At 53.9% G+C, this 264,683-nt stretch overlaps 2 protein-coding genes across 5 annotated transcripts; one reads left to right on the forward strand and one right to left on the reverse strand.

Moving 5' to 3' along the window:
• Positions 1 to 39,297: 39,297 nt before the first annotated feature.
• Positions 39,298 to 51,726, forward strand: CHGA (chromogranin A). 2 transcript variants are annotated; one of them, XM_045807580.2, is made up of 8 exons: positions 39,300 to 39,532; positions 40,310 to 40,356; positions 42,663 to 42,756; positions 43,627 to 43,695; positions 45,940 to 46,035; positions 47,413 to 47,847; positions 48,536 to 49,026; positions 51,226 to 51,726. In XM_045807580.2, exons 1-8 carry the CDS (start codon positions 39,487 to 39,489, stop codon positions 51,307 to 51,309), a joined length of 1,362 nt encoding a protein of 453 aa, XP_045663536.2. In that variant the 5' UTR covers positions 39,300 to 39,486; the 3' UTR covers positions 51,310 to 51,726. The 2 variants fall into 2 exon arrangements, with proteins under 2 accessions (XP_087712322.1, XP_045663536.2); XM_087856196.1 differs by lacking the exon at positions 47,413 to 47,847 and having other exon boundaries at positions 39,298 to 39,532.
• A 2,971-nt stretch (positions 51,727 to 54,697) lies between these two features.
• Positions 54,698 to 224,105, reverse strand: ITPK1 (inositol-tetrakisphosphate 1-kinase). 3 transcript variants are annotated; one of them, XM_045807576.2, is made up of 12 exons: positions 223,971 to 224,105; positions 223,332 to 223,562; positions 184,509 to 184,533; positions 128,019 to 128,144; positions 103,803 to 103,920; positions 74,768 to 74,866; positions 74,341 to 74,381; positions 70,589 to 70,754; positions 66,603 to 66,728; positions 65,281 to 65,348; positions 61,194 to 61,356; positions 54,698 to 56,918 (listed from the first exon to the last, which is right to left on the reverse strand). In XM_045807576.2, exons 2-12 carry the CDS (start codon positions 223,424 to 223,426, stop codon positions 56,560 to 56,562), a joined length of 1,386 nt encoding a protein of 461 aa, XP_045663532.1. In that variant the 5' UTR covers positions 223,427 to 223,562; positions 223,971 to 224,105; the 3' UTR covers positions 54,698 to 56,559. The 3 variants fall into 3 exon arrangements, with proteins under 3 accessions (XP_045663532.1, XP_045663535.1, XP_045663534.1); XM_045807579.2 differs by lacking the exon at positions 66,603 to 66,728; XM_045807578.2 differs by lacking the exons at positions 184,509 to 184,533; positions 223,332 to 223,562; positions 223,971 to 224,105 and adding an exon at positions 152,274 to 152,448.
• Positions 224,106 to 264,683: the final 40,578 nt, after the last annotated feature.

Raw genomic sequence — 264,683 nt, forward strand, 5'->3', positions numbered from 1 at the left:
AACTGTAAGAAAAAGAAGTTTCTTCAATACTCAGGGTCTGACTCTAAATCACGTTTCCCCCCCGCCCCTTCTCTCGGGTCTTAATTTTTCTTAATGAGGGAAAACGTAACTACGTAAAGTTAGAGGAAGTAGGATAATGAATCGCCGGGGAGTTATTGTCATGTCTGGACTCCCCACGCCCCTCCCGGATTAGTACAGCATAGACTTCAGACATCCTACAATTTCCTCTGTAAACACGTCGGTTTGCGTCTGCAGAAGATGAGGTCGCTTTGTTTTTCACATCATCCTAATATCACACCTAAAACATCACAATGATCTCTTAATATCATATGAAAATGTCTGGTCAATGTTTAAATGTTCTTTTTTTTTTTCTATAGCTGGTTTGTTCAAATCAGGACCCAAAGGATGCAGATGTTCTGCATTGGGTCGATGTGTCTTTAAGTCCCCACATTAGGCCTCCCCCTTCCTCCCCCCTGCAGTGCATTTAGGGAAGAAACTGGGTCACTTGTCCTGCCTACGTTCTGCATTTTGCGTTTATCTGATTGCATTTTCGGAAATGTTAAATCCATTTCCCCGTATGCCCTGCAAACTGGTGGTTAGACCCAGAGGTGTTCTGATAATTGAAGACAGGCCGTATTCGAGATGCCTCTCTCAGTCCCTGTAAATTGCCCTTAAAATGGGTTTGGAAAGGGTTACAAGTAAGAAAGAGATTGGGACAATCCAGCGCCAACTCTGGTAAGCAGTTTGGTGTGGGACCCGGCCTCGCTGGGCCTTAGCAGGAGAGCCGGACCTAGGGTCTCAGGCCTCCTCCACAGTGCTGACTTTCTGGAATCAGGTACCAAGGCCTGGAGGGGGCATCTTTGGTTGGCAGTGAGGAGCTCGGCCCTTTCTTCAACCGGGGAACTGAAGGCAGCTGGTTCCGCTGGTACCAGGACCCCCCCCCCCCACAGACACACCTCCCCACCCTGCTCCCCGGGCAGCCGCTGTCAGGCCCTGCACTGAAAGCCCAGGGGTGGGGGCTGGGAAGCCGGCCCCATTCGCAGATTTCTGATGGTGATTTGATCCACCTGCCTTCTGGTTACGTCCACTGGAACATTTGCTCCCAAGGCCCCCAGGGGATGCTGGCTCCTTGCTTGGTAACTCCAGAGACGCTAGACAGATCTCCTCCTGCACTGCTCCCAGCTCCTAGATAGAGTGATAAAGGGTTTTTCTTCCTTTCTTCTCTGCACCTGCATCCTCCCATCTCTATTCTTTTCCCCCTCCTCTTTAACAAAGCTGGCGCGGTCCTCAATCTCAGCGCACTAGGGGGAGCTGCTATTTAACAAACCCTGCAGGGACCGGTCACACAGGCAAGAGCAGCCGGCAGGCCTGTAGGGAAGGACTGGGTTACAGCAGAGCTGCGTAAAGCAGGACCCGCCTCCAGGAAGCCAGCCTCGTACCCAGAGAGCACAGCCGGGGGTCCGGAGGTCTGGGTTCAAGTCCTGCTCTGCCCCACGGCTGCAGAGGAGCTCCTTCTCTCCCCTGGCCTCTGGGGGTGAGGCGCACAGTCCTACCCTGTCACGTATCTGCGGTGGGAAAGGGGCAAACTGCCCTCCCTCTCTGAGCTTCCCTCACCAGCAAAACGAAGCAGACAGTCCCTGTGCCACGGGGTTAAGTAAGATCGAGCTCTTAGCACGGAGCCCCCTGCAGAGCAAACACTCAATACTATTATTATTTATAAAGATAAGGTCGGCCCAGGGAGCGGTGCTTTCCCCTCTCAGGTCTGAGAGATTGAAGGAGAAATCTTCATCCGATAAATTGGTAAACATGGTTATATGCACACCGATAACTCGCTCTCGGAAATGACTTGTGAGTGTATTGGTTTTATGGCAAAACGCATTTCGCGGATGTGATGACGCGGAAGGCCTTGAGATGGGGAGATCATCCGGGTTATGGGCACGGTCCCAGTGTAATCACAACGGTCCTCATAAGGGCAAGAGGAAGGCAAGAGAGTCAGGGCGAGAAGAGCAATGTGAAAACACCAACGGGAAGATACGGCCAAGGGCCAAGGAACCCGGGTGGCCTCTGGAAGCTGGAAAGGGAAGGAGAGGGGCTCACCCCTCGAGACGGGCTGCTCCGGGAACACGGCCACAGCCCTACTGACACCTTGATTTTAGCCCAGTGAGATTCCCGAGTACTTCTGACCCCCTAGACCGGTCAGAGGGTACATCTGCGTTGAATAATACAAACCTAGGCTGGTGGGTAAACACCAGGATGGTGGGGAAAAAAAGAAGAAATTCTGTGTTCTAATGACAAGGGCGTTGCTCTGAATTTCCTACTTTCAGATTTCTATTGCCCGAGAGGGAAATTTCTATCTCATTTAAGACATTATTTTTCTGGTCATTTTAATTCATAAGCTTCATATTTGATACAGTGGCAGAGATCACTTCACTTTAATCTTGATTTTCATGGGAACTCCTCTAGGGTCCCATCATAAAATGTGATATGGGCATAGAAGTCGAGGTACTTCCTCTATCGTGTTCAGGCAATCTCCTTATACTTTTAATTTTTAAAGATTCTAAAATAAAGGCTTGAATTTCACTGAAGACTTTTGGCGTATCTACTGAGATAATTGTATGCTTTCTCCTGCATGATTTATATAATACTTGCTACATTTTATTGGAAGATTTCTATCATTAGGATAAATCCCACTTGGTTATGTCGTATTACTCTCTTAATACACAGTTGAATCCTAATTGCTGAGAAAGGTAGACACTTACGGCGGACATCCGTGTGCTCAGCTAAAATCAGGCATTTATTATTAAGGGGCGGGGGTGGTGGTGAATGAGTATAGTTTTGTCTGTATTCATGACCTGTCCATAGTTTTTGCTCTGTCTACCTTAGATATTATCCAGGGTTTTGTTGGCTTTGTAAAATAAATTATGTAGCTTTCTATATTTTTCTATGTCTCCCCAAAGTATATATGCTCCTTGGGATTATTTGTCCTTTGACAGTTTGAAAGAATTCATCTATTAAAACACCTGAGATGAAAACCTCTTTGTTATAACTTTGCCAGTTCCTTTCTCGGCCATTTGTTCACTCGGTTTTGGATTTCTTGAATGGAAAGAGCTGGGCTTGGAGCCCTGAATTTGGGTTTTATCACTTACTGGCTGTGTCTGTTCATTCATTCATTCATTCATCCATTTACTCATTCATTCACTCCACAACTGCCCGTTAACACACACTAATGCCAAGCACCGCGCTGAGCACTGGAGACAGAATGGTGGGCAAGACAGACAGGGTCCCCGTCTTCGAGGCCCTCGCATCCTCCAGGAGGAGAGAGACCACAAACAGGCGAAGAAACAAGAAAATGAAACACAAGTAGTATTTTGTAGAGAGAAAGGCAGAAGGGCTGAGACTGTGGATATGGAGAAAGACGCCCTCTGGATGGGTGGTTGAAGACGGCTTCCGGGGCAGACATTGTGGCCAGATGCCCTCAGCCCCCACTAGCTGGCTCTGTGACCCCCCACTCTGCTTCTCAGGCTTCAGGCAGACAGCCCTCCTGTAGGGCTCTTCAGAGAAACTTCCCTGGGGCCACTGGAGCAGGAAGTGTCTGGGGTTTATGTCCCTTCCCCGGGGGCTGGGGGCTCCTGGCCACTGACTGAAGTGCAGGAATACAAGAGCCCAGACCCCTTGCTTGGAGTCAAGGAAAACTCCAAGCTGTAATTTACTCTCCAGGACTCCCAGGCGAGAGGTTAGGGGGATCAGACCAGAGATCGCACACTTGCTTAGCACGTCCCCTTTACCTGTCCTGCTTCCTCGACTCCTTTCAGTCTTGCTTCCCCACGCCAGCACTTCCTTAATCAATCCCTCACCCATGTCTCCCCACTCAGGGTTTGGCTTTACACGAAGCCGGCCTAGGACAACCTCTCTGAGGGGATAAACCTAAAGCTGACACCTAAAAAGTGAGAAGCGGCCAGTTGCGAGAAGAGCTAGAGAGGGCCAGGGCAAGGAGCCAGCTTTGGGGGAAGAGGGAAGAAGAGCATATGCAAAGGCCCTGAGGTTGAAAGAGGCTTGTTAAATCTGAAAATGCATCTTTTGTTGGGGAAATGGTGAGTGGGTCCATCAGGTGGGATGGAAGACAAGGCAGGGTTGAACAGTGGCAGGTTTTGAATGTTGGACCAACGTCCTTAGATTTTATCCTGCAGAGAATGGGCAGTGAGGAAGGATTCTGTGCAGAGGAGAGGCAGGACGAGGGCTGTGCACTATGCTGTGAACCGAGGAGCTGAGATCTAGAGTAAATCTGACAGAAAGGCAGATTCGGTACCTCCCTGGTCGCGGACACTTCTCCACCATTTGAGGCTCTAGGAAAGGGCTCCAGAGCTGAGGTGGGTGATGGGAGCCACTGGGGTTTTCAGCAGGGGAGAGATTTGACCAGATCTGCTCTTTGGAAAGGCCTCTCAGGCAGCGACGTGGCAGAGAATTAGAGGACATCAAGATTGGGGACTGAGTGATCATAGGGGTGGGGCGGGGCCGCCGTGATCCTGGCACGGAGTTATGTGGGCTTGAACTTAGTGCCTCTGGGGTGGGGAGCAAGCCAGCTGCAGAGATTAGAAGATAAAATGGAAAAGACTCAGGAGGCTGAGTACTATAATGGAAGAATTTTTGATTAACAAAAGCAATCTGCGAAGATACGGTTATGAAGAAATGATTTAAGTTTGGGACTTGAACCCAGCTGAGGGGTTCACGTCTCTGGGTGGTGGTTTCAGCGTCTGTGAGAGGAGGCGTGCCCGTGCCAGGGGACCTGGGGAGGAAGAGATGAGGAACCAGATTTGCCCACGTTCCCACTCTCTCATCTCTTCAAGATGAAAGGGCTGCCCCGGGAAGATTCCCAGAGCTGCCTTTCAGCGCTGCGAACATTCTGTAGTTTCTATCACCCTGCAGACCCAGCAGCTGAGAGCCCGAAAGCCTTGCATTTGAAGAAGTATGCTTTCCAAGTAAGCAGAGCACGATTGCAGGCGAAGGCGTTAAGTGGTTTCTGAATGGCTGCAGCGTGATTAAATTCACCACTTAACCAAATTGCTTTCTATTGCTTGATCGGATGCAATTGCAAGGAGATAAAGGGGCTTAATGTGAAAAGCTTGGCTGGCTTGTATGACTAATAAATTATCTGTTCCCTCCCACTCTGGAGCCTCCTGCCTGCTGGCACCCAGCCCGCTGTCCTACCCCCCTGACTGTTCCCTGGGTGGAGGTCACTGGTGTCATGGGTCACCATGAAGACAGCCAGCATGGTGTCCTCACTGCTTGAGGTCTTGGCCCTGGCATTCCCCCCCCCTTAGCATTTTCTCCCTGTAGCTGACAATGGTCAGGCTAGTCTCAAGAAAGAGACAGCGTGGGGGTGGTGAAAAGAACACTCACTCAAAGCTTGGGTGCTGGGGCCAGCTCCCCCACATACCAGTGAGAGACCTCCAGCGAGATACTTATTCATAGACAGAGCTCCAGATCCAAGTACTGACGCATACCAAGAGCTCTGCTGGGTGCTTTCCCATACTCTCCCTACTCCCCCTTCCTCAAGGCTGTCAGCTCCAGGAGAGGAGAAGTCTTGTTGATCTCTGTGTCCCCAGCTCCAAGTCCAGGGCCTGGCACATGGCAGACCCTCAGGAGATGATCTGTGTGGAATGATGGATGTATGGAAGGATGAACAGTTGGGAAAAGGATTGGTTTTTGGATGAATGATTTAGGAAATGGAGGAATAAAAGTATGGAGGATAAGTAGACGCGGGGAAGGATGGAGGAGTTGGCAGATGGAGAGAAGAGAGGACGAATGGATAAGAATGAAAGGAAGGGTGGAAAATGGATAGAAAGACGAGTTATGGTTGGTTGGAAGGATAGATGGATGGAAGGAAGGATAGATGGACGGAAGGATGAGTGATGGTTGGTTGGAAGGAAGAATGTAGAGATGGATAGAAGGAAGGATAAATGGATGGAAGAATGAGTGATGGTTGCAAGGATGGGTGGATGGATGCATGAATGGAGGGGTGGAAGGGTGCAGGGATTGTAAGTTGGATGGCTGCCTTTCTGACTCTCCTCCTCACAGGGAGGTGTCCGTCTGAGACGTTGGCTCAAACTGTTTGGTCCAAAGCCATCCAACATGAGCCTCTAAGAGGCTTGGGATTCCAAAACCCAAGAATCTCTCATCTTCACCTGTAGAATAATGAGTCAGACTAGCTGATCTCTAAGGTTTCCATTTCAGTTCCTGCCCGCTGGGATGTTAATTCTTTTTTCTTTTTTCTTTTTTCTTTTTTTTTTAAGGAAGAGAGAGAGAGCATGTGCACTCACAAAGGCGTGGGGGTGGGGGAGGCGGCAAGAGAGGCAGAGGGAGAGGGAGAAAGAATCCTAAGCAGGCTCTATGCCCAGAGCCCCACACAGGGCTCAATCTCACGACCCTGGGATCATGACCTGAGCCCAAATCAAGAGTCAGATACGTACCTGACTGAGCCACCCAGGTGCCCCTGGGATACTAATTCTTAAGAGTGAGGGGGAAATGACAGTCATCAATATTTCTAGTTTAGAGAACATTCACTCACAAGTATCATTTCATATGATCCTGCTGGGCTGGGGTGACCACTGATGAGCTCTCTGTACTTCTGCTTCCTCATCCAAAACATTATTCATTCAACCACATTCATAAGGAGCCTACTGTGTACTACGTCCAGTTCTAGGCGCTTAAGATACAGAAGGGAGCAAAAACTCCAAACCCTTACCCTCGTGAAGCTAGTAGTCGAATGGTGGGAGACAACAATATATCAACAGAGGAGTAAGTTATAAAGTGTGACAGCTGTAGTCAGTGCTATGGAGAACAATGATGTAGGGAAAGGGCGGGGAGGGCTGTCAGTGGGGCTGGAGCTTCAGTGTTAAGGCTGACCAGGAAAGGCCTCACATTCAAGTCCAGACCTAAAGAGGTGAAGGAATGAGCATGGTGGGTATCTAGGAACATTGCATTCCAGGCAGAAGGAACCGTAAGTGCGAATTCTGTGATCAAGAGTGAACCTGGCATGTTTGGGCAGCTGTATGGAGGCAAGCAAGGAAACTCTGGAAGGATGAGGTCAGAGAAGTTATGGGGGTGGGGAGGCACAGATCACATAGGGCCTTGAGGGCCATTGTGAGGACCTCAGCTTTGAAGGAGGTAAGAGGTCACTGGAAGGTTTTGCACAGAGAATTGACATGATCTGAGTTAAGTTTTAAGAGAATCACTCTGGCTTTTGGGTTGAGAACAGACAGGAAGGGTTAAGGACTATAGTGGAAGGAAGGGTCACAAGGCAAGAGCTGGGGATGGCTTGAGTCAGAGGGGCTGTGGAGAAGGTAAGATGTTATGGCTGGATTCTGAATAGGTTCTGAAGGTAGAGCCAATGGGACTCTGACAAGTTGGTTGTAGGTGAAAGAAGGGGAGACAAAGAAGTCAAGGTGGATGGAGGGAGGATGGGATTGAGGGAGGGTTTTTGTGAGTTTTTTGAGGTTTTGCTTACAAGATGAGAGAAATTATACGCTCATATATTGAAAGGAACAATGCAATCATTATCCATCCTTGTACCCACTCACCTACTCACCCATGCATTCACATACCCACCCACCCATCCATCCATCCACACATCCAACCATCCATCCATCCTCCCTCCCTTGCACCAGCCTGTCCATCCCACCAGCACTTCCTGAGGGTCCCCATGTGCTGACCCAAAGCTTGGACCTGGGACAGAAAAGCCATCTCACATCAAGGGCTCACAAGCTAACAATAGGACACAGACAAGTCAATATCAGTAATGGCAGAGTGGAACAAGTTCTGTGACTAGGAATGTACAAACAAGTAGGGGAGCAAAAAACATGGAACCCCTAGAGAATTTAGGAAGGTTTCCTAGGGGACATGAGTATTGGGGCTGGATCTTAAAGGAAAAATAGGAGTTTGCCTTGTGGACAAAGGAAGGGTGGCACCTGGCAAGAGAGGGAGGAATCTTATGTGAAGGCAAAGATGCATGGAAGTGGGGGAAACTTGGATTGGAACCAGGATTGGAACCGTGAAACCATAAAATAGGACTTGCATCCCTACTTTGCAGATGGAAGGGAGCCTGGGGAAGCTGTTGGCAAGAGAGTGACATGATCAAGCATAGCTTTTAGGAAGGGGGGCTGCCTGGAAATGGGCTCAGGTGTGCAGAGGAGGGCACGGTCTGTGTCCAGGAGGTGTTTGAAAGCCGAGGGCATGAATGAGAACTTCCAGAAGGATGTATAGTGTAAAGCTAAGAGGGAGACTGAGGGGACATCAGCCTGGAGAGAGGGTGAGAAAGAGGAGTGGTCACGGGAGGTGGACCCCTCTACCGCCCCTGACCCTGGTCCAGCTGGTCCCAGCCTGATGTCCACACTCTGCCTCTCCCTGCTTCACAGTGAGCTGGCACAATCTTGCCCACCTCTTAGAGCACAGAAGGCACCTGACCCAGCCTCCCCCATCGCAGGGGTTCCCCTCCTCAGCATCCGGCGTCTGCCTAAACAGCCCCAGAGACCAGAGAGGGGAGCTCACTACTTGGGAGGACTCTTGTTGCCCCTGGGGAAGTGTGGGTCTCCCTCCTTCCTCCTGCTCTTTTGCTGGGCCCCAGCCTGGCCCCTGGCACCCAAAGTTGGAATTCTCCATTTGAAAAAGAAGTGATATCCGTGTTTTTACAAATTGAAAAAGTAACCCATGCTTGTTTTATTTTTTAAGTCACATAATACAGAAACAGAAAGAAAATTTAAATTACTTACAATCCCATTCCCCAGAGAAAATCTTTGTTTACGTTTTGCTGTGTGTCCTTCCAGAATGTTTTCACTGATGGGCACATGTGTGCGCCCACACACACTGTTTTTGTTCAATAAAAATGGCAACACACCACACACTGTTGTGGAACCAGCTCGCTACTTCTCCCTTACATTGTGAGAATGTTTCCCTGTCTGTGCACCAAGGTCCCCATCACTGTTTTTTATTAGCTGAAGAATATTCTGTGGGGAGAAGGAGCCTAATTGAATCACACCCCTCTGACAGACATTTACATTCAATCTCTCCAAAACACTTTTCTTATTATAAATGATGCTCTGTGTACATCCGTATTCATAAATCTCGGAGCAATAAAACTGGACTGCTTGAACTTGTGGGTTAATATGGCCCTCTGGCTCACGTCATGAGGGAAATTGATTTTTATTTTCAAAGTCAATGGCGATGAAATGAACAATGGTTGCCAGGCAACCCGTGAGCGGGGAATCAGAGTAGAGGCCAGCACAAACAGCAGCCTCCACCCCCAGCCCAGGAACCCAGACCCTCTCAGGCCCTCAAGGCTCTTGAGCACTGCCCAAACCCTCCCCCGCCGCCCCCCAAAGACCCCAGCCCTAGCAGCACCCCCCATCCCAACCTGTTCTGAGGACAGAGCCCCATGGTTTCCTCCAGCCCAGCCTCCTGCCCTGACTGCCTAGAGAAATGGAAACCAAGGACTCCGCCTTTCTAGGATTCCTTTCCCAAGCTACTCCAGGTGGTCTGCAAGCGTTTGCTAGGAAGGTGCCCCGTGCCAGGCTGTAACGGGCAGGGCTGCAGAGATGCATAGAGCAGCCCACATCCCGGCCCCAGACTCTCACACATTCTTGAGAGGCTTAGGACTTCGGGAGTGTTCCCCTGTAGAGCTTATCTCTACTGTATACAGGACCGGGTCCAGCTAGTACTAGGGTATCAAGAGGGCAGGTATGTGGAAGATCTGAATCTCTGAGGGGCAGGTGGAGTTTGAATAAGGCCCCTCCCCGCCCCCTCCTCCACCCCACAGCCTGGGAATCTGGTACAGCTTCCCCAGGGAGGGGCTTACCTTCCACCAGGAGGAGTCATTGAAGGATTTTGAGCAGGGGAAAAACAGGAAAAAAAATATCTGTAATTTAGCACCTCTCCCTCCACAGAGGGGAGGACCGTGAGCGGGCCGGGAACCTGGCACCCATCGGGAAGAGGGACTCGAGGGCCTGCATGGGCTCTGGAGGGGAGTAGGAAAGAGCAGAGAGAGCCAGGAGGCTGCAGGGATGGAGTGGGAAGCTCACGGTGGGATGGGGGGCACTGAGGGAGGAGACAACCCCCCCAACCCTGAAGCCCCTGGGTGTGCACAGGAGAGGGAAGGAAGCCCGTCAGCAGAACCCCTTCACTGAGTTCCCATCCTGCCTCCCTGCTATGTAGGATTCAATCTCCCTGTCCTTCTTCTCACGGACATAAGCTTAACAAGCATCCATACAAGGAAGTCACTCGGTGTCAGGTATGTGCTGGGAATTTCACACACATTTTCTCATTTAACTAGAAGCAGGCACTATTACTATCCCCATTTTACAGATGCAGAAACTGAGGCTAAGAATATGCATTTCTGCTGACCACGAACATCTGCCCATCAGTGTCAAAGCCAAGGTTTGATCCTGTCTGCTCCACAGTCCCTGTTTCCTCCTACACCACTTTTTTAAAATGAGATTTTTAAAACAGCCCTGGGTCCTGCACCTTTGCTGATAGGAGTAGCTCTGCATTAGAAAGTAACTTTGGCCCACGTCCCATCACGGGTGACTCCAACCCCGCCCTTCTGGTCTGACACCTGTCATCACTCGTGACACCTCTACCAGAGAAGAAAATCAAAGAACCCTCCACGGTTGTAGTAATACTCCCACAATGGCATCGCCAAGCCTTCTGCACTAAAGGAACACAGAAGGGAAGCAGATGAGGCCATCGCCATGGTGTGGCTTGGGCTGGTGGGCCTGAGGTCGTCTCTCCTCAGGGTCCTGCTGGCCCCTAGCTCTGGGGGAGGAGTTGAGGCAGACCCCCACGGCAGTTACTTCCCTCTGGATGAGACTGACTCATGCAGAGTAGGGTGGGTGAACCTTTCTCTCCTGGATAGCACGGTTGCTAGGAAGGTCCCCTAGGCACAGCCACAGGTGGCCCAGTTCTGCACCCTTCAAGACAGCCCCCCAGATCCTTGCCTCCCAGCATTCACACCCTTGTGTAGTTCTCCCTACGTTACATGAGGCTGACCTTGGAGGCCAATAGGATATTGCAGAAATGACAGTGAGTTCCGAGGTCAGATCATAAAAGATATTATTTTGACCTGGCACAGTGTTGGATCATTCTCTCTGAGGGAAGCCAGCTGCTGTGTCATGAGGACACTCAAACAGCCCTATGGAGAAGCCCATGGAGTAAGGAACTGAGGTCTCTTGCCAACAGCCAGCACCAATTTTCCACTAGCGTGAGTGAGCCACCTTGGAGGGGGACCCTCCACCCCATTCGAGCCTTTGGAGGAGGCTGCAGCCCTGGTCCACATCTTGCCTGCAACCTCACAAGAGCGCCTGAGCCAAAACCATGTGGCTAACATCCAGAATTCCTCACCCTCAGAAACTGCAAGATAATAAACATTTATGATTGTTTTAAGCCTCTACATTTCAAGGTAATTAGTTACACAATCATAAATAACTAATAACTAGCAGAATACACACAGGAAAACTAGGGTAGCTTGAGGACTGTAAGTGCCTGAATGAGTCTGGAAAAATCTTTAAAACAAACAAAGCTCTCACATTATGACTCAAGACTGACACCCAAGAGACATCAGCCTTAGGGAATGTATTAGTGAGAATTCTGCTACGCAAGACAGAAACTTAACTCGTGAGCTGAAGTAAATGAAAAAAATCCAAGGGAGGACTTTGCCTGTAATGAGGCCATGTGACTTGGAAGGATGGGGCAGAGTTGGCTGTTGGCACGGGAGGATTGGGGTTTACATAATCCCAGGCTCCCCAAAGCGCCAAAGCATGAGTCGGGGGGTGCACAGGGGAGAGGAGCTGAGGGTCAGCAGGACCGGGGTCTCCAGCATCCTCCGGACTCTGACGAGGAAGGCAGGCTGGTGCCAGAGATACATCTGCAGGGTCAGCAGAGCAGAGGGGCCCAACACGCCTGTGGGCCTGTCCTCCCCTGTCCCTCATACCTCAGTGTCCTCAAGCTTCCATCCTCCACCCCCCACTTGCCTCCAACTTCGGCATCAGTACCTCGCGAGTGCTCGCCCAGCACCTCCGGACAACTGCACCTGGCCCTTATATCACCATGGCCAGCACGGCCCTCGTTTACCCCAAGCCTTCTCGACTGCGGCAACAGGCAACACCACCCCCTCGGTCACCTGAGTCCGAATCCTTCCTTCATCTCCCAATCCTCCCTCCCCCGCCCCCAACAATGCTATCCACACCCTGCCCCCCAACAAGCCCCCAGATCGTTTACAACTCTCTGTCCCACCACCTCCGCCCTGCTCCAAGCCATCATCCCTTCTCTCCAGATTGCGGTCATGGGCTCCAAGTGATCTGCCTGCTACCCGTCTTCCCTCCCCTGCCTCTCCCCTCTCCCTGGCACCCAGCATTCGGCCTCCTCCTACTTCTACTCCGCCACCTGGCTGGGGCTGTGCACGCCAACGGACACTTAATTTCCCAATCTCACCTGCCAACTGAACTCCTCTTTATTCTTTAGATCTCTGCTCAAGTGTCACCTCCTCCATGAAGTCCTTCTGGATGCTCCGAAGCTCATAACTCCCTCCTTGGTGCTTTGCTGAACCTTCCACACACGGGTTTTCAGAGCAGCTATAAATACCATCTCCTGAGTCAGAAATAGGATTGCAGCCCCACCACTTATCAGCTGTAGGATCTTAGGCAAAGCAGACCCGCACTCCCTGCGTCTATAAAATGCAGATAATTCCCACCTTGGGCGAGTGGGAGGGTCAAATGAGATTAAGTCTGTGGACATGATGAATTCCATCCTGACTCAGGATCCATCTTATAGATGGGCCCTTCAAGGCCATTCGATGGAGGACAGCCTGGGCAGGGGCAGAGGTGGGGCCAGCAGTCAGGCAAAGCTCTGGAAACAGGGAAAAAACTGAGCTCCCCACTTCAGGCAACAGAGAGAGAGAGAGAAGTGCAGGCAGGCTGTGGTGGGGAGTGAGGCTGGCACAGAGTGGTGGGGTTGGGAGAGGCAACGGACATTTGTGGAGCAAATGCCAGGCACCGAGCTAGACTCTTTATCTACAGGACCTCACTTAACCTTTGCAACAAGAGAGAAGTATTATTGGCAACATTTTTACACATTTAGAAAGTAAAATTCAGGAAGTGTCAGACAGCTGTGAGGGATAGGGGCAGGATCCAAACACCATGTCTGCCGACTGCAAAGCCTTTCAGCTCCGGCACACTGATTCTATGCAGATCCAGCTGGAAGGTCCAAGGCTTGGGACCAGGTCTCCAGTCTCCAGGAAGGGAGTAAAGCAAGGGCTTGGTTAGCCCGACACATCATGAACTATCTCCTCCTTTGCGTTGTGTGATAGACTTCTAGTAATACAACCATAGATGGCTGTGGCTTTGGAGTTTCCTCTTCCCAGTTGTGGAATCAGTCCAATATTGCTTACCTCTAGGTCAAAGAAGGAAAACCTTCCCCTACCTTGAGACCACCCTCTATGTCATACCTTGAATTTATCTTATAACTGCAACGAGTCCTAATTCACCCCCACCTCCTGCTGGTGCCAACATAAGGATTCCCGCAGCCAGCAGCTCAGAGCTCATCATGCTGGATGAAGGGTATGGAATGGGATGGGGCTGTTGTTCCTTTTCTGGGGATAAATTCTCTGCTCAGTCCAGCTCAGCAACCACCCACTTCCAGCCTCCCCAGCTAATTAATCACCCATTTTCCATCAGCCCTGATTAGATGCCTCTAAGCTGCCACCCTGAGCAGCAGGAAGTCTGACTCGGACTCCAATTAGAGAGGAAGTGGCTGATTCAGGGCGGCGAAGGGAGTACAGGGCAGAGGAGGGAGGGATGAACAGGGCTGTTGGCCGTGGGGAGGCAGAGAGGAATCAGTGTCTACCCTGGAACTTTCAGCCGTTGGGAGCCACACAAGACGAGTTCAATCATTCAATAAACATTGAATGTACTACTTCTGCTCTCGCCGTGGCAGTGCACAAGACAGACAAGGTACCCACCTGTCCGCATGGGGCTGCCATTCTAGATAAACAGACAACATGGTACTGTAATGCTCATGGTCATGTTGGAAAATGACGTCTCCCCATCCTCCCTGCTAGAGTCCCATGGAGTTTTGAAGCCAGCTCTCACCTGCCCTCTGACTTTTCCCCTGCAGGCACAAGTCCCCATCCTTCCCTCTTCTACCCTCACATGGCCCATTCTTGATGCTGGCATGCACCTTCTTAGCACCGTGCTGGCCTGGCTCTCAACTACTTTCAGTAAGAGGGTGATGGAGATGAGGCTAGAGACCAGGTCTCCAGACTCCTGGTCCCATAACTCTTGACACTGCAAGTGACGAGGGGGTGAGGTCGACAGCCTAAGGCAAAGCTCTGTGTTTGGCTGACCCATCAGGAGCCATGAGGGGATCTGGCAGCTCACGCACCCTGGACACACAGGCCAGGTCCACAGAAAGTGTCTTCTTTAGACTGTCCACACCAGAGAGCTAAGCTTTTATGCGATGGTTGGGAGTCAGGCATGAGGGCCCTGGAATTTCTCATTTGGAGAGTTGGGTGGGAATTGACAAATTCAGGCCTCTGCAGGTAAAATGTCCTCATGTTGAAGTGACTTGAGATTGGCCAAGGGGAATAGAATGGAAATGGCCACCTCTTTGACCACACTGCCTTGCTTCCAAATGTGGGGAGATGAGTAGAGGCCTCTATCCGGGACAGGAGTTGCCTGGACTGAGAGGAAGTGCCTGAGTTCCAGGCCCCCAGCTCTGCCATCAATGTCCTTGGGGTGTGGTCGTGTGTCAGTCCGGATGAGCTCGGTCAGGCTACAGTAGCAGGTATCCTCAAAATCTCTGGCTCGAAACAACCGAGGTTTGTTACACACACACACACACACACACACACATTCCATTTCCAGTCTGGCCTCCTCCAGGGTCACTGTCCCCCATGAGGTGACTCCATTATCAAGCTGCTTGAATCTTCTGGCGCTTCCTTCTCAACACGTGGCTTTGCGGTTGGCCAGAGCAAGGAAGGAAACAGGGAGTCTCTGGCTCCAAACTGCTTTCATCCAGAGCTGAAACACATCACTTCTGCTCACATTTCACTGAGCAAAGAAAGTCACACGGTCACACTTCACCCAAGAGCAGGGCTGGTATCATCAGAGGGTGACATTGTATATCCAGAAATTGGTGTGCCCTAAAAATGCCAACCATCTTTCCAAATCAGCAAAGTGGGCGAAGTGATACCACATTATTCCTTCACTCCTTCATGTGTGTTCAACCCATTAGCAGTGCTGTAGGATCAGAACTCGGGTCTCCTGGCTCCTAAGCCAGGGCTTGGCCCTCCTTCTCATGCCCTCCACCAGCCTGGCTCACATTTTGGTCTAAGTTTGGCTTCTCCCTCAAGCAGAGCCTGAGACAAGGACTTGGGTGCAGGTTTACTTGGAGGTGAGCCCAAGGGGCCACAGTGAGGGAGCAAGAGAGCAAGACAAGGAAGCAGGGAAATCCAACCATATGTGCATGAGTGAGTCAGTCCCCAGCATGGGCAACTGGGGCTCCATCCTGCCAGGCACCCCCTGAGGAATGGTGTCAAATGCACCCCAGAACCGTCCTGCGTGATGGGAGGCCAGGACATGTAGCCACTGAAGCTGCCCCCACTGATGGAGGGTCGTTCCTGGAGAAGTGAGTTCCCCACAGTTCACCAGGGGCAGGGCTGCAGCTGCTGTCTGGCGGGGACAAAGGGACTGAGGAGTGGAGCCCCAGTAGCATTCACCGTCAGTGCTGAAGGAAGAGCCATGCCCATCACACAGCCATATGGAAACCCAGCACAAACAGCCCTGCATTGGCCCAACAACGGAGGCGAGCGCGTCTCGGGACGGCTGCTGAGCTATTTTCTTCTAACCTCCTTTCCCGATCTGGAAGGAGGTAACTCCTCCACAGGGAAACAATGAGGGGAAACAGCAGCACTGTGGGACCAGCTGGCTCAGGCGCAGGAACAGGACGGCGGGCAGCCGCAGGTGCCGGGGAGGCGGGCTCCTCGCTGGCCCAGGAAGGCTGGGAAGTGTGGTGCAGAAACAGGGCTGTTAGAGCAGCACCTGTGGTCAGCCTGTCCAGGACTTTCGGGAGACAGAAGCACCACCCCTGCCTTTAAAGCCTCCAGTATCTCCAAGAACTTTCCATGGCAAGAGGCAACGTGGTGCAGAGGGGAGAGTTCCAACCTTGGAAGCGGAGGCCCTGAGTTCAAGTCTCGGCACCACCATTCACTGCACATCTGCCGAAGCCGACATAAAGACCAGAATACCGTTGGTGTGGAACCCTGTTCAGAGCAGCAGTCGGGGTTGTCAGTGACCCTTACCTCGCCAGAGCTAGGCTCAGCAGCCACCGTGCCTAAACTCAGAGGGAAGTTCTCGGTCTTGCCTGCAAAGCACTGGGCCCCAGACTTGTAGCAGGCCCCTCCTAGTCCAAAGTTCCTCTGATCCCACCTTTCTGGAAAAAACCCAAAAGCAGCTGTCCAGCTGGGGACACCCACAGAAAGACCTCTATACTCTCAATATGGCCCCATGAGGAAATGAGGGGACGGAGAAAAGGCAGGCAGGTGGAGTGACCACGTGACCAGGCCGTGTCCCTGGAAAAGTGCAGAAGGCTCAGAGGGTATCCGAAGGAGCCAGGGAGTGAAGGGCCAAAGGGCCCTTGGGCTGATCTTGGTTTTCCCATCAAGGTGATCTGAAGGGGGGCGCCTGGGTGGCACAGCGGTTAAGCGTCTGCCTTCGGCTCAGGGCGGGATCCCGGCGTTATGGGATCGAGCCCCACATCAGGCTCCTCCGCTATGAGCCTGCTTCTTCCTCTCCCACTCCCCCTGCTTGTGTTTCCTCTCTCGCTGGCTGTCTCTATCTCTGTCGAATAAATAAATAAAATCTTTAAAAAAAAAAAAAGGTGATCTGTAGGGTTCCTTTGGAGTCTGTGACGTTATTGTCAACAAAGTCTGAGAGGTCGGTGAAGGCTGGAGAGTCAGGGAAGGCTTCGAAAGGGAGCTGACCCCTGGGGTTGGACAGGTGGCGGGGGCAGACCTTCCTGTCCCCAGGGCACTAGTGAAACTATAACAAATAGATCTACCCACTCTTACTTCAGCAGTGAGGACGTTCCTCCTCCACGCCCTAACTTCTACTCCCTTTGGATGAGAAATGGGCTCTCGGAGCTCCATCCTGCTCAACTCTCAGAACATCACCATGTGGCCCAGTTCCTACCTTCCATGTGAGGGAAGGGGTGTGTTGGGTGTGGGAAGAGGCCAGAGGGGGAAAAGGAGTCATGTGTCTACCCCCAAAGTTTCTTGGGGACATCCTCCTATCCTAAGAGCCAGGGGGCAGGCCCCGCCCACCTTGATTCGTCCGTTTCGTGCCGCTAGCTAGCCCGTGTCTCCAAGGCAGCCTGCGGGCCCATGCTTATTTTCATGGAGCTGCATATAAAAGGCACAAGGATGTGAAGATTGGTGCTAGAATCTGGGACCTCGGGGAGGAAGAAGTGGTCTGCCCTGGGGGAGCGTCTTCACTCTCAGATCTGGTTATATTCAGATCACCCAGGGGGGAAATGAATTAGTACATGTGAAGTACTGAAACTAATATAATGCTAACCGTATTGGAATTAAAATAAAATACACTACATTATCCCATTCTCATCTCTAATGAAAAAAAATACATGTGAAGTACGTTAGCACAGTGCCTGGCATGTGATAAATGCTCAGTGAGTGCTAGTAATTTGGGGTGGCAGTTGCTATGATTTTTATTAACTCATTCATTCAGGCGTAGAGCCTTACAGGTGTTTGGTTAGTGCTGAATGAATGACTGAAATCAATGCAAGTGGATAAAAGGTTAGAAGGGGATGACATCAAAGATTGAAATAGACACTCGATTTGCACTTGATTTGGTCTAATTAGTTATTATGATCCGGTATCCATGGAAACTGCTGAATGGCAAGGCTCAGACGAGGCCGGTTTCCTCTGCACTGAGTACACGAAGGTCCGTGTGGGGCTTGTGCACTTTGTGACCCAAGAGGAGGGCAAGTTCCTCACCCCCACTCTTCCTCTCCCTCCTCACCAGCCAGTGAACTCTTCCAAGCAGGGCCCATGACATGCGGGAGCTCAGAAAGCAGCACCCACGTGGTTGCTGGGACACAAGAGCTCATGCATTTTGTTAAAGGAACAGATGAATGAATGTCGTCTGATTGGGCTCAGAAAATGGCAGGACTGGGGCTTTCTTAAAGGACTTCGGAGCGTCCCCCCCCCCCCACCCTGGGCAGGGCTGGGGAAGGCAGGGGTTAATGATCACCTCTTAGATTGGACTAGATTAGATGTTAGAATGATTAACACTGTTCACTGAAGCAGAATTAGGCCCCGTGCAAGCTCAAGTTCAAAGTGACGAGGAGCTTGGGTTTGGAGGTCCATCAAACCTGGGGGCAGATATCGGCTCAGCCACTCCCTAGCTTTGTAAACGTAGGCGAGTTATTTAATTGCTCTGGAACTCAGTTTCAGCATCTATTAATTGAGCCTAATGCTATTTACTTCGCAGGGCTGTTGGACACTAAAAGTGATCCAATGTGAATAGAGCCATTTGCCCCTGGGAAGGGAGCCACACCATCTTCGTCAAAGATTCTAGGGAGTGGGGATGATAGCAGCCCTCTCCTCTCCCCAGGGCGTCAGAGTCACTAACGGTGCACAAGATGGGAGAGTTCTTTGTAAACTGTGGTGTGCGGTGAGCATAGGCAAGGTCATGAAGATGGCTTGAGTGGCACAGAGCACCCGAACCTGGAGCCCTGCCAGAGCCACTCTCCCAGCATCCTCCTGTCCCGGGAGTACAGAAGGCAGAAGCGGAAAGATCCCAGAAACCCAGTAGGGAACTTCATCCACAAGGCCATAAACTTGGGAGTCAGACGGCGCGAGGCCCACCAATGCCTCTCTGTACTTTCCGTGACCTTGGGCAAGGGACAATCTAGACAGGCCTCGATGTCCTTGTTGGTGATGTGGTGTGACAGTAGATATTTCACAGCTTGTTGTGGGGATTAAATAGGATCAAGCCGGTGAAGTGCTCAGGCCGGTGTCTGGGATGCAGTAAGCTCTCAGCAAAAGTGTCCTCCCGAATTTCTCTACAACCTCAGGCTCCCACTCTCAACGGCCAGCAACTCCTTCTTTCTCAGCTGTCCTATCTTTGTTGTGCACAGTATGAGGAGAATTTAAACCAGAAGGACAGCAAAGGAGGGGGAAGCAGGGTGACCCAGACTTACGGGACAGGCCATTATTGCACGAGGCAGGGAGCATTATTACCCCCATCGCACAGGTGGGATCACTGAGGCCCGACAAACACCAGGCGTTGCGTCCAGGTCTGTCCGTGCACAAAGCTGATGCTATTTCAGCTCTTCCAGGATCCCTCTCAGGCTCTGACCCCAAGAATTGGGTGGGTCCCCAGGGCCAGGGGAGAACACAGGGACAGAAACCAAATGGGTGCTTGGCCCAGGCTGGCACCCCCGTCCCCACTCCACCCCTGAAACCTACCCATGCCCATCCCTTCCACCCCCATGACCCCTTGCCCCAGGGCACTCTCCTGGGCTGTGTGGCCCTGTCAGCCTCTCCAGGATGCTGGAACAGCGGCAGGAATCACCAGCCTGGCTTGTGTCCTTCTCTGCCACCGATAACAGCCTCATTAAGTAACTGCATTTGTCCCTTATCTCACGCTCCTGTTTATTACTTCCCTGGGGAGATGCTGTAACCATGGCCTCTCTCTGCAAATTAAGCCAGTCTCCTGGCTGCAAGCGCAAGCCAAGCCAAGGGACAGCTATCAGGGGAGGAGCGTGGTGGGGAGGGGAGATTACATCTTCAGGTGGCAGGGACACCCTGTCCCTCAGCTCAGGGCATGCTAAGCCAGGAGCACAGCCAGTGCCGGGCAGAAAAAGCACTGGATCTGGAAGAGGAAGTGTGGGTCTTGCCATGGTCTCCACCCTGGACTTGCTGCATGACCTCAGTCCCAGCATTTAACATCTGTGTCCCAGGCTCTTCACTGGGCTCCTCCTGTCAGATGAGGACAATAATCTTGCCCCCATGATAATCAAGACAGCTTGGGACTGGAAGACATCCACAGCTCCATGTATCCTCTGTGTGTTCTATATTCTTGTGACAGCTTCTTTTTTCTAAAAAAAAGAGCTTTATTGACATACATTTGCACATATTTAGAATGTACAATCTGGTGAGATTTGACATATGCATACACCCATGGTGACATCAGCACAATGAAGATGGTGACCACAACCATCACCTCCCCAAATTTCCTCTTGACCCTTTGTGATCCGCCCTCCCCCTCATTCCCTTCACGTTCCCTCCTCCCATCCCAGGCAACCACTAATCTGCCTTCTGTCACTATAGATTCATTTGCATGCCCTAGAATTTTACATAAATGAAATTATATAGCATGTACTCTTTTTGTCTGGCTTCTATTTTGAGATTCATCCACCCATATTGTTGATATGACAATAGTTTATTTCTTGTTATTGCTAAGTCATAGCCCTTTATATGGATATAGTACAACCCTTCTATTCATTTATATGTTGGTAGATATTTGGGTTGTTTCCAGTTTAGGGCTATTACAAATAAAGCTGCTATGAATATTCATGTACAAGTGTTAAATGCTTTCATTTCTCTTGAGTAAATACCTAGAAGTGGATTGGCTGGATCATAAAATTTTATGTTTAATTTTTGAAGAAACTGACAAGTTGTTTCCAAAAGTAATTGTATCATTTTATATTCCCAGCAGCAATGTATGAGTTCAAGTTCCTCCACCTTGTCACGAACACTTGGTACGATTAGTCTTTCTAATTTTAGACATTCTAGTAGGTGTGTGGTGGTATCTTGTTACATAGTGAGCTCTGCTCAGAGAAGCACTTAGGCTTCCAGGCCCCTTGTCCAGAGCCAGGGTTTCTTTCTTAGTTAGGAGACAAGGCAGGGCTTGGAGACCCCTGAAGTCCTCTGTGTGCATCTTTTGTTCTCCCTTTCTGCTATCAGAGAGGATGTGGGGGACACAAGGTGACTTCCCAAGGACATTTACAGCCTGTGATTCTGGGACAAGTGCATTTGAGCCTCAGTTATCACCTCTGGTAAACATTCTCTAGCTTCTCAGTATCATTGTCCTGGGTCCCATTTGGTATTTAATATTTATTAGCATTCGGTGCCTCAAGAATAAGAGCTCTTACTGGGATCCTGGGATGAGGTGGTTGAGTAGTCTAGAGATGGTCCAGACCTGAGAGAGCATCGTGTAACTGCTGTCCTGAACCACTTCTTCTGGAGATGGGAGCCAAGAGGACTACTGGCAGAGGTGCTGTGGCTTCTTCAGAGTGCCCTTATCAGGGGTATGACAGCAGCTGAAGGCCTCTGAGACCCTCGCTCCAAGCTGGGAAGTTCTCTGGTTCGGAGGCCAAATCAGTAGGCTTTTTTGGTCTCTAAAACCTCCTGTGTAGGCACAGATCTTCCCTGGAAGAGCTGGCATGCACAGAATAAAGTGCAGCATTTACATTAGGGTCCAAATCCTTCTCATCACATGCCTTCCACCAGAGGAAGCTGAGATATTGTTGAAGTCACCTCAATATAAGAACGGAAGACTGGGTGTTTTGGATGTCCTTCTAAGATGGCTGTGGGTATCATTGGCAGAACCTTCACATTATTCTTAGCCATAGGAAGTGAGGCCACCCACAAAAAACTGTCTTTTGGGTTTGAAGTGGAAAATGTCCTAGATCTTCTTGTTTATTTTAAAGGTCTTGAGAAGAAGGGTTCATGGAGATGTGAGAAACAGGGCCAGTGACTCAAGAGCCATCATTTCAACAAAGAAAGGTATCTCTCATATAATCAATCCCAACCTCCCCATCACTTCAACTATTGTAAGGGAAAAAAACTGAGGTCCAGATAGGTGAATTGACCTGCCCAAGGTCAGTCAGTATGAGGTAGAGCTGAAACAATGTCTCTAAAAGGAAGCAAAAAGGTGGGAGTGCATTAGTTCCCATGAAACTAATCTTAAAAATATAATTTTGAGGGACTTGATGGCGTTGACACGTGACTCCCCCACCCTCCATCATCTCAGATGTAGAAAGCATTTAATTGTTAGAAATAAGATAAAAATGCCATGAGATAAATCAACTTCATTGACTGATAAACACAGCCATGATTCCAATTATTTTTTTAATGATATAAAAAGTTTAACTAAGCTTGAAGAAAAATAAGATCTTTCAGCCATGACCCCTAGGACATGTTGGACAAGATCTCTAGCCAGTATCCTGGGATTTCTGGTGGGAGGTGATGATTCAGTACCACGGACAGCGGCACTTGATTATTTAAAAAAAATTTTTTTTGATTATGTTATGTTAGTTACCATACAGTACATCCTTAGTTTTTGATGTAATGTTCCATGATTCATTGTTTGCGTATAACACCCAGTGCTGCATGCAATATGTGCCCTCCTTAATACCCATCACCGGGCTAGCCCAATCCCCCACCCCCCTCCCCTCTGAAGCCCTCAGTTGGTTTCCCAGAGTCCATAGTCTCTCGTGGTTCATTCCCCCTTCTGTTTACCCCCCCTTCATTCTTCCCTTCCTTCTCCTACCAATCTCCCTGCTATTCCTTACGTTCCATAAATGAGTGAAACCATATGATAATTGTCTTTCTCTGCTTGACTTATTTCACTTAGCATAATCTCCTCCAGTCCCGTCCATGGTGCTGCAAATGTTGGGTAATCATTCTTTCTGATGGCTGAGTAATATTCCATTGTATATATGGACCACAGCTTCTTTATCTGTGCCTCGGAGCTTGGTTGGCACTGCCTCCTGTCCACAGCGGCCAAGTAAACCAGAGAGTTTGTGGAACATCATTTGAATTCACCTGCTTGTACGTGAGGATCCAAGGTGACTACTATTCACAGTGTGACACACACAGATATGGGGTCCAGGAAGCACTTAGCTCCCCAAACATCTTCCCGACCAGGCTTCTACTTTGTCAGAAATTCTGCAAGCTTCCTCATGTTTAGGTTAAGCTATTTTCACCTCCATGAAAAACACATAGATCTTGTTCCTATAAATGCAGGGTTGGGGATGGTTTGAAGCAATGTTCTTCTCCTCAAAAGCCTTGGAATCCAGTCGAGCAGACAGAATATTTGCATCAAGGTCAATGCCCGGGATAATGGTCTGATAATGGTCAAACACTGGTGCTGATAGTATAGGCTAAGAGATCTCTGTGGGTAGAGATCTCGGTGGGTGGAGCTGCTGCAAAACAGTTCCTGAGGTGAAAGGCATTGAGTGGAGTTGATCTGAGCCTTAAAGTCTGGGGAAGACAAGGAGGCAAGAGAAGGCCTTCTTGGCAAAGGGACAGTAAAAAAGGTATGGAAGCAGTAGTGTGCATGACACCGGGGAGGTGGGCAAGTGTCAGGACTGGTGTGGCTGAGGCAGTCACCAATGGGGGAGGAGAGTGAAATACGAGAGAAAAACCAAAGAAACATGAGGGGGCCATTCTGAGAGTGTGAATTCCTCACTTTTCTGGAAGGTAAAACTGTGGCAGAACCACATATTTTTTTCCTAAGTTCCTATTCTTTCTTTCTTTCTTTCTTTCTTTCTTTCTTTCTTTCTTTCTTTCTTTCTTTCTTTCTTTCTTTCTTTCTTTCTTTCTTTCTTTCTTTCTTTCTTTCTTTCTTTCTTTCTTTCTTTCTTTTTCTCTCTTTCTTTTTTTAAGATTTTTTTATTTATTTGACAGAGAGAGAGAGGCAGCAAAAGAGGAAACACAAGCAGGGGGAGTGTGAGAGGGAGAAGCAGGCTTCCCGCCAAGCAGGGAGCTCGATGAGGGGATCGATCCCAGAACGCTGGGATCATGACCTGTGACCTGAGCCAAAGCAGACGCTTAACAACTGAGCCACCCAGGTGCCCCAGTTCCTTTTCGCCCTGAGTAATACCTCCTTATCTCTGTGCGTGCTTGGCACCTGTCACCCTACTGGCATGGAGCTTCTCCGTCCTGCAGAGTAAATGACTGAGAAAGCCCAATGCATGGCACCTCCTGCTGGGGGTGAGGGTGGAGGGAGCAGAGCTTTGGCCACAAGGATGGAGCACTGATAATGGAATTCGGATGGAGAAGGAAGAGAAGTGTCCTTGTGCAGGTGAATGAAGCAGAGGACACCAGTCAGCACCTGGACCACCTTAGGTCTTGGTAAGGAGGAAGGTCCATGATTAAGCCCCATGTGGCCCAGGATTCCCTGCCAGCTCGTGCAAGGTGGAAAGGCACGAGGAGAAACGGTTCTGCTCAGTCTCTGAGCTGGGTTAGAGAACAGCCAGTTCCCTAGGGGAAAAGACTGCTCAGCCAACTGAGCCATGCGTTTGGAGAAGGTAAGAAACTCATGCACTGCCTTGCAGGCCCACACATGTAGGAGCTCCCTGTGCATCTCTCTAGGCTGGAGCTCCCCCAGAGACACCTTGGCCAGTGCCCCCGACCCTCAGCTGGACTGGCTGGGGAGGGGCAGGGTCTGAGGGCAGGGGATCAGCTCACTACCTGCCCCACTGTGGAAGCAGAATCACCATGCCCTCAGGTCTCCAGGGCATCCCCCTCCCCACACCACAATATCCCTTTTCCAGGGTTCCACATTGTAGGACGCTAGCCACAGCTGCAGGGAGCTCCACGGCCCCAGCTATCAGACATACTCAGTCACCTGAAGGAAAAGCCCATCATCAAGTTTCTACGGTAGTAGGTAGGTGCCAACTTCGACTTGGCTCTCACCTTAGGCCAGGCCCTGTGTGAAAACACCTGACAAAGAAACTCCATGAACCCTCACAAGAGCCTGAGGAAGTAGGTATTACCAACATCACCATTTTACAGATGGGAAAACTGAGACTCCCCTGCCCTGATCGAGCTTCCCAACCCTGATGATGCTGAGGCTTCAGTCATTCAGTCAGCTGCAAAATGGAACCACAGAAACAAGTGCTTCACCAGAGACCAGGGCCTGAGGGAGGAGAGAGGGAAAGGAGGGAGCTGTGGCAGCCACCCGGGACATGGGAGAGGCAGTCACACATGCTGTGTGCCCCGGAACGGTGCTGGGGCCTTCTGTCCTTTCATCAGTGCCCCTGAACTGCCCCAGACTTAGTAAGTGCTGACGATTGTTGGCGAATGACTGCTCTCTCAGTTAAATTCACAGAAATCACAGGGGTTATTTTGGCCATTTAATAAAATAAGAAACAAGCTCAGAAAGGTTAAGTGTCTGTTGCAAGGCGACACAGCAATACAGGGTCAAGTCAGGCAAGCCCAGGTCTCCTTGCCTCCAAAGTGCAGCTCCTCCTACCATCCTAAGCTGCTTCTCCCAGCTGGTGAGGGGCTCTGGGGACAAGGATCACCCTGAAATCACGTGAAGACTCTTCCCTGGAAGCCCCTGAAAGCCAGCCTTTTAGGGGTTGGGAGGTTGCCTGGGCAAGAGGTCCTCTCTCCCTCAGAGTCCTGGCTACCTGGCCCCATTCTAGAAGCCCCGCTGTGTTGCTTGGACCCTGTTCTTAGGGCAGGGGGTGCCTTTCACCTCCCTGTCTTCCCCAGTGCTGTGGCCAAGTGGTCAGACCAGCCCCTGTATCCTCCTCTGCCCTGGACCCTACCCCTACCCTTCCCTCCCCCCAAAGCCTAGTTTCCAATGCTCTGTCAGCTCCGCATGGCTTTGGAGCTTACACACTGCTAAGAAATTCTTGCACAACACCTTCTCTGTGGAACCTCTGCAGACCCACCTCCCCAGTGATGTCCCCCTTGGATAGTTTCTGAGCCCAGAGTGTCTCCCTAGAAGATAACCCTGCTCGGGAGTGAGGCCCCCCTGTGGGAGCCCTGTGGCAAGATGGCCCTGGGAAGGAGGTGGGGCACAGGGAAGACCTCTTGCACCCGAGTTTGGCCAGGCCTGCTCCTTCTTTCCATCCTGCTGGGCCTCGTGCTCCAAGTGAGCTAGCCTCGACGTCCAGGGCTTGGTGCCCCCGTGCCCTCCCCTCACCTCTCCCACCACCTCCTGCGCTGGGGCCCACTGAGGCCTTCGTCCACACATTGAGGCCTGTAAACGGCTTTATTAGATTAAAACAAACATCTGCCCAAGAAGAAAAGCAATACCTTAATTGGAGGCCCCTGGGGATGTTTGCGGAGACAGATGGGAGAGGATCTAATGAAATCACCTCGTACTGGCCTCGGTGCAGACCTTGCAGATAAAACAACATTGCCCAGCAACAGGGCTTCGCCACCTGGAGGCCTGATAAGGGGCTTGGAGGAGCTGTGTGTTTGGAAAATATGATTTTGTAAGCAGGGCCAAGGTGTGTTGACTCTGCTGTCCAGTGCCCCACACCCCCCCCCCATCAGATAAGCAGCTGCCACTTTCCCTGGGGTAAAGTCAGAAAGCAGGACCCAAGGACCCCCTGTCAGGGACTTCCCAAATGGAGATGTCCTGAGCCCTAGCCAGAGGGGCAGCCAGTCACCCCCGTGGACCTGGTGCTCGTCAACAGGGACGTGTCTGGCCACTGTGGGCAAGTGATGGCGATGGCTTTCTCTGCTCTCCTGGACGCCTGGCTCGGAAGCATCTCTGCAGGGGCCCTGGGATGGAGGGGCGTGTTGGGGCTGCTGGGAGTGAGCGAAGTTTGATACACACAACCATACAATGCCCTTGAGCATCCCACCACCCCCTGTCTTCTCTCAGCGACTCCTGCTTTCCTCAAAGTAAAGGCCAGAGTGTTCGTCAAGGCCCACAAGGCCCTGTATCATCTGACTTGGTATTGTCTCATTCCCAACTTCCCTCTGCTTACTCTCTTTCAGCCACCTTGGCCTTTTTGATCTGTCTCAAGCTGCCAGGTAAACTCCTGCCACAGGGCCTTTGCACTGGCTGTTTATTCGCCTGGAATGTTCTTCTCCCAGATATTCAATGGCTCTCTCCCTCAACTGCTTCAAATCCTTATGCAAGTTACCATGTCAGTGGGGCCTACCCTGACCCCATTTTGCTGAGGCCACACCCTCCCACCCTACTATTCCCAAGCCCCTTACCCTGCTCTGCTCCTCCTTTTTTCCCACAGCAGCAGCACCTTTTAACCTATTATATAATGTACTTCTTTATTATGGCTTATTGTTTGTCGCTCCCCAGCCTGGAGCACAAGCTCCAAGAAGGCAGGGGTCTTGCCTGTTTTCTTCACTAGCATATTCTGAGCATTGACAACAGAACCTGGAATACAGCAGGCACTCAATAACATTGAATGGAGGAATGTCTCGCCTTCCCAATGCCTCCCCCTGACAAGCCTGGTGGAACTAGCAGGAAAGAGGCCGGGTCCAGAGAAGCCAGAATGTGCCCGCCCGAGGTAACTGAGCCCCCCTGGTAAAGGCCTGGGGCAGCCATCCCCCCACAGCCCCACTACGGGGGACCACCAGAGGAAAGCAGCCTTGTCCAGGAACACAAGGCTGGGCACCAAAAGAGCTTGGCTCCCATCACAGCCCTCCCGTGCGACCCACGACAAGACCCGTTCATCTCTGAGTCTCAAATTCCTCTTTTGTCAGACAACCTTAGTATTTACCCTCCACCTAAAATCAATAAGCTGCCACATTATGGCTTTTCACACTACAGCCTGAGGTCAGATTCTGCCTCTGCCATTTGTAAGGCTGTGTGGCGTCAGGCAGTTTAGGCAACCTCTCTGAACCTCTGCCTCCTAATCTACTAATGAAGATAATGATAGCCATGGTGTCACATGTGCATGAGGAGTCAAGCGGTCCATACATGCCAAAGGGCCAGCTACAATGGTCCAGATTTCGTTTATACTCTTTGAGCACAACTGTGCCCAGTGTCCTCAGAACCAGGTTTCAGGCGGGGACGCTGAGGCACAGAGTGGGGAAGTGGCTAGCCAGGGTCACTCAGCAAGTCAATGGTAACTCCAGGGTAGACCCTACGGCTGACTGACCCTGGAGCCCGGGGCTCTCCCCACCTCCTCATTCTATTGCTGTAGTAGATTTCCCCAACCTGGTGGACTCTGGCCTTGGCCCATCCTCACCATCGGGGCCTCAGCTGGCCAGAGGCCCTGAAGTAGCTTAGCATCGCCAAGACACTTCCCAACTAGGACAGGAGTCAGAAGAGCCACCCTGCAAATTAACGCAAAGAACGATCAAGCCCCAGAATAGACATGGAGGAACATTCATCAAGGCCCGAGAAGGGGCGGGGCCTGGATGCACTGAGCTCCATGTGGCTCAGGACCAAGGACCATAGAGAGATCTGGACGCTGTCAGGCCACCCACACCCCAGACAGAGCCAGCAGGGCCAGCGTCTTGGCGTGGGTTCCCTGAGCCAAGGATGTGAGCGCACATCCCTTTATCAGGAATCCCTGGTTGGGGTGGGGGGGAGGAGATGGGATGGAAGGAGGGGAGAGGAGAAAAGATGAAGTTAATAAAGTGTGGGAGAGTAAGCCAGACACTGCTGTGAGAAACAGAGCTTAATTCCTCAGGGAGCCACAGGGAAATGGTACCAGAAACCTCTCCTCAAGATCCCACCCAGGGATGAGGAAGTGGGGGTATTTCTAAGTGAACATCTGACGCTGGCTGGCAGAGGGCAAGCCCCTGAGCTTTCGGCTTCTGGTCAATGTGAGCAGAGAAGCCTTCTGGGTTTCTGTTAGAAGGCTTTGGGCACTGAGGATAGATCCTGGCAGCGGGAGGTGTGCGAGGTGGGCCAGGACCACGAAAGGTCCCGGAGACGCGGGCAGAACTCAGGCCCCGCATCCTAGTTGGGACGCCGCTAGGCTGGGAAGCAGCCAGGGGCTCCAGGCAGCCCTGAGCCTGCAGCTCCCGGTGGGCACAGAGGGGGCCTCCTCTGGGGTCTCTCTTGGTATCAGCACTCTGGGGAGCCGCCTGTCTGTGGGAACCACCTTTAGCGTCCTGGGAGACCAGCTCTGCAAGAGGCTCTGGTGCTCCTCCCTGGTGGGCACCCCCAGCGGGATGCCTATTGTCCCGGCTTAGTGCCTGGAGTGCTCCCACACATGCCAGCTGGGGGGATGGACAGCCTCTGTCCCACGGAGAGACCGGGACACTGTTCTGTCCCCTGCTCTCCCACCCTTCAGGCTAGCAGACAGCCTTCTGCAGCCAACATCATCACACATTAGTAGGCAGAGAGAGTGCTTTAAAAAAAATTGTGGTAGGGGCGCCTGGGTGGCACAGTGGTTAAGCGTCTGCCTTCGGCTCAGGGCGTGATCCCGGCGTTATGGGATCGAGCCCCGCATCAGGCTCCTCAGCTGTGAGCCTGCTTCTTCCTCTCCCACTCCCCCTGCTTGTGTTCCCTCTCTCGCTGGCTGTCTCTATCTCTGTCAAATAAATAAATAAAATCTTTAAAAAAAAATTGTGGTAAAATATACACAACATAAATTTACCACTTTAAGCATTTTTAAGTGTGCAGTTCAGAGACACTAAGTACATTGCTGTGCAACGATCACCACCATCCATCCCCAGAACATCTCCATCTTCCCCAGCAGAAATGCTGGTCCTATTAAGCAATAACTCCCCATCCACCCCTCCCCTCTGCCCCTGGAAACCACCATTCTGTTTTCTGTCTCTATGAATTTGACTAAAGAGTGACTTTTTTAAAAGCATTGATGAGCACTGGGTGTTATATGCAACTGATGAATAAATGATCTCTACATCTGAAACTAATGATGAACTATATGTTGGCTAATTGAATTTAAATTTTAAAAAGTAAAAAAAATATAAAAAATAAAAAGTATTTCAGCATGGTTCACACTGTCCAAATCTGCGTTCTCTTCTCCTCCCTCTCTGCCCTCACCCCCAGGTTGGCCCTTGGTCCCCGGAGTCAGGGGTAATATTTTGGCTGCCGGTCCCATACCTCCGTCATCCATTTCTTCATTCCTTTGGCAATCACTGGAGCAGTGGAAAGATTCAGTTAGAATCAGAGGACCACTTCAGGCTCTTACAACTTGCTGTGTGGCCTCGGGTAAGTCTCTTGCCATCTCTGAACCTCAGGAACAGGACTAGATTCTTGGCCACCCCAGTGTCATTCCCTGAGTTTCTTACAGACTGGGAAATTGATCATTCTAGGGCAGTCATTCAGACAACTTCTCATTAACCAGGAGATTTCTACCCCATGATGAAGCCCTGAGGGGCTGGCATCCTTTATAAGCCTGTAGTTTGAATAAATTTGTCAGTTTTTCTGGGTTTTTTTGTTTGTTTGTTTTTTAAAGATTTTATTTATTTCTTTGTTTATTTATTTAGAGTGCCAGTGGGGGAGGGGCACAGAGAGAGAGAGAATCCTAAGCAGACTCCATGCTGAGTGTGGAGCCTGACCCTGGGCTCGATCTCATGACCCTGATATCGTGACCTGAGCTGAAATCAAGAGCTGGATCTCAGCTGACGGAGCCACCCAGGCGTCCCAGTTTGAATGAATTTGAACAGTGTTGTCTGCGATATGGAAATAAATAGGGCCTGGCATTGACCAGTCCCTTTCCTTTGACATAGTGATGAGAGAGAGAGGGTCTGTGAACACACCCACCCTGTTCACCTGACCACGCTCACCCCGGTGTCACTGTTTGTTATCAGAACTGCTCACTGCCCTCACAGGACATTTCCTTGCTTCAGCTGGGGTTTGGCTGCAGTAAACAGAACATTAAATGGCTGACGCAATCCTTGGGAGGACTGAAGAAGTTGACTGTATTGTGTCAACTTTTGTCAGCTGCTTCCCGAAACAGCTTGCAAAGCCACACCTCAGAATTGAGCTGCCACCAGTACTGCAGCCCCTGCCAGCATCAGAAAACTGCCTGCCAATGAGGGTTGCTGTCACCAGAGCCACCCACCTCTGCCACCTCCACACTGGCAACATGATTGTTCTGCACCTTCTCCCTCTCCACACATGAGTCCAACTCCGGTTCCTGTGCAAGTACCTCTGATTGGTGGAACCGAAATCACTTCCAGATCCTTAGCTGCAAGGCAGTCTGGGAAATGCAGTTTTTTGCTTCTACTTCTGCCCACCAGAAAGAGGGTTGGAATGGATGTTGAGCAATCTAATCCATGGTGTCTTCACAAGACAAAGACTTCCTGACTCTGCTCTGCTCCTCACTTCCTCCTCTCAGTGAGCTACAGCTCCCACCACCCACAGCTCAATGCTTCATCCCGCATACAAAACCAAGACACTGTACAGACATATCTTGTTTTACTGTGCTTTGCTTTATTGCACTTCTGAGATACTGCATTTTTTACCAACTGAAGCTTTGTAGCAACCCTACAATGTCAAGCAAGTCTACTGGCACAATTTTTCCAACATTTGCTCACTTCATGTCTCTGTGTCATATTTTGGTAATTCTTGCAATATTTCAAGCTTTTCCCTTACTCTTATATTTGTTATGGTCGTTTATGATCAGTGATCTTTGATGTTACTATAGAATTGTTTGGGGGCCCCACAAATCACACCCACAAAAGATGGCAAACTGAATCCATAAATGCTGTGTGTGTTCTGACTGTCCATTGACTAGCCATTCCCCCATCTCTCTCCCTCTCCTCAGGCCTCCCTATTTCTTGAGACACGCAAAATTGGAAACTAATTGCTAACCATTAGCCAATCACTAACCCTACAATGGCCTCTAGGTGTTGAAGTGAAGAGTTGCACAAATCAAAAGCTAGAAATGATTAAGCTCAGTGAGGAAGTCATGTCAAAAGCTGAGACAGACCAAAGCTAGGTCTCTTGTGCCAAACAGCAAGTTAGGAAGGCAAAGCAAAAGTTCTTGAAGGAAATTAAAAGTGCTACTTCAGTGAACACATGAATGATGAGACAGCAGAATCAGTCTATTGCTGATATGGGGAAAGTTTGAGTGGTCTGAACAGAAGATCAAACCAGCCACAACATCCCCTTAAGCCAAAGCCTCATCCAGAGCAAGGCCCTAACTCCCTTCAATTCTATGAAGGTTCAGAGAGGTGAGGAAGCTGCAGAAGAAAAGTCTGAAGCTAGCAGAGGTTGGTTCATGAGGTTTAAGGAAAGAAGCCATCTCCATAACATACAAGTGCAAGGTGAAGCAGCAAGAGCTGATGCAGAAGCTGCAGCAAGTTCTCCAGAAGATCGAGCTATAATAATAATATAATATAATATAATATAATATAATATAATATGATTAATATAATATAATATAATGTGACTACACTAAACAACAGATTTTCAGTGTAGATGAAATAGCCTTTATTGGAAGAAGATGCCATCTAGGACTTTCACAGCTAGATAAGAGAAGTCAATGGCTGGCTTCAAAGCTTCAAAAGACAGGCTGACTCTTGTTAGGGACTAATGCAATGGCTGACGTAAAGTTGAAGTCAATGCTCACTTACCATTCCAAAAATCCTAGGACCCTTAAGAATCATGCTAAATCTGCTCTGCCTATGCTTGATAAATGGAACAGCAAAGCCTAGCAGACAGCACATCTGTTTACAACATGGTTTTACTGAATATTTTGAGCCTATTGTTGAGACTTACTGCTCAGAAAAAAAAAAAAAAGGTGTTTGGGGTTTTTTTTACTGCTCATTGACAACGCACCTGGTCACCCACAGCTCTGATGGAGGTGTGCAATGAGATGAATGTTGTTTTCATGCCTGCTAACATAACATCCATTCTGTAGCCCATGGATCAGGGAGTAATTTTGACTTTCAAGTCTTATTACTTAAGAAATACATGACATGGGCGCCTGGGTGGCTGGTTGGTTAAGCATCTGCCTTCAGCTCAGGTCATGATCCCAGGGTCCTGGGATCGAGTCCTGCATTGGGCATCCTACTCAGCAGGGAGTCTGCTTGTCCCTCTGCCCCTCCCCATTGCTTGTGACCTCTTTTGCATGCACGTGCACAAGCATGTTCTCTCTCTCAAATAAACAAGATGATAAAAAAAAGAAAAGAAAGAAAAGAAAAGAAAGACTTGACACAAGGCTAGAGCTGTCATAGATAGGGATTCCTCTGATGAATCTGGGCAAAGTAAGTTGAAAACCTTCCAGAAAGGTATATCAATATACCTTTTGAGATGCCATTAAGAACATTCATGATTCACCAGGAGAGGTCAAAATATGAACATTCACAGGAGTTTGGAAGAAGTGGATTCCAACCCTCATGGATGATTTTGAGAGGTTCAAGACCTCCGCGGAGGAAGAAACTGCAGATGTAGCAGAAATGGCAAGAGAATTAGAATTAAAAGTGGAGCCTGACTTGCTTCAATCTCATGATCAAACTGTAACGGATGAGGAGTTGATTCTTATGGATGAGCAAAGAAAGTAATTTTTTTAAAGTTTTTTTTTTAAGATTTTATTTATTTATTTGACAGAGAGAGAGACAGCGAGAGAGGGAACACAAGCAGGGGGAGTGGGAGAGGAAGAAGCAGCCTCATAGCGGAGGAGCCTGATGTGGGGCTCGATCCCATAACGCCGGGACCACGCCCTGAGCCGAAGGCAGGCGCTTAACCGCTGTGCCACCCAGGAGCCCCGAAAAGTAATTTTTTTTAAAGTTTATTTTTTATGTTTTAGCAATCACTACACCCATCATGGAGCTCAAACTCACAACCCCGAGATCAAGAGTTGCATGTTCTGCCAACTGAGCCAGCCAGGCACCGAAGAAAGTTATTTTTTTGCAGTGGAATGTACTCCTGGTGAAAAGGCCGTGAAGACTGTTGAAATGCAACAAAGCATTTAGAATATGACATAAATTTAGTCGATAAAGCAGCGGCAGGATTTGAGAGGATTGAATCCAATTTTGAAAGAAGTTCTACTGTGGGTAAAATGCTATCAAACAGCATCGCATGCTACAGAGAAATTATTCGTGAAAGGAAGAGTCAATCAATGAGACGAACTTCACTCTTATTTTAAAAATCCCCCCAGCCACCCCAACCTTCAGCAACTACCACCCTAATCAGTCACAGGCATCGACATCGAGGCAAGACCCTCCATTACTTGCCAAAAGCTCAGATGATGCTCAGCACTTTTTAGCAATGAAGTCCTTTTTAATTAAGTTAAATACATAAAAAGCCCCATGTAAATAACAGAGTGCAATTGAACACCTAATAGACTACAGGACAGGGCAAACGTAACTTTTATATGCACTGGAAAACCAAAAACTGTGTTGACTCACTTTATTGCGGTGGTCTGAACCTGAACCCACAATATCTCCAAGGTATGCCTGTATATACTTAGCTATAACCAAAACACATTGTATGCATGAATCAAAATCTGGCAGCAGATCTGGGAGACTGTCAAGGAGAACCAGTGAGCAGTGAGTACCTTGAGAACTACCGGTCCCTTGGAGCTCTAACATGATCTTAAGATGGGCTGCTAAGCTCAGCTTCGGAGCATATCCTATTCTCCTGATTCCCTCTTCCCGCATAATTAATGAAGAGTTAACCACGTCTTGTCTTTCTGTCCCAGGCCTTTGCATTTCTGTAGGAGTGATTCACAGAGCATTTACCTGGGGGAAAAAGGACCTGACCATGAGAACCAGATGAGAGATATTTGTTATAACCAGAGGCAGCTCAGAATGTCAAGATAAGAGGTGCTCAGGGGCAGTGACCTGATTAGAAATGGGGGCTAGGGAAATTGTCCAAAACTGAATATACAAAGCAAGGACATGACTCTGATGGAGATTGTATGTATACACTTACAGCAATAAAAATAGCCTTTCTCCAAGCTTCATCCCCTTAAAGTTGCAAAAACATCTATTGTCTTTCTCAAACAATGAGAAGTCCCAAGAAAGCCTGAAGGTAATATATATATTTGGTGGGGGGTGCTGATAGGGATCTGTTAAAACAGGCTAGTAGAAGGCTCAGGGCCTAGAAAGGGGAGCAGAGAATGATAAGAGACAGGTGTCTGGCCCTCAGGCTCTGCCATTTCCTAGCTGTGTGACCTTGAGAGAGTCACTCCACTGCTCTGAGCTCTGGCTTCTACGTATGAGGAACAAGCATACTGAAAACTTTGCCACAAGTTCATTGTAAAGATGAAATGAAATAACACGTGTAAAGCCTTGTAGCAGATGTCAGTGTCCCCTCGGGCCACCTTGGAGGTTATCTGTAGACAGTTCCCATGCACACCAAAGGCTACAAGTGTTCTCTGCCTGCAGGTGTTCTCTGGTGGTGGGAGTTTGCTTGTCCCTTTCACAGAACAGACCAGAAGCGCTGGGAGATCAATGCCTCCAGGAGAGACCCTCCACAAGGGAAAGGAATTCAGCTTTCTCACCCCAGTGGAACAATTCTGAGACTGCACAGTTTCTAAACAAGTCCCAGCAAGACTGAGTCTCCACCACCCTTAGGGGTGTCTGGCTCATCCACACACCCTTCGTTTGCTTTTCTCCTCCCCTTGTCTCACTTCCCTGCTCCCTCATTGTGCTTTGGGATCATTTCCCAATGAACTCTGTATACCAAATCCTTGTCTTAGGGTCTGCTTTTGGGGGAACCCAAACAAAGACAAAAAACAAACCCAGTGTTCATGATTCCTTCAAAGGTACCCATCAACAGCACTGAATGAAGTTCCTCATCAGAACCACAAAACACAGAAATTATTTTAACAACTCTTTCCTCAATTCTCCCTAGGATGATGCATAATTAGTACTATTCCAGGTGCAAAAGACATTAATTCATTACATAGTGAATGCCTTAGGACATTTGGGCTTACTTCTTTTACAGAATTTGATCTGTAAGCAAGTATAATAATGGCACCTACCTCGTAGGACTGTTAATGTAAAACTCTCAGGACAGTGCCTGGTTCTTAGCAAGACGTCTACAAGGGTTCAGTTTTGTCATCATCCCCCTGGGTTGTGTACTACAGAATATTAATTGTCCTCCAGTATTCCCTCTTCTTTTAGAAGTGGTTCTTTCAGAACCACTCCCAATGGCTCCCCAGCCTCCCTTTCAACAAGGTGTGTCTGTGTGCCTAAGGTCTAGCCAACGGGGTTGTGAGAAGTGATCAGGCAGGTTCTGTATCGTTATCCTTACAAAGAAGCTGCTTGGCCTCCATCTACCCTTTGCCCCCTTTGCCATGGTGGAGAGATATCAGGAACTGAAGTAGCTTGGTATCAAAGACGGAAGTCTCGTATCGAGAATAGCAGAGCCACAGCACTGTTTACTTCGGGGCTGGTGTATGTGAGCGAAACGAGATCCCGTTTTACCCCACTGTATTTTAGGGTCTTTTTTTCCAACAGCGTATCCTAACCTAACTAATCCAGCCCAAAGGCCAAAGATGAGATCAAGGGACGGGAGGTTTTTTCCTTCTCTAATTCTTCATTGTGCCTACCACGTGCCCGGCACTATGCCAGGAACTGACGTCAAAGGTGAGCAGGAGGCAGACCAGACACCACAGAGCTCAAAGGGTAATGAGACAGAAGGCTCTAAAGATAAAAATGTCAGCCTTCTGTGATAAGTGTTGATGTGGAGGCAGAGAGGAGGGAGCCATCACCTCAGGTCCTAAAAGGTAAGGAAGTTTGGCAGGCCATAGAGGAGAGAGTGGGATGGTACTTGAGAGGCATTCCAGGGAGAGCTAACAGTATGTGAGAAATCATGAGACAAGGGGAATCATGGGCATTTGGGCAAAACAAGCTCTAGGCCCACCTTTACCATTCACTTGCCATGTGGCACCTTGGAGGCTCACTCTAACATCCGGGGTTTCATTTTCCAAATCTACAAAGTAGAATCAAAACTTCCGTTCAGGGCACCTGGGAGGCTCAGCCAGTTAAGCGTCTGCCTTCAGCTCAGGTCAAGATCCCAGGACCCTGGGATCGAGGCCCATGTTGGGCTCCCTGCTCAGCAGGGAGTCTGCTTCTCCCTCTCCCTCTGCTTCTTCCCCCACTTGTGCTCTTGCTCGCTCTCTCTCAACTAAATAAATAAAATCTTAAAAACAAAAACAAAAAAACCTTCTGTTTTACCTTAGGCCTAGGCGTGCCGTAAGGGCTCAATGATGAACATTTGGAAGAACTATAAAGCAAAGTGCAAGTACTAGTTACTGGCATTGTCATTTTAGAAACCTAGTTTGGGACATTTTTGCTGGTTGGCTATGCTCAGTTTCATGGGGTAAACAGGATCAGGCTCCTGGAGAACTTGGGTCTTTGCAAGGGTGCCAGGGGCTCTGAAATTTCCCTTGAGAGAAATCCACTCAGCTTGGGAAGCAGTTCCACTTTCTTCATGGCAGTTGGGCAGTGCATAGCAAGAGACTTAAAAATATCCATTTTCTTTGAGGAATTCACCTACTGTTACATGAAATCATTGTAAATGCCACAGGGGTGTGTATATAAGACTGTTCTTTCACACAGCAAAAACAGAAACAAACAAACCAGGAAACCTATCCGTATATTAGTCAAACAAATTGTGGCACACGATAAATTGTGGTGGGCCGCTCTACTCAGGACACGGTAAGTCCGCATGATAGGGCTCTGGAGAGGAATCTGCAGCCCATTCAGGGTGACCCCACATCAGAAGGACCTGGTGCATGTAATCTGTTCGCGCTCAGCTGAGCTCTTTCGCTGGGAACTGCCCTTTACAAAGGGAGCCGCCTCAACAAAGACTATAGAATACTGTATATACTTTAAAATCACTGATGCTTATGTCTGGGTGGTGTCAGTATGGCGTTTTCCTGCATTTCTGTGCATTTTCCAAGTTTTTGAGATGGACTGTGTGTTACTCTTCGGCTATATTTTCCAGGTCCTTTTCACCCTATGTCCTTGTTATTTCTTGAACATGCCAGGCACATTCCTTCTACCGGACATTTGCACTAGCCATTCCCTCTACCTGGAGCCCCCTGCCCCCACACACGTGCCACCTCCCTCCTCCTCACCTTCAGATCTTTGCTGAAACATCACCTCTTTGGTCAAGACTTCTAAGACTCACCCCATTTAAAACATAGCCCGGCCCCTCCCCCACACACCCATCCCCCTTCCTTCCTTCATTTTTGTCTATAACACTTGTTCCCACCTGACAACTGAATATTTCACCTCTTTACTTATTCATTGTCTGTCTTCACCCTTTAGAATGTAAACTCCATAAGAATGAGATCTTTGTCTGTTTGTTCACTGCTGTATCCTCAGCACCTAGATTAGCTGAGTGCTGTTCTAGGGTGTTCTAAGCACATAGTAGGTGCTAAACAAACAGTGGCTGAACCTAAGAATAAATACATGAAAAGAATCATTTCAGCGTCCTCTGAGCTCCCACCAGGTCTTCCTTTAGGGGCAGGAGTGGGCACAGGGTGGGGCAGGAAGTAGGGAATAGCAGCGGCAGATGTGGGGAGAGCGTCACAGGAAGAAGGAGGTTCTGGGCAATACCAACTGATGCCAAACCCTAGCCCAGATACCGGGCTTGCTATGACACTGGGATCAGGTGGCAAAGGGCTTCCAGTGTATCATCCAGGTTGGGAGCAACAATGCAGCCAGGGCAGAGGGACACAAACCAAGAAACCAACCTGACACACAAAACACCCAGATGTTGAGAACACTCAAAGAGACGGGAGACACAGTGGATTGCCAGCAGCAAGAAGGTGATCCTAAGGGGCTGAACTAGGGCTAATGAGTCCAAGTTACAACTCCTATTTTGGTTTGATATCAAGAGCTGTCCCCCATTCCTGCCTCACGCCCCACCCCCCATGAGAGCTGTCCAAATCGGCCAGAGCCTGGAATTCACTCATTCATCCCTGGCTCGACTTTTCCATCAGTATGTTCAACAGTTATCTATTAAATACGTTTACTCTGTGCCAGCTGCCGCACTCGGCGCTTTGAAAGCAATGGTGACCAAACATTTTCAAATAAATACATACATACACTATTACAAATTGTGAAGGCACAAAACTGGGTTGTCAGAGAGAGAGAGAGGCCTTCCTCAAACAGGGGGTCGGGGGGCGTCTCTAGGACTCTCGAGATATTTGAGGGAGCCCCGAGTGGTGAGCAAGCCTCCAGATTCTATCAGGGGAGAGGCGTCCCCGCAAAAGGAACCTCAGGAGCATGAAGTGGCGCTTTAGAGCTGGTAGGGACCTCAGTGTACGTTGGAGGAACAGGCGGCCCAGAGACTGGGAGTGATTTGCCCACGGACACAGCAAGTCTGTGGAACCTTCGAGGGGCGGAGGGTCAGCCGAGGCCTCTTGCCACCTCCTGGAAGCCAAACAACCGCCTTGCAGCCAGACCCAAGAGCTGTGAGCGGCGGAGACCAAAAGCGAGAGGCGTGAGACTGAGGGCGGAGCGAGCTGCGGCCCGACCCCCCAGGGGGGTAGGAAAAGGGGGGCAGGGGCGGTCCCGATGACGTCATTTCCGGGGTCGGGGGTATATAAATTCCTGCAGTACCAGAGCCCAGTGAAGAGAGGCTGGTGGGTGGACCGACAGACGGACGCAGACGGGGAAGCTGAGCCCTCCGCCCACAGTCCGCGCCAGCGCCGCTACAACCCGCTCCCAGGTCGCCCGTCCACCCAACCCTCGCCAGGGTGCCTGCAGTTCCCGGCCCCAGACCGCCGCCAGCGGATCCGCGCCTCGGGTTCGCCATGCGCTCCGCCGCTGTTCTGGCGCTTCTGTTCTGCGCCGGGCAAGGTGAGCGAGCGCGGGGTCTCGTGGGAGAGGGTCGTCGGCGCCCCTGCCTGCCCTGAAGTCCAGACACCGCGCAGAGCCGCGCGCCCCTCGTCCCTCCCCTCCGGCGCTGCAAGTTTTCAGCACCGCGGACAGCGCCTCTGCCTCCCTGCTGACCCCGCAGAGTGGCCTCGGCCCCAAACCCGAACACCGGACTCCGTGGGGGAGGACTCCCAGGCGCCCCCCACCCCACATCTGGGCTCGACGTCTCGACTGCATCTGGGCCAGTTCTGGCTCCGTGCCATGGCTGGCCAAGGTCATTGGGGGAGATGGGAGAACCCTTGCTGGTTCCCACTCTTTCTCTTTCTCTTCCATCCTCCTGCTCTCCCCATCCTTCTGCCCTTGGCTTCTATCTCTCCGTATTCTCTCTCACAATCCTCCTTCTCCTCGTCTCTTTCCCCACACCTCTGGGGTCTCTCTTCCTTTCCCTGCTTCCTTCTCCACCCATCCCACTCAGCCGCTGGCCTTGTTTTCATAGCACTAGACTTCACCTCTCCCCCGCCCCAGAGCAGGAGCTCTCCCAAAGGAGCGTTAGAGAGCTCAGTGCAGCCTCTGGGGACCATCCCCGTGGGGGCAGCAGCCAGGGAAGGGAAACAAAATCAATCCCAGCATCTCATTGGGTGGGGGCAATTTTGAGGGGGAGCACTGGGGTGAATGGGCCCCCTCTAAACCCAGTCAGGAAGGACTGGGCTCTCCCCTCGGAGAAGAAGAGTCACCCCATCTCTCTCTTTTTCTTTCCAGTCATTGCCCTTCCTGTGAACAGCCCTATGAATAAAGGGGACACTGAGGTAAGAAGGGGTACGGGGATGTCCCGGGATGGTGGGTAGGAGACTCTGGTGGACACCTCACAGTCAGGTTTCAGGCAGCTGCAGGAGTGAGTCTGGCCTAAAGCCAAGAGCCAGCACTGCGGCTGCTGAGCCTGGGGACAGCTTGCAAAAGAAGATATCAAAGATTGCTAGATTTCCCTGCCATCCTGCTGCGGGGACTTCCCCAGCTTCCTCTGAGCTAGGTATGCTGCCGATGGGGTCTGTGGCTTAGCTACTGGGCCCGGGTGCCGGGCCTATAGCCTTGAACACTCCGAATCTGAAAGGCTCAACCTGAGCTGCTGGGGGGCACTTCTCCGTGGTTGTGGGTTGTCGCTGTCCACAGACCTGCAAGGACGGTCTTCACTTCTCTGGCTCTGGTCTCCCTCTTTGATCTTCCCCTCCTTCCAAGGCTCTGCTAGCAACCCCCCACCCCCACCCCATAGGCGCTCAAGCCCTGGCTCTCCCAAAGGACCACAACGAAAACACTCTTGATCATGGCTTCTGCACACAGGGTCCTGGCCATTTGGGGCTGATAGTGGATGTCACCCAGAAAAGGGCCTTAGGAGATACTCGTAGGGGGCTCTGCAGCCAGCGAGACACTCTGTTGGGTGTATATTTGGAATTCATTCATGTCTGGGCTGGGGCTGTTTTTCCAGTCTCTGGTGCTCGCAGATACCCCTACTTGCAACCCAGAGAAATTTCTACCCTCACCTTCTCAGGTGCTGTTTTCTTCCGTTCTGGAGAGGCTATGGTTCAACTCAAAACATCAAAGCAATTCCAACCTCTGTTTGCTCAATTATATTTTCTGTGTTTTATTTGCAGACAGGCCTGTATATAAGCCTCTACTGCTCTTATACTATGTGGTCTTGGTAAAATTCATTAACTTCTCTGAGCTTTCCCTTTTCCCATCTATAGTATTTCCCTTGAAGGAAGTTGTGAGAGTAGGAATCATAGACGTAAGGAACCTGGCAAATAGCAGGTTCTCAGTTAATGGGCACCTAGAGCTTCCCTTCTGAGCTCCTTATTATTCTTGGGACCCACACCCAATTCCTCTCTCCCAAAATCTGTCCTCATGGACTGGTGATTACTTGACATTCCCAGCATAAGGTCCACGGTTGCAGGGGGATGCAGGGTATAGGCTACAGGGTCCTTCTTACCAGATCCTTTATGGGAGACACTTCGGTCCCCATACTCTACCCAGCAGCTTGGGGTCAGGAGCACCATAACAGCTGGTGAAGACCTAAATATTCCATCCTGCAATGCCGTGACTACTGTATAGACTGTTTGCCAGTTTGATATCCTGAATTTTTAGATGGGGTGCTTTGGCATCCCATAGGCCCTGCCTGCCACCCCCTCACTCCCCACCAGCATTGCCTGATGCGTTTCTGACATCTCCTGCTTTCCTGCCCTGCTCCAGGCAGCTAAAGCAGGTTGAAAGTTGTGACTCCCTCCCTTGGTGTGTGTGGCACTTCATGCTTTGTAGAGTGCTTTCCCGTCTGTTTCTGATCACCCTGGGAGGGGAGTTGGGAAAGTCTTCTCACTCTCATTGTACAAATGAGAAAACTGAGGCTCAGAGAGGTCAAGTCATGTGTCCAACATCACTCAGCTAGGATACTGCACTGCAGTTGGCACTACCTTCAAATATCCATTGATCAGCTGCCTGGTTATCCACAGCACCTTGCTGGGCACTGGATAAAACTTTCAGAGATTTGGCTGCTGTTGGCCTGGGATGGGCACCCAGATATAGCTGATGTGTGCCCACGTCTAGCCACAGGATTCATCCCATGGGGGAACATAGAGCCAGACCGTGAGGCTGTCACTCCCTGCATGTGATAACACCATGGATTTTAGGAGACAGTGATCCAAGTTCTGTTGCCAGGCAGGGTGGAGCCAGGGAAGGTCTTTGTTCTCTGAGCGGTCCAGAAATGCTTCCTGGAAATAGTTGACTTTTGGGGCATCTGCAAGACTAAAGTACTTCTGCAAGACATACCTTCATGCCAGGAGCACTTGGTACCAGGTACTCACCCCCACCATGTCCCATCTTAGAGGGGCAGCTGCTGGCCAGATGATTAGAGCGCCTGACACGTGGTAAACACGGTATCAGGGGTTTCTATTATTGCTCTTATTGTCTGGCTAAAAATGCAGAGCTGTGCCCCTGAGACAGGCATCCATGGACTCCAATGACAAAAGCAAATGCCCCAATATGCTCATTAGAAATTTGCTCTGGAGCCCCGAGAGCTGAGCCCCATACACAAACCAGCCCCAAACTGCCCCCACTCTCTTCCTAGGTGATGAAGTGCATCGTTGAGGTCATCTCCGACACGCTCTCCAAGCCCAGCCCCATGCCTGTCAGCCAGGAGTGTTTCGAGACACTCCGAGGAGGTACATATGGGCAAGGCTGGGGGTGGGGAGAGGGCCTACTGCCTGTGGGGCTGGGAGGTGAGGGTATGGGTGTGTGGCTTTGGGCAGAATCCAATGATTTAATTCAATAGTCACCGATCAAGTGCCTGTCCTGGCCAGACCTGTGCTAGTGTCAGAGTGGTCTAGAGAAATGAGGCGGTCACAGCCCCTGTGCTCCTGGAGCTTACAGACTAGCAGATGCAACGGATAGGAACACCATTGACTAGAATTCTGGGCAGAAGGAAAGCAGGCCTGGAACGGCAAGCCACTGTGTCCACCCTGTGGACAGAGATGTTGCGTTGCCATATCCCCAGAGCCAAGAACAGTCACCGGCTCCTGGCAGACAATCTATGGGTTTGTGATGAATAAAGGAGTGTTGTAGGTGGGCACAGGGGCAAGGACAAAGTCTTTCCAACCAAGCAGTCAAGTTCTGCCCAGCTGTTGGAGGGATCCACCATTAGCACTGGGGTTGGACTTTCAGAGAGAAGTTGGAAATCAATAGATAGAAAAATCAAGAGACGGTAGTCCAGGTGGAGTAGACCCTCGAGCAGACGCGGAGATGGGAAAACGTGGGGCGGAGACATGCCTACCTCACCTGAGGGCCTGCCATCTCTCGGGCGAGGTCTGTGGGCCGGGCCGGCGGGGGTGGCTGACCTTTCTGAGGCAGTAGGAAGCGCTGGCTCCCTGGGAAGGAGGCCATCTCCAACGTGGTATCTCAAGACCTGATCTTGAGGCCGCTACCCAGGTTTTGAGTTTCCAAAATAAATTCCTTGTGCTCAGCTGAAAATACTGATGGTGATCTTTCTCAGCTCTTCTCTGGAAACCACCCATAACGACTCTCCTTCATTGCAGATGAGCGGATCCTCTCAATCCTGCGACATCAGAATTTGCTGAAAGAGCTCCAAGACCTTGCTCTCCAAGGTATTTTCCAGTCCCCTGCATAGGAATCTGGGTAAATTCCAGTAAGTGAGAGAAAACCAGGGTGGAAGTTTGAGCAAGGTCCTAGTTTTCTCCCATTCGATTATTTCCTCGCAATTATAGAAAGGTGGGCTCCTCCCTGCTACCTGGTCCAATTTGTCATTGATGCGGTTAAAGAGATGAAGGCCCAGGGAGACTGAGTGACTTGTCCAAGGTCACACAGTAAGTTAAGGACATGCCAAGACCAGATGCAGCTCGCCTAATACCCCGCCAGCTCTGGGGATCAGTCATTTCAGTGGGGGCACTTTTAAGAGTAGGTTGCAGAGAGGATGCCTTTCTTCTGTTAACTGAAGAGCAAACTGGTCTCCAAGAGAGAGGAAGGGCCCCTTTCCCCATGTGAGCTTCTGCTCAAGGAGTAGATGGGGGAAGCAAGGTCTTACTTGCCCCCAAAACAGACCAGACTTTCAGCATGTTTTAGACTACAAAGTAGGTCTTTCTCTAAGAGATTAAGAAAATCCACTGATACTCTCAGGGATGGAATGACTTTGTGCGGTAGTGAGCTCCTTGTCACTGAGGATATTCAAGCAGAGCTTGGACAGGAGGCCGGGCTGGAGAGTTAGGCTGATGTCATCCCACAGATGCCTGCCCCCCCGCCCCCGATTCCTTCCTGGGTTCATGGGAGGCACAGAGACAGATTCCCTGGCAAGTTGGAAAAGATGGGTTCTGGCCCTGCATCTGCCCCACGCTGATGCCCTGTGGGAAGTGGCTGCTTATCTGGGGGCAGGCCACTGGCCCCGGGCTTCTCCCTGGGCATGGGCCCTCCGTTGGGACTCTCACATCTGCTTCCAAAGGAAGTGAGGGCCCATCTTCAGGGCAGGGCTTCGGTCTCGCGTGGGGTGGGGTGGGAGGCATGAAAGCTACTCCAGCTCTGGGAAGCCCCCACTCTGAGGCCCTTGGGACAGACCAGGCCACATGTGAGAAGGGAAGGCAAATGCCCGTCCCCTGTGGCTGCTGGGAGTGCGAGGTGAATGCCTGACACAGAGCGGGTGCTGGCTGGAGCCGTGGCTATTACCGCCTGTCTCATTCACCTCATCTTTGTTGACCCTGGTGGGGTTTTTTTTTTTAGCTTAACATTAAATATTTTATTGCAATATGTTAATTTAAAAATTAAATATTGAATGACTAACGTATTACATTTAAATAATTAAATACAGCATCAACAGAGACTGTTCTAGGAGGACGTGTCCTGAAATGTCTGCAGACACACAGATGCGTGTGTAGTCAATAAGAGCAATAGCTTTGTGTCTGCCTGTCCGTCCATCCACCCAGCCATCCATCCACTCCCTCTTCTGCACTCTCAGAGTGACTTCTGCATAGCTCTGTCTTAGCGCTTCCCAGGCAGCAGCCCTGTCCTGTAGGTGAGCACCCGCTGCTTGGAGAGCTCCAGTTACCCAAGATCACATAGCGAGGAATGACCAGGAGGTGTGAACCGAGGTGTGCCCGAAATCTGGGCAGACTCCCTGGGCTGCAGCCGCCGCGGCAGGTGCCTCTGGCCACCCCAGAAATTCCCAGCGTGGGGGAAACCGCAGCAGCGCCTGCAGAGTTGGCCTGGCTGAGAGGCCATCATCTGGAACCAGGCACGGATGGGGACAGTCAGAGGACGTAGCAGCAGCCTGGGGCCAAGGCGGGGAGAGGAATGTGTGGATCACAGCAGCAGGGGGCAGCGCGGAGCTAGAGCTCAGGCACCTGCTTGGCCTTCTTCCAAGGACCTGAACCTACGGGGTCTGGGGGAGCAGGGCTTGCCCGGTTCAAGATTCCCCCATGAGGGGACGAGCAGTCACTGTCATCTCCCGCTGCAGGGTCCCCCTAGCTACCAGTAGGTGCTGAGGGGCCCCCACTCTCTGCTCCCACCCTTGGGACCCTCTGCTCCTCCTGAGTCTTCATCGCTGTCTGAGGCAGTGGGCAAGGCTTGCTCGCATTTCCCGGGTGAACGTGAGGGTGGAGAGGTGCTGTGGCTGCCTGATGGGCCCCGGCTGGGAGGGGGCAGGGCGAGCCAGCACTCACCCCCACCCCGAGCTCTTGCCTCCTTCGGCGTCTCATTAGGCCGGCTGGGAACATGACATGCCCAGTTTACGATAAGGAAATGGAAGCCTTCACTCTCACAAATACGCCGGGGCGGGCTTGGCCAAATGGGATTTTTTTCTCCTTTTCTTTCTTCTTTTTTTTCCCCTCCTTTTCTCATACCAGGTGCCAAGGAGAGGGCACATCAGAAGAAACACAGCAGTTTTGAGGATGGACTCTCAGAGGCCCTTGAGAAGCAGAATGACCAGGCCGAGCTGAAAGGTCAGTGCCGGCCAGTCTAGCCAGAGGCTGGGGAGAGAGGGGATAAGAACGGTAGTTACAAGATCAAAGATTCCTAGGGGTCAAGGAGCCCCTCCTGAAAGCACTGTAAGGTTCCTAGCTATCATGGCAATCTTCCCTGTACAAATGGGGAAACTGAGGCCCAGAGAGGTGTAAGTACCTCATCCAAGGTAAACAGCGTTAACTGGAGATGTGAACCCGGGTCTATTTCACTACAGAGCCCTAGGCTTGTCCCGCCTGCCCACCACAGGGGCTCACGCTCAGGGCAGGAAGTCTCGGGCCCGGCAGGAGGGCAGGTTCAATGCTGGATTTTCCCAGAGGCCTCTGCAGCAGAACCACCCCCCCCCCCCGCCCCCGGCACCTGTCCTGGGATTTGGTGATGCCACAGCAGAGTCCTGTGGCAGGAGGATCCCAGAAGAATAGGTCTCAATAACTGAATGAATCTGGATCATCTTTCATGAAGCCAGAGAGCATCTAAAGGTCAAAGAGACCATGGCTTAGGTCAAGGTCCAGTGTTCATCCCCCTGCCCGGAAACAGCCACAACTGCCCCCTCAGGGCCTGCTATCTGCATGTGGAAGGTGGGTGGATAGGCCAGTTTCTGGGACCAGCGATCTCAGTGGGCTTCCATCTGGGGCACCTGGAAGCTTTAATGGGGAGGCAGCCGTGTGTCAGTGCAAAGAGCACCCTGTACTTGGCATTTGGAGGCATGCGTTCAAGGCCCTGCTGCTTACCGGCTGTGAACATGGACAGGTCACCTGACCTGGCTGAGGGTCAGGGAGAGTTTCTGTAGACGGGATGGGAACACTCACCTGGGGTCCTGGACCAATGGTGGAATGTACTTGGTAGCACCGGGTTCAACAGCAATCATTCTAGTGCTGGGAGGGATTTTTACTGGTGAAAAGGCTATCTTCCGGGCAGCCACCAGAAAATGCCTTTTAATGACACCGTACAAGTAGGAATTGAGGGTTTCCACAGGACACTCAAGCCTCACGTGGAGGAGAGAATGAAGTTACAGTAATGGTGCCTCTTACACAGAGAGGTTAAGGTCCTTGCCCAGGCTCACACAGCAATTCAGCTGATGTCCTAATTTTCAATTCCGGGGTCGTTTTCAAGGTTTCTTTTGTTTTGTTTTGTTTTCTACTCACTTCCTGCTTTAAGAAGTAGAATTCCAGAAAGAAACGTACACCTTTCGTACTCAGGTCAGACCCAGACACAGAGCAGGTTAAGCCAATCCTGCCATGAGTGTCTTCGGCAGACTTGACGGAAGCCAAAAGATATGACGACTGAGTTCTGAAATCAGGCTCTCAGGAGACCCCGTGTGCGGCCTGGTTCTCAGGGCCTGACTGTTGTCTCTGCAGAGGCGACGGAACAGGCGTCCTCCAAGGAGGCTGCGGAGGAAAGAGGGGATTCTAAAGAGACAGAGAATGGCGGAGACACAGATGCAGCCAGGCCCCAGGCCTCCCCAGAGCCCGGCCAAGGGTCCAAAGTCGAGGAGGACAGCCAGGCCCTGGGAGGGCAGGAGGCTGCCAACACCGACCCCCCAGACAACCTTCCCAACCAGAAACACCCAGGCCCACAGGCCGAGGAGGACAGCGAGAGCCTCTCCCAGGGCCTAGTGGACAGACAGAAGGGTCTGGGTGCAGAGCAAGGGCAGCAGGCAAAGCGAGACGAGGAGGAGGAAGAGGAGGAGGACGCAGAGGTTGGAGAGAAGGCTGTCCCTGGAGAAGAAAGCCCCACCGAGGCATTTAACCCCCACCCAAGCCTTGGCTACAAGGAGATCCGGAGGGGCGAGAGTATGTATGATGTCTGAGACCTTAACAAGTGTGTCAGGGAGAGGGGGAGGGTGGGAAGGAGGACCGTGTCCACAACTGCGTTCCACCTTCACAACAACCCTGAAAGGTAGGTATTATCTCCAGATGGAAAACTGAGGCTCAGAGAGGTTGAATAATTTGTCCAAGGTCACATAGCTAATTTGTAGTAAAAGCTGAGATTCCAACCCAAGTCTGTCTGACTCCAAAACCCTGCATCTCCCACTATTCCTCATAGCCCCTCCCCTCCGACCCAGGAGATGAGAGGGGCTTTGCAATGTGGGGGAGTGGGTGGGTGGGCTTCGGGAGCAGAGCGACAGCATGACAGGTGAAAACAGGCTGGTCTGGGGACAGTGTCAGCTAGACCCAGGGTTTAGGAGAGCCCCTGGCTCCTCGCGACGGCTTTCCTCCCTCCTCAGCTGGATAGCCACCTGGATCAGGGGCTTCTCTGTGGGGAGGGCCCACAGAAGAGGCAGGCTCTGGCCAAGCACCCTCTGAGCTTTGAGAGGGTCTTACAAAGCACGCTATCAAGATGGCTTTTTCCTCCAAGTGGAATCATGGACCCTGAGTGTGGTCTGTGGTCACGGCAATGGCCACAGAGAGGCCCCAGGGAGTGGCAGGGACCAGGGAGAGTCGTGGTCCCTCTTTCATTCCCCTGCTCTTTGTCCACCAGCTGCTCCAGGTTGGTCCAAGGCTCTGGCTGTGGATGGAGCCAGGAAGACTGGGGCTGAGGAGGCTCAGCCCCCTGAGGGGAAGGGGGAGCGGGAGCAGTCCCGGCAGGAGGAGGAGGAGGAGCCGGCCGAGGCCCCTCGAGGCCTCTCCCGGGGCGGGAAGAACAGGGAGCTGGAGCAGGAACAGGAGGAGGAGCAGCTCTCCAAGGAGTGGGAGGAGGCCAAGCGATGGAGCAGGATGGACCGGCTGGCCAAGGAGCTGACAGCCAAGAAGCGGCTGGAGGGGGAGGACGAGGACGATGACCCTGACCGCTCCATGAAGCTCTCCTTCCGGGCCCGGGCCTATGACTTCAGGGGCCCTGGGCTCCAACTGCGTCGAGGCTGGAGGCCGTCCTCCCGGGAGGACAGCGTGGAGGCGGGCCTGCCCCTCCAGGTGCGCAGCTACCCGGAGGAGAAGAAGGAGGAGGAGGGCAGCGCCAACCGCAGACCAGAGGTTGGTATGGGGCGGGCGCCAGCCCCAGGCCAGGCCTCCAGAATGGGCGCCCCCGCTACACGTGCAGCCCCTGCCCCCACTGAGGGGACACAGTCAGTCCCCGTGGGTCTGAGACCGGAGAGGCACACAGACAGGGGGCTCTCGGGAGTAGGGCACAGCTGGGGCAGAGCTGGGGCAGGGGCGGGGCGGGGGGGAAGGGTGGGTCAGCAGGGGGCAGGTGAAGCCTGGCTCGCAGGCAGGCGGGAGAGGGAAATGTTCAGATCAAGTCATGGGAGCAGGAGAGGTGGGGAAGCCCATCCCTGGGGCACTGAGTCTCTGTCCCAGGGGTGACAGGACCTCGCGGGTTTGGGAGTAGAGCAAGAGTGGAGCTGTGGACAGAGGGAGCTTGGAAAGGAAAGGACCTGGCAGGGTGTGGTCTGAGGGTGAGGAGGGAGAGCCAGGAGGGCCTGGGAGGAGGGGCCGTGAAAGAACAGGCTGCATCCTGGGAAGCCCCTACAGTCAGGTTGATCCCCCAGCTTCCTCTCCTGGCCTCCAGGCAGCCCAGGCACACCCTCCTTCCAGGTTTAGACACTGCCTCCCTCCCCTGGGGCAGGGCCAGGGCCAGCAGGACCTCAGCGCCTGGTGGTGAGTGGGTGAGGGAGGCACGGATGCGCCCGAAAACCTGGGTTCTGCCTCTTCCTAGCTGTGTGACCCTGGGTGGGTTACTGCCCTTCTCTGAGCCTCTTTGATTCCCCCATTTGAGAAATGGGGATAAGGAGTCCTTTCTGCTTACCTTATGATGTCAGAAGACACATGACCTTTCAAAAACTGGCCATGTCCAGGGATGCTTGGTTGGCTCAATGGGGTGCTGGGACATAGCCCCCAGAACTGAGGAGGTGCAAGGTGGGGTCCCTGGCAGGCTGGCAACACCACCTTGGAGCTGGAGGAGCCCTGAGGGGTCCGTGGTTCAGGCCTCAGTGCCCAGCTAGGAATGAGGGTCCCACAGGGGCTGGGACCTCTCCATAGCCCCGTGCTCTCTGCCCACCCAGAGAAGGATGTGGCGCCTTCCTCGGGTCCCAACCCTCTCTCTGCGCTGGGACCAGGTTTTTGGCAGCCTGAGAGGAAGAAGACTCCTTGGCAGCTGGAGCTAGGTCATCTGTCAGTATCCCCAGGAGACTGCCCTCCACTCCCAGCTCCGGACCAGGATAAGCCTGGGCACGTTTGATCACCCTCTTCCCCAACCGCAGAAGCTGGAGAGAGCAAGGGGCCGTGAGGTGCTGCCGGCTTCCCTTCTCCACAGGCAGAGGGAGCCCTGGACTGCAGGGCGGAGAAACGGAGACCCCAGAGCCATTGGACAGGACAGGGCAGGGGCCTCCCCCGCCCAGCCCGAGGGTCTTCTTACAAATGCTCCAGCATCACAGAGTTCATGCCCCCGGGGCTACTCCCAGACAGAAGGCTCTAGGGTCCCTATTTCCATGACAACCACTGTCCCCAATGGGTGTCCTCCACAGCCTGGCATCCAGCAGGGACCCCGCGAAGACCACCCTCCCCAGGTCAAGACCAGGTGTGGGGGCATGGCCTTCCCTGTCTCCTGCTCCGAGTCCCAGGCCATGGGCTTGCAGCCATCAGTCCTGCCTCGGGGGTCCTGGAAGCTTTCCGAGGCTGGAGCACAGAGCAGGCTCCCAGAAGGGTCCTCTGCCCTGAACCACCCTGGCAGCAAGGGCTGGGGGCCCTGCAGGACTGGGACCCAGGATCCAGGCCCAGCCCTCAGCAGCTAGAGGCAGGGCAGCTCTCACCCCCTCGTCTGTGCCAAAGGCCCATGGCCCCTCAGGCAGGGAAGCCTGGCCTCGCCCTTGGGGCCACTGTCACAGTCTAGCCTTGGGGTGAGAGGCCTGGGAGGAGCACTGGAGGGCTATGGGGCTTCATTTTCCACGTGTCTGCCCAGAGCCATCCAGGAAGAGGTGGGTCTGGATCAGAGGCCACCAGGGGTGGTATGGGGTCAGGGCCCCTGTTCCCCCCTCCATTTCTTCTGTGCAGTAACCCTCGGTAATCCCAGTAGGGCAGCATCTCTGTCCCCCTATGAATGAAGGCCCTAAGGCTGAGAGAGGCAAAGCCACCTGCCGGAGGCCACACAGTAGCTAGCGGCACAACCAGTCTGGCAGACTGCACCTTCCACACCGCCCGCCCCGTCCCTGCATGACCCTTGATGTTCTCTCCTAGGACCAGGAGCTGGAGAGCCTGTTGGCCATCGAGGCGGAGCTGGAGAAGGTGGCCCACCAGCTGCAGGCGCTGCAGCGGGGCTGACACACCGGCTGGGCCCCCCAGCCAGGGCCCCGAGGCAGCCAGTGGTCCTGGCTCTGTTGTCCCCTTTGCAGGTCCTGGCCAGACGGCCCGGGCGCTGCTTCTGGCAGAGAGGCTGCTCCCAGCCTGCCCAAGCCCAGGCCACCCTGTCGCCCCCTCGCTCCTTTCCTCCTGCTCTTGACTCCGACCCCAGTGCAGCCCTCTGCAGGGCAGAGCCCCCCCCCCACCCCACGACTTTAAATGGTGATCTTTTCTCTCTGGACACAGGCAGCTTTCTAGAAGTTTCCTTTCCATTATCAGAGCCATTGGGCACAACTGCAATAACTTCTGGCCTTTAGGTGAAAGCTGAGAACTCCTGACTGTAATATATTCTGTACAAAATTTAAGGAAAAATAAATCTGCTCTGGGCTTTCTGGTTTCTGTCGCTGTTTCCCTCCCTTGACTCAGTGGATGGGGTAGGGTGGGGTGGGGTGGATTCGGGCAAAGGGTCGAGGAAAGTTAATTTCCCTGGCGCGACTCCTTTCTGGGCTATTTTTAGCCATGGGACTCTGGGCAAGTGCCTTTGCTCCTCTGGACATCAGTTTCTTCATCGGTAAAATGGGGGGAATATGTATTATTTCCTCCTAAGATGGTGATGAGCAAGGCCCAGGCAGCCTGGACCCTAAAACCATTATGACGACAATACAAGTCCTTTGAAGGAAGGGTCTTGGCAGGTCTAGGCCTCGCCTATGAGGCTGGGGAGGGGGCTGCCCAGCGCTGCCGCCAACCATCCCAAGGCACAGAGGAATGCCTTCCGCAGCTGGTGTCATAAGGCGTTTATTTCTTCGCACGTTTCAAGGGTGCACTCCACCCCTGACAATTACAGAAATCACACACACAACACCGAACTGTATTCCACTAGGCGTCAGATACCAAAACATCCGCTACCACGACGAGTTAAACAAAGAGAACACGGGGTCACCTTGTCCCTGAAATAACCCATCCCAAAGATGGCCACCTGTGCTGTCATAATCACGTGGAACACAAAGCCCAATCGAAAGAGCTGGAGGACGACGTTTCCTGGCTTTTCCAGAAGCAGTGGTTTTATATACAGTACGTGCAGAGAAACATTGTACATATGGACGGACACGAATCAAGTACAAGGCCGCTTGGGATTCTGGGAAATGTTGCTTGTTGCTTGTGTGAACAGGATCGGAGCGTTAGCACTTGTCACAAAGCACAGGTGTCACTAGGACTAGAACTGCCAGATTTTGGGTGAAGTCACTATGGGAGAAGCTTTTTGAGAGAAAACAGATGTTGAAGAGGAGCGATCCCACAGATAGCCCTGAAGAGGTCAGCCAGGCTGTGGGGAAGGGACAGCCCCCCAGCCCCCCCCCCCCCAAGCTGTCGAGTCATGGATATGTCTGAAAGTAAAGGGGAAACGCAACCATTTCTGGAAAAGGCCCCAAGGTGGTCTGGGTAGGGCCGGGTGGTCAGAACCAGAAGGAAGAGGCCCCGGGTCCGACCATGCTCTGTCCTGTGTGGGGGGTGGTGGTGTCACTCCGAGATCCCAGTGGCGACACTGCTCAGCGAGAGGGAAGAGAGGCACAGGCCCTTCCTCAGGGAGGGCAGGACCAGCGGGAGCACCGCTGGTCTGGAGCCTTAGCCACAACACCTCAGACTCAGGCACAGGTAGGGCAGGGCGAGGTGCGCGACATCAGGGTGCAGCCAGGCTGGCCGAGGAGGAAGCAGCCCCGAAACTTCGTCAAGATCGGCACACTTCCCTGCCCCGTGGTAAGCCATGGCGGAGGGGGCTGTTGCCTTCAGGACAGCCAGCGTGCAGCTCAAGGTTTCCACAGCTCCGCGCAAGGGCCTGTGGAGGGCAACGGGTTGTCGGGGATCCCGCCGGGTGAATGGTCACTGTCTAGGGGACGGGAGAGGCCAATGCAGACCCCAGGCACACGAGCGAAGCCATTTGTCAGCTGCATGGCCAGTGGGCGGCGCGAGTGCCCGAGCCAAGGATAAGCTTCCAGATTAGGACAAGGACATGCAGTGTCCCTTGGTCTCAGAGTGGCCACGTGGCAGGCAACGGCGGCGTATCCCCTTGGCTGGAAAGCTCGTTTCTTGCCGTGGACCTTCAACCTTCCACGAGGCCCACCTGGCAGGCTTCTGGGTAGAGAGGAACTCTTTTTCCAAGTTGTTCTCTCCATCGTTGACGGAGGCCCACTTAAGGCATGTGCCATAAACTCCTCGGGGGCCCAGCTCTGCCTGCCTCCTCCGGGTTATGCCGGGCGGCTCCAGGCCCGGCCCGCCCACCATGCCCTGCAAACCGACACGTCCGTGAATGCCGACGGCAAGGAGGCTACACCAGGACACTCCCCTGGACCCTCTTGAAGAGGTTAGATATCAAGAGCCTGCACTCAGTCAGGTCCTGATGTCTGTGGAATCCCATTCTAGAATCGAAGCATCTGTGCGCAGAACCTAGCCCCAGGCCTCCGCTCCAGGTTGCCCAGGGCAGAGACCTCGCAAGTGACCCTCCGGACCTACCCAGGGCCTCAGCTGAAATGCGGCCCTGGCACTTGCTCCTGGAGCCCTGGACATCAGGAGTGCGTCCAGCAGCTCTGGCCACCGCCGACCACCAAGACAGGTGCACATGGAGGGGACCACAGACCCCTCCATGCACACCACCCAGCAAACAGACGCTTGGGAATGAGAGTCCTAGCCTCCCTCAGGACTCTGGCAGGTCCCAAGCGATACACATCAACTCCGGCAGACGCCTCCCAGGGGCCCTGATCCGGGGGCCACACCAGCAACCTCTGGGGAAGAGGCTGCTACGGCTGGGTGCATTTTAGTGGCTCCTTCCCTGATGCAGAAAACACAAGCCCTGAGGGGAAATGAACTCCCGGGAGAGTGACCCCAGCCGACAGAGGAGTGAAGGTCGCTGGCTGGTGCCTCTCCACCCCCGATGACCCCGCTCCCTGTCTCTGCTCCTGAAACCCCTCTATCAGAGATGGCCAGTATTTGCTGGACGGCAATCAGCAGCCCGGGCAGGAGTGGCCTGCTCGCCCCCGCAGCTGGCCTTCCCTCTTCCTCCACCTGCTGCTCCCAGGTCTTTATGGAGGGAAACCCCACCTCTCGGTTTCCGCTCCTAGAAGCAGTCTCCTTGCTTGCCACCTGCACTGAGGCCAGTGGGGAACAGTTACTGGATCTGTGGGCCCTGGACCAGAGCACGTGTGACCCTGGGGCGTGGCCCTAAGTTACACAGGAACACGATATGGCCAGGGACCCCGGCACTGGGGGGTCACACTGCACCCTACCCCCTCACCCGTTCTTGAGGCAGATCGGGACTAGAATTTCACGACAGACCAGGAGAACGACAAACTTTCAGTAACATTTGTAAACACGTGTGAAATGCAGTTTGATTTCAGTAGTTTATTTTGGAGACAAAGCAGTGCAAGAGGCCAGCCGTGCTTTCCTGCTTCCCCGGGGCTCAGGGCTGGACTAGGAAAGGCGCCGTACAGACATTATAATCGGGGTTCAACACTCAAGTGGTGTAAACGCGGTTAGTCGGTGGGCCCTCGGGTTCCAAGACAGCCGGGCAGTTCCGATGGCACCAGCCCAGGCCCAGCCCCGCTCGATGGTGGTCACCACCCAGCCCTTCCTTTCCTGAAGGTGGGCGAAACCCACACCCCCCGCTGAGCCAGGCCTGAAGGTAGCTCCAAGTGCCGAGATCAGCAGCCTCTCTGAGGCCATCCTCACTGGCCCATGCAGGACAGCCCAGAGGCCCTTCCCACTTTCTCAAAGTGGATGGATATCTGAAGACACAAGATCATGCTCAGGGGGTCCTACACGTCTCACCCAGGTTCACCTTGTCCCAGGGCTGCAAAGCCCCTCGCCGGCCCTCCTTTGCGGAGGGGCAGGTGGCCTGCCCGCTGCACCGTGGGAACTGACCAATCGGCCGGCGGGATCTGCTGCCATCAGGGGCCGGGGTGACGCTCGTGGAGGAGGGGGTAAAGGTTTCCTCCCCTCTGGGGCCGCAGCTCCCTTCACACTTGGCTGGCTTAGTGCTTAGGGCTTACAGTGAGTACGGGAAGGGTGGAGCAGGCCCGCTGGGTGGGTGTGAAAAGACGTGAAGCGTACAGGCAGCCTCCCCCTCCCAGGGAAGAGGGCCCCCGACCACCTCGATGCCAAGGCGAGGAGCACCAGGTTGACTTCTCAGAGAAGCAGGCTGCACCACAGGGCCTGGGGCATCAAGCCTGCCCTTCAGAGTTTTCTGGGCTCAACCGCTCATCAGAGATGGGGACACAGAGGCCCAGTCACTCCTGGGGTGATTTGTCCAAAGTTAACGGCACAAAGCCTTGGCACAGGCAGGATCAGCCCGGGGGCTCCAGACCAGGCAGTCTCCTCCTGGGTCCTGGGGAGCAGCGTCTGATCAGGGAGGGAGGCCCCCATTCAGGGCTGCACAGGACCCATGTTGAAGGGCCTGCTGGACCCCAGGGAGCTGGACATGGAGAGAAGAAGCCAACTCAAGGCCTTGGCCTCGGCTGGGAAGCTTCCTTCTCCTTCCCCTTTGTGAGCAGGCAACAGGCAGACCACAGCCCAGACCCCCTGCGCGGAACCCCCAAGGAAACAACAGGTGTGCCTCTCACTCCCTCTGGCTCTTGCTCTTGGGAGGGACAGCTGCACACCTGGTTGGAGCTTTAGGCCCCGCTCCTCACCAGGCTGTGGAGGAGACCAGTCAGAGGGTGACAGTGAGGGGGCCAGACCTGGGTGCAGGGGGCATGGAGAAAAGAGAGAGAAGGAACCCCTTACTCGCTCTGTTCAGCTACCAAAAGCCTGCCCAAGGGCGGCCCCCCTCCGGGGTCCCTGAGGCCTGATCCACAGCAGCCATCGAGACAAACAGACGTGGATGTGCACACACACTCGCACACGCACACACACGCACACACACACCCCACCTCGCACTCAGACCTAGTGTTGAAGACACAGCAAGTGTAAACCCAGTGAAGACATCTGCACAGCAGGCATCAGGCGGGACGTCCGTCTTCCCCGAGGCTGGACCACTTGGGGTTCTTTTCCATCTCCCCCTCCACCACCCCTTATTTCAATCATGACATCAGAAAATCAGGTTAAAAATTAAAAAAAAAACAAAAAAGAAAAAGAAGAAGAATCAGATCGCTGGGAATTCTTAGTAGGAGCGTCACTGCTGGGAGCTGCTGGCCCGGCAGGTGCACTCTGCGGCCCACGCCGCCCTCTGGGTCCTGGGCTCCACGGCTACTGGGAGGAGGCCTTGGTGGCCAGTGAGGCCACGCAGTGCTGCTGGAAGCTGGGTGACACGGCGGCGGTGCAGCCGAGTCTCTGGTGTGGGAGCTTGGCGGTGCCGCCCGTGCCCACGCCGCCCGCGTCGGCCTCCGACGTCCAGGGTGGGTCCGGGCCCATCATGCTGCTGCAGCAGCCGGGGCCGGCGCTGCACGTCCGCTCGCCAGCCAGGCTGCCCGCCTGCTCCGCCAGGAGCCTGCTGTGCCTCAGCGGGCCCACGTCCCCCGCCGCCGCCGTGGCCGCGCTCTGGCCCTGCAGGACGGTGGCCACGTGGTTCAGGAGGTCTGTGAAGAACTCGCTGACGCCCTCGTAGCCTGTGGGTGGGACAGACAAATAGCACGGGGCGCTGAGCCAGGCTGTGGTGGAGACGGGCCACGGGCGCGGGGCAGAGCGGAGCGCAGGCCGACCACGGGGCTCGCAGACTCGAGTGGGCGCGCTCAGGACGTAGAGAAAACTGAGGCTCAGTAAATAAGGGGACACACCAAAGCCACCAAGCCTAGACTCAAAGCTGAGTGGGGGCGGCCCCGAAGGGCTAGTCCTTGAATTCAGCCGTCCCCAGGCTGTGAGAGGCTGTCACGCACGAGTGGACAGACGCCCTGCGCCATGTCCCTCTCGGGCAGGGTGTCATGGACTCAGCGGCCCCGTGTGCTAAGACGCACACACGTGAAGAGGAACGGCGGGGCGTGGGGTGGTGGGACGTGGCAGTACCAGAGGCCCACTCCTCACATCCTCTCTCACAAACAGCCCTCTCTACTCCACGTGGCCCAGCACAGCTGACTCCTGTGTAGACTGGGACGTCTAGGTTTGGAGGCTGCTGTGGGCCTGCCAGAGGGGACGCGATGGACAGAGGCTGCTTCTGGAACAGAGCTTACTGCCTTCTCACTCCTGAAAGACCCGCGGGGAGGCCGTCTGGAGCCATGTGCTCTGAGCGTCAAAGCCACGGACGGAGACTGGGGTGCCCCCAACGCAGCCACTGCACACCCACCCCCGTGCCTCTAACGGAGCGGGGCCTGGGGCTCCTGAGCAGAAGCCGCCAGGGCCTGCCCACACCCCACATTTATTTCCCAACACAGACACGAAGGCAAATGTCAGCAAACGAGTCCTCGGAAGCTACCCACCCAGCCGCCCTGTGATCTAGGGCAAGGATTCCACTCGCAAAAAACTGCTCTGATAGAAATTCAGTATGAGTGGGTGCCCTCTCCCCACCTGAACTGACCCGGAGGCCTGAGGGCTGGGCACAGAGCTCCAAGACCAGGACGGAGAGCGTGTGGCTGCCCCGGGAGGGGCTCTAGGCACTGCCGACCCCACGCACGACTGTGACCTCCACCAGCGACGTGGGGCCGGCGCTCCGAGGGCGTCTTCCAGGACGGCCCCCAGAGCCGTTGGCACAGCCTGGCTGGGATGAGCAGAGCGCGCTCCCCATCCCAGGAGAGCCCGCCCGGGGCCAAGTGGCAGGGGCGGCCTCAATGGTCCACAATCTTACTGGCCCGGCAAACAACTGTGGTTTTGAGGCGCCAGAGGCTGACGAGGGAAAGCAGAGGTGCCCACAGCAAAAATCACAATGGGTGAAACGGCTGACAGGCCCCATGCTCATGCTTCATGACGCTGTCCCCATTTTGCAGATGAGGAGACAGAGGCACACAGAGTGAAGTGACGGAGCCCATCGACAGGTGAACTGACACGGGCTTGTACCCGGTTGGAGCATGAGGACGCCCACAGGTGCTGGTCACCCAGGCTCAGAAGTGCCGGCCTCCGGGCCGCATGGGCATGGTCCTCGCTCCCGGCATCCTCACAGCCGCTGGGGAGAGGGACCCAGGATTATCCTCATTTTACGGAAGAGGACACAAAGCTCCCAAGTGACAGAGCCAGGACCCCAATCAGCCCTTTGGTGCCATGTGTGCCTTGACTATCATGTGGTCCGGGGTGGCCCAGCAAGGCCTGGGGGCCGGGGAGGATGGGCAGAGTGGCCCGGGCCCCCAGGGGGCTACCAGCAGGTGGGCTGCTGGGATTCCAGGGGACAGATGCAGGCAGAGGGCGGGGAGCTGGAGAACAGTCAGGCCAGCACCAGGGAACATACGCTGTTCCCTTCGAGACCACTCTGCTGTCCCCAGACGAGGCCCGGGGGGCATGTGCACTTCCCGGGGCTTCCTGGGGTGGTATGGAAACCTGAGGCTGAACTGGAGGCTAGGGGAGGCCCCTCAGGTCTGCCTGACCTGGCCAGAAGCCACACAGCCAGCGCCGATGCCTGCGGAGAGCACACGGAGCGTGAGCTGGCGCCGCGGCACCAGCTTGGGGCCCGGAACTGTGCCAACATCCGTCTCTGCACGGTGGGGCAGGGGGACGCGGGGCACTGTCCCCATGGTGCAGAAGTGTCCACCTCTGTCGCTTGTCCCGTCACACCCTGTAAGGGCCGAGGCGGGATTTGAACCCACGGCTTCGGCTGAGAGGCCGGAAGCCGTGTGGTCAGGAGTGTGGGGCGCCACGCCCAGCTCCACCATGTGGCGCCCACAGGACCTGGACAAGTCGCCCAGCCCCTACCTCCACATCCCCACGGCCAAAGGGAGATCTTACCAGCCCGCCGCACACGGCGCTGCGCCGGAGACGAAAGGAGACCAGAGCTCTCGGAGGAGGCTACCGCTCTTACTACCTCCCAAGCCCGGTGCGTGGCCTCCTTGACGGGGATGCTACCGCCCACCCAGGGCCCCGACGTGGCCTCCCCTGGCACGCACTCCTCAGGATGAGCCCACGAGTGCCCGAGACCCAGGCTTGCCAACCACGCCAGGAGAGTCCAGGGAGCAGCTGTCTCCTGGACACGGCCTCCCCCGGGTGCCCTGGGCTCCCTGCAGCAGCCTGCTCCCTCAGGCAGTGTCTGCTGGGCTCGGCCTCAGCACTCCAGCTGCCTCAGACCCTGCCTCCATGCCTGGCCCCACCCGGTGGCCCCTCTCTTGGCTCCTCCGGGTAGAAGCCTCTCCGCCCATGTGGGCTCACAGTGACTGTCCCTCCCCTGAGCACCCAGGGTGCCCTCGTGATGCCCACACTGCACAGGCTGGGAGGGGGCCGACTCGGGACCTTGCACAAAGCCAACGCTCAAGTGCAGAGCTCCATGCTCTCACCACCTCCCATCTCCAGCCTTCTAGAACTTCTACCCCGACAGCCCTGCTTCACCCCCTCCTTGTCCCGCCAATCCTCAGCCACCTCTTCACTGTCCTCACCCCCACATCCTCCCTACTTTAGATCCTCTCATTTATTATCACTGTTCCCCTGACACACCCTGCATTCCCTTGGTCTCTCTCATTCCGTCACTTACTCATCAAAACCCCACCTCTGCCAACACCCAGGTCTCTATGCAGGCTGCACCCAGGGTGACGGGAGGAACACAGGCCACTGTCCCAATACTGGCCTCAGGGGCTCACTCTTACCCAGCTCAGAGTGAAACCCCACGTTCCCACCACGCCACAGGGCAGGCTCCTCTGTCAACTGAATGACAGAAAGAGCCAGTGCTGTCCGACCAGCCTCAGTTTCCTTGGCTGTGACTGTGATGGTGGCTGGGCCTGGCTGCATGCTGAGTAAGGGGACACATGGCAAGCACCCAGCCTGGTGGCCAGGAGCTGCTCAGCCTGCGGCCGTGCTCCACGTCCCGTGCAAGAGGCCTTACCCTGTGCCCTGCAAACACCCCCTGAGCACTCCCCACATGCCACGCTTGAGCTCTCCCCCAAGACGCTAACCTCCCTGAGGGAAGGAATCGTTTCCTGAACGTTTTTACACCCACTGAGCAGTGACACTGACTTAACCAACTTAATAAAGGTGAGAGCCAGCTGGGAGGGTGGACGAGTCAGCCTCGGGGTACTCCCACGCGAAGTGAGCTCATTCCAGGAATGCCAACTGGGGACGTCATGGCCATCACCGCTGTAGGCTAACGGTCCCACTGAGGGTTCTCTGGGTGCTATCTCCCACTAAGCCCCTTGCTGCGTCGAGACGAGGGGAGCATGGCAGAGCCACGCTGTGGCAGCAGCCCTGAGGGCCCTGGGCCATACTTCCTGCTCGGGGCTCTGGCAGACAGCAGGGAGCAGGCGCCATAGCCACGGGGAGCCGGCCACATCCAGGGCCTGTCCCCAGCACCACCGCTCAGGGCCCGAGCAGGAGCACAGCTGTGCCACCAACCTGTACTGCAATCTGGGATAATTCCTCCCTCCCTAGGAGACTCAGTTTCCCGCAGGCACACGTGGAGGCTGTACTCCCTCCAGGGTCCTTCCAGCTTGTTAAATCTAGAAGGACCCAACAGATTAGCTGAGGTTTGGCCAACAAAGGCTAATGCTGACGACACAGGGTCAGGTGAGGAAAGTGCAAGGTGTTCGTGCAGGCCCACTAAGTGCCCCGTGCTCCTGGCTGGATGCGCTGACCTCGTTGGCCAACGTCACCACACACTATAAACCCAGTCTGCAGGTGGGGCCGTGGCCTAGCAGGACCACACTGACCCCAGGCCCTGCTGACAGGGAGGGAGGGAGCTGGTCAACCAGACCCACCTGCCCCATCACCCAAGGACACTGGTCTACAGACCAAGGAAGGGGGTTCCTGGCTCCACCACTCACCTGGGAAGGCGTTGATGTCGATGACCGCGTGCTGCCCCGTCTGGTTGTTGATGATGATGTCAATCCCGAAGAGTGACACGCCCAGCGCCTGCCGAAGGGCCCGCGACAGCTCCCGGATGACCTCGTCGCTCGGCCGCTCGAACACGCCCTCGATCTTGTCCAGCTGCACACACAAGCATGCACATGCGCGAGCGTACACACACACACACACACAGAAGTCAAGTCAGGCCACGGGCACGGGCGGGGAGGTGCTGCTCAGGTGCCCCAAAGCCCGACAGACCCCTGATGACCAAGCACTCACACGGCCACTCCCCGGGTCCTGCTGACGACTGGGCAGGTACTACGTGTCTAGTACACACGACCCCTCTAGTCCCTGTAACAACCCAGAAGGACTGCCCCACACTGCTGGTCTTCTGCTCTAGGCCCAGCCAGCCTGGGACAGGCATATGGATTTTCACCGGCTCAAGCTTGGCCCCTGGAAGGGCCGCTGAGGAAGGGGAACCTTGGGAAGGATTTGGGATCAGGGGGACATAGATTTGAATCCTGGCAGTGACTTTCTAGTTCTGGGATCCTAGGGAAAAGTACTCGGCCTCACTGTGCCTCAGTTTACTCATGTGCAAAATGGGACCAACGAGGCATCTCTCCTCTGCCGGTCACTGATGTGGTGGGAACGGTATGGGCCTGGCCGGGAGGAGGCGCTGCACCAGCATTTTAGGGTGGGGAGAGCCCTGTGTCGCCTCTAAGTCCGTCAGGGGAAGGTTACAGGAGGTGCCCCATAAATACTGGACTGCTGATCCTGGGGGCCGTGGGGCTCAGGGGCCAAAGGGGAAGAAGGGTGGTCGACCCATCAGAAATAAAAGTGAGGCTGGGTCAAAAACTGACACACAGAATTACGTGACCAGCAATTCCTCTCCTAGGTACGTACCCAACAGACAGAACAGGTGCTACGCCGATGCCCACAGCACTGTTCACAACAGCCAAAGGTGGAAACAACCCAAATGTCCATCAACACACAGACACACAAATTGTGTTTTCCACACGCTGGAACATTATTTGGCCACACAACGGCACAGCGTGGCTGAACCCTCAAAACATCAGGCCAAGTGTAAAAAGCCAAGCACGACACGTCGCACATTGTATGACTGTGTACATGAAAGGTCCAGAACAGCAAGCTCATCGAGCTGAAAAGCAGATTCGTGGCTGCCAGGGGTCGGGAGAACTGCTGAGTGGGTACAGACTTTTCCTCCGAGGTGGTGAAAATGTTTTAGAACGTGATAGAAGGGAGGGATTGCACAACATGGTGAACACACTGAATGTCACTGAACTGCTCACTTGAAAGTGGCTACACTGTATGTTATGTGAATTTCACTCAATCAAAACAAAACAAACAAAAAAAAAAAGCAAAGCTGAGTCAGGAGGGCTGAGGACAGAGCCCTGGGCATCAAGGGCAATGGCCCTTACCCCAGCACAGGTAGCTAGAACGGCCAACGGGGATCTTCCAGACACATACAGAGCAAGGAGCTCACACCAGGGCACCATCTGTGGCCCGCCGTGAAAGCCGTGCCCACGGGCTCTCCACAATCGGCAGGGCCCCCGAGCCCACAACCCTGCTGCCTCGGCGTCCTCGCAGAGGAAACAGCTCCTAAGGGGCGGCGCCAGCCTGGCTTTGACAAGCCCTTGTCACCGAGCACCGGCCCAAGCCGGGACCGGCCTCGAGGTCACTCTTGCCAGTCAGAGGCTCAGCCCAGTGCGGCAGCTCGGTCACTGCACCTGTGGCCCGGGGTCCTCCCAAGTCAGAGAGAGCCAGGCAGACGCCTTGGCACAGCCCATTCCCCCCTGCAGGCCCTGAGCCGTCATGTACACTTCTGGGTCTTGTTTTCTCGCTCCAAGAAATGGGGTGATAACCACGCACGCCGTGGGATGTCGGAGCCAAGAGGCTTGCAGCCCAGGCGTGCCGGCGAGGGGGCTCCGGCTGCTGTCTTATCACCAAGTCTCCTAACACACCGCTCAGAAAAGCACTTTCTCAGCTCAGCTAAGGCATCTCGGAAATCCCTCTGAAGCTGTTTGATGACCTTAAACTAAACAGCCATCCTCGGACACGATAAAGGCACAGAGATCCTGCCCCTGGGTTGTAAACGCAAAGGCAGTAACGATGCTCCGGGAAATGGGGGGCGATGAAGGAGGTCACCCTCCTCTGCACCCACTAATGCCCCGGATCTCCTGACCACCTTACGGGGCAGGAGAGGGAAACAGAGGCTCAGCGAGACAATGGGACTCCCAGGCCACACGTCTGAAACCTGATGGAGCTCGCGGCTGAAGCCAGCCAGTCTTGTCAGGGTCCACACTCTTCACCAATACCCTAGACACCGGTGTGTGGGGGCCTGTGCGGTTCGTCTTCAGCGGCCCCCAGAGGAGGAGGGAGGCCGGGCTTCAAGGCCAGGCCACAACTCCCTACACGAGGTCCTGATGGGGACTGGAGGGAGCCCTGGTGGGAGGGAGCGAGGCAGGAGGCGAGTGTGGAGTGGAACTGTGTCTGACCGGCCTTAGGGTGTGCAGGAGGGGCCTACGTCTCCCACAGAAAGGACGTGGCTGAGGGTGCTTCCCTTGTCTTGTTGTATGTGGTGTCAGTCCTGGGGGCTTCCTGAATGGCAGTCAGGAGCTGAGGGAAAGGAGGAGATGATGGAGGACCCTACAAGTAAGAGAGGAGGCCCAGAAGTCTCTCTAAACGTGCCCATTTCACAGATGAAGAAACAGGCCAAGCAGCAGGCAGGTGATCATCTATAGAAGAAGGTTACTCAGGACCTTCTGGCATCAGTGAACAGCCCCAGGGGCTGCCAGAGCCACACAGGGACTGGAAGGGACAGCGTCCTGGGAAGTCTGTGGAATGCCACCATCCCCACCCCCACCCCGAGTCACTGGCCAAACAAGGGTTGAGAGCCTCTCTGGGAAGGCCTGTGGAACGGGGTCAGTCTAGAGTCTCTGAAGGTTAGAAGACCAGCCAAACTTTTCTTGCACAAAACAGCTTTTTGTATCTTACAGTGCACACAGCCAGGCGCTGAGAGGTTCTGTTTAAAATCTGGTGTTCTCCAAGCTTCCCTGACCATGGGACTTGTTCCTGGGGAACGTCTATCAACATCCTGAGGGACACTGGTGCTCCCTCCAGGTCCCTGTCCATGCCTATGCTCTGTCAAACCCTCAGCACACAGCTGGCTCCTCAGAGGAACCAGACACAAACAAGAAATGAACAGGTGGTCTGGGCTGGGCCTGGGGCGGGGGACAGGTGAGAACAGCCTAGGATAGGGAGGAGGACACAGGCACATCCTCCCAGATTAGCTGGCATGGCCATGACTCAGGAGACCCAGCCCAGGGCTGCAAGGTCAGGGTAAGGGGCAGCGGAGACCGCCGGCCCACTGGACTTGAGAGAGATAGCAGAAGCTGCCCCATGACAATTTCTAACCCTCTGCTCTGGGCAAACCCTGCTGGGCAGGTACCAGTGAGAGAATAAGTCCTAAATTCCCAAGAGACCCAGCTTTGGAAGCAGACCAATCTGGGGTCATGTGCCAGCATGGCCCCTGATTGAACAGCTCTGTGGGTTTGGAAGAGTCACTCGACCCACTCCAGAAAGCGGAGCTGTCTGCCCCACTCCCGAAAGGCCATGTCAAGGCCCGGCTATGATGCTGTGGGGTGTCTAGGACGGTGCCTGACACACGGCTACGTTCACGAACCTCACCCCAAGCCTGCCACCCACCGTGAGCCACCCCCGCAGAAGTATCAGCAGGCCCTTAATAAACGCTTACGGGATTCACATAGACAAGGAAAGAGAAAGGAAAACAGAGGTGCTGTTGCCTCCCACCCTTTTTTAAATCAGGAAAAAGCAGATTACAAAGCAGGTCCTCAAATTCCTCGTGACTGGGGAGAAGGGTGGGGAGATCCTCACTCTGGGAGAAGAGTTAGAAAATCTTCCATTGGGAGTAACCTAGTGGTACACGGGTGTGGCTGTGATGGCCATCAGCCCTGGGCCCCACTGCCAGCGGCACCCCCATACCCAGTGTCGGGAGGGAAGGCCACCAGGGCAGAAGGAACATACCGCGGTCAGGACCGATGAGGACTCTGGCTTTGACACGTTGTGGCTATTGAAGAAAATGGACTCCCGGTCTGAAAAAGCAAAGACAGGAAGGAACCAGGGTTAGCTCAAGGCAGAGATGGTGACTCCACCACCCGACACCAGGGGGCAGCACCACCCCAGCCACAGTCTCGGTGGCCCTCGGGCTGGGCATCCAGCAGCAGCCAACCTGGGGCCCCAGTGAGCCGGGCACCCCCACGCCAAGGAGACACCACACCGTGGCCAGAAACATGTCCGCTCAGAGATCCTGTTTCAAGTCTTCTTCCCATATAAAAACAATTGCCCTGATGAGCCTACCTCTGTTACCATCTTACGGTATCCTATCAGGTTTTCCCCACAACACCTAAGGCCCCGTTCCAAAGTGCATCTAGTGTGTCTTATGGACATGGTATGAGAAAGGGGGCTAAGGGGTGGCTGAGTGATGGGAAACACAGTACAGGAGTATCAAAGGCCCAAAGTCAAGAGGTCCAGTAAATGCCATTTAATCCAGTATTCCCAGCCCCTCCCAGTATCTGCCCATGGAACTCCTTTTTCAGGGTAGCACTTGAGAAATGCCCAAGCAGCCACTTGGCACGTGAGTGCTTAGATTACAAAGGGTTCTGCTGTTTCCCAACTACGTAGGAGAAAAAACAGGAAATCAGAACATGGGCTTCTATAGGATCCAACCAAGAAAAGAATACAGAACAACTTCTGTTTGGCTTTGGAACCTGGCACAGCCCCCTGAAATACCCTAACCTCCTCCCACCACACTTCCCTGACCCATGTCTGCCTCCCACCATACCCTCAGTCCCATCGAGGCACCACCCAGAGGGGCAGACCGATCCCAAGACTAATGTAAGCAGTAAGCAGCCGGTTTGTCTATCCATCCTGTGGAGTGAGGCTGGTGGGTCACACATTCTTGAGCACTTGGAAGCATGGGCACAGGAATGCAAGAATCACAAAACCGCGAGCTTCACCACCCCATGCCCCCCCACCAAGAATGACACGGGGATGTCCTGGGCCAAGAGCCCCTACGTGGCCCCAGCAGCTTCTGCTTCAGTCCTTCCAGGGTGGGGCACTGTGGTTCCCGTCCCCAGGACATACTGCTCATCCCTGGGACCCAGGCCCCTAAGCGCAGGACAGGAAGGGCCTTGGTTGGGCACCTCGGTGTGCAGGGGCCAGGCCACAGGGGGGCACCTGCTCCGATTGCCAAGGACCCCCACCAGCTCCAGGATTACGGCGCCGCAACAATCATGCATGAGAAAGTGATTCGGGCGGAGGCCAAGCAGGCAGGCGCTGAGATGTACCTGGCATCCTTCCCGCTAGTGGGGCACACAGGCCCCTTGCCGCCCCGGTGTACCCGACAGTCCTCCCGCCGCTCCGACCAGAGCCAGTCCAGACGGGGGGCACGAGAGACGGTCCTGGGGAGGAGCCTGGGGAAAATAAACACCCTGCAGGACTTGCGCCAAGCAGCCCCACCGATCTCTAGTCCTGGGCGTCGACAGCCAAGAAGAGTGAGCCTTGAGCAGTGGCAAGGCCCGTGGGCCAGAGGACAGAGTGGGGCTCGAGCAGCTGGAGCACGTGTTCTATCTTTCTGTAGGCACTGCCCACCTATTTACCCTGCAGCCCAGCCTGGCCCAACCCCACCAAACTCAGGGTGCCTCCCACACACCCCGAGGGTCCCCAAGGGTGGCAGAGCAAGCCCGGGGGCTGGGGGGGTGGTAAAGGGCCACGCAGAGCAGGCAGACGCAGCCAAGTTCAGGGAGGGGGAAGCCTGCACGAGCCACAAGAGCCACCACGGGTGTTTATGCAGGGAAGGCAAGAAGCTGGGCGCTCAGAAGGGCACGGCCGGCACCTGTGGAACTGGACAGACCGTGTCACCCAACAGCTTCTTGTGGCAGGAAAACAGATCGCACACATGGACCATTTCAAAGGAGACCGGTTCTCCTCCCGGTTAACTGTGACTGACGGCTCCGGCCAGAGGACCATTCAGCACTGGCGGGGCGGGGGGAGAGGATCCATCCTCTGGCCACAGGCTCCCTGTGTCTGGCCTGAGCAGGGGCCCGAGGGCCTGTGGGCAGCTTCCAGCCTCTCCCCAACCCCGGAGACTGAGAAGCCGAAACCGGTCAGAATGGGTCATACGCCCTTTGATGCCACCTTCTCGGCGAGCTTTAAGAGACCCAGTCCCCCGAAAGACGAAGCAGGCTAGGCCCTGGCACCCTGATCACAGGAGCACTCTGGATTTGGGGCCCCAGGCACTCCCCGTGTCCACACCAGTCCTAGACACACAGCCTGAGCAAAAAACCACCACCAATGCTCCTCAGGGGCGGGAGGGCAACGAGAGGAGTATGTGTGCCCCCATTTACAGGTGAGAAAAACAGGTTCAAAAGCAGAGTAAATGACCAGCTTAACCCCCACCATTCCAGCCGCTTAGCAGTCAGGAGCAGCGGCCACCATTCTATGCTTTGTCTGCCTCATCCTCACGCGTGTCTCTGGGCCGGGGGGAACAGGTCACAGCACTACAGGGGGTGGCCGGGATCCTCCTCCGGGTCCCATACACGCACCGCCGCACAGAGGGGCCGGCCCTGGCTGCCCTGCCCAAGGGGCTCCCTCACCCAGCGGCAGCCCGGGACCCCACTGCTTCCTCCGGAGCCCTTCAGCTAGGCCACGATGAATCTTGCCATGCCCAGTTGCTTCTATGTTGTCTACAGCTGCTTTCATGCTCCACGGGCAGTGGACACAATTATGACAGAGCTGGACGTATTTACTACCTGGCCTTTTGCAGAAAAGGTCTGCCGAGCCCAGCTCTATGTGCTGATAAGTGACGCCGTTCTCTTATGGACCCCAAGGGGAAAAAGGCCCAGGGAGGAGTATAGAATACAGGCACTAGTCCTCAGGGTCAAGAAACAGAAGTAAATCCACCGCACAAAAGGGGGAGTAGAGAAACGTGCCCATCTGGATCCTGGCCCTGGGTGGAGCGAGGGGAGCAGTCCCCCCAGGCTGTGAATCACGGGCAGAGAACGTGTGTCCCTGGTGGCTGGCGCAGGCCAACCATCTCCGTAAGAACCTGACTTCCATTCCAGCCGAGGCAAGTGCAAGAGCCACCGGCCCTAAGACACACCTGACTGCAAAGATGCCATCCGGTAAAAACCAAGAGATGAGAATCAACAGAGCACGGTCGTTATAGAGGGAAGGCTAGTGTCCCTGGCTCCCTCCGAGGTCCTGAAGAATCCCACTCAAGGAGCGTGGACAGGGGAAGCTGCAGGCCTGCCGCCCTGGACGGCGAGAACCAGAAAGCCAGGGTGAGGCCTGGAGAGAGGCCAGAGCCCCAAAGCCCCCCGTTCAATTGGTCCAGCGTAAAGGGCTGCTGTCGAGTTAGGCTTCTGATCTGGAAAGAACATGTGTATCAAGAGGACAGAACCCACACCAGCTCCCTGGCACGAAGCCCCGAAGGCTGCAGACATGAAACCAGCTCTGCGGATGGACAGACGGACACGCTGAAAGTTACTCGGCTTGTCTAAGCACAATAAACATTTTGGCATTAGCTCTGTGTGCTTATCTACTCGTTGATTTGGCCCCAGCAAACATTTTATGGAAAACTAGCACGTTAGAAGTGGTCAGAAGACACACATATACAGAGCCCTCATCCTCAAGACACAGGACACAGAGCCTGCACCCTGCGGCTAAGGGCTCCCAGTGCTGAGACAGAAGCTGGCCCAGCACTCTGCAACCAGGAGGAAAAGGAGGAAAGAAAGGGATACTTTTTGTCTGCAAAGGAAGAAAACCTGGCAATAAATTTCTTTTATATGTAGAGGGATTTTGGTAAAGAAAAAAAGGAAGGAAGGAAGGAAGGAAGGAAGGAAGGAAGGAAGGAAGGAAGGAAGGGAGGAAGGAAAAGAAAGCAAGCTACGTAAGGTATACCACTCTTAATTTAATACATTTTCCACAGACTTAAAGCACATATTTTTTAAAAATCAGGAAAATAATACAGGATTTTAAAAAAAAAAATAGTCTCTTGGGGAGCCTGGGTGGCTCTCGGTTAAGCATCTGGCTCTTGATCTCAGCTCAGGTCTTGATCACAAGGTTGTACGTTCAAGCCCCAAGTTGGGCTCCATGTTGGACATACAGCCTACTTAAAAAAACCCAAAAAAACAAGTCTCTTCCAGCCCACAAATTTCTAAGAATGCCTCTTGCTGGTATATGGTCACATTTTTTGTATGTGGCCCCAGACCGTGGTCCTCTCACCCCCAGATCATTCCATCATCCCAGTGTGCAGGGGCTGGGACCAGGGTGACAATGGGGATGTCCCAAACCCTGACAATGCAGCCTCGAGACTCGAGGCTGCCTACACCCAGAAAGGAAGTGAAGAATCAATGCACATTTCTAAAGTATCTGCTCTGTGTTAATGGTAAGAAAAAACCCATCCAGCGAAGAACAGCTGAGAAAGGAAGACAAGAACAGCTGAACTTCATTCAAGAGGAGTGGCTTGAAGCCACCAGGAGCGGATGGTGACAGGGAATTCCAGCAGGAGAAACTTTAAGAAGACACATCTGTTTGCTCAGATGGGAGACAAAATAGCCCGGTATTTGAATGCATCTGGCGATGGCGGGTTTCCCTTGCAGAGATAAATGTACGGCGTGTTTGAGCAAACCACATGAGGACAATCAAATATCCTCCAAGGGGTCCTCTTAGCAAGCTCTGCTTATTTCAAAGATGAGGTTACTCTGTTCCAAAGGTTTCTGGAACTTGCCTTAGAGATGCCTTCAGAACCCCCAGAACATTCTTTTGAGCAGTCCCAACACCAGCAAATCCTTATCTTAGTGCCCGTTTCTGAAAGGGCCAAGGGTCACCTGGTGTCAGGAAAACAGCTAAAAAAAAAGTTGCGCTTGTGGAGCCCGTCAGCCTCCAACGATGGCAGCTCCCTGCAGATCCTGCCACTCTGTGACACCTGAGGGACACTCAGGATCCAAACACTCGGACTCGGTCCTCATCCCTGCCAGGGGGGTCACAGGGAAGGGGGGGAGGTGACTGTGCCCACATATACCTGCCGGAAAGCTTTCAGACGCTTCCAGGAGCTTCCAATGGATGGAGCCCCTACAATGAGCGGGTGGGATGGGGTTGCACCGTGTTCCCCAAGACCTCCTCACCCACTGCACGCAACTCCTTCAACCTTCAGCTCAGCCCATCCCTGCCTCCCTCCAAAAGAACATAGGGTAGCAGGGGAAGTGCTGCAGGACCGACGGCTCATGCCCGGTCCCAGCTGGGCCCCCAAGACGGTGGGAAGCTTGGTTACCTGACGTGCCCGCAGAGAAGTTCTTCAGCGAGGGCCTCTGGACCACAGTGTAGGACTCGCCCACCACAAACACCTTGTACAGGACGGCATTGTGGTTGATGAAGTTCTGGACCACGCAGGGCGGCTGGATGGCACTCAGGCCCTCCTGGTTGAACACGATGGCCATCTGTGGAGATAGGGGGCCAAGGGCTCTGTCACGGTCCACTACCTGCTCAGTCTTGGACACAGGGGCACGTTACTGGTCCAGAGCTCGGCCACCAAGGACCATCCCTGTGAACGGAGGACTCTCCATGAAGAATCTCTAGCCAGGGTGAGTGGAGTGACCCTGGAGAAGAACACCTGGGGATCAATTCGCTCCTACTGTGGGGGTTTAGAAATCCTGCATCATCGGGCTCTCCCTGTATGGTTGAGCTGGCTGTGCACTGCACAACTCCACTATTCACACTGTAATCCAAGAAATGGGACACCCAGTTGTATAGTACTCAATCTTTATGACCTCCTTGGAGGTTCCTCCACAAAGATCCAGGTGAGGCAGGAAGTGCAAGGCAACGGATCGGGAGTTGGGAGGCTTTGGGTCAAAATCTGTACGTCGACAAGGGCTGCATCTGGTCAAGCACTCAGTCCTGTTCTGACTGCTTTATGTGAGTCACCTGGTGCTGTCCTCACAATGCACGTCTGAGGAGGGCACTACTCTCACGCACCTTTTACAGATGAGGAATCGGAGGCCCTAAGCAGCTCAGTGGCTTGTTGGAAAGTGACAGAGCCCAGGATGGGACTGGGTCTGCCCAGCATGCAGCCTCGGCCTCTGACACACAGAGTAAGCTACACGGATGGCTTGAGGGATGAGAACATGCTGCTCCCAGTCCCCGAGTCTCTGGGGACAAAGGTCTGCCCAGAAGGATCTGGTAGGCCACTAAAGTAGGAAGAGCAGAGGGGCAGCTGGAGAACTTTGGCTGTGTCAGCTGCTGGTGCTGGGGCCATGGCTAATCCCTCGCAGCCCACAGGCCCCAGGAAGGAGCCACCAGACGCCTGGGACTCGGGGCAGGAATGACGGAGCGTGGACAGCTGGCCGCCTGCACTGGCTGCCCCCCGACATCCACGGTCACAGAGCGCCACCCCAACGTTCCTGGTACTGAGCCGCGCAGGGCAGGAGTAGAGATCCAGGCCACACGGGGAAACAGGACGTGCGTGTACCGCGTGCATGGGTGTGCACGCGCCGCACGGACCGTCTCCTTAGCCTTCCGCCGAAGAAGGGAAAGAACATGGGGCGCTCTGGAGCCAGACACGGGTTTAAGTCCTAGCTCCAGCACCCGGCTGCCAGAGCACAGCTGGGCAACTTGCTCCGTGCTCCATTTTCCCCACTTGTAAAACAGCAATGGTCACGACCACAGGAGAGCTTCCGGGGTGCTTGGGGCTTCCGGCTCAGTGGTGTAACAGAACGGGGGGTGGTAATTTCACTCTGAGCAAATCAGTATGCTTGCACTGGCTTAAAAACAAAACAAAAAAACCCTGTGAACATACAATGAAGACAGAGTAGTTTGGCAAAACTAGTTGGTTTTCATCAAGCTTGGGGCTGGGGGACTCAGAGGCAGGGCGCAGGGAGTCCGCAGTACAGGCAAGGACCCCAATCAGAAAGCCTTACTTTCCTGTTTAAAGCCAATCATGTCCACAGAGCTGTCCCTCTATCCTGGCTGCGCTCAACATCCCGGCACCCTGGACAGGCGAGGAACCTTGCCCCCCAACCTGCAGACTCATGCCGTGGAGGGCACCCCACCTGAGGGGGCCTCCCTCTGACCCGAAAGCCTCCAGGGGGCAGGTGGCCCACAGCACACACAAACTCCCTGGGGGCCTCCAGATGCCAATCCCCCCACTCAGGAGAAGAGGAGCCCCTCCCTGAAACAGCCTGCTGTGGGTCGGGGGAGCGGGGGCTGGGGGAGACAGCGATGCACCACGTGTACATTTTGCCAGACCCCGACAGCTAGACTAAGGGACGAAAGCCCCTCCCGAACGCACTGACTCCATACGTGAGGGTCGAGACTCCTGCCAAGGAGGGAGCTTACTTGGATCCGGAACCCCCGCCGCTGCTGCGGTGACCCAGCAGGCTCCGTAACTGGCTCCCTCGCAGCGCACCCAAGGCTTTCTGTGCCAGGCCCACGGCAGCACGCGCGGCAAGTCCCTCCTCCTCCAGAACCATCATCAGATCCCCACTTACAAGTGCGGACGGACACTCAGAGAGGCTGGGTGATCTGCCCCAAGTCACACAGCCGGCAGTGCACAGAGCCAGACCTGCTCCCAGGCCTACATGATTCCAGAATTCTCTCATGAAGAGAGAAGCGGCTCCTCTCCTGCAGGCTGAGCTTTTCTGCATCAGGACGGTCTAACCACGCTGCTAACAGTGACGAGAGCCACCCTGCCATTCAGAAAACCGCAAGGCGCTGACCCACAGAGGGACCAGGTGCTCGTGAAAGGGGCAGGTGGAAGGCTGGCTGGTGCCAGCGACGGGAACGTGGGCTCTGGCGACAGGGCTCTGGCTGCTCTGAAGCGCTCCTGATCCCTCCCAGGGCTTGGCAGGGAGCACATCCCTGGCCCGGAGCCCAGGCAGGCCCAGACAGGGACGGCTCCACAACCCTAGCAGACAGCTGGCCTTTGCAGCAGGCCACGACTTCCAGGCGCTGCCCCCGCATTCCTGCCCCCGCAGCTCCCATCACCCATGTGCTGTATCACACCACTGCTGTCTGTTCGTAATGTTTCCCCATAAACATCTGCCAGGGATAAAGAGCACCCCAGAAATCTACAGGGCATTGCGGCGGGGCTGCCCATGTTTTGTCCTAAGGTTCTGGGGACTATTTCTGACTGTGAGGCGGCCCAAGGTCAGGCTCTCCCCACAGGGTCCTCCGGATGGGTCACGTGTCTACTGCCTAGGACGTCCTCCCAAGTCCGTAACAGGAAGGCCCCCAGGCTGGGCTGTGCCCCTGAGGGTATGAAACACAGATGATGGGGGAGAGGGTGAGGTGAAGCCCTGAGGGCCATGTCCTGGGTGTGGTTCCAAAGACAAGGGCAACCGAGACCCAACGGGGTGCCTGTCTGGCCATCTGGTCCTCTTACCCCCAGAAGGCCGCCCCCGCTATGGTCCTGCACCATCTCACTGGTGCTGCGTGTGTCTGGGACTCGGTCTCTACCAATGGGGCAGATGCTCTTCTTATGCATTCTTGCCCTGGCACTGAGCGGGGCTGGGAACACCCACGGGGGAATAAAGGAATGACCCAGAGGCTGGAGGAACCACCACACACCAGCAAGTAGAGTGTCCTTGCCTCTCTTGCCCCCTTCTAAATTCAGCGGGGCCAGCAGGTGTGTGGGGGCGGTGAGTGCACCGTTCCAGTCCACAACACGCAGAGGGGCCCAGTGCCGTGCCTGGCACAGAGCGGGCACCCAGGGAGTGATCAACACTGCCAAGCCAGAGGTCGCACAGTCGGACAGGTCAAATTGGAATATGGCTGCAAGGGCTCAGAGGGGGGGCAGGCAGACCCCTGGCACACATTTCCCACCCTTGGGGACAGGACAGGCATGGGCAGAAGCTGGGCATGGTGTACAGAGCCACAAGCAGGAGCAGGACGGGAGCATGAGCAGCAGGGGTGGGATCCAGCACACAGACTCCTGCGGGCTCGCAGACAGACACCGCGAGCTGGAAAGACAGGGGGACAGGGCTGGGGGGGGGGGCGGGGACATGGGGAGAGGGCAAAGCTTCCACTTACCTCGTGAGAGTTGGTGCCATGGGCCACTCTGGTTTTACAAACTATGGAGCAGGGAGAGAGAAGCAGAGAAAAATTAGTGAGGTGATTTCCCCACAAGGCCTGACCTGGCAGACACGGGGAGCAATTCTTGAAACTCCTGCAGCCTGTGGGGATATGGGGCAGCGGGGAGCTGGGGACACGTGCGACGGTGGCAGCGTCTGCACTCAGGGTGGTCTGGACAGACGCTGCCGGGCCAGCAGAAGACCACCTTCAGCCCACACCACCTGAGGGCCCGTCTCCACTGTGCAGGTGAGAGCAGGACGCAGGGCTTGGCCTTCCCTGGCCACCCAGGCCCTCGTGCATCCCAGGGAGCCACAGACAGCCCCCCAACCCCACCCAGCCCACGGCCCGCCGAGCCTGCCCAGCGGGGCCCGGGGGTGGTACGCACTGAAGGGGAACGCCAGGCCATTCTGCTCCAGGAGCCTCATGGTGTCGTCTCCACTCAGGCTCGTGAGCTCCATGAAGGGTGGCGAGCAGATCCTGTCATCTGCGGACAGAAAAGAAGCCCACATTGGCAGGCCGCCCGCTTGCCCCCAGGCCCACTTCCTCGGACAGACCCACCTCCCCGGGGCCACCCCCACCATCCCACCCTCCTAAGCGGACACCCTCAACTCTGCAGCGAGGGCGCAAGCACGCCCGCACACACACCGACAATAACAGCGGCATGTTCTTTAATTACATTTTCTATTAACATTTCTGTAATTACAGAACCAACGTATGACAAGTATAAAACGTGAAGACCAAAGAAAAGAACCACATGCATTCACAGATACGACTATTACTGCAGGCGAGCCTTTCGTTGAGGCACGTGCACACGTATGCACAAGAACTTCACAACCGGATACTGTTCGGTGACCCAAATCTTCACTCAATGAACTACGAACGTTTTCTGGCTCAATAAAGACTTCTCCTACTATAGGCCTTACCGGCGTCACAGTAACTGCGGGAGTGACGCTGCGTGGTTAGCATCTAGCTCTGTGCTAAGGGCTTTGCAGGCACCACCTCTCCAGTCTGCAAAACAATCCTAGCAGAAGGAAGCTGAAGTTGAGGACATGAAAGCATGTGCCCAAGGCTACACCAGCACTGCCAAGCCTCAGGACACAGGGCCCTCGCCCTCTGGCTAGCTCAAGGGCACAGCTCATCAGCCATCTGCCCGCTAGGTCTGGCCTCCGGACTCCTTCCCTCCCTCCCTCCCTCCTTCCCTCTCTCTCTCTCTCTCTCTCAAGCATGCTCACAGCCCTTCTCCAGCCTCCTGCGGACACACTCCAGCCCCAGCTCTGCTCCCTGCCAACACCTTCTCATACCCTGGCTTGCCTGAGTCCCCGGGGTCAGAGGGGCACCCATCCAGTGGGTTCTCAGCACGTCTGGTTTTTCTGAAAAGCTCTGGGAGCTGAGTCGGCTCTGGCTGTCAGGACACTCCTGGTGCCAGGCACCGAGTTAGGGCAAAACAGATGATTGGTGGGTCACCAAATGTATTCTGATGCTCCCTCCCTTTTGCTGAATTACATGACTGGTACGTTATTACTGCTTCTTGTCTAGGCCCCCTCTCACCTCAGACCACCCTGTACTTCTGAGCACAGGGGCCGGGAAAGGCTGAGCGTCAGTGAGGTGCCCTCCTCCCCCAAACCTTGGAAAACAAATCGAAAGTAAAGAAGCGAAGTGGCTTGTCTCCAGGAACTTCGAGCTACTTGGCTGGCTAGAAGGTCAGGACATTAAACCAAGGTAAGATCCAGCCTCATGGAGCTCATAAAAACGAATGCCAAGAATTACACAGGGCATATGAAAAATGTTTTTCTCTCTCCCCCCACCCACCTGTAAAATCCAAACTCCACAGAGGCGCTGAAGTGCTGGCAGATTTCAGAGGTTGCAGGGCTTCTCAGGGACCATGGGAGGGTGGTCTGGGGGCAGTGTTTGCTGAGCCCTGGCAGACGGTGCTGCGGGCCCTCCAAACAGAGCGTTCATTTAATTCTCAAACTGCTGTGACAGTGTCTCTGTGGACAGAGGCCAAAACAGGCCCCAACAGGCAGTCTGCCCAAAGTCACATGACAGTCAATGACAGAGGCAGCATGAGGAGCCAGGTTAAAGGGCAGGCCAGGAAAAGAGAAGTCAGGAAAATCGGGGGGTGGGGTGGGGCTATGTGCTGGCTCTCAGTGGTAAGCCACTATCTAAACAAGGCCCCACTTCTGCACCCCCAGGCTGGACTCAGAGCCTGGGCGGGGAAGCTTGTGGCTGTGAACGCACAGCCCCTGCAGCCCAGCCCCAACAGAATGTGACACTCGAGGCCTGCACGAACTGGAGGGTTCTGCAGCAGACAGGTACTCACCTGGGCCTCACCCCTGGCCCATCCCCTCCCAAAGGAAGATTCAGAGACGACTGGAGCCCAACAGGCCACCTCCTGTGAGAGCTTCCAGACCCCCCATCGGCAGACTTTCAGAGCTGGTGCGTCAGCCTGGCCTTCAATCTGCTTTGCAATGCCCCCATCAGTGTCCCCTCCCACCCCTAGCCCACCCACACTTCCACGTGTCACCGACCATAGCCACCTGCTCTGTAAACCACACTTGATTTATGTGCCAGACAACACCAACTACAAAGCCACTCACGCCCCCTCACAAGAGCCCCATGAGGGAGTGGTCGCTCCCATTTTACAGACCAAATCCTCTGCCCAGAGTTGCACAGTGAGTATGTGGTGTAGCTGGGGAGGCTCGGACCTGGGCATCTGGCTCCCTGGTGAAGTGCCCACTTCATATTAACAGGATAAAGGACAAAGCTTTTACTGAGATGATCGTCTCAAAAGACTCAGAAAAACCATTTGACAAAATCCAATGCCCTTCAGGATAAAAACACACAACAAACCAGGAACAGAAGGGAATTTCTTCAAGCTAAAGAGCATCTACAAAAGCCGCAGAAACATTCTACACTGGGGTGAAAGACTGGCCTCTCTCCCCTTAAGATCAGGAACAAGACAAGGGGGTCTGCTCTTGCCACTTCTATTCAATACCATACTGGAGGTTCTAGCCAGGGTAGTTGGAAGAATGAAATAAACAGCTTCCAGACTGGAAAGAGGAGGTAAAACTGCCTCCATGTGCAGGTGAAATGACCTTGTATACGGAAAATCCCAAGGAACCCACACACAAACTGAAAACCTATGAAGATAAATAAATTCAACGAGACTGCAAAGATCAATACACAGAAAACAATTATATTTCTATATATGCTAGCAATGAATAATCTGAATATGAAATTTAAAAAATAATTCTACTTACAGTAGCATTAAAAAAATAAAAACAAATAAATTTAACAAAGACTTAAATACTGAAAATATTGCTGAAAAACATTCAAGAAGATTTCAATAGACAGAAAGACATCCCGGGCGCCTGGGTGGCACAGCGGTTAAGCGTCTGCCTTCGGCTCAGGGCGTGATCCCGGCGTTCTGGGATCGAGCCCCACATCAGGCTCCTCTGCTGTGAGCGTGCTTCTTCCTCTCCCACTCCCCCTGCTTGTGGTCCCTCTCTCGCTGGCTGTCTCTATCTCTGTCAAATAAATTTAAAAAATCTTTAAAAAAAAAAAAAAAAAGAAAGACATCCCATGCTCATGAATAAGACATTTACTATATTAAGCTGGCAATACTCCCACAGTGATCTACAGATTCAGCACGATTACCGTCAAAATCCCAGCTTTCTTTTAGCGGAAACTGACAAGTTAATCCTTAAATTCATGTAAAAATGCAAGGAACTCGGGACAGTCAATCTTGAAAAGGAACAAAGTTGGAAGACTCACACTTCCCAATTTAAAAACCTACTACAAAGCTACAGTAGCCATGCAGTATGGTAGTGGTACAAAAACAGACCTACAGATCAATGGAATACAACTGAGAGACCAGAAAGAGATCCAGACATCTGGAGTCAACTGACTGTCTACCAAGGTGCCAAGACAATTCAAGGGACGAACAACAGTCTTTTCAACAAACGGTGGTAGGAAAACTGGACATCCATGTGTGAAAGAATGAAGCTGGCACCCTACCTCACACCATACACAAGAACTGATTCAAAATGGATCATGATCTAAATAAAAGATCTAAAAAACAGAACACTTAGAGGACAACATGGGTGTAAATCTTCATGACCTTGGGTCAGGTAAGTTTCTTAGACACTAAAAGCACAAGAAACCAAAGTAAAAATAGATAAATCTGATATCAACAAAATTAAAAACTGTTGTACTTCAGAGGACACTATCAAGAAAGTGAAAAAACCACCCACAGAATGGGGAAACATATTTGCAAATCATACATCCGATAACAGTCTAGTACCCAAAACATATGAAGAACTATTAACAAACAAGAAAAAGACAACCCAAATTTAAAATAGGCAAACAATTTGGGGGTTTTCTGGTGTGTGCTTTTTTTAACATTTTATTTATTTATTTATTTGTCAGACAGAGAGTGAGCACAAGCAGGGGGAGCGGCAGGCAGAGGGAGAAGCAGGCTCCCCGCTGAACAGGGAGCCCAATGTGGGACTCGATCCCAGGACCCCGGGATCATGAGCCAAGCTGAAGGCAGACACTTAACTGATGGAACCACCCAGGCATTCCTGGGCAAAGGATTGGAATAGGCAGTTCTCCAAATAAGACCTACAAATGGCCCAAATGAAAAGATGCTCAACATCATTAGCCATAAGGGAAATGCACATCAAAACCACAATGAGATATTATTTCGTATCTACTGAGAATGGCTATGATCAAAAAGACAAAAAGTAACGAGTACTGACATTGCTGGTGGGAAAGTAAAATGGTGCTGCTGCTCTGGGAAACAGTCTGGCAGTTCCTCCAACAGTTACACACAGAGTTACAGTAGGACCTAGTAATTCCACTCCTAGATACATAACCAAGGGAATGGAAACATATGTCCACGTAAAAACCTGCCCAGGAATGTCCACGGCAGCATTATTCGTAAGAGCCAAAAAGTGGCAACAACCCAAATGCCCATCCCCTGATGAGTGGGTAAACAAAATGTGATGTGCCCATTCAACAGAGTATCCTTCAGCCAGAAAAAGGAATGGCCCACGCTACAACGTGACCTTGAAAACGGGACGCTAAGTGAAGCGAAGGAAGCCAGTCACAAAAGCCACATATCAGAACTTCACTTATATGAAATGTCCGGAATAGGCAAACCCAGAGAAACAGGAGACTGGTTGCCAGGGGCTGGGGGACGGCGGGCGGGGGGATAAGGATGGACTACAAATGGGTACATTTCTTTCTGGGGTGATGAAAATGTTCTGGACTTAGACGGCGGTGTTGCTTGTGCAATTTTGGGAATACATTCAAAGCTACTGAACTGCATGTGTACTTCAAAAAGGTGGATTTTATGGCATGTGAATTATATAAATTAGAAAGAAAGAAAGAAAGAAAGAAAGAAAGAAAGAAAGAAAGAAAGAAAGAAAGATCCCCCAGCAACAGCTGTCATCCCTCAAGTGCTCGCTCTCTGCAGGCACAGGGCTGAACAAATGCTTCAGGCACGGTGTCGCCTTCAAGCCTGCAGTCCTGTCCCTTGCTCCACGCCCGTCCAGGGCACAGTCAGACAAGGACAAGGTGAGTGCTTCCCCCAGAGATGCTTGGGGTCCAGTTGAAAAGCAGGGATGAGACATTTCCAGTGAATGGGCCACATCCAGCACGAAGTCAGACACCCCAGCTTCCTGCAACCCCAGGCTCTGGGATGAGGCGGGGCCCAACACAGAACCAAGGTGGCAAAGAACCAAGTGCACCAAGAAGAGGGGCACGTGCACACCGTCACCGTCTTCCTCCTTCCTCCTAACCTGGAGCCTGCTGACCACACCCTGAGCAGCAGGCTCCACCGGCTGCTACCCCACTGTCGCTCCAGGGCAGGGTCCGGGACAGAGACTGGCCCCATCACACTGGCACGAAAGGACCCACAGCTGAAGCTCAGTCACCACCAAGAGGCCAGCACTGGGTGAAGGAGGTCCCGAGCCTGCACGGCAGAGGTAGGAAGGGACCCCTGTCCCTCATTGGGCCACGGCTGCTCCGTGCCCCAGGCCTGCCCCACTCTGGACTCGGGAACAGTAGACCATGAAGTCTTAACTTTTTTTTTTTTTTTAAAGATTTTATTTATTTATTTGACAGAGAGACAGCGAGAGAGGGAACACAAGCAGGGGGAGTGGGAGAGGAAGAAGCAGGCTCCAGCGGAGCAGGGAGCCCAGTGCGGGGCTCGATCCCAGGACCCTGGGATCAGGCCCTGAGCCGAAGGCAGATGCTTAATGACTGAGCCACCCAGGCACCCCATGAAGTCTTAACTTCTTGAACCACTTTCTGGCTACTTGTAGCCAAAACCATCCTGCCTGCCTGTGAAATCACAGTAAATTAGAAATGACTACTGTTCCTATTTTGGTTTCAACAACCATTCACCACCAATGGCAAAAGAAAAAAAAATGTTGAGCCAGAGATAGGGCACTTCCCAACAGACAGCCTGCCCTCATGGAGCTTATGTTCCCGAACAACAAACCAGACTGATGAGTAAACCGTACAGCCAGAAGGTGCTGGCGGGGTGAGCAGAGCAGGGAGTAAGGTCAGGAGCGTCTCGCTGAGCAAACACAGCGGAGGGCGAGCGGGTGGCGAAGGCTGTGCATATGGGGTCCGCGTGCTCCCAGTAGAGGGAACAGACCATGCCAAGGCTCATTTAGGGACACGCTGCTGCTTCTGCACAACCTGGCCCCAGCCTCGGAGAGGAGGACGCGGACACCCATCTAGCTCCCACACCCCGAGGCCACCTGGCTGGTGGGAGGGCCGGGGAAGGAACCAGGTCCCCGTGGCAGCAGAGCCAGTGCCGTGGTGGCCACAGACACACCGGCCCCGCCGCACAAGGGACAGTGGCGACAGAGGTTCCAGCAGCTCAGCCGTGGGAAACTCGCAACATCGCCTGCAGCTCCACCCCCCAGGAAAGACAGAATGAAGAGTCTTTCTCTAAGTCAGCACTAGGAGCCCGGGAAGCTATTTCTGGTTCCCAGAAAAAGGCTACTGTTGCTTATTTATCTACCGTCTTTATTTCTGGATGGGAGTTGGAAAGAGGCTTTTTTTAGTCGGCTAGTGGGCTGTGTTCTGCGAGGAGCTGAAACCTTAGCCCCTGGGAAACCGAAGGCCCGCCCGTGTCTTCCCTCCCAGCCGCCCGCATCACAGAATGGGAAGCTGGGGACCCTCGGAGATGAGCAAGTCCCAACCATGCGTCCACACGTCCAAAGAGGGAAGGGGAACAGTTCACGACCACATGCGAGTTACTGGCAGGCCGAGGGGGGGAACCCAGGCGTCTCAAGTCACACCCTACTCCACTCTGCCAGGGGGTCACGCCCTTATCTGACTAGAGGCAGCTGCTGGAGAGCTACCCAGAAGACAAAAGACCAAAGACGAACAGGTGGATACAAGGGGACAACTAGGGGTGCGGGACAAAGAGAGATGGCACTCTGAAGCCTTTGAACCTGGAGTAAATTACTCATCAGCTGTAACCTTTGGCAAGTGACCAAACTCTGCTGGGCCTTACTTTCCCCGTCTGTAAAACAGGAGCGATGTCTCCCTGGACAGTAGCTGGGAGGCCTGGTACATAACAGGTACCCTGCACTGGCCAAGCCGGCTGGGGACACCCACCGGAGAGCAGGCAGATGCTGCATCTTGGCCACTGGTCATGTCCAGCTTCCTGGGACGTGTCGAGTGCCAGGCCCCATCCTCACTTACTTGTGCGCCCCGCGTGGTGCTGGCAGAGCAGGCCATCCTCACATGGCTGAGATCCCCTGGCAGGGCACTGGTTGGGGGGTGGGGGGAGCACAGCTGTACTAGGATCCTGCCTCAGTTCCCTTCTCTTGAACAAACTTCATTTCTTCACCCAGACAATATCTGATGAAAACATGACCCAGGGGCAGGGGCAGTCCCTGGGGACACGCAGGGTTGGAATGCTCTGAAGCCTCTGCGACGGGCAGGGCCCCAGCAGTGAACACTACCCAGGAGTCAGGGCTGGGCGGAGGGGAGAAGAGACAGAAGACAGACCATGGAGGGGACCCAGGTGGCCAAGAACCTGCTGCGTGGTTCTGAGCAGCGGGACGACATCACGGGAACGTGCCAGGAGAAGCACATATTCCATCTGCTGGCTCATCTCCCTCTAGAACGTCAGTTCCGTGAAGGCAGGTGGGAGAACCTGGGTTTTGTTCACAGCTGTAGGCCAGTGCCTAGGACACTGCCTGGCACACAGTAGGTCCCCAACAAACACTTGCTGAGTGCACAATCTGACCTGTTGAGCGAAGGGGTCAATGCCGCCTAATGTACACGGCTGTCTCCTCGGGCACTGGGGCCCCATCTGGACAAATGCAGGGCATGTGGTCAGCGTGTCTGCAGGGCATGTGGTCAGTGTGTCTGGGAGCGAAGACCATGTTCCAGGCCTCGCCTGCCACGCAGGCCTCGTACCACCACGTGGTCACACCCCTCCACCTCGGCTCGTTCCACTCGAAAACAAGCAAGCGGTCACATACATCCCTGCTAGGCCTGGCCTTTCACTCTCTGAAGGACTTGGCCTGCACAGGCATTCTCTTTGCCTACTTTGCGACGATTGTGACTGGACTTGCTGCTTGAATCCCAGCATTACCGAACACCTGCCAGCAGGATCTTCCCGAGATCTCGCGTATCCTGGTTATTGGACCGGTGACGTTTCTCCTGGAGTCAGGCGTTTACGTTTGCGCCAATTCTCCATCAGACTAGGGATCGATGACCATCCCTTGTGCATAAGGCTTTGTGCTTGTGACAAATCACATCCATGGGCTGAATTCCCAGAAGTGACTTTCGGGGCCCGTGGGAATCGACGTTTCTAGGGTTCTTGCCGCATGGCACCATGCTGTGCTGTTTCCCAAAAGGACTGCAAGACTTCGCTGAGGCACTTGCAGTGGACGGTCCTGACCATGCCTTCTCAGCCCTGGGTAGTCCCACGTTCAGAAACCAGGGCAGTCCTTTCAGGAAGGAGGACAATGGGTGACATGGGGAACAATCCCATCGCTGCACATACGGTCACTCTGGGGCCAGCGGGCCACCCGGAACAGTGAGGGAGGCATGAAGACAGCGAGGCTGGCATGGGGAGTCACTTTTAGTTAAAAGCTCTGGACTGGGGGCTGGAGACCAGTGAGTGATGCCGGCAGCTGCCCTGGGCCCTGGGCTCCTGACCGACAGAATGGGAGTCCTACTGAGCCAGCCCCATCTACATGCTGGCGTTGCAGTGAGAACCGAGGACAAGGAAAAAGTGCCACGGGACCTGCACAAGGCCAGATAAAGAAGCCAGCCCCCCTCAGGGGCAGCAAGGGCCTGGTACTGCCATCCATTCACACCCTCCTCACTCAGCAAGGGAGGCTCTGCGCCCAGGGGTCACCATGAGCCAGGCAGTGGCACGGGGCCCCTGGCCGCCCCTGGCTCTAGATGGGGACAGAAGCAGAGACCACAGAAGCATTCCGACCCCATGCATGCTGAAGGCAAGGCCAGGAGAGAGCATGTGACTCAAGAGTACCAGCCAGCAGACCGGGGCTCCCCAGCCCTGTGGGAGCAGCATCCCAGGCCGGGTGCTAGGAAGCACGTGGTTCAGGAGGGCGGACTTCTAGCTGCATCCTGGAAAGACCAAGAGGGCTCCACGGGAGGAGGCCATGCCAGTGGACCCTGGGGAAGGCAGGAAGTTTCCACCTATACACACCCTCTCGCCTTAGCCAGAGCTGCTGCATGGACGCGGGTCCGCCTTTCAGGCAGAATGCATGCTCTGGGAGGGCAGGGACCTTCTCCATTGTGTTCATGGCCCACCCCCCAACAAATGAGTGGATGAGGGAATGAAGCAGACAATGGCCTGGGCTCCCACTGCTCCCGGCACAAGTGGAGTGGCCTCTATCAAAATGCAGTTCCCACGGGGCCAGCAGCCTCTGGGCCAGGGACCCTGCACAGCAGCCCGAGACGCTGCCTCCCAGAGCTGGGTCCTGTCCTGCCTTCCTGGGCCATTCCCCACTCCCAGGGGCCTGTCCCAGGGCAGGAAGCGGTCTGACACAGGAGTGTCAGTGACAAAGCAGGCACAGGACAAGAGGCAGGGGCAGCAGGATCCACGTTCCCACGCAATCTCCTGAGACCTGAGGGAAAACCAGTGCAGGCTGGGAGCCTCACACATGCTCATCCCTCAGCTTGCCAAGCTCTTCCTTCTAGCCCCTTCTTGGCCTGAGGACTCCCACCTGTCCTCCAAGCCTTGTCAGGCCACCTTCCTGCGCATCCAGGAAAAGGTCCCTCCCGCTGGCTCACCTCATCTTGGTAGCTAATGATGTGCTGGCCTCTGCCCAGACTGGGCGCCCCTGGATGGTCTGCAGGGGACAGCAGCTACCTGGGTTTGAATCCCAGCTCCACCTCACATGAGCTGTGTGCCTCTGGCCGAGTAACCTTACCTCTCTGCCTCAGTGTCCTCACTGGAAAATGAGGACAAGAGTACCTACCTCACAGGGCTGTTCCCCTGCCCCCACATTCAGAAAACACATTTTAAGTCATAAAATGGTCCGTAAATACAGAATATACGTTTATACTTTTCTACAGTTGCATCAGACCTTTTTTATTGAACAACAAATAAACTGGCTGATATGGCTAAATCCCAGATCACCAAGTGTAAGTGGCAGAAGTGGGGTGTGTTGGGGAAGTAGAGGCCAGTCAATTGCCAAATACATACTCCCAGACATGTCCACCATGACACCCAAGGCCAGGGGAGTCATGGAAGACTACCTGGAGGTGGCATCACCACAAATGACAGCCCAGAAAGCAAAACGCGGCAGCGATAATGAGCATCCACTCTGCAGCCGAGAGCCAGCCCAGTCCCTGCAACCGTGCCAAGCCACTGATCCTCTCTGATCCTTTCTCTCATCTGTAAAATGGACAGCAATGCTGCCCACCTCCCAGAGCTATTATGGAGACTTGGTGAGGCCATGCCCATGAAGGGCATTTGGAAACACTTGAGAACCACAGTTAGCCCTATTTCTGTGGACATACCACCCTCCCTGGGGCACCTCTGCAAGACCTCTCTCTCTGACAGGGGAGGCTCCACCATCCACCTGCCCACCAGCAGCTCCGCCCCAGGGTATGGGGGGCTCAGCGGGCTCAGCCAGTCCTCCTGGGACACTGACCAAACAAATGCTGTGGCCTGGAGTCTGGGCATCCAGGAACCTCCTTCTTGGTATCCTCACCCCATAACCATCTTCTCCCCCACAGCATCCGCTCTACCCACACACCATGGATTTCTGGGGTCTTGACCACCTTATTCACCGTCTAACCCAAACCACACGTCAGTATTAGATCCTGGATCATCTTTCTAAAGCCCTCACCTACATAGTGAGGCTGCTCTCAGCTCAAGAATTGGCCGTGGCTGACTCAGGTCGAAGTCCAAAGCCCTTCCAGGCTTCTGCAACCTGACCCTGCTTAACCTTCCTGTTACGGGCTGGACTGTGTTCCCCCCAAATTCACATGCTGAAGTCCCAACCCCCAGTTACTTAGGATGTGACTGTATTCAGAGACAGGGCCTTTAAAGAAGTGATAAAGTTAAAATGAGGTCCTATGGGTGGGCCCTGATCCAATCTGACCGGTGTCCTTCTCAGAAGACACTAGGACCCAGACAGGCACAGAGGGAAGACCACGTGAGGACCCGGGAGAAGGCAGCCATCTGCAAGCCAAGTAGACAGGCCTCCGGAGAAACCAGCCCTGCCAACACCTCGATCCTAGACTTCAAGCGTCCAGAAGCATGAAGCAGTAAACGTCTGTTGTTAAGGCCGCCTGGTCTGTGGTGCTTCGTTGTGACAACTCCAGCAAACTATGTATCTCCCGACTCCCCCCGGAACACAGAACCCAAGATCCTTCCCAGCCAAACCCTGGCTCCACACAGAGGCCTCACCATCCCCCCACACACATCTGGGACGCCCCTCCTCCCACCACTCATGCAGTTCCTCTAGGCTCTCCAGAACAAAGGATCTTGCACTGCCTCACCCAGAACCTTCCACAGGCAGCCATGCTTGCTCTGGCACCCTCTCTGTCCTGCCCTGCTACCTTGTCTGACTGCTCCTCTCTCATACCCTGTTCAATTTCCCCCACGTTTGGGTTTTGACTCAGCAAGCAGGCAGTACATCCCGTGGGGTCAGGATCCAGACTTCCCCCAGTCCACACTGCTCAGAGGCGGTAGGCGGCAGTAAGAAACATCTCTCTGGCAAGTGCATGTGTGTGGGATGAACTGGGAGACAGAATGAAAGTGAGCTGTGAGCACTGGAAACAAACGAGAAGGGGAAGCTCGGGGCCAACACAGGGTAAGGGGGTGGCCTGCAACTCCCCGAGCGGCTGCCACGTGGCGCTGCTGGTCTGGGACAGCCCTGATGACTGGCACAGGACTCGAACGGGGAAAGCCCTGAGAGCCTGGCCTGCAACCTACAGGTGCCAGTGTTTATGACCCATTTAGCATCTGGTTGTCCAAAGTCACCTTCCCTCTGACATTAAGCTGTTAGAGGCCAGGGGCCATGTGCTCCTGAGTCCTAGACAGGGAAAGATGTTCTGAGCATTCTGGCTAAAGAAGTTTCAGCCTGACGACAGCTCTGATGGGAACCCAAATGGCTCTTCAGCTCATGATGATGGCAGCCACCCTGTAATGTGGAAGCATCAAGTCACAGGTGCGTGGGGGTGGGAAAGCCGCCATAGGCCTGGGTCAGGAGGCCAGGAAGGGCCCAGAAGACAGCCTGCAGATGAGAGGAAATGGAAGCAGGGCGCTGGTCTCTGATCTGGAGCCGGGCCTGGGCCTGCGGAAGGCATTCCCAGTCCTCGGCCCGACTCCCTACTCCCTGCTCCAGAGCATAATGTCCCATCCACCCTGCCCAGCTAGGAAGGGCTCCAGCACCATCTTAGTAACCTGTGTGTGCTCCCACCCCCCCCCACGGCAGTGCTTGGTCCTCACCTCCTTGCTCTCCTGGGCAAGTCCTCTCCAAAGACATTCTCACTGCCTGCATCTCCAACCACCCCGCCGCCCCGGCATCGGGGAAGTCAGAATCTGCTGTTCCTTGTTCCTGACACCCTCCAGTTATACCTACGAACTGTCCCTTGCCCTGTCCCCTCTGTCCCTGAACACCTACTTCCACAGTTCATTCTGCATTCCGTTTAGGGCAGGTGACTCACTCCTCCCTGCAGCCCCAGGGCCCCTTGGATTTGCTGGGGGGATTTGTGTTGGGCTTCAAAGGGGTGGAAACAATTGGACAGCAGCGAGTATCTTCAGACTCATTCACAGCCTCAGAGGAGATGAAAGTAAAATAGTATGTTTTGTTTTGTTTAAGACCATGGCAGCCCTCAAAGCCTCCGTGCCCTGGGGATGTGGGGACTGGGGAGCCTGACTCATGGAAACCACCTGGGAATCTGCTGGGGCTTCGGGTCGGCCCCAGGAGAGGCGGTTCCTCACCCGCACAGCTCCTCGGAGGCTAGGGGTAGAGGCAGTCGTGGGCCAAGGGCCTGGGTTCTAATCCTAGGTCCACTGTCTCAACCCAGGCCACTTCTCCGTGCCTGTTTCCACATCTGCAAGATGGGGATAACACCAACAGTGGCCACACACACTGTGAGGACTGAATAAGCCACCGTCAGTCGCCATGCGGGGACCGCGTGCGGTACGCAACGAGAAGCATGAGCTACGGCTTCGCCATCACTCGTCACAGTGGGGTCTGCTCCCCTTACTCACTGAGGTCCAGCCAACACCCTGGGGGTCCACGCTGAACCTACGATGGGGCTGAGGGCTCCTCAGGAGCTAGGACTGTCTCATGACTGTTGAGCCTAGGACACAGGTGCCCTTTTCAGGCACCCTCTCTGGGATAAGAGAGGAAGCAGGGCCCACTCACACGGCTTAGGCACTGAGGAGCTCAAATGGGGCCGGAGGGCCATCAAGGCTGATAGGGAGCGGCCTGCAGGAAACCAGGTTCCTGAAAGGCAGCCTGGGGCAAGCCCTCCCCAGGCAGGACTGGGAGCTGGCCATCCGTGCAGTCCACGCAGAGCAGCCGACGGAAGGGCCTGACACCTCAAAGGGCCCGTGAGGACAGTGAGTGTGAGGGAAAGCCAGCCAGAGCTCCTTCTTTTCTTTTCTTTTCTTTTCTTTTTTTTTTTTTTTAAGATTTTATTTATTTATTTGACAGAGATAGAGACAGCCAGCGAGAGAGGGAACACAAGCAGGGGGAGTGGGAGAGGAAGAAGCTGGCTCACAGTGGAAGAGCCTGATGTGGGGCTCGATCCCATAACGCCGGGATCACGCCCTGAGCCAAAGGCAGACGCTCAACCGCTGTGCCACCCAGGCGCCCCAGAGCTCCTTCTACCCAGGTCCCCGACCACAGACCAGGCAGGGACCGGGAGGCCAACGGGCACAGGGCCAGGCCTGGATGGTATTCCTCCCCAGAATGCCCCTGAGGGGAGCGGGGGGAGGGAGGAGAAGTGAGAGGAGAAGTGGCACTTCCTCAGAGTGGATGGGCCTCACACCGTCTCTTGACTGCTCACAGGGAGCAGAGAGTGAGGCAGGGGTGAGGGAGGCTTGGCAGGTGGAGGCCCTGCCAATACATCCCACCACACCCCACTCCCAAGCTCTGGATGAAATAGGCTTCACTCAGTCTCTCACACAAGCTCCCAGCTCTGGGCTCCTGCCCCAGCATGTGCCTCCCACCACTGGCACCCAGTCACCCCTGATGGGACTGGGGGACTACCTCAGTACACACGGCGCCCGTCCTAAAGCGGAGAACATTGCAGGCCTGCCCCGCGGGCTATGCTCTGTGGAACGCTGTGCAGGCTGACAACATGGCTGCTTCCACGAAGGGGTGGACGTGGGCAGGCAGGATCACTGCAAACACCTGCTGGCCTCAACCCGCAGGATTCTTCTGGCAATTCTTTTTTTTTTTTTTTTAATGATTTTTTATTATATTATGTTAGTCACCATACAGTACATCCCCGGTTTCCGATGTAAGGCTCGATGATTCATTAGTTGTGTATAACACCCAGTGCACCATGCAATACGTGCCCTCCTTACTACCCATCACCGGTCTATCCCATTCCCCCACCCCCCTCCCCTCTGAAGTCCTCAGTTTGTTTCTCATAGTCCATAGTCTCTCATGTTTCATTCCCCCTTCTGATTACCCCCCCTTTCTTTATCCCTTTCTTCCCCTACTGATCATCCTAGTTCTTATGTTCCATAGATGAGAGAAATCATATGATAGTTGTCTTTCTCTGCTTGACTTATTTCACTTAGCATTATCTCCTCCAGTGCTGTCCATGTTGTAGCAAATGTTGAGAACTCGTTCTTTCTGATAGCTGAGTAATATTCCATTGTATATATGGACCACAACTTCTTAATCCAGTCATCTGTTGAAGGGCATCTCGGCTCCTTCCACAATTTAGCTATTGTGGACATTGCTGCTATGAACACTGGGGTGCATATGGCCCTTCTCTTCACTACGTTTGTATCTTTGGGGTAAATACCCAGTAGTGCAATGGCTGGATCATAGGGTAGCTCAATTTTTAACTTTTTAAGGGACCTCCACACTGTTTTCCAGAGTGGCTGTACCAACTCGCATTCCCACCAACAATGTAGGAGGGATCCCCTTTCTCCACATCCTCTCCAATAATTGTTGTCTCTTGCCTTGTCTATTTTTGCCATTCTAACTGGCGTAAGGTGGTATCTCAGTGTGGTTTTGATTTGAATTTCCTTGATGGCTAATGATTTTGAACATTTTTTCATGTGTCTGTTAGCCATTTGTATGTCTTCATTGGAAAAGTGTCTGTTCATATCTTCTGCCCATTTTTTGATTTGTTTATTTGTTTCTCATGTATTGAGTTTGAGAAGTTCTTTGTAGATCTTGGATACCAGTCCTTTATCTGTAGTGTCATTTGCAAACATCTTCTCCCATTCCATGGGCTGCCTCTTAGTTTTTCTGACTGTTTCCTTGGCTGTGCAGAAACTTTTAATCTTGATGAAGTCCCATAAATTCATTTTATCTTTTGTTTCTCTTGCCTTTGGGGATGTGTCATGAAAAAGGTTGCTTTGGCCGATGTCGTAGAGGTTGTTGCTTATGTTCTCCTCTAGAATTTTGATGGATTCTTGTCTCACATGGAGGTCTTTCATCCATTTGGAGTTTATTTTTGTGTATGGTGTGAGATAGTGGTCAAGTTTCATTCTCTTGCATGTAGCTGTCCAATTTTCCCAGCACCATTTATTGAAGAGACTGTCTTTTTCCCACCGGATGTTTTTTCCTGCTTTATCAAATATTAGTTGCCCAAAGAGCCGAGGGTCCATTTCTGGGCTCTCTATTCTGTTCCATTGGTCTATGTGTCTGTTTTTGTGCCAGTACCATGCTGTCTTTGTGATCACAGCTTTGTAGTACAGCTCGAAATCCGGCATTGTGATGCCCCCAGCTTTGTTTTTCCTTTTCAACAGTTCCTTGGAGATTCGGGGCCTTTTCTGGTTCCATACAAATTTAAGGACTGTTTGTTCTAGTTCTTTGAAAAATGTCCTCGGTATTTTGATCGGGATAGCATTGAAAGTGTAGATTGCTCTGGGTAGCATGGACATTTTAACTATGTTAATTCTTCCGATCCATGAGCATGGTCTTCTGGCAATTCTATGCCTAGATTACTACTGTCCCGTCCACTGTGCATGGCAGGACAGCGAGGCCCTGGAAGTTCAGCTCTGTCCTCCAGGCCACAGGCTTGCAGGTGGCAGAGCAAGGCCTCCACGCAGGCAGCCTGGCTGTGGTGAGGCGGCTCAGCCTCATGGAGAAGCACGGCTGTGGAGCCAGGTGAAGCCTCACTCCCATCCTCGCCTCAGTCCCGCTAAAGGACTCTGGGCCCAGAAGGAGCTGGAGAAGGTTCTCACTCCCATCTCAGAGACCAGGAGACAAGAGGGGGCAAGCTGGCTGTACTTCCCCAACATTGTGTGGGAAGACACTCCAGGCTGCCTGGGTATGTGCGACCTAGAGAAAGTGCCTCAGTTTCCCGGTCTGTAAAATGGGGATAAGAACAGTCCTCAGTCCTGTCCACGGAGCTGCTGCCAGCACCAAATGAACGAACATACAAAACACAACAGAAACTGGCTCATCACAGGTCCTAAATGGCAGATTCCACCACCATTACTGGCATCGTTACTTGAAGGCCTGCCATTTTAAGAAGACCAAGATCACCTTGGTGAGCCCAGCACTGCTCTGCATGGCCCGACAAGGCCCCCGGGGGGACAGGAAGAAAAGAAAGTGGACACAGAAGAGTGACACGCTTGCTTTTTCCTGCCCCAGAGATAGTGCTCTTGACACCAAGCACCAAAGGACACGGAGCCTTCTCGTCCACCTGTCCACCGGGTCAGAACCGGGACTCTGAGAGCAGATCAGCAGCCACCATCCAGGCCATCCCCCAGAGGGCCCCACTGTCCTCTCGGCAGAGCGCACAGCTCCCAGGCAGCTTCCTCGTGCTCAGAACACAAGGTCAGATCTGTGCTATCGGTCCCCGGCAGGGCCAGAGAAACGGCGGTGTCAGCACCGGGCAGAGAAAACATGACAGACAAAATGTACGCAGGCCTGACGGTGTTCTCGGCCATGGTCAGAGCCCTCTGAGGCCGCAGTGAAAAGTCCCTTGGCAGCGTCTTCTCCAAAGGGGGGGTGGGGGCGGCGGGTCTGACAGGGGTCCCTAACTTGACTGTGTCATTGGAGACAGTGGGCGGAGGGCACATTTCACCAGCGGCTGCAGCCCCTATCCTGCCCCCTGGAGGCTCAGAGGGGCCTGATGGCCTTGCTGCAGCTGCCACCGCCCCACCAGGAGCTTGATCCCAGGCTCTCTGGCTACAGGGGAACTGTCGGGGGGGAGGGGGGGACACGACACTGGACGATGTGCAATCAGCCCAAATTTGAGGGAGGGGGCTGCTCTGGGGCAGGGACAGAGGGGAAGAAAGGCCACAGATCTGACAATCCTGGTCTGACGCTGCCCTGGTCGGCTGGATGACCATATTCTCCCGTCGGACTTAGCTGCTGACCTGTTCCATCTCCAAAGCCCAGGGCGCCGGGTGCACGCGGGTGTTCCAAAAGGCCAGGAGCGGAGGAGCCAGACACGGGCCCGGGCAGCGACACGGACATTCCTGAGCCCTGTTCCAGCTGATGCAAACGGCTGCGGGCGGTGTGGATTAACTCCATGGCAGCTGTGTCCAGTGATCTACGGCCCCTTCCGGACCAAGGCAGACACTCACTGCCCCCTCTCAGCTCCAACTCCCAAAAGGCAGCAGTCTTTTTTGTTCTCAAGACGTTTCAAAAATAATGTTTAAAGTGCTCTCTCTGACAGTACATATTCTAAAAGCAGAAGAGAAAATGCCAGCTTGGCTCCAGTGCAAAGATGGAGGCTTCCATCGATGAAACACAGTCTGTATTTTAAACAAGGAGACAACTTCCTTAATTCCAAAAGGGCACTAACCAATCGATAAGAGAAAGACCAACAACCCAACAGAAAAGTGGGCAAATGACAGGAAGAAATTCGCAGACAGACATGCAAAGGGCCAACCATGTGGCCGAGGACAGAAGATATGCAAATTAAGATAGGTATCATTTCCCTGGCAGATAGGCACAGAGGAGTGAAATCTGCTCAAACATTCTGAACAACAACCCAGCAGTACCTGCCCATGTGAGAAATGTTTATAAAAATCTCTGACTGACGTTAAGCATCTGCCTTCTGCTCAGGGCGTGATCCCAGAGTCCTGGGATGGAGCCCCACATCAGGCTCCTCCGCTGGGAGCCTGGTTCTTCCTCTCCCACTCCCCCTGCCTGTGTTCCCTCTCTCGCTGGCTGTCTCTCTCTCTGTCAAAAAAAAAAAAAATATATATATATATATATATATATATATACACACATATATATACATATACATATATACGTATACATATACATACATATATATATATACATATATTCTCTGACCGAGAAATTCCACTTCTAGGGATTAATTTTACAGAAACGTGCAAAGATCTATGCCTACTACAGCCCAGTTAACAGAAACAAACTGGAGTGACCTTATGAGCTCAATAAAATTGAGTACATTATGATTCTTTCAATCGCATGCTAAAACATTATGTTGTCACCAAAAACAGCCATGCAGACCTAGCTCCCTCTTCTTTTATGGGCCATGAAAAGAGAAAAGATAGATATTAAGTTGGGGAAAAGACAAGTTTTATGAGAACACATGTAATACAATCCTGCTTCTATTTTTTTTAAGTACATAAATATATATTTGTACGTGTATGAGAAGGGTCTAGAAAGACGGGTTCCACACTGTTAAAAGCAGCTGCCTCTGGGATATGAGTCACCAACCATCAGGGCCCTGCCTGTTGATGGAGGGAATTCAAGGTCAGATCTGTGCACAGTTGGAGGTGAGCGCACTGAGTCTGGGAATTCCTGAAGTGTGTTGGGTGGAGCAAGGCTCTCGCCAGAAGCCCTACGAGGAGGAAGCAGAGGACCTATGACCGATGAGGTGGAAAAAATCAAATACTGCCATGTTCCATTGATTCTAAGACATGTGGTTTTTCATTTTCCATCTCTGAGGCTGAGATGTGTCTCATCATTGACGGTGTATCACATTTTAATTACACTTTCCCCCTTATTAGTGCGATATAAACTATCAACGTGTCTTCCCATCAGTGGTAAAATTCAGTACACCACCCTCTAGAAGACTCAAGATTCACATTAGCATGCTAACGGCTCTGAGAAGTCCTGCAGCAAAGAACCTTCTCCAACACGATCCCCCTTTCTTTCTCCTTCTTAATTCTCATCTTTGCCTTTCCCTTTACTTACAAATGAGACGATGCTAGGGCTCAGCGAAGTGCCCTCCTATGGATGTCTGCAAAAGTCTGGGTTTGAAGAGGGGCACGCTTACTTTTTTAAATTCAATACAACGACCCTTTGGCAAATACCACCATAGCAACTCCTGTCATCAAGAAACATCAATGGAGGCTAAATTACCAGGCAAAAGAATGATGAGAAACAGGATATCTGCAAAGGATCTCCTTAAAAGATAATTGCCAATTACAAAGAGAAAAATAGACATGAACAGTGGAGAAACGGGACAGCATTCCGACCAAATGACTGGTTAACCAGATAGAAGCCATCTCCAGGTCATGCCCTCCTGACACACAGGAAGTGCAAAGGAGGAAAAAGCATTGCTGGTGTGGCATTCCTGCCCAAAATGCGTAACTATCAACCCAATCCGGTAACACTGGGGAACATCCCAGAAGGCCAAACTGAGGCAGGGACCTTCCGAAGTGTCATGGTCGTGATAGAGAAACAGCCTGAGGCCTTGTCCCAGATGTGAGGCGGCCACAGAGAAGGACAACCAGAAGAAGGGTCGCAGTGGGGAAGCTGGGAACACCGTGAATGACAGTACCGCTGCTGATGGGAATTCCCTGGTTCGGAGAACTGTATCGTGGTCACGGGAAATGTTAACTCAAGACGCAGCCATGGGAAGGGTGTAAGGGTATAAGAGAACTCTACAGACCAATGTTTCCAACTTTTTTGCTAAATCTAAAATTACTTAAAAATAAACAACTACACTAAAAAGTGTATAACGAGAACTTTATTATTAAACTCTAATACAAGTGAAAAAGCCATCAAGGACAAGACAAGTGCCCTGTGTGTGCTACATGAGGGGTCACCCTGAAGAGTCTCGTTTGGGGACATAAATCCAGGTCATGCAATTACAAACATGGGGCTGGGTGTTTGGGGAGGATGGACAGAGAGGAGAACACGGGGCCTGGTCTTCTGGGGGTCACGAGGCCCACAAGTCCAGGAAGCCATCACAAATCCAGCACTGAACAGAAGTGCAGGAACCCAAGACTACTAGGGTCATGGAACAGCAGGTGTGGTGTGAAACCGACAATGCAGGGTCACCTGGGACAATTACCATCCGCCGAGTATTTGTACCTTAAATGCACAACCACATTTAATCCCTACAGCCACCCTAAGAGGAAGGTGCTACTATCGTTATCTCCACTTTATAGAGAGGAAAACTGAGGCTTGGTACAGTTAAATAACTTGCTTAAATGCACGCAGTGAGGGGTCAGGAAAGCACCTGAACCCAGGCACTGTGACTTGTAATGCTTCTGGGAAGACTGCCAGAGAGGGGTGGGTCCCGTGGAAAGAGCACTGAACTGAGAATCAGAAGACATTGAGGGGTGCTGGGTCAGTCCTACAGCCCCTCTGGGCCTCCTTTCCTCATCTTTCAAGATACGGAGAAGAGAAGTTTTGGAGGCACTGAGAGCTCAAGATCTCTTTCAGCTGGAAAGACACTAAGTGGGCCCTAAATTCACACTAAAGTGTAAATGACTGGTGTGTGACACTTTCTGATCAACCTGACCAACAAGTATGTTTTGAGTATCCGTCTGCCCTGCTATGTCCCAGGGGAGAGCCGCTGAGATTTCTTACATGGGACGTGGGAGACTCTGAGTGTGATGGGGGAAGCAGGGGACTGGCTCCTGGGAATCTCAAGTCTGGAGACATTGTCATTACAACAAGGGGGAAAAAACTCCGGAAAAGGGAGCTAGGGCCTCAAAGACAAATAGTGTCTGATTTACCAACTGGCCCTGCGGCAGCCCTGCATTTGCAGGGAAGAAAGGACTGGCCTGGAGGAGCCATCAGAGTCTGCTGGGGTCACTCAGGAGGGGTGGAGGGGTGTGTCTGTGGGTCAGGAGGAGACAGGGCTTCCCAGTAGACGAGCAAGAAGCCCGGTAGCTCTGCAGAGACACTGAGCTGGATGGAGCCAGAGGGAGGCACCTGTGGACAGAAGGCACCGGTCCTCCTGCTCTAGTCCCGAGGCTCAGAAGGCCCAGTGAGAAGCTCTAGAGTGCAAATAGGAAAGTTCTTTCCAAGGAGGGACCCGAGTCTCCTTGGGGACTGCAACCAGTCACCATGAGAATTCACTTCATTCCCTCAATCTCTCCTTGGAGCCTCCAATCCTGTGCCCTGGGCCGTGGCAGAGGAAGTGAGGAATCTGGCTGAGGGCTGCCAAAGAGAAAGGGTCAGCACTAGCGTGGAGGGGGCACCCCTATTGGGCATACCATGGCAGCATGGTGGGGAGTGGGGAGCCAAGCGCCGAACTGCTGGCGTTTGGTCAGAACATCCCAGCTTTGGGACACTGGCTTCCAGCATAACTCTAGAAAACAGGGAGCAAGGGGACACTTGCACCCTCTCCCCGGAAGGAGTCACTGCATCGCCCTATCTCTAACCTGGCAGGACTGGGAGTGGGCCTCGGCACTAGGAGGCCTGGACCTTGAGAACTTTAAGGCAAAAAGCTGAAGCTGTGTCCCCTGGGAAGAGAGGCCACTGCCCTCTGGGGACTGCCCTCGGCCTTCTGGAAGGCAGGAGTACATCAGGATGGCGGCTGCTGAAGAGCAGGCTGGGGTCTGCTCGTTCCGCAAGGTGCCTCTCATCTCCCCACCGCAGGTAGGCCAGGGCGGGGAGATGCCAAGGAACCAGCTCTCTGGCTGGAAGAGACTGAGCAGGCCTAGGCCTGTGGGGAGCAGGAGAGGGGACCGGCAGTGAGCAGATGTGAGCCTGTGGGATGTCCTCCCTGTGCTCTGGGCTCTTCAGTCTCTACTGTGAGTCTGGCCAGCAGGGCCAAACATTCTCAGGATTCGTGGGTCCCTGGGGGGGGGGCAGGCTGAGGATGAGTGGGTAGGGAGGTGGGTGGGGAAGGGAGAGATGCAGAGTCCCTACAGGGCAGGACGCCTGCATAGCAGCAGAGGGGAACCCTGGCCCCATGCCCATGCAGCCCGTGTGGCCTCTGACCTGGAGCCAGGGACAGGAGCAGACCCCACCCAGGGTCAGCAGAGGGCACGGAGACAGGTGGGATTCAGAGAATTTGCTGCAAAACGCAGCTGTGTAGAAAGGAGGCTCAGTTTTGGAGTCAACACAGGGCTCGAGGTGAAGACCTGGCAGCTCTGAAAGCTTTACTTCTCACAAGCTCCACTTTCTTGTCTGAAACGGGGGAAGAGCACAGCTGTGCTAGGAGGACTCACCACAAGGTGAGCAGGAGCTGCCCAGCCAGGGCCAGAATTGCTCCCCAGGGGAGGGATTCTACCTCCTCTTGGCAGGCGACAAAACGCCTGGGCAGAGCCAGGGTTTAGGCCCAGATGGCACGGGACGCTGGGAACCAGCCTACCTCAGTCTGGCCCAGAGAGGACGCTCAACCCACTGTCCTGCTCGGCAGACCCCCGCCTCCGTCCGAACTCAGGGTCTCTACCCGGGTCACTGGGAATGTGGACAGTGTTTCTCCCCCACACCCCAAAGCCCCATCCCTACCTCAGCTTGTAGAGGCTGTGTCACCCACACGGCCACCTGCTCTGGGAGTTCGTCTGGGCCTGGCTTGTGCCCTGTCCCCTCGGCCTCAGCATGGTGGGTTGGACCGGCTGACACTCAAGGGAAACACAGGCAGGCAGGCACCACGAGACCTCTCTAGAAACCCACTCGATAGGTATGAAGCATTTTCTTGGCAGGCTGATCCAAAACTCCAGCCTCCCGCACAAAGTCAGGCTGGAAGCTGGCTGACTTGCGAGCAACAGTCCTTGGGGTGCGTTCACTCCTGTCCTCCTCGTCTTCCACGACTCCAGGCCCCGCTACCCACCCCCAGCTTCTGCCACACGCCTCCCACCTAGAACCCGGGCACCCAGCAGGACCACGGAGAGGGAACCGACCACCTGCACTACCTAATTTTCGGCCACACCTGCTGCCACGAATAGGGGCAGACCTCCTGTACACCGCGGCCCATGGAGGAGATGGCCACCCCCCGGGGACAGATGAGCCAACGACTCAGAGAGACCCAGTGATCGTCCACGCCAAATTAGAGGCACTGAGCGCTGAGCCCAGGTCTGTCAGTCCCAAAGCCTGTTCTTGTCCACCACCACACGTATGGCTGCTCTTCAATGGAACAGACAGGATTCCTATTTCCTCAGTAACTCTAGGGGGCAGAGACTCCGTGACATTAGCGGCAGAGCTGCTAATTCTCTGTCTAGGGAACCCCAGGGACCTTCTATGGTCAGTGTCGCCTCCTGAACACCAGAGGGCGCCCCAGAGTGCACCAGCTGGCAGCGCCTGCGCACTTGCCCCCAGGGAATCAGAGCCCCACTCTACATCCGTCCAGGCTTCGACCTCAGTGGGTCCCTGCTGTCAGGGACGGTGGGGGTGGAGGAGGCACAACACCCAGGGGTTTAGGAGCCACCAGCTAAGCACGCAAATGGACAGCGCTGGGTTCAAATCCCAGCTCTGCCCCTTAAGTAGCTCTGCGGCCTGAAAGGACAAACTCGGGTGCTCCAGGGTGGAACCTTTCTCACAGCCCGCAGTGAGGACGAAATCAGCTCACACATGTCCTGTGCTCCCAATAGTGCCTGGCATGCAATCAGTGCCCCCCCCCCCCCCGCCCCGCTCCTCGTGCTGACAAAGCAAGCTCAGACAGGAAAGTGACCTGCTCAGGCCACACGACACAGGGGACACAGGCAGATCTGAGGACCAAGCCGTGACTCCACGCCCCCCTCCCTGGCCTCTCCTTTCCCACCCACAGGCCTGTGCCATGCACCAAAGGGGAACAGCCGCCGCCCCCCAGCTCCACCACAGCTCTCACACCCTGCAGTCCTCAACCGACAGAGGCTCTGTGGGGAATTCGTCCTCCAGGCTCTGAGGAATGTTCCTTTCTCTTCGCTTGCTATCTAGATTATTCCCATTTTTCAATCCAGCTTCCCAGCAGCCTTCAAGATGAGCCCTGATTAAATTCCCATAAAACCACAGGCAGAAATGCTCCCATCCGTGGTGTGTACCTCCCTCCCCAGGGAGGCCTGGCATCCCGATGGCCATCTATCACCTCCAGAGCACATGTCACTCATCACCCACTGCTGTCATCAGCCCTGAAGGGTCTCTCGAGCCCTCTGTCCTGTGGTCTGATACCCTCCATCAGCCACTGCCCAACCCCACCTCCACCCCCAGGGCCAAGACGACCAGCCTGTGTCCTCCAACCACAGCACGGCTTTCTCTCGTATCTTTTTGGCCAATTCAGGATCCAGCCTCATCAGCGTGATCAGGATCAGCCTTGCCCAGAGTCGTTCGGCCTGGGGTGGCAGAGCCAGACCTTGATCTCGGGGCTTCCATCTCAAACTCCTGGCCCTGTGCAGCAAAGCAGGTGGCAGGGAAAGAAAAGGCCCACAGATGCGTGCTCGGCAATCATGACTTGTTGACCCAGCCTCCCCCACCCCCTGGCCCCGCCATGCCTGTACCAGGCAATGTTCCATTTCTGGGAGGTTCCTGCCCTTGGTTTGAACTGGATCCAGGTTCAGTGCCATCTGTGCCTCTGGCTAAGGGGTGTGGGTGCAGCCCCACCCAGGAACAGTCATCTACGAGAGAACCCTGTGGCCCCAACGCTCTGGGGTGGGTCACTCTGCAAGCCTAGTGACCTCACACTGCTTTGAGCTGCTGTGTGGAAGGGACTTACTGCTAAGGTCACAGGCTGAGGCCACAGCCCCCAGCCAGCTGGAGGAGGAATGGTCCTTCTAAGAGGAGAATATTCACTCATGGGATTCCCCAGGCAGCAACCCACTTCTCGGAGAGTGAGGTGGCCAACAACCAGCTGTCCCTCAAAACTCCTCCCCCTTCTTCCATGGTGACAAAGCTCCCAAATTTTACCTGGGCACGTGGCTACCCAGAACAGAGCCCACATTCCCCAACTCCCTTGCAGCTCACTATGGGACTCAGTCCTGGCCAATGATGTGTGGACTGAACAGTGTTGTGTGGCTTTCAGAGCCTTTGCTTAAAAGATAACTAGGGCTACGTCCCCTTGCTCCCTTTCCGTCAGCCCCTCCCAACCCTTATGTCCAGACCCTGGATGTGATGGATGGAGTTTCAGCAGCACCACCGTGGACCAGGAGGCTCACATCACAGAACCATCAGCAGGGAAGAAGTCTGGGTCCTTCCTCCGGGCTTTTCCATGAGAGAGAAATGAAGTTCTATCTCATTTAAGCCACTGCTATTTCAGGCCTCTGTTGCCACAGCAACCTTAGTGTTAAGCAAACGGGCAGGTTTGAGACTGACGGGTCTGAGGCAGGGAAAGAACCCTGCCTCCCCTCCAGGCTCCGAACTAGAAGAGGATGAACTCCGGGAGCACAGAACCCAGAAGGTGCCAAGGTACTCAGATGGGAAGCTGGGGGCTCCAGGCAGCAGCCCTCACCTGTCTCCACAGCCGACGCTCTGCACGGAGACAGAGCATGGACCCCTGCTCTAAGTGCTCCGCCACTATTCCTGGGAGACCGCCACCCCCACTGCAGAGCAGGGAGCCCTGGACACCTCCCCGCAACAGCCTCCCCTGGCCTGTCTCTGCGGCTGCCCAGGCTCTCCGAGGCAGGCAGAGCCACCTTGGCAGGAAAGACAGACATCCCGAGGAAGTCTCCAGCAAGCCCCTTCTTTCAATGCAAAAGCAGTGTCACTTGGACTGCTCTGTCTGGGGAACTTACAGGGTAATTATGGCCATTCACAGCACGCTTAACAGGGCTGTCTCCAGGAATAGCAGGAACGGGGGGGAGGAGTGCTGGGGATGTGCCTCCCAGAGAAGGTTCTCTGCATCTGCAGGGAGGAGGAACCCTGGCTCTGGGAGGATGGAAGGTGAGAGGCAGCACTGCTTCCATAAGAACAGCCGTGGGGGTAGGGAGGGGGTCAGGAAAAGGCTCCAGGAAATCCCAGCTTCTGCCCACCCTCCTGGAAGCATTCCAGCCCGGCTCGGTGTGCACGATAAGGAAAATCCAGGGCGCAGCGGTCACAGCCCACCCACAAAACAATTCCTGCTGGCCTAGGACCAAGCCTGCCGTTAGGGTTCGGTCAACACGTTCCTGCCTGTGATGGAGGGGAGGGGGCTTCCCCATCCCCGACCTGCTGATGACACCTGAGTTTGAGGTTTCTTGGACCCAGCAGAGTAGGGGCTGATTCTCTCCCCACTGGGGGTCAGTGTGGGTCACCCTTACAACAGGATATAAGTAATGGCCACTAGAACCTGTCTCCAGGCCATGTCTGCACCGCTCTAAAATGTGTGCTCATGTCCTCACTCACCAGCTCACACACCTTCACTGGGTGCCAACGAACAAAGTCCCCCACACTGACCCAATAGTCTGCGAGATGTGCACACACACCCCACACCGCAGCCATCTCCCACTTTGCTCACGCCACTGCCCTATCTGGGAGGCCCAGGCTGCCCCCACCCCCACCCCCCCCGCAGTCCTGCCCACCAGGGACAGTCCTGTTTCCTTCCTGTGCACACTGCAGTCCAACCCATCACCGGTCCCCTGCTCCCTGACTGCACACACTCTTACTCCAGGTCCAGGGTCACCCTTGACCCCAGCCCTGATTCTCTACCCATGAAAATTGAGAGCCTCCAAGATCAGCCCCTTCCATCGTAATGGGAGCTGTGCCAGCAGCTGCCACTCCCAGGTGACGCCATGAGCCAGGACCCATGCTAAGTGCTCATTGGATGTCATCCCAGTTATCTCAACCACAGACCCTGTGGACAAACCGCTTCTTATCCACATCTTAACAGAAACCAGGCAGAACTAGGTCAAGGGACTTGGCCGAGGCCACATGGCAGCAAGAGCCCAGATTCAGATATGACCTCAGTCTGCCTCCCCTCAAAGCCTGTGCTCTTTACTCTGAAAAAACCCTCTCAGTGGTGACCTCCCTGACCCCATCAGAACACATCACTCTTCTCATGGACTTGAGGACATGAGATGTGACTGCTGACCTGCAACTCCTCCCACTAATCAGCCCTTCTCCTCAGAATCGGATTTATCTCCTGTCTCTTCACACACAGTCAGTGTCCAACGCACACAACTCCTAGAACAGGCGGATTTCCTTTCCAGAACCAAAGTTTAGCTGGAACATCTCTACAGATCTTTCTTCTCATCTGAGGGTTCTAGTCGGACCCGGGGACAGAATGCAAAGGGAAGGGAAGTTGATGTCATCACTGACCATTCCTGGCCCAAACGCTAAAGGATGCTGGCATGCTGAAAAGTCCTGCCGTTTGGGGGCCACCCAGGAAGGCCATGCTTTATGCCACCTGCTGAATGCCAGGCACCCTCAAAAACAGGCCTCGAGACCTCTTCCAGGACAGCCAGGTCCAACACCCAGCTCTTCCTCAGGGAGGGAAGCAAGGACTCACCAACTCTCCCGGCCAAAGTCCATGACAGCAGGTGCTTGCTGGATCCAGGGCCCTCTGGCCATGGACACATAAGTTAAGCTTAGGGGCTACAAGCTAACAGCCAGAGTCGGAGAGACCTGGCTGGATGCTGTCTCTGCTACCCCCAGGCTGTGTGATGTCAGCCCACCTGCTAAACCTCTCCATCTTCACTACTGTCTACAAAATGGGGAGGATGACCATACCTGCTTTTATGAGCACGGGAAGAGAGAAGGCAAGAAGGCTTAACCTTGTAGACAGGCTGCTTCTGGTCTGGCGAGCCAAACTCTTCCCACCGGTCTCACCATCACATGAAACAAAGGCAGGCCAAGTCACCACCCAGGCCAGGGGCCAGGTAGGCCACACTCCTGGTGTGGATGGCAGGAGTGGGAGCTGCGTCTCCTGCTCCTAAGATGACTCTTCACACCACCCCAGGACACAGGCAAAGCACTTTCCCTCAAAATTAAACAAGAACTCTCAACAGGGAACGCCTGCACCAGGCAAAGAGAACTAGGTTACTGTTAACATGAATCTTTCCCAAAAAGCCCTTCTCACATAAATAAACACCTTGGGAAGGCAGTCCAACTTCTCTAGACCGGCCCAGCCCAGGGAGGGGGGGGGAGAACGAGTCCTCAGAGACAAGAAGATGTGGCTGGCAGGACAAGCTCCCGCAGCTAAGCAGGGGGTTCCCGCCCTCGGGAACAGAGCATACCCCACGAGGTCCAGCCGCCACATTACGCATCTCCACGTGTTTGATTAAAGGCCCTTCAATCTCTCTGTTTGTCTCCTTTGCCCAGTTACATAACTCCCCTCCCCTGCCCGCTGCTCCACTATTCTACACACACTCGTGCTCTCTCACCACTGTGTTATCGGGACACTTCATCACCACTCTGTGGGTTCAAGACAACAAAACAAAACCGTCTCGAAGTGGCTGCAGCCGCTCTCTCTCCCGAAGAGCACCCTGAGACTTTTATGTCCTAACTCTGCTGGTCAGAGGAGAGAAAACGGCCCGCCCAACAATGTGCCCCGCCCCGGGAATTCAACTCTTTCCTGCCTCAAAGGGTTTAAAAAAGATCAGACACCCCCTCTTCCCACCCCACGCAATGACCACGCCGTCACTGTTAGAGGTGGGCCACCTGACACGGAGGCCAAGCCACGTGTGTCCGTACCTTTCATGTAGGCCTCGATCTTCCGGATGAGCTCATACGACTTGGAGCGGTCGAGCAGGGTCCTGATGGCAGGAAGGGGGTCCAGGACAATGGTCTCAGGGTGCGCATCGATGTATTCCTGAAAGGAAAACACAACACTTCCGGTTGGAGGAGGGAGGCTGAGACAGAAACGAGGTTTTGGCGAGATTCCACCCCACGCGCCCTCATGGCACCCATCCCCGTCTCTTCCCTCCTTCCACCAGCCCTGACTTCGGTCTGGGACTTCACACTGTCTGGGGAGATTGCCTCCACGCTCTCGGCAGCACCAGGATCACATGACGCTGGTTACACCAATCAGCACCTTCCACCCTGGCCACTAGCTCAGAAGACGGCACGTGACCGGACTCGGTCCAATCAGATGCAGGCTCAGAGCTCTTGCTAGGAATGCGGGGACAAGACCATTCTCTCCCACACTGAGGAGACCGGGCAGCTGGGCGCAGTCACCCTGAGATCTGAGGGAGAGGCCTGACAAAGCCAAAACTGAGAAAGGGAGGCCAGAGTGAGAAAACACAGCTGAGAAAAGAAGCACAAGCAGGTTTCCGTCAGCTCGTTTGGCCCCCGGATAAAGCCTCGCCTAAAACCAGCTCTGCTGCCCGTGTAGATGATACTCAAAGAGTGTGGCCCAGCACCCTGCACGGATAAGGACTCTGGGGCGGGGCTTGCGAGAGCGGAAGGCAGGCTGGGATTCAGGAGAGGGTCGGTGTGGAAGGCAGGATGAGAAACCCGCCACAGGGCGGCCCCCTGGCCCTCAAGTGCCCCCTGCAACATGCTTCTTCCGGGTAGGCTGCAAACTCGCAAGCAGGACTGTGACCAAATCAGCATTTAAGGAAGTTACGATCTCCTTGGGGAAATAACGCTAAGGCACCTGGGGAACGAGAAACGACTGTCTCTAACAAAAGTCAACAAGAGACTGGGCAAAATGCTTCTAGGAAAGAAACACAAGGATCCTGGCCCTGCCACTCCCCACCTCTGTGACTACGGGAGCCCAAGCCACATCGGTGGGCCAGAGCAGCTCGGCAGGCAGACGCAATAAATGCGACCATCCCCCTGGCCCCAGAACACTGTGATTCTAAGAACAAAAATATGGAATGCTGGAGGAACAAGAGAGGGGCTCAGAGGAAAGGCTGGGTGGAAGGGAGGCCATTCACCAGCTGTTGTTATTGTGAGCTGAATTGCGTCCTCAACAGATCTGTTCAAGCCCTAAGCCCTGGTGCTTGTGAGTGTGACCTTATTTGGAAATGGTGTCTTTATAGATGGAAGCAAACTAAAATGAGGCCACACGGGATTAGGATGCACCCTAATCCATTGACTGGTGTCTTTAGGATGGGGGCAATCTGGACAGAGACACACACGGAGAAGGCCATCTGAAGACAGAGACAGTGACTCATGCCATGCCTGCCAAGGATCATGGCCACCCCCAGAAGGCAGGAAAGCAGCATGGGACAGATTCTCTCCCGGCACCGCCAGAAGGAACCTACCCTGCAGACACCTTGACTTCAGACCTCTGGCCTCCTTAACTGTGAGAGGAAAAAAGTCTCTGTTGTTTTAAGCCACCCAGTTTGTGGTATTTTGTCAGGGCCACCCCAGGGAATGAATACACCAGCTTAATTCATCCCCCTGCCCACCCAGTCTACAAGATCAGTCTGCAAGGTCAGCAAAGGCCAAGAAAAAAGCCACAATGCTTCTTTTCAAGTCAGCCTTATCAACAACAGGAAAGCTCCATTTGGAATTACTCTTTTTTTCAGTGAACCTATTTTGGTTCCTAGTAATCATTTTTAAGAGCTCTCAACACAAAGCCAGAGATTGATATCTCCTTCTCCTCTGAAATCTGCTCCCCCCTTGTGTTTCATACCAGAGTATCTGGTTTTGGGCTCATTTGTATCTTTTTCTTTGAATGTTTGAAAAAACTTCTCTGTTCCTAAGGGGTGGGCGGTACATGCCAATGGGGAGCCCTTCTTCCCATCCTCACACCCACGAACTCTGTGGCACGGACACGCTCTCGGCCCCTCTCCCTGCACGCCCATCCTACAGACATAAACACAGAAAAGAAGCCACCCTCCTCCTCCTCCTGAGAGAGGCAGCCGTCAGCAAGTCAGCTCAGTGCCTGGCCCACTTCCCTGCTTATACAGAAGCCTGGCAACTGATGTGGGCAAGCCCACGTTTGCCATCCACAGGGGCCACGGAGACAAGCTGCGAAGTGTCCTTAGGGAAGGTTTACCCAGAGCTGCCTTCAGGCCAGAGGCCCTGCCCAGCTCTCCTCTCTACAGCCTCAGCCTCGTGTAAGTGCCTGCATCTCTCCATGGCAGGCTCCCCATCAGCCTGTCAACACCCTCCCTCTGAACCAGGCCTACACTGCCACGAGAGCATGTCATCTGTGAGACACCAAGATTCCCGCATACGTATGAAATCATATGACTGTCTTCATGTTAAAAGGTCATCCACACAACAAACTGCATGTCATTCAAGTGTCAGGGCATCGTGCAGAGTACTAAAGACACACGGATCAATGAAAGCCTTCCAGGCTTTGCCCTACTGGATCTAGAATCCTGGCCAACGAATTCATGTTCTGGGTTATGACCTGAGAGCACTGAACTGTCCCCACACCCCCTCCTCCTCCCTTCCCCCAACACGCCAGGAAGCAGCCTGGTGAAGAGGGAAGAGTGAGGACCCAGGACTCAAGAAACCCAGACTCCCACTGTTATCAATTCCCAGGGTCACTCTGGGCAGGCCACTTGGTTTCTCTGGGCCTCAGTTCCCTCATCTGTGACTTAAAAGCCTAAAGTGAAAAACAGAGGATCGGTGTTTACGGAGGCACCCTTCAGGGTCACACATGGGGACTAGAGCATTACAGATAACGGCACGCACACACACTTGCTGCCTTCCTTCAGAAAGGAGGCAGTATCAGAGATGCTCGCTTCGATGGGCTGGCCCAGCTCTCCCCCAGCAACTGAGTCCCCTAAAGTCCAGGCATGCTCCTCCCTCCCCCTCGAAAATCCCCCCCAGTCCCAAGAAGAGTATCCGAGTAGTTGCTGGATCTGGTTCCACTTTTATGCGTTAGGGCAGTGACCTTTAAAGAGAGAACTTCGAATCATTAAGACATGAATTTAAGCCAAACTCATGAGGGAAAGAAGTTAGAAGAAACCAAGGGGGAAAATATCTGACAAGCAGGCGCCAACAAGCTTTTGACCCGGGATGAAAGCATCCGTATTAACAGAAGAATTATTCCTAAACACGATCTCTTTTGGGACAAGGACAGGGAGGGCAAAGAAAGAGTTTTTCCAATCGCCCCGCTATCCACAAGTGGATTTCCTTCCAAGCCTTTCAGCTTATCTATTGTACCACAGGCCTCATGCATTTTTCACAAGACTCTTAGAATTACCAAACAAATTGCTGGAAGGGTGAGTGCCCTGTACCATTTTATCACCACTCAGAAGAAGAAAGGTCCAAACGGTCTCCATGGCAAATGGTAAACACATGTTCCGTTAGAGCGCCTGCCGCGTAACACCTACAAAGGGAGCCTGGACGTTAACAAGGGGGAGCCCGGCTTGAAGCAGACTGAAAAGGGGGTAGAGCAGAGACAGACAGCCCTGGTCAGAGGGCCAGGAGGAGGGCCAGAGAACGCAGACTGTTTGCTGAGGGGACAAAGGGGCAGAGGCCAGCCAGGTGCCCCCAGCCCCGAGGCCCAAGGGATGATGCCAAGAGGGACGCTGAGCCGTCTCTGCTGGGCTGGGGGAAGTTCATGTTTCCCCCACTGAGAATGTGAGCCAAATGAGAGGACCAGGATGACCACCACAGATATCATTTCCTCTGCAGTTCCATTTAGGGACAGGACTGAGCAGGGAGACGCAAGGGTTTGCTCACCTAACAGAAAATGCAGGCAGAAGTCCCAAGTTCAAATCCTGCCTCTTCCACTCATCCTATTGTCTGTGAAAAAGAAACTGCAATTTGTCTCTGAGAGTCTGTTTCCTGGTGTGCAAAATGTGCATTTTTTCTCTGAAGATTCATCTATCTATCAGAGAGAGAGAGAGCATGCACGCACACGAGTGGGGGGAGGGGGAGAGAGCAAGGGGGAGAATCTCAAGCAGACTCCCCGCTAAGCACGGACACCTGACCCGAGGCTCGATCCACTGATCCTGAGATCATGGCCTGAGCCAAAATCAAGAGTCGGACACTTAACTGACTGAGCCACCTAGGCACCCCTGCATTTTAAATAAAACCTATCTCAGGGAGCTGCTGTGGGCAACAAGATGTGAACGTGAAAGGAGTTGGTAGATAGAAAAACAAAGAGGATTCTCATGATTGGACAATATGTGGAGTCTTGGCACCAAACCTGACCCAAGGCCTCTGAGCTCATCCTGCCGTGCCCCATGCAGCAGCCTGTGGGGCAGGCCAGCCCTGCACCTGGGGTGAGCAACAGGGCTCTTCTAGCTGGGGTCAACCCTCCCGCTGATGCCCGGAGCACGATGCAATCCCCTAGCCCGTGGCAGCCCAGGCTGCAGGGCGCACCCCTATGGACAGGTCCTGGCAGAGCCCACAATGCCAGCGGCAGCCAGTCAGCCAGCTCCTTACAGGGGAGCGAGAGAAGTGCCCACGCCCGGTTCCCGCTCCCTCTATTCTCAGCGGTAGCGGACGTTCTGGCCGACTCCCAAAACACTGCAGGCCAATTTTTAGAAAGTGGTGATTCATTTTTGAGATGCATACTGAAATGATTTACAGATCAAATATGACGCGTGGAATTTGCTTCAAAGTAACCAGGCACAGGGGATGGTGAGAGAAGTAGGTGAGGCAGAGAGAAAACCAGGGTGGTCATTAAGTCGCTAACTCGTGAAGCCGGGTGGCAGTACGTGGGAAGGTGTTGCAGCATTCTCTCAAGTATTTTTAAATTTCCTGTAACAAAAAAAATTGGGGACAGAATGGAGGGAAGGGCTGAAGTAACCAGGTCCTCCCTTTCTTCAATCCCACACACCCCTAGTTGTGCCAGAGACCGATTCAAACACCAACACTATCTTTCCAGAAGGAGCAAGAGGCAGCCAGCCAGATGGGAAACACAGCGAGAGATTGATTATGGAAAAGATAATAAATAAAAATAATCATCACCATAATTTTTAAATAATAGCAGCCACCATTCACCTAGGACCGGCTGGCTACACGCGCACTGCTGGGAAAATATTTTTTTTAAGCACCATGTCCTTTAATATAAAAATCCTATGAGGTGAGAGCTCAAACTACAGACGTCTTAGGAGAAAGCACTGGAGTCCATCTTCACACTGTACCCTGAATCAGACAACGGTTCCTTAGATATGATACCAAAAGTAGAAAATAAAAAATAAACTATATCCTCGACATTAGGAGCTTTTGTGAGTCAAGGACACCACCCACCTCAGACCTGGCGCATAGCCTCACCTCATGGTACTCAGGACCCAGCCGCTAAAAGGCCACTAGCCAAGCACAGCCTAACCTCTAAGCTCCATGGCAGGATTGGGAAATTCAGGCCCAGTAGACTGTTCCAGAAATCTTCCCTGTAGTGGTAGGGAAACTGCGATAGAAGAAGCAGGACCACACAGAGCACCGGAAGCCCCTCTCCTCTCTAGGCCTCTTCCTCCTCTGTAAGGTGAAGGCCAATCCTGTGAAAAGGTTACAAGCATGGGAGCCAGAGGGGGTGAGACCCGGGGTAGAATCCTGCCTGCCCCGCGTGTGACTCTGCCTCCAAAAGCCTCAGTCCTCATCTGTAAAATGGAAGACGGGCATAGCTCCCACCTCGCACGATGTTTTAAAAGAAACAGGTTTATTGAGAGAGATTTCATAGACTATGCAGTCTACCCACTTAAAGCTTATAAGCCAGTGATTTTAATATGTTGACAGAGTTGTGTAACCATCAGCACAGTTAATTTTAGGACATTTTCATCACCTTAAAAAAAAAAAAAAGTCCCATACCTTTTAGTTATCAGGTTCATTTACCCACTCCCTCCAGCCCCAGGAAACTACTTTTTGTCTCTACAGACTTGCCTACTGTGGACATTTCATATGAATGGAATCAAATGCGGTCTTTTGGGACTGGCTTCTTTCACTTAGCGTAACGTTTTCAAGGTTCACCCGTGCTGTGACGCGCGGCTGAATAACATTCCACTGTGTGGATATACCGATTTGTTGATCTGTTCATCAGGTGACGGGTATCTGGTCTGTTTTCACCTTGGGGCTACTACGAATAACGCTACTATGAACATTTGTATACAAGTTTTGTGTGGACTAATGTTTTCATTCCCCTTGGATTATACACCAGATATTCTTGGGGTAAGAACGCGTAAGATCACAAAACTTCCCAGCTGCTCAAGCATGGATGTTTTAGGGAGCAATCATAGCAAGCCACCACGGTGTACAAATACACCGTTTTTCTGGCTTTCAAACGCTGCAATCACACAGAATGCTAGATTTGACTCTCAAAGCAATCTCTGTGGTCTACAGAGTAAACAACTATATTTTTATTCCCATTTTATAGATGAAAAAACCGAGTCTCCAAGAGGCAAAGTGACTAGCTCAAGGTCACACAACCAGTTGGGGCTTTGCCAGGACTCAAAACCACCCATTACAACGTCAACCCCAGGGCCTCTGCAGTGCACCTTGTCACCTACCCCAACAAGTTATGTGGCTACAGTGCTTTTAATTCCCAGAAAGTCTAAGGATCCATTTCGAACCTAAGTGCTGTATACAACTCAGTCGGGCAGGTCTAGAACAGGAAAGAGAAGACCTTGAAAATGTTACGCTAAGTGAAAGAAGCCAGTCCCAAAAGACCGCATTTGATTCCATTTATATGAAATGTCCAGAACAGGCAAGTCTGTAGACACAAAAAGGGGTTTCCTGGGGCTGGACGGAATGGGTGAACTGAAGCTGACAGCCTGGGGCCAGCAGTGGGGGGTTGTAAGTGAAGAGGCTGGGAGCTGCCCAGACCTCCCGCAGACTAAGCCGTCTCCACGGGGTCTCTGGGAGGCCAGCTATCTCAACAAGGGCTTCCTGAGTATTTGCACTTGTAGAGCAAACCTTATGCAAGTACTGCCCTGAGAGTGAGCCCCGCCTATGTTCTGGGACTCTCCATCTCCAGCGAGGTGGGACAGGAAGCGGCATGGTGAAGGCGAAAAAGGAGTCACATGCAGGGCTGGGCAAGCTAAGTGCCAGGTTCCCCTGCCAAGCATTCTGCACATTAACCTGAAGGCTGGAGGGAGAGGCAGAGAAGCTTTCTAGGAGAATTATAGGATTGAAGTAAATTCCAGAAAAATCCTGCTGGCCAGGAGCGGTGTGGGAGGACCAGGCTGGAAGCCATTCATGGAACAGGGATTTGAGAGCATTCAACTTGCTGGAGAAAGTTCATCTTCTAGTTGGGAATCAGCTTAGCTCCTTCCAGAGTCCCAGTTCCCCTTCTCCCAGGAAGAGGTCACGTGAGAGGACAGTGGGTCCTCACTGAGAGTGGAAAGAGAAAGAAGGGGCAGGGCCGGGGGGCCAAAGGCAGGGAAGGAGTGGGGAGCCCATGAGTGGCTCTAGGGAGCAGCTCCGCTCTTGGTGGTGGATACACGGTGTAGCTGGTTTGCAAAATTCATGAAGCTGCTCACTTATACGGACAGTTTTCTATGTGTGTAGTACCTTCAACGTATGAAAAAAAGGGGGGGGGGAGAACGAACGAAAGCACCGGACTACACAAATAGCAAGGACCGGCTCCAGTCCCCGCTCTGCAGTGTGGCCTGCCTTGCGCTTACCCTCCCCAGGACTCCAGCCTCACAGGTGGAGTAGATCAAGGATGGAAAAAGGGCCACCATCCACTACACCTCCCCAGGGCAATGGCAGCCATCACCACTTGGGGACCACAACAACCTTTTATGCTAACCCCAATGGGATGCAGAATCCCGATCATCGCTTGGTTCCCGAAATTAGGTTAGCACAGGCACTCAAGGCGAAGCCCACACACCAGGCACGGAACAAATGCTCCAGGCTGATTCCTAAGACCCCATGAGTCAGAGGCTGTGTGTTTCCGTTAGTGCTCAGTCGCCAAACAAATGCTGGGGAAGACCTGACATTTCTTCCCTTGTGGCTGTTAAAAATTACTCACCGGGCTTTTATGGGAAAAGAGGTAACCTTGGGCTTACTCAGCATAATCTCACTCCTGCTGACTCTTCCTGAGAGCACAACCCAAGCCCAGACCTTCCAGCTGATGGCCACAAAGGCTGGCCTTTGAACTAGCTCCTTTCCACACCAAGTGGTGGATGAAAGGCAGGAAGCTTCCAGTTCCTAAAGTCTTCACACTGTGATGGAGGTCCTGGCAAGACGTCAGGAGGAGTAGTTATTAATAATTACAGTAATAATAGTGATGATAGCAGCTAATTTTTCCCGAAGGCTCACCAAGTACTAGACGGTGTTGTATACACTTTCAGGAACGGACACACTTATTCCCCAGAACAACCCTATGCACTAGGTCCTAATAGCAGCCCCATTTGACAGACAGAGAAACTAAGGCTCCAAGCACCTCAATACCTAGCCCAGCCTCTCCCTGTGAGGAAGGAGCCAAGATGGCGCTTGATCCAGGCCATCTGGTTCCAGAGCCCTCGAGCTGGCAAAACAAGGCATGGGGAACCCTGGGGAAAGGAAAGGCATCTCAATTGTAGTTACAGCCAGAATTTCTTTTTTTTTTTTTTAAGACTTTATTTATTTATTCGACAGAGATAGAGACAGCCAGCGAGAGAGGGAACACAAGCAGGGGGAGTGGGAGAGGAAGAAGCAGGCTCATAGCAGAAGAGCCTGATGTGGGACTCGATCCCAGAATGCCGGGATCACTCCCTGAGCCGAAGGCAGATGCTTAACCGCTGTGCCACCCAGGCGCCCCACAGCCAGAATTTCTAATGTGCATTCTTTTAAAATTTATGTTATAGAAAGAAAAAAGTAGGTCTTTCTCATGGTCGGCCAACCCAAGCCTCGGCCGTAAAGCACACGGCGTTTAGTGCCAATGCAAGGTAAAGCACCCAAAAAAATACGGCAGTTTGCAAGTTCCTTTCCCAGAAGCAGAGTCACAGATGGTTCGACCTTGCAAGACCTAAGGTCCCTTATACTCCAGCCGGTCTTTTCAGAAAGGAGAAAGAAGTAGGAACTAGCCGGGGGTCCCCTGGTGAAGGGGCAGAGATGAGACCGTGACTCCATCTGCTCCTTCTACCACCCCAGGGTCCACCCTGGTTCCCTCTGCTCCCAAAGGTCCCAAGGAGCAACCACAGTGGGCTAGAGTCTCTGCTTCTGTTCCCAAGCCTGGATCAAGACAAACTAACAACAACCAGAAGACAGCCACTCTTAGGAGAGTAAACAAATGATATGACCAGATGCTAGAGCCCACAACAGCCTCTGGGATGAAAAGCCACACCGCACCAAAGGAAGGATATGTGTAGGATTTTCAGGGCCGGCGTGTGCTGGATGCACAAGATGCCTGCAGCGGACACCTGCCGAGTGCAGGAGTGGGACCGGCGGGAGGAAGACTAATAGATAAAACGGCGTCACAAGCAATCATACCTTCAAAGGCATGGTATGCTTCTGCAGAAAGCGAAACCCGTTCCTGGGAGATCAGCTCCACGTGAGGATGAGGTCATGAGCCACGCTGAGCAAAGCTTTCTGGGGAGGACAGCTAATGAATCCTCTGGGCAAACTACTGAAGCCATGAAATCAACCACTCTTCATGGACATGAAATCAACTGAAGCCAGGGCCAAATGTCTCGCAGGCAAAGCCTTCCTGGCACCACCCAGAATACCTGTCTGTTCATTACACCTTACAGAAAACCACAGACCACAGAGAGTCCTGAGGAATCCATGCTAGACCCAGGTGTCTTGGTGCAACAGAATGTACCAGGCAGCCAACCATGGAACTAGCTAAACCAAAGCACCCATGGCTATTCAAGAATCACAGGCCAGGCACCTGAAGAGGTAGCCAGGTCTGGCATAGGGCTGGGGCTAGAGATTCATGAAGCTAAACCTTGGGCCAAGAGAAGGTTGTGGCAGCATCCAATACATACCAGGGGCAGGACTGCCAAGTCCAGCTACACAGGATGCCATTCACAAAGTCTGCCACTGACACTGGAGGAGATAATGCTAAGTGAAATAAGTCAAGCAGAGAAAGACAACTATCATATGATTTCTCTCATCTATGGAACATAATGGGAAGATCGGTAGGGGAAGAAAGGGATAAAGAAAGGGCAGGTAATCAGAAGGGGGAATGAAGCATGAGAGACTATGGACTATGAGAAACAAACTGAGGGCCTCAGAGGGGAGAGGGGTGGGGGAATGGGATAGACCGGTGATGGGTAGTAAGGAGGGCACGTATTGCATGGTGCACTGGGTGTTATACGCAACTAATGAATCATCGAACTTTACATCGGAAACTGGGGATGTACTGTATGGTGACTAACATAATATAAAAAAAAAAATCATTAAAAAAAAAAAAACAAAATTTCTGGGAAATTATGTCCAAGTCTACCCAGACTTGGACATAAATTTGAAAGAAAAAAAAATTAAACAATTTAAAAAATTTAAAAACTAGACAAAATAATAATAATCTGTCAACTATGCAAAGTGAACAAAATTAGGCATACTGTCATTAGGGAAATGCAAAACCAAAACTACAATGAGATATCACCACACACATTAGGATGGCTACTATCAAAAAACATAACAAATATTGGTGAGGACATAGAAAAATTGGAATACTTGTACACTGTTAATAGGAATATAAAATGGTGTAGTCACTATGAAAAATAGTATGGTAGTTTCTCAAAAAATAAAAATAAAAATAGAATTACCATCTGATCCAGCAAAAAACAAAACACCAAAGTCTGCCACTGAGCTGTGCAGTGCACAACCTATGTAACATTCCCTGACCATCAGCCAAGGCTTATGACTTCCAGGCACTGGCTGACCACCTCTTTCCACCCAGCAGCACCTGGCCGATCCCAATTCCAGCACAAGGACCCTAAGACACTATGAAAGTTAAGGCAAAGGCAGTCAGGAAATTTGGGTTCAAGTCCTAACACAGCCATTAACTTTATGCGTACTTCTGAAAGCCACTTAAATCATTTTTATCTCATTTTCTTACCTACAAAACAAGTAGGTTGGAATAACACATTTTTATAACATCCTTTCTGACTTTTAAGTCCTATAATTCTTGGATTCTGTGAAGTGATAAATGAATGAAAAAACCTCTTAGGGCCCTGGAGTCCGGGGCCTGCTGCCCTCAAGCATATGCACAGCGCAGTGACTGTGCAGAACCCAGTCTCGTTAGGACGGTGACACACGTGCCCACGACAGGAGAGGAAGAGACTGAGCAGGACAGGCACACAAACGACAGACGGCAAATGGCTCTGCGTCAGGAACAGACATCAGTTCACTAGCTCAAGCAAGACCACACATACCCGGACCGCCTTAAGGAGCCGTCGCTCAGACGACTCTCCAGTTCTTACAGACTCAGCCCTGGTGCGTGGAGGGCACCTCCTGACCCGCCACATCTCTAACTTTTCTAAAACAGCTCCGTGGGGAGAGCTGGGCTTCCATGTCCTCAGACACCTTGGTCTTCGTCAACCCTCATCTGTATTCTGGAGAGATCGCCAGCGTCTGAACCCTCAGCTTGAGGCCTCCCAGAGAGCATGAGGCCAGGAAGGGAGGGAGCCCCTGGAAAGTGTGCGTGTGCACGCGCGTGCATGTGTGTGTACCAGGGCGGGGGCACCTCTGCAGCTTCAGAGCAGCCGCATCCCGCCCACCCTCACCGGGGGCTCCTAAGTGCAGAGAGATGTAGGGGATGATGATGTTGCCATATGGGAACATGCAGGGGTGCAGGTCGGGGCACTAATCTAGCCATGGGGGGAGGGAAGTGGAAGGGGAAGAGAGAGGGTTTCCGGAGGCCAGTGTGGCTGAGCCACCAAGGGTCGCCGCCCTGGGCCACGAGAAGAACAGGCATTCCAGGCGGAGGGGACAGCACAAGCAAAGACATGGGGTGAGGGAGCCCGGCATGACTGGGCAGACGTAGGTCTCAAAGAGGAGCTTACGTAAGGCAGAAAGCAAGACAGACAGCTGCAGACACAGCAGCCAGGGAGTCTGGACGTGATCCTAAAGCAACAGGGGCCCGAGCCGAGGCATGGCGGGGCCAGCTTTGAGTTTTGCAGTGACCCGTCTATTGGCATGCAAGGCCCAGGGGCTGAACTTGGAAGGGACAGGCCTGAGCAGCGTGTCTGACACAGAGCGGGCATTAGAAGCATGTGTGCCAGACTCTGCCATTCGGGAAGGACCAAGATACTGCCTGACCTTTGGCACAATTTGGCAAAGCCAGTGAAAGGAAAACTGATGTGCTCGGCCTCAGCCTAGCTGCTCTTCAGACCTGTTATTTAAACCCATGAGCTCAGGCTGGGGTGGTCAGGCCCCGACAGCACAGGGAGTTCAGAAGAGAAGGGCAAGGTATGAACACATGAGCACCAGACAGAAGCGAGGTGGCCTGGAGTCAAGGTCCAGGCAGGCTGCGTGCCTGGCACAGACGTTGCCCTCACCAGGGCCCTGAGCACCAGCAGCAAAAGTAACAGGACGAGGGGACCGCTAGGGGTGCACCCCCTCCCCAATACTCCAGAACTCCAGGCCAAATTAAACCGATGAGAGCAGCATCTCCAAAAGTGGTGGAACACGGACCAGCTCTAGCTTGGTAGGACTGTCACTGGTTCAACTTTCTGGCAAGAAACTGGGCACCAGCCAAAATTAAGAACACATAAACTCAGCATTTCTATTTCCAGGTATTTATCCCACAGAACTCCCCACGTGTGCACACAGATACGTGTACAAGGGCATTTCATCACTAAGGCATGTTCCAGAAACATCAGCAGAGAGCTGGGTAAGGGAAGGATTTAAGGCCAGTTAATGGAATACCACGTAGCCATCAAACAGAATGAGGCAGCCCGAAGGGCTGATGTGAAATCATTTCCAAGATCTGCTGTCGGAACAATGGCTTTGTGTGGGGACAGGAAGACCATCTTTGTTCACAGACACAGCAGCCTCTGAAAAGGCTCAAGGCCGTGGGGAACTGAGGGCTGTGCCCAAGACCGGAAGTGGCTGGCTGGGCAGCAGAGGTGGGGGGAGACTCCGACATGACCAAAATCAGTTAGTCAGGACTGCTGAGAGCCATGCACAGATGACACAGGGAAAGCCACGCCTAAGGAATCCACCAGAATCACAGTCCACGAGATGACAGTGATTCCCTGTCCCAGATGGGGCACGAGGTGGGAGAAACCCTAGAGCTTCGTGAAGGGTAGGCCAAGCTTCCACGGAGCAGAGCAGAATACCGGCAATAACCACCCCCACACCTGTCCCTGCTGCTGAACACAAGACAGAACAAGGGCTGTGAAGGGACAAGAAGTCGGAGCACCCAGGCCCCAGCCTCCAGAAGGAGCTGTACAGACTCATACCACTGATGGGGCACAGGGGAACCCCTTTCCAGATGAGGGGAGGTGCTAAGACAGTGCCAGTGTGGGGCAGGGCTGGGCCTAAGCACCCCAAAGACAACAGGTTCTCCTGGGTGTGCGGCTCTGCATGCCCGCCTCAGGGTCCCTGCCTGTGGCCTGGATACCCTGAAGCCAGATGCCCCCATGACTGTCCGTCCACCTGGGTCATCTCCCCAGACGGTCTCGTGTCATGTACCTTGTTCAGCCACCCAGTGAGGAGCCTGAGTCCGACAGTGTGGTCCCTCTGGCTGAGAAACTGTTGTTCACAGAGCAGACAGAAAAACCCACGAAGAAATGAGCTCCCACCAAAACGTAACCCCAAATGCTGAGGAAGAAAGGGCTGGAAGTAAACAGAATGCTCTGTTATTTAAGATGGCAAATGCCTTCTCCCGCCTTTCCCAGGCCCCCCATGGAACACAATCCCTCCCTCCCTGTCCCCAGCCTGCAGCACCAAACTTGTAAGTGCTCTCCATCTCCTGTCAGCAGGAGGCTGGCACCGTGCCGGTCCAGACTGTTCACCTGACCAATGTCACATGCCCTATCACAGCACCACAGCCTTACTCCAGTCCTCCCCAGCCGGGAAAAGGCCCTTCGGGGCTGGGTGCTGGTCACAATGCACCGGCTCACAGGCCAACGCTAAACCAGGACAGACTAGCATCTCCGGGATCGCTCTGGGGGGCTGGAAGGGGTCCCAGCAGTCACCGTCAGAGCTGGCAGCTAAGCAAAGTGAGGACCACACACTCCTTAAGCACCCGTCTTAACCCCCCTGTGCGCCCCCCCCATACACGCAGACCCCCATGGGCACTCCCCCTCCATGCGAGCATCCCCATACACACACCCTTCCCCACACACCGAAGGAGTGAGCTGTGGAGCCGCCCCTGCCCTCGGGCCACTTCCCAGGATCAGGCCACAGGCCTGCTTGGCCTGCCCCACCCACCACCCTCACCCAGCCCTTCAGCCAGAGTTGAACTCTCAGTTCCCAGAACAAGCCGAGGCCTCCCCAGGGCCCGCAGACTCCCCCGGGCTTTGCTGGGTGTGCAAGTGTTACTCACAGAACTCAGGGTGCCCACACTGCTCTCAGCCGGGGGGAGAGGAGTCACTGGGGACCAGGGTAGGGTTTGCAGTGTGCTGAACTCTGGAAAAACCAGGGGCCGCTCTAGCCAGAGATGCCTGGGCCCCTCACCTCTGCGCTCAGCGCCCCGAGCTGCACCCCCCAGCGTTCCTAGCTGCCAGCACAGGCTCCAGCTGGCGTACCACACACGCACACACACACACCTTACACCCCCTGGCAGTGACCCCTGGTGCTGAAGACGATTGACATCCCCCGGCACTCCAGCCCTGCTCTAACCCACAGCCATCAGGCATGCCCACTTCCCCCTCTCCACCCCCCCCCCCACCTCCCCACCTCCTTATTCAGGGTCCTCGGACCTCTGGGCCCGTCCTGCCAAAGGGCCTGGTAGACGCTGCCCCCTGGCCGGCTCCACGATCTCCCCTCCATCAACAGGACTTTTAGGCCTCAGGCTCAAATGTGAACTCCTCAGAGAGGCTGCAAGATGAGGTGGTAAGAACTTCCCTGTTACCACAAGCCTTGATTTTTCTTCTTCTAGAACTTAACCGTTAACCAGAGACTGTGTTACTTTTTTCCTCTACTCGTTTGAGTTTTGCGTGCATTCCCTCCCTCCCACCCCCGCCATACACACACAAATACAATTGTGCAGGGGGCAGGGGCTGAGGCTACCTGATCTGTCTTATTGATTACTTTATCTGCAGTCTTTGAAGATTCCTGGCCCACAGTAAGTGCTCAATTAAGACTTGCTGAATGAATAACGTAACAGATCTTCGATGATCTTCGAGACCAATGAACAGACTGAGAGACATGGGCCAGGTCAGGGGCTGGAAGCCAGGGGATGTGGGAAGTGAGAGGCCAAAAACAGTGGGTGGGGACCCCAGCAGCACGGGGCAAGCAAGGAGGGGCTCAGGGAGGTCCTCGTGCCTCGGAGGACCGAGGTCAGCAGAGGCCAGCTTGGCTGGTGAGCAGCTTTGTGATTTACCACACGAAGGCAAAAGAAACCACAATGGCTTTACCGTGAGCATGCAGCCCACAGGGGAAACACGGAAGCAAGTCAGGAAGTCATGGCCCCAGAACAGACCAGGAGAAGAATGGAAGAAGGTGACCTTTCTGTTGCAGGTGTTACTGAAATAAGAGCCCAGGAGACTTCAGACCTCCTGGTCTGAGATCCCAATCTCCAAAACCCAGCTACTGAATCCAATGAGGCTTCCATATTCACGCTTTTAAAACAGGAGGGCTTCACTTACCCATGGAAGCCCTGAGAGCCACTGTGCTCTGAGAAAGCAGGGGTCTCAACCAGGGGCGAATTTGCCCCTCCAGAAGCCATTCAGCAATGTCGAGAGGCATTTTTGGTTGTCACGACTGAGGGTGGTGTCACCGGCGCTTAGTGGGTGGAGGCCAGAGATGTTGCTGAACATTGTACGATGCACGGGACAGCCCCACAACATAGAATCATCCAGCCCAACACGTCAACAGTCCGGAGCTAGGGAACCCTGAAATCATGTGCATGAAAGTTCTTTCTTCAACCCTGGAAAATTTTATTATTAATAAACGTTAGTACTTCTAAGACCCAACGTACCTCAAACCCTGTGCGGTAAAACCCTGACGGTCCACACACACTGATTGTCCACATGCTGTGTGCGGGGTCAGAGCTCAGGCTTCCAGGGCAGCCGGCCTCTCCCACTGCACCACCCAGGGCTGTGTGAAGTCCAGCTCTGCGGGGGGCTGGAAACAGGGTCATAAAGTCGTGGGTCTGCCTGGGGGGGCCGGTCTTCCTCTCTCCGCAGGAAAGGCCCTGCAGACGGCTGATGGCACTCAATGGCACCAGCATCCCCCGGGGAGAAAGAATGATTCACCACCGCGGCCTGATCTGGGCATACAATGGGAAGATTGTGCAGCCATCTCCACCACCGGGGGGAGTGGCCTTGTCACCCGGGCCAGGAGTCACGAAGAGGCTGACCTCATGGCCACTCCAGGACACCTCGGAGGCCAGGGTCACCAGCGAGGCCCAGTTCCGCCTCCCCTGGCGTCTGTGGGCTGCTGTTCATCACAGTGCGGTCCCAGCTGTGTCAGCGGCAATCCCGGACGGTGACCTCTTTTCTCAGGTGACCCTGAATTGCCAGCCCTCACCCCGCCTGCAAGGGTCTGTAGCTGCCAGCCAGAGCTGCTCTGAGGCATACTTGGGAAAGCATGAGCTGCAGTCCTGCCTCCGTCCTGCTCTAACTGAGCAACCCCAGGCGAGCGCCTTAACTTCCTTGGGCCTGCTTCCTTACCTGAAAAATGGGGAAGTAATTCCATTTTCCCAGGGACTGACCTCCGCACAAAATGAGATAAGATATGTGGCGTGCCCAAAGCCCAGGAGGCCCGCTGGGACTTGCTTGGGAAGCCGCGGCCTGGTGCAGGGCTCCACGGAGACCACCCGAATCCCTCACTGGCACCACCAGCCAGGAAGCCCACATGCCACTAAGCTCTGCTCCCAAATAGAAACTCACTTAATTTTTGTTAGGTTTAGATGTTATCTCCCGAATCGTGTTAGAAGGGCCCATAGCAACAAAATCGTGTTTCTTCTGCTTTCACCCCATCCCTCCAGCGTGTGGCACAGAGCCCTGGGCTGGCGGCCACCCAGTAAACATCTGAGGTTGACGGGGTTTGAGCCAACGCAGCTGTGAAAATCATCTCTGAGCCCCAGGGGTCGGGGGGCAGAGCAGAGCTGTGGTCCCAGAGCTGATCACTGCTGCTCACGGCAACCGCCTTTTGGCCTGGGACACCGCAGCTCTCAGTGCCCCCATCCCACACTGCCATCCTGGCACGTTCCCGGGGCGACAGGCGGGGCCCCTGAGGTCCTGGTGAGGTGAGTGGTGAGAGGCAGAGCCGGGCACAGTACCTAAGTCCCCTGACCTCCACCCAGCCCTGCCTCTGAAGTCAGCGCACATTTCCGCTCCTGGCACAGAGGACACCTGCAATTTGGGGACATTTTCATAATCACCGCCTCGCTGACTACAATCACGACTGAGAACTCTTAGGTGGGCTGTGACGAGTAATCACAGTGCTAATCACATAAACTAAGAGCCAGAGAGCACTTTGTGGGGTCCTCCTTCTGCCTGTCTGCAGCCACTCTGTCACCCCAGTTCCCAGACGTACAACGGGGCCCAGCCCACTCTCCAATGACAGGGGCCACAGGGTAAAACTAAGCCTGTGCCGGGCTTTTGGAGCGCCTTGTTACTGCAGCGTGGTCGAGCCCATCCTGACAGATTGGAGCGGGAAGGGCCTCGAAAGCCGTCCCCTCCGATGTCGGAGGAAACTGGAGTCTGCAGCTGGACTGGGAGGCAGGGGCAGGTCACACACGGGCCAGGACTGGCGGAGGCCCTGCCTGGGCTCCAGGATCGACAAGTCCACATGCCCAATGCTCCGAGCAACCGGCTCGGTGAGCACACTCGGTCCTCCCGCAGCCCTGGGAGGCAGGGACGCCGGCTGCCCCAATTTTTATAGGTAAGGGAACTCAAGCACAGTGGAAATGAAAAAACGTTCCCAAGGCCAGCCAGAGAGAAGTGGTGGGGAGAGCTTTGGACCCAGGCAACAGGCTCTGACGTCAGCATTCCTAACCACTGTGCTCTGGGGGACGGGAGACCCAAGGAGGAAGAAGGCGAATCTGCGGGCTCCAGACCTCTACACGTAAGCTGTAAGGAGGGCTGCGGGCAAGATACAAATGACCAATAAGCACCCGAACAGATGCCTGCCATCATCAGCCGTCAGGGAAATTTACATCAAAACCCCAAGACGCCACTTCACACCCACCGGGAGGGCTAAAATCGAAGTCAGAGTAAGGGCTGGCGAGGATGTGGGGACACTGAAACCTTTATGCACTGTGGGTGGGGATGCAAAACAGTGCCACGCGAGGAAAACCAGGCTGGTGGTTCCGTAACCACAGAAACAGCTACCACGTGACCCAGCAGTGCCCCCCCCTCCTGCGTGTATTCCCACAAGGAATGAGAACGTGTATATAAAACCTTATAGAAAGGTTCTTTTTTTTTTTTTTTTTTAAGGCGGGGGGCGCCTGGGTGGCTCAGTCGGTTGAGTGTCTGCCTTTGGCTCAGGTCATGATCTGAGGGTCCTGGATCGAGTCTCACATCATGTTCCCTGCCCAGTGGGGAGTTTGCTTCTCCCTCTCCCTCTGCCCCTCCCCCTGTTCATGCTCTCCCTCTCTCTCTCTGAAATAAATCTTTTTTTTTCTTAAAGATTTTATTTATTCATTCGACAAAGAGAGACAGCCAGCGAGAGAGGGAACACAAGCAGGGGGAGTGGGAGAGGAAGAAGCAGGCTCCCAGCGAAAGAGCCTGACGTGGGGGCTCAATCCCAGAACGCCGGGATCACGCCCTGAGCCGAAGGCAGACGCTTAACGACTGAGCCACCCAGGTGCCCCTGAAATAAATCTTTAAAAGAGAGAGAGAGAGAGAAAGAGAAAGAGAGAGGGGGCAGAGGGAGAGACAGAATCTTAAGCAGACTCCATGCCCAGCATGGAGCCCAACACGGGGCTCAAGCTCACAACCTTGAGATCACGACCTGAGTGGAAATCAGGAGTCAGACACTTCACCAGCTGAGCCACACAGGTGCCCCAGCAGCATCACTCTTGATGGTCAGAACATGGGAACATCAGCTAATGACCACACACACAGTGTGGTTATCCAAATGGAGCGTGACTCAGCCATCGAAAGGAAGGAAGCACCAGTTCACACTAGGCTGTGGAAGAGCCTCGAACACCTCACGCTAAGCGAGAGAAGCAAGTCATAGAAGTCCAGTACGACACGATTCCACTCATACAAAAGTCTAGAATAGGGAAAGCCAGAGAGACAGTGGTGGTTGCTTAGGGCCAGCAAGGGAGGTGACAGTTAAAGATGCAGGGTTTTTTGGGGGGTGACGAAAATGTCCTAAAATGGACTGCACGGATACACTAAAGCCCATCAGATTGTACACTTTAAATGAGGGAATGGTACGGTACGGTGAGCTCCACTCAATAAGCCTGTTTTTTAAGCTAAGGGCTGGAGGATGGGGAGCCGGGCTCCTGAAGGCTGATTCACAGAGCTGTTTTCTTTCAGGTAAAACCAATGTGCAAAGTGTGTGTTCTCTGCCGGCATCCACAAGGTAAGGAAGAAGCTCCCTTCCTAGATGCATTTCATGCAATCGGACGGCTGTCTGGGACCCAACAGGTGAGTGGGGCATTGCCCCGCGGGGGCCTATGGGTGCCAGCCTGTCACAGCTGAGGGATCCCAGGGTCACTGGGACGAGGATGGGAGCACGGCCGAGCCCCCAGGGGCATGAGCTCTCTGTTCGCTGCAGAAATTGCCAGGCTCCAATGACTATGTCCTCACTACTCAGAGTTCATCTTGCCTTGGCAATGGCCCCCTCCTGAGCACGGCCTCTCTCATGCCAGTGAAATCTGATCTTATCGCCCTCACCCCTGGCCTGCAGGATAAAGTCCAAGCTCCACAGCCTGGCAGGAAAAAGCCCTCTCTCTCCAACCTGCTCGTCCTGCAGTTCCCCACCTCCCGGAGGCATCCCCACACGCACCCAACAGGCAGCACCATCCGCCTCATGAACCCTCGTGTCCTGCTTCCAACCACCCCCCCCCCCCGGAGCCATGTGCTCCCTCCTCTGCCCCACCAGGGTGCCCTGCACCAAGCCAGCACCAACAATGCTCTTTCCCTGCACAAACACATGGGCACAATTCCTATGTAGCAGGAACCACGTGCGGCAATGGGGATCCCGGGTGAGTTTGACGCGGATGCGATCTCTGCCCCCGTGCAGCTAACCCCCAGACAGACAGACAGCAGCAGCCACTAGAGCATCCTGCATTTCCCAAGGGAGAGAAGGAAAAGCAGAAAGTTAGGAGGGCCTGGGATGGTGGGTGTGTTCTTAGCGAGATCTCCAGGGAAGTCTCCCTGAGGGAGGGGCACCTGAATGGAGAGCCGGGAGTGAAGACCTAGCACAGGGACAGCGGGGGCAAAGGCACTGAGGTGGGCGGGAGGACAGAGCTTGAGGGATGGTGGGCCAAGGTGAGGATGTGGGGGGAGGCCATGGCCAGATCACACAGGCCTCAGGGGTCTGGTTCAAGACTGAATGAAGTCTTTGTTATCGCTGCAAAGAGAAGGCACAGAACGGTCTGACGCCAGGACAGGTAGTGATCGGGTCTGCATTTGCCCTAACTCATCACTCTGGGGGCTGTGGGGGCAGTTGCTGGTTTCCCCATCGGCCTCCCCTCGGGGCTAGGTCCTCACCGAGTGTCTGTGGAACACTTAACAATGCTCCAGCTGATCAAGATAGGGTAAGAGGGGTCAGCTTAGACTCAAACCCCCTTCCTCCAAGCTCCTTCAGGCAAAGCCCCGGGAAGATCCGCCTAGACAGCTCCACATGCCCCATAGAACACAATCACTGTAACCCTTCTGGGCGATTCTGGGGCTGGAAGGGGCCGCAGAAAGAGGACTCCCTCTTGACCCCTCCTCACAGGTTGCCCTGGATATCACAGTGAGAAGGTTCTCCTTGCTACCCTGGGGAACAGGTCCAAAGGCCAGGGCACCCCCTGAGCATGGGGACAGGGACTCTCCCGCCACCCCAGGCCCATCGCCCACATGGGCAGGGCCCCCTCAGGTCTGTTCAGTGATAGATGATTCTCGGGCAGAGCCACGGCGGCACCAGGCTGCTGGCTCCACATGAACCCTGGTGCAGAAAAACAACTGAATCATCCTGATGATTCTCCAAGCAAAGCTCTCTTGGGGCCAATATTTTAAAAAGGCTTGGGGGGGGTGGTTTCTATGGCAACCAGCTTTAGTGATCTGCAATGAACCCCAGGCCCACACCCTCCAACCTGTCCTCAAAGGCAGCCAGGAAAAAAACATAACCTCTCAGCTCGGAGAATTCCTTCCCATCCCAGGCTAGAGGCTTCATGGAAGCATCCCAGGTGCAGAACGCATGAGGCTGTCAGGAGGACCTCAGAGACACGTCCTCCTCAGCTCACTTCTCCTGGGACCTGAATACGGCATCTGGAGAAGGCCCTTCAAGAGGAGCCCCTTCTGGGCCAAACCATCTTATTGTTTGCTTATTCACAACCAGCAGCAGAAAGGCCAGCTCCCCAAACCCTGGGCTCTGCCTCCCTGCTAGTGACCCTGTGGTCCCCACCCACCCAAGCCAACTGTCTCTTTGTTAAAGTCTTGCATGAATACTAAAACAAGAATCTGAAAATAAGGGGCGTGACCAAGGTCAAGTTTATCTGGTCTGGCTCTGAACCCTCTAGCAGAGTGGGTGACCAGGTCAGCGCTGACAGCGCAGGAGGAAGGCCCGAGTGTAGCCGAGCGGGCCTCTCCCCTAGCCCTCGCCCGGCATCCCTCGGTCCTTCTCTTCGCCAGCCCCCGCCTGTCTCCTCTCTTCCTGGGGCCTCTGGAAAGCTCAGCCTGTCACCCTTTTCCCCAAAGGATTGTTTTCTTCACAAAGGAGGAAATGTCCCGGCCTTATCAGATATCCGGCTTCAAGCTCGAGCACAGAGTGCAGTGAAAATTTATCCCCAAAATACCAAGGCTGGAAGGTTACACTGAGGTCACCTCAGTCATCCGAGGGCCGGCCGAGTGTCCATGCCCTGGCTGGGATAGACTCCAGAGACCCAGGCAAGACTTCCCTGGGAAATGCACGCGGTGGCTGAAACCCTGAAGCCCCACGTCCCCACATCCCCCTGCCGTGTTCTCTCTCTGTAACTTTGTCCTCTACCGAGACCGGAACACAGGGACCCAGTCCTCCTTCACTGTTCAGCCACCACCTGCCCTGGGCTGTGGGCGGTGTGTGTGTTTACAGGAAGTGAGGGACGGGAATCCCCCCAGGGGCTGGTCATTCCTTAACTCCCAGGGCACTGGGGCTGGCTGGGGGCTACCAACCTTGACACAGGAGAACAGCAGCAACACAAGTAATAGCCACACTGAAGTCCTAGCAGCAGGAGCAGAGTGTCGGCACGCTCAGCAAACATTAGGCACCTCTACACATACACACGTTTACTTCTCATGGCAACCGGGCCATCCTAAGGACTAGGAACTATCGGCATCCCCATTTTACAGAAGAGGAAACTAAGGCTCATGGAGGTCACATGATTGAAGTGATCTTGACCTTCTCCGAGGCACCGCAAGCAGCAGTTCATAGGCATGACGCTGTGTGCCCCGACCAACGTTTTGTACGAGGTTTTCCTGGTCCTGATACCATTTTACTAATAAGAAAAGGGAGTCTCGGGGCGCCTGGGTGGCACAGCGGTTGGGCGTCTGCCTTCGGCTCAGGGCGTGATCCCGGCGTTATGGGATCGAGCCCCACATCAGGCTCCTCCGCTATGAGCCTGCTTCTTCCTCTCCCACTCCCCCTGCCTGTGTTCCCTCTCTCACTGGCTGTCTCTATCTCTGTCAAATAAATAAATAAAATCTTTAAAAGAAAAAAAAAAAGAAAAAGAAAAGGGAGTCTCAGCAAGGTCACGGAAGAGCCTGAACGCACCTTTCCCATGGCCTCCTGCCCTACGAAAGCACGAGGGGTTCAGGCCATAGGCAAGGCAAAGGCCCTGGAGGACGCGACATGGGGATGGCACCCACTCCCCCCCCCAAGGCAGGGAGGCCACCAGCAGGGCCATGAGCAGGCCACAAATGCTTCTGGGCTGCTTGCACAGGGGACGAGGGAATCCATGGCAGGGTTGGCCAAGGTGGGGGGGGGGGGCGGCAGGGAGCCAGGGGGAAGCAAGCAAGGGAGACTGAGGTCACGACCCCGGGCATATGGGGAAAAGAAAATGCTGTCAGCAGGAGGGCTACTGTGTGGCCCAGGAGGCTCAGGAGAGTCCCGTCTGTGCAGATACAGAAGGACAGGATGTCAAATCTCCAATTATCACACGCTGAAAAGCCCGCTCAAGCACCCCTCCCACCAGGGAGGCCCTCCACGTTGGCTACATTTGCACCGATAACATGACTTCGTCTTTCACAGGGATGAATCACGTTCTTGTCCACAAGAGAGTAAACACTGGGCAAGTCAGTGGGGGCAAAGGCAGCACCTCCCAAGGTGGAGGGTGGGTCACTGTGGGGTCAAGACCGGGGGCGGGAGGAGGGGTATGGGACAGGGAGGAGGGAACAGCCAACAGACTCAGTCCGTGCTCAGAGACAAGCACACAGGGCTCAAAGCAACGAGCACAGACAGGGGGTTCTCCACCAAGGCACCAAGGGGAGCTGGTAAGGCTGTTCTACTTCAACGGCCCCTGGGGGTCCTTTCTCAACCCAAGACAGGAGGGTTCCAGCCCTGGTGTCAACTCCGAACCAGTGACGGGGACTGTGTGCGCTGCGGGCGTGGAGGCCACATCTGGACGCAGCGGTGCTCTGATCAGTAGAGCACGTCTACACAGGCAAAGAGCAGAGGGCGTGCCAACCCCGCCCTGGCTGGATCCCCCTGGACACCCGAGGAGACTGAGGCCCCGGCAGGGAAGTGCCTACCCACAGGCCCATGTCTTGGGAGCAGCACAACCATGACCCTGGCCTACACGGCAAGACAGCCACTACAGCTCTAGAAAGGCGCAGAACCGTTCTCGGGCCTTCCCTCCTCACCGTCCTCGCTCACCTGGAACCTGTGCACCAGCTCCAGGGACTGGCTGTCGTTCTGGTCGGCTTCGAGGATGACATCGGTCAGCTTGTGGATGATGACGTCCAGGGGGCCCTGTTCCTCAATCGGCCGGCTAAGGTTCAGCTGCCAGGGCGGGGGGGGGGGGGGGGGGACACAGAGAGAAAGAACAACTTCAGCACTTGAACCACTGCCCCGCTGTCTCCCCCCCCCCCCCCCTGCATGTCCCTGCAGCACTGGGAAGTGGGCGGGAAGAAGGCTGGCGCTCATGGGAAATACAAACGGGACAAGGGGCACAAACCCACGAAGATTCTAGAACTCCTCCAGGGCAGGCCCCGTGTCTGTATTTCTGTCCCCGAGCCCCATGCTACCCCGGATACAGAAGGCACACAGGTGGAACCTAGGCATCTACCGGGTCGGCGAGCGTCACTGTGAAATCGCTGTATGGAGAAAACAGCTACTGGACGTGGCCATCTGCTCAAAGACCAAGGTTTTTCAGGTCGGGAAGCCAAGGCTCTGCGAGGTGAAGCCAAATGACTGAAGTCACACGGCCAGGTCTAAACTGAGATCTAGGCAGAGGCTCTTGGCACGGAACGACATGGTCTCAGCAGAGCTGTGATCTTCACGCACCAGAGAGGCATTGCTTTGAGAGACCGACAGCTCGCACCTCACACTGAAATCAGGGCTTATCACAGACGCTGGGAGGGAGTGCGGGGCGGCCTGGACCCCGCGAGGCTCTATTTTTTCAAGAACACAGGGTTAGGAAGATCGCATCCCAAGGGAGCCAGAGTGGCCCGGCTGACAGACCGCCGGCATCACCTGACCCCAAGACACGAGCACCTGCCAACAGCCGGCGGCCCGACACCATGCTTCCTGACCCGCCAGATGTCTGCCACCCGGCACACGGCCACCACCACCTGCAAGGCCAGTCCCCGGAGGCAGCGGCGCCAGCCTGGCACCTGGCTGACCCCCCGGGTGGCCTCAGCAGAGGCCAGAGACAGCCACCAGCCCCACCCCCACGCGCTTCCCCATGCTCCCTCCAGGATTGCAGGCTGTTTCAAAGCTGCTAGTAAAGAAATCACAATGACAGCTACGAATGTTCGCTCTGGGTAGGCATCATGCTAGAAACCAAGTTTTTACTTTCCAAGATGAGAAGTGATTTTACAAATGAGAGTGGGGAATACGGAACCCCACCCCACCCCCACCCAGCACCTGACTATGAGAAAGTGGCGGCGCTCAGATGCAGATCTGAAGCCGTGCTTGTCATCCAGTGCTCCCACCCCCATTCCCGAGCCCCTCTGGGCCCTGGGAGGCTGTCCTCTAGGGCCACAACCACCTGGCCACCTGGTCCTCTGGCTTCTGACCGAGAAGTCAATGGAGGCACCCGAGAAGATGGGAGAAAGAGGGAGCGAGACATCCGGGTGTCTGTTCCCACCATCCTGACACCCCCGCCCTATTTCTAACAGCAGACACAGCCCCCATCAAGCAGGCAGCCTGTCTCCCAAGACCTCCGCTGTCTCCAGGGCTCCCATACCACCTCCCCGCCCCCGTCCCCTCGGGCCTGGGGTGGCGACAGTTTGCCACTCTGTGGGGGCTGCACCACATCTCGCTGGCTGCTTTGACCCAGCTGGAACCTTCTCATTCTCTCTCTCAGTTAAACTCTTCTCTTGTCAAACCTTCCGAAAGTACCAGCTCTTTCCTGGTGGTATCTTTTTTTTTTTTTTTTTTGCCTGCCAGAAAAGATGTTAAGGGATTTCCCCTATCAACAACAACAACAACAACAACAAATCCCACGGACTTCACAATAATACCTAAGGAGCGTCTTGCCACCCCATGGTGACTAGCCTGCATAAAACCCAAAACAAAAGTCGGACTCGCTGAGAAGCCGGCCATTCCTTCTAGGGCTCCTGGATGGGGAAAGGAAGCAGCACTTGTATCCCTACAGCAAGCCCAGGAGCTGCGGGTGACATTCTCACTGTCACAGACCAGCACACCAAGAGCCCGGGGAAGAAAAGTCACCGGGCCAGGCCTTGCGGTTGGGAAGTGGCCCAGCTGGGGCCTGGATGGAGGCCCGAGAGCAAAACCTGCGGGCTGAGCCTGCAGCTGGGCCGAAAGGTGTCCGGGGCCTGGGAACCAGCCTGGCTCCTCACCCCCCTGGGCCTTGGTTTCCCCTTCGACACACACAAGAACTTGCGAGGACCCTTCTGGTTCTGCCTGTGGATTCGGTATTACATTCTCATTCAAACCCACTTCCCAGGAAAACAAAACAAAACCAGAAACAGAATTTGAAGGAAGGGGAGCTAACCCAGTGGGAAGTGGTAACCTGGGCCAAGAAGAGCAAACTCTCAAAAGATACCACAGACAAAAACCCACTCTGGCTGTAACCCGTGGCTCCACCGTGACGGGAACCGCCACCAAGAGGCCAATCTTTTCAGACCAAGGCAGCTAGAAACGGCAGAGAACAGGGTCGCACGGGTGAAGCTCCATCCCCCATCAGCATGCACGTCTCCAGAGAGAAGATCCCGGGTCTCCTGTGCACCATGAGGGGACAGAAATGTGTCCCACTGGGTTTGGGGAAAGGAGATGCCCCTGACTTGTCCCGGCCTGGCACCAGCCTCAGGCCTGCAGATCTGACAAGCATGGGCTGTTTGGAAAATAAGCTCTCCGCGTTCCTGGCCGCTCCACTGAAGGTAAACAGTTGAGTTCTGGAAGCCAGCCACCTCCCTTTGTATATTTTCCAAGCATTTTTATGCCAGTAAAACCCTTCCACAAGAACAGCAACTTGGGACACATGTCAGGCCTGGTCTGGTCCTGGCTTGGCGTCTCTCACTGCAGCATCTTTGCTGAGACCTGACTGGAGTTGCCACCAGGTCCAGAAGGTTCTCCAGCACGGCTTTTCCTCAAGTGGCCAGATAAGCCACATTCGCCCTGAAGGGGCTATCGTCCTACAAAGATCTCAAGGGGACTTCAGTCTCTCCCTGCTGTCTGGGAAGGAGAAGGTGAGCCCTCTGGAGCTGCCACTCAGAAGGGGGGCTCAGGCAGGGTCTAGGCACCCACAAGTGGCTCCCAAGAACCCAGGACATTGCAGAGGAGGGGACCCTGGTGGGCCAGGCTTCATTTCACAGATGGGGTGGGGTGGTGGGAAGGGGGGCTCAGACGAAAGGCAACTCCTTTCAAGTGTCATGTTGTTTTTCTGACCACACTCTGCCTCCAGGAAAGGGAACTTTCCCAGGGACTTGTTCTGTTTTGCGGAAGGGGTCTGATCTGTCCCTCAGCCTTTAACAAGGATGTCTCAATGAAAGGGCCGCCCACTGTGGCCAGAGGAGGCCTGTGGGTGCCATGCTTCCAAGTCACGCCATCCTGTGAGGCCAAGGCTGTTCCGCACAGAGCTCAGAGCTCAGGATTCGGAGGAAACAAGGGCCCACTGTTTCCCTCAGTGACTACCACAGCAGGCCGACTAGAGGTGGGGGAGGGCCAGGAGGAGTTGGGACAAAGGCCTGCAAACCCCAGTGGCCGGAATGTCACCTCTGACTTCCGCAGCAGGCAACCCAAACATGCCCAGCCCAGTATCCCAGGTGAGCTAGTCTCTATCCCCACGACCCCTACCCCCTGGGCGGGGGAGGAAGATGGGCATGGCAGATGCCTGGAAACCCCATCGCAGCTCAGCTGCCCTGGGCTGGGCAGGTGATATAACTGCTCTGTGCCTCAGTTTCCCCATCCATAACATCAGGATGTTCCTATTCCCAACACCTCACTGGGCTGTTTCGGTGGATTTGAACATCGCATTAATGGATGTGACACAGGGTTGATGTGCCGCAGACACAGTGTTAACACTGCCCTGGGCACTCAAAAAACGTCCCGCCGCTGCTTGCTCACTCATTCATTTGACTAGCATTCTCTGGGCACCTCCTGGGTGCCAGGCACAGACAGCCCCTGAGCTCCCTTCTCGGGGTTCTCAGTAATAGGAACTGTGCACTGTGGAAGCAGACCCAACGTGAACGCTGCAGACCAACTAGAAGGGATGTTCCAACAAGCGGGGGGGGGGGGATTCTTTCCTGTTAAGGGGCTTAGAAACTGCCTCCTGGAGAAGGAGGGAGAGGGGAAAACAGGGAAGGAAGGTGTAATGCAGGCAGCAGGGGCAGTTGCAGAAATCATCTGCATTCAATTCACTACTTGCACTTGTCAATTGCAAATGCCTCAGGGGGGCCACGGGCTACCACCACCTCTGCAGAAAGAACTAGTCCCACAGCACTGATCCCGGACTGGGCCCCTGGGAGTGGAGGCCTAGGACCACCCCTCTCTCGGGCTGCATCTACAGGCTGGAAACGGGATCCTAGAGGACCAGGCACCTCCCATGACCAGAGCTGTGCTATTGGTGTGACACCTAATAAATCCCGAGTGTGTCAAGGCAAAATCTGGAGGCTGTAGGCTTGAGCAGGTGGCCTACCCTAAGACAGTCGCCAAGGAGAGAGAGCGTGTACGGAGCGGAGGGAGGAGGAGGACACCCTGACGGAGGGTTCCAGACTTCCTCAAACTTTCACATGTGCTTCCCTGATGGGATTGAGAAGCAGGCAGATATGAAAAAAATATAAAACCATCTCTGGGACTCATCAGGGAGGTGGGGGACCTGGGAAAACGATGCTGGGGCTGCTCACCCTCTCTGGATGCAAGACGCGAGGTGTTCGGGGACTGCAGAAGTGTGGGCTGCTGAAAACAACCTACCCCTCTCTGAGCGGCTAGACAGGCTGTGTGGAGGCTGCGTGGGAGTCAGCGAGGCGCAAGAACCATCCTCCCAGAACCCCAGCCTCAAGGCGAGAAGACCCACTGTCCTATGGCTGGGGCGCAGCTCTTGTACTCTCACCCTGAGCCAGGCCCTGTCCTCCCCCCGCCCCCGAAGATTTACTTATTTTAGAGAGAAGGAGGGAGAGAGCACGAGGCAGGAGGGGCAGAGGGAGAGGGAGAATCTCAAGCAGACTCCTTGCTAAGCGCAGAGCCTGACCAGTTCCTGTTCTAAGCACATGACACACACTAGCTCATACAGTTCTTCCAACAACCAGAGATCAGGACCCACGACAGGCACAGGGGTTAAATAACACACCGAGGTCTCGCAGCTCACACCAACTCTTCACCATTCCCAGCCAACAGCACGGCTGTAATCAGCCTGTGGGACCCCCTGGCTGCTGGCACAGTCCCCTGTTCTAATAAGGACAGCTTGGTGGGCCTCCAGATGGGAGCTGGTCACCAGGAAGACCAAGCCACGATCAGAAGTTGGGAACTTCCAGCCCCATCTCCTGTCCTCCAGCAAGGGGAGAAGGACTAGAAAACTGAGTTAATGCTTGATCATGCCAACACGATGAAGACTCCATAAAAAAATCCCAAAGGTGCAGGGCTCGGGGAGGTGCTGAAGAATGGCACGCTCTGAGGGAACAGGGAGCTCAGCATCCTGTCCCACAGACCTTGCCCTGCGCACCCCTTCCGTCTGCATGTTCAACGGGATCCTTCATCACATTCTTCTATAACAAGCCAGCAAACAGGAAGCAAATTGTTCCTGAGTTCTCTGAGCCACTCTAGCAAATTAATCAAACCCAAGAAGGGGGCCCTGGGACCCTCCGACTGAGAGCCGCCTGGCTGGTCAGGAACACGGGTGACAAGCTAGACTTGAGAGTGGCATCTGAAGGGCGGAGGGCAGGGTGGGGGGGACAGTCTTGTGGGACTGAGCCCTTTGCCTGTGGGACCTAACACTATCTCCAGGCAGAGGTGGTCAGAATTGGGTTACAGTGCAGGACACGCAACTAGGGCTACAGTACCGCTCGGTCTGGGGCAAAACTCCCACACAGCTGGTATCAAAGTGTTCTGCGTGTGTGTAAGTGTGATGGTAAAGGACAAAGGCACGAGGTGTGTTTTTCCTACTCAATGGTGTACTCCATACATGTCAGCTATTATCTTTTCCTAGTCTTATGATTCACATTATTACTGAGCAGTAGAAAGTTCCCTGACTTTCTATCAAGCAGGGCTCAAGTACAAGCCTGAATTTGAATTTCGCAAAGCGAGGTCACTTATACTGACTCACAGGACAGTCCTCCCAGCGTCTGCTGCCACAGTAAAATTTACTGTCGTTAATAATGATTAACATTTATAAAGTTCTTACTATGCTCACAGGAGCTTATAGTATGGGGTGCAGCTGAGGACACTGAGTCACAGAGAGCTTAAGTCATGGGCCTGGGGTCACAGAGTTACAGCTGCCTGGGACCTGGGTCTCCCTCCTGCCAAAGCCAGACAATTAACCTCTAAACCAAATGGTGTCCTGGGTGCCTGGCACTTTCCTTCCATCCCCTTCTCCCCTAATTCACTCCTGCACAGTGGGATGTTTTCAGCAGTGACTTCAAATGGAAGTTACTAGATGAAAAGTTTGGTCTCAACCAGGGTCCAGACAAAACAGCCTGGATGAAAGGCGAGTAGGCGCCAGGCTGCTCAGTTCCTCTGCGCCCTCCACGGATCTGGGCATCTGGGACAGAACTACCACATCGCCAACGTTTAAAGCCTCACCAGCCATGCAGGAGCAGATGTCTGCTGAAGAAAGAGTCGGGTCTGCTGCCTCATGATCAGACTTCAAAAGGGAGCCTGGCCTTGGAGGACACAGCACCAGCCGTGTCTTTTCAGTAGTGCTGGTTCCAAAGGACAACTCAGGGACAGCGGGACTGAAGGCTTTTCCCTGTCAAGAGCAACTCTCACTCCCCAAGGTGCTCAAAGTGGCCCTCAGAGAGGTCAGGAGATGGAGGTCACCTGCGGCTGACCACCAAGATCAGCAGGCTGGGCTGAGGACAGTGCCGGTCAACGCAGGAGTCCCTGGCCAGGATGGGGACCGGGACTGTCGCCAACACTCCCTGACCCGACTCCCCAATTTCTCAGTAACTGGTTTCCAATTACCAGGTAATAACAGACAGCAATCTGGTTAAGGCAAAAGACTGAACCACCTTTCTCCTCCAGAAGATGAGGGGCCAAGTTGACAAAATGGTATCATGACAAACGGACCTTACACTTCCAAAGTTCTGGGCATTTGCAAGCTGACTTTGTTTCAAAGAGCCAAAAAACTCACACCCACTCAGCAAGCATGGCTCCTTGAGAAAATTCTTAGGAGCTAAGAAAACCCTGGCCCTTGTTCAGTGCTGGGGAGCCAGGTTCAAGGGTAGATTGAAAAGATAACACAACCATGCCCTTTGCAGTAAGCCGACTCCCGGGATGCTGGCCTAAGAAAAAAAGTCAACAGGTGAAAAATCATTCCTGGCCCAGGGAGACTCGCTGAGGCCACATCGACAAAAGACACAGGACACAGAACACATGCCCCAAAAGGGGGCCTGGCTAGGTCAACAGGCACATCGACACAAGAAGATATTAAAGGATTACTGGGCAGACGAGGCCTTGTGGAGACAAGCGTGGGGGTGTGTGTCCCAACCACGTGAATCCGTATTTGCTGAAAGCAAAGCTGGAAAGGAAACACAGACCCGAATGTGAGAGGATCCTGGGCACAGAGGAGTTATTGCGGGTATAGCAGCCCATCTGGACACATGGCAGGATGTACCTCCCGGTTCCCTTGCGACTCGGTGTGGTCACGTGACTGGTTCTGGCCAATGAGCTATGAGCCGGTGAACCCTCGCCGCCTGGCACGCGTTTACCTGCAAGTGCCAGGGCCTCCCGAACGCTCTCTACGCTGGCACAGGATTTCCAACGTTCAAGGTGGAGCCTCGGATCGCTGAGCAGTATGGAATGAGGCCCCAGCTGACCCCCAGGAACATGTGGCACGAACAAGACACGATAAACCCATTTTAAGCTGCAAAGATTTGGGGCTGTTTGCTAACACAGCACACCCTAGCCCAAACTGTGCGCCCCACAAGCTTTTCTTTCCCCATTTGTTCAAACAAAAGGAGAGTGGAAGGGAAGGGGAAAGGGGACAAAAGTTAATGAAAGCAAATGGTAACTGACAGGTAACTTACTGGGTTGAGACTGGGCTTTTGTTCGGATTTTTTTTAAAGTTATAATTCAGTATTTGGATGAACTATGACAACAGGGATTTATTCTGTAAGGGGGACGACTGAATGTCCAATCCCCTTGGATAGGAAGGCAGAAACCTTGAATGGAGCCACACTGTGAAGCGGCTGCTCTCCAGCACCCACCCCACCGAAGAGCCCCGAAATCTGCCCGATGAGTCCCTGGACCCTGTATGGCTCAGTTACATGGGCTGCTTCCAGCGCGCTCTGGTTCTCAGTGGTAGCTGCTGGCAGGAGTTGGGGCGGTGGAAACCAAATCCTCCCATTAGGTGCCAGGCACCACCCTGGTCCTGTCCTGCGGGAAAGACACAAACCACAGACTGGCGAAAAAGAAAGAAAACAGCATGAAAAAGGCTGGCAGATCTGGACCCATGGGAAGAAGAGTCAAAGTTCATGTTAACAAAGGCTGACTACAGAGAGAGAGAGAGCGCACGCGAGCGTCGGGATGGGGGGGTGCCCCCACTTAATTCCCTGTCCCCACGCCAGAGGAAGAAACCCAGAGTCCTCCCGCCCTTAGCACACCCTGCTCCCCTGCAGGCCAATTCTCTCCCTGAGCCCCCCACAAGCACACAGGCAGGAGAAGGGCGCAAAGGGCAGGGCAGAGTCTCCAGCCCAGGAAGGGCACTTCCCTCACCTCCCTCAGCCTGCTTCCTCACCTGCAGAGTGAGGGTGAAGAGCCATCCTTCCTAAAATCATCACCTGCACACAACGAGGGGGCAAGGACGGGCTCCCTGTGTGAACGGAGCCGCACACACTACACGGATGTCCGCAGTTAGGAGTTTCCACCTTAGGTGAGGCTGAATTTTCTCTAGCTTCTAAGTTAAGCCTCTCTCGGCCGTCACGCTTCTAATAATCACCACCACCAGGCCCCTTAGCATATCCCAGGCACTACGCTAAGCACGTCCTATACCCATTTCATCTAACCCCTAAGAGTCCCTAGGAAGCAGGGGAGGCTGTTAGCACTTGACAGATGAGGCGAGGAACATTCTAGGGGACAACACAACCTGACAGAGGCTGTATAAGCAGTAAGCAAGTGGGGGAGAGGTCTCTGCCCCCCAGTCCCTGTGGCTCCAGGACAGGTGTTCCTAAGCCCTCTGATTTCCTTAGGAAGTGGAGGGGCCAGAGAGACCTCTTTCCTCGAGGTGATAGCAGGGGGCAGGGGTGGCTGTAGCGCAGTCTAAGACATGGTCTTCGGGGCCGCTCCTGCCCACCAGGGCTGGAGGCAGGACTGTCCACCTGGGGTCACAGCAGGCACAGGGTTCCCAGCGTGGTCTTGTCCACAGCTCCAAAAAGGGCAAGATAAATATGGGAGTTCATGTATGAAAACAGTGGCATTTGAAAACAGGGGATAAAAGATGGATTATTAATAAATGTCATGGGGATAATTCAGTATCCATCTGGGGAAAAAAAATATGGAGATGCACACCCTCCTGTCTTCCACCAAAATAAATTCTAGGTGGAGCAAAGATTTAATGATAAAACTTAAAAACAAATACTCGGAGGAACCACAAGTTAATTTTAAAAATAACTGGGGGCATGAAGAATCAAAAAAAAAAAGAAAGAAAGAAAACATAATACATTCTGAATCGTAGAGAAGTAGAGACTGCCTCTGTGCCAAAAACCACCTCAAGTCAAGTGAAAAGGGTGACAAAGTGAGGATGTTAAGCAGGTGTTAGGGCTGCACTGCGGGTGCCTTTGCTCCTGCCGGGCGGGGGTGCTGGCCTCAGGCCCCTTGGCTCGGGAGCCTCTACTGAGCTGACAGTGGCAAGCTGTGTTGGCAACAGGCAGGATGGAAAAATCCAGAATCCAGACCCTTGACACACTCAACAGTGCCTCCACCATTTTCATATATTAACCCCCACATTTACTTTGCCCACTTTGGATTCTCCGGTAATTTGTGTGGTCTCGCACCAATACCACAATGGTTTGGCTTTCTTTTTGTTCCCCCACGCACACACATTATTTTAATTACAGTAGCTGTATGATATGGCTTAATACCTAGAAAAGCTAGTTCCCCCTCATTATTCTTTTTTCAGAATTTTCCTGAGAGTCATGCTCATTTATTTTTTTCTACATCTTCTAAACCAGAACTGGGACTGGGGGCAAGTTACAGTGACGGGCAATTTAGGGGAAACTCGTGGTTTGATGCTGAATCTTCCTACCGAGAAGAACATGGTCACAAATGTCTAGTTTTCTCATATCTAATAAGCTCCAACAAATTGCTAAGAAGGAAACAACACTATGGAAATAAAAAAGAACAAAAGAAACGTGCAGACATGAGTACAGAAAAGTAAATAAAGGGGCTCCTGGGTGGCTCAGTTGTTAAGCATCTGCCTTTGGCTCAGGACATGATCCCAGCCAGGGTCCTGGGATCGAGCCCCGCATCAGGCTCCCTGCTCTGCTGGGAGCCTGCTGCTTTCTCTCCCACTCCCCCTGCTTGCGCTCCCTCTCTTGGTGGCTGTCAAATAAAATAAAATCTTTAAAAAAAAAAAAAAAGTAGGGGCGCAGTCGTTAAGCGTCTGCCTTCAGCTCAGGGCGTGATCCCGGCGTTCTGGGATCGAGTCCCACATCAGGCTCCTCCGCTAGGAGCCTGCTTCTTCCTCTCCCACTCCCCCTGCTTGTGTTCCCTCTCTCGCTGGCTGTCTCTCTCTGTCAAATAAATAAATAAAATCTTTAAAAAAAAGTAAACAAAAACAGCTCCAAAGTGCATACATGTGAAAAAATGCTAAACATCACACAGGAGACAAAAGCAAAGTACAACTGCACGAAGATACCATGTTCTGCGCACCAGATGGGCGAAAAGTCTGAGAAATCGGTAATATGCCCTGTTGACTGGGGTGTGGGGAAACAGGGACTCAAACCCAAGGGAGGGGGGAATGCAAATTTGAATCATCTCAACAGGAAGCAAGTTGGCAGTATCTGTCTCAACTGGAAGTCACACACTCTCTGGTCAGCAGGTTGATTCTAGGAACTCATCCCAAGCGAAGTGCAAGGTCAGGCATTGCTACTGTATTTGCTATGCATGGCTGCATGGGAGGGGAGAAGGGGGAGGAGGAAGCAGAGGAAGGGGAAAGGGGAAAGGAGGAAGGAGGAAGAGGAGGAAGGGGGGGGAGCGGGAGACAAAGGTTCATCAGCAGGGACGGACCGAGGAACCTCGAACACCACACGACCATAAAAAAGAATGGGCAGCGTGTTCTGTCCCGAGAAGAAAAGGTCTCCAAGAAAGTACAGATCCCCGAGTACAGAGTGTTACACGAGGGGAGAAGACAAGACTGACGTGCACGCTGCTTGTACGTGACAGTGTGTCTCAGGAAGGGCACAAGCAGCTAGTCAAAGCGCCGCTCTCCGGAGAGAAGAACCGGGGGGCTCTACGGGGAGCACTGTGTGCTCTTTCGCATCTCCCACCACTGAGACATACTGCTTATATAACTGTTAGAGTCACCAGGCGAGCAGCACATATAAGGAGCACACGTACGGAGTCAGACGGGGATCTAAATTCAGTCAATAAGCAACAAACGCGGAGCACCTATCGCGCCTGACCTTGCTGTAAGCACTTCACAGCAATTACCCCCACAACCGCCTGAGAGGCCAGACAATTAGTACGCCCATTACACAGATGAGGACGCCAAGGCTCGGAGAAGGTGAACAATGCGCCCCTTTCACACAGCTTATCAAGGAGGCGCCGGGATACACAACCAGGCACAGCGATGAGGGAGACAACTGGAGAACAAGACTCCGGTCACTAAAGCTCCGAATGCCCAGGACACGGACACTTCAGCGTGGACAACCCCAGGCACATGCACTCTCAGTACCAGTTACCCGGGTCTTGGAGCACACACACTAGCCACCCAGTAAGCAACGGGATCGCCAACTGAAAAGGGCGATGGTTTCCACTGCTGTCCTCCTAGCCCCACCCCCAATTCCTACACAGAAACCACTCAGTCTCAGTGGTGTCCACCTGACCAGCCTGGTTTGGTCAAGAGCAGCAAGGGGTTCACTGCAACGTTCTCCCAGCTCCCAGCGCAGGTGTCAAAGCCACAAGGAATCCTGGCCTGTGCACCCTTGCCGAGGTTAGGGACTGTGTCCTGTTCCTCCCTGTGATCCCCACATGGCCCGGCACCGGGCCTGGCTTTGCCAGGAGCCACAAACATGCACCGAATTGAATCCCCGGGCTGAAGACTCACAGCATCCATCCACACACCCAGCCGTTCACATAATGTTTGCTGAGCACTTACAGAACCACCCCTCCAAGTACATGTTATCCACATTGTCCATTAAAAAAATAAGACAGAAAGAGATTAGGTAATTTGTCCAAGGTCACTGCCAATGGGGGCAGGCCCAAGGGATTTCTGACCACAAACTCTTACCTACCCTCTTCCCCAGGGCCACCACACCTCATTCTTCCTTCAGTACCCTGACCCACCCAGGGCCTGGACCCCCAGGGCCTCCAAGCTTAGTAGGCCTGTGCTGGGCTCAGGGAGGGGATGCTCCACTAGACGTCTCCAAAGACTTAAGTCCCAAGTGGCTGCAGACACTCTGAGCCTGGCAGGGTTAGAAAGTCAAGGGAGCCTCTGGGTGACGGGGCAAGCAAGGACACACAAGCCCACGGGGATGGACAAGATGAGCCCCCCCAGTTCCAGTCGCAGGGCATGCACCTTGCAGAGGGCTATGGCTTCCGAGTACGAGGAGCCTGATGGCTTCAGAGCAACTGGGTTCTCAGCCAAGCCAACAGGCCACGACCTTGGCCTAGAGATGCCAGGACTCCAAGCACAGCACAAAGGGGCAGAAGGAGGAGCTGCCAGACCTCGGCAGCCAACAGGGCTGTCTGGGCCTGACTCTTGTCCTCCCAAACAGACCACGAGGGTCTTGAGGGCCCCTGACTCTAGGTGTCTACAGCCGAGCAAAATGCAGGATGAGAGAGTCACCAGACACTGACCCTCAGAGACCCACGAGGGTGGACAAGGAAAGAAGGCACAGGGACAACAGTCCCATAGACAGGCTTCAGCTCACCTCATCTGGCCGTCCCCCAAAGCTACAAGCCTGAGCTGCCATGAGGTAGAGGTCTCCATCTGAGCTCCCAGCCAGATGAATTCAAACGCCACCACCAGCCCCTTGCCAGCACCCCACACCCTCACTGAGTGCTCCCTGCCCTTCCTACAGAGGATTTCAGATTGAGCGCTGCTGACTGACCTGGATCCCAACCTCTGTCCCCGACGGTCAACTTGAGGTTGGTGCCCAATGCCATGTGGCATCCTCCTGACCCACCAAAGCCTCACACACGCACAGTGTGCTCAGCACCCGTGGTGACGGAGGTGAGAAGAGCACCCCGCAGGCTACCAGGGTGAGTATCTGCATTCAGCAGAAATGACGGGAAAATGCAAAAATAAAATGAGGTGAGATGCGTCCCATCTGACAAACTCTCAAAACATCAAGAACTCAGTAATAGCCATCCACGCTTCTGCTCTTTCGGATTTAAATAAAACAGAAACCACTACCAGTTCACGAATCATACATAAAAGACCGTCCTTTATTCGGTTCTTGTTTTCTTGAAACCTCGGTTTGTGTGGGTGGGAAATGGGGACAAGAGTACCTGCTTCACAGGGCTGTGTTTTCATCCATGCATTCACTCATTCGCGCATGCACTCGTACATTCATTCATTCCTGCTAAGTGAATACTCTGTGCCTGGCACGGCCCAAGCACTGAAGACATAGGTAGACAAGATGGCCAAGTCCCCGTTCTCAGGATCTCATACTCTAGTGGGGGGGAGATGGACAATAAACACACAGAAATACATAAAATAACTCTAGGTGCCATCAAGCATTACATCAATTAAAGCAATATAAAGAGCATGATGGGAAGGGCGGGGATCCTAGTCAGAGAAGGCCTGTTAAGGGTTCAGTTGTGTTCCCCAAGAATGTTCCAGTGAAGTCCTATTGCCCAGTATCTCAGAATGTGACCTTATTTGGCACGGGGTCATCACAAATGCAATTAGTTAAGATGAGGGTGTAATGGGGCAGGGAGGGGCCCCTCATCCACTATGACTGTGTCCTTACAAAAGGGGAAATGCGGACACGGACATGCACTCAAAGAAAATGTCACGAGAGGATGAAGCTGGAGATCACGGTGACGCGCCTACCAAAGACGGCCAGCAAAACCAGACACTTGGGGGGCGGGGCATGGAACGCATTCTCCCTCGTGGCCTCAGAAGGAACCAACTCCACCCACACCTGGTCTCGACTTCTGCCTCCAGAACTGTGGGACAGTTCATTTGCTGTGTGGGCCCCCGGCTGTGGAAATGCATTACAGCAGCCGAGGGAAATAACGCAAGGCTCCCTAAGGAAGCACCATCCAAGCAGAGACCGGAACGAGAAGAGCCCAGGAAAGATCCGCGGGAAGGGAGTTCCCAGGAACCGGGAAAGCCAGTGTGGAGCGGAGGCTGCGCTGAGTGGGTCTCAGGGCGAGGGGGACAAGGACAGGGGGCAGCTTGTGCAGAGCCTCCAAGGGCCAGATCAGGAGTTGGGAATGTGTTCTCAGGGTGGGGGGAAGCCACCGGAGGGCGCTGGGCAGGGAGCTGTGCTCTCGGCTCCCTTTGGAGAGACCACTCTGGAAATTAACACTCGTGAGGCATCAACACCCTGCCTAGGACATATAAGCACTAATACTTGGCACTCGGTTACTGTCATTTTTATGGTCCCCACATAACAAGAGGCTTACAGGTAAGACCTTCGAACTCTAGGATGCTTCACAGAGTCCCTGGTCTGTAACCTGTGGGCCCATTCTTTAACATGAGGGCCCCGGACCCCACCGAGGCCTCCAGGTCTGGCTCCAAGAGCTCCTGGCATGAGAACAGCTGCCCACCCCTAGCTGAGAACCCCACTTCACGTCCCAAACCATTGGGCTCCCTTCTTCCCCACCCGACCCTGGCTCACAGCCCGGGCTGTTTTTTTCTGCTGACAACGGAAAACACATCTCAGTGTATCCTTTATCTCCACGTTCCTCCCAGAATGGCAACGGGCAGCTCAGGCCACGAACGGCTAAGCATTCTCCGAGCCAAAAATACACACTCTCTGTGCACCCCTTTAACAATAAGGCAGGAAAACTCTGAGTCAAACTTCTACAAAGCCCGCATAGATTATATTTTAAGTCCCAAAGCAGTACTCTTTCTATATTCACTTATTTCCAGTCCAAAAAGGCCATTCCTTGAGGCAGTTTCCAAACTGGCATTTGATGTAATATTAATGAAAGAGCTTTTTAAAAAACTTAAATGCATTCCATGAAAAAGAGAAGTCTAGGACTCAAAATTGCTTGGAAAGGTACTGGCTTGGGTCAACTTAAACAGGTGTCTTTAACAGAGGACTTCGTGGGTACTTAAAAACACTCGTGTGGGGGTGCCTAGGTGGCTCAGTCATTAAGCGTCTGCCTTAGGCTCAGGTCATGATCCCAGAGTCCTGGGATTGAGCCCCACACCAGGCTCCTCTGCTGGGAGCCTGCTTCTTCCTCTCCCAATCCCCCTGCTGGTGTTCCCTCTCTCGCTGTCTCTCTCTCTGTCAAATAAATAAATAAAATCTTAAAAAAAAAAAAAAAAAAAAAAAAGAACCACTCCTGTGTGCTGGAGAGAGACGCAGGGGGATCCCAAACTCACTTGGGAAAATTCTAGAGAATAATGCCAGGTCACAGAAATTTAGAAACTTGACTGAATCACCACAGGAGATCCTAGAAATTGCATGTGACCAACCCTGGCTCTGCCAATGCGAGGAAATCCCCAGGAAGCACGCACATACCAGCAGCGAGGGGGCAGCCTGATGCCCTTGACTATCTTCTGCTTCACGATGTCCTGGAGCAGCACATGATGACCTGGGCGGGCTGCAAGGGCTCATGGAGGGAGACCGCATCCTACAGATGGTGACGCACTCTGTGGCTCTGAGCAGCTGCTCGTAAGCTCAGCTTTTAAGCTCAGGTCAACAAGCGACAACAGCCAGGACATCTCATGTCCTTGTCTGCAGGGTGAGCCTGGGCCTTCTGCAAAAGGCTTGATGGGTGTCCTCTCACTGTGGCAAAGGCTGCTCAGGAGCCATGTAGGAGGCTAAGACACAGAGATGCCCAGAATAAACTCAGAGTGAAAGCAGAGATGTGAAAAGGCCCTCGGGTCACGTGAAAGGTATGGCTTCCGAGAGCAGGGCGGTGGGGCGAAACCGGGCATGGGCTTTTCCAGGGTCTACAAATTAAACCAGCAAATGCAGACTTGTGCCACACATTCTGCCCCAAGGCTTGTATTACTACAGTCCTACAGGTAAGAGGAGGACTCCTGGGTCATCTGAACCAAGCCTAAAAGCTGGGGGGACACGTCAAGGAAGGTTTCCTGGTGTGAGTGATGTCAAGTTTACACTAATCGTACATCAGCACAGGTGCGCCTCACGAGGCTCAAAGCAACAGCCATTGTATCAACTGGCAGGGTTACCTCGCCCCATTTGGTTACTTCTTCCCATCTTCCCGGGCCTTTATCTATGGTGTCAGCCGCGGACTCACTCTGCCCCTTCCCATGTCCCTCAGTACTTTCCCTGGGCCAGGCCCCATGCTGGGTCCAGACACAAGAACCAGGGCCGCGAGGGCAAGGAGAGAAAACAGGTAACCAGGGACCACCAACCAGGGTGGCCAGGGCAGGACTGTAGGATGTGTGAGGGATTAGGGAGCCAAGGGCAGGGGGAGTCCCTCCTGCTGGGAAAGAGGGTAAGCTCTGTAAAGGAAGAGGCCATGTCAGAATCCGCTCCTGAGTATGGAGCACTGGGGTCAGGTCAGACAAGAAGTGGGAGGCTGTTCCCTGGGCCTCAGGAGCCTGAGGGGGTTTGTGAGAGGAGAGAAGAGCCCGGTGTGTGTGTAGCAGGGTAAGTCCAGGGCACAAGAGGGCTCCCAGGCAGAGCACAAGGGTAAACAGAAATGTCTAGAGCCAGGGCAATAATGGGCGGGTGGGGGAAGGCAGGAATATACAGTGACTGAGTGGCCAGGACCAAGGATGGGGTGGGTGCATACATAGGACAGATTCCCGCCATGGGGTCAGGGAGGGAGTGCTGGCCGAGCCTTTCCCCAAAGCCAAGAACAGGGAGAAAAGTATGGGCTCTGATACGAAAGTGTGAGCCCCTAAAGCAGTCTAGTATTTTCCTGGTAGGTCCCTCCTAACCCCTGACCCAGCACCTTCCTCCCAGGTGCCCTCTCTCGGCATCCCACCCAAGCAGGCCCCCAGGAGCTGACTGATTTAGGAACTAGCTTCCCCCTCAGCATACAGGGGCCTTCAGCAACCAGTGGTTCCCATGGCAACCACCCCTCCCTCTCTGCAGAAGAGGAAGGCACAGGAAAACCCACATCAACCAAGGGCAAAGAAAGCCACTGGGTTTACTGGAACGCAAAGAGGCTCCTGAGTTCCTTGCTCCTGACGCAGATAACTCTTCTTCCCTCTGGGATCCCACAGGCCTCCTCAGAAGGTGACTCTAGTCCCTGTACCTAGTTATGCTTTTACTCATTTGTGTGGTTTTCCAGAACCTTCCACCAGGAAAGGAACTAGGAGGTGGGCTCTACCACAGCTCCAACTGTCCTGGGTTGGGATGATCTGTCTGCTACACCACCCCCATGAGAGGGCAGGACGCATCCCCAGTGACCTGGGTACTCCCGAGACCTGGAACCTGTATGAGGTGGGGACATGGCGAATGTCTGTGGCTGGCCGCTCTCTCCCAGGACAGGGCCTTGCTCTCCCCTGCTCACCATCCCCTCCAAAGCAAACACCACCAGCCAGCTGCGGAGGGTCTCTGGGACCCTGGTCACACCACTGCACGGTCATTCACTCAACACACGAAAACTCACGGTGTACCTAAGCCCAGGCAGGTGCAGACGCAGCCACCATCAGGGCAATGAGGCAACAGAGGATGGGGCTCTTCCAGAATGACCGAAAAGAATACAGTGGGGGCTCAAAGGAAGGTGCGCGATGATTCCAGTGGGGGTCAGGACGTCAACTCAGAGGAGGTGGCTGGTGAGCTGAGCTGAGCTGAGAGGACGGTGGGCCCACTGCCCTCATGTGTCACCTGCCAGCAAACACCAAGCAGGCCCATGTCAGGGCCGCAGACGAAAGTGCTATGGAAATTGTGTATCTAGAAGCCAGAGGGGAACGGGGGGGGGGGGGGGGGGAAGAGTGTCAGCAAATAGCAGAACAGACACCACTGTCTTGGAAATGAGGTAGAGAGAGCAGGACTGGGGGGGAGGGGGAGGGACTGGGGGCAGCACAAACCAGCATAGCTGTTCCTGATTGGGGGGGAATGGGAAGCAGCAATCTGCTGGGCACTCCCGACGCCATCCGGGGCAGCAACAAGCTCAGGCTGGCTGGTAACAGGGGCCCCCGCAGCTCTGCATTGGTCCAACGCTCCTCGGTACGAGGAGACAGCACAGCCAGGATTCAACCAAGCCCGGGTCAGCTGGGAACCGAAGGCCGGGTCCCTGGGCATCCACAAAGGTCTATAAAGGTCCGAGGCCTACGGCCATGGACGGTAGGGCCTGCGTATTCCAGACAAAACTTGGTGGGAAGGGATATATGGTGCCTGCTGTCCCTGCCCCCCCTTCCCGGCCCTGACTTGAGCTCTCTGATGACCAATTCATGACTTTCTTATTCCCAAGGAGCACCCTTAGAGAGGACAGAAACAGGTGGGGCGGGGGTATTCACCAAGGCCAGGAAACAGGCGTGGTCAGTGAGACCCCTCCCCAAGGGGCTCCCGGTCAGCAACCAGGACAGACAATCAGATGGATGCCGTCCACATCCCACTGGGAGGGGAGAGCTCCCTGCAGCATGGAGCCCTGTCCCAGGATGCCCGCACAGGGACAGGGAACTGAAACGTGCAAAGGGCGCACGGTCAAGGCCACGATGGACAGCCTCTCTGTGACAGGATGAGAAAATCTGCAAAAGTCTCCTTGAGGTTTAAGATAAAATCAAAGACACCAAGAGAACGACAGAAATGTGACAAGCACCTCAATATGCATGATTTCCTCTAAGACACTGGCTGGGCAGGTGGCCCATCGGACCTGAGGCCCTTGCTGTTTGCAAGCAGCATCCTCCCTGCTAGCTCCCCCACAAGCCTGGCCAGCTTTCTGCACTGCCACCTGCCTGGAGAGGGAGGCGCAGGGCCCATCAGGAGAGCAGCGGGCTCTCGCAGCCAGCTCCGGTAACCACTTCCCTTCCCGAGGCCCTGGAACACAGACCCTATTCTCTAGGCTCCGGGATCACGACCAAAAACCATGCGCTACCCTCACTCCCATCATCTCAATTCCAGGGGCAGGGGGAGGACAAGGCTCCAAGAACTGGGAAATGCTACGAAAAATCTCCCCAGCACAGAGAGGAGGAGCTGGGAGAGGCGCAGCTTTGTAGGAAGGAGGAGGGCCTACCTGCCAGGGAGTGCAACCTCCACTGCTGGGGAGCTGGGAAAACCACAGGACGCAACCTCCTGCCAGCGATGACCCTGCTGTCCTCCCCACCCCCACCCTCTCAACACTGCTCCTTTGTTCCTGGGCAGTGACCCCACTTGCCAGGGCTGGTTCTCCAACAAGGCCACCCCTGAGGGCTGTTCCCCTACTCCCTGGGTGGCTCCCTACTCTGGGGCATAGCACAGCAAAGTCTGTCCCAGTCCCTGGGGGCCCCTGGGAATCCACTGACCAGAGCAGACCTCCCTGCCAAGCCCCTGACCCCAAGGCAAAGCCACCTCTGTGTCCCCTGCGTGGTCGGCAGGGCAGCACTGATGGGAAGAGAGGACAGAGCTTCCTCATCTCAGAGGTCAAATCCCACCTGCTTGTTTTACACGGGCGGAGGGTTTGCTGGGAGGGTCCTGCCTTCCTTCCAAACACATGACCAAGGGTCAAATTCATACCAACACCTAACAAAAATTCAAATTTTGGTAAGGATTGTATTAAAGGTATTTCGAGGGATGCCTGGGTGGCTCAGTCGGTTAAGTGTCTGCCTCCAGCTCAGGTCCTGATCTCAGGGCTGTGAGATCGAACCCCAAGTCAGGCTCCACACTGGCATGGAGCCTGCTTAAGATTCTCTCTCTCCCCCCTCCCTCTGCCCCTCCCTACCGCACGCCCCGTGAGCTTGCTATCTTTCTCTCTCTCTCAAATAAATAAATAAATCTTTTTTAAAAATAATATTAAACAAATAAATAAAGGCATCTCGAGAAACCCAAAGGTCAGGTCTCAGTGTCACAAGGAAATGGTAGCTACAGCTGAAGGCCCAGCCAGGCTTCCAGCTCCAGGCTTCAACCCCAGGACGGAGCAGCCTGAACAGCAGAGCCACCGGCACATTCCGTCCCCACTTCACAAAGGGGAGCCAGGTCTGGGACCGAAGTAGACCTAGCGAGAGACCGCAGGGCTGGGACACAAACCTGGAATCCAGAAGGTGTGGTCTGACAGCCCAACATAGAGCAATGCCACTGGGCACCCCAGAAAACCCCCAGTGGGACATGGAGTTCACCCAGGAGCTCAGATTCTAGAACGTCCCAGAGTGGAGACAGTGAAAATCCAGCAGTGTGGGGAGAAAGCAGATGTGTGTATAATGCAATGCAGCTTAAAAAAAAAAAAATCCAGATCAAATTAACAAAGACTCATTGTAAGAGATGTTTAAATTCCAAGTTACTTATTCCCATGAGACAATTCTTCCTCCATCTCCGGGATAACGAAGGAGTATTCTGCTATATATCCCTTCAATTTTAGATACATTTTGCCCCAAATTGGCATCATAATACAAAAACAGACTTGAATCTGATTTTTTAATTAAACATACTATAAGGAACATTCTCCTGTGAGATTACGTATTCTTCTAACACAATATCATTTAAAGATCGAAAAAAAATTAAAAGATCAGTAAAGCATAATTTATTTCACTACCTCCCTTCCATTTACCACATGGTTGTTTCTAATTGTACAATCATAAACAACAGCAGGAAAGGATGAAATCGCAACCCATCTCCTCTTTTCAACAAGAAGAGTGGGGGTACATGTTTAAACCTGAACAACCATTTTTCTGAAAACAAACAGGTCAGCTCTAAGCAACCACCTGAAAAATGCATTTAGTGGAAAACCTCACTTCTAGTCATGCTGGAAAGGAAGACGTTCAGTAACAATTCCTGCGACCTGGGACCTTTTTCTTGCTCAATCCTTCTCTGAAGCCCCAAAATAAGACATACCCAAGTTTTGGAATGAGTTCGCTGGGTTACTACCCCTGATCCATGGACACCGCCAGCCACTGTGGCGTCTTCCCACAGCCAGCTCTCATGGGGGCACTGCCCAATCGAAGCCCACCACCAACTCCCCTTGTCCTCCCAAGTGAAGCCTGGAGTTCCTGGGTGCCTGGCTCCGCAGCCGGGTCTGGCCCCAACCTGCCTTGGACTCACCTCCTCCTGCTTCCCTCCTCCCACTTCACTCCATGCACCTGCCAGCCAAGCAAGACTACCGCTCGCTGCTTCCCAGGAACGCCTTGCGCCCCCCACCTCCTTATTTCCAACACGCTTTCCTGGATCAACTTCTACGGGAACCCTCCTCCTCCATTCTGTGCCTGTGCCTTTGTGACCCTAAGATGCTTGATGTCAGACCCACAGACCCTGAGCAGGCGCTGAGCCCTGCTGTGGGCAAAAGGAGGCACCAACCCTTCAAGGGTCACTGTGACGTCACTCTTGACAGCTGGCAGCCTCCCAAGTACCCGCCGCGCCCTCCCAGCTCAGCATTCCTTCCCCGCCCGCCCCCCCCAGGCCGGCAGTGCCAGGCCTGCACTAACTGAGCTAACAGCACTTCTCCCAGCTTGGGTGGTTATAGTACACTACGGCCAGGGGTGGAGGGGGGAACGCAGGGCACTTCCACTTCCCCTCCAGGACCTCCTCCCCCTCGCTGGCCCCACCCCGCAGGGACTCTTCCTCCCAGGGCCCTGCTCTGCAGACCTGCCCACTCTCCATCCGACTCCCTGGATAAGGTCCCAGGACACGCTGGTGTCCCCCATGCCGGACCACGCTGGGAGGTGCGTCACGCCCAGGGCAGGCCAATGACGAATACCCAGTGCATCTTCTATGTTCACGCAACGTTTTGTTCCTTTCAGGTAAAACTGACTTAATTTTAAAAACTCCAGAGTCACACATCTGGCAGGCTCTTTTCATCCTCATCATCTCCTTGGGAAAAGAGACAGGTGATTTCACAGCCATTTACGGATCAGAGAACGAAGATTCGGGAGGGTGTGTATGAGGGTGGAGAGTAGCGGCCTGGGCCCATCCCAGAGGCTTCACAAAACAAGGGTCACCTCCCACTGCAGCGGATCATGGGGCCTGTGTGCAGGGTCCTTGGCCACGGCTCTAGGCACAAGGGCGTGGGGGAGGGGCACAGGTCTTTGCCCCTCAGGCCAAGCGTCACCTGCACCAACTCCTACCAACGGCAGAATGAGGTTCAAGTCCCCAAGCAGAGCACACAGGACCCTCTGTCACATCGCCCTGCGCACCACACTTGCCTGGGCACCCCCACAAACACAGTACAGGCCGGTCACCCCAAACGCCGCTCTCCCCAAAGGCCGACACTAGCTCGGGCCTCAGCGGCCTGTCCCCCCTCTCCCTGGCCTCCCTGGTGAGCTCCCGGTGCTCTCCAAAGGGGCTATTCAAACACCCCTCCGTGGGAAGCACGCCTGAGCAGCCCAGTCTACCTGGCACAATGCCATTCTCTCTCCCCCAACCCCATGTCCTTGAGGGGCGTGGTCATATGGGGATGTGGGAACTGCTGGGGAGGCAGGGGGACCGGCTAGACGGTCCTATCCCACCGGCTGGGTGGCCTTGGGAACAGGTGAGTTATCCTCACCAAGCCCAGCTCCTCCGATCACACTTCCTTCACAGGGGGGTCGTAGAGATTAAACAAGACATGCGACTCCCCAGGCTCAGGGCAGAAGCTCCATGAACACACCTCTTCTCCCCCCCACTCCATACAGAGCTGGGGTCTTGCACAACTGCCACAAACCTGACCCCCCACGGGAGTGTTCTGTGCCCACCTTGGGTTTTCCTACCTCCCCGTCTGCAGGCCCCGGGGCAGGCCATCCACTCACCAACAACCCCCAGCATCTAGCATCGGGTGAGCACGGACGGCACACTCACTTTCCTGAGATGGCGATGGGCCAGGCATGTCCTCAACCCTTTACTCCCCACAAAGACCCTACCAGGCGAGCATCACTGTCATTTACATTGTGCCCAGGAGGACAGAGACTCAAAGAGGCCAGGCTACCCTGGCAAGCGGCACAGGTGGGATTTGAGTAAAGCGGGATGACCCACTTGATAAAATAAATGAATGAATGAATGAATGGAACAATCCTTGAAACTGGATTTTGTGTTCTCTCATCACACACACTTTGCCCAAAACTTATCCACAACCTCCTTCCTCCAGGACTTCTATCCCACAAGGTCCTTTCGAACGCCCCCTCCTCCAAGAAGTCTTCCCTGACCCTTCCCTGCAGGCAGAGGTGGCCATCCTCTTCTCCATCCTTGCTCTCAGCACATGTTACTCTGAGTCCCAACGACCAGTGGGCTTTGTGAACACAGAACTGACCAGGGGCTGACATGAGCAGAAAGAGGCCTCACTAAAAGGCCAGTATGCAGCTCAGAAACCTCAGGAAACCAAGAGAGCCACACCCAGAAACAGGACCTCAGCAGTGAGGGAAGCTGCCCCAGAAGCACAAGGCGAGTGGGCCCTGCAGCCGTCAGACGAGGACCCGCTGCGCAGCCCAAACCCAAGCACGCGGCATGCACTGTCCCAGCTGGCACCGACCTCTACAATGAGCCTTCGTGACGAAAGCTCCCCGTCCCTGCCTCCCAAACGCTAAAGCCGGCGGTGCATCGGGCTGGCAGGTTCCCAGGCATGTGCCCACGCCCAGCATGTGCCCGTGTCCATACGCAGGACGGGAGAGAGCAAGGAAGGCCCTGTCTGCCTGGCTTCCGATGACCCAAATGGAAGAGAATTCCCCAGATGTCAACTGGGAGAAGGTTCAGATGCTGGGAATCCCCAAAACACAGCAAACCCCTATGGTGGCCTCAAGCTGACCCTCTCGGACCAAGAGCTCTTGGTAGCAAAGACCCCATCTCACGCAGCCCATATCCCCCACAGCCCCTAATGACCACAGGCCACCTTACAAAATGACAGCAGCAGCAGCGACCGCCTGTCACACACCTGCCATGTACAGGCACCTACGTGTCTCAGCTCGATCTTCAGGACGCCCACCAGAGCGGGTGCAACCAAGTTCATGACTCCAGGGTAAGGAAATTAGCCTTGACAGCACACAACTGAAATGCCCCAGATCCCATAGTAACAGGTCCAAGGTTCAAACACAAGTCTAACAAACTTGAAACATGTGTTTGTCCTACTCTGCTGCCTAATACTACAATATTACATTCTAATAAATGTTTACCGAATGAATGACAGCCATATATGAACAGAATGTGTCGCTAAAAACCAACACAAGTCAGTCCTTTTCTCCAAGGCCAGGTAGCTTCGATCCCAGTGCCTGGGTGGGCCTTGGGGCTGGGGTTCTGGAAACCACCTGGTTCTTTTTTCAGGTCACCAAAACCCCCGACATATAGTCATTTGGCAAAAGGGTTTGTTTGAGCCTGTGATCTTCCCTGTTTTGAGGATGCTGCTGGAACGGCCTCACCAGGGACAGGGCTAGGAACCGGGGAGGGTCAAAGTGGGACCTAACAGGGCTTTGAAGAAAAGTTCTGAAAGTCGGCCTGTGCGCTGCCTGCCTTTCCAGGGGAACGGGAGCTTGTGCGGTGACCCAAGTACTGGCTGCACAATGCTGGGGGGCTCAGGAACAGAGGGAGTACTAATGGACAGGGAAAGGGAGAGGGAACTCGGACAAGGAGAAGAAAATTAAAGAACTTTACTTGACTACACGCTAACTTGAAGGTCACATAGCTACTCCCAGGATAAGAAAACCAGGCTGCCCACCAAGGCCCAGTCTCTGAGCAAAGACTTAGAAACTTCTTGGCGTTGGCACAAAATACTGACCCAGGTAGGTTCACAGCACACACAACTGTGAAGCTGGGGCTCAGCGAGGTAAAATAACTTGCCTGAGATCACACAGCTCGGGAGGCCAGGATTCAGGGCCATCCTCGTGTGTGCAGAGAGGCCGGGGAGAGGCCAGAGGGATGCAGAAAACAAGGCAGGCCAGGTGGATTTCTAAAGGCAGGAACACCCGCAGAGGGCAAAAGCCCACATGCTCTCTGGGGTCACCGCAAGACACGAATGCATGCACGGGTCAAGCCACTGACCATACTTTCCTTCGGGGCTGTTACCAGCAGGAAATTCCACACGACCCTGTCAAGCAGGGGAAATGCCAACCTGGGTCCACACTAGCCGAGCAGCCAAACCCCACCCAGCCCTACCTTCCCAGGAAGAACAAAGTGCACCAGTCAGGAATGTGCGCCCAGGCCTCGGCCAGCCCCCGCCTGGCTGGGAGGAGGCGAATCCTTATCTGTGGCCTGATTAAAGCCAGACCTGATTCCGGAGATCTTTCGGCCCTGGGGCTGGGAGCGCTGTTATCAGGTACCTGTTACGGCAATACATCAGGGCTCTGGGGGTCATGCCCAAACCACAGTCTCTTCTTGACTTGTCCAGGCAGGCCTGGCATCCTGCCCAGAGCCCTACAGGGAGCTGCCCCAGCCCTTCCCACACCACACCCCCCATCCACCCGAGAGCCCCACTCACACCTTTCCTCAGCTCTGGTTTCACTTTGTCCCTGAGACATTTACTGCCTCAAAGTCCACTCATCAGGGACCACTCCCACTCTAATTCTGAGCACACAGAGAACCCTCTCCTTGTCCCCAGAGCCCTCAACTCCCACCACACTGGAATCCGCCTTGGGCTTGTCAACGGCAAGCCTCTCACCTCTGCCCCATTACCCAGGGAGGCCAGAGCCAGAGGCAGCAAGAAAATTCTGGGCCAGAGGGGCCCGGGAGCAAATGAGGTAGCACAGACGAAATGTAAATAAGGCAGAAGCTGTGGGGTAACAGGCAGTGGCAGGGACTGTGGGCAAGTGGTTTAAACACTGGCCACTAATTCAAAGGAAAGGATGTGAGAGTCCTGTGTGGGCCAAGCGAGTCACCCACAGGCCAGATACCGTCCAAGTCACCTGTCTGTGACCTGGTCCTCCCTGCTCCGCACAGATGGGGAAGCTGAGGCCCTGTCACAAGGAAGGTGACCAGGACAAAGGTCACATTGGTAATTACTGAACAAGGCCAAAACAGAATTTAGCCCAAAGCCCAAACCGGTACTAACCACCTTGGCGCACCTGCCGAGCTGTGGCCCTGGTGAGTGACCGGGCACATGGGAACTGAGACTGAGATGACCCACAGAGTCCTCCAGATAGAGGACCTGAGGGCTGCGACTGTTCCACATGGAATAATTAGCCAATGCTGACCACCCCCCAACCCCATGGGGATCTCAGATCCTGCAGGAGGGAGGGACGGTGGCTGAGAAGACACTAGCATTACAGGATGGTAAGAGGCGTATGGTCTGCGTACAAGCCCTGTTGGGGGGGGGTGCCTCAAGCACCTAGGCTGGTTGAGGAGAAAGAAGCAAGAAAATCCATAACACTGCGACCCACTGTGTTGGACCCATTGTGTCCAACTCCAGGGACCCCGGCCAGGACAGGCACCAGGGCTCCAGGGCCAGGACCCGTCTGGCTATGGAACCAGGGAGGTCAAAGGAAGGGGCATTAAATGGCTCCCACCCTAAGATGTACCCTAAAAAACCAGAACCCTGACGTCACAGCCCACACCATATGGCCTTTCAGATGACGATTCAAGTCTGCCCCTGCAGTCCCAGGTTTGGTGATCCCTCATTTGCACAGTGTTCCGGGACCCAATCAGACCTTCCAGCCTGGCCTCTTAGAAACAAGCAGGGAGGCCGGTTCGTCTCTGGGCAGACCCTCAGGTCCCTCTGCCCTTGCCTGCTGACATCCACCTGCTGCCCAGTTCCTCAACGGGCTGGGCCGCTCGGCCGGCGGGAAACCGCAGGGCCAGGCCAGTGCAGCCTTCTAACTCGGCAACTCAAGCACCCCTGAGGGCGCTACCGCAGGCCAGAGGCCCGAACTACTGCGTGCCTCCCGGGAACAAAGGCCCTTTGATGGAAGGCCCGCATTGGGGGGGGAGGGGGCAGAGGGAAGGAGGCAAGCTGCCTAGGCTGAAAGGTACTACAGCTCTTAAAAGCCAATTCAAGACCCCGGTTTACATGCAAATCGAAGAACGGATTAACAAGAACCAAACACTAGAATTAAATCATCTTTTTACTATTTTTAAACTCTCTCATTCAGCCCTTTAACTGCTTCAGAACTAATTTCAGAGTCCAGTCTCCAGCCTGAAGGAAACCCAATCCTACCCAGCGCTGAAGTGCCGCAGTACTCCTCCTGAACCGGCTCTCCTCCCCCTCTCAAACACGTGCCATGGCTCCCCACTGCCGCTAGACCAGGACCCACACTCACTGCTCACTGCTCCGGTGGGACGGGTCCACCGCGGGTCCTTGAAACCCGACCCAAGCCCTCAGCCTGCACACACAGGGCCCTCTCTGAGCACCCCCCTCCCCCCGGTCTCTTGGCCTGCGAGCACCCACGTGTGTGGTCTGAAGCGAGCCCCACTCCTCTGTCTTCACTGGCCAGCATCTTGACCTCACCTTCGGGGCCAACCAGAGGCTCCACTTAAAGACTTTTTTGTGGCCTGGGCTCAGAGGCTCAGACACGCACACGCTTGCTGACAGGAAACTGCTTACAGGAAAGCCGCAGCCAGTAAGCAGACCAAGGGCTAGTCTCATTTTCTATTTCGTAGAGAAGGAAACCGAGCCTCGGGGAAAGAGCGCTAACCCCGGGCCCCGGGGTGATGGCACTGGACCCGCTTCGGGTCGGCCCGGCTCACACTTCCTCTCCCACGTGTCCCCTCATGTGCTCTAGATAAAAGCAAACTCTGAACCGTGCCCCTGTCATAAAAGAGATAAGGCCAGCGTACAGGAAGTGGGGAAACGGCTGGACGCAGTTTAGTGCTCGAGGCCCCCAGTGCGCTGGGGCTCCGGGACCTTCATGGGAGGGCGCGGGAAGGGGGGGCTGGCCCAACGGGCTGTGGGGAAAGAGCGCGAACAAATCTATCGCCAAGCGAGTGGTCAACTGGAAAGCAAGGGACAGAAGGGGGGAGTGGGGATTTTTCCATTTCTCCAGGGACCAAACACTCCAACCACCCTCTTCCTGGCCCGGTGACATGACCTCCACCTCCCCACAGCAGCTGACAGACTCCAGTAAACAAAACCAGCAAACGCCACCATTCATGATCGGCAAGGCCCAGTTTCCAAGTAACCAACCCGGGCTGAGGCCCCACAACAGGAGCTCAGTCAGGGGAACAGCCTGAAGGATGGACGGCAAGGGTGCTGTGTGCCTGGCTGTCAGCCCCCCTAAGCCTCGGCCCCCTGGGTCGAAAAGAAAGCAGACTTTCTGGCCCCATCTACCTCCCAAAGGGAACAAACCGCCCCCTCCCCGAAGTCCAGGACCAGAAGTGGGGGAAGAGGGGCTGAAGTGGGAGAGAAGAATCAGACCCACGGACCAACCACTGAGTCTGAAACACCTGGGCCTCCACAGCAAGGTGCCAGCAAACCACCACCCTTGTCTCTGCCGGCCCCGCATCCATCTGCGGCCTGCCCGAAGCTTGGAGAACCTTCCGCTCCCACTCTTCGGCCATGTCATGCCCAGGGGGCTGACCCTTACTCCCTTCTGGGGTGGGCAGGCAACTCAGGACAGGGCAATGAGGACATCATGTCACCCAGACCTAAGCCACTGGTTGGAGGACAGGTGCTCTGGGTTGAACTGTGTCCCCCTCCCAAGATAGGCGGAAGCCCCCACCCCCACACCTGTGACTGTGACTGTATTTGAAATGGCAGTCTTTGCAGAAGTTGTCAAGCTGAGATGAGCCCATTTGCAAGGGCCCTGAACCAATACGACTGGTGTTCTTCGAAGATGAGGAAACCACCTGGGGAAGACCCAGACACACAGGGAGAGCAAGGCCATGGGAAGATGCGTGCAGAGACCAGAGTGATGCTATCCCAAGTCAAGGAACTCGCCAGAAGCTGGACGAGGCGAGGAAGGATCGACAGGAGCATGGCTCCACCAACACCTGACTTCCAACTCCTGGCTCCAGAGTGGAGAATAAATTTCTGTTTTCATTCGTTATACAGCCACAGGAACTAACTCGAGCCAGACCGGTCAGAACCAATGGCACTAGCCGGTCCCGGGACTCTGGCTGGGACTCAGGGCAAGAGGAGAGCATCCCCTGAGGTTGCCGGGCTGATGGGACAGAGCTGCCCGCCATCATTTTCTCACGATTTAGCTAACCTGCCCCGATACAACCTACACACGCCCGCTGGGAAGTGAAACAATATTCCTGATGACACCACTCTGAGTCCCTGGTGGCCTGAAACCGGCCACACCTCACCTCTGGACTTTCTGAGACATACACGCTAATCAAGTCTATTTATTCGTATTTCCTTAGTCTTTCCTATCGTGAGGAAAAGCTGTTGCTTACAACCAAAAGAGCCTTTAAGTTTTATCACACATGGGGTGCAATTCCATTTTTTTTTTAACCTATGTCCAAAGGAACATGGCCCCCGACGGTCACAACGGGCGCCTACACTTGCAACACGAGCGGTAACAATGCTCGAGCATTGGCGTCCTTGTCTCTGACACACCTTCAGCCTTCCCAGTTTTGTTTTGTGATGGCCAGTCCTGACCCCAAAGGTGCGCTTGATTTTTGATAACAACAAACCAACCCGCCAAGGTCAGAAGAATCAGCGAAGATGTTCCTGATCTTAAGAAACGCTGACTAAAAATGGATTACTTCACAAGGACAAAGTCTGGAGGGAGGGGGGGGTCTCTGGTGTTTCAACAGCTCAATGTCAACAAGAACCCAGCTCTTTTCAAGTTTTTACTCTGCCATGCTTACTATGGTAGATTTCTGTCCTCATTGCCGTCACCTCGTGGTCACAAAACAGCTGTCGGAGCTCCAGGTACCCTATCCCCAGAGGAGAAAGGGGACAAGAGCCAAACAGCTGCCCTTCTGGAGAGGAAATACTACTCTTTCTCCTTATATCTTACTGGACAGAACTGCAAGACGCGGGTGCCCCTGGCTGCAAGGGAGGCTTGGGATGTGAGTCTCGGGCAAAGGGAACTGTGTGTCCATGAGAGGTCTAGGTCAATCCCCAACGCCACCGGGAACAAAACAGGGACAGTGTGCAAGATGGAGAGTGAGAAGTGCTGAGAGGCAACTCCCAGACAGTAAAGATATGAAATGAGGGAGTCCCTGTGCACCCCTGCAAAGTCCTATAAAAACACTTCTGTGGCTTTTAATTTGACCTTGGGCCAAAGTCAATAAATACCTAAGAATCGTTGATCAAGGGCTCCCCACAGTCTAAGTTCCTTGCTAAGTACCCTTCCTTGTCCTCGAGGACCTCACACGCAAGAGCGAAAGAGAGCCGTCACCCTGAAAGAGCCGGGAGCCCAGAGAGACTGTAAAGAGCCCGGGCCCGGGGCAGAGGCAACCAGAAGAGGGAGGAGACCACGGGGGAGTCTGGGAATGCTTCCGCTAGCAAGGACACCTGACTAGGTGTGCCAAGGCGGGTCACAAAGGTCATGTGTGCAGAGGCACAGAGATGGGGGCAACCAGGGGTTCGCTGGTGTTTGACTTGGGGAGCGGCAGGGGGCGAGGTGGCCAGGCTGGTAGCGCACACCCGGGAAGAACACCGTAAACCAGGCGCAAGGCTTAGACTTTCACCTAAAGACAACGGAAAGCAGGGGAGGGGCTTGGGTATTCTCGATGAAAGACTATTCCACAAGGCGAGGGGTGGGCCAAGACGCAGGGACGCCGGACGCCAGTCGCCAGTCGGGGCTGGCAATGCTGGGGAAAGGGGACCTACAACAGGAAACTGAGGAGCTGTGGATGACGCGGGGGGATGGGAGGCATCTGGACAGGCTGCCTGGGTGGGAGGTGGGACCTTCATCCAGACCCAAGAAAGCAGGAGAGGATGCGGGTTTAGGAAGGAAAGTGAGTCAAACTGCAGACCACGGTGGCTCCAGACCAAGGTGTTTCCCAAAGAGGGTAGGCCTGCTGGGGGTGAGTGGAAGATGAAGCCTCGCTGCTGGGGGGGGGGGCGCCCCCTGCTCGGCTTCACCCAACGGCAAAAGGTCGCATGAGGAACAGCCTTCCTGGGGCAAAGCAAGGCCAGGGGGCAGCAGGCTGAAGAAGAGCTTCTGACTGCCTTAGATAGAAGCACCGTGCTCTGGCTGGTCTGCAAGGGCTGACACACGGAGGGCAGGGCTGCACGCAGGGCCTGCGCAAGGCACATTTTAAAGAAAGCCCAGTGGTTCTGCTGGTTCTCCCGTCTGTGTGTGCTGCCGGCCTGTAAAATGAGAACTCAGCTTGCATGGGTAAAAGCCCTGTCTTCCAAGAGCCCCAAGTGGGCAGGATACCAGCCCTCTGATCTTGACCACATCCGTGCAGTGGGGGTGGGAGGCAGGTACTTCCACTCCCGCTTGCCTTATAAACCACCAGGTCCCGGTCCCATACAAGGAGGCCCTTCACTCTTGAGCACCATGCATTCCAGACGGTGCTCCAGGAGCTCCAAATACCAACTGGGGTCCTGTCCACCACAAGAGAAAGGATAAAGGCTGACACCAGGGGTCAGGGGTGGCAAGTGCTTCTCCTACAGCTGGCCTTTGAAAGCACCCATCCGTGCGGCAAGATCCCACCTGGCCCCCGCTTCTCTTCGCACGAGTAACATTTCCTCCCCCACTCAGAGAGGCGGCAAATCAGAGTCCTGGGTGGTGAGAAGTGTGGCAAGCAGAACTAAAAGATGGGGTCAGGTGAGGGCCTGTTAGAGACCCGGGGAGTCACGGGACCAGGCGGTAGAGCCCGCTATGACGGGCAGTGTCCAGTAGGTGGCGCAGCCTCGAGGTCTTGAGGGGAAGTGAGTGATGCTGACCAGTCCCGCTGACCCGGCAGCAGAAATGAGGCCAACGGCAGGTCTCATTGTATCTGTGCAGATTACAATGCCGCGCTCTTTGACGACAGTGCCCAGAAGGTGCCGAAAGAAATTCCAAGTCCACCAAAGCCGGAATCTGTCTTCCCACCCTGGAAGCTCCTCGAGGACTGGGGCAATTCTGTTCTGAATCACATCCCCCCGGCCCCCCTTGCTCGGCCCCGGGCCCAGCCGGCCCAGCACGCACACGACTGAAGAAGGCCTGATGAGCAGTCCAGGGCTCAGCCCAGCCAGTGGTGGCCAGCCTCCACGCCCAAGGGCTCCTAGCAGCCCCACGGCACTCTGTATACACGTCACCTCAGTGACCGAGGGCCCGGTTCCAGGGCCCCAGCTCCTGCCTCCTCCTGGCTCTGTCCCCCACACACCAGTGGTCTTCAAACGTCCCTGAACTCCAACGTCCTGCCTGAAATGAAATCTAACACGGAGACCCCCAAATCAAGAACAGGTTAAGTTGCTGCTCTAACTGAAGGGAGCCTGTCATGTGTGGGGGTCAGCAACAACCCCCTGGAAAAGCAGGCACGCCCCCCTCAAGGAACCCCTGGAACCCCTGGGTTCCTCAAAGCGCCCAGTTTGGAAACTGCCATGCCAGCCCTTTGCCAACCCTAATCCAACCCTCGTGCCTCACAACTCCCTAGCGTGGGAAACAGGAGAGACGCAGCAGGAGCCTTCCCAGCTAAGTACCTCCCCAGTCCCCGCCATGTCACAGAGACGGGGTGGTCACCTCCACACCTTTTGGGAGGAATGTCAACAACTATCACTCATTTCAAGAACAACTCTGTTAGAAATTCGAGTGCATTCCACCCCTGAGAGCACCACAGTCTTCCCTTTTGTGGCCAGAGCTTGGTCGGGAGGGGTTTTCATCTCAGTCTGGGGGTTCACCTGGAGGCGAGCAGAGGGCTGAGAGAGCAGAAGGCACCCTGGGCTCAAATCCCAGCCCCGCCCTGCCGATGAGCAGCTCAGTGACCCTACAGTGCCCACATCTAAAAGGCAAGACAATTAGTCATCCCCACAGCTCATGGGGCTGTCCTGGGTTTAGACGAGGGATTTTTTTTTCAAGTGTTTTATGAAGCACTCCCAAATGTCAGCTGTATCTTTGTGACTTTATTATCAGGCTACTGGAGGCTCAAGCGGAAGAGACTAATTTCTACTGAAGGTCTTCTCTACTCAACCCTGGGCTCTATACAGGCTCCACATCTTGTTGTCAGGCCTGGCTGACACCCCCATCCAGGGAGGCTGGGCTGGTCTGGACTCTCCTTACCTGGGGGGCCCATCTGTTCTGCTGGGAATGCTAATGGGACCCCAGAGACTGCCTGAGGGGCTCCATGGGCTGGACGTTCCTCAGGCCTCCCGGCTGGTAACCAACCCATCCCACTCCCCCCGCCCAGCCTGCTTTCAACGTAACACCTGCCGGTACCACCACCCTCCCCCCACACCTAGGATCCCCAAGGGGCCAGTGGCCGAAGCACGTGGGCTTAGGCACAGAGGAAATGCATGCTACCTTCCATCCCAGACTCCGTGCCTACTCTGAGAGTGGGCAGTGCATCTAGGAAAGCACCCAGGCAGATTCCCCAGGTGCCCCGGAGGACTCAGAGCTTCAGCGGCGGCTTTCTGGGTGAGGCACACCTGGCCCCACAACATTTTCCACCACCACTGCTTACAGCCGGTGGTTCTAACATGAGGGTCCCCTCAACCGGGAGCCTCAACATCCCCAGGAAACTTGTCAGAGACACACATTCTCCGTCCCGTCAGCCTCACTGGCTCAGAGACTCGAGTGAGGCCACCAGCTGGCTGAAGACACCCTCCCGAGGACTCTGGAGACACTCAAGGCTTGCGTCCGACAAGCCGCACCTGGCCGTGTATCAGACTCACCCAGGAGCTTTCACATCTGCCTCTGCTCAGGACCCACCCAAAGTTCTTGATTCGATTAATGCTGCCGCAGCAGTGATTTTAAGTATTAAAAAAAAAAATTACAAGGAACACAGAGGATTTTTAGGGCAGTGAAGTTAGGCAACACCTTATGGTCTATAATATTAGGATGGGACACTCTAAGAGGTTGGAGGGCTGGCAATACACAGCCCCACAAGCTCCCAGGCGACTGTAATCCCATAGTTGGTGGAACCCAGGCTGATGCATGAAGGGAGGCAGGACAGCCAGGCTTCAGAGTCAGCAGGTAAGATCACACAGGTCATCAGCCATCAGAGAAGATGCCAGAAGGAGGGAAGTCATACTCCTGACTGAAGGAGGGAGAGGAGTGCGGAAGGAAGTGGGGAAGGGCTCATTCATTCCAACTCTGCTTTTAACATCTCCCTTCCCGGCATCCGCCTTAACCCTTCCCTCTGGTGTAGTCTGTGTGTCAAAGGCTGGCATGAGGGTCACTCCACTACCTGGAGTTAACCAGGGGACCCACATTCTAGAGGGGGAACCTGAGCATGTCACCCACATGTCCCCACTTTGACCCCATTTACCCATCTGTAACGGAGGGCAGTAAGACACTGGAATAGGAATATAGTGTCTGGCACAGAATAAACACGGGTTATTATCAACTGGCCAGTGCGAACTGGAGCCCATGTCTACTCCACAGAAAAGAGCATTCAGACGATGTTCTCACCTCCTGCCTGCACCACCTCTCTGGCTAGGAGGACAGAGTTAGAGCACAGAACAGAAGAGGGAATCCTCTCCCTCCCCGTCTACATTACCAAAGACGGACTGGACGCACTGGGACAAAAACACCCTTCATTCCACAAATGCTCGCAGACCGCCTGCTCCGGGCCAGAGGTGGGGATAGGGCACAACCTGCATTCCTCTGAATACAGGGAGACTCCAGGCCTGGGAAGGGCAAGGAGGATGTTCCTGAGGCTACCGGCTTCCCGCCAGGCTCCCTCCTTGGAGCCTCTATCGTCAGCGGCGAGGGGAGCATCTTCTCCCAAGGGGAGCCTCAGGAGGAGGGACCCTCAGTCCCGACAGGTCCTACTACTTGAGAACCAATGTTCTAGAGAGAACCCAAGGATACATATTACAGAAAACGGCACACCTGGGGCGCCTGGGTGGCTAAGTCAGTGAAGCGTCTGCCTTCGGCTCAGGTCGTGATCACAGGGTCCTGGGATCGAGCCCTGCAGTCGGGCTCCCTGCTCAGCAGGGAGTTGGCTTCTCCCTCTCCCTCTACCCCTCCCCTTGCTCATCGGGCACTTTCTCTCTCTCTAATAAATAAAATCTTAAAAAACAAAACCGAACTGCACACCCCCTGCCTCCTGTAGCTTACTTGCCTTTGGTTTATATTTTAGAAGTGTTTTATTACTAACACACGATAAATAAGAAAACGTGTATCATGAGCGAGCAGCCTGAATATTCAAACTGACCCCCAAGATCGAGGCTGAGAAGAGAACCCTGCAGGCCCCAGCAGGATCCCTGCCCCCAAAGGTAACCACAAGCCCGCCTCCTTCCCCCGGCTAGTTTTCGTGTTCAAGAAGCTCACTGAAATGGAATCATGCATCAGGCGCTCCTCTGGGTCAGCTCTCTCGGCTGCACGCGCTGTGCATGGGATCCATGTACAGGATCGATGTATGGGATCCGTGTATGGGAACAGCCACTGGCTCGTTCTCACTGCTGTACAGAATTACGACACGCACATGTAACACATGTCTGTGTCCATTCTACAGGTGGTGGACATTTCCACTTTGAGGCTATGTCTACTGCTGCTTTGAACATTCCGTGCCCGCCTCTTGGTGGACGGAAGCACGCGGGTATATATACCCAGGGCAGAACGGTGGTGTCAAAAGGTAGCACGTGCTTCGCTTCAACAAGAGCACGTTCCAAAACCCATCAACCTCCACCCCGTCACCTGGCTTCATTCCTTTCCCTGTCCCTGTCCACCATCGCACATTTCACATGCCTGCCTGTTTTCAGTCTCTCACCCTCCCGGATGGGGCTGCGCCTGGAGAGCAGGGATTCTGGCTGTCCCGTGCACTGTCGAGCCGCGCCCCCCCGCCGAGCCCCAACTCTCCCTGGCCCAGAGCAGATGCTTGAAAACCACCTGCAGGTCTCGCCAGCACACAGGAGCTCGGGGGATCTCTCAGCTGTCCCCTTGGCCCCTTCCTCCCACGGGTGCCTTCCCAAAGCCCAACCCCATGCTACAATTCCTGCCATTTCTGCTGTACAATGTCCCTTCCCCAGTCTGGAATGTAAAGGCTCCCAGGAAAAGTCCAGGCTCGAGTCTTGGCTCTGCAAACGCCGGCTGACTGGAGTGGTGTTCTTGAGGGCCGGCTTCAGGCCAAGCCCCCAGAAGACAGGAAGGGCAGTCAGAGCACCAGCCAGCTCATGGTCAGGGGAGAGAGCCGGGGACGCATGAGGCTGGGGCAGGTGAGGCCTCTGGGCCACAGGGCAGCTCCAGCAAAGCTGGACCTGACCCGCTCAGGGGCAAGCAGAGAGGGCCTCACAGAAAGATGTCTCAGGGGCTGTCTCTTGCTGGGGCAATGCCTCCAATCCGCCAGGGAGAGAAGGCTGGGGCGGGCAGCACACGCAGAGACTGCCCGAGCGGGGGGGGCCTGGATATGGAGGGGCTTGGGGGAGATGCCCACTCCTGACAGGACAGAGGGGAATGAAGGAGAGGAGTCAGGAAGATCATGGGGTCGGATGGTGGCGGGGACAAAGGACCGCCAGGCCCAGGCCTCTGGGCTCTGTGATGGAGTGCCAGAAGTGTCCCGGAGAGGTCACCTGGTCTTGCCTGGACACGGGCAAGAAGGCACCTGCCATCTTGCCGAACTGCAGGCTCTGACCCAGCAGATCCGGGGGAGCGCGTACACCCCTGCGGCAAAGCTGCCACTGGTTCCCAGACACAATCGAAGCAGCAAGGGCGTGGGGGGGGGGATGAAGACTGAAGCTGTGCAGCCCCCTCCCCCACCCCAAGGGAAGAGGGACTGACCCACAGGGATGAGGTAAAGGTGGGATGGAATCCAGAGTCTTAAACACCTTGCCTGGCCCAAGGCTGGCAGTCAGCGTGGCAGCCACAGCTCTGCTTCACACCGCCAGCCCGTTCTAGAACCTTCCATGCAGCTTCAGAACAGGGCTTCTCCTCTGGAGCCTCAGACCCCAGCGTCACCAAGGCAACAACCGCAAACACAGGAGCCCAGGCCTCAGTGCCATAAACAACCCTGACAGATTCAATAAATACAGATGTACTACAGCAATTTGTGGGGAATTTATGAGAAATTAAAAATTCAGCTTGGACAATAAACAACCCATTTCAGAATTTGCCCCACTTAAAGTTAAATAAACCACATGCGAGCATTTTTCGAGCATGATGTCTCAAGGCTGGAAACTGGGTCTTGCCAGGAACACTTCCTGAGGCTCCAAAGCTGGGTGCTGCTGTGGAGAGCACGTCCGCACATTTGCTGACCTCAGAAGGCACTTCACAGTTTACAAAGCACCTGAGCCCGCGTTCACCCACCTGCTGCCCGGTTAGACGGTGGGGCAAGTTCGAGTAACACCATCATGATGATGAGCCTGGAAGCCACCAAAGAGCCTGAAGCACCGTGACTTGCTCAAGGTCACACAGAGCCGGTCAAGGTCAGAGACAGGACGCACATTCAGGCCAGCCTGACTCCAAAAACACCACGCACGTCCAGCTAGCCAAGTGTGCATTTACTACGACACACAAATTGCACCGGAGTGAGGTCTGATGTGGGGAGCTGGCTGAATTCTCTAGAAATCTGCCCTATTTAAAGAGCATCAAAGGGGGTTGCTTCAAAAAGATCAACAGATTCTCGCAGGCACACACCACCCAGGGGCCAGGCGGGCTCAGATCCCTGAGGCAACTCCACCAGGCTGTCTTCAAGATGAAAGACTAGGAAATAAGCAGACTGAGACGGACAGAAAGTACCCCTGCTTCCTGCGAAGTCAGAGATTCACAGGAGGGGACAGTGAGACAGGACGCCAGAGAGCCCATCATGGGGCCTCAGCTTGTTTCATGGAGAAGAAACCAGAACCCGGCCCAGCTGCATGACAGGCAGTGAGCTCAGGGCTCCTGCTGCCTGGGACTGGGGCCCCCAGAGCCAGCCACCCTGACTGAATGCCCTCTCCTGCCACGAGCACCACACATCTCGGGGACACATGCAGGTACCATCCTGGTCCCTCTCTCCAGGCTTGCTGGCTCTGTGACCCCGAGTTTCTAGTTCAGCAATACACGAATCACCTCAAGAGGCCACAAACAGGTGGAGGAGACTCATGAGCTCTGGACACGCTCTGCTGACAGGAGCCCTCCCCAGCTCCCGCTCCCAGGTTGGGGCAGACGCCAACCCTTCTCTTGCCCCTCTGATGCGGCCCTAGGGTTGTCTGCCTCCCAGGGACATAGGTGGGTGGAGATGGGTTATCTCAGTGTTCCCAGGGGACAACAGAGGGCTTCCTGCCAGGGGCCCAAGTGAACCCCCACTGACAACAAGCATGGAGGGATGAGTCGCTAGTCCCAGTCCTACAAGTGTCTGCCCTCTCAATCACAACCAACTGGACCACAGAAAATGGGCCTGTAGCCTAACGGCCACAGAAGCACCTCGGAGGGCCAGGCAGGAACCTTACAGCTGGGGCGGGGGTGGGAGGGGGCACGCTCTAGCCTAGAAGGGACCGAGGACCTGAGTCCCCCTCCCAACAGCCCAGGGATGGCACCTCTGAGCCACAGGACCCCATGCTGCTCTGCCCCGAGGTCCGCCAAATCACAAAGCAGGGGAGAGGGGGGCACAGGCCCCTCCTTACTGACCCTCCCCACACTCCGCCCTGCTCCAGGCCTGGAGACTGACCTCTGAGGACTGCCAAGACCCTGGACATCCAGCGACACCTGGCCGACGGGAGGCATCAGGAGATCAGAGGGCAAGCAGGCAGCGGGGCTGGGGGATTTAGCCCTCCACTCTCTGCCTGGGCAGGCGCTTCAGCTGCGAGGGCTACAGCCTCCCTGGGACAGGCCCTCGCCCCACCAGCCCTAGGACTAGGCGCTGGGAGCCTCTCCAGCCCCCTCCAGTCCCTTCATCCCGGCCACGCCTCTGCCAGGCGTCCCCACATTAAAGTCACTTCACTGGGGCCACATAGAGGGAGTTCAACAGGGACATGTCTAGATCAACAAACATCGTAGGATCAGAGCCATGGGAAGAAACTTGAGTCAGAGAGATGCGTGTGGAACCGCAGCACAGAGCGGGCAGCGTGGGAACCCTCTCACCAGCGGTGAGGGAGGCTGGAGGGCTCGAAGGCTGGAACAGGCGAGCATCGGCACGGGGGCAGCGGACAGAGCTCGGGAATGGGGGTGACCCTGCTCTGCTGCAAGATACTGAGGACTGGGTCCACGGCAGCCTTGTAAAATTCAGAAGGGGCACAGCAGGTTTTTATGGGAAACCAGGGAAGCTGGGTTAGCATGACAGCAGGGGTGGGGAGGGTGATGGGAAGACAGCGAGCCCCGGCCATGGGGATCAGGCCCACCTGGGTTCAAAGGCCATAGCAGTTACCACTTGCCGGCTCTGTGACCTCAGATGCATCCGTAAGCAACTGACACAGCTGAGCCTCAGTTTCCCCATCTGAGTAATAAAGAGATCCCTCCTTGCAGAGTGAGTCTGAGAACTTGCCAGATAAAGTGAAATCATCCAAGAAAGACAGGGGAACCCAGGCTTGGCAACAACGAGGAATCAGCTCGACGTCATGTGGTCAGAATTCACTGGGACAGTGACCTATATATCCACACTGGAAATTCTCCTCCAAAGCCTGGGCTGGGCCCATTCCATCAGGGAAGCACTAGAGGGCTGCAATCCCACTCCCCCATCCCAACGGAAGCGGGCATGCAAGCGGTGTTTGATACTCTTTTCAAAAGCTCCCCTTCCAGTCCTCAGTTCCCTGAATATAAGCTGGCAGCTAGTCATGGATCACTAGACATGGATTTTGTGCCAAGCTTTGGAGTAAGTGCTTTGACACTCCATCTCAATTAGTCTTCTCAACCTCAGGGGCAGGTGATGGACAACCCCCTTCCAGGCGAGGAGGCTAAGGCCGAGAGCTACATAACTAGCCCATGGCCATCAATAACTGTGTGACAAAGACTGGTCCCTTGACCACTGCGATGCTTGCTGCCTCTGAGGGAGGTGGAGTTCAGGGTGGGGGGCAGCTGCCCTGCTCTCAGCTATCTGCTACAGCCAGAATTTCTCCTGGGCTAGCAAGCTGTATATATGCGCAAAGAAGAGGAAAGCACCTGCGAGCGAGCGGGAGGGGTCCCAGAGAGGGATGCAGCCTGCAGCCCAGCCCTGCTGGCAAGAAGCCTGACCGCAGACCACCCAGGGGCCAGCCACCTCCCCACCAGCACATACTCGCTCCCCTTCTCTGGGTCAGGATGCCCAGGGGCAGGGCTGCAGACGGGCCTCAGCCCCCAGACACAACACCAGAGAGGGGGGTCTGGGACATGAATGAGAAAGAAAGGAGGGGAGGGATGCCTGGGTGGTGCAGGGGGTTAAGTGGCCGTCTCTTGGTTTCAGCTCAGGGAAGGAATGGGGGGAGGGAAAAAAGGGAGGGAGGGAGGGAGGGAGGGAGGAAGGAAGGAAGGAAGGAAGGAAGGAAGGAAGGAAGGGAGGGAGGAAGGAAGAGAGAGAGGGTACACGGGAGAGAAACAGATGCTGCCTAAGTAATTGGGTACATTCAAAAATCCAGAAGGACAAACTCCAAAGCAATGGTGCCTTTCCACAGTTCTCTATAATGGTTGGGTTCCCCCCCCCAGAAGTACACATTACTTTTAAAAACTGCGAGAACGATAAACATGATTGATTACGTATATAGCCCAAGAAATAATCACAGACTTGCCCCGATGATATCGGAACCAGATGCTCATGACAACGCTGTAACAGTGATAAGCCTGCACCCCCACAACATCCACCGAGGGAATTCACTAACTCTGGTTCCAGGGAGAATATTATGCGGCCACGAAGAAAACAAGCCTAAGTAGAACATTTTACAAAAGGGGAAACACTAACAATACGGTGAGTGTGTTTGTGGGGAGCAGATCACAAAAGGACAACGATTTTGTTTAAAATACATAAATACATCTTCCGCTTCTACACGCAGAGAAAAAACTCAAAGGACGTTCACGAAGGGTGGTTGATGGTTATCTCCGGACCACCAGTTGCCCCGGAGGCCCTTCTGCACCCTCTTGAAGGACATCTTCAAACCCCTTCTGGAGGGCCAGAGAATCCCACGGGCCAGAGGGGGACAGAGGTGCAGCTCGGGCAGGCAGCCCCTCCACGGAGCTCCAAATAATGGCCCAGCCGGAATTCCCTGGGCTGGGCCTCGGACAGAATGGCTCATGGTCAAGGCCAAGGTCTGCCCTCATCACACCCTGGGACTGTGTCCCCTTCTCCCCAGGATACGCTGGCTGGGCAGAGGCCCTCGTCCCCCTCACATAAATGACAGCACCGAAGCCTCGGAGAGCAAAATAAGGAGGCTAAGGCCCAGGGCTGGCTTGGGGACACCCGGGTCTCATGAAAGTGCGACCCCAAAACCGGTCAGCCTGGAATAGCCAATCAGCACGCAACCTCATCAGGCCCTGGCTAGAGGAAGACCGGGCCTTCTGTTATTAAGTTCCATTATGTGTGTCCCCCACCCCGGCTTGTGAGGCTCCCCTCCCCCCATGCCAGGCTCCCCTCCCCCCCCCCATGCCAGGCTCCCCTCCCCCTAGGCCACACTCCTAGGCCATTAGCTCAGTCCCAAAGGCATCCTTTCCCATCCAGGCTTTTGACGATCCTGTCAAAACACTGTAAATAACTTATTTCCACTTGGCAGGGCTTGCAGCAAAAATATCGTCCAGGCGGGGAGAAGCCAGTGAGCCAGGGGCTCCCTCCATGCCAGGAAACCCACACTCCTCCTGCCCAGGGATCCACAGGCCCTCACCCACCGAAGATGGGAGAGACAAAGGGTTGGGGCCAGACTTCTGCCCTGTTAGGAAGCCCGTGCCCCTGTCTAAGACCGCTGGATCATTCTCAGGAACAAGAAAAGTGGTGAGCTGCTGAGCGGTCCTTAATACCCCACAACCCTGCACACCACCCGAAGCCCCCTCTGCTATTCTCAAGCTACCTGTGCACCCCCTAAGGAGGGCCTTCTCCCCTAACGTCGCCCCATCTCATTTGTAGTCTTGTCACCACCTGCTAGATGAGCCTCAGGGAAGTTCTGCCACTTCCCCAGAGCTGCACAGCCACAAAGGGGCAGAGCTGGAATCATCGGCAGACTCTCGGTCCCGGCAGGGAGCCTCCTGGGCACTGGCTTTGCCATGGCCCACCCCTGGGGTCCTGCTGCAGCTCTGCTGCTCCCTTTCGAGGTGCTTCGAGGCAAAGACACTGCATGTGTGAACCTCAGCGCTCTCCCCCATCAAGTGGGCGCGCTAACAACGGCACCCAGCAAGCAGGGCACAAACAGGGGTCACTGCTGCCGGCTGGGCTGGATGGTAGAAGCCCAGCCCAAAGACACCAAGGCATTCTGAAATGATTATGTGGGCATCTCAGAACTCTGAAGCCACCTTACTAGGGGATGACTGCCCAGATGCCTGGGATCCCCACATGTTCCCCCAGGACACCTGATCACCCCCCCACCACACACACACACACACACACACACACACACTGGACTGCTGAGCACCTCCAAGTGGCTTTTGCAAAGTGATGAGTGTGCCCTGCTGCACCGCCAAGTCCTGGGACACAGCGCAAGCCGGGATCTCCTTATAGGGTGTGCTCTAAGGCCATCACAGAAAGTTCTGAAAGAGAAATACTGGCAGTCCTGTTACAAAACAGGCCTGTGTAGACGGGGAGCAAGGGGCCCAGAGCAACCAGGTCCCTGAAAGGGCTACCCCGCCTGTCACTTGTACAGGACATCAGAGACCTGGGGGGCGGGGGAAGAGAAGGGGAGATGGGGCTGCGGTGATGCCCCTGGGAGTTCTCGAGATGGGGGCGGGAGGTTGAAGGGGGGGAGAGAGAAAGAGCCAAGTTACATCCCCAGATTCACAAAATGTGGGGAAACCCATGACATCTCAGCTGTGCACAGTACTCCCGGGACCTCTCCCCAGCCAAGGCCGAGCTAGCACCCCCAGTATGGGGGGCAGGGGCCTCATGTGGCCAGGGTGGGGGGTCAGCACTCTCAGAGGTGATGCCTTCACCCCATCATGGCTGGACTCGGAGATGCAGGAAGAGGAAGTAAATGAGCCTGTGCCCTCGAATGCACCCCGGGCAGGGCAGACTCTGCTCTGATTCCGGACGGCACCACCAACCCGGCGGCACCCGCCCCCGCACAGAGGAGAGGGCCTCGGGCCACCAGAGCCAGGAGGGGACTCTGTGCGCTGGGACGCCGCTGCCCCACAGCAGGAACACCGTCCCTGTCAGCCCCTCTCTAAGCAAACCAGGTGGACCTGACTTACGCGGTAACATTTCCAGCTGCTTTCCTTGGGATAACAAACCGAACAAAGATTCTTTCGTTTTGGCTCGTCTACCCATCTGATCCCTCAACGACGCAGCTCGGTTTGGACATACTGACTTTCACAGGCCCCTAAGGACGGCGTGGTCAACAAGAACAAACCAGTGAATAGTCAGGGGCAGCTCCTTCTGAGAACGTGCTGTGTGCCAGGCCCTGCGCTGCTCTTCAGCGGCACCATGTCCCTGTCACACCCCGAGGCTGGCCCCACTATTACCGCCAGTTTGTAAATGAGGTAACATGCTCACGGGGGTAAGTGCCGCCCCCGAGTGTGCTGGACACCGTTGGCTGCAGCCCAACGCCCATTCTCCTCTTTAGTAACAGAACCCCAAGTTCATAAGAGTGGACAGCATGCCCAGCAGACAGCACTTCCCAGCCTGCTGGCTGCCAGGCATTAGACCAAGGCCAGCACAGGCAGCAGTATAACATGGGACTTCTAAGGAGGTCACCTAATGAGAACAGACTCAGGTGCAAGGTGGGGGTGCCCTACTCCCATACTGCCTTCCTATGACCTGGGATATAATCATAATGGCTGGAGCTCCAGCAGCCACTTTCAGCAAGGAGGTGAGCTTGAGCCCAGAAGCCAGTGTTGCACAGACAGAGAAAAAAGGGTTCTTTACAATTTTTATGGAGCCCCCACACCAGCCCTACATTAGCCTGCATCCAGCTTCTTTGGCACAGAGAGAAGTAAAGATTTTATTTAGGCCACTGTTATTTCCAATCTGCTACTGGCAGCTGGATGCCAATCGTGAAGGCTCCACAAGGAAGCTACAGGTGGAGGGGTGTTGGGAGAATGGGAGTTGGCCGGCAGAGATCCCCCCCCATACAATATCCTTGCATGAGACCCATGGAGATGGTGCTCAGGCCACCACCCTCCTGCTTGTCTTACGTTCTCTGTTTTCACCCACATCGAGACGATGAGTTCCTATTTGTGGCACTGACAAGGTTCTTCAACAGGAAGGAAGGTTCAATCCTCTCCATGGCCCTTACACCCCCTCCTGAGGACTTCAGAGTTGTTTTCCTCCATGGCAGTGAATCCCATTTCCCTGCACGCACCGGCCCCCAGGAACCTCAGAACTACCTGGCACGCCCACAGCCACAGGCTCACCAGTCAGTATTACAGCCCCTCTGCTCCTCGCCTTGGTTTACTCCTTCTTCCCCTTGGGGAAAGAGAGAGTGCAAAGCACACAGAACGCTGGAAGGGAGGAACCTCCTAGACCATAAAATTAACAACAGCAGCTCATTCTTCTCTGAGAGTAGTTAAAATGGCATATTATCTCATAAGTCAGCACTTCATAGGAACGAGGAAAACTATCAAGCTCACCTATACTTTCTGACCTTTCAAAATGGTGCTCCATGAGGGGCGCCTGGCCGGCTCAGCTGGAAGACAGTGCAACTCTTGATCTCGGGGTCGTTGAGTTCAAGCCCCATGCTGGGTTTGGCTATTACTTAAATAAATAAATAAATAAACTCAAAAAAAAGAATGGTACTACATGATATATCTCTGTGTTGCTGAAAAAGAAATGCCAAGATCTCTCAGCCGGCCTCTCCTTTATGCACCATCAAGCACAATTAAGAAACTTCCACAATATACCAGTACATTCTTACTGTATTTCCTTGGTTCAAAGGCACCGTAAGTCAGAACCACCACATTAACTAAGTTCATTAAAAGGTTTTTAAGTAGGTATTGGAGAACAAAAAGGGAAAAAAAAAAAAAGGAATGTTAGTATAGGCATACAAAACCAATGGAGAAGTTCATAGTGATTACTTCTAGAGAAGATGATGGGAAACTTAGCCAATTCATATATTTCTGTAATATTTCATTATTTTCCACTGATTTCCAGAGAGTTCTGGATAAGGTGCATCTCTATAAGCCAGAACTCTAGGCTGGCACAGCTTCCAGAAGAACGAGGTGTGGTCTATGGTCCAGAGAAGGGGGAAAGCCCCCACAGTCCGTGATTGCATCATGACATGGGAGCCTCTGTGGGCGGTGGGCTCACGGGAGCCCACATGAGGGAGGGACTCTCTGAGCCTGGGGCATCCAAGGCTTTGGAGAGCTAGTGGCCATGAGCTTGCTCAGACAGATCAGTAAGTGTCAGCCAGATGCACCAGGAGGAGGGGCATGGTGGGCTGCCGGGAGAGGGTGTTTGGGGCACCAGGCCTCGCCACATGGACGCGGGGCATCTGCATGGGGTACTTTGGGGTGCACTTGAGGAAGTGGCACAGGCTGGGTTCCCAGAGTGGGAGGCAACTACCAAGGGCTTCAGGGGCCCCTCCAAGGAACAGGTCTTCACCCTATCCCCCTAGGGCTGCAGCCGAGCTGGGACAAGATGGGGCGTGTCTGAGAAGAGCACTCTGGCAGCTGAACAGCAGACAGACGGGCAGGCCCGGGAGAGAGCTCAAGACACCGCAAGAACGGAGTTGTAAGGAAGCGCTGCGCTGGTCTCAGAATGATGCAGAACCAGGAGCGGGGCATGGGGGGGGGGGGCCACACGTGGACTGTGGTGCCAGCCTGCTGGGGTTTCTCTGCCTGTGCTAGCTGAGGGACTGGGGTGAGCGCTCTCGGACTCAGTTTCCTCATCTGTAAAGTAGGGATAACAAAAGTTTATCCATTCAACTGCACTAATAATAGTGCAGACAGTCCCTCATGGCTGTGGGGCTTAAATGAGTTACCACGGGAAAGTGCTTCCAGAAGTTCCCAAACCACAGCAGCCTGTGCTCATGTCTGCTTTGATCCCCTGCCCTGCCCCGTGGTAGCGACCCCTCCTCAGGAGATGCCCAACCCGTTCTCGCAAGGCCTCCCCCTCCCGCCAGGCCCAGGGGCCTCCAGGACCCGCCCCAGCACTGTCCTCCCTCACCTCCCGGAGGCCAGAGACCAGTACAGTGCAGGGCGCAGTCACTGTAATCTCGAGGCAGTGTGGCAAGTCCATCCTTGGGTGACCCCAACCCCCACTTCTAGCACGGAGCCAGGCAAGGCATTTACAATGCAGTAAACCACCATGAGTCCTTGCCGTGGGGGCAGCGCAGGGCTGCGAACAGTCTCCGAGCCACAGGGCCCTGCACATCGTAAGATCTTGATGCCCTAGACTCAGTGACGTCACTTCTAGAAGGCCACCCGAGACAGAACCCGGGACGTGAAGGGACACCCACGGCAACACTGTTCGGAGCAGTAAACCAGAAACCACGAGAACCCGAGGCTCTGGGATGGAAAATGGCTACAGACGCTGGGGATGGCCTGATGACGGGAAAGTGGTACCGCCCCCGGGATGGTCCGCTCCAAGGTGATGAAACAGGTCACACAACCTACAGACACAGAAACACCCCAGATTCACACAGGAAGTAACAAATAGCATATTTTAGGTAAAGGTATACGAAAAGACTAAAAAATAGCCGTTTCGAGGAGCATCTCTGTGCTTATTTATTTGAGAGAGAGAGAGAGAGAGAGCACGAGCGGGGGAGGGGCAGAAGGAGAGAGAGAGTGTCTCAAGCAGACTGTGCTGCGTGTGGAGCCCGACGCAGGACGCGATGAGCTGAAACCAAGAGTCGGATGCTTAGCCGACTGTGCCAGCCAGGCGCCCCTGGGCTTTCATTCTTAAGCCCGTCTTTCAGATTTCAAAAACGAGCACGTATTACTTGATGAGGAAAGAATAATGAAGAACTTGTTTATCTGTGGTTTTGTTTAACAAACAAAGGCGCTCAGGGCCTGCCCTGTCCTGTGCGGACAGCTCAGTCCTTAATTCGATCATCCAGTACACGGAGCACACACCGGGGCCAGGCCCTGCACGCGCCAGAGGCAAGAAGTGCTGGTCCAGAAGGAGACCTCAACTCACAGCTCCAGCTGGGCATGGAGGGGGTCTGCTGGGAGAGCAGGAAAGGTGTCATGTCTAACAGCACAAATAAAAACACAACAGCGGAAAGGGCAACGCCAGCTTGTCAGCCAACGACTCAAGCCGCCTGGTGGTCTGTGAGAAAGAGATGAAGGCACAGCCTGCTCCTCTCAGTGCTGGCTGTGCACCCAGGGCCCGCCCGTCAATCCCCTGTCTCGCCCGGTCACAGCCCCCCCGGAGGTGTCCCCCCAACTGCGCTGGCACGGTGCACCCAGCTGCACTGGGGGCCGGGCTTCAGCAGCTCGGGGCCGGGCACTCTGACCCGCTCCGGACCACGCCCATGGCAACGTGGCCATGCCCACAGCCGGCGGACCACACTTTGAGTAGCAACACCCCGGACGACTTCACCTCTGAGCAACCTCAAAACAGGCAGCGACTTTCAAGGCAGAATCTTTGCTTCTGGCTCTTCCGGTTGCCCTTTCCATCCCTTCCTATTCCCCCCCACTCTCCCTCCCATCTTCGCTTTTACATGAAGTACACGGAAGGGAGCAGGGCGCAGGAGCCTGGCCTGGCGTGCCGTGGTGCAGAGAGGCCTGGGTCCCACCAGGACACACAGGTGCCCAGCTTCCCTAGCAGGGGTGCTTTCTTTCTGTTTTTTCTTTTTTTTTTTTTTAAGATTTTATTTCTTTATGTGACAGAGAGAGACAGCCAGCGAGAGAGGGAACACAGCAGGGGGAGTGGGAGAGGAAGAAGCAGGCTCACAGCGGAGGAGCCCGATGCGGGACTCGATCCCAGAACGCCGGGATCACGCCCTGAGCCGAAGGCAGACACTTAACAACTGAGCCACCCAGGCGCCCCAGGGGTGCTTTCTGTTTTAAGGACAAGCTCCAGTTGACTCAGCGAGTAGAAGGCTGGGTAGAGACACCCCAGAACGGAGACTCACGGGCCTCTGAAACCACACAGGACTGCCCTGACGCCAGAGACAGTTTCTATTTGCAACAGCGAGCCTAAAAAACTCAAAAGTAAAAATAAACCTGACAGAACGGAAACCATTCAGCATAGACACGGGCAGCACTCAGCACCTCATGGCCATTTTCCCACGTTGGCCACCCAGATGCCATCGCTCCTGAACGGCTCCTAAAAACATGTGAGGAGAGCAGACCCTGATTTACAGAGGGCTCCCCCCACCCCATGGTGACATCACTGTAAAAAATACATAAATTAGTCCAACACTGTTACACATATACCCTAAGTAAATGATTGAGAATGAAAATAATTTTAAAATGTTCTGGAAAAAAAAAAGAAATGCAAACACTTCATTTCAAATAGTAAAAAGCAAAATCTATCTTTAAAAAAGCAATGAGGGGCGCCTGGGTGGCTCAGTCGGCAGAATGGCCGACTCTTGATCCCAGCTCAGCTCTCGATCTCAAGGTTGCCAGTTTAAGTCCCATGTTGGGCTCCACACTGGGCATGGAGCCTACTTTTAAAAAAACTAATAAATTAACTTAAAAAAATACATTAAAAAAGGACATCTGCTAAAATCCACAATAGTTAGAAACCCAAAAGTGTTACTTTGGATGGGGTGGGGTGGAGCAAACAGACCACACTCTTTTTTTTTTTTTTTTAAGATTTATTTATTTGAGAGAGGGCAAGCATGAGTGGGCAGAGGGAGAGGGAGAATCCCAGGCCAACTCCACGTGGCCAGGACCCTGAGATCATGACCTGAACCGAAACCAAGAGTCGAATCCTTAACCAACTGCACCACCCAGGAACCCCCAGCCCACAGTCTTCACACCAGACAACGTATCTTTCTAAACAGCACTGTCTCACGTATAGCTGTACCCCACCTCCCCCCACAAACCATGCTGTTCGCAACAAAGGATGAGGGACAGTAAACCCGTACTCCTTAAGCTTCTATCAGGTGTCTTCAGTCCTGTGGGGTAAGCGTCCTCTCATTTTAAAGACGACGCAAGTGGGATCACACACAGTCCGAAAACAGACTAATAGGAACTCAAACCCAGGTCATCTCCGGGCTGCACGGGGTGGGGGTCAAGCACAGCCAAGAACAGCCTGTATCCCAATAATGGACCCAATGACCATGGAAATGTTCTGTACAGTCAATTTCCCAATCCCACGGCCACCTGCCTGGAGGTGCTGGGGTCTGCTGTCAGAGGTCGGGGTCAGAGCCACACTCTGGAACTTTCAGAAGCCCCCACCCACGGGGAGGTGGCTGGACAGTTGCCACGGGCTCCTGAGCTGCACGGAGGTCAGGCCCCCAATAAACACCAAAGCAACCCACATTCCTGCAGCCCCTGACACTCGGCTCCAAAGCGCCCGGCAGAGGGAGCCGATGAACGGCAGACTGTTCACAGGGGTCCACCCCTCCTGGGCCCCAATCGCCTGGAAATAAAATCCAGGGAGGGCACTGAGACAGGGTTGGTGGCAGAGGGAACCCAGCTGGGGATTAATCATTGGACGCCTCCAACTATGTACCTTTTGAAACAATTTCGGAATCACTAAAAACATTACCCAAGTAACAAATGCATTTTTTAAAGCCCAACAGAGAACTGAGCACCTGTAAGCCTTGGAAAGAGGCACACAACTCAGCCAATGGGTTCTCCCTGGGGCTCTAAGTGAGGAAGCCCGCTCACTACGGAACTCACCTTGCCTAGATTCAACGCACCTGCGTGAACCAGCCCTCCCTCCCTGGCTGCTCCTCTTCCTGCACCCCCACACCCTACAGCATGGCCAAAATAAGTGAGAAAGCTGGGAAGTGACCCCTCCCTCCCCCTCCCCGTCACCTCCACCCACACCTTACCATCTGTCTCCCCTGCATTCCACAACTGCATTAATTCCAGCCAGACGCCGTCATCGCCACCACCACCCCAAGCCATGGCCCCAGGCTCCTTCCAGAAGACTCAGCTAATCGTCCCCCACGTGCCCTCCTGCGGGATCTTTCACCATGGCCTCTAACTGGGGCACACACCCCTCCCACACAGAAGCCCTTCAATGCCCTCCAAACCAATGCCACGTGAACAGCTCATGGGCTCTCTTTAGGTCTGGCCCTGCTGCCCTCTCCAACCTGGGCACTTGCCGACTCCTTCAGGGCCAAGGCCCCAGTGCTTCCAAACCACTCACAGTCAACAGACCCCCTTGCCCAGGTTTTGCCCACATGGGCTCCCTGCCTGCAATGACTTTGAAGTCCCTCACTCCCCACCCGCACGCGGGCCTGGTGTATCCTGTATCAAGAAGCATCAACCTCCCTACAAGGCCTTCCTCACCCTTTGCCCAACCGCCCCTCTTAAGTGTCCCCTCCTGTGTCCTCACAGGCCCCCAGCACAGAACAGACAAGCCCCAGAGCACCCTGGGGCTCGCCCATGAGCTCGGGGACAGTCCCCATGGCCGCCCCCACCCAGATGCCCAGCACGCATCCCCCAGCTCTTGCCATCCTTCCATCTCTTTCTCAGTCTTCCCCTTTCTGCTTGATGGTCTCCACCCAACCTCTTTTCCCAAACGGCTTGCCCAGAAGCAGAGCAAACGCACACACAAGGCACTCCAACATCCCCAACGAGAAACATCCTGGAGAAACCCGGGCCAAAGGCCTGCTGCCTGCCCTCACTCTTCTGCAAGCTGGGGAACCTTATTTCCGTCCTCGCCCGCCTGAGAAACAGCAGCTGCTCCAGAGACGGGCTTTCGTCATGTCTGAATTCTCAAGGAATTTGGAAGGAGGACAGTTGATCTCTGCCGGGTAGCTGTACTTCCCACACTTCCAGCTTGCCCCTTTGCATTTTAATGTACAACCGCAGCCCCTCTTCCTACAAACAGCCCTCTCCTTCTCCCCCTGCGCTCTGCAAACACCTGGTAGAAAGCCCCAGAACGTGTGAGGCCGGGGAAGGATGCAAAACACTGTTTCCCGAGGACGCGGAGGCTGGAGGTGGCAGGATGACAGGGTGTGCTGTTCTTTCCTGATCTTCCTCCAACAAATTCAGGGCTGCCCTAGCAAGGGGTGGTAGGGTCCAGGGACAGAGAAACTCCCAGGCTCCGCCCTCCAGTCCTTCCCCCAGGTCAGGTCAGAGCGGAAAATGCTCCCCAGGGGACACCATCCTGCAGGACTGATGTGAGCTTCCTGCTCGGCCCTCAGCAGAGCCCCAGGCCCATGCCCCATGCCCCCCAGGCCACAGGTGACCCAAGTGGCCAAGACATGTCTGCTCCCAACAAAAGCTCCCCGGGTGGAGGGACAGTGATGGCTGTGCCGTGGTCAGCACTTGGTCGTTTCTAGCATCTCTGTGTTGCAGGAGCAGGAGCACAGGGGCCTGGGGAGCAGGCAAGGCCCTGGCCGGGACCGTGGGCTTTAACCTGCCTCTCGGCCTGGCTCTGCCAGGTGGACGAGGCTTATAGCCACCAGCCAGGGTCACCCTGCCTCCTCAGGTGAGCCTTCCTGACTGAACAATCTCTTCCAGACTGCCGACAGCGGAAGGCCCCTGGCTTTGGCCCGTGTGAGTCCCCCACACCTAAGGCCTGGTACACAGCAGGCCTCCAGGAAAGATCTGCTGAGTGCCGCTGCAGAGAGAGCCCGGTCTACCCAACCCACACCTGCTGGCCACCAGGGGCCCCTCCTCTCAATGGCTAAGCAAGGCCTGAAATGGTGAGTCGGGGGTCTGCGTGTCCAGCATCCTCCATACAGGAACGCCAAGGAAGAAACTGAGGCAAACGGCTACAGGCGACCATCAGTCACCACAGGCAGCCCATCCGGACAAAGGAGTGTGCTCCACTCTCCCCTTGTCTTCCTGCCTGAGCCCCAACATTAAACACGAGGCAAGACTTCCACTCCTCCTGGCCCTCCTGGACTTGGGGCTTCTCACACTGCACGAACAGAGAGAGAACAGCAGGTCCTCCTTATCAGAGCGTCACCTGGCCTCACAGACCGAGGTTAGGGGAGGCCAGTCGGCCTGCAGACAGGCCCACCGCCAAGGCCCTTCTGGGTCTCAGTGGATGCACAGCCGAAGTGCGGCCTCTGGACGGACTGGGAGCCAGGCCACTGCCCCCTCCAAGACGGTACCTGCCTCAGAGCCCAGTTCTGAGAAGTCAGTGGGGTTATGTTCAAAAGCAACGGCCTTCACACCAAAGCCCCCAGAATAAATGTTTAAAGCTATGTATCTATTTGTACATTTGCAAGATGACATTTAAAATTTCTCACGGTAAGTTTAAATACTTGTAGAGGATGTAATTTCCAACATACTATAAATATTAACATTTCAAAATAAAACTGTTACTGTTTCTCTTTTAAATGGATCCAATGGAATCTAAATACCATTGCGATTTGAGACCCACCATCATCCATCCTAAAAGTACAGAATCTGGTTCTTCCGAAACACTTGGAAACTTAAAAAGTTCCTTTTGCCTCCTCAAATTCCAATTTCCAACCCACATTCCTCGGTGTATTTCATGTTTAAAGGCCTTTCACTGATTAGACTATTAAGCTATGCAGAAAAAACATATATATACATATATAAGTATATAAATGCTTTAATTTTTTTAATTTCGTGTGACCATCCAGCTCTGTCAGAAATTTTCCTCTGGACTAAACTATTATTACAATTACTGTTAGTACATAATTGATCCGTATAACAGAAACATTACAAACTGCACACGGAATAAACACAAAACATCAAATCTCATTAGAAATACATCTCCGGAGAGAGACGAGCGGGAATTTTTCAGAAGTATTTCAAGTATCCACAGATGAAGGGAGAGCTCGCTGTCAGTTGTATTTTTCAGTGTTTATAGATCCAAGTGCTGAGACCACTTCTTCGAACAAATAAAAAGATGGAAAGATATTTACAGAGCAAATTCTCCGAATTCCTTTAAAATGACATGCCAAGAATTACAGTAATTGTTATCAAAAATCATTTTTCATGTTCTATCAGCTGACAACGCATCAGGTCCTCTCGCAGTGCTGCTGCAAGAGAAGCCTTACGTGCCCACGGACCACAGTGACCAGCCAGCTGCAAGGCCTCGGCAGGTTTCATGCCCCTGGGTCCCATGGGTCACATCTGCCTTGGACAATGGAAAGAACAAGCTTTCTGTGTGCCAGGCATTGGCATCAACTGTCTTACCCAAATTAACTCAATTAAGCCTCACATGATCCCAGGCGATAGGCGCAACTATTATCCCCACTTTACAGCTGGGGAAACTGAGGCTCCAGGTGGTTAGGCAACTGGCCCGAGGTCACACAGCCAAAAAGGTGAGCCCAGGTGATCCTGACCATCACTGCTGCACGTACTGGCTCTGCAGAGATGGGAAGAGGGGAGGGCCGCTGCAGAAAGGATGCCAGGAAGGACAGCTGACAAACTCCTTCCCAAGCACGTGTGCTGCGGGGACGGGCACGGGACGGAGCTGAGGAGCTGCAAGGTTTGCTTTCTGCAATGTGCTCCCACCCTCCCGTGGAGAGGTTTCCCACGGATGCTTCCTGCATGTGAATGGCGTCGGTGCCCGGCACACCACCGTCCCCAGTAGACGTTAACACTCACGTTGTTACTACCGCCATTCACCAGCAGCAAGAGAACTCACTCCCCTGACATGAGTACCCCGTGGGACCCTATCAGCACTTTATAGTCTTGGTTCCTTTTTTAAATAGTAGCCAGACCAGGGGTGCCTGGGTGGCTCGGTCGGTTAGTTGAGGCTCAGGTCATGATCTCAGGGTTCTGAGATCGAGCCCCGAGTTGGACTCTGCGCTCAGCGGGGGGTCTGCTTGAAGACTCTGCCCCCCCCCACTCACACTCGAGAGTGTGAGCTCTCTCTCTGTCTCTCGGTCTCTCTGAAATAAATAAATAAATCTTAAAAAAAAAAAATAGTAGCCAAAGCCCAGGTGATAACAGCCCTGGAAACATTTAGTAAATGGAACACGTAGCAAAACTAACGTGCCAAGAAGCCCCGGTTAGCAGAAAAACCATGGGCTCTGGAGACACACCAACCCACAATCAAACCCTGAGGCTACCACTTACCGGCCGAGTTCCCCAAGGGACATCTTGAGCCTCTGTTTCCTCATCTCTACAATGGGCATGAAAACACTACTCCTGTCCCTGGGTGGCTGCACAACAAGGGACAATGCCACTGGGGCACGGGACACAAGAAGTGCCGGGCGCTGGCTGGTGGAACGCTCACTCTCCTCCCCTTCAGTCACTGACACCTTGTGTGTGACAAGCACCCAGCCCCGGCATCCAGCAGCCCACCAGCCCAGGCATCCGGCCCACAGAGGCCTGGCGGATTCTGAAACACCAGCCAAGTGTCTTGGCTTCCAAATTTTGCAAAGAGTCCTTCTCTGCATCTTGAAATTCCAAGTTCTCCAAACACCGGGGGACGCCCGGAGGAGGTGCTGAGAGAGCATCGCGGTGGCTTTTATTTTTAGATACTGGTGTGGAAAGCATCCAGTTTGGCTTCTCTCTGGTCCCCAGCCACCACTTCCTCCCCGAAGTCATCACCAAAGTGAACAGCAGATACCTCAAGGAAGAGTTTGCAACTCTTCTTCTGCCTGGTAAATTCTAGAACAATGGCTCCGAGTCTCCCGTTCCACCCCGGACTAAGTGGATTAAAGGTTTTAGTCTAAATCTTCCCAGGAAGCCATGTAAAGCAAACACGCTGCCCCCAGGTTGTCCTCACATCCTGAAACTCCGAGGCCCTCTCCCCTCCTCTCCACTCCCCTCCCCTCCCCTTTCCTCCCCTTCCCTCCCTCCTGTGACAGGGGTAGGAGCATCTCACGGTGTTAGTCTGGGGTCTTCTAGAATGGGAATCAGGTATTGGGGGAAGGGCACGTTTCTTCCCTTTTTAAGTAACATGCTTGCTGGTGAGCACATGAACTCACTTCCTCTAAAAAAAACTGCTCCCCACAGAAATTTCTGCACGAACCCTGACAAGCACTGTAGCTAACCTCAGGGAAGATTAAGAATCCTCCCAGCAGCCACTACCAATCAATCAGATATGGCCCCGAAAGCACATGTACGTCTTAGCCAATCCTGAATTCCGACTTCCCTCTTTGAATGTATAAGAAATTAAGGTCCACAGAAAGACTCCGTGTGGATCACGCAACGCTGCGGAGCCAAAATGAGCCTGGATGAAAAATCAACGGCCAATAAGGGACTTCTAGAAACTACCCCCTCCCCCAAAACCAACCTCAGCCTCCAGGTGACAAGTTCAACCAGCTACAAGGAGGGAGACCAGAGGAAGAATTAATTCGGCTGCCCTCCACCAAAGGCTTCCAGACAGAGAAAACCAGTCCCACCCCACCAACACTCCCATGGCTGCTATCAGAGTATGTACATCTATTTTGGGGAGACAGAGCACACCCCAGGCCCTGGGAGGTCTTCTCTTTCCATTCATCCTTCCTTCACCAGACAATGAGCACCTGACCCAAGTGTGTCCCAGGGTGAGGCAGCACAGGGGTCAGGAGCACCCCCCCCCCGCCCCGACTCAGTCCACTCACTCTCTAGGAGCCAGGGGCTCGTAGGGAAGATCAGATGTGACCGACCGAGAGCAGGGAGGGGATGCGCCTGACCTAGGGGTGTGGGGAGAGAAGGACAGGGGAGCAAGAGTCATCTTGGAGATGATACCACTTACAAGAATGGTCCGAGAAAGGAGAGGGCTCACCCGTAGAGGGCCGAGTAGCCAAGGCAGGGGCTCAGGGGGCTCGTGTTCCCTCGGCAGAGACACAGGGCAGATACAGACAAACCGTGGGGGTAAGAGGACCCCAGACACCTGGTTGGGTGGCCATGCTCCCGCACCCTGCCTACCCCCACCCCCACCCAGAGCCACCTCTCCCCCTGCCAGCTCCTTCCACGGATAAAGCCATTGCAACTCCACAAACCCCAGAGACCACCAACCACAACCCACGTCCTGCCAGGGCAGAAATCACCGAGACTCCACACAGGGAGAGGTTAAACATGAGAAGCAAGGGAAGGTGCTCAGGCACCCAGACTCTTGCGGGAGAGGAGGAAAGGGGAGCCCCGAAAGGCCCACCCACATGAAAAATGGGGAGGGTGCGGTCTGTACTCACCTGCACCACTTCTATCCCTCGCTTCCTGTGGAGAGAAACAAAGAAAACAAAGGTTACTCAAGCAATCAGGAAGCATCCTTCCAGAACATTCCCGACAGCCAGCTGAAGGCAGGAGGGTGGGGAGAGCCCGTGGCTGCACCTCTCAAACACAGTCCCCAGAACAGCCCCATTAGCAAAGGGAAGGTTTGTGAACTCCTAGTCAGTCCTCAAAGCCACCTCCTGGCAGAGAGTCGTTTCCCAGACGGACTTGGCTGTCGTTCTACAAAGACCCCAAGTTTGCTGGTTTTCCTCACAGCCAGCTGTCTCCCTCTCCAATCTCAGGGCCAGCCTGGATCACCCCAGGATGCTCCCCTCCACCAGATTTACCACCAACGGCCTGACCTTCCTTCCTTGATTCAATCACTTCCCATAGCTCCCCATTTCCTCCGATATCTGGTCTAACACCTTGGCCTGGCCTTCCAGGTCTGCCTCAGTCCATCCGCTCTCCCATGCTGCAGGACGCCCCAAAACCCTTCAGCCCTGCTCCGCTCAGTCCGCGCAATGCTGGCCATCTCTAGCCCCACTGACACCCAACGCACCCTCTGAGCCCGGGTCAGCCATCACGGGCCTCACCCATACTGCTGCCGGCCTGGACCCTGCCTCCTCCAGCCCTCACCCACCATCCCATGGCCACTGTTCTCCCACACACATGCCCTAACGCACCCCGCCCCTACAGACAGGGCCAGAGTCTCCGAGGAACACACAAAGGCCCCCTGCAACTCACCCACCTTTACCCCCCCCACACCCCAAGCCACTTCTCCAAGCCTTGGTCCACACGTTCCATCCCAGCCTTTCGGATGTGGTACAGACAGAAGCTCTCCCAGGAACTCTTCCCCCTGACCCACGACACCCTCGCCCCACCCACCTACTCAGAGCCAGAATACTCCTGAGAACCTGGGGCCACCACCATCCCGGCCCTTCGTTTCCTGGGGCAGGATGCTGGGGAAGGCACAGGGGTCTGTGTGGAATGCCAGTGGCACGCCCATGGCCATGCCCAGGTGCATTTTCCTGGGAAGAAAGGCCAGGCCCTCCACAGGTGCTCAGAGGAGGCTGTACCAGGCAAAGCTGGAAATTAGAGCAGGGACTATGGCAGGTTCGATGGCTGTGTGTACCGTGTGCCTACTTACGGTGCCCACCTGGCATACAGACACTCCCTAAATGTAAACACATAAACGTTCAGCTCAGGTTCCAGTGCCCACCTGGCCCAGCCCTGGGACACGCCAAAGGCAAGAGCCATCACTCAGGCCCCGGAGGGGCTCACGGTCTCGGGGAGGAGGTGGGCACAAAGCCCCCTAGGCACCGTCACCATCCCCTCACACAACACAGCGGAGGCAATGTGACGCCTACCAATCCTACGCTTGTTGGTTAGCTCATCCGAGTGTTTCCCAACACCGCCTGAGAGCCGGCACCCAGCGGAACCTCGAAAGGAAACCGCTACATGAGACAGCAAGACCGAGAGACCAGTTCGCACTGCGGGATATGCTGAGCCAGCCTTCCCCTCAACCCCCAACACCCCAACGCAGCCCCGGGCCCCGAGGAACCCAACGAAAACCACACTGGGGTCCCCATCATCACACAGCTTCTGCACAGTTCCAGAACAAATGATGGCCAATACCCGCTGGCTTCCATGACGTCATGAGGGGAGAGACTGGGCACCAGCACCCACAGCAGGGACACCTCAGAGCCTCAGCCTCACCCCCACATTGTCCTGCTCCACCTGAGCACAGTGACAGTGCCCGGGCCATGGCCACTTGACTCGTGACTGGGACTAGCCAGGCTGGGTTCAGAGGGACTCCTCACTTTGCCCCTGGCCCTGCTCCAGGACAGAAATCTTTTTTTTTTTTTTTAAGATTTTTTATGTATTTATTCGACAGAGACAGAGATAGCCAGCGAGAGAGGGAACACGAGCAGGGGGAGTGGGAGAGGAAGAAGCAGGCTCATAGCGGAGGAGCCTGATGTGGGGCTCGATCCCAGAACGCCGGGATCACACCCTGAGCCGAAGGCAGACGCTTAACCGCTGTGCCACCCAGGCGCCCCCAGGACAGAAATCTTCAACAGCTGAGGGAACAGCCCCTCGGGGAGTCCCAAAGGACAAGACTTGGGGCCACACCACGAGAAGGACAGATGGCACCGAAGGGGACAGCGGGCGTGTGTGGACATGACCCACACCAGGCGGAAAGGGCCTCCACTGGGCTGTCGCCAGGCCCTGGGTTTCCCCTTTGAGTTAATCCTCATGGCATCACGATTATCCCAGCGTGTGGCTCGCATCTCCTTCCGAGGCCCACTGCGGTCACTTCCAATCCGCCCGCATCTGACACCGCCCCAGTCAGCCCTCCCTCCCCCAGTCCTAAAACACAAACCGGACTCTAACTCTGAAAACACGGGAGCCCCGTAACATAAAAAAACAACAACAAGTCATTGTGAGAACAGGCAGGCTGAAAATCTTAAGTGGGACTGAGCTTCCAGGAGCCAGACCAGTTCCTCTGTAGCTCGGAGCTCCAAGAACACGATCTATTTCGACTCTGGCAGAAAAGAGGGGGGCTCCCCTTTGAGCCTACATCAGGCCGCACGAGAGACACCCTCACGTCCAGGGCAGCTAAGGAGCGCTGGGTGCTCTCTGCCTGCCAACGCCTTCCGCAGCCCCAGCAGGGAGGGGCAGGGATGACCCATTCCTCGAATGAGCAAGCAGAGGCCAGGCAACCCCAGAAGTGTGGGCGCCAGCTCTGCAGCCGGGTGGTAACCAGCAGGCACAGCGGAGCTGGCAGGGGAGGCATGGAGGACGACCAGCCTGGTCTCCGTGCAGCAGGGCTTCGGTGTAAGGGGAGAGACGAGGAGAGGGGCAGGCAGGAAGCCCCACGCCCCTCTGTGGAGGGACCCCACGCACCACTGCAGCCCACTCAGCAAAGGAGAACGCAAACCTGCTGGGGCTCATTTCTTCCTCTGACACTCCTGCGGGACCAACAGACCAACCACCCTCACTTCCCAAGCAGCAGGCTCCTGAAATTCCGAAAGTCCGGAAACTGGTTCGTGACACCCAGGGGGAGGAGGGAGGAGAAGGTAAGCCAGAGAACTCACTGTCCAGCGATTAACTGTTCCTCCTGAAAAGCCCAGCGCCACCATCCCACCCCACAGACGTCCTCACATGCACAGTGTTTCAGGCTGTTAACTGACAGGGAAAGACCGGCAGCAACTTAAAGACCCCAAGAGGGACCCTTAACAAACCACACTCAGTCAGAGAAATACTAGGCAATAAGTAAAAAGAACAAGGAAACCCTCCACGTACCCAGAGGCTTTACCGCCAAGACAACACCACTACGTGCAAACGCAAGGTGTAAAGATCTGTGTGTTGCCTACAACGGCTGGGGTTAAGAAGAGCATCTACCGACACAAGAATGCCGGCTTGCACACATCCAGAATGAATCTGAAAGTACCACAAGAAAGAATGAAGGATAAAGGTGGTAGGGTGGCCTCTGGTCAAGGGCAAAAGCAGCTGGAGGGTGGGGTGAAAAGACTTCTGTTTCACTGCTCATTCTCTTGCTGGAGCATTGTGCCCCATGCACCCAACAACATGTTCTCAAACACTAGGAGTGTGTTTTTTGAATTATCTTTTAAATAATAGGTAAAACTCCAGCTGTCACCATTCCCGGTGCTTGGCATAAGGTAAATGCCTGATAAAAGCATAAATTAATCACTCGATCAATAACGTGAAGTAGGGGCACCTGGGTGGCTCAGTCAATCAAGCGTCTGCCTTCGGCTCAGGTCATGATCCCGGAGTCCTGGGATCGAGCCCCGCTTGGGGCTCCTTACTCAGCAGGGAGCCTGCTTCTCCCTCTGCCTCCGCCTGCTGCTCCCCCTGCTTGTGCACACAGGTGCTCATTCACTCGCTCTGTCAAATAAATAAATAAAATCTTAAAAAATATATATATATATACAATTTTTATTTTTTTAAATAACACAAAGCAGAGGATTTCAGGAGTTATCTAGAAAAGCTTCCAAGTTCTGCTCAAATTGGAGCTGAAACGATGCCCATTCTGGGACCATGAGACTGCCCTACAGGGAGCATGCAGTCCCAATTCCAAGCACACTGAACTATTCAAGTATCTGGCAAACTGACCGGGAGGGCGTGCACCGCCTGTCAGCTGCGGCCGCAGCAGGAAAGACATGGGTGGCTTTTTTCCTTTACATTTCCTTGTATTTTCTCGTTTTCTACAATAAGCATAGATACTACGCCCCAAATGATAGAAAAAGTAACAATCAAAGTTAAAGTTAAATAATTAAAGAAGTTTATATAAACCCTACACCTGGAGAAAACTTGTACAGGCTCTGAAACTGTTGCTTTCTCGATAAATATTGATTAATAAGTTTTGGACCGAGAACTACTCCCACGGCTCATAATTATAAACCTATGTTTCCAAAAGCTGGATCTCTGTGAAGGGAAGATCTATTTTGTAAAAGGACCCCTCTACACCAGAAGTCCAAGGAGACCACAGCCTTGAGGAATTTCAAATTCTCATTTACAAAGCAAACTACCCTTTCAGGGCAGGAGGAGAGCAATCAGAGAAGGCTTCAGGGAGGAGGTGGCATCGCCCATTTCAACGAAGGGAAACTACAGACAGACACTCGGGAGGAGAGGTTAAAAAGGAACAACATGAGGAGTGCCCCCTTCCCAAAAGGTGCCTGCGGGTGTGGGAGCATAAGATCCATGGAGAGGGGTGGGCAGCGGCAATGAGAAGGGGCCAAGAGAGGTGGGCAATCGTAGAGGCCCGGAATGTCACCGCACAGCCCGGCCTTTACCCTGGGGGCCGGCAGATCCCAAATACCAGGGTGGGCGACTAAGAATCACCACTGGAGCGTTTCAAAAACACCAACTCAAGGCCTGGTCCTGCAGACTCTGATTCAGGGGGCCTGGGGGCAGAGCCTGGGAGGGATTCGGGGCTTTGTCAAGCCCCCCGGTATTGCTCAGGACAGCCAAGTATGGGAACAAGGAGTAGCTTGTGCTTGAGGAGAAGCAGGACCAGACAGGGGTGGGAGGGTTCATCCAGGGGCAACCTTCTAGGTCTTGGGGACAGAAGCAAAGGACACAGGAGAACCAGAACAACGGAGACGCTCCTAGTGTGGGCGCAGCAAGCCGAGGCCCCAGCCAGCAGCAGCAGAGGACAGAGTGCACACTGCGCGAGGATAGTTAACTCTTCCCTCTTCTCGACCGCAGTTGTACCAGGAGGGGAAGGGAAACCCAGCACTGAGCCAAGCAGACAGTTCCGGGCTAGGAAAATGCAATCAGGGAGACAGGCAAAAGTGGAAGAAGCCCGTGCATCCCTAAGAGGAGACCCTGGAACCAGACCCAACCATACCTCGTGCCTCGGTTTCCCCATCTGTCAAGTGAGGATGATTCTGGAACCCACCCCACAGGGCTGTTGGGGCCCACACTGGGAATGAGGGCTTCTGTTGCTTTGCTCTGTCCTGCCCTTGACCCCACATGACGCTGATGGGCAGGCAAAACAATTGAGGGCCTGCACCCTCTCCAGGGGTGACACATGCCCTGGCACCTCACTCGAATGCAGGACGGGCAAGGGGCCAGAGGTCCTGGGGAACTGTCCACAGCACAAATATCACGGCCAGGAGCGTCAGCGCTCCATGGCCTCTCTGTGGCCAGACTTAACAAGGAGGCGGCCACAGCAGGAGGAAAAGCCAGCACTCTCTTGCTGGGGCTCAAGCCCTCGATGCAGCCGGCCTGGAGCCTGTCCCCTCCGGACCTGCGGTTGCAGGTACTTGCTGAAGCCATTTGCACTGAGCTTCTGTCACTGACCACTGTCGCGCTGACAACAGCAGGTGCTCAGTAAGTGACAGCAGCTACCACTTCCTGAAGATGACCTGACGTGGCAGGAAGGGAGACAACAAGGAGTCCAATGAAGGGGAAAAGCAGGAGGAGCAGAAGGTCCCCGAAGCCAGGGAGGCAGAGCACCCCAAGGGAGATGCGTCCACAAGCCCATGCCACAAGGAGGCCCGTGTGCGTGGCATCAGGAGGGCCAACACGGGACACTTTGGGAGAACGACTCCCACCAAGAGAAAGGCCTACCTCACCGCAGAGCAGGGCCCTGTGGAAACCAGCAGCAGGCCCGGGCCCAGGTCTCAGCTTCCACATCTGTTGAGTGGGTATGACCCTTCTGGCCCAACAGGACCTTCCAGGGCAGGTGTCAGACCTGAGGCCAGCAGACAAGTAAAGTCCGTAAATGGGGAATCAGCAAGGGAGAGAGGGTGACGCTGAGACACAAAGGTCCCCTCTGACCATCAAGGAGAGAAAACTCTGGTGGCAGCTGGGAGAACGGCAGCCACTCAGAGCGGAGCGGCAATCAAATAATTAAGCTTGTTCCCAAAAAGGGGGCTCTTGGGTTCATCAAGAACTGCTTTCTTGCCATCTGCAAGGCCACGGTCACTTGCCTGCTGCCCAGACACAGCTGAGGGCTGGCCACAGGGGGCAAGCCGCCCGAGAAAGGGGGCCTACAGGATAACCCAGCTGCAGAGGGAGGCGGGGCTTCCTTGGAGCGATTTCACAGCAGAGGGAATCAACCCGGAAACGCGGGCTCCCTCCCACCAACAGGGGAGGAGAAAGCGGCTGCACCTGCACCCAGAGCTGAAAACCACTTAGCGGCGGGAAGTGTGTAATTATGCAAGTGGAAAGCCAGGCACGCGCTTGTCCAGGCCATTTGTAGCGCGGTCTGGTAACTGCCAGATTTCGGGAGCCCCGAATAATGAGGCCCTTTAGCACCCACGAGGCCTGCAGGCAACCTCCCCACCTCCTGCCTCCTGCCCCTCCCCGCCCTGCAGAGGGCAGGCCCTGGGCGGGCCTCCTGAGGACTCGCGGGTTCCCTGAAGACACAGCTGGCCCTCCTTCCTCACCCATGGATGCAGGGGGACGGACACACTCCCTGCGGCCTCAACTGCCACCCCAACGTCACCACCAAACCCACGCTCGAGGTCAGCTCCCTAGGAAACTTCCTTGGCTCCCACGCTCCTCAGAGCCCCCGAGCCCCAGCACCGAGAGGCTGCCTGGCTCCGGGTCGCCGCCCCCTACTAGGCTAAGAGCGCTGTGGTGGACAACATTAACGGTGGCCCCCCGATCCTGGCAGCTCTGCTGGGCACTCCCCTGCCCCACCGCCCCCACCCCCACATTCAGCAGGGCCCCATGGCTTTCTCTGGCCAATGAAATGTGCACAAAGTGACCCAGGTCATTTCCAAGTTCAAGATCTCAACTGCCAGCGACCAGCTCTGCAGCCAGTCCTCCCGGACATCAGCCACCACCGTGGGAGCATGAGGACACAGATGGCCCCCCAAAGCTGGCCCAGACCCACTCCTGAAAAGAAACCTGGCGGGGTGGCCACAAAGCCAGGCCAGGAACCAGAAGGACACCATTAAGAGGACCTTCAGCTCAGGGTAGTTCTCAATGGGGCACTTTTGCTTCCAGGAAACAGCAACATCTGCAGACATTTTTGACTGTCACCTGAGGGGAAGTGCTCCTGCCGTCCCGAGGGCGGAGGCCCTATGGTGCACAGCCCCCTAAAACAAAGGACTCTCCAGCCTTGACTGTCCACGGCACCAAGGCTGAGAAACGCCGGGGTCTGGAGACCAGCGCTGAGCCACCAGACTATGAACGAGCTATAAATAAATCTGTTGTTGCAAAGCTCCTGGGATTGTTTTTGCAGCCTATCCTGCCTGATAAACGCCCCTCGAAGAATCAGGGCCGGTGGCCTCTGTGTATATCCCCAAATTCTGAGCACCACACCTGGCCTGTGGCATTTGGGGGTGCAGCATAAAGCTGTTGGGGGGAAGGTGGAGCCAGTCCCTCCTCTCACAAAACCCTCCCAGGAGGAAGCCCATTTTCTAAAAACACCTGGACCTGACCTACCTCTGTGCCTTTGCACAAACTGTTCTCTCTCTGCCTGCCATGTCCTCCCTTCCCCGGCAAACTCCTGCTCAACCATCAAAAATAGCTCAAACATCACAGCAGCTGAAGGCTGTTCCCCTGCCCCTTCCCCAGAGCAGAAAGGATGGCTCTGTCGCTCTCCAGCCATCTGAGACTGCAGACTGCTCTGTGCTGGGTTTGGGACCCTGAGCCCCGGAGACCAGGGGCTGTGATTCCAGAACCCCGTGCCCACCGCAGACCCCGCACCTGGCAGGTGCTCTGCAGGCTCTTCCTGAACGAATGCCCCAGCCTCCCAGGGCCAGGCCTCCAACCCTGAGCCACCCCAGCCTGTCTGCTTCCTTGGCAGCCTGCTTCACCTACTGATGGTTTCACAACTTGGATCTCCCTCTTATTCACAATGCCAGAAACTGAAATGGCCCAATATAAACGCAACGTACGAACAGAATTTTAAAGCCAGTACAAACACTGGAATTGTTTGGACAGCTCCAGGAAAGAACCAGATAAACTGGAAGCTGCCATATGGCCATATGTCTTGGGGGGGGGGGCTTCCCCTGATTGGACAGTCACCAACTCTCATCACTGAAGACCTTCCCCCATACCAGGTGCCCCACCTGGAGGAGGCGGGCAGGTCACAGATTCCTCACAGTGCAGACGCAAGAGACTGAGTCTGCGTGTTCCTTCAGACCCAGAACAAGCCCACGGGGTCCCTGGAATCGGCTTTCCCTCGTGAACCCAGGAGGCGGGCGAGGGGCAGGGCTAGTGACTCACCTCCCCAGCACCTCCTGGAGGAAAAGGAGAGCCATCAGGACTGCCAGGCACAGGGCAACACAGGGACAGAGTTACCTTTAAAACCCCCACCCCTCAACTTTCAGGGTAGGGAAACTGAGGCAGGGGTGGACCGGACGTTACCCAGGGGAGTGTTCTGCTGCACCCAAAGTGTCACCATTTCAGACTGGAAATCACCCCAACTTTTCATCTGAAAACAAATATTGAGATGCTCTCAATGGCACTTGACACGGTCTTACTTTTTGATATAAAAATTCTCGGAAATTCCTTGTAAGTCTTTTACTACCCCCTTGCAGGTGCGATAATTTTTCTTTCCCCAAATTAGGGGTGGGCCCTAAGTTGCAGGGCCAGGGGGTGGTACCAGAAGGAGACCCCCGGCCCCCCCACCCCCACCCCCGGGGCTGCAAGAAGAGCTGGTTCCAGCAAATCCACCCGGCTGTCAGCCTTGCCTGCCTCCGGGCTAACGACTCAACCTATTCTCTTCACAGCAGCTTCTCATTCCTAAGAAAGCGAAGTCATGTTAACATCAACCCAACGAAGGAAGTAATAAGCTACAGCACGAGGAGAGACACGGGCATTCCAGCGCTGACATTTTCCTCCTTGGGAGCCACTGGGGGAGGGAGAAGCCTGCCCAAGGAGGTCGGGATGTTTTTAGCACCCATCCTCCAGGGACCACCCACCCTTAAAATAACCGCGCAAATGCGCATTCTGGGCCCGCATCGGGGATGGTGACGCTCTTAAAGGCTGTGTCCCGTGGAGCTTAACCATCTCTACCCACCCAGATCTCTCTGCTAACACTCCCTTCCCACTGAAAGCTCCCTTCCGGCCCTGACAGCTGGATTCCAAGACCATGAGAAGGGTTCTTTGAGCCCCTGCGGTTTGGGGGAGGGGGGTGTCTCTGCCCTGCTGCTGGGCCGCCCACCACGGGAGCACAGAGCTCCCCATAGGACGGTTGGTCAAACACTTGCTGGGCTTTCTCTTTTCAGCCCTGGGCTGGCCTGGAACAGAGGAGTCCCCCAAGCCACAAAGCCTGCCTAGAGATGCTGGTGGCCACAGGGCCCCCTGAATAGAGCAAACATCTGGGGGCCGCAGGGGGTGCGGGAAGGTTACTAAAGATTGCTGTTTGAGCTGAGCCCTGAGGGTGGCCGGGAGGGGGGCTGTCGGGGCGTGCGGGCAGAAGGCCTCCCCAACACCACACGCCGCCGGGGCAAAGCCAGGGCAGCTGGGCGCGGGGATTCCCTGGCCCCCTCCACCACATCAAAGGAAAAGTGAAGTTCCCCCCCCCCCCCCAATCTCAGAAAACTTAGACCATGAAGCACCTTATTCAAAACTTTCCCCGACCCCGGGGCTATTTACAGGATGGCAGTGGTGTTCCGGGTCCAAGAGGTCAGTCAAGGAACGGCCTTACCCACTGGTTTGTGATGAAGGGCAGGGAGTCGAAGCCTGGCTCTGACCGTGACCCCGTCCCTCCCCAAGACAAGCCCGGCCTGTATGAACACTGTATCCATTTCCTGTTGCTGTCATACTGAACCATCACAGACTCAGCCACCGCACCCAACACAGACGTCTTCTACAGCTCTGGAGGTCAGGAATTTCAAACGAGTCAGCAGGGCTGCGCTTTCCTTCCGGAGGCTCCCGGGAGAAAGCATGCCTTCGCCCTGCCCAGCTGCTGAGGCCACCTGCATCCCTCGGCTTGCTGGGGCCTCATGACTTTGACCTCTGCTCCGCTGTCACATCTCCTTCTGAGCCCCCTCTCCCTCTTCTAAGGACCAGTGTGATCACCCCGGACCCACCAAGCGATCCAGGGTGCTCTCCTCCCTCCAGACCCTTAACCGTAAGCACATCTGCAAAGCCCCCCCGCCAGGTGAGGGAGCACAGCCCCAGGTCCTGAGGACACCTGGGGGGGGGCATTATTCTGTCTACCCCAACACTAGGACTCTTGCAGCTCTGCCATCCCACGGATCTCGGACACCCCCCTGAAGAGTCCACACATGGACCAGGGGCAGAGGAGGACTCGTCCAGAGGCTCATTGGGGGCCTCCACAGTGATCGAGGAGGCGGCTGGAGCTCAGCCCCCTCGTGCCCGCAGGATTCCAAAGAGCATAACTGAACACCGCCACAGGGATCCCTGATGCGGAGAGGCATCCTGGGTCTGGGCAGTGGAGACCTACTAAGTAGGCCTTGGCTCTAAGCTGGAGGGGAGGGGGTGGGGGGGCGGTAATATTCCTGTCCCTTGGGTCCACCTTAAGGCCCATGAGAGAAGCCCGGAGTAGCCAGGCCTTCCCACTGCTCACTCCAAGGCCACCTGGCTCCCCTGAAGGCCAAGTCCCTCAGACCCTGCCAAGGGACTCAGCAGCGACAGACACTCCCCGAAGAGAGGCATTTGCAGCCTGAGCCCAGCACGAGGCCCACCGAAGCCCACAGAGGCCTGCTGGGCCCCCATTTACAGGTCCGGGGGTGCAAGGCCCCGGCCCCAGCCGCCTTCCCAGATGCACCAAGCACCCAACTCCAGAAACAGGCAGTGCCTTCATCTGGTGCTCCTGGGACCCTGCAATTTCGGGAAGATTCCAAAGCCCTGGCACAACCCAAACAAATGACTGGCACCACCAGTCATTCCGGGGCCCCCTCGCTCCCCACTCGGGCCTGTTCTCCCCGAGCCAGGGGGAGGGGGTAAGGGAGGAGACGGGGCCAGAGGGGGCATCATCTCAACGGCTGCATTAGGGGGTATGACGGTCCCGTTTCTTCAAGTGAGGAAATTCACGGAAACTCATTCAAATAGAAGCTGGACACAGAAAGACATCCTGCACAGTGTCACCTACCTGTGCGATCTAGAACAGCCCAAGTCAAGCTCACAGGGACAGAGAGTAAAATGGTGGTTGCCAGGGGCTGGGGGGCAGGAGGAAATGGGGGAGGCTGGCAAAAGGGACAAACTTTCAGTCACAAGACGAATAAGGTCCGAGGATCTAATGTGTAACCCGGTGACCACAGTTGGCAAGGCTGTGTCACATGAGAGTAGAACTTAACTGTTTCCACCACCATCGGCAAGAAAAACAGGTAAACACGTGAGGTCACGGATGTGTTCATCAGCTCCATCGTGATAATCACTTCATAGATCATACATACATCAAATCATCACATCCTCACACTCTCAGTTCAATTTTATTTTTCAGTCATACCTCAATAAAACTGGAAAAGATATACATGTATTTATAAAAAAAAGAAACTTGCCCCCAAACTCAAACCAAGCAAGCCACAGCAGAACCGTAATCTGAAGTCGCATCTATCGGCAAACACTATGCTCGTCCCGTGGCCTGGGGCGGGGGTAGGGGTCGGTCTGCAGGGGTGAGGCTTCTGGGATTTCTGGAAGAGCAACTGTGCCGGACACAGCTGCCCCTCCGCCCCCACCCAGCCAATGCCCCCAGTCCTGGACTCGTGCCCCTCCCCCACACTGGACCCCCCAGGCGGCTGGGGAGGCCTGTGGGTGAAGAGCCAGAAGGCATTTCTAGGGTCCCTGACGTCCCGAGACCACATGGAGCGGGGACTGGCTACGCCACGGGTCACCTGTTTCTCCCTCTCCACAGGGTTACCTGGCATCCATACTTTCCAAGCAGAAGGACCACGGAAGCAGAGTTCAGCTCAGTCGTAGGGGGAGCTGCGGGCTCCCCACGGCAGGTAGGTGGTGACTGGCCCATGACTGCAGAGGCCACATGCCTGCCATCAGGGCAGGGAGACTGGTACGTGGGGGAAGGTGGTGGGGCCAATGTCCTAGGAAGGTTCCAAATCCACCAACAAGAGAGAGCAGTTGGCCAGGTCGCCAGGCTCCAGGAAATCAAAGGCACTGTGAAAACACAGGCCAGCCCGGCCTCAGCGGGCTCAGGGCCTGCTCCCGGTGACAGGCACACGCCCCCACCTCCTTCTTGCTCAGGCTCCTGCCCTTCCGGGCTCTGCAGCTGCCAGGCATGGCAATGGGCCCCGAGCATCCGGAGAAGTCCCTCAGACTGCCCCACACAAGGTGTCACAGCAGCAGCAGCCTAAAGCCAAGAGCCTGGGCCTAGGGCAGAAGTGAAAATGCCAAAAAGAGGAGTCCCCAATTCCTCGGAAGGGAGAAGCTTGAGTGCAGGCAAAGGGCAGCCGCCCCACCGAGAGACATCCAAGCCACGTCCCTGACTCGGCTGCTGTTCTGCTGGACAGCTCTCCAGGAATGACCTTCAGGGCCAGGATAAGAACTCAAGACAGAGAGGAACGAACCCAGTTAGCAGGAGGCAGATAGCGGGGGGCTTTTTGGTTTTTTTAATGTTGCCAAGGATTTTCTTAAACTAAATTCCTCCTGATGACTTGCTTTCGCACGAACTGCCTTTCTGTCCAAAGTACTTTCATTCATTCACTTACTTCATGCACACCTCCTGAACACCTGCTACGTGCCTGGCACAGTTTCACTACTGAGGACACAACAGTAAAGACAGTAGCAAGGATTCCTGACCCAAAGGAACTCAGAGCATAAAGGGGAGGGTGAGGGGCGCCTGGGTGGCACAGCGGTTGGGCGTCTGCCTTCGGCTCAGGGCGTGATCCCGGCATTGTGGGATCAAGCCCCACATCAGGCTCCTCCGCTATGAGCCTGCTTCTTCCTCTCCCACTCCCCCTGCTTGTGTTCCCTCTCTCGCTGGCTGTCTCTGTCTCTGTCGAATAAATAATAAATAAAATCTTTTTTAAAAAATTAAAAATAAATAAATAAATAAAATAAAGGGGAGGGTGACCATGCAAACAACTGAAATAAATACAACATGTGACATGCTCTGAAAAGAATATGCAAGGGGCTGAGGCAGAGAAGGTAGGTCTGTGCTGAGCTCTAAAGGCTAAGAGGCCAGTGGTGTGATTGGGGTGGGAAGAGCCTGCTAGGAACCAGGAAGAGCATCATGTGCAAAGGTCCCGAGGTAGGAAAGACTTTCAAGCAGCTGAAGAACTGAGGAAAGATCACAGTGTGGGGAGAGAGAGGCAGGAGGCATGTCTTGGGGCCCTAAGGGGCTGTTCTTATGCCATTTGGTGACCTGGACCAAGAAATTCTCTTTTTGCTTAAACTTTTTGCTTAAACTCATCTGAACTGGGTCTTGTCATTTGCATCCACAAGAATCCTGGCTTCCACAACATCCAAACTCCATCACCTTCTCCACCAACCTGTGCCTCACCCCTGACAGTAAGCACCACCACCCACCCTGCAGCCCCAGCCCAGCATTACCCCCTTCCTCCCCCAACAGCTGCCACAGAAAGCTTTCCCTGGGGCCTCTAGGCAGTCAAGGGCTGGGGGTCCCTCTCCCAAGGACGTGGCCCACTGCATGCTGGAAGGAGAGGCAGGAAGAGAAAAACAGATGGCCTCTCGGCTGAGGGGAAAAGAGAACCCCCAATAACACTGGCTGCCTGATTGCATATAATTATGAAGGAAAACGCTCTTTCAAATTAGCTTCCCAAATGTGGATATAATTTCAAGTGTCCCTTGCAGTGTGATTACAGCATCGGCCCGACAAATGTTTTATCGTCGGCTCAGATCATTCAGGCCCCTGCAGGCAGAAACTACCGAAGCCAGCAAAGGCGCCAGCCAGCCAGCTCCCAGAGCAGCACTTCCAGCTGCCCGGTGTGTCCAGAGCCAGCCCAGGCACCCCAGCACAGAACCAGCGCGGGGCCCGCCCAGGAAGGCATGAGGCATTTCTCTCCTCTTTCTGCATCTTCAGGGTCTGTGACATTCAGACCCAAGTCCCAAGAGCAGCCAATTAATCCTAACAAGAACAGCTTCGCTGGCTGTATGCCTCCTGCGGCCAAGTGTGGCACTCTGTGCCTCAGTTTCCCCATCTGTAACTGGGCGTGACGGTGGTAACTTAACAACATGAGGAGTGACTGAACCTGGCACGCAGCGAGCATCCAGTCAACGTCACCACAATCCTCCGCCTCCTCCTCCCATTTAACCTTCGGAAGAGCACAAACCAATTCCACACAGGTGGACCGGAAGCTCGGAAAGCCACAGGCTCTGGCTGGGTGGCTGGCCTCCATTACTCCCCTCTCCCACCAGGGGATGCCCCCTAACTCAGGGGCCTCCACTGCAATGGGTCCCTCCATTTTATACGCAACAGAACCAAGGCCAGGACTGAGAGGGACTTGGGGTTGTGGGAAAATCAGGAGGAGGTCACCCATCACCAGGCACTCATGGACGAGCCCAGGGCTGGCGGATTGGGGGGGGGGCACTCACCAGTGTCCCCAGTCCACACCAGCACCCAGGAGAAAGGGCTATCACAGCCCCACTCCAAAGACAAGAAAACCGAGGTTTGGAGAAGTTTGGACAGGTTCAGGGTCTCCAACAAGGGCACGGGAGAGCCACAGTGCTCCATCCGGGCCTCCTTTCTAGAAGGCAGAGAACCAGCCATGCGGAGCGCCCACGAGCACACTGCCACAAGGCCTTGTTGGGTGCGTGAGAATGGCGAGCGGCGACCCAAGCAGCCCCAACCCGTGCCCGGGCAGCAACAAAGCCAGGCTGGGAGCCAGACCCGAGCCCTGAGAGTGACTGCCCCCCCGGGGGACATCTGGCAATCCTGGAGACATGGCTGGTTGTCACAACTGCAGGAGGAATGGCCCCGAGCGTGGAGGCCAGGGCTGCTGCTGCGTATCTTACAGGGGCCGGCACAGCCCCTGACAAGAGCGAAGGATCCAGCCCCAAAACGCAAACAGCCCCCAGCTGAGGCACCCTGAGCTACGGTCCCCTGTGAACAAGCCCGGGGATGCGCCTGGACACGCGGTCGGTTCCAGAAACCCAGAACTTTCAAGTTGATAAGTCGGCATGTGTGCGTGCACAGGGGCATCTACGGGAAGGCGGGTACATGCGTACACACGTGCTGGTCTGCATGTGCTAGAACATCCTGGAAGGATCAAGAACAAGGAGCAGCACTGGAGGGCAGCCAGCGCAGAAGGGGCACAGCCAGGACAAGACCCTTGTCAGCACAAATCCTTTCTTGCCTTCGGATTTGAATCATGTGACTGTATTGTCCATTTCAACACATTTACATTCTCTCAAAACTAATAAAATAACACTCCCCCCACATGCACAGGCTCCCTCAACCACCCAACCTCACCGTTTTGAAAGCCTCTGGAGCACAGTAACCCAAGGTCGGTCACTCCAAAATGTCTCGCTGACCACTGTAACCAGACCCTTGATTCAGAGGCCCAAAGAGGCAGAGAGTCAAACTCCAGAGAGGTTCCATGCCCTCCCCACATCCCCACCCCACCTGCCCCCACAAAGCTGGGCCTCTGGCAGCTCCCACCTAGGCACAGCTGATGGCAGAGCCCATGGGGTGACCCAGCCCAAGCTGGGCATGCTACGGTCCTGGCCCCTGCCAACCGGGCCAGCCAAATTTCCATCCCATTACAACCAGCCTCCCGCAGAAGGGAGCGTGCTCACTGGCCTGGGCCCCGCTGGGCCTCGGCACCAGCAGACTCCGGAGGGGCAGGGAGTCAGGAATCTAGGAGGAGGGCTGGAAGGGCACGCTCGCCCTGCCTTGGCTAAAAACCCAAGCCCCAGGCACTAAGTCACCCACTCCTCGTGCCAAGGACACCTGCCCCCCAAGATCCGCCCTCCGTCATGTTCACTACATCCCCCAAAGGAACATCTCACTAGGGCCTGGAGGACACCCAGCCAGTCTTCTTTTTTTTTTTTTTTAAGATTTATTTATTTGAGAGAGCGTGTGCACACACACAAGTGGGAGGGGCAGAGAGAAGGTCAAACAGACTCCACACTGAGCACAGGCCCAACATGGGACCTGATCCCAGGACCCTGAGATCATAACCTGAGCCAAAAGCAAGAGTCGATGCCCAACTGACTGAGCCACCCAGGCAGCGGGAGGGAGAGAGTCCTAAACGGATTCTGTGCTGAGCGTGGAGCCCGACATGGGGCTCAATCCCACGACGCCGAGATCAGGACCTGAGCTGAAACCAACAGTTGACACTTAACCGACTGCGCCCCCCCCCCCCGCCCCCGGCGCCCCCAGCTAGCCTTTCTGGCAGTTGCTCTGTTCGGTCCTCACGGTGACCGTCCCCCCTCCTCACCCAGCTCTCGCCCTTGCACACTCCACGCCATCTGCACCCCACCCTGAGAATGACCACTCACTCAAAAGCAGGACTTTCTCTTCTATGACCCACAGTCATGCACATAGGGACTCAAAGCCCATCTCCTGACCCAGGAGGCAGATAAACACCCAACTCCATGGGGGCAGGCACAGGCCACATTTACCGAGAAGCTTCACCGAAGATGGGCCTCCCCGTTCCAGAGGCCCGAGGGCAGAGCTGGGTGCGGTGGGCCGCCCTGCAGAGCCCAGCCCTTGCAGCCCCCCTCAGTGACCCCCTCTGTGGTCCCCACACTACCCTGGGTGGTCCTTATCCCAGTGAGGAACTTGAGGGCACTGAACTTCCCAAGTCCTACATGACCTCCTCGCACCCCGCCTAACCTGCACTTCCCTCCACAAGCCCACCCCCCCACATGGGCAGGCCCGGGCCTCACCCCTCCTTCCTTCTCCCAGGCCCGCACCAGGGGCAGCAGGTTTTCTAAACCAGGGCTTCTTAGATGTGAATGCACAAACGCGCACGCACCCCTGCTGGAACGCAGGTCCTGAGCAGTGGGTCTGGGTGGGTGGAGATTCCGCAGTTCCCAAAAGCTCCCTCCGTGCCAAGGCCGCCCGCCCCGGACCACACCCTGAGGAGCGCGGTCCTAGCGAGTCCTCACCATGGGCCAGCAGTCCAGTCCCTCCCGCTGCCTAGGCAACCACAGCCCCGTCTCGTCATCTCTGAGCTGCCCTCCACAGTGCTCCCCATCGGCCTAGGCCCCCACCCTGCCCACACGCCTGCTATGGCTCCCACCGTCCTCGAGACAAGGCCCAGGTGCACAATGATGGCTTACGGGGCCCTGTGCCAACCTGGCCTGGACTCAGGCCTCATCCCCCATGCTGAGCTCCAGACAGACTGAACTTCTCCTGGCTCCTGGACGCTCCTTTTAGCATCCTGCTGCCTGAGCTCCTCTGACCCCAGGAGGGAGGGTCCAGGGCGGGGGGGGGGGAGGGTCACCCCAGTCCTTCTGCCTGAGGGGCCCAGCAGAGGCTATTCAACCTCTGGTCTCCTCATCCGTTCAACGCTGGGATGAGCACACCCGATGACGTGGGGGTCCCCTTCTGCTCCTCCCAGCCAGGAACAGTCCCGTGGTGGGTGGAGACCCCCAGGCAGGGGGTCGAGGGAGACACAGGAAGGTAGCTGCTCTGTGGCCACTTGAGAATGAGAAAGAAAGTAAGCAAGAAGCAGGGCTGTCTCTGCCAGTCTGCTCTGGAAACTCATCTGTGCCACAGCTCAGCGGAGGTTCAGAGGGGACATCCCCCCACCCCCGCACACCACCCCCTCGGCTAAGTCAACAGGAGGCTGTCAGCCAGACTCAGCCTCGAGGAGCAGATTTAAACGCCACCATTTTATCATCAAGTGCTTGCCTTGTGCTAAGTGCTATTCAGGGACCTCCCGTCCCCCGAAAGCGGCCGAGTGACGAGGGGCCTGTCATCATCCCCCACTGAAGCTTACAGACTGCAACGACCTCCCAGTGGGGCAGCCGGCTTCCAAGTCAGGGGGCCACCTCTGGGCTCCAGGCTCCTAACTACTCGGCGTGGGTGCAGTCCACGCCTGGCCCCCCCCAGAGTGGACAAGACCCGCCACGGTCACAGGGACAAGCAGCAGGTACTCCTTCCCCGACGCCCCATCTTGCTGCTTTCTAGATGCACTCAGCCCAGGCTTCCAGGGGCACCCTCAGCCCCCATCTGCCCCCCGCCTGACATGCTCACAGTCCCTGTTTGAGGACCGCCCGGCCTCAGCGTCACACCTTCGCGTGCACCCGTGCACTCCCTGAACTTTAGACCCACGCGCACCTGCCCAGGGAGCTCCTCCTGACCCTCGAAGACGCAGCGACAAGGGTCACCTCCCACTTCCCAGCCAGAGAAACTCATCTGTGCCCACAGCTCAGAGGAGGTTCAGAGGGGTGCCCCCCCCACTCCCTGAGCAAGTCTTCAAGGCTTCCCTACGCCCGTGCCGCCCACCCAGCCAAGCTCCCAGGGAGTGGGGGTGTCTGTGTTCTAGCACCTAGACCCACGGCACCGCCTGGGTAACGCTCCCGCTGCAACGACAGTACCATCCGCCCCCCGTTTCGCAAGGAGCCATAGCGGGCTGTTTCTAATATTTATAAACAAATAAACGTGGCAGGCAGCGAACTACAGGGCTTTACGCTCATTACTCAACTGCCACACCCACTGTGAAGGTTAGGGGCATGTGTACCCTACAGATGTAGAAACTGAGGCATGGAGAATCTCAGTAACTGGCCGCAAACCACAGAGCCAGACGGAGACAGGAGCAAGGTCCCTCCTTCCAAGGCCAGCCTGGGCACCCTGGCCAGCAGCTAGAGGGGAGACAGCCCGGCTGCCCTCTGTGGGTACAGAGGTGTCCGCCCAGCCCAGGACAACTGCCCTCTCCAGGGCACACTCACACTCACAGGCCGTCATCCATCTGAGGGCTGAGCACTGGCCCAGGGACGGGGGGAGAGCTGCTTTGCATTTGACATTTAACATCCTAATATGCACAGCCTGTGCACCTGAGTGTGAAGCCCTGGCAAACCACCCCATCGTTAGTGAACGCTGCCCAAAGCTCCTTAAAGGATCATCCATGTTCATAGACGGTTCTGTGCAATCATTTGATGGGAGAATTGCCCTCCCCCATCACGTAAAACTTCACCTACACACCATGGCCTGGAAAAGTCCTGAAGAGTCTGGCCCCCACCTGCCTCTCCACTGCTCCCTCCCTCCCATCTCCAGCCACATCCTCCTCCCTGCTGCCACAAACACACCAAAGCCCTTGCTCAAAAGCACCCCAGGACCTTTGCACATGCTGTTCCCCCTACCTGAGAGGCTCTGGCTCCAGACTTCCAGAGACCTGCTTTCTAACCAGTCAGGCCACAGCCCCGAGTGCCTCCTTTGGAAAGACTTTCTGTGACCACCCATGCTCTTCACATCCTGCTAAAATTACCCCCTTTAACTTACCGGCTGACATGTTTGTCACACCCCCTCCCCCAAAGACTAAAGCTGCAGGGACCTGTCCAACCTGGCCACCACTGGTCTCCCACGAGGCCTGGCATGGCATGGAGGGATGCCAACAGGTGTCTGTGAACACGCACTCTTCTACGGGGTGGGGGGGGGGTGCAGGAGGTGTCCCAGTGGAAGCACGCAGAAGCAGACCGACAACAGGAAACTGGGCCTGGGAGCAATTCAGAAGTGCTACGGCACCCACCAGCTCAGGAGGGAGTGATGCCCAGACTCACGCTAGTTTCCCCGCCCAACACCCCAAGGGCTCTTCCGGTTGGAAAAGTCTAGGATCTGGGGGCTTCTCTGTTCTAACTTTCTCTCCTGCCAGCTAGAGAAAACAAAGTTCAGCAAGGGGGGCTGCCACACAGGGAACACCAGGCTACAAACGCGGACCAAAACTCACCACCCCACACACTGCGGTCACACCTGCCAACTCCCCCCACCTCTGCCCCATCAGGCACCCACGTGAGCCTCCTCTCAAGTGGACACCAAGTGCCCAGAGGACCAGACCGGAGAGCATCTGGCTGGAGCTGGGCCCAGAGTGGGGTACTCAGAAATGCTTTCTGAACAATGGATGGGCATTTATCCCTTAGGGAGTCCACGCAGGAATGAGCATCCTGGGGTCTCCCGAGGTGGACCTTAGCTTTCCTACCCTCTCCATGCCCAGCACAGCACCCTCCGAGCACCTGCCAGGGACCAAAGAAGGAGGAGTCTGTGGGGTGCCTGGCTGGCACACGGGGCTAGATCACACACTCTTATGTGCAGAAATGTTCCCAATTCTTTTTTTTTTTTTTAAGATTTTATTTATTTATTTGATAGAGAGAGACAGCCAGCAAGAGAGGGAACACAAGCAGGGGGAGTGGGAGAGGAAGAAGCAGGCTCTTAGTGGAGGAGCCTGATGTGGGGCTCGATCCCATAACGCCGGGATCACGCCCTGAGCCGAAGGCAGATGCTTAACCACTGCGCTACCCAGGGGCCCCAGAAATGTTCCCAATTCTTGACCCCGCTCGGTGTCAGTGCCCTTTGCAATGACTGCTGCTCCAAGCAAGAGGTGACATTTACAGTGCAAGCTACCCACTGTGACGTGGTATTTAGTATCACTGCCCCGATTTCACAGACGAGAACACTGAGGTTCACAGAGCTAAGTTCTTTGCCAAAGATCACAGCGCTGGTAAGCAGCAGAATAAGCAGGTGTCAGACCAAGTGACCTCTGCCGACATCTCTCAAAACGGCTTCTCGGAGATGCTGAGAGGTCGAACGCCCCCCGCCAAGGTAAACAAAGATAAAACGCGTTTTGAATCTCACAGGATGCATCGCTCCCCAAACTTACGTGACCACAGAATGCTCTCGCGGATTACCTTGTAAGAAATCCTGCTCTGAAGAAGGCTTGTATATTGTCTTTCCCAAAAATCTATACCACAAGCATCAAACGAGAAAAATTTTATCTGAGATTCCCTAGAACCTTCACTTCAGAAAATGACCTCCAAGAAAGGATAAGCAGGCCTGTCCTCCAGAAACAGGTGATTCACGTGAAGGACTCTTATTTCCTTTAATAAATTCCATTTATTGTTTAAAAAAAAAAAAAAAGAGGTGAGGTTCATTTTCACTGCTTGAGTCTGGGCTGGCCCTGTGCCTTGATTTGGCCAACAGATGTGGTAGAAAGATCCGGCCTACAGAGGCCTGGGACATGCTCACGGTGTCTTGGAACCCTGCCTCCTGGACCAGAACACGGCAAGGCAGCGTGAGGAAGAACCCATGAGGCCCGGTCATCCCCGCCGCCCTGGGCAACCACAGGCCACTCCCCAGAGGCGGAGACCCTGACCAACCCGCAGCTGATGCCACGACCATCAGACCCAGGAGGGAGCCCAGCCCACCCATGGAAGGGTGAGCAGCTCAAAGCCACTACCTTCAGATGGTTTGTGACTCCCCCTTACACACAATGGATCGGAAAAGGGAGGAAGACGTTTATATTCACAAAGATGGGGGCCTGGGTGGCTCAGTCCGTTAAGTGACCGACTCTTGGTTTGGGCTCAGGTTATGATCTCAGAGTCATGAGATCGAGCCCTGCATCAGGCTCTGTGCTGGGCGCAGGGTCTGCTTGGGATTCTTTCTCCCTCTCCCTCTGTCCCTCCCCCCTGCTCACTCGCATTCTCCTAAAATAAATAAATAAATCTTTAAAATATATATATATTCACGTGGCGCCTGGGTGGCTCCGTCATTAAGCGCCTGCCTTCAGCTCAGGGCGTGATCCCAGGGCATGGGATCGAGTCCTGCATCGGGCTCCCTGCTCCGCTAGGAGCCTGCTTCTTCCTCTCCCGCTCCCCCTGCTTGTGTTCCCTCTCTCGCTGGCCATCTCTCTCTCTGTCAAATAAATATATAAAATCTTTAAAATAGATATATTTTTTTTTCACAAAGATGTCCAAGGCAGCATTACCTACATGAGCAAGGAAAGTGGAAAGAATCTAGATATTTGATAACAAGAGTACAGCTCACTGTATTACCACACGGATGTCCAACAGAAAGGACTATTCCATCCTGATTAAAAAGCATCATGCTCCGTCATACTTTATTTTCAGGTGTGATAACAGCGTTAGGTTTACGTTTTAAGGCCACGCTAAAATATTTCCATGTGCAATCATATGTCTGGAGTTTGTTTCAAAACAATGCGGGGGAAAGAGAAAGCAGTATTAGCCCTAAGTCAATAACGGTTAACACTCAGTACTGAGGTGGGGGGGGGGTGTTCATTTCTTTATTCTTTTGTGTATGTTGGAAATTTTCATAATACAAGCTCCTAGAAACTACATTTGAGGAAGATCACTCCCAAGGCTACGTAGAAACACGGATCTGTTTACACTACGGTGCCGTGCACAGAATGTGAAACACAGCGCTGCACACACCATGATTCCAGCTCGGGGACGGTTACACACGAAACACAAAGCGGGGAAGCCATAGGGTGGGGGGTGGGGGGACCCTGTGACTCTTCAAATTGCGTTCTCATAATGTTAAACTGTCTTCGCGGAGGACTACAATTTCAGGGGAAAGGATGACATACATCCTTTCACTTCCTTGAGCTGGGACTCACAGGAAGGAGGCGCTGGCTCCTGGGGGGCCCTCCGGGAGTATGTGGGGCTGGGAAAGTGGGTGGACTGCACTGGAAACCACAGGAGGCAGCTGAGGAAGCTGTGGAGAGGACCCCCGGCCACCCCAAGGGCCCCAGCGCCCCGACCGCGCTGGCCGGAAGGCAGGAAGAATGTGGGGCTGGGGGCTATCACCCAAGATCTGTCCTTCCCGTTTAAGCGATCACACCAGCAACCCCTTCCTTGGACCAGTTTTGAGACCAGAAACGACACTCAGCTCTCTAAAATTCATCTCGAGACAGAAGGGAAAAAAAAAAAAGATGATTTGGGGAAGAGGGTAAATTACAATCAGATCCCCACTATGTGCTAGAAACCACCCGCCACCAATTCAGCCATCATCTCTCTGATCCCCCAATCTGCCCCGCAACTGGGTGTGGATGTTCCCATTTTACAGATGAGGAAAGGGAGACACCCTTCATCTGCCCAAAGTCAGGCATGCCCCGGGGGCAGGGGCTGGGTGCAGAAGCCGGCTAGCGATCGTATGCCCCTCCGCCTCCCTCCCCAAGCAGCACCCACACTGGGGCCGCACATAGGAGGGGTAGGAGGTAGAGGGACCAAACCAGGCTGAGGCCCCTCCCGGCCTTAGACAGACAGCAGCTGGTGTTGTACAACCCCCAGCAGGAGAGAGGCTCCCCCCCCCAAAATTCACATGGCAGCCCCAACCCCTAATGTGATGGTGGAGCGGAACCTTCGGGAAGAGAGTGGGGTTAGAAGAGCCTAGAAGGGCAAAGCCCCAGAATGGGGTGAGTGCCCTTAGATGAGGGCCCTCTGTGTCTCTGCCCTCCACGCACGGACACCCGGAGAAGGCCGCTGATCATCGACTCGGAGGAAGGCTCTCCCCAGGAACTGAACTGCCAGCCTCCGGAACCAGGAGGGATCCACGCCTGTCGTTCAAGCTACGGGGTCTGCAGTATGTGTTAGGGCAGCCCGAGCGGCCTCAGCTAAGGAAGAAGGCAAACTGCAAACCCTGGGGGCGAGCGCAGAACCCCAAAGACAGGCCGCTGAGGGGAGCCGCTGTGGCACAGCAGGCGCAGGGCAGGCACAGAGTCATCTCTACGCTGCAGGGAACGAAGAACGAAGTGTAAGGCAGGAGAGCATGGGTCATGGGCCATCGCTGGTGTGGAAACGGACGTGGAGGGCTGTGTGTGCCCGCGTGTGTGCATGCGTGTGCGTACACGTGCGCGTACGAGGCCAGAATGTGGTCCCGGGGCTGCCTCCAGGGAGCAGGGTCAGATGTGAGGAAGACTGACTAGGATTTCACTTCTATCATGATGTCAGGTTTCAAGGAAAGGTTTTTTTAGTGTTCACAAGTCAGATACGAATCTAGCAGGAGCAGCTCTGCAATTTCATGCCGACAAGTCAGCGAACTTCTTCAACTTGGTTTCAGGTGTTCTGTTGCTATCAGCTGATAAACTGAAACGACCCCTCCTCACGACCTCCCATAACAGACCCGAAGAACTTCCCTGCGGTTCTCCGCTGTCCAGCGTGACAGCTTGGGTCCAAAGAGCAATCTCCCCAGCTGAACTGAAAGCAGGGGGTCACAGATTCATTTCCCAGGGCTCTGAGAGAGAGGCCCTCACAGACGCAGTCCGATGAAGTCCCCACAGCTAAGTGGCAGAACAAGACCTCAGCGCCCTGACCCGGGCTCCGGCCACCCCGCACAGTCCCAAGAAGCTCCTGGGGGGCTAGCAGAGATCAGGCCAGCCCTGCTTGCTGTCCATGGTGGCCACAACAAAGCAGAGTGCCCGCTCTCCCTTCCAGTACTACCTCTATCTATCCACCCCTAGAGGCCACGCCACCAAAAAAAGCACCAAAAAAAGGCCTCTGAGAATTCTGGAACACGAAGGCAGAGGTGACCTGCCAGGCAGGCCAACAGCTCTGGGCTGGGCAGCCCCTGGCTTCTCAACAGTCCCCACTTCCTCGGTGGTTCCAGAAAGGAAACAAAAGGGACCTCAAGCCCTAACTGGGCCCCATCACCCTGAGCCTTCTCCCAGCCTCCAGCCTAGCCCTTCTGCCAGGGGCCCTCAGGACTGGGGCCCCGAAGTGTGCAAGCCTGGGTGTGGACACTCGCCATTCCCTTCCTCCCCCTTCCAGGTGGAACTTGTCCCGCTGTGTCCTCCCGCAGCTCTCACCTGCTCAGGTGTGGAAGAGCCAGGACGTCAGCTAAGTGCCCTGCACCCACGCTCCCCCCGCAGGACGGCCTGAGTTTCCCTCCAGCTCCACAACCCCAATCAGAGAGTTCACAGCTACGATGTCCTCCAGGCTCCTGGCCTGGGAAGGAAAGACACCTCCTAAATGTTTCCTCGTGCACGGGACAAGGCCATCGGTAATAGTTTACATAACATGGGACTGTTTCACCCCAAAACACTGTCCAACACCAACATTCCACACAGCATAGCGGGACAGGGAGGACGTCAGCCTTCACCCCGGACTCTTGGCGGCCTTTCCCCAAGGCCCCATCAAACTCCATCCCTCAAGGCAGAATTACGTAAGCCCTTTCTCCAGGACGCCCAGCGTCAGGCCCTCAGAATTTACCTGTGTCCAGCCAGCAGTGGGTTTACCCGAAGAGAAAGACGGAGCCAGGGGCCCAGCCTGCGGCTCCGACCTGTGGGCGTGCTCTTCACTCCCCTCTCAGCAGCGGTGCCCTGGCCCAGGAGACCACGTGTGAACCCTCAGCCTGGCAGAAAGCAGCCCCCACCTTCACGCTAGCAGGCCGGGGAATCCAGAACCAGGGAGCGCCCCTGCCCCCCAGCCCTTACTGCCCAACGGCCATCACAATCTACTCAGCGAGCAGTCCCCAACTTCCTGTGTGGGGTCTGCCCTGCCCACACCCAGACCGTGTGGTGGGGAAAGGGGCACTCCCTGGCCCCAACAACAGATGGGCTCAGGCTCACCCACCAGCATCAATCAGAACTAATCCTGGGTCCCTTGGGACCAGCACCTGAGTTGGAGGGAGGCCCTAGAGCCAAGGTCCCCAGGTCTGAATCCCAGCTCTGCCACCTGCTAACCATGTGACCTCGGCAAGTTATCCTACCCCTCTGTGCCCCCATTTCCCCTGATAGGAGACAGGGGTACCCCAAGCCCACAGCCTGTGAGGGCCTGAAGTGCAGGTCACATGACAGCGCCCACGAGGAACTCAGCACACCACCTGGCTCGAGATAAAGGTCAGTGTGAGGTCTCACCTGGAGCCACTCCGCCTGGGAACGGAGCCAACATGAGAGAGGCCAGGTCCTGGAACATCATCTGAGCCCCTGAAGCCACCTTCGCCTGAGGCCAGAACTCTGCATGGAGATGACACGTAGGAAGCCCCATCGTCACTGAGCCCGGTCGGCACCGAAGCTTCTGCCGGAATCAATACATCCCCGTGACTTGTAGGAATCAGCTATACCATCAACATTCTGCTCAGATCATTAACTTCATCCTGACACTGTCAACAGTGACTGAGAGAGGGAGAGGACGCGAGGACACGGCTGCCAGGGTGTCCTCCAGCAACGGGGACAGATTTGCAGGCACAAAGCCAGGTCCACAGGTGTCATTCTCAGGGGAGTCCCCCGTCCGCTGCTGGCACCGAGGCACCCACAGAACTGCCCACGTCCCATATGGCTGCCTCGGGGAAGGAGGGGCCTGTCCACTCCCCTACCCTTCCCAGGGGAGCTTCTGGAATCCAAAGAGCTGGCCCTTCAGCACTCCCAGCAAGGCTGGAGGAAGATGAGAAAGACCACAGGAGTGGGTGGCCGTGGAGGGACCCCAAGCATCTGGGCCCAAGGACCAACACGGCCTATCCTGGCCAGGGGTGGCTGGCCAGATGGCCCAAAACAGACCCTGCCTCACCCTCGCACATGGCTCCCTGGAGGCCAAAGGCAGGGGGTCGGGAGGGGGGCACGTGTGGGCTCTGGAGCTGAGGTCCCAGCCTGGCCAGCCACTCGGCCGCGTGTACCAACCTGCCAGGCCGGCACTCGGAGCTGTAAATCCTCATCTGCAAAGACCCCTTGCAGCTCAAAGGTTCTGGAAAATTACTCCTTGGAGACAGTGAACCTCTGTACCTCACCAGAGGACCTTTCCTCTGCTGTCACCTGTAGGCAGACACGACGGGTCTGGTTACAGGGAGGGGAGCGAGCCCAGCCTCCTTCTCCTTCAAAGACAGTCTCTGGCCCGGAGGAGGGCAGGGGAGACCGCATGCTGAGCACCCCCTGCGCACAGGCACGAGGCCGACTCTTAACAAGGCGGAAATCAAGGCCCAGAGCAGGGCCGAAACGCACCCGGGGTCACCCATCCAGTAAGAGGCCAAACCAGGGTTCAAATCCCACCACCGACCAAAACACACGTTGTCCCCGGACGTCACCGGGAACCACGGCTGGCCTCCCCAGCTGAGCGGGTATCAACGGAGTCAGCACCTAAATGTCCTGAGTCTGGGCGAGCGGCACTTCCAAACAAAATTGAAAGGGAAAAGGAGAAAAGCTGATAACCCAGGGCACTGAGCACCAGCCGCTGGAAAACAGCACCGATCAAAGGAAGGCCATCTTCCTCCCGTCTTCCAGACCCATCTGGCAAAAGCAACAGCGAACACCTCTGCCATGGTCACGGGTACAGCCTTGGCTTCCCGCAGACAGCTGTTCAAACCGTACCCCCAGGAGTGACGAGCTAGGAACCCGGGGAAGGCGCACGGACCCCTTCTCTGAGCCTTCGATTCCCTCTATGGACTGAGAGGCTTCCCGGGGCAGCTGGTCTTGCGTCACTGGAAACACCGCGGCAGGGTGGACCCTGTGGTCTCGGGCAGAGGCCGGTGTGCACCTCTAGACGCACCCGACAGCGCCCCCCCCACACCCACACCCGGGGCAGCGGGGCGGAAGCACCCTCCTCCCTGCAGGCACTTCCCCATTTACAGACAAAGGCCTCCGCGAGGCCCAGCAGCTCCGGCCTGGACCTTCCTCCCCAGCTCAGGGAGGAACCAGGCTCCCGAAGCAGCTTCAGCACAGCCCCCAGCTTGGCTGCACCCAGGTCAAGGTGAGGGCCAAGGCGTCTGGGGGTGGATTCCCCAAAAAGCACAGCTCCTTCCCACCCAGATCCCAGCCCTGCCCACACCTGCTCACAGATGAGGCAGGAACAGGCCCTCTGAGGGAATGGTCAGACTTCCCCTTTCTTTTCAAGGACCCCAAAACAAACCTTTATGAAAAGACAGAAGAATAAAACAGAAAATAAACTTTAGTGTCCATGAGGCCAAGTTCAAACCCAAGCTGCCCCTCTTATTTGCTCTACAACTCAGGGCTACATCTTCTTTCTGGGCCTTCATTTCCCCATCTGTAAGATGGGTGAGGGGCAGGGGTGCCTGGTGACTCAGTCGGTGAAGCGTCTGCCTTCAGCTCAGGTCATGATCTCAAGGTCCTGGGATCGAGCCCCATGTCAGGCTCTCTGCTCAGCGGGGAGTCTGCTTCTCCCTCTCCCTCTGCCTGCCTCCTCCCTGCTCACGCTCTCTGTGTCAAATGAATAAATGAAATCTTTAAAAAAAAAAAAAAGTGAGGTGCAAAGGGGAAATTCCAACCAAAGAGAAACCAACAATGGGAGCAACTGGCTGGCTCAGGCGGGAGAGTGGAGGACTCTTGATCTCAGGGTTGTGAGTTCAAGCCCCATGCTGGGTGTGCCGAGTATTTAAAAAAATAAATAAATATGGGGCGCCTGGGTAGTGCAGTCGTTAAACGTCTGCCTTCGGCTCAGGGCGTGATCCCGGCGTTCCGGGATCGAGTCCCACATCGGGCTCCTCCGCTGGGAGCCTGCTTCTTCCTCTCCCACTCCCCCTGCTTGTGTTCCCTCTCTCGCTGGCTGTCTCTCTGTCACATAAATAAAAATAAAATCTTTAATAAATAAATAAATAAATAAAATAAAATTTTAAAATTTTACAATTTTAAAAATAAAAAAGTAAGAGCCCAGAGAGGAACCAACAGTCCCACAGCACTGAACATTGCTGAGAAAGATGCCCAGGATCCTAAGAGGGAAGGAGCCAGTCCTTCCAGGTGGGGCACCTGGGGCTCACAAACACCACGACCCCATGCCAACATGCTCCTCCTCTCCTCTCCAAGGGTCCCCTCCCAGTCCTGGGAGAACAGAAGACAGCCCCACACACCTGTCCCCCGTACCACCCTCCTCTCTTAGGGGCACAGCCCAGCAAACGTTCCCTAGAAGGGCTGGGCTGTCCCTGGGGCCAGACGGGACTCTGCAGGGCTCACTGCTCTATGGGTCCCCACAGCCCAAGACTGGCCAGCATGCAGCAGGCACTCAGTAAATACATGTCTTGTGACTGCTTGAAGGAATGAATGGGGTGCTTTTTAAAAAGGTGGCTGGGCCCATCCCAGACACTCCAGGGGTGGGGAGAGGCGGCCCAGAAACCTGCAAGAGCAGCCCAGGGTGGCACCCAGATGTTTCCTCACCTCCACACCCCAGCCCTCCACTGCCGGATGGAAATAGGGTATAAGGCAGAAATGAAAGCCAAACCCTCTGCACCCACCCACCCTCCTCCCCGGGCCCTCCCAGGAAGCAGTGAGCCAGGAGGCGGGAGGCATGTCCTGGTCACTGACACTACAGGACCCTCACACCAGAAAAGGATCAGGAAGGGAGGCAGGGAGGCTACCTGTCCTCCCTGGGCTGGGGGCTTCCACCACAGATATGTCAGAGGCCCCAGGCCCCAGCTTGGACAGGCAGGAGGGCTGGGGCGGGGGCCTCCTAGGGAGAAGGGGGAACGCCATCATTCATGATGCACCTGCCACGCTCGCCAGCCCCGGAGGTGGCGGTATTATGCCCACTGGACAGAGCAGCGGAGGCTCTGGGAGGCTCTCCAGTCGTCTACAGCCGGTCAGGCAAGTCTTAAGTCTTGCGCTCCGAGTTTATGGCCATCCCCCTGCCTACCACCCCTCTTGGCCCTGTAACTGTCCACTGAGAATGCTCCAAAAAGAACACTCTGATTTGCTTCTGAAACAGTTATCAAGCCATCGGTACCCGGATGCTACATTCAAGATGGGGGCAAAGACCACCCGTCAGTGTAGACGCAGCACAGTTTCAGAAGTCAACTAGCCGCCAGGGTGAATCCCAGCTCTGCGATTCGCAGCCCTGACCAGGCAGGTCATGTCACCTCTCCCCGGGCCTCGGTGTTCCCATCTGGCACATGGAGACACGCCACCCACCTGGGAGGGCAGATTTCCCATCGGCAATAGTGCCTCACCTGTGGTAGGTTCTAGCTCCGCTCTGACATGAGCCACCGATTTGGGGATGGGGGGGGGGGGACAGGACCATCACCACAGCCTTCCGAAGCATGGAGGTCCGCATGGACGAGCCCCAAGTCCCAGCTTCACGGCTTGGGCTCCAAGACCTCTGACGCGAAGCTAACGGGCATGCGGAGGAAACTGCAAAGTGGGGACCCACGGACTGGGCCGCCGCTCCCGCTCCCAGCCCTGGCCTGACGACCCGTGTGACATCCCCAGGATGTGACATCCCCAGGACTATCTCCTGTGCAAAAGCTAGCTCCTGTCCAGCCTCAGGACCCACCTGTAAGTAATTCCACTGCAAGCCAGCAGCCAGAGGCAAGAAATGTTTAAAAGAGGAGAGACGATTGCGCAAAAGGTAGCACCAGCAAGCTGAGTGCCCAGGACGGACTGGCCTGGGAACCTTTATATCCGGATGCCCTCCCGGAGAGGCCCTGTCCCCAGGGACCACTTCTCACCTGTTTAACTTGGCATTAAACATGCCTGACAGTTTTCGGGTGAGGCCCTAGTAACACACTTTGGTAAAGGATGGTTTGGGTTTCCCAGAAGAATCCCCAGGGTACTGATATGGACAGAAGACTCCTAGACCCCTGCTCTGGAGATTTTTAAAGGGAAGGGGGTAGATGAAGGATGTGTAGTTTTCACCAGTGTCCCAGGTGCTTCTTTTGTTGGGCACGTTGGCAAACACTGGCCTGGAGGAAGGTAAATGTCTGTTAAAGAGAGCGACCTGCAGTGGCTTCCCTCCCCCACCCTCAGACCCCACCTTGAGGCCTCACCTGAGCTTTGGGAAAGGGCAAAGGTCAGCTGGCCTGGGGCCTACCACCAGGGGCAAAGGATCCCCCCTCCCCCACTCACAAGGCTCACAACTGCTGGACTGGGCCAGACCAGAGGGGAGCATGGAGCCTCCAATCCCCCGCCCTCAGGATCCCCAGAGCGTGGCTGCAGCCTCAGGTGGGAAGAAGGCCCCAGAGTCACCCACCTGGCCCCCCATTACACTGCCAGCGAACAAAGATACCAAGGACACTCTAATGTCTTCTTTGACTACCTGTCTAAAGTGGAAATCAGCCGGCCTTTCCCTAAACAGCTGCCCAAGGTCCACACAGAACCCAGGGTTACGACAGAGGCAGGCCAGGGCATGTGGCCTCTCAGCAGCAGAAAACACCCACCCTGTAGCTCCTTCAGCTCCCAGAAGAAACGGCTCTCAGCCTCTTTGGTTAAATGTCACCTCCTCAGAGAGGCCTCCTCTGACCACATGGTGCTAAAGTGGCTGCAGGCACCCCTACCACAGGTCTCCCCTGTTTACAGGCTTCCTGGAACTAACTACCCCGTGTGGCATATAAGTGCGTCTGTGTGCTGACTTAACCTTCATCTCCCCACCAACCATGTGGGTGCCTGAGGACAGGGACCAGCATGCAGCACGGGGCTGGACAGGTGCCTGCTTGGGATATGTATGCTAAGTGGGGAAAAGAAAAAAATGAAGGCATGAAGCCCAGGAGCCCCTCCCTGGCCTGGACTCCCCCCATATCCCTTCACCCCAGGGTTTCCTTCTGGGCCCAGGGCAATCCAGAGCACTCCAAAAGCCAATGGCTTTTGGCTGAGCCACAGGGACATGGAAAAGGCTTCCAAACCCACCAGTCAGCTCCTTCCTCCACTAAGAGATAGTCTTTTGGGCTCCTACCACGTGCGCTGTCGGAGGCCCTGGGTTTCAGCCACGAACACAACTGCAGGTCTCCACTTCTACAGAATGAGCCTCCAAGATGATGAGCGCAAGTCCAGAGAGAGAGAGAGAGAGAGCGCACACAACCACTAGGGGCTGAAGATTCCGAGAGAGAGGGAAATCACGGGCACCTCTCAGAAGCTGCCTTTGGGAGGGATGGCCACCTGACTGTGTGTCCTGATTCCCCCTCCAGGGCAGTCAGTGGCTTAGCAGTGGGCTCTGCCCGGTGGGTTGTCCCACAGTGCCACCAGGCGACTTCCTCATAGGAGCGAGTCTCAAATCCCCGCAGACAGTGACAGACCCACCCTCTGAGCCCTAAAAGCAGGGTGGGGGGAGGGAACAGTCCCGGGAGCTGTCACAGTCCTCGGCCTGGCACCATGACGGGCCTACAGAAACCAGCCCATGAGGCCCAGTGGGGGAAGCGCAGGCCAGGCCACGGGGCGGGTGCTTTCTGAAGGAGGCTTGCAGCAAGCAAGACAAAGCCCGAGGAATTGAGGCGAATTCCAACGGCCCCAGGGGAATGGCCCAGCTGCTCCACCAGGCACCCCGGCCATACCTCTGGAGGCAGTGCTGTTTGAAAGGGGGCTTCAGAGGGCAGGGGGGAGGACACACTGGTCTTGGAGTCACATCTCTCTGTGTGACCTTGGACAAGCCACACCACTCCGCCAGGCCCGGGTCTCCCTCTTGGGAGTCCAACCCACACTCTCCCCCAGGCGAGGCCACACACCGTCCCGTCCAGGCCAGCGTCCCGAGGGCCCCTGGAGGTGGCGGGAGGCTGGGGTAGGCCCGAAGCACGCAGGAAGGGGGAAGGTACGCAGCTCCTGAGTGTTGATGTGCTTCCTAAAATGAATCTCACTTCTTAAAAAGGAGGTACCAGAACATTCCCTCAAAAAGCTAGCTTACCAGCTGAATTCACAATACGAGTGGGAACAGAAACCCTATTGACTTGCAACCGTTCAGGAATTGCACTCATGAAGCACTTCACTAAGCATTTACCGAATGCCCCAAGCCGGCCAAGCCACGGGGGAGACATAACCAGCAGCGGCAGGACGGCCTGCTGGTTAGGGAGGGAGGTGCCGGCCCGGTGCCCAGGTGCGCCCAGCTCTGCACGGGGGCCTGCCTAATGAAGTCAGGCCTGCACGGGAATCAATGTCACCATGAAAAGAGAAATGCAAATCCACAGTACCATCCCACCCATGCGTGTGGCCAAGATCAAAAGCGTCTGCCACGCGGTAGCGCTGGGGAGGGGATAGGTAACAGGCCCTCCCCTTCGCTGTCACCTGTGAGCAGCACCACCTCTGGGCAAGCAGCTTTAGAACTTCCCCGAAAAACTGCCTGTGCCCTTTGACCCAGCACTCCCTCATCCAGCCACCCAGAGCACCCAGGCGATGGGGCAGGGCACTGGCTGCCCCACTGTCTGGGGGGGGGGGGAGCGCAACCAGCTGGGGAGGAGGGTGGGACCACTCAGCCAGTAAAGAAATGCAGCGAGTGATACGGATCTGCCTCCCGAGGAAGCAGAGATGTGCTATCTCTCTTAAGACACGGTGTTCCGTGAAAGGAGCCGTGGCCAGAACACGCGTGGGCCCGTCTACACAGTACACGTGGAGAGGGAGGCTGCCAGTGGCAGTGGTCCCTGAGCGCTGGGAACTCGGCAACAAGAAGGAAATGGACTTTTTACATTCACAAAGATAAAGGAAACAACAGAAGTTGGAATAATCGTAACACAATCGCTCCGGAAGACTCAGCATTTTGGGGAAACCCAGCACAAACTCCTCTTGGATCTGCAAACTTTAAAAAAGAAAAGGAAGGACTCTGGTGCATTAACAGAGATCTTCTCAAGTTCTCATCGGTTAAACAGGCGAGGGCAGCACCCCTGCCCTCCCAGAGCCCGTGTGAAAGGAGAACAGGACAGTTCCTGAACCTTGGCTGGGTCTGACGTTCCATCAACCCCACACCCAGCAGGCTGAGCTGGCAGCACCCATTGTGGGCCTCGGGGGTCCCTCACAAACAGCCCAGACCACAAACACTAGATCCACAAATGCCAGAGACCCTGGAGTGGGGAGGCACGTGTGGGCCGAAGCGCACTCACCCTCCAGGACAGCCGCCCGAGCGCCAGCAGGACAAGCGCCCCTGAGAGGCGCGCACAACTTCACACGCCTGGCATCCTGGCTCCTTCCGTGCACACAACCCTGAGCTTCATAACTGCAAACATCCTCGCTTTGCATCGCGGAAACTGAGGCACGGAGGGCCCAGGGTCACATGGCTGGTCTGTTGGGGAGCCAGGCTGGGGACCAACAGATGGACTGTGCAGATGGACAGCTTCTCCTGCTGGAAAGCCAGTTTTCTCCCTTGGAGGCAGGGAGAAAGCATTTCTTTGCAAGGCTGAGTTCCATAACTCAGTTCCATAACTCAACAGTCTCGGGGCACTGGGGCAAAGGACACACAGTCACACGGTCAGTCCCTCCTCCCACCCCCACACCTCCGAAATGGGGCACACCCCAGACACTAAGTCAGACACCAATACTAACCCACAGACAAGCATCACTTCATCCTGGAAAAGATGCTCCTTCCTCCCTACTAGGAATCTCCTGTAAGAATTCCAGTCCAGGATGCTAAGCCATCCCGGAAGAAAGGGACCTTCGAGACACCCCCTTTTAAAGGAAGGAATGTAGGACGAGGAGAGGGGAGGGCCTGATGGCACCCAAGCCCGCCCTGGCAGGCTTCCCAGGCCAGGTCCCTGTGAACACCACACTCCCAGCTCCGCCAGGGCAGGGGCTCCACCCTGCTGCCCCCAGACCTGCTACCTCTCAGGCCCAGCCTCTAGAAGGTACTCAGTAAATCGGAGCGTCAGTGGCCTCCGAGGCAACTGTACAAAGGGTCACTGGTGGGAAAGTCCGCGACAAGAACGTGGTCTGAGATTGCTCAATAAACACATTTCCTCCGGGCCTCGTCGGTCCTGCTGGCCTCCAAGGTTCTCGAGGACGAGAACCCCACAGACATTCTTCTGCTTTTGGAGCCTCCAGGAAGGCCCAGCCTAACCTGGGGAGAGAAGAGACCTAAGGAGGAAGCCGGGTCCTCCGGTAAAGAGGCCTCGGGACTGGGCCCAGGGAAAGCTGGCGGGCTGTGCGGTCTCTTCCTCCCACTCCCCAAGCCTCAGTGTCTCCACCTCTTTGTCCCTGGGCTGCTGGGACATGAAGTGAGATGAGGTGCCTGCAAGGCCCGCATGACAAAGGCAGCTAATGCAACAGTAAAGACGGACAGAGGGCCACCCACGTCTTAAACACCGAGATGCTTCAGGAAGCCCCGTGACTTTCCACCACCTCCCCCAACACAGGTTCAGCCGCAGGACAGAAAAGGGTGAAAGGCCGAAGAAATGGAGAAGGAACATGGAAAAGAACACTCACAGAGGAACAGAGGGGTGGGGGCCAGCCAGCATTTCCACACGAGACCCTGTGGAGAACTTAAAAAATGAAAAATTAAAAACCTCCCCAACATTTCCAACCACCAGCTTTCTTTCTTTGCTTCCCCTGGGAAGTCCCTCCTGGGCATCTTGAAAAAGGCACAAGGAGAGGGCGTGAGGGAACCGTGAGGCTGCGCCAGCATGAGCAGAAAGGCAGGGAGGATGGTGGAGAAAAAGAGAACGCAACCAGAGCCTCATCCCCATCCCTGTCCCCATGCCCAAGGGGGGACAACACCGAGGGGGACGACGGGAACAAACAGTGCCACTGAAGACAAGCTGAGTCGAAGGCTCATCTGTCCACCAGCCAGAGGGCCGTCCCATCAAGGGTTCCCAGGGGCGTGAGGGTTGGGTCCTTACGCCTACCAGACATATCCTGGCAGGCCTAGCCAACCCCCAACCGCCGCCAAAAATGTGCGATGCCCTCTGGCAGAACAAGGCATTACACATTTGCAAGAGCACGACTCAGCTTTGCAAGGAGAAGTGTGTCCAGGGCGCCTGGGTGGCTCAGTCGGTTGAGCGTCTGCCTTCGGCTTGGGTCCTGGAATCGAACCCCGCATAGGGCTCCCTGTTCAGTGGAGAGCCTGCTTCTCTCTCTCCCTCTGCCCCCCCAACACCCGTGCTCACACACTCTCTCGCTCGCTCTTGCTAGCTCTTGCTTTATCTCAAATAAATAAGTAAAAATCCTAAAAAAAAAAAAAAAATTTTTTTTTTAAATTGTCCCCAGGACAACACGGCAGCAGCTGGACCCTGTGCAGGTAAGAAGGTGCCCAAGCAGAAAGGGCTTTCTGTGGGGGTCTCCAGGTCACGAGGCTGGGCCCGTTCTAGAACTTCACCAAAAGGAACAGAAATATGGCAGTGGCCCCTCTCATGCCTGTCTCCCCATTTGTACAACAAAGGAGCTAGATGACACGATCCCCAACACCCCTTCCTGCTCTACGATTTTTACAAGGCTTGACATTCAACTAAACAACTCATCTGGTCCATTCAGGCCATCCTCTCCGGCGCTGACACTGCCCTAAACATTCAGAGCGGAGCTTCAAACCATTTTCAAACATTTCTGGACTTTCTCATCAGAGAAAGTAATGGGCAATTCATCATCCATCAAAACAGGAACATTGCACCTCCAGATTGTGAATGTCAAAAACAGGACAGTGTCAGCTCTCGGGCCACTAAAAATCACACCAGCATTCATACAAACACAGCAGCAGCAAAAGGCTCGGGCGGCCCTGTCAAGAAAGGGAGCTTTCTGTACCCAGTCTAGAAATGTGGCCACCAGGGGGCGCTGCCCTGAAAGTAATAAAAGAAGAAAAACTCTCTCTTGGTGTTTTCTTTTCCTTCTTAAGCTTAAGGGACAAAATATCTAGAGCTTCCCTAATGAAAACACAAGTGGGGCTTCCTGAGGTTCTAGAATGGCCCACATGCTTTCTGTCTTCTCTTTGAAGCCAGTATTCTGGCCAGAAGTAGGCATCCGGACCCTGAGGGCAACAACCTTTTCTGAGAAATTAACCCTCCATGCTGGATTTCCCCCAGAATGGTTGACATCGAGGCTTGCCCTGAATGCCCCTCCAGCCCCGCTTAAAGGCAGGGGGAGTCCATGCGGAGGGAGAGGCAATCTGCAAGTCCAGCAGCAGGACCCAGCCCCGAGTCTGGGCTGGAACTGTTTTGCAAGAGGTTCCTAATTAACGAGCAAAACATACCAGCCAGATGACAAGCCTCATGCTTTAGCTGCAGACACAGGATGACACAAATACAGAGAGACCTCAGTGGAAAAGGGTGCAAGGTATTAACTGGGATTTCCCAAGACTCAGATGACTGCAGGAGGAGCTCCGGGACCTAACACCAGCATGGGGCTTCAACGATATGTCAAAGGGACCTCTCCGCGTTTCTCCTGTGTCTAGGGCATTTTTTCCATAAGCGTGTGTGTGTTATCTGCGGTGCAATGTTCAAGCACCCTTTTTTAAGGTTCTAAAGTCCTCGGACCCATTTTCAAAGTTCTAGCTTCGAGTTCCTCCTGATTTCCTGATTTCCTTGTGAATTCCTGGGCTGCTTGGCATGCCCTACCAACCATGAAAAGCTTGCTTTCTCCTGAGGAAGCCAGCCTGAGAAATGGCAGCCAACTCCATCCCCAGGCCACAGGATGCAGAGCCAGGAGCAGTTTCATGTAAGGTGTGCCCTTCTGGCTGCAGAGAGAACAGTGTCTGGAGGGTCTGCCCAGGGCAAGGGAGCAACAGGCCCTCGGGACAGGCAGGAGGGGCACAGAGATGCCACAGGCCAGCAGGTGACTGGCTCAGACCCGCCACTTGCTCTGCGCACCAGGAGATAAGGAAGCCCAATTGTTCAATTCTGCAACATGTCTGGGGGCCTAACAGGGACAAAAGTGCAAGTAGAACACATTTTCAAGAATCAAATCTATCAAGTGGAGACACTGCAAAACAACAGGATTCCACCTAGACTTTGCAAAAGGCTTGGGGAGCCAGATTCTCTTAGGCTTTTGGTAAGAACAGAATTTACCTAACAGCTTCCCAGAGGTAAAGCCACAGCTGTACAGCAAGGTGAGGTGTACCTGGACCAACACTGGATGCTTCCATAATTCGGAATGTGATCTTCTTAAAACCCATGAATCTCCACCAATGAGCACCAGCATGGGGGGAGGTTGGCAGGGGGGCGTCAGACAGAGGAAGGCCATTCTACACCACATACATTTATCCCACATCCTCTGCACCGGCCACTCCCTAGCTGTGGGACCCCAGGCGGGGAGACCCCACCTCTCTGCAGATCGCTCCCCCTTCTCAGACACGTGGCCCAGAATCACCACCCCGGTCAAGTCTCAAGGCTGGTGCGAGGCTCTAATGAGACAGCAAATCACCACATACATGCCAAGTATCGCTACTCGCCGCACACAGGCTTAACCCAGTGACATGCAATGACAGCTTCAAGGGCTGCAAACGCATGGCACACAGTAGGTGGTCCGCAAACATACGAACAGCGGTGCCCTTCTCCACGAAGGGAAGGGAACGAAGGAAGAAAAACACTCCAGTCCAAAAGTAACCTCCAGCCACAGGCAGACGGCATGGACTCCCCGATTTCCCAGGTCCCTCTGCCACCTTTAGCAGCGTCCCCAACGCGCTCTGGGCAGCTGGGGGCTTCCCGGCCGGGGGTCACAGTGCACCTGAGAGCCCCGGTCCGTGCCACACCGCCCATCCTGGCCGCCGCTCCCCTCGAGCACCGCCGGCGGCCACCACAACCACCTGGCCGCTCGGACTCAATGTCCCCCGCGCACCGCTCCTTCTCGAACGCTCCAGCCTTCTAAAGCAGCCGCTGAGGCTGAACCGGGCTCGGGCCGGGGGTCCCCGGGCGCCGGGGCCCCGTCCCTCCTTACCTGCATAGCTCGGCGAAGGCCTGGAAATTCAGCTTCTTGATTTTCTTCTCGCTCAGCCAGTAGCCAACTCTCTTCCCTTTCAGAAAGGTCTGCATCTTCCTCCTCGGGCGGGGAGCTCGGGTCCGGAGGAAATCGCCCACAGGCCGAGTGTGGCGGCCCGGCGCGCGCCGCGAGCGTGCGGGCACCTCCTCCGGCGGCGGGGACGCGGAACGGGGCTCGGGGCGCGCAGTCCTGCCGGGAGGGGCGGGCCGGGGCGGGCGCCCGGGCGGAGGGAGCGGCGCTCAGCGCGGCGTGCCACTGGCTGCCGCCGCCGCCGCCCACGCCCCCGCCGCCCGCGGGGCTCGCCGGCGCGCCAGATCGCCAGCGCCGGGCCGGGGCCGCCGCGGGCCCCGGAGCCCAGCGGCCGCGCCGCACGCCCCCCGGCGGCCGCGGCGGCACAGGCCCGGTCCCCCGCGCCCCTCGAGACTCCTCCTCCCCGCCCTGCCGCCCGCGCCCGCGGGCCCCGACTCCGAGCCCGAGGCGGCGCGATCGGCCGCCGCGAGCCGGGCGCGTGCCCTTCCCGGCGCGTTCGGACCCCGGCGGGGCGCACGCGGCCGCCCGCGCCTCCCCCCCCGGCCTGCCCAGGCCCGCCGTCCTCACCCGCCGCCGCCGCCGCCGCCGTCGCTTCCTCGTTCTCGTCCCCGCGCGCAGCCCGCGCACCCGCCGAACCCGGCCCCGCCGCCGCCGTCGCCGCGCTGACCCGGCCGGCCGGCCCGCTGGACCCCGCCGGGGCGGAGGAAGCGCCGCAGCGCCGGCCGCTAGGGGGCAGCGTCGTTCGCCGCCTCTTAAAGGCGCCGCGCCCTCCCGGCCTGGCTGTTTGCGGCTTGTATGCGTCGGGGTTCAGGCCGGTGAGCTTCGGGACGGAGGGCGCGGGACTGGGTGAAGGGCGGCCATTGCCAAGGGGTTGTTGCTTTTTAAAGGGGCAAGAGGAGCCATGCTGTGGGCCTTTTCTGCCTGTCCTCTGGGAGTTTCTGAAATCAAAAGCTTCTCTGTACCCCCAGCAGTGTTCAGCGCCCCCCCACCCTGGGTAATTCACTGGAACTGCAGCGGGGGGCGGATGCGGACATTCAATGAGATCATCCCTCTTCCCTTGAGGAGACAGACCCCTGCCCAGGGCAGGGTGGGAGGGGGGCTCCCTGGCGTGGTGACCTGTACACCTAGGGTCTTCTCAGGATGTAGACTCCCTCTCTGGGTCCCCTTCAACTGAGTGGGGACGGGGCGGGAACTAGAAGCATGTAAAATGAGGGTGGAACACTCCCAGGAGATCCACTGCTTTTGGAGTGCAAGTCGCCCGGTAGCCTCAGTGCCTTTGATTCACTAAACACTGCCCTGCCCCTCCCCATCCCGCCCTGCCCGGCCCTACCCTACCCTGCCCTGCCCACACCCTATAGGGCGGTAGGGGAGCATCTAGCCTTCAAAGAGCTCAGGGTCTGGGAGGAGAAGACATCTCTCCTCAGGCTCAGGCAGGAAAAATGAATGAGGGGGCGGGGCTCAAAGTTTCAGGGGAAACATTTAAGCTGGCCTTGGGAAATAAGGAAGATTTTGGTAGGCCTAAGAAGGGAGAATCCGAGGTAGGGAGAAAAGAACCAAGTTGTTAGGAATGACAGACTCTCCTTGACGAAACTTGGACTCATTCTTTGAGGCCCAGACCTAGGGGCCTCCCTTCTTCCCCTAATTACAACCCCACCCCACCCCTCTTCTGGCTGGTCTTCCAAGTTGCAACTAGGAGAGGCTTGTCCTCACTGGGACTTGGGGAGTGATCACACATGACCACTACCTGCACTTCTCACCTCACCCCGCACTTGCTGTGTGACCTTGCAGTCCACTGAGCCTCTCTGGGCCTCCAGTACTCCCATCTTAAGCTCAAGAGCTAAGCCCTGCCTCATGAGAGCACTGGAAACTGCAAAAGTGCAGTGGCTGTGAGGTCTAAAATGTATGATGTGGGCATGGGGAGACGGAGATGTCTCTCATGCAATGGGAAGAACCGTCTTTGGCTTCTGAAAGACCTGGCCTGGGGGTGCTAGTTCAGCTCCCCTCGGCTTGGGCAAGTCACTGTAGCCCTCCCAGCTTCAAGGTGGGGAAAGTCCTGCTTGCCTTAAAGATTGCAGTGAGGATGCAAACAGGGTGATGGGCTGGTCCTCAGCAGGCCTTCAGAAATGGTGCTTGCTACTGACTCACCCAAAGACTCAACTTGAGGCCCTGTTAAGAGCCCACCCCACCCCAGGGCTTCAGGAGCCCCTGCAGCTGCCAGAAATTAGGTACATAATGGCTTTTTACAAAGTCTGGCTCTGTGATTTGCCCCAAAAGTTAAGAGCCACTAATTACTCCATCTTGCTTGCTTATTCCTGAAGAAATGGACCCAGAGAGGGAAGGGGATTTACCCAAGGTCACTGAGCCAGTAAGTGGGAAAGCTGGGACCAGCAATGTCGGGCCAAGGGGCCTCCCCCTTCACCTCGGCTCACCATCCTTCTGGAGGTAGGAGGGCTGGGAGGCGCGGACAGGTTCTGAGAAGTGGACCACTGCCAGAGGTATGGCGGGATCCTCCCTATGCACTGGTGGGACCAGGTATCCACCCACATTTCTCTGGACCCCTGGGCAGCCACTGGCCTCAATCCTCCTCTCCACTGAGAATGAGAACTTAACGTGGTTTTTATCTCTGTTTTAGGGGATCTTGGTCATCCCATGGAAGGGTGGCGCTCTAGGGCTAGAACCACCCTCCAGAGCTGTCCCCCTCGGACTAAAGGAGTGAACCGTTTCGCCTATGCCACTCCAGCCCAATCAGTCTTTGGATGTGAGCTGACCCCAGGGAGGGCATGTCCTTGGGGCAAGTATTTCTCCGTTTACTACTTCCTCCACCTCTTTGAGTAACCACAAAGCCTGTCAACCCTTCCCTCGTTGTCCGTCCCCTGTAGTCCCAGCTAGTCTGTTCTCCACTCCTCAGCCGGAACAGGATTCAGAAAGCAAATCCACTGTACTTGGAATAAAGCCAAAACTCCTTGACAAGACCACCACCTCCCAGCCTCATCTCCCACTGAGTTCTCTTCACCCTGCCCCCACCATCCTAGCTTCTGCGATGCCTGCTGTTCCTAGGGCTCTTACATTCAGTCCATTTTTCTGGTATGTTCTTCCCTCTTTTTGCTTATTAACTCATCCATCCACCAGCTCCCAGCCCAGGGGTCCCTTGCTGGCATCTCAACCATCTAGTTCCCTGCACGTTACTTCAGTGACCAGGACACTAATCACACTTGGACTCTTACCTGACTGCTGTTTGACCATCACTAACTGTGATCCCCTCGAGGGCAGGAACTCTGTTTTTGTCTTCTCACCCCTGTATGCATCTGATAACACAATAGCATATCCTCCTGGCTGAGAGTCTGGGTTCTGTTTGGATTCAAACGAAGCCAAATTGCTTCTCACAGTGCCCTGCGCGGAAGTGCCCGTGAAGTGATCAGATAGGGGCGCTTGGGTGGCTCAGCGAGTTAAGCAGCTGACGTCAGCTCAGGATGGAGCCTTGCACGGGGCTCCCCGCTCAGCGTCCGCTTCTCCCTCTACCTCACGTGAGCACTCTTTCTCTCCCAGATAAATGAATAAAATATTTAAAAAAAAAAAAAAGTGAATGGATAAATGAATGTCAGGTTAGTCCCCCCAGGCGATTTCTGACCTCTGTTGAGGTAAGAGGCAAAAGTGGGAAAACTCCAGAACAGGAACCTGGAGACATCTACATTCCCTCTGGGACACAGATGGACCATTAAGGGATTAACTGGTCTAGTGTGTGTCCATGGCCTGGGGCCATCTGGGAGAGGATTATTTCGGAGCTCAAAGCCAGCCGCAGGAGAGGGAGGGCCTTGGGGAGGAAGGGCACTGCCAAGGGGTAGAGGTTGGCCACCTGGAAGCCCTCCTAATCCAGTCCTTCTCCTGGGGGAGATGTGGGCTTTGGGAAGTGAGACAATGAAATGATTGAGACTTCAGACCTAGAATGGCTGACGGGCATGGAGCAATGTTCTTAACCTCTTGGAGCCTGGTTTACCTCATCTGAGAACCACAAGATGGTGTCTGTTAGTAGGAGACTGGTTAAGGAGGTCCTGGTCCTACCCATTCTGCACCGGTTTGGCACAGGTCATTCAATGCGCTGGTTCAACATGCAGCCAGCCTTGCGGGACCATTTATTATCTGTGTGACTGTGGGCAAATTAACAAACCTGTCTGAACCTCAGTTTTACAATCTATCAAATGGGACACCAAAAATTAATAATTTAAAAATAAAGTAAAGGGTGCCTGGGTGGCTCAGTTGGTTAAGCGTTGATTCTGGGTTTCGGGTCAGGTCAGGATCTCAGGGTTGTGAGATCGAGCCCCCTATCTGGCTCGGTGCTCAACGGCGAATTGGCTTGAGATTCTCTCCTTCTGCCCCAACCCCCCAGTACACATACACACTCTCTCTATCTCTCGATCTCATAAATAAAACCTTTAAAAATAAAATAAATGGGAGTGACTATCAAACCTAGTTCATAAGATCACTAAGAAGTTTAGATGGGTGTAAATGTGTAAAGAACTAAAAATCCATAAAGGAGCTAAGTTCATGAAGGACTATATCAGACATGCCCTCTGAGTGCCAGCCACCGCCATGCTGCTCTTACCACACCGTCCACACAGCGGACCTCTGCAGCCATTAAAATAATCAAATAGGGGGCACCTGGCTGGCGCAGTCGGTAGAGTATGCAACTCTTGATCTCGGGCTCGTAAGTTCAACCCCCACCTTGGGTGGAGAGCCTCCTTAACTAAAATCATCATCGTGAAATAGAATAATACCAGTTCATTCATTCATTCACTAAATATGAACCACCTGCTATGTACCAGGCACTGTTCTAGACACTAGGGGTACCAGAGTAATGAGAACCACAAAATCTCAATCCTCACAGAGCTTATGTTCTCCTGCGGTGGACAAATAATATACGAAATAAGTAAATAAGCTGTGTAGTACATTACACAAGAGCTACCCGCCACAGACGGGCAGTGAGACATGCCCAGGGAGACAGGAAATGATGGATTGTGATCTTAATCGCGTGGCCATCCACTGGAAGGCAACATTTGAGCAAAAATGTGACAAAGGTGAGCAGCCAAGTGGTGCGGATATCTGGGGTAAGGGCTCTCAGGGAGAGGACAGCAAATTCCCTAACATAGGCTCGGGCCTGGGTGTTGGCAAGGGACAGTCAGGAGGCCAGTCTGGCTGGAGCAAAATGAGCAAAGGAAGGGGGTAAGGGGAAAACCCAGAGAGAGAACAGCCAGATCACGCAGGGCTCCTGGGCCACGGTGCAGGCCTTCAACTCCAAACAAGACAGGATTCCCTAGAAGGAGCACAGGACCTTGTCTGTTTTCCCGGGGACGCTGCTGCTGGTGCCGGAGACACTGGGTGGGGCAGCAAAGAACAGCCGAGCGACACCTGTTAAGATTCATCTGCAGTACTCTAGGCAGGGAACGATGGTGGCCCAGCCTCAGGCAGGAGCACTGGAGGCGGTCAGAAGTGGTCACTTTCCAGATATCACTTGAAGGAAGAGAGTGGGATTTGCTGGTAAGTGGGATACGGGATTGAGCGCAAGAGAGAAAGCATGGATGTCTGAGGTTTTTGGCCTGGGCAGCTGGAAAAAAATGGAGCTACCAACAATCGCAATGGGGAAGACAGCAAGAGGCAAGGGTTTGGGGACTACTTCAGGAGTCCTGTTTTGAACAGTTTAGGTTTGAGACATCTGTCTGACATCTGAGGGATGTCAAGTAGGCCAGCTGATAAGGTTCAGGGGCATATGACTCAAGCTAGAGATATAAAATCAGGAGTTGTCAGAGCAGAGATGGTACTGAAAACCAGGAGCCTGAGTGAGGTCAGCAAGGGTGTGAGCGGAGGTAGAGAAAAGTTCAAGGATGGGCCTCAGGGGTATGACAGTGTTCTGAGGTCAGGGAGGAGCAGAGAGGCCAGCAATATCCTGGAGGGACAGGAGGAAAACCAGAAGAGTCCTGGCCCTGGGAGCCCCGTGAGACAGGTGCTCCAGGAGGAAAGAGCATCAGCTGGTAGCACAGTGGAAAGACGGACAGGTGGCCTTGGACCTGACCGTGGGAGATCATTGGTGGCCTTCGTATGGCTGAGTATGGAAGAGTCTCTCAGATATGCAAAGTCAAAAACAAAGCAAGTGTAATTTGGTATCGATGGTAGGCTGCCACCAAGTACAAAAGGAGGGGACCACACATCCATAGGTATGTTTGTGGGGACAGAGAATGTCTTGTTTCTGAAGGTGCACAAGAAACCATTAACGGTGGTTGCCTTTGGGGAAACGAACTGGGAGAACGAGGTCCCTGCAGTGAGAGAGGTCTTGTATTACATCGCATATTTGTTTGGCAATCATAGTATTTTTCATCAAACATGTATTACTTTTTCAATTAAAAATAGGTACAAAAAGGAAAATCACATGACTATTGTGAAATGAGAAAATATAGAAAGCGCTGGCACACAGCAGATTTCCGATAAAACTCCATTCCCTGTTGAAAGGCGCTGCTGTGGACTGGCTTGACCTTCACCAAGCTGAAAATGAATCAGAACTGTCTTCAGTATGCAACTTTTTAAAGTAATATTTTCTAATAGAACCACATTAGCATTATTATACTATAAAACAGAGAAAATATGGGGCGCCTGGGTGGCTCAGTGGGTTAAGTGACTCTTGATCTCAGCTCAGGTCTTGATCTCAGGGTCATGAGTTCAAGTCCCACATTGGGCTCTGCGCTGGGTGGGACGCCTAGTTTTTTAAAAAATTAGAAAATAAATTAAAAATAAATCAAAATTTTTTATTTTAAAAAATAAATAAAACATGAAAAACAACTCCTTACCATCATCTAAAACTGGATCCATATTTAAACGCCCCTAATTGCCTCTCAAAGTTTCCTTTACCACTGGTTTGTCCAAACCAGGATCCAAACTGAGACCTCACATTGCCCTTGGTTGTGAGGTCTCCTGATCTCTTCTGACCTTGACCGATTCACCTCGTGAAAGAGACTAGGCTGATTGTCCCGCAGACGGGCCAACCTTCTGGATTTGTCTGCATTTTCCTTCACGGCGTCCTCTTCTCTGTGAGAGGCACAAGTACTGTTCTGTGTATCAAGAATTTCCCCTGGGGCCCCTGGGTGGCTCAGTCAGTTAAGCGTCAGCCTTAGGCTCAGGTCATGATCCCAGGGTCTTGGGATCAAATTCCACATCCGGCTTCTTGCTCAGCGGGGAGCCTGCTTCTCCCTCTCCCTCTGCCTGCCACTCCCGTGCTTGTGCTCACTGTCCCTCTCTGTGTCAAATAAACAAATAAAAATCTTAAAAAAAAAAAGAAGAAGAAGAAGAATTTCCCCCCTTATTGTCTTATTTCATTGGGTGAATATGCCACAATTTTGTTGTCCATTCCCTGGCTGACACACTTTTTTTTTAATAGAGAGAGCCCGCACACACGCGGTGGCGGTGAGGGGGCAGAGGGAGGGTGAGGGAGAATCTCAAGCAGACTCCACACCCAACACCGGGCTCGATCCCACGACGCTGAGATCAGGACCTGAGCTGAAATCAAGAGTCTTACCCCTAACTGCCTGCACCACCCGGGCGCCCCAAAGACACACCTCCTTTGATCTGAACACCAAATGATAATTTTGCCCAAATCCACGATTTCCTCAGGGGTTGCAAAACGGATCGAACTCTTCAGTCAGCTGCCATCCCCTGGGAAAGTGGGGTAGGAGAGATGGAAAGTGGCATTGCAGGTGTAGCGGGAGGGAGCTGGTGCAAGTCAAGAGATGGTCATTGAGAGGAGACACAGCTGCCGAGCCCCAGAACGTGGTCTGCAGAGAGCTGCTCCGTACTTTGCATGAAGGACTTCTGCAGCCAGCCTGCAAAGATGGGAGTGTGGGTTTCCCCTTATATCGAATGAGGACCTCCAGGGAGAAATGCCCCGCTAAAGTCACACTGTGATGGCAGAAGGGGGCCTGAACCCCATGCTGGGCTTTTCCTACCCTTCTCTGTTACTGTGGGAAGTGGCCAAGAGGGGTGGAGGGCAGGAACCTTCTTTTCAAGACCTCCAGAGGAAAGAAGGAAGGAAATACAGAAAAAAGGCAGTGTAATCCCATTTCGAAATGCAGCTAGCTGCGGCCACACGCCCTTTATCCCGGCTCATAAACTGAGGCAGAGGGAGAAAGGCCACAGCAGCCAGCTCTGCCCACAAGCCGAGCAGCGCCCAGCTCCAAGGATGGCCAGGCCAGACCCTCCTTGGCCCATGCACACACCACTGGATTCAGACCCAAAGCCAAAGTGGTAAAAAAGCAGTGACCGGGCCTGTGCGTGGGGATTTGTCTCCATGAAAACCCCCTTCTACAATATCTGTTCTCCTTCCAAGGCCTGGGAAATGTCCCTCTGCAAGCCATCAGTTCCCTCCATGCCAGACATTTAGTGACATTCCTTTAGTCCTCTGTGGCACTTAGAAAACATAGCTATTGACTAACTATATTAAGAAATGCCATCCACAGCCCACCCTTGGCAGCCCCATGAGCCCCAGTGACGTCCACTCTCTGGGGTCATGGGGAAAGAGGCCCCTGGTGGCCTCTCGAGTCCTAGATTGCTTTTCCTGGCACAGTCCCGCCCTCTGGGCTCTGCCAGACAGGGAACTACAGAGGGACCTTGCTTTACCAGAAACCTAAATTAAAGAAGAGAAAAGGAAAAGAAAAAAAGAGAGAGAGAGAGAAAAACAACAAGTTCACAGCCCATGTACCTCAATGGTTGGTGTTTTACCAGCACCCGATGCCTTTGTGTCGAAAATAGGATTCCATCTCCAGCATCTTTCTCCAATGCCACTTTCAAGCACACGTCAATTGCAGAAAGGGAAGCATTACCCACACATGACGTATGACTTCTTCAGCCTGGATGAGCACAAGAATCCCTTGGAATCTTCTTCCAGATTCAGCGGGCCTGGGGTGACTTTAACGAGCGGGATACCAGCAACTGTAATAGCGCACGAATTCCGTGGTTCCCTGGCCGCACGTGAGACTCACTGAAGAGCTTCTGAAAGCACATACCTCTGTCCGCGCCCCACCCCAGACCGGTGGATCAGAATTCTTACGTGGTGGGAGAGTCGGACTCAAAAAATAAACAAGAGCGGCCTCTTGCACGCTCCAGTGACGATACTGTGCCATGAAATGAAGACTACAATTCTTAAGATCGTCTGCTCCCGAGATCAACATAAAGAAACACAAGAAATGAAACAGTCTGCCCACAGATACTTGGACGCATGTGGGGATTGAGAACGATTGCACTCTCCCAGCCCATGGGGAGAAATGAATCATAAAATCAGCAGCAGCAGCATCCTTTATAATCAGCTACCCAGTATCCTTTACAGTTAAAAAAAAAAATAAGTGCACTTATGACACGCGCTGAGTAACGTAGAGAATTGTTCGATGACTGTAGCATACACCTGCAGCTAACGTATTAAACACTGTGTGTTAACTGTGCTGGAATTTAAAAAAAAACAAAACTTTTTTTTAAAGATTGTATTTATTTGAGTGAGAGAGCGCGCACGAGAGAGGGAGAACACGAGTGGGGTGAGGGGCAGAGGGAGAAGCCGACTCCCCACTGAGCAGGGAGCCCAAGGCGGGAATCAATCCCAGAACCGTGGGATCATGACCTGAGCCAAAGGCAGACGCCTGACCGACTGAGCCACCCAGGCGCCCCAAAGTAAAAAGCTTAATAAAAACTTTTTTTCCCTAATTTTAAATAGAGAAAGTGCTGGAAGGAAAAAAAATAAAAGTAAAAAAAAGAAATAGCCACCACACACGCATTTATAAGGCTCTGACCGCGTACACGCAACGTCACGTGCAGTCTTCATAAGGATCCTTTTGTAGGAGTGTTGCCAGGGCCACAGCCAAGTCCTCCCATTTGACACCTGAGGACACCGAGGGGCTGAGAGGGCCTGGGGAGACTGGAACTGACCCCTGAGTCCGAGCTGTACACCGGGGACCAGCAAACCGGAGCCTGGTTTGGGTACAGCCCAGCAGCTAAGAATGGTTCTCCCATTTTCATTTCTTTCTTTTTTTTTTTTTTAAGATTTTATTTGTTTATTTATTTGAGAGCGAGCGAGCAGTGGGAGGGACAGAGGGAGAGAATCTGAAGCCGACTCCACGCTCAGCACCGAGCCTGATGGGGCTCGATCGCACGGCCCTGAGATGGGGACCTGAGCCGAAATCAAGAGTCGGATGTTTGACCGACTGAGCCCCCCAGGTGCCCCTGGTCTCCCATTTTTAAATGGTTGGGGGGAAAAAATCCAAAGAAGAAGAACTCGTGACTTGTGAAAACTACACAAAATTGGGATTTCAGTGCCCACAAATCAAGTTTTCTTGGCACAGAGCCGCCCATTCTTTGCTGTCTTGTCCACGGCCCGGCTCCTGCCTCGATTACAGAGCTGCGTCGTCGCCACGGGAACCGGGCAGCCTGCGGCGCTGAAAATGTTTACATCTGGGCCTTGCCAGAAAAGGTTTGCTGACCCCTGCTCTCAATGGTCGCGCGTTTGTCAATTCTCCACTCTTCTTTTTTTTACTCTTAAATGACTCCTGTTTTACCCTCCAACTATGCTACATCGGACCCCGTATAAAGTTGCTTTTATAGAGGCGTTTCACAGTACGTCAGCCGGTTGCTTGTCCAAGATTTCTGCGGATCGACTCAAGTCCGTGAATGAACGAGAAGGCGCTGACGGGAGAGGCGAGGCGAGAGGAAGCCTCCCCTTTCTCGGGTACCTCTGTGTGGCAACTCTGAGTCCTCTGGAGGCTACGTTAGGCCAGGCCTGAAGAAAGCAAGCCGATGACTAAGAAAAGTAAAATGACAAACCGAAGAGGGCGAGGCACCCTCCACTACCCACATGCGTGTGTGGGATGTAGGAAGCGTTCGCGTAGCAAACATCCCTTGAGGCCAGTCACACTCTCTGGGGAGGCAGAGGAGAGAGACACAGCCTTTGGCCTCAAGAAGCTCATGATCTAGTAGGAAAATCAGGTAAGTACGTCGGGAGCTCTGTGGACGTAAGAGGAGAGGGTATCCTGGAAGGCTTCCTTGAGGAGGTGAGTCTTGTGTGGCTAATTAGCAGGTGCTACATGAAAGCACTGGGCTGGAACACCCTCGGGCAGGCTCTGAGTGTTTCTCAACTCCAGATTCCAACTGCTCTGTGGCAGGCCTGGGCCTGGTACCTAAGAGGCATTTATTAAATATTATTTTGAGTTTAGTGGAAAGGAGGGAGGGTGGGTGAGAGAAAGACAGTGGAGGCCACTGTGGGATGACCTGGGGTAGATTCTGGATTCCACTATGGCTACCTGGGAAGAAAGGAAGGACTGAAGAAGACTTTTAGTTTGGTTTTGTTTGTTAAAAATAAAATTAACACACGCTCAGTAAAGGATTTTTGGGAAAAAAGAGACCCGTGGAAGCAAAAACTAACGGTCACAGTTAGCATGGATTTCCCTTCCAGCATCTTCTCTAGAAACAGGTAACAAGTTTTATTTTAATGGTTTATCCCGTGTTCTCCCCATTCATGAAGCATCCTCTTTGTTGGGGGGCGGCGCCTGGGCAGGGCAGTCAGTCAAGCCTGACTCTTGGTTTGGGCTCAGGTCATGATCTCAGGGTCATGAGATTGAGCCCCAAGTCGGCTCCATGCTAAGTGTGGAAACTGCTTGAGTTTCTCTCACCCCCTCCCCCTGCTCATGCGTGCTCTCCCTCCCTCTCTCTCTCTCTCTTTCTCAAGCAAATAAATAAATCTTCATTAAAAAATCCTCTTTGTTGGAACAGCCTTAATAGTCATTAGTTTTAATGACCTACCATTCTGCCTGGTGATGAGGCCTCCAACCCACTTCACTAGTCCCCTGATACTGGACACCAGACTTACTCTCCGGTTTCAGTCTGATCGTGAGGACTAAGCAAGCAACTCGCCCAAGTCCAGGACCGCCACGGACCTGTTAGCAAGGCTTCGAGACCGTGCTGGGTGTCTCCATCCCTACAGCTCCCTTATGGGGCCGTCCTTGGAAACGACTCCTCAGAGGGGAATAACGGGTCCAACTCCCTCAGCAGCAAAACATCAAAGGAATTCCCAAAGGCTAATGCTGACTGGGGCTTCCCGGGAAGCTTTTAAAACGGTGAGTGATTCCGGCTCTGAGAGCGCCCATTTCAGGGTCTGTTTTTTCCAGTGCAAATGGGGCCGCGTCTTCATATGTAAATGACCTGAATTACCGGGGAGGTCCTTCTCTTTTTTTTTGTAAAGATTTTATTTATTTATTCGACAGAGATAGAGACAGCCAGCGAGAGAGGGAACACAAGCAGGGGGAGTGGGAGAGGAAGAGGCAGAGGCAGGCTCCTAGCGGAGGAGCCTGATGTGGGGCTCGATCCCATAACGCCGGGATCACGCCCTGAGCCGAAGGCAGACGCCCAACCGCTGTGCCACCCAGGCGCCCCAACAGGGGAGGTCCTTCTTTGACAAGGCCTCACGTGCTTTAAAGGCACCGGTTAGCCCTGGTTGCTTACCGTATTTATTTACACGCAGCCCCCAAGTTTATCTGATTGAACAAATTAAAATACAGGAAGCCCAGTTACACTGGAATCTCCAATACACAGAGAATAAAATTTTTTTAGTATAAGTATACCCCAGATAGGTTGTGGGATATACTTATACTTTTATTTATGTATGTATGAGTGTATGCATGTATGTGTGTACATAGGCTCCACGCCAGGCATGAAGCTCAATGTGGGACTTGAACTCACGACCCTGAGATCAAGACCTGAACTGAAATCAAGAGTCAGATGCTTACCCGACTGAGCCACCCAGGCGTCCCAGGATATATTATACTTTTTTTTTTTTTAAGATTTTATTTATGTATGTGACAGACAGACAGCCAGTGAGAGAGGGAACACAGGAGGGGAGTGGGAGAGGAAGAAGCAGGCTCATAGAGGAGGAGCCTGATCCTCCCAGAACGCCAGGATCACGCCCTGAGCCAAAGGCAGACGCTTAACGGCCGCACTACCCAGGTGCCCCAGTATACTTTTTTTTTTAATTTGGGTTTTGTAGGAGATTCCAATTCTCCTGGGCCTCCTGTAGTTTATCTGGCAGCCCACCCTGAAGAGCCCCATCCAGTTTTTCAAGCCACCTCAGTGTGAATGTGACCTTTATCTGCCACCTGGGCTTAGTCCCTCCTCTGCTCCTGGGAGTGGGATTATCCATGTGGATTGGACTCCAAAGGCATAATCCCTGATGTCATATTTGGGAAGCCGGGCAAGCAAGGCCTAGAAGAGTTGGTTTGTTTGTTTTGTTGGGTAAAGATTTTGCCGGCTTACATTAGTGGGTAAAGATTTGTTTTCTTTTGGGAAAGCCAGAAATATCCAGGCAGCAATGGGCCCAGAGGGGTTGGTGGAAGAGGGTCAGAGCGGCTTCTTTCCTGTCACCCCTGAGGAAAAGCCCCTCAAGGATTTTCAAGGCCCAGTGCAGACAGAGAAAAAGCACTTAGCCTTAAGATGCAGACCATGGGGGCCCCTGGGGAGAGGTCGATCTGAGAGAAATGTCAGGGACCATCTCCTCAATGTGTTGGTGTGGAAGGCCCCTAAGGACCTTCCCTGCTGGAAGCTCTCGGACGTGTCTCCTCACCCAGAACGCTCCCCCCACCAGGGAAACCCATTTTGCATCCACACCCTGACTTCCAGAAAGCGCTTCTGCCTCTCGTGCCCAACCTCCAACTCCCTTGGGTGGACTCAGCAGTTTTTATCTTCTAACCTAAGACTGGGAACGCTCTGAGGAGCCTCCCTCTGCCTTCTGCGGTGTGAACCTTGACCTTTCTCCTGGACTCTGACCGTTGGTCAGGAGCACCAGGTGTCCTGGGGACTCGTGGAAACCCAGCACAGCTCCACGGCCCTCTGGGCCGCCCTTCAGAGAGAAGCCAGCCATCCCACCCACAGCCCGCCTCCCCTCTGGTCTTCTATCTCCAGGCCAGAAGGGACCCATTGCCTCCTGCAGGGTGCTGCCCCCTGAGCCAGTACCAGGCCCACCTGAGCCCCCCTGGGCTCCCCTGGCTGCCTCAAGGCAAAGTCTATTTCCTTTTCTAGAAGTAGACAGCAACACGTCTATGCATGTGGCTGCCGGTCAGTAGCTTCCCTGACAGGCTCTACCCCCTCACTTCCCAGATAAGGAGGCCTGCCCAAGTGGCCTGCCCAATGTCACGTGGCAAGTTAGTGGCAAGACTACACCTTGAACCCAGGTCTCTGGTTCCTGAGCCAGACTTTTTGCTCTGTGCCCCCCAGAGCATTTCGAGAGGAGTGGACACCTCCACGTGTGGACAGGGAGTGCCTGGGGTTCAAAACTCAGGCCTCACATTTGGCTGGGTGAAGGGCACTGAGAACATTTCCCAGCCTCTCTACTGAGTCGCAGTTTCCCCATCTGTAAAATGGGAGTAACTATAGCACCTCCCTCAAGGGATCTCCCAGAAGATCAAAAGAGATGATCCTTATCTTGACCAAGGCTGGGCGCGTGATTCCCATCTAGTGAATAACACTAACTGTTGTTATTATTCTAAGACTTGTTTAAAATATGATTTGAGCCGTGAAAGGGATGGTGGTGGTGGTCACTCTGTTAAAAATCTCAATGTGGGGGCATCTGGGTGGCACAGCGGGTTAAGCATCCACCCCTCGGTTTAAGCTCAGGTGAGCAGGGAGTCTGCTTAAGACTCTCTCCCTCTGCCCCTCCCCCACCTCTCTCTTAATTAATTAATTAATTAATTACATCTTTAAAAATAGATACAAAAATCTCAATGTTGTACAAAGTTGGGGGCTGGATGTAAGTTAACTTTGACTTCCAAAGCTTGTCTCCTCTTTGAGTTGATCCCGAACACACTGTAAGGTAGGGGTCTAGGGCTGGAAATTGGGGCAATCCTGGACACAACTCCTATACCCACTACTTCACGGAGCGCCCACGTGTGCCAGGCGCTGTTCTAGGCCTTGAGTGTGCGTCCGTGAGAGAGACAAAGCCCTGCCTTCCTGCAGCTCACATTCTAGTATTGAAAACGGGCACCACACAGACCCCAAAAAAGAGGGGAAAATGTCGTCTACAAGATCAAGGAAGGGTGGATGCCAAGAAAAAGAAAACGGAGGCCCAGCTACGGTTCTCTCTGGGCAGTAGCGACGCCTAGCGGACATTTAGGAAATGTCCGGGGTTGTCTCATGGGGGGAACACACCAGGCGTTTAGCTGTCCTGTGTCAGGGACACCAGACATTCTCGGATGCACAAGACAGATGAAAGGATGAAGGGTTGAAGACTAACCCCCTTCGTGCGACTCTAGAATGTTCCAACAGACATCCATGTAGGTGAAAAATCTGCTTATAATATACCTATAATACAAGCCTGGAACCTAACTTGGTTTTATGATTAAGCACAAAGTATTTTGTACACAGAGTTATCACTCCGTGCATCTTCAGGAATTCAAGAACCATGTATACAGAGGGAAAGTTATACTTTGTTTTGCTTGGGACTCCACCAAGGGTTGGTCACTGTTTTAAGAAATCACATCCCTGTGGAATTTGAGTCAACATATCATATCTGTCACTGTCACATTTACAATACCTCTAGGTATAAAAGCAGACTGCTGCCAGAACATTTATGTTAAAATACATATTTAATTATTAAATATTGACTTTCTTTTATTTCTCCCTTAAATTACAGTATATCCTATTGTTTTGGGTGGTTTTTTTTTTTTTAAGTATGGGCTTAAGGAGATTTCATTATCTGTGAATTTATTTCACGCTGTGAATGTTATAAAAGGAGCATTTGGGCAAATGTGCAAATGAGCACAGAGCCTGCAGGGGGAAGAAAGGAGCCAAGAGCATACCTGAGGCACAGTGTTCCAGGCCGAAGGAACAGTGAGTGTGCAGACACCAGAGTTGAAGGAGAGAGGAACACCCATTCCAAGGAGCGCTGGAAGGGGCACCCGGCTGGCTCAGTTGGAAGAGTGTGATGTGATCTTGGGGATGTGAGTTCGAGTCCCAGGTTGGATGTAGAGATTACTTAAAAATAAAATCTTGAAAGAAGAGAGAGAGAAAGAAAGAAGAAAGAAAGAAGGAAGGAAGGAAGGAAGGGAGGCAGGGAGGAAGGAAGGGGTGAGCCCTGGAAGGCCTGGTCAGCCATGCAGGGACCAAGAACTCTGGGCCTGCCCGTTGGTCAGTGCTGAGGATTCAGGGTTGAGCTGTCATGACCGGCACGTCCCAACTGCCAGGACCACGCTGGGGAGAGATACAATCTGATTCCCACCCACCCTTTGCTGAAGCTCACTGCAGTTGCCCAATGGAGGGGAGGTGGGAAGGCCCTGCATGGTCCAACTATGATGGTAGTTTGGGTTAGGGGAGTAGGTGAGAGGTGGTCAGATGTATTTTGAGAGTAAAACGCACAGGATTTGCTGATGAAAGTGTGATTTTTCAAAACAAACAAAGGGCACCTGGGTGGCTCAGTTGGTGGAGCGGCTGCCTTCGGCTCTGGGTCATGATCCCCGGGTCCTGGGATCGAGTCCTGCATCAGGCTTCCTCCTCAGCGGGGAGTCTGCTTCTCACTCTCCCTCTGCCCCTCCTCCCCGCTCTTGCTCTCCCTCTCTCACTTTCTCTCTCTCAAATAAATAAATGAAATCTTTAAAAAATAATTAAAAATTTTTAAAAATAAAATAAAATAAACACACAGTAGTCCAGGACCTTCCCCTCAGAGAAAGAATGACAGAGGGAGGCAGCTGGCTAACCCACGGGGGATATACAGGTTTCCAGTGAGGAGATTACACTGAAAAAGGTTTTGCATTTCGGAAACGCAACAGATCTCTAAAAATATAAAGGATTAAGCTTATTTTTTTTTAACTTGTTAGTGTATTTTTAAGTTGGGAGGTAGGTTTAGGGGCATGGGAGTGTTTTATTATTATTACGCTTTCTAACTTACATACATATGATACTTTTTTTCCTGTGTTAAATATCACATAATATGGGGCGCCTAGGTGGCGCAGTCGTTAAGCATCTGCCTTTGGCTCAGGGTGTGATCCCAGCGTTCTGGGATCGAGCCCCGCATCAGGCTCCTCCGCTAGGAGCCTGCTTCTTCCTCTCCCACTCCCCCTGCTTGTGTTCCCTCTCTCGCTGGCTGTCTCTCTCTCTGTCAAATAAATAAATAAAATCTTTTTAAAAATAAATAAATAAATAAATAAATAAATAAATAAATAAATATCACATAATAGCACTTTTTAAAATTATTTTTTAAAGATTTATTTATTTATTTTAGAGAGAGAGTGTGTGAGCAGAGAGAGAGAAAGAATCGATAAGCAGGGGTGCCTGGGTGGCGCAGTCGTTAAGCATCTGCCTTTGGCTCAGGGCGTGATCCCGGCGTTCTGGGATCGAGCCCCACATCAGGCTCCTCCGCTGGGAGCCTGCTTCTTCCTCTCCCACTCCCCCTGCTTGTGTTCCCTCTCTCGCTGGCTGTCTCTCTCTCTGTCAAATAAATAAATAAAGTCTTTTTAAAAATAAATAAATAAATAAATAAATAAATAAATAAATATCACATAATAGCACTTTTTAAAATTATTTTTTAAAGATTTATTTATTTATTTTAGAGAGAGAGTGTGTGAGCAGAGAGAGAGAAAGAACCGATAAGCAGGGGTGCCTGGGTGGTGCAGTCGTTAAGTGTCTGCCTTCGGCTCAGGGCATGATCCCAGCGTTCTGGGATCGAGCCCCACATCAGGCTCCTCCGCTATGAGCCTGCTTCTTCCTCTCCCACTCCCCCTGCTTGTGTTCCCTCTCTCCCTGGCTGTCTCTCTCTGTCAAATAAATTAAAAAAAAAAAAGGAATCTACAAGCAGACTCCTTGCTGAGCGCTGAGCCCAACCCAGGACTCCATCCCAGGACTCTGAGATCATGACCTGCGCCCAAATCAAGAGTCAGACACTTAACCCACTGAGTCACCCAGGTGCCCCTAGCACTTTTTAAAAAGCTTGCCACTGACATTTTTAAAAAAGATTTTATTTATTTATTTGAAAAAGAGAAAGTGCGTGAGAGAGAGCATGAGCAGGGAGATGAGGAGAAGCAGACCCCCCTGCTGAGCAGGGAGCCTAATCTGGGGCTCAGTCCCAGGACCCTGAGATCATGACCTGAGCCAAAGGCAGCCGTTTTATTGACTGAGCCACTCAGGGCCCCCTGCACAGACATCTTTTGTGAGCCCAGAGTTTTATTTCCTGGACAAAGCCAGAACTAGCCAGAACACGTGCAGCCTCAGCCCGACAGGTGCAGGTGACGTGAGGGTCACGGGCTGAAGCAGGCCAGGAGAGCTGGTTGGCCGGGGTTCAGGTCCTGCCTTGACACTTGTTATGTGACCTTGGGCAGTTTCCGTCCCTTCTCTAAGACTCAGTATTCTCATCTGTGAAATGGGGACCATACCAGTGCCTCCCCTAATATTGCTGTGAGGACTGGAAGAGGTAATTTATACAAATCCTCCAGCACAACACCTGGTACATATATTTGTGTTGTTCTTGTGGTTGTAACTGAGGACGGGGTCAGAGGGTGAGAAGGGGGTCAGCTGGATACTCTCAAAGAACAGCTACTTGGGCGTCAGGCTCCCTAGTAGGGAGAGAACCCCCCGGCCCATGGCTAGTGCTGGAGAAACATCCAGGCTTTGTGCCTCTGACGTCTTCCTGCAAAGGTGCCCCTTTAAAAAAAAAATTATTTTCTTATTTTTAAAGATTTTTTATTTATTTGACAGAGAGAGAGAGAGCACACAAGCAGGGGGAGTGGCAGGCAGAAGGAGATACGGGACTCGATCCCAGGACCCTGGGATCATGACCTGAGCTGAAGCAGATGCTGAATCAACTGAGCCCCCCGGGCGCCCCAAGGCACCCCTTCTAATTAGTGTGTTTTTCTCTCCAAACAGAAGGCAAATGCAATCCCAGCTTCCTGTAGCGAAGGGATGAGGAGGAAATGTTCTCTCCAGGAGAGAAAGTTCGTTCTGTGCCTATAAGCGAGCTAAGTGGGAGGCCACATTGTAACAAGGAGGCTATTTGCTCAGCAGGGGGAAAGGAAAGGGAATGATGTTAAAATAGGCATCTGGTCCCTTCCCCCTTTCCTTGGTCAGGCTGAGGCCCTGACAGGGCCAGCCCGAGGAGGGGCCTGAGTGGTCAAGGGGTTGGTTTGCGCAGCAGGGGGACTGAGGGAACATGGAGATAGAGTGAAGACAATGGGATCCCGTTTCTCACGGTCGGAGAAGGGAGTAACTTCCTATGGAAGAGGGGAAGACTAGAGGAAACCCTGTATGTTGAGTTAGAACTGGAGAAGTTGGCGTAAACTCTTGGTTTTTAAATATATACAGAGCTACAGAGATTGATATTAGATGCCTGTATTGTCTATACCCGCATGCACGTGTGCACGCACGCATACACACACATTTCCCAGTTCTGGCTGCAAGACAGCCTAGAGGCACTGGCAGCTCCGTAGCCTCGAGCACACCTACAGCACGGGTCTGCTTTCTAATCCCCTTTTCCGCCAGCACAGCTAAAACTCATGACTAAATGGCTAATTCCAAGGCTGACACGTGGAAATCACAAGATGAGCCCAAAACCTCTTTAAAAAAAAAAAAAAAAAAGATTTAATTTATTTATTTATTTGACAGAGAGAGGGAGAGAACACAAGCAGGGGGAGCAGTAGAGGGAGAGGGAGAAGCAGGCTCCCCGCTGAGCAGGGAGCCTGACACAGGGCTCGATCTGAGGACCCCAGGATCATGACCTGAGCCGAAGGCAGATGCTTAACCATCTAAGCCACCCAGGTGCCCCGAGCCTAGAACATCTTGTGCCAAATGTAAGGAAATATTCAAAAACTAAAATGAGATGTGTATATCCAAGTAACCCAGAGCCAACTGAACAAGGTCCCAAAGGTCAAAACCAAAACAATATATTTATCGGGCTCTTTTTGGGGGCTGTGAGCTCCATTGAGGAGTTTACTGAGTGTCTTAGTCTGTTCAGCCGCTATACGAAAAATACCATATGGACTGGATGTCTTATAAATAACAGAAATTTATTTCTTATAGTTCTGGAAGGTGGGAAGTCCAAGATCAAGGTGCCAGCAGATTTCATTTCTGGTGAGAGCCCACTTGCCTCCTTTTGCTCTATTCTCACATGGTAGAAGGGGCAAGGAGCACTCTCGGGTCTCTGTTAGAGCCCTAATCCCATCATGAGGGCTTCACTCTCATGACCTCTCATCTCTCAAAGTCCCCACCTCCAAAGGCCATCATACTGGAGTTAGGATTTAGCATATGAATTTTAAAAGATAACCTAGGAATTTTAGAAGAACACAAATATTTAGTCTATAGCATTGAGTATTAGGTAGAGTATGGGTTTGGCTGCTGTAACAAAACCCAAAGATTGACAATGGGCTAAACAAATACAAGTTTAATTCTCTCACTCTCTGAGCTCTTAAGCTGGCGTGCTGTTGCTCCTCTGCTAAGTCACTAGGGCCCAGGGCTCCTTCTGTCTTGTTTTTCCTCAATACTCTTCTTCTGCCTCATGGGCCAGTATGGCTGCCCCACCTCCTGCCAGCACATCTCTGCTCCAGCCAGGGGGACAGGAGGAAAGAGGGAAGAGGTAACTATGTGCCTTCCCTTTTAAGACTTAACCTAGAGGTCGTCTGTATCGCTTCTGGTCGCGTTCCACCCTCTGGAATATAGTCACCACGGCGTGCCAATCTGCAAGGGAGGTGGGGGTGGGGAATGTAGTATTTAGCTGAGCAACTATGCACCTCGCTCAAAATTATCTTATCACGTAAGAAAGGAATAACAGAAATTGAGGGACAGCAAGCAGCCTCTGCCTCCTTTGCAAATACGTTTCTTGTTTGGCTTTAGCGTTTTTTTTTTTTTTTTATAAACTTAAAAAGAATGTATTTATTTGAGAGAGAGAGAGAGCGCACAAGCAGGGAGGAGGGCAGAGGCAGAGGGAAGAGGAGACTCCCCACTGAGCAGGGAAGCTCAATGCGGGGCTTGATCCCAGGCCCCTGAGATCCTGATGTTTGGCTTTAGTTTAACAGAGTGGCTTTTTGTTGTGTGGGACAAGCATGACAGGAATACAGAAAAGGGGACGTTAACTTTTACTGACCATCGCCTGTATCCCAGGCATGTCGTATAGACACTGTCTCTTTTAATCTTGACAGTGACTCAGTAAAGAGAACATGGAGGCTCCGACACAAAGTGACTTGCTCGAGGTCACAAGCCTTAGTGACGGAGGCAGAATCCGAACCCGGATCCCTAGGACCCCAAAGTTTAGGTTCTCCCCATGACTCCTCCTCCTTTGCCCCAGGCACCGCCACACCTGAGTCACCGGTGCCAGGAATATACAGGCTCCGGTGATCCCTGGTCCTCGTTCTCCGCGTGTGTCCCCGCCTGTCTTAGGTTGGCATTTTCTCCCTTTAGTGCTGTTGACGCCATCGCCAGTGACGCACCTTTGTGCTTAGACAGCAGGCTGTGTCTGCAGCTGCACCCCGATTTCATGATGAGAACTGGGGTGTCAGGACACACCTGTCATTCCTCAGTCACCTGTGTAGGCATTCACAGGTGCTTCTTCAGGGAAACTCCCACGATAGCAAAAGACTCAGAAGTGAACTGTAGAGGCATCCAGGGTGATGAGATCGAGCTGTGCTTGGTGGAAAGCGGGGGCGCATGGCATGTGGGAGCCAGGAAGGGCCTCAGAGAAAAGAAGAGATTTGTCCATGAGTCTCCTGAAACCAGATGCAAACGTACGTCCGGGCCTCTGCATGCGTGTGTCCTCTGGGGCGAAGGTCTGAGATCTTTATCAGATTCCCCAGGGCATTGACCACTCCTGGGGCAGAGACTCTGGGCTACAGGTTGAGGCGGCAGAGAGCTGGGGATGGGGCAGGGATGGGGCGGGTAGGGGAGGAGCTGGCAGGAAAGAGCCTGGAGACGCCAGGAGGGCGGGGGCTACCGCTGGATAGCCAGCCTGCCATGCTAAGGGACATGGACTTCACTCGAAGGCAAAAGGCACTTATTGCCTAGGTGGGGTGTCTGATTTACCCCTGGCCTGGGTCACGGAACTCTGGGTTCTGGATTATCTCCTGGTGTGTCCTAGGCACTGTGAGTACGTAGAGAACCAGCTTCTCACAAACACCAGGGGGGCTTCTCACAGGAGGTGCCCTGGGTCCTGAAGCACGAGTAGGAGTTTGCCCAGATGTTTTAGACTCTTTGGGCTGTAAGTTACAGAAACCCCTGGAACGGTCGTAAACCCAGTGGCATGCTTGTACATGTTTAATAACCAGCTCTTAGTGAGGGATCCCCGATTTGTAGCATTTGTCACTTTCTGCGGTGTAAACACTGCGGCAGGACCTTTCCGCTGTGATGCCATCAGAGCAATCTGTTCCAGAAGCTTCCATGAGCCAGCGCAAGTCAGCGGCAGCACACCCTTGCTCAAACCCAGTTCCTTGTAAGAACATAAGGGTCGGGGCGCCCGGGGGGCTTGGTTAAGTGTCTGCCTTGGGCTCAGGTCATGATTTCAGGGTCCTGGGATGGAGCCCCCGCAGTGGGCTCCCTGCTCAGCGGGGAGTCTGCTGTTCCCCCTCCCTCTGCCCCCCACCCCCGCTTGTGAGTGCACACGTGCTCTCTCTCAAATAAATAAAATAAAATCTTAAAAAAAAAAAAAAGAACACAAGGGTATGTTGTGGGGACCAAGCTGGACTTGCAGCCGGGTCTCAGATCAAACTGGGAGCTGGAATTGGCAGTGCTTTTGCAACTAGGCCTAGCCTTCCTCGCACTCTTCGTTCCCCTCCCTCTGTTTGCATTCTTCTCTCCCCATGTGGCAGATTGGCTTTCTCTGCTCCCCTGTCCATGCGGCAAAGAATCGCTATTGCCAACAGTTAGGAGTTTTCAGGCCCCTCTTGACAGAAAGCAGCCAGACTGAAGCTTGATCTCTCCCGGTCCCAGTTTCAGAGGCCCTGGAGAAGGAGTCCATTGGTCAAGCTTGGGTCAGGTGCTCGGCCCTGGGCCAGTCAGCCGTGAGGGGGAGCCGGGATGGCCTTGTACCAACACGGTAACCAGCCCTCAGACACTGTTGCCACAGGGCGTTAGGGAAGGAGAAGTAACCAGAGAAAAAGGAAGTGAGCTCTGAGCAACAAGTCCTTAGGTGTCTTGACCAGCAGAAAATGGGGTAAATTCCTCATATAATAGTTCATGCTCTTTCCTCTAGTCTTTTGAACTATCCACCTGGATAGCCACTAATCCATTCATTTATTCATTCATTCTTTCAGCATTAATTTGACATTTATTTTTTATTTTTTTTAAGATTTTACTTATTTGTTTGTCAGAGAGAGAGCAGAAGCAGGGAGAGCAGGAGGCAGAGGGAGAAGCAGGCTCCCTCCTGAGTGAAGAGCCCGATGTGGAACTGGATCCCAGACCTGAGCCAAAGGCAGACACAGAACCGAATGAGCCACCCAGGTGTCCCGACATGTATTTTTTTTTTAAGATTTTATTTATTTATCTGAGAGAGAGAGTGCACACCAGAGGCGGAGGGAGAAAGCAGACTCCCTGGTGAGCAAGGAGCCCCATGTGGGACTTGATCCCAGAACCCCGGGATCATGACCTGAGCCGAAAGCAGACGGTCAACTGACTGAGCCATCCGGGCGCCCTAATTTGACACTTATTGAATAAATACTCTGACCTGACCTGAGGCTAAAAATAAAGGAAAAAATGGATACAATTTAACCACTGCCCTCAAAAAAAAAAAAAAAAAAGTTTGGGATCTGGGAGTGAAACAAAGCACCCATAAGACAAAGTGGGAAAAGCTTGGTAAGCAGCATGTACAAAGTGTGGATCCCCTGGGGACTGCGATGGGGAGCTGTGGCCGCCAGCCTCCAAGGTGGCTGAGCAGTCCTGCCTCCTGGTACCCACACCCCTGCGTCGTTGCCTCCCTCGCCGCACCAGGCTTGGTCTGCGCGGGCAAGAGAACAAAGTAGAAGTGATGATGGGAAACATCTGAGATTAGGTTATGGAAGACCGTGCCCTCCAGCCCAGGTATCCTGTGTCTCGCTCCCTTGGCTCGCTCGCTCTGACGGAAGCCACCTGCCCCGTCAGGAGCCGCCCTACAGAAAAGGCCCATGCGGCCAAGAACGGAAGCCTTCTGCCAAGCGCCGGGTCGGTGAGCGTGGACGTGGATCCTCCTGCCCGAGTCAGTCCTTCAGGGGAGACTGCAGCCCTGGCCCGCGGCTTGAGCCAGCACAGCCCTGCTGAGCTAATCCCGGATTCCTGACCCCCGCAAGCGAGGTGGGGGGTGGAGATAATACACAGTTGTCGTCTTCCGTGCCAAGTTTCTGGGGACTTTGTGGCCGAGCAATAGGCTGACATGGAAGGTGATATTTGAGACACATCTTAGAGAATGAACTCACCAAGCAGAAGCAAAGAAAGGCAAATAAAGCAAGTCATTCTAACAATGCCGCAGGCAACGCTGCAGGCAAGAAAGCCCAGGACGCAAAGGGCCACAGTAGCTTGGTGTGGCTGAACTTGAGCTGACTGGGAGGGGACACTGTGCAGCTGGAAGGATGGCCGGCAGGAGAAGGGCAGCGGATGCCATCCTTGATGTGGTCAGCAGCTCCAAAGCTTTCTAAGCACCAGGAGCCCCTTCAAATAAAATCTCATGCAAAAGGCCAGCTATAAAGAGATAAAACGGAGCTCCTCTGGGTGGAGGTAAGTAGGGTGGGAGTGGGAGAAGAGGGTCCTGCTCCACTGCCCCCTCCCTTTTGCTTCTATACACGTGGGCCAGTTCTCGAAAGAGTCACAGGACATGGGTAGAGTGACAGCCTCCAGGCAGAGGGACCAGGGGTCCCACCGGAGGGTGGCTGAACGGATGGGAAGGAGAATCATTTCTCACTCTGTGTTCTTCAGCATTTTTTGCATTTTCAATCACGTTATGACTTCTTCAGAGAAGTAAAAAATATATATATATTAGAGATCAAGCAACAACGACGGCAGCAACATGACCTTAGGTGGAAAATTCGGGAAGGTTTTTAGGCAGGGCAGTGCCAGGGTCAGGATCACACTGCAGAAAGGTCCCTCTGGCTGCCCCGTTAGGCGACTAGGCGTGGGAGAAGCCCAGTCAATCCAGAAACCACGCGAAAGGCCCTAGGTGTGTGAATTGGGGCCCAGATAGAGCAGACGACAGCACGCATTCCGGGGACGCGAGGTACGAACGGCCAAAGCCCTTAAACGCACCGCTGTTCGCGCAACACTTACTGAGCACGAGCTCGCGCCGAGTGTGGAACGGCACGAGCATGCGCCGTGAGGCTCCATGCCGGGTCCACCGCTCAGGCTCTGTGACCTCGGGGAGGCCATCTGACCTCTCCAAGCCTCAGCGTTCTCATTTGTCAAACGGGATTACTAATACGACTTCTGTCCTATTAAACAGGTTTTGCCCTTTATTATAAAATGTTCACATGTACAGAAAAGTAGAGAGAGTAGTCTAAGGAACACCCACATAGCATGACCCACCTTTAACAATGTTTCACTTCCTGCCATATTTGCTTCATTTAGTTGTCATTGTTATGAATTATTTAAAGCGCAGACATCATTGAATTTCACCCCTAAGTGATTCATTATGCTAAAAAAAATATTTTCCCCCTACAGCAAGCACAATATTATTTTCATAACTCACAGAAGTAAAAAAAATAATTCCTTTTTGTCATCTAACCCCCAGTCCACATTCAGATTTGCCTAAAGAGCTCCAAAAAGTCTTTTACTATGACTTTTTTCAACCTGGGTTCCAGTCAAGGTCAATCCATTGTTTCTCAGAGGGTATTTGCCATAAGGATGAAACGAATCACCAATCATAAAGCGCTTGGCCAACTCCCTGGTACGGCAAGTGTCACGTGTGCGGTGACTCCTCTTCCTAGGCTGTTGGGGGTTGAATAGAACTAACGCCACTAGGCCCAGGACTCATGGAGCTACCGATATGTGGTATCACAGTGGGATGGATAGGCAGGCAAGAGAAGCAGGCCTGAGGCCCAGGACCCGATGGCCTAGGAGAGAGCCACTGACCTGGGCCTCTGGGTAAGTCCTGACTGCTTCCTAGAAGGTGATTTGCTCAGGATAGTGTTTCCCCAGGGGAAGGAAGAGGGTCTACCTGGCAGCAAGCTTGTCATGAAGGAGGAACCTCCAGGCTGCTTCTACCTGGAGTCTCTGACTGCTGGGTAGACTCACCACTTGGTGGACTCAGATGTGGAGGGTGTTTGGCCCGCTGGGAAGGCTCTGCATCCCAGAGCTATCAGGCAAACGGGCCTCCATGGTGCTGTGGAGTAGAGAGGGCCCTTCCTGCCTTGGACATTAGGGTTGGAGAGTCCCTGAACTTTGCTCCAGGGACAGCCTACGGTTGAAATAAGACTGGCTGGCCCCAACCCCGGACTCCCACACCGACTTCCACAGAATTGGTTCTCCAGAGTTGGGGTCAGGTCTCCTCTTCACCCCTCTGAGGGTCTGTCCTGGATGGGAGGAGGGGAAGATCATAAACTCCCTGCCATCTGGCAAAGTTTTGCCTAATGGGACCTTCCCTCCCCTGCTGTCCACTCCCCCCCCCCCAGCAAATTGTGCGGGGAGTTATTGGGGTCTCTGGGAACGCTGGGACTTAGAATCTTTGGGGGGAAGGCCGGAAGTGAACAAGTAACTGCAAGGTGGTAAGTGTTTTGAAGAAATTGAACAGGATATTCAGGAGGGGGGTCAGGAAAGGCCATCTGAAGAGGTAGGGAATCCAGACATAGAACCGTAGAACCGTAGAAGGAAGAGCTTGACTCAGCCAGGCTAACGGGGTGCAGGTGCTCAAGAGCCACGGGGAAAAGAGTATGTGGGAAGCCCTGAGGCCAGAAAGAACTCACTGTACCTGGGCCACTAGAACAAGGCCAGCATCCGGCAGCATTTAGAGCCAGCCAGATCACTAAGCATTTATGGAGCACCAAGTATATACGGGACGTGGCCTCCTATTGTTTGGGCTACTCCGCCCCTTCCCCTTCTTTTCAGGCAATTGTGCCTCCTTCCTTCCTGCCATTGCCAAGTGGTTACCATAGGAACAACCTTGTTCCCGCAATTGGACCACACCCCTCTGGTCACAGTTGATTGGACAAGAGGGGAGCACCTCACCGCGTCTGGGCCAATCACAGTCTCGACCCCTGGAGTCTGGGGAGTGGGACGGAGTGAGTGATGCGGCTCGGGGCTCCCTGCCCAAGTTCCGGAGATGCTGGCAGCCAGGTTTTTGGGCGAGGGGTCCACGGAGCCCTGAAAGACCCTTCTGCACAGAGGAGGTGTGAATGAGGAAGAGGCAAGAGATGAGGAACAGTGAGAGAGCGTGATTCCTGTTCCTCCAAGCCGTGGCTGCACCCCCGCCCTGGGGCTCCTTCAAACAAAGCCCCCTTTTTGCTTAAATTTTATCCCGTGGGTTTCTACCCTTCTCAAGAAAACAAGCCCTGGCCAGTGCCTTGCCAGGTGCTAGGGCTTTATAGATGCATAAATACGGCAGGGTCTCTGCCCTGAAGGTCATAAAGCAGCAGGAGACACGGACATATACACTAAACATTAACTACGGGGCGATAAGTGCTATAATAAAAATTTACTCGAGGCCCGGAGGTTGTGCAGAGATAAATTAAGATAACAGATGTAAAAGCATTTTGAAAAACAAAAACGTGTGTACGTCCCCTATAATCATACTTAGGGGATTCAACTACATTTCAACTGTTAGTTTAATCAAGAACACAGCCGGAGTGTTGCTGATTAACAAGGCAGAGGCTGGTGTTATCTGGCAATGAGTAAGTTATCCAGGATCTCGTGCTTTTACTTCCTCCTTTGTGTTTGGTTACTGGATGGATAAATAACATTACAATGTCCCAAAGAATTGGGAAGCCTGGGTAGTTTCTGACCTTCCTGCTATGTCACAATTCTCTACCCTTTCTGTCCTGCCTACCTCAACCTCACCTTGACTCCATGAAATTACCAGGTTGCTGACTCAGCTAAAATAAAACCTTATGAGTGAATCACTGATGGAGAAGTTTTGCTCATAGATATGCCATTACTCTGTTAACCACAGATGGTGACATTATGTCTGGAAGGAAGGTGTGACTTCTACTTAAATAATCTTTAAAATCATCCTGTCCAAGGACGCTTCGAATGTTCTACAGTTTATGAAGGAGCAAGATATCGTCTTGAGAAATGCCTTCCCTCCACCCTCATCACGGACAGACACCCGTTTATTCCTACTGAATTTCCGATGGCGGAGATAACAGCACTCACGTAAGTTACTGGCACCGTGGTGTAGAGGAACAAAGCAGGCTTTGTTGACCTAGGTTCAAATCCCAGTTCCACAAATTGCCTGCTGTGGAGTCTTGAGCAAATTAATTAACCTCTCTGAGCCTCAGCTTCCTTGTCGATTGCAGGAAGGAAAGACACTGACAAGAGATCAGCTGTGGGTGGACAGGTGGATAACTGAACCAGGTAGAACTCTAAGGGTTACATGAGAGAAGGTGTATAAACATGACCCACCATGGAATGGAACTAAAAACTCCGTTTAGAGGCACCTGGCTGGCTCAGTTGGAAGAGCATGTGACTCTTGATCTCACCATCGTGAGTTTGAGCCCCTCGTTGGTGTAGAGATTACTTAAGTAAATACATAAACTTTAAAAAATGGCTTGTTTCTTCTAGCGTATCCTGGAGTGAATTGGGTTTTCTGGGACAGACTGGGAGAGCAGGGCTTCCTTTCCAGAAGAGCTGATCTACTTCTAGGAATTAGAACGTGATCCATCACATTTAATGACAATGATGGGTTTCTTTTCTTTCTTTCTTTCTTTCTTTCTTTTAACTGTTTTATTTATTTGAGAGAGAGAGAGAGACCACGGGCACCAGCATGAGGGGAAGGGTGGAGCAGAGGGGGAGGGAGGGAGAGGGACAAGCCCAAAGCAGGGCTCGATCCCAGGACCCTGAGATCAGGACCTGTGCCCCTGAAATCAGGACCTGAGCCAAAACCAAGAGTCGGACGCTTAGCTGACTGAGCCACCCAGGCGCCCAGACGATGATGGGTTTCTAGAGACTTGTATCATTTGCAACTCAATAAGTCAAGAATAATTTCCCCATGAGACTAACCATAAAGTTGGAGGCTTGATCCTCAGAGCCCAAATTCTACAACCATTGTAGTATTGTGTTTCCACTGAACTTTAAACAAATTTTTGTCTTTTTATTTTTATCACTGAAGTATAATTGACATCACTGTTTGATTTTTTTTTAAGATTTTATTTTTTTAAGTAATATGTACACCCAACGTGGAGCTCCAACTCACAACCCAAAGATCAAGAGTCACAGACCGAACATGTACTCTCTGCCCGTCTCTACTTCGCAAATCGCTCGCACAGAAACAAACAGGAAGAGCTATCACAGTGACTGTCCTTCGTCATAGCACTTCATCGCAGCTGACCTTTCCGTGAAAGCGATGACAACAAGGATGTGTTTTTCAGCCTCAGCATTTCCAAGACCACTTGAACTCAGAAGTCCCAGCACCCCTAAGCAACAGTGCACCCCGCTCAGGATGGGAATTGCCGTGTCTCTGCTAAAGTGGCACTACCCTGTGGCAATTTCATGAACAAGCCCCAGTCCCGCCATTTTGAAATTAACGGTTTCTTGACTACCTTTTTAATTGGGTGGGGTTTTGTATTTCCATCATGGGGCATAAGATGAGGCTTTATTCCTATTTTTACGTTATTTCAGACTTCATCATTCAAATTCACATACATTGTAATTGCACTATGCTGGATTTCTTTAAATCTTCGGATTCCTGATTTTTGAGATTTTGAGAAGTCTGCAGCTTAAGTTTCCAGGAAGCACCATGGAAAGGCAATCATATACCTTACGTTTTTTACTCCCAGAAGGAGCCCCACTCTGGGCAGGATTGCACTAGGCTGCCTGGAAGAAGCCACCTCTTCCTCACATGTATAGGAGGTATCTCTTCTTGTTCTTGGAAACTCACCCCCACTTCCTTCCATCTATTGGGGTCTCCTTAAGCTGCTTCTGCAGGTCAGCCATGGACACCTCCATGGTCCATGCATGTGGCCCCTGAGCCGTCTCTTTTCATCCTAACCTTCTCCTTTCATAACTCAGGGTGGTGCTTTTCAAATTGGGGTCTGTAGGTATATTCCTGGGGAGGAAGTCTATGAGTTCTACCAAGTTTTGAATGTTGTGTTTTCATCTTTGGGTCATCTGGATGACCACTCCAGAACCAAGGGCCACCTCACAATTTTATTTTTTTATTTTTTAAAGATTTTACTTATTTATTTGACAGAGAGAGAGAGCACGAGGAGGGGGAAGGAGGAAGGGCAGAGGGAGAGGGAGAAGCAGGGATCCTGACCCCCGGGATCATGACCTGAGCCAAAGGCTCAGTCGGTTAAAGACTGAGTCACCGAGGCACCCCTCATCTCACAATTTTAAAACCTGCTTTTCCATTCGGAGTAAGGTCATGCCCACGGCAGATGAATCAGTACGCAGTATCACTGCAGGCCAACAACTCACCAGAGTTCAAACAGAGAGAGATGGCGAGAGAAGTGTGTGGTTCTATAGAAGGATGGGTTTCGCAGCTCTAATGTCCTTCCCATCCGATGTGCTAGCAGTAGGGTTATAAATAAGCCACAAAGAAACGTATTTTCTGTATTATATTTTGTGTGTGTTTGGTTTGGTTTTGCTTTTAAGTAGGCCCTCTGCCCAATGCAGGGCTTGAACTCACAGCCCCAAGATCAAGAGTTGCATGCTCTACTGACTGAGCCAGCCAGGTACCCCTCTGTATTATATTTTGGGGTACATGATTAAATGGATTGGCTCATTAAAATAATGACTAGGTGGTTAAAATGGAGTTTATTGTTCAAAACCAAAAAAAGTCAACAGTGATCATGTCAGTGATTCAAATAATGGTCCATTACCCAAAACAAAACTCAAGTAGAAAATACATCTTTCGGGGCGCCTGGGTGGCGCAGTCGTTGGGCGTCTGCCTTTGGCTCAGGGCGTGATCCCGGCGTTCTGGGATCAAGCCCCACGTCAGGCTCCTCCGCTGAGAGCCTGCTTCTTCCTCTCCCACTCCCCCTGCTGTGTTCCCTTTCTCACTGGCTGTCTGTCACATAAATAAATAAAATCTTTAAAAAAAAAAAAAAAAGAAAAGACATCTTTCCCCATTAAACCACACAGTGGTGATTCCCAGTGATTCGATGCCAGTCAATCACCGTCCATCACTTTGAGTTAATGTTGTTCATTTAACATTTATGACTTTTTGTTTGCAGTTTTAAGTTTATTTTAGTTTAAAGCCGAGGCAACATATGAACTTTTTAAATATGGAAATGTCAGTTTTGTTGAAAATGTCTTCATTTTCATGCCTGCCTTGGAAGGAGTCAATACAATTTAAGAAGGGGGACTTCCCCTCACCACCAAGCATATACCCCAGTGCAAATATTTCCAAATATTTCCCTTCTCTTTCCAGTGGTAGATGAAGAATGAATTCTTCCGGTCCTCTGGACAAGGGAAACCAGTTTTTCAATGGGTAATGATTTAGTGTCTAGTTGTATTGGCCCATCAGCGTTTACCGGAAAAGAGAGCGGGACTTATGTGCATGGAGGTTAGGAGGGAAGGGCTGCATGTGGGGAGCTATCCAGAGCCCAGGGTATGTGCTGGAACATCCCCGCTTCTGCAGGAAAACTCTGGGTACAAACGCCTCTGTCGTCTGCGCGCAGGACAGAGTGGGGTTCTCACCAGGGACCGCCCAGCAGGGACAACATCCAGCGATGCCACAGGCTGGAGGTCCCTAACCTGGGATCGTGATTGGAGATGACCCAGTCACCAATCAGCCTCATCGGGAAAACACACCTGAAGCGGGGGGCACTGCCCAGCCACTGCCGGTATATTGTGAGGACACCACGGAGCAGGCTCAGGGGGCTGAAGGAATCCAGACACAGGGAGGAGCATCGAGCAGCTGCAGAGGTGTCCCTTCCCCCTTCCTCCCTGCCCGTCTTTCTCTCGATGGGCTGAATCTGTCAGAAAGTCAGCTGGCCAAGGATTCTGGAGTATGGTTTTCAGAGTCCCAGCCAGTCCCACAGAAGCTGATTCTGGCCAACTGAAGCTGCAAAGGAATTTACCAAAGACTGTTGGGTATCTCACAGAACTGGCTTGAGAAATGAGATTGGAAGTTGGCCCAGAACCAGCCCAGAAAGGACACCACTTCCATATGGCGTCTGATATCGCTATCCTAGTGTGATAGATTCTGTGATTTTCCAGAAGGGATTCCTTCTCTCCTCTTCCACCCCAAGCCTCCCTGTCCCACTGACCACGGGCTTGGCCACGTGACCTGCTCTGACCCACGGAATTTGGGGGAAATGACCGCGTGCCCTTTCTGAGCAGTGTTCCTGTCCCACTCGCCTGCCATCTTGTGTGAGGAACGCATCCCCCAGGGAGCTGCTGCTCCTCCCACCCCAGCTCTGCAAAGGCGTGAAGCACACTTGAACCCAACCTGTGGGAGTCCAGTCGAAACCAGCCAAGCAGCAGTCTAGAACATCCTGTCCACGGAACCATGAGTGACAAACACCTTTGCTGTTGGAATCCACTGAGATTTGGGGGTATTCTTTTTACCGTGGTAGAAGCTGACAAACACACACGACCATCTAGAAGAATCCATCCTCCCCTGCTTTTCTCTCTCTCTTTTTTTTTTTTTATAAAAAAGCTCTAGCTTCTGATAGATTCCTGTGCAGGGAGGTCCCACTAGCCAAGCCCAGGTCATACCTCTGCACAGGACCTGACGGGGGGGGGGGAGGGGACACGAGGACAATACTTATGAGTTTTCATTTTCTATAAAAGTAGGTGGGCTCTGTAACGTCTGCCTCTCTACCTGACTCAGGGTGGCCACACTGGGTTGAACAGTGTTTCCAAGAATTCATGTCCCCCCTGGAAACGCAGCATGTGACCTTATTTGGAATAGGACCTTTGCCATGTAATTGGTTAGGATAAGGTCCTACTGGATTGGGGTGGGCCCTAACCTACAGACGGGTGTTTCTATAAGAAGGGAAAACCGAGGGGCTCCTGGGTGGCTCAGTGGGTTGAAAGTCTGACTCCTGGTTTCGGCTCAGGTCCTGATCTCAGGGTCATGAATTGAGCCCCTAGCTGGGCTCTGAGCTCAGTGCAGAGTCTGCTTCAGATTCTCTCTCCCTTTGCCTCTGGTCCCGCTTGTGCTCTCTCTCTCTCTCAATATATAAATGAAATCTTAAAAAAAAAAAAAAAGAAGAGGAGAAAACGGAGACACGGAGACACACAGGGAGCAGGCCACGTGGTGACGGAGGCAGAGATTGGAGCGATACATCGATTAGCCCAGGAACACCAAGGAGCTGGAACATTTTGCCAACACCAGCAGCTGGAAGAGAGGCAGGAAACTTATCCTTCCCTGGAGACTCCCGAGAGGGCATGGGCCTGCTGACACCTTGATCTCGCACGTCAAGCCCCAGAATTGTGGGAGAAGGCATTTCTGTTGTTTTAAGCCTCCAGTCTGTGATACTTCGTTACAGCGGCTCCTGGAAGCTATGTCAGAAGGCGGTAAGGGAGCCCCCTCTCCAACCAAAACAAAAAGCTAAATTTCCTTCTCCCATACACGTCTTGGTCATACTCTGAAACAGTCACTCAAGGGGAGGATCCTTGGATGTTTCTTCCGTGGAAGCGGTTTGTAGGGGAAGGTGAGGCGGCGTAGCAGGGACGCCACTCCTGGGCACCGGAGCCTGCAGAAGGAATGTGGTATTTTGCGTCTCTGCCTTCTCTTGGATTGCATCTGCTCCCAAAATAACTTTGCCTGGATAGGGCTGCTCAAGATGCTGGGGTGAAAAACAGATGCCTCTTCAAAAAGTCTGAATGTCGGAGTAGAAGGGCCGTGTGGGGACGGAAATGGCTGGGGCTGGAGTTTGAGATCTGAGCGAGACAGAGCTGATCGTGTTAGACCCGCCAGTCACCCCACACGTCTTCCTATCAATCTCTACTAGATTCTCTCAAAGCCATTTTGGAACAGTGGAGGGAACAGAAATATGTTTCTTATGTGTCTTCAGAAAATTGGAGATTCAACAAGGCAATGGCATGAGAAAAAGGGAGGGACCACTTTAGCTAAGAGACTCCAGAGACACCAAGGGTCGTGTGTTGTCCTTGTTGGGATCTGATTCCCATAGATCAACCGTGAGAAGATATATTTTTTTTAAGGTTTTATTTATTTATTTATTTATTTATTTATTTATTTATTTATTTATGAGAGAGTGGGGGGAAGAGCAGAGGGGGGAGGGAAAAGGAGGGGGAAGGAATCTCAGGTAGACTCTGTGTTGAGTGTGGAGCCCCACATGGGGCGCAATTTCACGACTCTGAGATCATGACCTGAGCTGAAACCAAGAGTTGGATCCTTAACCGACTGAGCCACCCAGATGCCCCTGTGAGAAGATATTTTTGAGATAATCAGGGAAATTTGAAAATGAACTGGATATTAGATGATCAAGTCATTACTGACAATTTTATCAGATGTGATATTGGCATTATAAGAAAATAGCTGTTTTATTTTTTTTAATTTTTTAAAGATTTATTTACTTGAGAGAGAGAGAGAGCGAAAGCACAGAGGGAGAGGGAGAAGCAGACCCCTGCTGAGCAGAGAGCCAGATGCAGGGCTCCATCCCAGGACCTTGGTATCAGGACCTGAGCCGAAGGCAGACGTTTGGCCAACTGAGCCACCCAGGTGCCCTAGAAAATAGTTGTTTTAAAAGAGGTATGAAGTATGTAGAGACAAAAATGCCATGTTTGGGATATGCTTAAAAAGCATGAAAATGGGAGACTTGAATTTTGACCATCGAATTTAGGTAAGAGGTGTGATTGCTAGTGTTCCATCATCTTGCCCTTCGTATGAGTCTATTTTGAAAACAAGCAAATAAATATTGTAACAAATGGAAGGAGTAATAAAGCTATCTGTAAAAATATTTAAAACCAGTGGAGAGACATTTGGCTAAACACTGTATATTAAGCACACATGTTTGTATCTGTTTCCGCTTGAAACCCATCCAAAATGACAGTCAAGGACTAAAACAAGTGTCAGCGCACCAGAACGAGGAGGAGGGGGGTCCACCCACTGCCAAGAAGTGTGCTGCAGTCCACTCAGGCAGCGGAGCAACGTACCACAGACTGGGTGCGTATAAACAGCAGACCTTTGTTTCTCACGGTCTGGAGGCTGGAAGTCTGAGGTCAGAGTACCAGCATGGTTGGGTGGGGGCTTTCTTCTGCATCGCAAACTGCTCGCTGTGTCCTCGCGTGGCCGAAGGGGTAGGGGAGCTCTCTGGGGCCTCTCTTACAAGGGCACTCATCCCATGCATGAAGCTCTACCTTCGAGACCTAAATCACCTCCCCAAATCCCACCTCCTAACACCATCCCCTTTGGGGCTCAGGGTACCAACATTCAGACCACAGCAAGATGTCAACACATTTTTGGACCGTGGACAAGTTCAGGCGTACCCCATTTCATTGTCCTTACACCTCGTTGTAGTTTGAAGATACTGCTTTTTTGCCTTTTTTTTTTTTTTTTACAAATTGAAGGTTTGTGGCAACCCTGTGTCAAGCACGCTTACTGGCGCCGTTTTTCCAACAGCACTGGCTCACTTCAGGTCTCTGTCACATTTTGGTAATTCTCACAGTATTTCAAACTTTTTCATTATTATTATATTTTTTTGGCAATTGTGATCAGTGATTACGACTTGCTGAAAACTCAGATGGTGGCTAGCATTTTTTAGCGATGAAGTATTTTTAAATTAAAGCGTGTACTTTTTTTAGGCATCGTGCTGTTGCACACTGCATAGACTACGGTATCGTGTAAACGGAACTTCCATGTGCTGGGAAACCAAAAATTTCACTTGGCTTGCTTTATTGCGATACTCACTTCATTGCAATGGTCTGGAACCGAACGTGCAATGTCTGACTATGCCTCCGTTGAAGCAGTAGTACTGATCTGAGAGAGCGGAGGAAGTTACACCATAAGGTCTCACAGAGGGAGGCCAACTGAAAGCAAATCTTCATCCCACATGCACCTTCCAAATGGTATTAAAGGCCGTAGGGACAGAAGCATGCGAGGTCAGGACAGAGGACTGGGAACAGAGGGCCATACTAGTTGAATAATGTCCCCCAGAGATGTCAACTCTTCACCCCTGCACCTGTGAATGTTACCCATGAAAGGATCTCTGCAGATGTGATGAATTTAAGGATCTTGTGGTGGGGAGACGATCCTGGCTTATCCAGGTGGGCCCTAAATGCTACGACAAGTGTCCTTACCAAAGGAAAGGGAGGGGATTGGACACAGACACGGAGGAGGCGGCCATGTGCAGAGGGGGGCAGAGAGAGATTTAAAGATGGTGGCCTTATCAGTCGTTAAGCGTCTGCCTTCGGCCCAGCTCTGCTAGGAAGCCTGCTTCTTTCTCTCCCACTCCCCCTACCTGTGTTCCCTCTCTCGCTGGCTGTCTCTCTGTCAAATAAATTTTAAAAATCTTTTATAAAAATTTAAAAAATAAAGATAGTGGCCTTAAAGATTGGACCGAAGTGACCACAAGACAAGACACAAGTGAGGAGGCAAGGAGTGGATTCTTCCCAAGAGCCTGCCGACTTTGATTTTGGACCCCTGTAACTGCCTATGGACTTTCTGGCCTCCAATTTGTGGGAGAAGACATTTCTGTTGTTAAGTCACCAAGTCTGTGATAATTTGCTATCAGGGCACAAGAAGGTACTCAGAGTTTGCCAGATATAAGGAATAAGTCAGATGGAAGGAGCTATATGACACCTGGGGCCCCATTCTCTCCTGTGCTGCTCACCTTGGCAGGAGATGGGGGGGTGATTCTCTGGACAAGTTAAATTTGCACCACAGATGCTCCTGACTCAGGGACACCAGACACAGTGTGGGGCGCAGGTGAGGCTCCTGACTGAAAACCAGGAGAGTGACAAGGGTCTGCATTCCAAACAGGGAGGCCCAGGGCCTCTGCGTCCCTGGGAAGTAATTAGAGAAAGGATTGTTCCCCTCGGGCAGGAGGTAAAGGATGGCTCCCTGGAGAAACCAAACAGCCTGAGAGAGGAGACCTCCAGCTACTGACGTTTGGCCTCCAACCAAAAAGGTGACCTGCCGTCCCACCAGCAGCCCCAGCCATGAACATAGCACTTACAGTTGGCTATGGGGTGCCCTGCTCTAAGATGAGACTTAACAGCCGAAGAGCATCCCGTGCTTGAGGACCCACCACACCATGTTCTCAGGCCTATTTGAAAAAAGCTTTCAACATGAAAGAGGGAAGAAACTAGCAAAAGGAAATTTGGGCGCAGGGCTACGCAGAGATGGGACATAAAGGTCAGGTGATGCAGCCCCCCTGTGGGCTGCCACCCAGTGAGGGCTCAGGACAGCTGGGCCAGATGCCTCACCCAAGGGATGGAACTATTTGGAGGAAACAATCACAGAAAACGAAAAAATAAAGTAAAAATCGAAGAGCAGCAACTGGACTAAATACCCCAGGAGCGGTAATAAAGGACAATCAGCCACTGAGACAGAACGCATATTCCAATCCCGTATCTATCCCATTGCACCTGCACTTGGCACAGCCGGCCTGAACGGCGATCGCTGCTCTTTTACTAAATCTGGGCTGGGGAAGGGCTGTGGGCCTGCCCGACCGGTAACCGGTGACGAGGGGGCAAATGATGCTCTGTGACTTCTGGGGCTAAGATATAAGAAGGATACAGCTTCTGCCTGTCTCTTGGGGTGCTGCCCTGGGAACCCAGCCACAGCTGTGGTGAGGAAGCCCAGGCACCAGGGAAAATCCTGCGTTCTGGCAGACAGCGTCCCAAAGCTAGGCCCTGGGCTGACCACACCGTCAGCAGCCAGACAAATGAAAGCCGAGACTTCAGACGATGGTTGCCTGTCTTAGGGGCTTCTAGTCGAGCCTCAGATATCATGCAATGGGGACCAGCCCTCCCCAGCAAGTCCTGTCTGAATTCCTGACCCAAAGAAACCAGGAGAGACAAATGATTAAACGAATAGACACAAAATAATCACGCAGTACGAACGAGCTGGAGGAAAGTAACGCTGTGAGTTAGAAACTCACCACAAAGGCTGAAAGAGGGAGCTGAGGCCACGGACTTCATGTTCCAGCTCTGATCCCGTCTCATGCTCACCTCGTGCCAATGGGACTTGCTGGTTCGTTTGAGTCTAGGCCATCTGTCAATTGGCACCCTGAACTGGGGCGGAGCCGTGGGGGAGAGAATCCCAATGAACCCCGAGCTAGCGCTGGAAGAAGACAGCATGGGCCCTGGAGAGAAGAGCAAGTGTCTAATTCAGACATTCTGGGGAATGTGCACATTTCTTAAAACTGGTTTTTTTTTTAAGTTATTTATTTTTTATTTTTTAAAAAGATTTTATTTATTTATTTGACAGAGATAGAGACAGCCAGCGAGAGAGGGAACACAAGCAGGGGGAGTGGGAGAGGAAGAAGCAGGCTCATAGCGGAGGAGCCTGATGTGGGGCTTGATCCCATAACGCTGGGATCACGCCCTGAGCCGAAGGCAGACGCTTAACTGCTGTGCCACCCAGGCGCCCCCTGTGCCACCCAGGTGCCCCTTTTTTTAAGTTATTTAAGTAATCTCTCCAACCATCATGGGGCTCGGACTCACAACCCCAAGATCAAGAGTCAGGTGCTCTTCTGACTGAGCCGGCCAGGTGCCCCAAATGTGCACGTTTCTTTATTTGTGCTGGTCTCAGTTAAACTCAAATGGGGATTGGTCTCTTAGAGACAAAACCTGTCTTCCCAGTGTCCCAAGCTAGGCCATTCTCCTGGAGTAAGATGAAGCCCCTCCAGCTGGCTGGGACTGGCCTCTCTGCTCCCTGTGGAGAAGCTGCCTCGCCCCTGCTTTGCCTCATGCATTATAAATTACTAATAAAAAAATAATAAGAGAATAGTGTTTGCCTCTTGGAATTTTTCTCTTAGGATTTTTTTAAAGACTCTGTAAACATTGCACCAATAGGAAGCAGTTGCTACAGAAAAGCAGGAACTTTTTTTTTTTTTAAGGATAAAATTGCCCATATTTCCGCCACCCAGAGATAACTACTGTTTTGTATTTGTATATCAAAAACCATCCCTCTATTAGGCTGAACAAGAGGAAATTACCAAAATTCAACCAATTTTGACTTACGAAAACTGCCATTACACAGGGTTCCATCCAACACAATTTTGTTTTAATGGCTACAGAGTGGAGAGCCCTTGGCATGACATAATTTCCTCAACCTGCCACCCCCTATTGGGCCCTTCTGTAGTTTCTACTTTTTCACAATGATAAAAAATATTACAATGGAAAATTTAGCCCATTCTTTGTGGACATCCTTTCTTAGTTTCTTAGGAGACCTTGCTAGAAATTGGATACGTTAGATAAAAGGAACGCACATTCTAAAAGCTTTTGTTGCATCTTGAAGGCATAGTCTCTGAGAAGCCAGAAGCTGGTTGGTACAAGGGAAATCTCCCCACTCCCGAGAGGATGGGAGTGTCAGGGGCCCTGTGGGTTATTGCTTCTGCTAAAAGGCCACTCAAAAGGGAGGGAGGCAAGATCAGAAGGGAACTGGAAACTGAGAAGCAGCTGGGCATTTACTGCTTGGAGTAGAGAGAGTTTGTAGAGGCAATTATGCCTGTACTCCAAAAAGGCTGAACACATGCTGGTTATAAAACCGGAGAGGGCCCGTGGCAGCCTGTAGAATGGACAGAGAAGAATCCTGTGTTTATTACTGGGACAAAGTTAAGTTAGGGACAAGGAATATAACGGAGGATTTTTTTTTTTCTTTTAGCCTGGATCTAATAGAGGAATTTTACCATTTAAAGGTAAAATATAAAGTAGAAGTAGCAAAAGTATTGGGCGCTTGGGGTGGCTCCGTGGGTTGAGTGTCTGCCTTCAGCTCAGGTTCTAATCTTGGGACCCTGGGATCAGCCCGTCTCAGGCTCCCTGCTGGGCGGGGAGTCTGCTTCTCCCTCTCTCTCTGCCCCTGCCCCCACGCCGTTACCCTCACCCCTGCTTCTCCCACCCCCGCTCATGCTCTCTTTCTCAAAAATAAATAAATACATAAATAAATAAATGATGTCTTAAAAAATATATATATAGACTTGTTCTGTGTGTCTGAAAAGAAAAGTAACAATAGCTGTGGCTGGCACCTCCTGGAATTCACACCCTTGTGTCACCTCCTGCCCTCAAGGACAGGCTGGGATTGGGAGCTTGCTTGTAATGAATAGAATACTATGGAAGGGATGGGGTGTCCCTTTTGAGATAAGATTATAAAAAGATTGTGGCTTCTGTCTTGGGGTCTTCTCTCACTCCCTTTTGGGCGGCTTGCTTCCGGTAGAAATCAGCTGCTGTGTCATGAGGCGGCCTCGTGGAGAGGTTCTCACCCCCCCCCCACACCCAGGGACTGAGCTTGGAAGGTCTCCCAGAAGACGGTCACAGCCTCTGCTGCAATCAGAGGGGGCCAGAGCCTCGCAGTGAAGTTGCTCCCGGACTCCTGATGCACAGAAGCTTGGAGACAACTGAGTTTTGGGGGTAACTTCTGTGCAGCAGCAGGGGACACATACAATAGAGCTCCTCCTCGAGGACCTGCCACGTAGCAGGTACAGGTGCTGGCACTTTGCAGTAATAATTCATTGGGTCGGTCACTGTGACCCTGTGAGTCACTGCCATGCTTACTCTCATTTTCATTTGAAGCAACTGAAGCCTCCCCCCCAAGGGTTAACAAACTTGCCCAAAGTCGCAGAGTTAGGAAATGGTGAGGCTGGCATGTGGATGGAGACGTTCGGGCATGGGAGCCTTGCTCACATCAATAAAGATTTAAAAACAGCTGCTCATATTTCACAGGCTGGAATTGCATTGTTTGCCTCGGCCGAAAACGAGCAGTTTGGCAAAGGGGACCTCATCGTCTTAAACTAATCCCAACTTCCCGTCCCCACCGCCTGCAGGGGCTATGGAACCGCTGGATTTCCCCTGAAATTCGAGGTTCTGTAAAGTGGGTGAACAATCTGGCTTTGGATACAAAGGAGGAAGAGGATTCACTTGGCTGGGTGGTAGCTCGCAGCGCCGTCTCTTCTAAGGCATACGTTGGGTTCTATTCCTACTCTTACTCCTTTTTGGAGGGAAGCCGCAGGAAGTGGTGATGGGTAGGATTCAGGTGAGACGGTCGGAAACGGGTTCACCAGT

Source organism: Ursus americanus, chromosome 26 (genome assembly GCF_024610735.1).
Source record: "Ursus americanus isolate L20-20 chromosome 26, mUrsAme1.1.p, whole genome shotgun sequence".
Classification (NCBI taxonomy): domain Eukaryota; kingdom Metazoa; phylum Chordata; class Mammalia; order Carnivora; family Ursidae; genus Ursus; species Ursus americanus.

Coding starts and splice junctions, on each gene's coding strand:
- CHGA (XM_045807580.2), top strand. CDS start 39,487: ATGCGCTCCGCCGCTGTTCTGGCGCTTCTGTTCTGCGCCGGGCAAG. Junction 47,848..48,535: donor GGAGATCCGGAGGGGCGAGA/GTATGTATGATG, acceptor TTTGTCCACCAG/CTGCTCCAGGTTGGTCCAAG. Junction 49,027..51,225: donor GCGCCAACCGCAGACCAGAG/GTTGGTATGGGG, acceptor GTTCTCTCCTAG/GACCAGGAGCTGGAGAGCCT.
- ITPK1 (XM_045807576.2), bottom strand. CDS start 223,426: ATGCAGACCTTTCTGAAAGGGAAGAGAGTTGGCTACTGGCTGAGCGAG. Junction 128,145..184,508: donor GAGGGATAGAAGTGGTGCAG/GTGAGTACAGAC, acceptor CCGCCCTGGCAG/CTGAACCTTAGCCGGCCGAT. Junction 66,729..70,588: donor CTTCTCTGCGGGCACGTCAG/GTAACCAAGCTT, acceptor TATTTTCCCCAG/GCTCCTCCCCAGGACCGTCT.